General features: G+C 42.4%; 4 protein-coding genes and 2 long non-coding RNA genes across 16 annotated transcripts; 4 read left to right on the forward strand and 2 right to left on the reverse strand.

Annotated features, from left to right (window-relative positions):
• The first annotated feature begins 474 nt into the window (after window positions 1–474).
• On the forward strand, window positions 475–30,891 carry Acad9 (acyl-CoA dehydrogenase family member 9). 3 transcript variants are annotated; one of them, XM_063243262.1, is made up of 19 exons: window positions 475–839; window positions 911–1,031; window positions 5,311–5,404; window positions 15,806–15,907; window positions 18,078–18,184; window positions 18,905–19,005; window positions 19,511–19,589; window positions 20,641–20,815; window positions 22,250–22,323; window positions 23,310–23,385; window positions 24,531–24,601; window positions 24,835–24,954; window positions 25,957–26,085; window positions 27,705–27,784; window positions 28,280–28,406; window positions 28,560–28,637; window positions 29,013–29,141; window positions 29,669–29,741; window positions 30,390–30,891. In XM_063243262.1, the coding sequence occupies exons 3-19, from the start codon at window positions 5,395–5,397 to the stop codon at window positions 30,488–30,490; spliced, it is 1,632 nt and encodes a 543-aa protein (XP_063099332.1). In that variant the 5' UTR covers window positions 475–839; window positions 911–1,031; window positions 5,311–5,394; the 3' UTR covers window positions 30,491–30,891. The 3 variants fall into 3 exon arrangements, with proteins under 3 accessions (XP_063099332.1, XP_013000888.1, XP_003463542.1); XM_013145434.2 differs by lacking the exon at window positions 911–1,031; XM_003463494.3 differs by lacking the exon at window positions 475–839 and having other exon boundaries at window positions 846–1,031.
• Cfap92 (cilia and flagella associated protein 92 (putative)) lies at window positions 29,267–79,513 on the reverse strand. 4 transcript variants are annotated; one of them, XM_023562230.2, is made up of 16 exons: window positions 79,294–79,513; window positions 78,417–78,683; window positions 74,320–74,507; window positions 73,480–73,687; window positions 69,623–69,766; window positions 68,614–68,686; window positions 67,304–67,428; window positions 63,298–63,444; window positions 58,441–58,625; window positions 50,560–51,443; window positions 41,742–41,936; window positions 39,913–40,207; window positions 33,284–33,445; window positions 32,710–32,916; window positions 32,465–32,612; window positions 29,267–29,395 (listed from the first exon to the last, which is right to left on the reverse strand). In XM_023562230.2, the coding sequence occupies exons 2-16, from the start codon at window positions 78,661–78,663 to the stop codon at window positions 29,283–29,285; spliced, it is 3,321 nt and encodes a 1,106-aa protein (XP_023417998.1). In that variant the 5' UTR covers window positions 78,664–78,683; window positions 79,294–79,513; the 3' UTR covers window positions 29,267–29,282. The 4 variants fall into 4 exon arrangements, 3 of the variants coding, with proteins under 3 accessions (XP_023417998.1, XP_063099325.1, XP_063099324.1); XM_063243255.1 differs by lacking the exon at window positions 78,417–78,683; XM_063243254.1 differs by lacking the exon at window positions 33,284–33,445.
• A 1-nt stretch (window position 79,514) lies between these two features.
• On the forward strand, window positions 79,515–81,314 carry LOC134474733 (uncharacterized). The gene is made up of 2 exons (XR_010045589.1): window positions 79,515–79,928; window positions 80,972–81,314. It is a non-coding gene; the product is annotated as an uncharacterized LOC134474733 (long non-coding RNA).
• On the reverse strand, window positions 80,561–116,273 carry LOC101788099 (uncharacterized). 2 transcript variants are annotated; one of them, XR_001199788.3, is made up of 4 exons: window positions 116,012–116,273; window positions 95,685–95,745; window positions 92,889–94,086; window positions 80,561–84,401 (listed from the first exon to the last, which is right to left on the reverse strand). It is a non-coding gene; the product is annotated as an uncharacterized LOC101788099 (long non-coding RNA). The 2 variants fall into 2 exon arrangements; XR_010045586.1 differs by having other exon boundaries at window positions 80,561–82,232; window positions 84,225–94,086.
• Window positions 116,268–176,357, forward strand: LOC111753267 (zinc finger protein 709-like). 5 transcript variants are annotated; one of them, XM_063243260.1, is made up of 6 exons: window positions 116,268–116,361; window positions 129,023–129,111; window positions 135,062–135,152; window positions 136,245–136,320; window positions 150,819–150,879; window positions 152,327–176,357. In XM_063243260.1, exons 2-6 carry the CDS (start codon window positions 129,059–129,061, stop codon window positions 154,440–154,442), a joined length of 2,397 nt encoding a protein of 798 aa, XP_063099330.1. In that variant the 5' UTR covers window positions 116,268–116,361; window positions 129,023–129,058; the 3' UTR covers window positions 154,443–176,357. The 5 variants fall into 5 exon arrangements, with proteins under 5 accessions (XP_063099330.1, XP_063099326.1, XP_063099329.1 ...); XM_063243256.1 differs by lacking the exon at window positions 136,245–136,320 and adding an exon at window positions 150,492–150,618; XM_063243259.1 differs by lacking the exons at window positions 116,268–116,361; window positions 136,245–136,320 and adding exons at window positions 116,408–116,448; window positions 150,492–150,618.
• Window positions 129,118–133,868, forward strand: LOC100718831 (F-box only protein 21-like). Its single transcript, XM_013145447.3, is given in 3 exon segments — window positions 129,118–131,075; window positions 131,077–131,453; window positions 131,456–133,868. Coding segments are annotated over 3 exon segments (1,896 nt in total). The 5' UTR covers window positions 129,118–130,980; the 3' UTR covers window positions 132,880–133,868.
• Window positions 176,358–212,748: the final 36,391 nt, after the last annotated feature.

Genomic DNA, 212,748 nt, shown 5'->3' on the forward strand with positions numbered 1-212,748 from the left:
TATGGTCTTAGAGCCACTGACTTCAAGGGAGCAGCACTTTGTCATCTGATTTGGCAAAAGCACCGTCAGCTGATGGGAAACAGCCTAGAAAGTCTGTGAGGTTTTCCCTAACAGGCAGCTCTCAGCAGATGAACTGTTTTGCCTACTGCTCCCAAGACTCCAGGGAGGGAGTCAGAAGCATTTCCCTAGGCTGAGGGTAATGCCATCATTGGGAAACAGGCACCGAGGTCCCTCTGGAGGCGACCGGCTGAAGGTCCTTGGAGAGCCTCACTCTCTTGTCCAGGGGCTGGCGGGCTGGGCTGTGCGGGTGCTGAGGTGCCCCCTGTGCCAACCTGTCTAGGTAGGGTCTCTTCCTCTCCTGCCTTTTAAAAAACTGGATGTTTCCCTGGCCGAGTGGGGCCTTAGTTTTCTGCAGATCTCGCTCTAGCAGAAGATCTCTTTTCCTCTCCTCATCCAGAAACACAGAACACAAACTACGAAGCAAAATGAAATGATTACCGCAAGTCAACTATGCGTCTAAAATCAAAGAACGCTTCCGTACTCAGCTACCTCCAAACCCGGTGAAGTCGTGAATTTCTCCTTTGTTTTGCTTACAACCATAGCCTGGTACAGGTAAAAGAGAAACAGATGGGCTACCTCTAGATAAAATGAATGCCAACGTTTGGCTGGAATTTTAACAAAAAGAACCCTCTCGGCTGCCATTGCAGCCAAACACCGAAACCCACAGTCCTGGAAAGCCATTCTTGGTTTCCGGGTAGGGGCGTGGCCACGCAAGCGCAGTGCCCCATAACCGTGACGTCATCAATCCGCGCACAGATGAGCTTCTAATTCCTGAGCAGGTGAGCAAGTCGGTGACCAGATTTGGAGTGATTGCAGTTAGCATGAACGGTTACGGGCTCTTCCTTCGCAGGGCAGCAGCGGCACGAGCCTGCCGGGCTCTGGTGGCCTTCACGGCAAGTCGACGCCCGCTGCGCACCAGTCCGCAGAGCCGAGCTTTCGCTAAAGAGCTCTGCTTGGGCAAAATTGAGAAGGTAAGGCGAACCCAGGCGACCCTTTTGCTCTATGGTTCCTGCCTTTCGTCCTGAGGCAAGAGTGGAGTTGAAGGGAGAGGATTTAGTCCAATGGCTCAAGCGCTTGCCTGGTAAACATAAGAGTCGTGAGTTCGACTCTTGGTACCAAAAAAAAAAGAGTTTTGTCAGGGTCCCCAAACAGTGCCACAGACACCCGATGGGGCGGGACGGTCTATACTGTGGGCTCTGGAGTCCCACGCAAGCCCCCTCTGGGGAAAGCATGGGCGTTGTTGCTGTTTCTTAGGGTAGTTTGGGAAAGCTCAGGCTGGGGATTAGTAAAATGCTTTCCATCTGGCCGATGTGACTTTGAAACGTGGGGTAGTTCCTCTTGGTCCATACCTCTTCTCTGGCGCCTTTCAAAGGGCCCCTGGAGTTCCTTCTGCAGGTAAGCCCTACCATTTGACCCTGTCGTTGGGAATTTCTCAGAAATCTGGATCTACGCTATCCGTTTCAAAAGTCCTAGGATTCAGCCAGGTGCAGCTGTGTACTAAAGGCACTCATCCTCTGAGAGTCAGAGGACTTGGATTTCATTTTGGCTGTCTGATTTTGAGCTTATAGTTTTGTGAGATTGGGCCAGGGCTGCCCTTTTCTTTGCCTCAGTGCTTTACCAAGTAGTAATAAGCACAATGCTCATCTCCTACAGGTGCCCTACTTTGACCTTGTCCAGAATACTGTTGCTCCTGTATGGCTGGAGTTATTTTGTGGCCTCTCTTTGGAACATTCCTGTTATGTTATCTGGATGACCACTTCTGCATTACAGATGCAGAAGCTGTGAGTCAGACTGAGAATGGTTTGCCCAGTTAGAAAATATAGATCTTGGAGTTTAAAATGAAGGAAATTTCTGGGTGTAGAGGTGTGCGCTTGTAATCCCAGCACTCAGGAAGCCAAGGCAATAGAATAGTCATGAATTTGAGGCCAATTCAGGTTCTATAGTTAGTTTCAGGCAACTCTCACTATGTAGCAAGACTCTGCCTCAAAACAAAACAAACAAAAAACCAAACAACTCCACAAAAACCCCCAAACAACAAAAAGTAGAGGAGTAGGAAACCATTTTTCCCAGAGTAAAAGAACCCAAATCTCGGGCCTGGAGATTTAGCTCAGCAGCATAAGCGCCTGCCTTGCAAGCAGGCAGTCGTGAGTTCGATCCCTGGTACCGATAAAAAGGAAAAAGACAAAAAAAAAAAAAAAAAACCCAAATATTTGATGCCTCCTTCAGTCTTTAAGTGTTGGCACTGCCTTCCCCTCCCTCAGTGCCTCTGTCAACCTTGCTTCCCATTTCACTGAGCATATCCATAGTGGTGAGAATTTCCACCCTGTGGTTCCTTGTCTTACCTACATATGCACCCATTTCCCCTCTGTTCTCTTTCACTGTGAGGGAACTTCCTGTTCTTGGCAAAGGCCCACCAGTCATTGGAGTCCTGCCTCCTCACCTCCTCAGGGCAGTTCTGTCCTTTCTCAGCTGGACTGAAGCAGGAGACTACATGGGATCGCTGACAGAACCGATAAGACTCGTGGAATAATAGGCCAAAGAATAATTAATTGCCGACTAATGTCCACACAAGAGCCCAGAACAAATTCCTGTTTCCACTTTTATATTATTCCTGTCCTACAGGGCAGTTTTTCATTGGAAATCAGCCCAGAGTGAAGCTATGGAAGCCGTGATTAAAAGAGAGATGAACAATGATGAAGGAGGCAGGAACTTACAAGTCTGCTATGCTCTATGGACATTTGCCTCACAGTTGAACCTGTATTTGTCAGGAGTCAGAACCATCTGTCTCTTCCGGGAATTCAGCGACTGTCAGTTTTCCAAACTGTTCTGAGGTCATCTTTTACCTGACTTAACACTGGCAATGCAATCAACATTGCACCCTGACACACTTCATTTAGCTTCTGAAAAACCATTTTTTCTCCTGAGCTGGTTCTTTTTTGGCTTTTCAACGTTTAGATGTTGGTCAGTGTCTGCCAATTGTATTTTCTAGGGCTGTGGACTTTGTACTATAATCATTCCCTAGATGGCCTAGTTTAGGGCCCTGGCTTTAAGTCCTGATGACTCAGATTGGGTTCTCCAGCTGAGACTTGTTTTTTGAGTCAGGGCCTTGCTAAGTAGACCAGGTTGCCCTTGAATGTAAGATCCTCTTGTTCTAGCCTCCCAGCTGCTGGGATTACAGGCATGGCATGTACCCCCACGCCTGGCTCCTAGATTCTTTGGCTATCTTTCTGCACAGAAACTCCACCGAATGTCTTCAAAGTTCCTCTGATTAGAAGATTCACTACTGGTCCCACTCAGTCTTGCTCTTCCCAGCAGCCTTCATTATATTAGTAATGGGAATTCTCCTGGAGTCAGCTTCAAGTCCCTTTTATTCTCACAGTTCTCATGCTCTGAGGGCAAATGTTTGTTGTTGTTTCCCTCTCTGTCTAGGTCATGCTGAGAGTCTAACCCCTTTTAGACACCTTTACCTTGACCTTCCTGGATCGGGCTACTCTAAGTGTTTTTGCATCTTGAGCAGGAATATAGCAGGGATCCTTAGGCTCTCAGAACAGGGAGAGGCCTTCTGGGTGAGCAAGACCCGTGGTTGCCATGCTGCCCTCAGCTGGATCTGAGCTGTCCCTGGAAGTGTCCCTGGGGCTACTGCAGGGAACAGTAGGAGATTGAATGGATGGGGTTTGGGGGACCTCCTCAGAACAGCCTCAGTCAGAACCATTTAGCATTTCTCTGTTTTAAGTATTTAGTGTCTGAACTAGGCATGAAATGCCCCCACGTAATTTTCGTTCCTTGTTATCAGAGTTCTTCCTTCTGAGCACCCAGGATCTCACTGCAGCAGTCGTCCTTTGGTTGTGGCTGAACGCCAGCTAGGTGCCAGGCCATCTCTGTCTTCTCCTGCCTGCCCACCAGTGCCAGCACAAGCTTGTCTCACAGCCTGTTACACAAGGCCCAAGTCTGCAAGGGAAGGGAGGCGAGTGTGGGGGTGGGTAAAGCCACTTATGGATTCAGTGAAGGGGACACTGTGTCCCAAGAAGCTGCAGCGTAATGAGAATCATCACATTTTTCTTTTCAACCACTTTAATGGTGGGGTTCCAATAGGCAGAGGGAACAGATCAGTTGACTGGAGGTGCGAAGGCTGCAGGGAATGTCGGGGACATCTCTGATCTTCCTGGGATGCTTGGTGAGAGGTCATCAAGCAGATCATCAGACCTGGCAGCTTGTGACCCGCCACTGTGTAGCAGTTGTGGGCCCAGGGCTACAGCATCCTGCCTTACTGGCAGCTGGAGGGGTGACAGGAGCCTGGAAGGCCACAGTGGCTGAGGCTGGGCCTATAGGGGCATTGGCCACCCACTGGTTTGAAACAGAGACTGGAAACTAAATCATTTGCCAGGCTCTGAGAGTGGGCAGGAGCAGAGCTAGAATCTGATACAGAGACAGTTCCTGTTCCAGGGCGCAAGGTCTGTGTTGAGCGTTGCAGCTGCCTCCTGAGGTGAACAGCGTCATGTGTGATAGAAGAGAAACTGGGGGTGAGAGCAGCCTTGGAGTTGCCTGTCTGAAATCCGAGTCGACTGGGCCTCATCCCGTGAGCCCAACCCTTGTGTCCCGGGCACAGAGAGCCGATGTTGGTATTTAGAGGGACTTAGGTGGTGACCCCACTCTCACTCAGCACAGGGGCCAGTGTCGGCGACAGGAGGGGAAGCGGCAAGAGGGTGAGGCTTGGAAAGCAGTATGCTGTTCACAGTCATGTCTGTGATAATGGCCTAAAGCTTTCCGTTTGGTCAGGTGCTTTCACACCCGCTGTCCACCGTGATTCTCACTCGGACTTTTGAGTGAATGCAGTCTGCATACTGCAGGTAAGAGCTGAGGCTCAGCAAGGTGATGGGATTTGTCAAGTGTTACAAGTAGTAGGCAGCAAGCGAGGAACAGACCTAAAGCATTTAAAATGTGAGTCCCGGCTGTGTGTGTGGGGGGGGGACAACTTCATCACCTGTTACTGCTAAGGAAATGAGCTGAGGAAATGAGCAGCCGGCCTACACAGGGAAGGAGCTGACAGGAAGCAGTCCTACACCCCCTGTTTTCATCTGAACCTCCCTGGGGTTTTTTTGAATTTTGAATTTTTGAACGTTTGCCACTGGCCCTGTTCTGCCAGCCAGGCGTGGAACTAGCACATTTCTTCCCCTTTCCCTTAATGACTGATATTACCATGACGGGAGGTTACTGGAAAAGTAATTTTGAGTAAATATTTATGTTTTATAGAACGGAGTTTTCCCATTTCCAGAGGTGAGCCAAGAAGAACTTAATGAAATCAATCAGCTTGTGAAACCTGTGGAGAAATTCTTCATGGAAGAGGGTGTGTATGGTTTTCTTTACCCATTTTCTTTTGCCTCTTTCCATCACGAAGGCAATTATGTTGATGTTTATGCTGGAGTCAGGTTAAATGTTGAGTATCATTACTGAAGCTGAACTAGTTTGTAGTCATATTCTGCTTTGGGGGTCATCCCAGTGACTGTTGAAGGAGAGACATCTAGTTCAGTGCTTCGCTATGTCTCCATGGTGAGGGACCACTTTAAACATTTTCTAGCTGGCACAGACCAACCCTTGTGTAAAATATGACAAAAGTGAGTGTGTGGAAAACTGAGAGGAGAGAAACCAAGTGCACGCACAGTCCAGGCCCGAGGGTCACGTGTCGGGTGATGCAGGTCTGTGATGATTTCCACGCATCTGCAGGTTGAGTCTGGGTCTCGGCGCTGTACCAAATGCTTGATGAGCCAGTTTGATCTGTGGACTAGCAGCACCTGCACTTTAAAGGTGGGGGAGTGGCTCCCACTTTCCTCTGTCAGGGCAGGAGGCTAGGCCACCCCACCCAAGAGACCTGGTGTTGAGGTCCCTGCTGGTACGTGAACAGTGAGGTCCCTAAGGTTGTTTGGATGGGTGTTAGCTACCAGTGTTTGTCCTTTCAGGAATTGAATAGTGTTCATTTGTTGTTTCAAATTAAAAATAATGGACACCTGCTACATGTCAGTGTAAACTAAATTTTTAGTGGAAAATACTTTCAAAATAGAAAATGAATGGAAACTGTGACGTTAATGTAGAGTTTTGCAAATCTTTTTTTTTTTTTTTCTCTTTTTTGTGGATTGTGAGGATTGAACCTAGGGATTGAACATTCTAGGCAAGTGCTCCGCCACTACCTACACCCCCAGTCCTGCAAATCTTTTTAATACTTAGCTTATTACAATGCAGCCGGATTCCCGTTTGTCTGCATTTAATGTTTATTTATATCACGTGTGGGACAGTACTCTTGAAAAAATACTCTTGAGGAAATTAGAATTGAAAAGGCAAATAGCATCTTACTGTTATATTAAAATAACTTTGGAATTCTGGACCCCAGAAGCAGCACTGGTGCCCCAGGATATACACCGGGAACCACTGCTGTGCCTCAATTGTTGCTGTGTTGCTGGTTTTCCTTGTGTATAAATATGTCTCGTTATTTAAAAATATTTGTTTCTAGTTTTATCCAGTGGTTATCTTCCCGTCTTCATATATTTTTATTTTCTTAGTCCCATCTTCTTTTATTTCAACTTGTACTATGTGATTTGTCAGGGGTTTCCTCCCTGTTTTCCTAAGGTATAATTGATTTACAATAAATTGCACAGAGCTGGGCATGGTGGTACACAGCTGTAATCCCAGCATTTGGAAGACAGAGACAGGAGGATCCCCATGAGTTGAAGACCATCCTGGACTATATAGCAAGACTTTTGCAAAAATCCCCTAAAACAAACAAAAAGTCAAAACCAGTATATTGTACACTTATTTTAAGTTACACTCCTAGAAGTTTTCTCTCCTTTCATTCCCTCCCTACCTGCAAGCAGCCACTAATCTGCTTTCTCTCATTTAGATTTATTTGTATTTTCTGACATTTTAAACAGAATCACATGGGTGTTTTTGTCTAGTTCTTTTGGCCTGATTTTGGCCACATTTTCCTTCATTTTAGTGCTGAGTAGTATTTCTTGGTGTGGTTGTACCAGAGCTTGTTTATTTGTCTAACAGTTGGCATGTGGGCCGATGTCTGTGTTAGCTGTGGTTGAAGCAGTTGCTGGAGACCTTCTGCATGAGTCTTTATGAGACACACACTTGTGTTTCTCTTGGGTGATGCCTACGAGTAGAGTGTCTGATCATGGTGGGAGGACGTTTAACTTTTTAATAAACCTGTTTGCCAAAGTGGTCATTGCTAAGCACCCACCTTGGCATAGAAAGTTCCTGCTCCTTTGCATTTTCACCGGTACATAGTCCTTCTTATACCTCCCATTGGCAGTGTCTCATTGTGGTTATAATTTGCATTTTGCTAGTGACTGATGGTGTTGGCATCTTTTCATATGCTTGTCTATCTTCTCTGTTACTTTTTAGGAAAAATGTCTTTCGGATTGTTCACTCACCGTTATGGTTTGTGTCTAGATGTCCCCCCAAAATCTCATGCAGTCAGAGGTGGCTGGATCTAGAATGTGTGATGCTGGGATTGATTCATGATGCAATTGCTAGGCTCAAGGGCACCAAGACTAAGGGTGTGAGTGTTACCTCCCCTAAGTAGCCTGGGTAAGATAAACAAGGCCGAAAGATCTTGTTAAGGTTCCCTTGATTCTTTGCTACCTTCTGCCCACCATGTACCATTTCTCCTCCCTGTGCCACTCTATCTTGGAACCAGCTGACTGTGGAGTGAAACTTCTATAAACTGTGAACTAAATAAATCTTCCTTCTTTAACTTTAGCTCCCAGGTATTTTGTCTCAGCAACAAGAGAAAAATACCTTCTTTTGCAAACCTGGAAGCTGGGTGTGGTGGTACATGCCTGTAATCCCAACACTTGAGAGGCTGAGACAGGAGAATTGCCACAAGTTCGAGGCCAGTCTGAACTACATAGTGAGAGCCTGTCGCAAAAAACCAAACCAAAACAAAACAAAAAAACAAAAACTTGGGTTGCCTTATCGAGTTGTAAGAAACTATAGACAGGTGTATTTTCTGAGACATGTATTACAGAGACTTCCTCCCTCCCTCCCCCTGCCTGATTCTTTAAAAGACCAAAAGCTTTAAATTTTCTTTTGTAGTTTGTGCATTTTGTATCATAAGGGAAATCTGCTAGACCCATAATGGTTTTTTGTTTTGTTTTGTTTTGTTTGTCTTTTTCCTTTTTATCGGTACCGGGGATTGAACTCACGACTGCCTTCTTGAAAGGCAGGCGCTTATGCCGCTGAGCTAAATCCCCAGCCCCCATAATGTTTTTTTTTTAACACTGTAAGATATATGTATTATTTTTTCTGACAAAAGGGCCTTGAATTTTAAATCTCCTTAAGCAAATGATTATGAAAAACATATTCCACAAAATAAAACGCAAATTGGAAATCTAACCACTATATTGCTTTGTGTGTGTGTGTGCTGGGGATGGTACTCCTGACCTCGAACTTGCTAGCCAGGTGCTTATGACACTGAGCTAAATCCCTAGTCCCTAGGTTGCCTTTTGTGATTTTACCTAATCGTATATTTAGCCTAGGAAACAAACAGACAAACCTGAATTGTCACTAACAAGAAAACTGAATTATTTCAGCATAAATCTAGTGCATATATTTCAAGGTTCCACTTCTGAAAATTGTGTTGATTGGTTTAATCATAAATAACACTATGTGCAAAAGGCACACGATCATTAGATGTGATCCTTGCCACGCACCCTGTGATTGTATCATAATAAAGCTCGCAATTATGTCAGGCTCTGAATCCCTTGTGACCCCAACCCAAACCTTGGAATCGAACCTATTGTACAACTTTGCACAAGCTGTAGTGACTAGTTTTTATCTTTCTATAGGAAATGGTCAGTTGTTTGATAAATATTAAGACATTGCTAGCAATCAATCATTTTCTGAGTTTGTTTACCAAATACCTATGTAAGAACTGACTACTCAAAAAGTTCCTTTAAAATTTGGTCCACAGATTCTCTTAACAGGTTAGAATTTGAAACCTGCAAGAAAAGGGAGTAGGAATCCCTAATGCTAACATGTTGTTAGTTTTTTTTTTTTTTTTTTTAAGACAGGGTCTCACAATGTAGCTTAGGCTGGCCTTGAACTCACAGCAATCCTCCTGCTTCAGTCTCCCAAGTACTGGTATTACGTGTGTGGCCACCATACCCAGCTATTATGCTGTAACTTCTAAAGGGATAAACATGCATACTAAAAAATTTTGCGCACAGAAGGCACAAACTATAAAAGGGATAACCTTTTTAATAAAAATGGAGAACTAGCTGATACCTTTGTTTTGTGAGTACCATTATAACTAAGATGAAATTAAACCTGAATTATCTATTTCTGTGACCAAAACACTAAGTTAAAATAATTTAATGCTTAGTATGTATTTTCTAGCCATTAATTGAGATGTAATTTTGAAAGATGAAAAGTGCCTTAAAAAGGGGCTGGATAGCAGTATCAAAGCATTATTCAACATGATTTCAAGAATACTTTCAGGTCCAGAGTTAGCCTTCTTTATCAGAAATCTTCATAACTTCCTCAAACACTTCCTCAACAGACCTGGATATATCTGCTTTCTTGCTCTGGTTACAATCTCAAGTGTGGTATTGAGTAGGACTGTTGTAACCCACCTAAAAAACAAGGCCCCATGATGAAAAACAGGGCAAGACCCCCGAGATGATAAACGGGCAAGACGTCTTTTTAAAATAGGTGCTTTTATTTTAGCTGGCCCAGCAACACAGTGCAGATAGAATTTGCAAAGCTGTGTAACTGAGTTAGAATTTTGACTGATTTTTATAGTTCATTTATGATTAGCTCATTGATCATTAAGTACATAGTGATGAGAAACAGAAACAAGGTGGGCCTCTGTTCCCCTTTGCTTGAGGTCAGAGGCATTTCACAGTGGGTGGTTAGCCAATTCATAGCCCTTGGTCTGCCAATTCCAGGAACATTTGTCTCTCATAAGGGGGACAGTGTTTGACACATCATGTGTCTCTTACAAGGGGAACAAAGGTTGACATAGCACACAGGTTACTTGGGGGGGGGTGACACATATAGAACAGCATAACGATGCGGTCAGTTAATCTATAACTATGTGGTTGGTGCTTGGTTACTAGGGTAACGAGCTCAGTACCGAATGACAATACTACTAATAACTATCCTTTTAACTATTTTTGCTAATTATCTTTTAATCAATTATTTTAATTTTTCAGCATCTTAGTATAACAGGACTGCATTGTCATCTTCTGCTCTTAGGCAGAAAGCATTCAGTCTTTTACCTTTGTGTGGGATGTCAGCTGGGGGTTTTCATAGATTCCTTTTATCAGGTCATAGAATTTTCCATTTACTTTGGTGTGCTGAGTTTTCACTGTAAATGATATTAGTTTTGTCTAGTGCTTTTTTTTGCATCTTTTAAGATGATTGTTTTTCTTTATTTTGTTGACATAGTGAATTGCATTGATCTGTTTTCAATGCACATCTATCCTTACATTCCCAGGATGATTCCCACCTGGTTATGATGTGTGTTCTCTTTCTTCATACTGTTGGTTTCAGTTGGTTAAAGTTTTTTTTTTTGTTTAATTTTTTTTAATTTTAAAGGGAATATAACAAAACAATAGAACAAAGCACAACAAAACAATGAGAACAATATTGGCAAGAACAAGACAATAATTACTGTATTGCATATTGTTATCCTCTAAGTAGATTGCTCAGACCAGGAGCTTTAGGTCTGCAAAGACAATCAGACAATATAAGCATTATGTTCTTTACTTCAGTTGCTATCATCTCAGCCTGCATTCCTCTGAATCAGCTGATTGCTTTGTGAGGGGATGGTGGGCAATGGGATATCTTCTCTCCCTGCCCTCCAGTGGCCCCTGCTGGGTGCGCAGGAGGGTGCTGCTGCTTCCTAGATCCCTTCCTCCTGGTTGGCCTGATCTTTGGTTAAAGAATTCTTAAGACTGAGTATGGTGGTATGTCTGTAATCCTACCACCTGGGAGGCTGAGGCAGGAGAATTGCTATGAGTTGGGGGCTACCCTGGGCTACGTAGTGAGACCTTGTTACAAAAAAAGGAGAAGTTTTGCATCTGTATTCCTGAAGAATATTGGTCTGCAGCTTAATTTTTTATGATATAAATTTTTTTTAAAAAAATAGTATTGGCCTCCTACTTTAAATTGGGAAATAATTCCTCCTCTTCAAGTTTCATAAGGTTTTTATAAACTTGGTATTATTTCTAAATCACCAGTAAAGCTGTTTGAGTGGGAAGGTATTATTAAATCACTGCAGTTTTTTTAATGTAAAGCTGTTCAAGTTACCTGTTTCTTAAGGAGTTTATATCAAAGTTGATGAATTTGTTGGTCTATAGTTCTGTCTTCCCTTATCCTTTTGGTCTATGGTGATTCCCCAGTTGTCAATTTCTAGATGTGTTCCATTGTGGTGAGAGAACAAGTTTGTACGATTTGAATCCTTTTAAGCTGGCTGATGTTTGTGACTGTAGTTTGTCTTTGTTTTGGTGGAATGATCTGCAGTGAGTATAAGTTTGTTGATACTATTAAAAGGTTCTACATCCTTACAAGTTTGCCTTTTTTCTGCAGATTGAAAGAGGTTTATTGAAATCTCTGACTGTATTTGTGTATTTATTGTTTTCATTTCTATTAGGTTTTTCTCTCTCTCTCTCTCTCTCTCTCTCTCTCTCTCTCTCTCTCTGTGTGTGTGTGTGTGTGTGTGTGTGTGTGTATTAAGAGTAGAAATAATTTATTGAAAGAAAGCTTCTGCTAAAAGGGAAGAAGGGGCCCGAGGATTTAGCTCAGCGGCTTAAGTGCCTACCTGGCAAGTGTGAGGTTGTGAGTTCAATCCGTGGTACCAAAAAAAAAAAGCGGGGGGGGGGGGGGAAGGGTCACTGGAGAGTGGGGTGCCACTAACTCCTCTTCTGAATAGGGTTTACTGAGCAAAGCCATGAGGTGAAGCAGGTATAAAGTAAGACAGAACTATAATCAAGATTACAAGTAAAGTCACTTAGGTAATATTGATCCAATGGGAAGTCAAAAAGTGGGTGTGAGGTGGGACAAAACTATGATCAGCCAGTTGGATTACAATAAATATAGTTGCTTGGGTAACACTGATCAAATGGGGAACGAAGCTTTGTTATTAGGTGCATCGGTGTTCAGGAGTAGACGCTTTTGATAAGTTGATGCCTGTCTCATAAAATCTTTCTTTATCCTTGGTAACATAGTCTTTGCTTGGAAATGAACTTTATCTGATATTAGTGTTGTTCGGTTGTTCGTTCAGCTGCCCTGGTTTGTGGGAGGATGATACATATTGCTTCATCTTCTTGTGACTTGTGCCTTTGTATTCAAAGAGGATTTCTCATTCTCTTCAGTAGAAAAGGAATCATAGAAGTAAAAAATACCATTAAGCAAATAATACAGTAAATTTTATTAACAGGCCATTCTACCAGCAGATAGCAGAGTCAGTATGTGGCGGTTTGAAGACCATCTATGTAGGCAGTATTCTAGTAGCTGTCTTCTGCTAATTTTAGAGAGGAAAATAGTAACTTCTTTGTGGAGGATTCAGGCAGTCACTACCATAAATAGTGGATCAGGAGTATGTCAGCAGTAACAGGACCTGGTGGGCACTGTGTTCCTCCCAGTGTGGTACCCGGGGGTAGAGGACATCACTGCATGGCATTCTTCCCGGAAGCGCAGCCCTCAGTCTAATTGTGAGACAACACCAGACAGCCCCCAACTGAGGGACACTGCAAAGAAACGGACCAGGGCTTTCAAAGGGTCAAGTTCGCAAGTGACAGGGACTGAAGGACAGTCGCAGTCTGGGGGAGGCTGAGGAGCCATGACCATGGCGCCTTGGATCGAATCCTGGCCCAAGGAAGGTCACTGAGGGACAGGTGGGTGCAGTCAATGACAGAGTGTGGATGGCAGGTTCCTACGTTAGGGAATCATAGCCGCACAGGCACTGCGTCTGTTTGTTCTGTTAGTGAAATCCAGGTGAAGGCTGACAGGAGCTTTATAGTATGCAACTTTTCTTACCTGTAGAGTTATTTCAAATAAAAGGTTTAAAGTAAAACTAGTAAGGTGGATTTTGCATAAGTACCAGAGTAGAGTGTTGCCTTTTATTTATTTATTTAAAGTTACAAGCAGCCAAGGGTCCTGAGTCTGGTCCAGGTGAGGATACATGAAACAGATGTTGTCTTTTAAATCTCATCTGATAGTATATGCCTTTTAATTATTAATATTTGATGAGATTAATGTGATTATTGATATAAATGGGTTTTAGTCTCTCTTCTGGGTGTTTTCACTGTCAGGCCTTTGTTCACTTGTCCATGCTTTTCTTCCTTCTCTTGACTTAGTAGAGTATTTCATTTTCTCTCCTGTGCTGACTTTAGAGTTCTGCTTGCCACCATTTCCTGCCCTCCCCCACTGCAGTGCTCAGGGCCTGGCACTTGCTAGGTAGGTACACTACCACAAAGCCCTTCCTTTAGTTTTTTACTTTGAAATTGTTTTTGCTAAGGTGTCCAAGCTGGCCTTGGACTTGCTATCATCCTGCCTCAGCTGCCTTCCCGAGTAGCTGGAATTTTAACAGTGCTGCAGGTATGTACAGGTGTGGTGTCCAGTGCCTCCAGGCTCTTGGTGTCCATTCACAGAACTGGATGAAATAATCAGTGAACTTGAAAATGTAGTTTATTAAAGGCCAAAGAATTGAAGAAAGCATGAAGTGCAAAAAGAGGTAAGAAAAGTGAAGATAACGCTCCTCATGTGGCACAGGCCACTGCAGGAACAAGAGAGCAGCAGTGACCATGCAGTCAGTGGCCAGCCTCTGTTTGAGATCCTCTTCTGACATTAGAGCTGGACAGTGATTTGTCAGCTCTCCGTGATTGACAGGTCACATCCTGTTGTCCAGCCTCCTTGCCATGCCCTAATCTACCTCACTGACTGGACTGGACCAGTTCTTGCTATATAGGTAACGGTGGCCTTGAAGTTACTATTGAGGATGCCCTTGAACCTGTGATAACTCTCCTGTATCAGCCTCTTGAGTGCGAGGGTTACAGAGGTCAGGACCTGTAGTGTTTTTTTGTTTTGTACTCACAACCTCACACTTGTCAGGCAGGCGCTTACACCACTGAGCTAAATCCTCAGCTCCCCGTGTTTGTAAGCGGTGGATTTTAGAGTTTGCTGTTTGCATCATTTGCCAGCCTTCCTTCAACTGTTTTTCTGCCACCTCCTGTGTTGTACAAGAACAGTAGGACGTTTCCACCTTCCCAGCCTGCGTGCTACTGTTTCATAAATTTTATTTCCCCTTTCTCATAAACCCTGTAATACCTTGCATCTCTTTTCTTTGTGATAAAATATACCTAGCATAAATGTGCCACCCTAGCCCTGTGCACAATCCCATTGCACTAAGCACAGTCGCAGTGTTGGGCAGCCATCCTCACTGTCTGTTTCCTGAGCTTTCCTTTGCACTATTTTTTCTTTTACATTTTGGACACAAGAAACAGTGACTTTTGTGGTTGCTGTCTATGTTTCTGTTGATCTTCATTCTTACGTGGAAGCACATGTCCTTCTGGTGCCACCCATCTTCTGTGGGGAAGACCCCTGTAATGGTGTATAGCTCTGCAGGAGAGGCATTCTTGATTTGTGCGTGGCTTCACAACAAGGCTGGAGTCAGAAGAGGATTCTTTATGACAGCTTTTCCCTTTCCAGTTTTGCGGTGTTGGTGCGTGCTCTTCCGGCTTCACAGTGTTTCTGATGAGGTGTCCACTGGCACTTTTGTCTTTGGTCCTTTATACTCATGGAATTTAGGTATACTCAAAGAATTGTATACTGTGCAGTAGACCATTGACTGACAAAGTATACATGCAGCAGTGTCACAGCCACTGCTCTGTGAAGAAGCCAGACCGGTAAGCCAGGCTCTGTGAACACTTACATATAAAACTCAGAAAAGAAACAAATCTAAAGACTGCAGAGAGACCCCAGGCTGCTAGAGCTGGCAGTGGCTACAAAAGCTTGGTCACAGAGGGGACTGAGAGACCTTGTAAAAGAGGAAATATTTACTTCCTAATGGTGATGATTTGACATGTCGGAATTTAGTAAATTGTGTGTTGTAAATCTGTGTAGGTTTTATATGCCAATAATAGATGTCGGTAAATTAAAATTTTAAAATGAGGAGTTTGGCCTGCATTTGGGGTCCATAATTCTTTAGTGACCCACATACCAAAAAAAAAAAAAAAAATTACAACTGGAGGTTATGGTTTTAAAATGTTATACCATTGATGATGTCTAGTGTCATCTTATGCAAACCAGTGTCCCGACCCTGAGGTTTGTGGGAAGGTTATACACTGAATGCTGGTCACTGTTCACTTTTGCACTGGAGAAAGAGAGTGAATGAGTGAGTGAGCTGAGATCAAACAGCCAGAGTCCAGGGCCGAAGCCCAGAGGGCTGCTAAGGCTGGGAGTGGTGTAGTTCCTCCCCTGTTTTCTTGGTTAAAAAACCAAGTGCCTTCAGAAATCTATGACTTATAAATTTATAATTTGCTACCATTTTCCATGGCAGAAGCAACAGAGCTCCATCTGTCACTGGTGAATTTAAAACAAATACCATTCAGGGATAGGACTAGGTGATCCCCAGTTTTGAGAAATTTTTGACACTGAGATTGAAGCTGTATGGAAAGCTGCGTGTACTTTTATTTGCGTGAGCACTGGTGACTTCTCTTCTGCTTACGCCATCTCCTCTTGACAGTGGACTCTAGAAAAATTGACCAAGAAGGGAAGATCCCAAATGACACTTTGGAGAAACTGAGGAGCCTGGGGCTGTTTGGGATGCAGATCCCAGAAGAGTATGGTAAGTCAGAGGAAGGCCCCACTGTGGCCTTTTGTGTGCATGTGTCCAGAAGCTGTTCAGAAAGAGCTGCTGTTGGGTGTCTACAGCCCATGTAAAGCTGGGACCTGAACTGTGGCTTTGGGCTTAGCAGCCACACCGGCTTGGGACTACCAGGAGCAGCCGAGGGCCTGGAGGTGGCAGGAGGGTTGGTAGTTAAGGCTCAGTGTTCTCAGCTGTCGCTGTTGTTTGGAGAAGTGCTGTCCCAGGCCTTTGCCAGAAGTCCTCTGACCTAAGGGTTCACACAGCGAGCCATAGCCGTTGGGAGCTTGTTTTGCTCTTGTGTCCTGCCTGGTTCATCTCTGAAGACTGCGGGGCCTCCCTTCTCGTCAGGGGAGTAGGGGTCAGCGGGGAGACCTGGGCTTGAGTCTGTAAGTTCCTGCTGGAACGTACCCTAGAGCTGGTCCAGGTTCAGACAGACAGGTAAAATTAAGGATACATAAATAGGACGCCTAATTTCCTTCCTTTTTGTGTTAATCAGGTTGACACTTTGCATCTGTGTTTCTTTGTTGTGTCATCCTGTGATGACAAGTATGTGTGATAATTCACCTTGTCTTCAAGGACCGAAAATAACCTTATCCTGTGGCAGGAAGCTCATGGCTCACGCCCCCCACGGGCACAGGGCATCCCTCTGCCTCCCCCAGATTGCTCACTCTGCCTCCAGGGGCGCAGGGCAATGACCAAGCCTTTCCAGCTGCCTGGAGCTTGAGAGTTGACTCTCAAGGACAGAGGCATGGTTCTCTTCACACCTGGCCACCTGATTGCTGAGTGTCAGAACAGAAGGAGGCGGGGTCAGAGCCTCCAGGGGTGAGGGCCTCAGGATAGCCAGGTGCCTTGGGAGCCCTTTTCCCAGCTAAGGGTGAGGACTGGGCAGAAACCAATGTGATCTGCCGACCTCAGCTCCTCCTTGGTTCTCCCTGGGGCTCACAGTCCCCCATGTGTGGTTCCTGTGTTGATTCGGTGTCCCTCCCCAAAGGTTCCGGGGTGATCGTGTCTCCCCACGATCTTTCCCATGTGCTTTCTGAGGAAATCATCTTGACTTTTTCCCCTGGACCAAGCTGGCGTCCTCAGTAGATAAAGGAGGAAGAGCAATGGTGTTTTGGGTTGAAACGGGGTGGGGGGTGCAGGGTGTTAACACAGCACTAAGGTGACAGCACAGCCAGCAGGAACACCGCCCACCTGCAAGGGTGACATCCCTTGACATGTGTGTGAATGGTGAGCCCTGTGGGTGCCACAGGTTCAGTGCCAGTCTTGCTATTTGTTGGCCTCAATGAATTGTTAGCAAAGTGAACCGATGGCCTCTCAGCTGCCTCTGAAAGTTGAATAGAAGGCACATAAGCTCAGTGGAAGTTTTAATCTTTTCAGATTTTTTTTTTTTTTTTTTTTTTTTTGGTACCAAGGATTGAACTCACGAACTTGAGCTTGCAAGGCAGGCACTCATGCCACTGAGCTAAATCCCCACCCCTGGAAGTTTTAATCTTTCTGTTTTGAAACATTTTGTCTGTTTACCCCCAAAGCAGTAATTCCCAGTTAACAGAACATTCAGGAACATTTGCCATGTCCAGAGAGGGTTCTGGTTCTCAGGACTGCAGGGTGGAGAGTTGCTTAGTAGCTCATGGGTAGAGCCCCAGGATGCTGCAGAACCTCCGGGGGTGCACAGAAGCCCCCGTGACAGAGAAGGAGCCATCCCCAAATATTGGGTGGAGGCACAGAAACCCTGTCCCGGTGCCCACCAGATACCGGGCAGTGGGGCGCTATTAAGGTCCACATCCAATAGGACAAACTGCATATATGCCATGATTTATTGTGTACATAGATATGTTTATGGGGGCTGGGGATTTAGTTCAGTGGCATAAGCGCCTGCCTTGCAAGCAGGCAGTTGTCAGTTCGATCCCTGGTACTGATAAAAATATATACATATATATGTTTATGTTTGTGTGTCTGAAAAAAGTCCTACAGGAATGCAGTAATATAAGCTTATAGATGGCTTGTTTTCCTTCTTGATTTAAAAAAAAAAATTCATGATCTGCATTGCTTTATGATTAGGAAGAAAAACCCATGAAACCATTCACATTAGCAAGAAGAGTCCAGCTGGACCGTGACTGGGCTGTGACTGGACTGTTCTGTTTCCTAGGTGGCCTGGGCCTGTCCCACACCATGTATGCACGGCTAGGGGAGGCCATCAGCCTGGATGGATCCATCACTGTGACCCTGGCAGCACACCAGGCCATTGGCCTCAAGGTCAGTGCTCTAGGGTTCCTGGGGCTTCCTGGAGCAGGCGGAAGCCTGCCCCGTCACTCCTCTGCAGTGAATCCTGCCTGATGGCTTGGGGTCTTGGAGGAGCGTGAGGCCAGCTGCTCCATGTGAGTGGAGACCCTTGTGCCCACTGTCCCTTTGTGCTGACGCCATCTCCTCTGTCCTCCTTGTGTCTGACCCATCCTTCGGGACCCAGCAAGCCCTCATCCAAGCTGAAAGTGAGCCCCTTTCCTGACCTCTCTTGCCGTGTGTCCATGTGTCTTCCTCATCCCAAAAGCCTCAGAGCATGTTGAGACAGGTCCAAGGGCGTGTGGCTCTCAGAGGCACTGTCCTCAGTTACCCCTGCCCAGTGTGGATGTGGGACTGAGCCACGTGAGCGCTCACTCCCTGGGACCAGCCCCTGCTGCAGGCCCCTGATGAAGTAGGGCACAGCTCCCAGCCTCGCCTCCCATTGTTCAGACCGCCCGGGCAGAGAGGGAGGCCTCACTTGTACATTATGAGTTTCAGGTTCCTAGAAGGGACACTCCTTGTCTGGGGCTACCTGGCTGGGCAGTGGAGGGGCCCTGGCCTGGGGTGGGTACGGCGGCGTGGCTCCCTGGCTCTGCCTGTGCCCTGGGCCCCTGCTGTCTGGCGTGAAGGGAACACTATCCCCAGTGGAGCCGTACCTCCTCCCGGAGGCATAGGCAGCCTGTGTGTTTGGTTTAGGGCATCATCTTGGTTGGCACCGAGGAGCAGAAGACCAGATACCTGCCCAGGCTGGCGTCGGGGGAGCATATCGCCGCCTTCTGCCTCACAGAGCCCAACAGGTCCGTCCCTCATAGTGCTTTACAGGATCCTCTGTGACTCGGGACTGCTGTTTGCTGGAGGGGCCAACTTGAGTTCCTTCCGTCTCTCAAATCTTTGGAAGAGTCGCCCACCCCTGCTTGCCCAACTTCTTGTCTTACTCTGCTTCTCTCTGCTAAGCTAATAACCTGGTCTGTGGAGTTGGTGTTTGTGGGTCACTCCAGGGTGCTTCTCTCTGAGGATGGGGGTGATTAGGTGCTGTAAGGACCCCAGGGTCGCAGAGCAAGGCTGAGCAGGGCAGGGAGCACCCAGGCCTTCACAGCAAGCCTGTCACTCCACCCACTCCTGGGCATGGTCCTGCAGCAGAGTTGAGAGGGACAGATGTCCTGTCCCTTGGACAGCTGAGTGTGCCTATCGTCTGACCCTGTACGTGTAAGGCTTACCGACTTCCTTAGCCAGGTGCCAATCATGTCCCTTCCCAGACCCCGAAGCCATCCTCACTCTCTCCTCACTGTTCTGTGTGCATAGTGGGAGCGATGCTGCCTCCATCCAGACCAGGGCCGTGCTGAGTGAAGACAAGAAGCACTATATCCTCAACGGCTCCAAGGTGTGGCCCTGCCTCTGCCCCTGCTGGGTGACCATGCTCGTCCTGGGGACTACCGGTGTGCACATCCTCCCTTGACCTGTCCTGACTGCTTGTTGGGTGGATGCTGCTCCTTTTTAGCAGAATAAACTGCAGCTCAGAGTGGCTAACTCACACACCACAGGTCTTATGTCACTTCCGTGGCAGGAGAAGGGCTGGAGCAAGGAATTCTGGCTCTGGAATCTCCATGCCTCTGCATGCTGCCTCCATGAGCAACTTTATGAGTTTGCTTGAAAGTTTTCCTCTATAAAGTCCCAGACAGTACAGCTGGGTGCAATGATACATGCCTGTGACCCCATACTCTGGAGGCTGAGGCATGAGGATTATTTGAGTTCAAGGCCAGCCTGGGCTATATAGCGAGACCCTGTCTCAAAAATAAATAAATTCCAAACACGCACAAGATCGTTGCAGTACACTGCTGTGGACCCGGCACCTGGCCTCTGCGTTTCTTCTGTTGGCCTTGCCACCTTTGGGTATCATCACTAACAGTGTCAGCATGGATGTCTCAAAGAGAGAAAGCCATGATACCGTTATCACCTGAAAAGCATGGCTTAGCTTCTTCCTGTCTGGTCAGCTTTCAGCTGTCCCTGATTATCTTGAACCTTTTTGTCTATTTGAATCAAGACTGAAATAAGTCCTGGCCATTGCAGTGCTTGGCAGTCTCAGTTTTTTCCCTCCCTGTCCTCCTCCCTTCTTCCTTTCATCTCTCCTTCCCTTTTTAAAATCAACACACAGGCTCACATGTCTGTCTCCCCTGTGGAATGTGGGATCCCCATCTTGTTGAAAGTCCCCGGTGGTCTGGCAGTGGCATCTGAGGCACGCAGATGCCACTGGCTACTCCCCAACCCAGCCTCCTGTCTCAGGAAGTCTTGGTTCTGGGGAGACTGGGCTGAGCCCCATCCTGTGCTGCAGAGACAGGCACTTGTGTCTTCCCTGAGCTACAGTGGGCAGCTGGAGCTGGAAGACAGATGGGGCCAAGAGGTGACTGCTGAGACCTTTCACTGTCTTTCTTTAGATCTGGATCAGCAACGGAGGGCTGGCCAGTGTTTTCACTGTGTTTGCAAGGACCAAGGTGGCTGATGCCAATGGCTCAGCAAAAGACAAAATCACAGCCTTCATAGTCGAAAGAGACTTCGGTGGAGTCACTAATGGGAAGCCTGAAGACAAGTTAGGCATTCGGGGTTCCAACAGTAAGTGTGCATGCATGCGTGTGTATGTGTGTATGTGCGTGTCTGTGAGAGAGAGAAAGGGAGTGGGGAGAGATTGATAGGAGAGAGCAACCCATTTTCTTTGTCCAAATACCAAAATAAGATGACATTTAAATCCCTTTGGATTTAAGTGAGCATTTTAGCAAGCTTGAGTCAACAGTGCTAGCCAGCAGCCTTGGCAAGGCAGGTGGGCTCCTGCGAGTGAGCCCACTTACTGAGCCCATGCTGGTGTACGCCTTGGCTGGTAGGGTAGCAGACCCACAAAGGTGGGGCAGTGGGTGTAGATGTTTGTGCCCCTCCTTCCCCTCTGTGCGATGTCCCTGGGATGCTCAGTTCCCTGGAGGCTGGTGCCCTGGTCCCTGTCTTTGACCCTGCCAGTGCTCAACTCTCCCAGTTGAGATATCACAGTGCCCATTTGCAGGGCACCACACACCACCCTTGGTATTTTGGGACCACCTTTGTGTGCCTGTGTCCTTGGGGACCCTGCCATTGGGGTAGCGTATTTGGTCATACTACTTAGGCTGTGGGGAGATGGAGACCCCCGAGCTCTGGCATGAGTCCCAACACTTATTTCTCCCGGGTGGCCATGCTACAGAAAGGCAGGGTGGGAGGCCCCACGAGTCTGAGCACGACGCCTGGCTGCTGCCTGTACCGCTGACAGAGCTGCTTGGAGGCCTAGGGTTAATAACGAGCAAGATGGGTGGAGGGGCTACAGGGAGCAGCTCCACAGGGCTGCTGCCTTCAAGGGGATCACGGCACAAGGGAAGATCAGAGAGAGAGGCAGGGTCCTGCCCATGCCCCGCCGCCTCTGGCAGGAGGGCCTCAGCCTGTCGTCCATGTCCTGCCAACCTTACATGCAGCCATCAGGTGTGATTTTATCACACTTTTCCCTTGCCTCTTCAGCACAGCTGCTGTAGGAGGAGGAACACATCCCGAGCCTCCTTTCTTCTGGGGCACAGTGCCGGGAGTTGCCATGCAGATGGGATGAGGCCTGCAAACACACAGTGGAGGCAGCGTCCCACCCTGCCCCACCTTCTCTGCCTGCGCCCCTCTCACTGACCTGCCTCTGGAGCGAGTCTCTGCAGGGCTGCTGGCTTCCCTGCCTGACCTGTCTCACGATAAAGCTCACGGCAAGGGCATTTTGCTTTCTCTCAGTCCTTGGGTGCCCTCTGGAGCCCACAGTAGGCTGCAGGTTGGTTCAGTGGCCTGTGTTTTCATTACTACGCAGGGTGTTCGCATCTCAAAGCCTTGCTCACCCTGGCCAAACCCAGCATCAAGGGACCCAAAGTGTGAGCTCTTCAAAGATAGGTGCTTTGCCCTCTGTCCTATTCTCCCTGTTGCAAATGAATGAATTGTGAACTGTGGGTCAAGTGCAAAGTGGTTTGCATTTGTTAGTGCTTGCATTTCCTGTTACAGCTTGTGAAGTCCACTTTGAAGACACCAAAGTGCCTGTTGAAAACGTCCTTGGAGAGGTTGGAGGTGGCTTTAAGGTAAGCTGTCAGCAGAGGCTCGTGTGATGGGTGTAGTTTCACACATAGGGCATCAGTCCCACATTTTATCCCTCCCCTGCTCCTGTGTTTGGCCTGTGAGCAGGAGCACCTCTCGGGGGCAGGGGAAGTCAGCAGCGTGCTGGCTGCAAATTCAGCTCACTCCCGGGAGGGGGTCTTCCTTTGTCACCAGCGTTCCTTTAGTCTCGTGTGGGACGGGTCTCCTCCCCAGCAGCTGGCATAGACAGGGCAGCAGGCTGTTGAGAAGCTCAGGTTTTAGGACTGCACCACCGTGGTCTTGAGTCCTTGCCCTAATTTCTCCCCGTACCCCCAACTTGGAGTTAGGTTTATTTATTTTTTCAGAAACAATTCATTTAGCATAAATTCACCATTTTTAAATGCATGTGTTAAGTTTTAGTACACTTACTATGTTGTACAGCTGTTGCCTCTGTTTCTATCACCCCTGAAAAGATAAATCATACCTCCAACCCCCTATCCCTGTCCTTTGGCAGCTGCTCTCTTTCTTTGTGCTTCAGGGGCTTTGTGGTTGTGAACATTTTCATATAAATGGAATCATACAATATTTTGTGATGGGCTTCTTTGGTAACCTTTGTCTACATTCTAGAGCATGAATCTCTAAACTCCTTTTTATGGCTGGGTAATATTCTACGGTGTGGACAGACCATATATTTTTGCATTTATCAGGTTATTTGGGTTATTTCTATTTGTTTGGCTATTTTCAGTTTTTGTATGGAAAGTATATTTTCTGTTCCCTTGGTTACGCACCTAAGGTAGAATTGCTGGTCATATGGTGAGTGTGTGAGTTACTTTTTCAAGAGCTGCTGAACTGTGGTTGTACTGTGTCTGTTCCCACCAGCAATGTATGAGTGTTTCACCAACATCTGCCACTGTCCACTGTAGAAATCTGTCCCCATCCGAGGGAGCATAAAGTGGAATCTCAGGGCCCGGGCTTTTCTTACTCCCCACAGCTGGCCATGAACATCCTCAACAGCGGGCGGTTCAGCATGGGCAGCCTCTCGGCCGCGATGATCAAGAAACTGATTGGTAGGTAAGTGGGGCCAGGAGCTCTTTGCAGTGCTGGTGTCGCATTGCAGGAAGCTGCGCTGCGTCTCCAGGGTGCACAAGTGCTGAGCCGGGCTGTCCACACAGTGCCGGCTCAGGTTTAGCATCTGGGCTTTGTCCTCCACTGGGGCCAAGGCTTGGTCCTCCCATTTTATGGCACAATGAAGGGCAGAGGCCAGGTGTTCTGTCCGAAGCAGAGCCACTTGGGAAGCTTGGACCTAGTGGTGGTCCTCACCAGAGTCTCTCGGGTGACTGCACCATGAGTGAGGAGTGGGCTCAGGAGATCAGGCCCTTAGCCACTGGATCTTTGCTTTGCTTCGTCTGTGTGGAACTGGGATTCTCCTTGCCTGAGCATAATCAGCCCAGTAACCACTCTGCCACGTGGCTGTGACCAGGGGAACGGGAGCTTTCGGAAGAGCACACTCAAGAGTTCAGGGTGAGGTGGGCACAGGAAGGCTCGGGTGTATTTCCTCCCCTCAGTTTGATAGTTGAGGAAGATGAGGCCGCAGGCCCATGCCTGGACCTAAAACAGTGCTGCCAGGTGGGGCTCAAGGCTCCTCTGCTGCACTGCTCGCAGGGCCCTCCGCTTCTGCTTCTGCAAGAGCTTTGCTGGTGCTCGCAGTCAGCACAGGAGTACAACCTCTGATGCGACCCCACAGCCCAGAAGTGCATGGCTGTGGGGCCCTCTTGAGTGATGAGGCGCCCCAGGAAGCATGTGGAGCTTGCTGTGTGGGCGGGCTGGGGTTGGTGAAGGCAGGGTGTCGCTCAGACACTCAGAACTCGGTCCCAGGGCCACACTGTGCAAGTAAGTGCCTCTGCCTCTCCTCTGCACCTTCATAGCAACTCAGCTCAGGAAGATGGAGCGCTCTGCCTGGGCCTCTTCACAGGCCTGTGTATGACTCAGTACCCCTCATGATGTCCCCTTGCCATGGCCTGCTGGGCCCATGATGGGCAGATGTCCTGCCTCTGACCCACAGATGCTGAGGCCCTGGGCCCCTGGCTTTGGGGGCGTGTGGTCCCTGACATGGCTCTTAGCTCTGCGGTGGGATTGGAGAGTAATGGTGACCAGGGCCTAAAACATCACGTTTGGATAAGCAGAAAGGTTCTGGTTCTAACCCTGTTCTCAGAAATGACTGCTGAGTATGCCTGCACACGGAAGCAGTTCAACAGGAAACTCAGTGAATTTGGGTTAATCCAGGTACTGATGCCTCTGGGCTCACCATATGGCTGGGAAACGTGTGCGTGCTGGGTGTCTGTTCTGGTGCCTCTGGGCAGTGCCTTGGGGAGCAGGAGGGGCTGGGCTGACATAGGCCTGTTATTAATGCTGGGTCTGATTCTCTTGGGCAGTGAGGCTTCTGACTTCGTGAGCTTTTCTCCCACGTGTGAGACTTGGGTCTCAGCTCACAACTGTATGTTTTCTGAACATGCCAGGAAAAGTTTGCACTGATGGCTCAGAAGGCTTACGTGATGGAAAGCATGGCCTACCTCACCGCGGGAATGCTGGACCAGCCGGGGCTTCTGGACTGCTCTGTCGAGGCAGCCATTGTGAAGGTAGTGCCAGCGTGGCCAGCGTGAGGCACACGCAGATACCCTACAGTGTGACCTTTGCAGCCCTTTCCTTTTCTCCTAAGTTTATTGGTCAGCTCACCCTCCATCCAGGATGTGCGGCTCTGCAGAGACAGGCAGGCCCCTGACACATAGCTGGGGGAAGTGGCAAAGAACAGTGCTCAGCTAGACGTCAGTTTATGGCACAGCTCGTGTCCCCGGGGCGCATGCTGTGTGGTCTAGAAAAGACAGACCGTGAAACTTCACATTGGTGGACTTAGCGACAGGGCTGTCCTGCAGAAAGGGCCTTTTGTACAATGTTTGATGAGGCAGATAGGAGTTTCCTGTGTCTTAGCCATACCTCGAAAGATGGTAGCCCTCCTTTCGGCCCCTGGAGGTGACCTCAAGAGCAATGCTGAGAGGTCTGGTGGCCCAGAGAAGCAAGCATTCTGAGGTGGCAGGAAGGGCAGGAGCAGGGTGGAAAGTGAGTCTTAAGGTGCAGCTGTGTGCTGGATTCAGTGGCTCCCGATCATGGTCACATCCTCCTGTTCCTCTGTAGTGCCACCACAGTGACTGGTAGCTGTCCCCTGACCCTCCTCAGGTGCTATGCGTGCAGCAGTGGTGATGATCTCTGGCACATGTGCCACACCAGGCTATACTTGAAAGCTCTGAAAAGTTGGCCATTGCTGGCTTAGAGCTCAGTGACACAGAGGGGACAGGGAGAGACACATCCTAGTCACACAGAGCTGGGAGTTGTAGGCGGCTGGGCTGGGCAGCAATGGGTCATTCCCGGCAGAAGGGAATTCTGGGTGGATTCTGAAAGCACAGAGGTGTGAAAGGGCTGGGAAAGGTCAGTGCTGTCAGCAGGGCAAAGCAGCCATGTCCTCCCGGGGTGGGTGGCACCCTAAGGCCTGGGTCCCCCCATTCAGCCTGCTTGCCTCCCGCCAGCTCCTCCTCTCGGAAGGAATCAGGCCTGGCCCTGTGCTCAGCTCGCTGTACTCTCGGCAGGTGTTCAGTTCCGAGGGTGTCTGGCAGTGTGTGAGCGAGGCACTACAGATCCTGGGGGGCTCGGGCTACATGAAGGACCAGCCCTACGAGCGCATGCTGCGTGACGCCCGCATCCTCCTCATCTTCGAGGTGAGCAGGGGCTGCAGCCCTCCCTCCGATGTCCCCACCCCACCCTGCCTTCCTGTACCTGGGTGCTGTGGGAGGCAGCAGGGCCCCTCTCCACGGCAGGCTGTTTCTGCTCATGGCCCCACTGCAGAGGGTGGCATTGCAGCTGGGAGGCCACACAGTCCCTTCCTTGTATTCCCAAAGGCCCTATCCTGGGCCTGCCGCCCTGGCCACCCACTGTGGTCTCAGCCACATTGCTTTGGCTGGGTAGGGTGGGACACACATCCTGTGGGACCCCTTGGCTCCGTTGCAGCTCCAGCTGTTGTCATTACATCTCGTCTGGATATGTCCCAGTGCACCGAGGCAGGGTCTGCCCTGAGGCTGTCACCTGACAGCTGGCTGCGCTAGCCAGGTCTTCTAGGCAGTGCCAGCCTGAAGCCCAGTCAGCGTGTGCCAGCTGCAGAGGGTCTGGGTGTGAGGGAGCAGACGACTGCTGTAGGCTGAGTGCTGTGTACGTCTGGGAAGAAGCTGGGGTCTGCAGAGGCATACATGCTGGCCCTTAGGTGCAGGCAGAAAGGCCTTTGGCCAGGGCCAGGGTGAGCAGTGCTGGCAGACGGCCAGGGAAGTGGGAAGGGCCAGGTCCAGACAGGACCTGGTGGTGAGCCCCAGGTGACTGGAAGGGAACGAGCAGGTCTCGCTGGGGGCATGGTTAGACTGCTAGTGGGGTGGCAAGGAATGGGTCAGGGAGGAGCTGGGACATAGGAGCTGGACATAGGAGACCTTAAGCAAAAACAAGAACTTCAGGAACTAGGGGAAGGTTTTGAGCAGGTGTTCTCCCGGGGCCACTGAGACCAGAGGCCAGGAAATTTCCCCTGCAGGGAAGGCAGGCAAAATGGCCAGACTTGGCCTGAGCTGTGCAGGAGGCAGAGCTTCAGAGCGGGGCTGAGCCCACCTCACCAGCCTGGCTGTGAAAGGCCCTTAAGAGTGGGGGGGTGAGTTGTGGCTCCTGGGATGTTCCCCCGCAGGGAAGACTCAGGGCAGGAGGCAAGGACTCTTGAGGCCAAGGTCGATGACAGGCGCAGAACCTCTGGCAGAGGTGGACACTGCTGCCTGGAGACAGCACAACTTGGCATGGCTGTGCTGGGGCCTCCACTGCCCTCCAGGGGGCGCCCATCCAAGCTGAGGCAGCTGCCCGCACCACCCCATGGCCACTGTCAGAGTGGAAGGGTTGCATGCAGGCACCCCGTGCCCCGCCCCAACCAGCTGCTGCTGCTGCTGCTCAGTGCTTTAGGGCTTCCCTGAGGAATCTGTACTCCAGCCTGAGGCAGCGGACCGACGTGCTTCCCTGGCTGGGCCCTGGGCATTGGCAACTGCCCCCCAGGGAATGCTAGCATCAGTATGGAGGAGGAGTTGGGGCTTAGAGAAAAGTGACCCAGCAGGCTGGCCATGTGGGGAGGCGGTGGTCCCTGTGGGAACCATGCTCTCTGGTCAGCTCCCTACCTCAACCCAACCCCTGATCACAGTTCCGCTCTTCATGCTGAGGTGGCAGTAGGGGAGCGGGGGCTCCACCTGCCTGGCATGCACAGCACTGCCAGGGCTCCCTTGGGAAGGGGCAACTGGTGACCCCATGTTGCTGGCCACAGGGAACCAACGAGATCCTCAGGCTGTTCATCGCGCTCGCAGGCCTGCAGCATGCTGGCCGCATCCTGACCACAAGGATGAAGTAGGTGCCAGTCCCTGGTCTGCTCCTTGGCCCGCCAGCTTGCCCTGGGGGCAGAGGGGACAGCGAGGGGGGTGGGCAGCTTTGCAGTGCACTCTCGGACCAGCAGCACGGGATGCAGGGGCTGGAGCTCAGCCCTCACCTGAATGTAATGGGAGAGAGAGAACCCCTGCCTGGGGAGGCGGCTCACCCTGCCCTGCCCTGCCTGCCCCCCTTGAGCTCCTCAGGCCAGGGCAGAGTCAACACATCCCTACCAGAGACTGAGCACAGGTTTCTGGTAGCATTTTACAGCCTCCGTAATTGAGAAGGGAGCGAGTGGGAAGCTGGCTGTGTGCTCAGGATCCCTAAGGAAAGCAGCTGCTAGTGAGAGGCCAGTAGTCACCTTGTCCCCTTGAGCCCCCCATGCCTGCTGAGGAAGGTGTTTAGAGTTCCAGGGGCCCTACGAGCAGTGGGAGCCAGCAGTGCAGTCTAGAGCCAGGCACCTTGGGTCTTCTGCAGCGAGCTGAAACGGGGCAGTGTGCGAGTGATCATGGAGACTGTGGGCCAGAGGCTTCGAGACTCTCTGGGCCAAACCGTGGACATGGGCCTGACAGGTCAGCTCGGACTGGTGCATCCAAGTCTGGAGGTAAGTGACCTGTCCCACGATCCTGCTGCTGTCCCATTGGGGCCAGGAGCAGTTGGACAGGTGCCATGTACTTCTGCCACATCTTGGCTGTGGTTGGGCACTGTCATTATGGGCATACAGTGCTGAGCAGAGTCCCGTCTTCTGGTTGAGCAGGACAGTGCCACCAAGCTGGAGCAGAATGTGTACTACTTTGGCCGGACTGTTGAGGCACTGCTGTCACGCTTTGGAAAGGTGAGAGGGCTGTGCCGGGCCTCTAGCCCAGCTGGCCCCAACATGAACAGCAGCCACAAGACCCCCACGCCCATCTTTGGGACTGGGCCTGGAGAAAGCATGGTCAGTTGGGTGTGGCAGGCTCCCTGTGGCCCAGAGTACAGGTCTGAGCCTTGGGGACCCTGAGCACCAGGCTGTCAGCCAAGGTTCTAGTGCTGCCCTGACCCAACCCCAGCCCTGAGGGAGAGCGTAGTGGGGGACTTGGAGGCTGGCCTCACCCGGCCTGGGGGAAGATGGCACTGCCCTAAGTTCCCGAGGCACATGGAGAACTTGGAGGTGGGCCCGGGGCAGGGGCCCAGGCAGGATGCAGGTCTCCACTCTGAGCCATGTCCCCAGAGCATCGTGGACGAGCAGCTGGTGCTGAAGCGGGTGGCCAACATCCTCATCAACATGTATGGCATGGTGGCCGTGCTGTCTCGGGCCAGTCGCTCTGTCCGTATCGGGCTCCGGGACCACGACCATGAGGTGAGTCTGCCCTGCAGCCCTCGGGAAACAGGCTGGGTGACACCAAGTGACTTGCTCTTGGGGATAAAGCAAGTTTGGGTGAGGAGCGGAATTAGGACCCAACGCAGTGACTTCCAAGCCAGGCCTTTGTTCTGCTGCACTTTAATGGAGGCGGTGGCCAGAAAAGTGAGGAGTCAGGTGGTGCAGCTCTGCAGGGGCTCCTGTGCCTCTGCCCTGGGAGACAGGCCCTGCGCCATGAGTCGTGGGTCGGCAGCCTAGAAGAGAGGGGGTGCGGTCCCTGAAGCCAGTGTCCCTGCTGTGGGAGGCGGGTGCAGTCACTGAGCACCAGCTGTCTGTGCAGTGGCCCATGGACACCGGGACTGTGATGCCTGCCCCGCAGCCAGCCATGCTGAATAAGTTGGTCTTGGGGTCTGGGCTGGATTAGAACCCAAGGTCATATGACTTCAAAGTGCCACGCTAACACACAGGCGGGGTTCGGGGAGACCCCAGCACCCCACAGCCTGCCTGTCCGACCTTGGTTTCCACAGGTCCTGCTGGCCAACATGTTCTGCGTGGAAGCCTACTTCCAGAATCTCTTCAGCCTGTCGCAGCTGGACAAGGGTAAGTGGGGCCTTGTGGGAGGGAAGAGTGGGCCAGAGCCAGGCTCTGGTGGGATAGCTGTGTGCTCCCCGGGCTGCTGCCCATCCAGGGGAGAGGGCGAGTGTCGAACCTGCCTTTAGACACGCACTCCCACGGGGGCCTCGGTGTGGGCTAGAGAATATAGGCCTTGGGCCCGCTGCCCCGAATGTCTGGGATGTTCTTTGTCTTCCAGAGCCTCAGCTATGCACCGTGTCTAGCTCAGGGTCTAAGCCTGTGGTCCCTGCCATGAAGTGAGCGTGGAGAGGGGGACTGTGGCTGTCGTGGGCTGCAGGCCCAGGCACCCTGCATGGCTGCAGGACTGGTGTGTGTGTGGTGCATCTGTTTGCTGACAGGTGCCTGCTCTGGAACCCCCAGAAGACCTGGGGTTAGAGTAGGACAGGCCCTTTCTATTCATTGATGGAGAACCTTCTACGGCTTGCAGTGGTAACAGACAGCTGGCTGTGGCTCACATGCCTCATGTGCCACCACTACTGTGGTGTCTTTTGTCTGGGGCTTTGGGAGCCTGGAGGTCACAACAGGGGCGCTGGCTTTTTGCCCCACCCCCCAGCTCAGCCCCATGTGTGCATCACTGTGCTGGAAGATCACCCACTCCTCTGTCTTACCTCCCAGATGCTCCAGAAAACCTGGATCATCAGACTAAGAAAATAGCCCAGCAGATCCTTGAGAAGCGCGCGTACATCTGTGCCCACCCTCTAGACAGGATGTCCTGAGGCGGGGACAGTGCTGCTACCACCTCCCAGCTATGGCTGGCACAAGATGCCATGGAGAACCCAGGCCATCCCAGCAGGAACCACTGTCATCAGTAGGCACTAGACAGGCTTCCTCCTGCCTAGGCCCTTGGCTGGCTCTAACCCACAGCCTGCGTCTGACCGGATCCCAGCTATGAAGTACACGGGATTGCCGAGGCCTGGCACTGCAATTATGGGACAGCTGAGAAGATAACACAGTGGTGGCACCAGACTTGCAGGGCTCTGAGGCAGGGGCAGCCATTTCTACCAGACCACAGGTCAAGAAAGAGCATGGAGGCCATGTGGGGTCACGGACACATATTCGGAACAACAGGCACTTCAGATGTATCAGAAGTCACTTAATAAAAATCTAAAGCGCTACAGTTCATGTCCTCTTCTAGCCTTGCTGTACCAACCCGTTATTTCCCAGTACTGGCTCTTAGTAGCTAGCAATACAGCCCTGAAAGCCCCTCTCTGGTGGTGGCTTCTGGCGCCCTCTGTCTCCAGCCTGGGCCAGCAGGGGCTGACCTCCCCCAGCTAGTGTGCCACCACAGGATTGTGACAAAGCCATAACCGCTGACCCCACTCGAGAGGGGGAAACTGCTTCGGGAGCACGTGGCGTCTGCTCATTCGCACCTAGGCACTGGCAAGGTGCCTTCAGGTGGCACTAACAGGGCCTTACGTTTCCTCAAGCTTCTAGAAGCTGACTAGAAGTTATCCGGAGGTGGGAGGAGCCCAGCTCTGTCCCCCAACAGGGGAAGGTTTACAGGTACTTGGGGAGTAACTTTCCTGTGAAACCCAGAGCTCATAGTTCATTGCCAGTGACCAGCAGTGGCAAACAGGCGTGCTGTGACCCGCAAAGCCACGGCCTGCTCCGCATGGTGCCCAGACCCAGGCTTCCAAGCAGGGAGCTGTGAGACCCTCTCCCACTCAAGGAACACTAGGCACTCAGGGCCTGGTGGCAGGGAAGGGCCCTGCAGCAGGGCCCAGTCACTCACTTGGGCCTCACCCATAGTTCAGTCATCCTGGCCCCTTGTGGTGGGGGAGGGGAGGCCTGCGAGTGCCCAGGAAACTGGGCTTGGAAAGCTGTGAAGGGGGGCACTGTCCTCTTCAGCTGGACTCAGTCCCTGGGACCTGTGCAAGGGAACGGCTGGCAGCTCAGGTGTGCCCCATCCCAGGCTCACAGGCCCAGGGCCCTCCGAGGTGGAAGGAGCAAAGCCTGGATGAGGGAGCACGACATCCCAGCACACCTCCTCCTGTTCAAGGCCTTGTTCCTATTTCCCCCGCTCATGTTCCCATGTCCCATGTCCTCAAGGGGTTGGGCGAGGGACGAACCACCTCTTTTATAATCTACTTGTTTGGGTTTTTTGTCTTTTTGAGACAGAGTCTCACTATACAGTCAGGCTGGTCTTGAGCCCATTTTGTAGCTCAAACTGGTCTCAAACTTGCAACAATCCTCCTGCCTCAGCCTCTGGAGTGCCGGGATTACAGGTGTATGCCACCATGCCTGGTTTTGATCTAGATTTTGGGGGAAGATTGTTTTGGCATTTTACCTTATTGCTAGGTAAAATGTCTCTCCCTGGACAAAATTTCTGGTTCTGTTAACCAACAAACCTGAGTTCCACAGCAACATCAAAATGACCTTTAAGTCTCTTCACCAAGGAAGCAAGAACTCGGGCGTGGTGCAGCGAGGCTCATGCTTCCTGTCTTGCTCCCCACTCCCCCTAGCTGCCATGGACCCCAGATCTAGAAGGTGGTTGGGGATCTCCACAGAGCTCTCAGCCTTCTTCCTCCCAGCCCACTATAGATGAGGAGCCAGGCAGGGAGCAGGGAAAGGTGCTCCGGACAGGCCAGCAGCACACGTGGTCTGTAGCCTGCCCGCCTCCTGCGCTTCAGAAGCCTGAGCTGTGGCTATGCCCAGCGGCAACTGCGAAAGGCACAGGCGGCTACCCCTACCTCTCATGGCTTTTGGAGGCTCTGCTTCCACGAAAGGTGGGGGCCGCTTGTACAGCTCGAAGTCCAGGTGGCGCCTGTCCCAGCCCCATCTCTCACGGTCCAGCGTGGGCCTTAGCACATTGGTGAACAGGGCGCCCTCCGTCCACTCCTGGGGTGGGATCAGCTGGTCGGGAGTGGGGAAGCCCCCATGGACACCCCCGCCCCACCACCCACGGACCTGCCCGGCCACCCCACCGCCCACAGACCTCTTTCAGCTCTGAGACAGGTGGCAGCCTGAAGTCCTGGTGGTGGCCTTCGGTGCTCTTCTGAAGACCGGCCACCCGGAACCCGCTGGCCGTGAGCCAGGCCTGGCGGGACTTCTCCTGCGCTGTCTTCTCCTCTTCCTCGGGGTCCCGAGGCACCACCATGGCTGACAGGTATCGATGTGAGTACGCTAATCTCCTCCGAGGCTCCTGGAGACCAGGGGCAGACGGGTTGGGGGTTGGGGGAGGTGGCAAGAACAGCTAGGAGCAGCTCTGGATATGGCCGAGTTGCCACAGAATGCTGAGGGAGCGTGACTGTGTGTCCCCTGAGGGGTGGTGGTGGTGGTCTCCTTTGACAGTTGAAGCAGATCCCCCTGCTACGAGCCCAAGGCTCTTCCCGACAGGGACCCAGCCCTCCGGGAGTCAGGCATCTGCTGGTTCCTGCCTGTAACCCGGACTCTCCTCCCAGCGCTGGACCCCTCCTCTGCTCCTCCAGCTGAGTGGCTTTCACCTCAACCCCCAAGGCCCCCTCCTGATGTCAGAAATGACTGGCCAGTGCCAGGGGCCCGTGGCACACCTTGGCCATCTCTCGGCATAGCTCCTTCCTGGCCAGCTCTGAGGAGTTCAGGGTCTGGATGCTGTAGTTGTGCACAGGCCCGGCGGCGGGAGAGATCCTCAGCACCTTCACCACACCCAAGGGAGGTCTCCCGGTGCCCTTGTGGGCCTCTTTGATGTTTCTCTGCGGACACACACACCCCATAACCACCTACGCCAGGGGTCCTCATCACCAAGTGTACAGCGTGCAATGTGATGGCCTCCCATTCGGCTGAGCTGCAGGCCCCGACTCAGCCTAGAAACTAGTGATGCTGTTCCATCCTAGAACCATGACAGGGTTCTGAAATGGAGACTCATGACCTGGTTACTGTTCTTCCACTAGGCTGGTAATCATGAGCTCAGAGGGTCAGGAGTGGGCATTGTGTTCCTGGTGTGGATGGGAACCCGCAGGGGCTGCCATCTCTGACCAGAGTTTCCTTTGTGTGTGGGATCAGGTGTGTCACCCAGGGGCAGCTACCACTGTGCTGCATCTCCAGACCCTTTTCCTTCTGAGACAGAGTTTTGATATATTGTTTAAACTGGCCTCAAACTTTTAGCCCTCCTGCCTCGCATCCTGAGCCTGAGTAGCTGGGGTTACAGGGGTGCGTGTGCTGCTGGGCCTGGCCTGACTGTGGCTAACTTTCAGTGCTGAGCACATGTGGACTGTGGCCTTCGCTCTCAGCAGGCCCAGTAGGGGCGCAGAGCCGTGCCCCTGGCAGAGGATGCCGAAAGCAGGCGCCCTCTGGGCTGAGGCTGCCTTTGCGGATGGAAAGAGCAGTGAGATGCGAGTGGCTGAGCAGACGAAATAAAAGATAAAGCAGGAGGGTGCCGGGACAGGACGGGAGGTGAGCTCAGGCTGAGTGCGCTCGAGGCCCTAGTGAGTACTAATGACAATGAAAAATGAAAGTGGCCGAGACTCCAAAGAGGGAGAAGAGAGAAAGTTTGTCACTTTGAATTACTACTGTGCTTGCCCTTCACTTGCTTAGTCACCTTCGCAAAATAATCTTCTCCTTTAAAAGTTTTTTTCCTAAAATAATAATCTTAATCTGAGAGGCTGAGGAGTAAGATCACAAGTTCAAGTGAGATAAGTTAGCAACTTAGTGAGACTCTGTCTCAATAAATAATTTTTTTAAAAGTTTTGGGGATATAGTTCAGTTCAAAGGCCCTGGGTTCCATCCCCAGCTAAAAATACGGTGACCTCAGCCCCAGTGTCTTGGGAAATCTCTGAGGAACAACACAAAGCAGGCAGGGGAGGCGATACATTTGATTGATGCAAGTGAGAGAAGGAACTTCTGGCGAGAGAACCCATGGCTTAGAGCAGCAGGGACAGAGGCAAAGCAAGTCACGGTCACTGGATGGGGGACAAAGCCCAGGCCAGGGCTCTTCATGACTACATTACAGAAGTCACAGAGCTCGAATCTTGTCACAGCCCACGTGGCATCTCAGTCAGTGTCTCACGACTCTTCCTGCCCTTCGAGGGTCCTTTGTGGGAGGGTGGGCAGAGCTACTCAGTCTTGCCACTGCCAGAAGTTGATGTGCCCTGCTGTCCTCGAGCCCTCAGACCCTGCAGCTGGTGGGTCCTTGCTGTGCTTCCGTGCCGTTTCTTCCTTACAGTTAGAATTATGCTTCTGGCCAGACCACTGTTTGATCGAGGGAAAGTGAGCAGGAGCCAGCAGTCCCTCTGGGAGCCTGAGATTCTCTGTCCAATGCTACCCCAGCAGGGGAACTGGACTTGTCACCAGAGTGACAGGGTAACTGGGCATCAATGCAAAGCACTGATGATACATGTAATCGTTCTTTGATAAGCAGACAGAGATATGAGGCAGGTGTAAGACTAAAGAAAAGTACTAGCTACTTAAATACTCAAAGGAGCCAGCTAGTGGTGCACGCCTATAATCTGTGCTACTTGGGAAAATTTAGGCAGAAGGGCTACAAGCGAGAGCCCAGCCTGGGCTTCTCAGCGAGGCTCTGTCTTACAACTGAAATAATTAAAAATGCTAGCGATGTGGCTCAGTGGCAGAGTGCTTGCCTTGCCCACAAGGCCCTGACTCAGTTCCCAGTACTAGAAAAACAAATCGAAGGCAAATAAAACATACTACAGAAATGATACAGCTACAGAATGAGCCAAGGAAATGCAAATAACTAGCTTATAATGTATTTCCAGAAAGCAGCCCTGGATCAAAAAGAGGATCAGAAAACCTGGGTAGAGAGGGTGGAGGGAGAACCAACAACGTCCACAGAATAGGAGTTCACAGGAGGGTAGCAAGACTAGAAGATTCAAAGAAATAATGAGCATCAGAACTGAAAATGCAAAACCCAAGCCCAGGTGCACTGTGATGGGGGAGATTTAGGAGGACAGTGGCAAAGATTGATTCTCCAAGCTTGGAGGAGAACACCAGGCTGGACAGAGACAGCCTCGCTGGATGTCAGTCCTGCTGACACTGTTAACATGTTCACCACTTTTGACCTGGGCAAACTGTCCACATAACTGCGGAAAAGGCCAAGAGGAAAGAAGAAAATGACAGGGAACTCCTTCAGTTCTAGTATCTTAGTAACGGGCTCATTCCCGAAAGGAAACAAAAGGACTCTCTCTAAAAACAGAAGAAAGCTCCTATTGGACACCTAGAGGTGAACACTAATAGCAGTTTTAAAATATTAGAGAATTCTAAATTTTTATCTAAGTAGGAAGAACTAGACTTATTTGTGGCCCTTGGTCCCAGGGAGCAATGGAGTTCTGGGCGAAGTGGGGGATCTGAGTCCCTAACCCAGAGCAGCCCAACTGCAGTGCAAGTGAAAGGGTGGACCAAGGCCCTGCCCCAAGCAGCCTCCCTTACCATGTGCTAATGCTTTCTGGGGAGAAAATAAATTCACAGGACAGGAGGCCCGAGCCCAAGAAACCGCAGCAAATAGATATGAGCAAAATTTGTAGCTGGGCCAGAAGGAGGTAGAACTTCTAGTATGGTGGGCCAGGGAGCTCAGGAAATCATCTCCCCAGAACAATGACAAGGCTGCCAAAAGCAGTCACTGGAGAGTGACCAAAGGCATACAACCAACTAGGGAGTGTTCTGCCATTAACATGTTCTACCAGATAAAAACCCCAAGTAACCCAATTTTAAAACGAATAAATGGTCAGAATAGGTATTTCCCAAAATAAGAAATCCAAATAGCCAACAAACATTTACATACACACAGCCCATCAGGGTTAGGGTTAATATAAATCAAATCAATGATTAAAAAAATGTTAAGAGTGGGTGGCTGAAGCAGGAGGACACAAGTTTAACCCAAGCCTGGATGATTCAGTGAGACCTTGTCTCAGAATTTTAAAATAGAGCTGGGGATATACCTCAGTGCAAAGGTCCTCAGCTTAATCCTGCTATTGCAGAATCAATCAATCTAGCAAAGAGGTGGGGAAAAAGGAACTCATATGCTGCTGGTAGGAATGTTCGTAATACAGCTGTTATGGAGAGCAGTATGGAGCAGCCTCAAAAACTTAGAACTAGATCTTCTGTTTGGTGCAGCAACCACACTCTGGATATATATCCAGGGGCATGGAGCAAGCAGCCCAGAGACCCCGGCATCCTCGAGTCTGCTACAGCTCTGTTTACAAAAGCTGATGTACCAAGTCAGCGTGGTGTCTGTCGCCACTGAGCGGGGAAAGAAAATATGGTGCTCTCACCACAATTATTTAGCCAGGAGGAAGAATCAAATCCTTCATTTGCAGCCAAGTGGAGAGAAATTCACTGAAATAAGTCAGACAAAGACAAACACTACATATCTTCTCCATATGTGGAAAGTCAAATACAACAGTGCTATGGTTGGGGGTTGATCAGTGCACGTGGTGTTCATGTACGGTGGTATCAGGCTGGGGATGTAGCTCAGCGGCACAGCTCCTTGCCTGGCAACTGCAAGCGTCTAAGTTTGATTCCTGGTACCAAAAAAAAAAGATAAATATTACACTGAATCCCATATATCATGAATACATGGTAATGAAAACCAAAATAATACTACAGGGGAAAGGTGCTGACTCAGATAAGCACATCGGGAATCACTCCAGCCCAAGCTCAGTTATGTGAGGTCAGGAGGAACCAGGATCCGACAGGACTGGTGTCTTTATGAAGAGAGACCATGGAGCCTGGGCTTGGAGACACCCACCTTCAATCTCAGCTACCAAAGGCTGAGGCAGGAAGACTGCAGATTCAAGGTCAGCCTGGGTAACTAAATGAGACCATGTCTCAAAATTTAAAAAAAGGGGGGGGGTGTTGGGGATGTAGCTCAGAGTTCTCTGGGTTCAATCTCGAGGTCCATCTATGACACAAAAATCAGGGTCAATAAAAGAGAAAACTGATAAAATTCATCAAAAAAAAGTGTTGAGGGTCAGGAATAAAGCTCAGCAGCACAGCGCCTGCTAGAAAGCACGAGGTCATGAGTTCAATTCCTCATGCCAGAAAAAAAGAAATGTTTACACTTCAAATATTTTCTTTCATCACTATTAAGACAAGCCTCAAATATGGAAAAATATTTGTGAATGATTTCTGATCAAGTACTTGTATCTAGAATCTATATGACTCAGCAATAAGACCAATAACCTACTTTACAATGAATAAAGGAAACATATTACACCAATGATGTCTAAATTGCTAATAAGCACATCAAAAAGTACCTAGCATCATCTGTCATCACAAAACATAAATGAAAAGCACAGTAGTAAGATGCCTACTATGAATATTAAATATCAAGCCACTTCATAGTAGCAATTTCAAAAAGAAACAATTTAAAAATAATATGGAACAATAATTCCAACTGATTATAACGTGCTATTAAAAAGTATATGAACATAGTATGCCATTCAACCACATTACTGTAAAATCTCTCAAGATCTGTTTAATAGCATTGACTAGAAACATTAACTCACCCATAAATGTCCTTGTCATGAGTAAGTGCCCTAAGAGGGCGGGCAGGGAAGACTGAGCAGGCGGGGATGCTGGACTATCTACTGGCCATGTACTTGCATACTGTTTTGTAATTTGTAAGGGATTTAAGGGGAACAACCAGAATACAAAATGCATAGAACGCTTTGTAGAACATGGCCAACAATACCCCAGAGGAAAGATCACAGCCTGAATTCAGTTCATGTGTTATGAAATAAGAGAGAATACAGATGAGTAAGAATCAACTCAGGAAGCTAAAAAAAAAACAAACAAACTTGTGTGTGGTGGCACACGCTTATGCAAGCTGGAGACCAGCCTGGGCTACAAAGTGAGCTCGATGCCAGCTCCATGCCAGACTGAACTGCCAAGTGAGACCCTGTCTCAAAAAGGCCACAAATCAACCAACCCTAGAAAAATGAGCAAAGTGTTGTTAAAATATGAAAATAAAAGCTGAAATAATCAGAAAAACTGAAAAAAATTAATAAATGTAAGAATAAGTTCTTCGGAAAAAACTAAAAGCCGGGGTGCTAAAGAGAAACCGCCCCCCCCCCCGCCCCAGCTTCTTTGGTCTTCATAAAGAACACACACAAGATGCTTACAAGTTGCTGCTGCTGCTGCTGCTGCTGGTGTGTGTGTTTGTGTGTGTGTGTGTGTGTGTGTGTGTGTGTGTGTGTGTGTGTGTGTGTCTGGCTGGCTGGCTGGCTGTCATTGGGAATTGAACTGAGGGCCTTGGTACTAAGCTACATCTCCATCCCTTCACTTTCATTTTATTTTGAGACAGGGTCTCCCTAACATTGCCCACGCTGGACTAAAACTGGCAATCTTCCTGCTTTAGCCTCCCAAGTAGCTGGGACCACAGGCGTGCAGCACCATGTCTGGCTTAATGTTAACTCATTGGGTTGCACCTACCTAATAATCAGTTTCTAAGCTCTTAAGAGCTAGGGCAGGAAGACTGCAAGGGACAAAGCAGAAGCAAGGATGAAGGGATGGCAGGTTCTGCTAGCCTGGGGCTCAGCTATCTCTTACATGACATCCACCCAACTTAGTACCGAACCCAGACAACTCTCTCCAAGAGTAACTGCTGCATTCTCGTTCCAGAGATAAACCTCCCCTCCCTTTCTGCATGTGTGCTGAGCCCTTTCCCAGATCCCAAGACTCCACTTCAGCCCCCAGTAAATTTGTCTCCTGTTTTACACAGGCAGATGCTTCTTCAAATCAGCTGTTAATGCGTCATTTTACCCACCTCCCAAACTCCTCCCAAGCCAAATCTGATAAAAGTAGTCCACTACACCCCTATAAAGCTCTCCCACGCCCTCATTAAAGGCCTCTTCCTGCTTTGTCTCCTTATCTCTCCTGCATCACTTTGGATTGAGTGCCAAAAATCCTCACTCACTGGACACCACAAGCAGGGATGGAGGTGGTGGGGGAGGGAGGCTGGTTTCTAGCCTGCGTTGCCTTGGCCCCCTAGCAGCCCAGGCAGGAGGTCACACACGTACTACACAGATGCATGCATGCATGCACATGGGACAGTTCATTCTCTAACATGAACTCTGGGACCCTGGCAAATGTCACATGCCTAAGTACCTTCCCTCTTACCTGCAGGAAGGACAGACATCAGGCAGCACTGACAGTGGACACGTCTGCTCTGACCCTTGGCTGGAGGCAGGTGCCCATGTATCCTCACCTGGACCAGGCTCTCCTGGCACTGGCTCCTCCTCAGCATGGTGGCCCGCCATTTCAGGTACTTTGCCTGGTGGGCAAGGATCTCGGAGGTGAGGGTGAAGGCCCGGTACCGCAAGGCTTCCAGGTTGGGGGAAGGCTGTGGTGGCAAGGCCAGCAGCTGATCATCTGTGAGGTCCTCTTTCGAGATGGGGACCCCAAACTCTTGGCTCAAGTCTTTGAGCATGGCAGAGGAAGGCAGCAGGTCTCTCACAATCACCTCCCTGAGCTGGGAGCTGGCGTGGCAGATGTCGTGGATCCTGGAGTAAACAGCAACCCTTCAGCCTCACCTGTCTGGTGACACGGACGACAGTCCCTGTCTTACAGGAGGCAATGAGAGCTCGGAGCAGTGGGTTAGCAGAGCCTGGTCTGTGGCCCTTCTTCCTCTGTGTCCCTAGATGTTAAGGGCCGCCCACACCTGCTCGGAGTGCTTCTCCGTGGCTGGCCTTGCCTGTGTCCCTCGCCACCCGCACCTACTGTGGAGCAGCCCCAGCAGGCTGGTGTCAGAGGGTCTCAGACTCAAACCAAGGGAGGTCGAGTGTACCAGCCTCATTCAGAGCATGGCCTAAGGACTGCATGGCTGTCCTGCCTTTCCCACCCTTCCTTGCAAAGGCCCTCTGGAGCTGGGCATGTTGGTACAGGTCTGTAATCCCAGCACTTGGGAGGCTGAGTCAGGAGGATCACAAGTTTGAGGCCAGCCTGGGAAATTAGCAAGACACTGTCTCAAAATAAAAAATTCATGAGACTGGGAATGTAGTTCAGTGTGAAAGCCCTGGGTTCAATTTCCAGTACCACACCAAAACCAAACAAAAACAACAACAACAACAAAAAAGCAAACTAAAAGAACTAAAAAGTGCTCCCCTGGTGCCCTCTCAGGCCCAGCATGGCAGTGCCAGGTCCACATGGGCACTGCCCAGCACTCCTGCTGGGAGTGCAATCCGAGGTGAGGCCCCTGCTTTGCATCGGACTTGCTCGATTTCTGCTCCTCCCCTTTCAGGTGGGAATAAACCCATGGTGAAAGCAGCTCCTGCCTGCACATAATAAATAGCTTTCTTGGGCTGGAAATTCAGCTCAATGGCAAAAGCAACAGCCTGGTAAAGGTTAAAAAAAAAAAAGCAAAAACAAAAACACAAAACAAAATCCCCCAAAACTTTTTTAAAAAGGAGCCTTGGGTTTAGCTCAGTGGCATATGCACCTGCCTGGCAAGCACGAGGTCCTGAGTTTGATCCCTGCTACCAAAATAGCTTTTTTCTCTCTGCCTGACAGGGTACCCAGCCCCTCCCATTGTGGGCATGCAGCATGGGGTCTCATCATCCCCTGACCTCCAGGCTTAGGACCCCAACGCTCAGTACTTCCTCCGATGGCTTCCCCGCTGGGGGCTCCTGCCAGTCCTCTGTTGCCTGGCTCCGGGGCAGCTGCTGAGGGTGGGGAGTAAGGAGCAGCCGCCTGGTTTCTCTCCTCCTGCCACTACCTTCTCTATTCCCATTATGATGACCATTACTGTCACTACCACTGCTACCACTACAATGAGTTTTTGTGGCACTGGAGACTGAACCTGGCATCTTTGCACTGACCTACATTCCTAGCCCTTTCTAAAAAGTTCTTATTTTGAGAAAAGGTCTTACCAAATCGTTAAACTGCCCAAGCTGGGGTGAAACTTTTGATCCCTCTGCTCTAGCCTCCCTGAGTGCAGGAATCATACACAGGTTCCACTGTGCCCCACTTACTAGCTGGGATGAGGCTGAGGAGACCCTCCCCCCTTTACACCCCCTCCCCCATCCACCCCAGCCGTACCTGGCCAGCCCCTGGAAGACTGTACGTGGCACCGCTTTGCGCAGGTAGAGGGCCTGCTGCTGCATGAGAAGCGCCACGGGCCTGGAGAGGTGCACTTGGTACAGGATGGTCTCCAGGTCTGCGTAGAGTCTGTGGTGGAACAGCAGCTGTGAGTTGTACAACACCTTGTATTCGCCATGCCGGGACTTGGGGATTCTGCAAGGGAAGCCATAGAGGAGAGCACTCAGGTGGCTCCACTGCTGCAGGAAAAGTGGCTTTGTCGTCTGGCAGGGGTTTATTTTTGCTCCTTTAAAACAAAAGAGCAGGGTGTGGTGGCACATGCCTGGGAGGCTGAGGCAGGAAGACTGCTGAACCAAGCAATTTAGCGGCAGGGGTTTGCCATGGGCCTGGGCCATAGCTCAGTGCTAATTACTGGGTTTGTGCAGTTTTCTTATTCATTCACAAGATGTCTCACATGTTCAGGTTATTAGTTCTGTTCAACACATTGTGGACATTTTTTCCTGCTCACAGCTTGCTGTTTTCCAATTCCTATGTTATTGTCATGGTTTATGTCAGTGGCTCCTAGCCTCATGCATTTGCATTGTGCATTTGTGATTGGTTCATTGTCTAGCTCTTAGATTAATGATGTCAGTGCTACACCCACCTAGGAATAGAGCCAACATACAATGTAATGGCAAGAAGAAGGTGTGTCTCTCTCTCTTGCTGGTTTCCGCCTTGCTGTTTACAGCTACCATAAACTGTGGCCCTGCCATGCCACCCTGCCTTGGAGCCAACTAAGTATAGTCTAAAACCTCCAAAAACTATAAAAAAAAAAAACTTTCCTTTCCCAATTTTGGGTATCAGGTATTTTGTCTCAGAGTCAAATAAAAAAATAACTAAGACAGTTATCTTTTGATGAACAGAAATTGCTGAATTTAACATAGCCCAATGTGTCATTCTTTCCCCTTATTTTTCTGCTACTGTCCTTTTTAAGAACTGTTTTTCTATTGTGAGGTCACAGACATGTTTAATTTATCACCTAAATGCTTTAGTTTTGCTTTTCAAAAAGAGATTTTTCTGGTGAAATCAAAGATCACAGAAATCTAGTTAGGTGTCCCATTTTAATCAATCAAAACATTAGAGTTACGGAAGATGCTGCCACCAGGTGGAGCTAGGTACTGGGCACATGGAAACTTACATTTGCAGCCTGTGTATCTATAATTGTTTCAAAGTTAATAGTTTAGTTTTTTAAAAATAATTATTTTTTGTTTTTTTGAGACAAGGTTAAATTATGTAATTGAAGCTGGCCTTAGGTTCCCTATGTAACTCAGGCTAGTCTCAAACCTGTGATGATCTTCCTGTCTCAGTCCCCCAAATGCTGGGGTTACAGGCCAACATGTGCCACCATGACAAGCTTCTAAATTAATAGTTTTAAAGTAGGGTTTAAGTCGACCTGGAGTTAGCTTCCATGAACTGTGTGAGCCAGAAAATGAGCAAACCCTCAGTAAATCAGGAAGGGTAGAACTTCCTCAAACTGACTAAAACCCTACATATGACCCCCAGTGGGGTGATCAGAATAGGACAAGGATGTCGGCTGTCACCGCCCTTAGAGAGAATGGAATGGTGCTGGAAGCATTGCCAGTACAACGGGAAAACCAGGCACAGAGACAGGACAGAGAAACCTGATTATCCCTATTTACAGATGATGTGATGATCTATGCAGAAAATCCCAAGAAACTTTCCAAAACAAAGATAAGAACAAAAACTGCTCAGTAAACTAGTGTAGCAATTTGGTAACTGAAATCTAGAATACAATATTATTTATACTCAGAAAATAAAATACCTAGATATAAATCTACCGACACATGCAGAAAACGTACATGCTAAAAACTGCAAACTGCTGACGAGAGAAGCCAAAGGTATAAGCGAAAAACCACGCCAGGTCTGTGGATTGAAAGATTTAGCGCAGCAAAGGTACACTTCTCCCCTCCCCAAGACAACATACAGGCTTTGCACAGCTCTTCACAGCATCCTAGCAAAGGCTTTATGAGTATGAACAGCTTATTAGACAGTCTATGTGAAAAGCAAAGGAACCAAAATAATTAAAACAATTTTGAAAAAGAGTAAAAGTAGAAAACATCACTATTCAGTTGTAACCAAGACTGTGGTATTTGGCAAGGGACAGACACACAGACCAGTGGGATGGAGAAGGGTGCCAAGAAACAGACCATACAATTATTGTGGGGTCAGATGTGTTTCTTGTATACAGCATATTGTGAGATCCTGTTTCTTGATCCATTCTGTCAACTTGTTTCTTTTGATGGGTGAAATGAGGCCATTTACATGTATGGGATATAACTGATATATACTGGCTCAACTTTGCCACGCTATGTTCCAGTTGTTTGCTTTTTGCTCCCCCCCCACCACCTTGTTTAATTGCTTGTCCTACCTGGTGGTTTCTTTCTGTTGTTGTTCTGGGGATTGTGGTCATTTTTAACTCTATCTAGTATGTTTTACAATACTCTTTGTAGGGTTGGTTTGGTGAATATGAATTTCTTCAGTTGTTCTTTGTCATAGAAGTATCTTATTTCTCCATTAAACTTGCAAGTTTTTCTGGGTACATCAGTCTGGGTTGAAAGTTGTTTTCTTTATGGCTTGAAATACCTCACTCCAAGCTCATCTTGACATGAGGGTTTGTGCTGAAAAGTCTGCTGTGATTCTAATGGGCTTTCCTTGATAGGTGAGTTGTGTCTTTCCTCTAACAGCTTTTAGTATTCTGCTTTTATGCTGTATGTCTGGGATCTTAATTATTATATGTCTGGGTATAGATTTATGTTGACTGTGATTGTTCGGCATTCTATATGCCTCATCCGCATATCACATATTTTCCCCATATTTGGGAAATTTTCTGCTATTACTTCTGTGAACATTTCGGTTATGTCATTTACACTGACTCCTGCATCTTCACTAATGCCTATTAATCTTATATTGTTTCTCTTGGCATCATCTTGAAGCTGCTGGATTGTCATTTCATGCTGACTTATTTTTAAAAGTTCTATCCTCATGATCACTAATTGCAATCCTTCTCTTAAGGTCCAAAATCCTATCCTCAGCTTCATTTAAATGGTTTTTGCCAGCTTTCAATAGAATTTTTTGTTTCTTGGATGTCTCTTTGAGTTTGTTTCATGAATTCTGCTTGTTTTCTATATTGTTCATTCAAGGTTTCAATCAGTTTCCCATGCTCCTGTACTTTTTTAAAAAAATCTATTTCTTCTTTAGCTGTGCTGAGCAACTCCTTTACTAAGGTTATTTCTGTCTTTACATGAGGTTGTTATTTCTGTCTTTATTTCTAATTTGATTTCCCCTATAGCCTCATGGAGTTGTTTTTTTATCTCACTTGTTATCTTTTCAGAGATTTCTGGTGTTTTTAAATTTTATTTTGAAGTTAGTAAAAATACAATAAAACAAGACAGAACAAAGCCAACAGGGCCAATGGAGTGAAACTGGTACAGAACATCAAAAGCAGGATACTGGGATAGTAGTAATAGACACCATAGTATATCTTGTTATCTTCACAATAGTTGTCTAGTCAATTAGCTATAGCAAAATCAAACCAAAATCATAAAACCAATTGAAAGAGAATATTGAATACAACAAAACAATCATAACAAAACAAAATAGTGAAAACATTTGCCTTCAAAAAGAAGATAAAAGAAAATCCCCCATATTTGCTATATTGCATATGGTCATCCTCCCAAGAGATGCTCAGATCTCTGTCCCCAGCTAATGGACAGGGGGGATTGCTTGATTCTCAGCTCGAGTGCAGGTAGCCTCACAGGAACTGCTGACTGGTTCTTCTTCTGGCTCATGCCACCATGGCTGGATCTCGGGAGCTGCTGACTGGTTCTCCTGGCCCACGCTAGGAGTGTTTATCAGGAAGACGGGCAAAGTTCTTTCTTGTGCAGCCACCTAAATTCCACCATGGCTGGATCTCAGGAGCCGCTCTCTAGTTATTATTTTTGAAATCCTCTATTTCAATGTCTCCTGTACTTGCTCCTGGTAGACTAGATGTTTGAGATTGCATTTTGCCTTTTTCTTTTGCCATTTTCCCCTTTCAAGTTAATATTTGGCCCTGCAATCCCACTAGTGTCAACTGTTGGTAGTGTTTATCTTGGGGTCCTATTGTGAGGTTGATGTTTGTCCAATTGCTGGGTTCCACAATGAAGAGGTGGGCCAGTCACCTGACTTCCCCCTGCAAGGCCTGCTGGGTGAGTCTTATATTCTTCCTGGGCTAACGAGCCTACTAGTATTGATGAAGGTCAACTTTTAGTTCCTGCTGTTACTTTATCTTCAGGTTATTCCAGGTCACCAAATCTCCCTGTTTGTGTTGGCTGAGGCCCTACTGTGTTCCTATTGTGTGCCTGTGTGTCTCATAAGGCCTTTTGATTTTCTCCAAGTTGGGGGAGTCCTTATTGGCACACTTCTCACCCTGCCTGATGTTCTCTGTGTGCATGACGGAGTCACCCACACTCTTGACAGACTCACCAAGGTCTTACAATTAGTTGGAGGGAGCTTTACTACTGGCCCTACTTACCCAAAGTACACCTTTATTTTAGGGGCATATTCACCCCACTGACTGGAGTCTGCTGAGATCCTCTGTTTGGGTGAGGCAGTTACTGAATCTCCCATCAAGCTGGCACCATTAATCACAGTAGTCCAAGGTTCTGGGAGAAAGGGTAGGAGCTGAAGATCAAGAGCAGTATTAAGTCCAGGAGGTGGGAGTGTCTTGAGGGGCCAGCAGGCATTCTAGGTCCGGGTGTCTGGCGGGTGTATGGGAAGTACAGCCCAGCAGCGTAGGTAGTCCTGGGCCAAGGGGCAGGCCGATGGTTTCAGTCTGGGTGTCCTTGGAGCACTATCTTGTTGTGAAGTCCTATATCACTTTCATGGTTTTGTTCTGAGGAGGTTCATTCTGTTTCATCCTGTTTGGTCCTATTCTACTTAGTGAAGCTGTAACTTCAACTGGTTGTTGAAGTTTGTCTTAGTTACTTTTTACTTGCTGCTGAGACAAAATACCTGATGCCCAAAGTTGGGAAAGGAAAGGTTTATTTCTTACTGTTCTCAGAGGTTTCAGTCCATACTCAGTTGGCTCCAAGGCAAGGGTGGCATGGCTGGGCCACAGTTCATGGTCGCTGCAAGCAGCAAGACAGAAACCAGCGAAAGAGAGAGACACACATTCTTCCTGCCATTACATTATATCCTGGCTCCATCCCTAGGCCAGTGTAGCACTCACACGCCCAATCCAAGCACTAGACAATGAATCAATTACAAATGTACAATGCAAATGCATGTGGCCTGGGGGTTACCAACATAAAACCATGACAAAGTTGTAGGACGAACACCAGAGAAGCACAGGAGCATGGTGATTGGAGCCTGCTGAGGTCTTCTACTTGGGTGAGAGATCACTGAGTCTCCCTTCAACTCAGCACAGTTAATCCACTGCAGTTCAAGGTTCTGGGAGGAGGAGTGGGAGCCAAAGATCAAGTAGTTGGTCTAGGAGATGGGGAGGGTTGCCAAGGGCAGTGGCCATTGGCATAGCATTCCTTCAGGCACGTGGGAGCTGCAAAAGAAGCCCAGTGGCATGGGCACAAGGTCCGAGGGCAGTGTGGCGTGGCTGGTGTGGGTCATGCAGGAAGCATGGGCCAAGGTCTGAGGGTGGCACATGTTCCTCAGCATCAGCGGGGGTCACGCCTGTCAATGTACATTTTTAAATGAACTACTGAAGTTCTAGACTTTAATGTTGGAGTTTTAGAATTGAGACTGTAGGGGCTGGGGATTTAGCTCAGCAGCATAAGTGCCTGCCTTGCAAGCAGGCAGTCATGAGTTCGATCCCTGGTACCAATAAAAATGAAAAAGATAAAAAAAAAAAAGAATTGGGACTGTATTGAATCTATTGATTCAATTTAGGAGTAACTGATATTTCAAGATTTAGAGTTCTCTCATCTACAACAGCGTATTTCTTCCCACTTATTTGGGCCTTCTTCCTCTTCCCCTTCCTCTTTCCCTTCCGCTTTCCCTCCCTGTCTCCCCTTCCTCTCCTCCCGCTTCTTCTACTCTTCCTCCTTTTTTTTTTTTCTGAGACAGGATCTCACTGTATAGTCCAGGCTGTTGCACTCAAGGTAATCCTCCTGATTACAGGCATGTGCCACCATACCCAGCTGTATTGGGGTCTTTTCTAAATGTTTCTGAAAGTTCTGTAATATTTATGATGGAGTCTTTTCATGTTTTTATGTCAAATCTATCCCTATAAATTTCATATGTTTATACTTCAAGTATTTTTTAAAATTAGTTTTTAGGAATAGATGGTTTTCACAAATTTAATAGCATTTTTTACCAACTTTTATGTCCAGAAATTTCATTAAACTATCATATCTGTGTTGTTTTCGATACTGATTTCAAGTTTTATAAAATTTAATTTTTTGCTTAAAATTTAAAATTTGTCAGCAGTTTGAAATATATATATCAATGCCTGCAATATCTACAGTCCTATCTCATTAATTTTTAGCCTTTTCCTCTCAAATCTAAGGCTATAATTTTAATGTAAGAGGTATTTTAAAAGTTTAAAGTTCTATAACTTTTCAAAATTCCTAATACCATTCTGTCACAATTTTTAGAGCAATATACATGATACAGTGAAAAGCAAAAGCAAAAGGCTGAAACCAATGAAAGACCTAGAATGTATACCTACATGTCACTGCATCACATTCACTGATAGCCAGACTTTTTGCAAAGTGTGGCCGGGACTGTCCTGAACAAGCACGGCTTCCTGATTAAACTGCAGTGATCTTTTTGAATGCACATTGTCTTTTGTCCTGTAGATTGTTACAGTTTCTCTAAAGAACCCAGGACTATCTCACAGTAAAAGAAAGCTTTCCTAATGACTTTCTCTCCTGGTAAGAGTGATCACTCTCTTCCATTGTCTTTCGATTCTTTTGCCACCATATCCACTTCTAACTGCCAGAGTAACTGCCTGAGCCTCCTCCACTAAAACCGCTCCTTTCTGAGTCCATAATTGTACTGCTGGTGTCTACTGCTGTAATTTCCAGAATCACTCGTTCCCCCCACCACTACCCAAATTCCTCCTCACTGTAACCCTAGGGTCCTCCAGCCCCTGCCACCATTCTACCTCCCCAAGTTTCCTCCCCGACTGCCAGATCCTCCCCCATGGCCTCTCAGTCTTCCAGAAGACTGTGTCTCGTATCTTAAAAGGGCCTTTTCCACTGCACACCGACAATGTAGTACATCTGAACAAAGCTTTATCAACTGTACTGTGATCATCAAAAGTTACAACAGTTGATCATCTGTTACACTCCGTCCACCTCCGCACTTTAGCCCCCCTTTGCAGGGAAGCCTCTCACATTGGGTTCTTTTATACCACTCGCAAACAAACGGTCCTCACTGCTCGAAGGACCCACGCTTCCCAATTCTCCCTGGAGCTGGCTCTCGGGCTCCACTACAGGCCCAGCAGCCTGTGCCCAGCAAAAGGGGAGGTCATAGAGCTAAGGCCCCAGGTGTTCATGGGGCAGCTCATTTCCTCTGCTCATCCTCCTACACTCACAGCTGCAGGCTTGAAGCACACACCACCAACAGCTTCCTTTGTTTCCTGGGCCATGGCCTCTCTCCACCAGCTGCCCCTGGTGGTAACTGCTAGAGAGAATCTGGGGGTGCCTAGCTTAAAATTTCCCCTTTAAAGTGCACAGTGGAATGGTTTTTAATACATGTACCATGCCATGTATCTATAAATCCTACCAAATTCTATAATATTTTCATCACCCTGAGAATAAAATCTACCCATTAACCACCTTTTCCCCTCCCTTGCATCCATGGAAACTACTGATTCACTTCCACATCTACGTGGCAGCTCTTTCTGCACACATAACATACATAGAGTCACACAGTGAGTGCCTTTGTCCTTGACGCCTTTGACTTAATATAGTGTTTTCAAGATGCATCTACATTGAAGTGAGTGGGTCAATACTTCACTTCTTTTCAGGGCTGAATAATATTCTGCCATCACAGACACCACAGGTTTGCTAATCAGATGAGAGGATCTGGGTTATTTCTGCTTGCTGACTCATAGAGAGAGCTGCTATGAACATCTGCATAAAGGTTTCATCTGGTTATACAGGGTGAATTCTCAAGACACAAGGCTGGCTCCTCTCTGGCACCTCTGGCTCATTACTGCTGCAGGCCCTGCTTGGATTACAAAGATACAACTTCTGGACACCTTGCTGTCTCTGTGTGGGGCCTGGGCCTGGACCTCTGAGGACAGAGGTCCACATTAAAAGAAGAAACCCCTATTTTGAGGATACTTGCAAACTGTGAAAGAGAGAATTATCATGTCACCAAAACTAAAGAATTGAAGAGCATGAGCATCCACCTGCCTGGCCCTGAGAGGACACTCAGATGTGTCTACCAAGTCCCCACTGAGTGGAAACCCCTGGCTGCCCCACAGCCTCCACATAAGAGCAACTTTCTGTTGTTGCAGCAGCCCTTGGAGCCTTGAAACCCTCAGATGGGGCATCCTGGACTGAACTGAACCCTCTGCACTATTATTCTTGGTAGCCCTGGCTCAGAAGCCGGAGGCACCCATCTTCTGAACCAGCCAATCTCCATCTAGCCCCAAATCTAGCCTTCTTCCAAACACCTTTAAGTCTGATGAACCCCAAGAGGAAGGGCATCAGGACACCAGGCCAAGGACCAGCCTTGGCTTTGGAAGGCCTCCTGCCCCTCCACTTCTGGACGCTGTGGCTTTCACCTGAAATGTGGGGGAAGTCCCTACCGGCTCTGGTGGCTGTCCCACAGCTGCTTGAGGCCCTGCTCCGCCAAGCCCTCGAGGACAAAGAGGTGGACTCTGCCGTCCCACATGTGGAAGCCGGTGAGCACATCCAGGAATGGCTGATCCTGCACCTTCACCCGCATCTTGAAGGCCGACAGGACCTGCTGGACATTGAGGGTTGGGTAGGAGTTTAATTCCAGGGCCTTGGCGTTGATCATGGTGATATCCTGCAGCAGGCTGTGGAGAAGGAACAGCTTCTTGAAGTTAAACACAAAAATGATGCGGCCGAATAGAGGCTTCAAGAGGTCTGCTTGAGGGACTTCGACCCTGGTGCTCAGTGGCACTGCAATGGTCACACGCAGTTTGAGCTGCGAGTTGGCATCCAGGTAATTGCCCATGGGCATTGGGCTGTTCTGGAGGACATCAGGCCGCCTGCTCCTGCTGCCCTGGGCATGGCCTGTGGACCTAGGCTCACAGTTGACGATGGGGACAACCAGGTTCAAGTACTTGTGGCCATGGAGGAGGTCAGCAAAACTGACCTGAGCAACTCCATAAGGGTCCCACAGCTTTTTCTGGGACTCAAAGGGGTTGTTCTCTGTGTCTGCAGGGGAGATGAAGGCCTGGAGGTTGAGGTGCAAATCCAGGGGGTCCTCTCCAAACAGGATGGGCTTCTGGGAGGACTCCACAGCCTTGCGGTCCCGGTCGTGAACTTCCACCACCATCGGGGGGCCCTCCAGGTACTCCCGCAGCTCACCAGGGTGCAAGGCCCCAAGGAAGATGACATTGATGTCGTGGAAATAAACATGGGTTCCGTGGGATTCCCCCATGGTCTGGTGAACTGGAGTGTTATGAAACTGGTATCTGCAGTACACAGGTGTGCACAACCTCTAGGAGAGAGCAGCCAACAGCAGGTCACAGGGGCAGCATGGTCACTGCCCGCAGGAAAGGGAGGCGCTCACATCCCTGGGTCACACTAACTGCTCAGGGCCATGAGAGTCCAGGTTTCCCCCAATAAGTCCCCTAGAGACAGCCCACTCCTTACCCCTGATCACATGGCATCGTGCAGGTGGTGATGGGATTAGGGTGGGGGCTGGCACAAGATAAGGGCTTCCTAAGGGTCAATCACTATTTTCCCTGCCGAACTGCAAGCACCTTTGCAAGCATCTGTTCACACCTGTGTTTCTAGTCTGTATCCCAAGGCTAGGCACAGAAAAAGTGGAGCTGAGTTTTCGATGAGGGTGTGGCTCAGTGGCAGGCCTGGGTGAAGCTCCAGTTCCACCTCCAGTGACACCAAAAAACAAAAACCAAACAACCTCCCCCCCAAAAAACCCCAAAATAAAACAAAAAAGGAAAAATACTGAAAATATGACGATGTCTAGACATCCACCTGCAGGGCTGGCACAAGCTCCCCTCTGCAGTATCCACACTGAAAGCTGCAACCCTGAGAAGCAGACCCCCCCCCAGAGGCACGGGCCAAAGTGGGGGTGGAGGAGGTGGCAGGAGGAGCAGCAAAGCTGCCTCGAGGAAGAAGGCAGGGAAATGTGCACGCTGTAATCTCACTGCAAAGAGTTTATAATCAAAAATTAAGCCCAAAGTATAAGTTTATCCTCCAAGTGTACTATTTATTTTCACCCATGGCTGAGAGTTTAGTTTAAAATAATCCCGAACCAGTGGTGCTCCCAGGTCCTTGGTAGAGACTTAAAAATATCCCTGGAGAAATTCACTTTGAAAAGAATCCCCACCATCAAAGTTCCCATGACTGTGAGATCACCACCCAACTAACAAGACATTGAAGGAGAAACATCCCACTCACAAAAGCACACATACAAAGCACACACCATCAGAATGATCAGACGTATAAAACAAGTATGAAACATTTGACAACTTCCAGGAAATGAAAGAAAGTCATCAGGGTAAAAGCTCTGGTGTCGCTATTTACTATTTACTAAATGAATAGTTTACAATGTAGTTTTTAAAATGCCATTTACTCTAGCCAGGGATATAGCTCAGTGGCACAGTGCCTGTCTGGCAAGCACAAGGTTGTGAGTTCAATTCCCAGTACCAAAAACAAATGCCATTTACAATATTATAAAACTTAGGAAGAAATCAAATGAAACTATAAAAACACTGCAGAGAGAAATTAAAGATTAAATAAAGACATCAGTTTCACAGTCATGACAATGGTCATGACTAAACATAACAGCTAAAATTATAAATCTTGCAGAACAAAACAAAGCACAGTATTTTCATGAACTTGGGGTGGAAAAATGTTTAACAGGACACAAAAACCACTAACAGAAAAAGCTGCCAGGCATGGTGGCAGGGACCAAGGCAAGAGGATTGATGTGGGTTCAAGGCCAGCCTGGGCTACAAGTAAGACCTTGCCTCAAAAAGAGGGAAATATTGATATATTAGACTTTATTAAAGACACTATTAAGAAAATTAAAGTCAAGCTCCAGACAGTGAGAAAGTATTTAGCATATATTTGTACCTGCGAGAATCTAAATATATTGCTTTTGTCTTGCTTTGTTTTGTCAGCAGTTCTGGGGATCACACCTTGTGCATGCTAGGAAAGGGCTCTGCCACAGAGCTGCACCCCAGGCCATATGGTAAAAATGTTTGTAGTGCTCAAATTCACATGTTAAAACCTAAGGACTAGAAACTGAGGCCTTTGGAAAGTGAGGATGGTCCTGAGGACGCACCCCCAGGAACTGGGATTAGCGCCCCTACAGCAGAGGGCTCAGAGTGCTCCCCAGCCCCTTCTGCCATGAGCTGATACAGTGTGAAGGTGCTGACTGTGAGGAATGGGACCCACTCATTCCCCTGCTTTCGCTGCTCCCCTGATCTAGGCCCTGCCAATCTTCAAAACTGGGAAAAGTAAAAAATTTTTCTTTGGTACGAGGAATTGTACTCATGACCTCACGCTTGCCAGGCAGGCACAGTGGTGCTGGGCTATCTCCCTGGCTGGGAAAAGTATATTTATGCTGCTTACAACCCACTAGTTTATGGTATTTTTGTTATAGCAGCCCAATTCGGCTAAGATGGTATATGACAAAGGACTTGTATCCACAATATAAAAAGAACCTCCACATATCTATAATAAAAGCATTAAAACAGTACAAGACAAGCTTGGCAGTCTAGTTCCATGGAGTGAGCGCATCCACCCTGGCCCTCTAGGGAAAGCAGCTGAGAACCGGGGGCCAAAGTTCCAGGCCCCAAGCAGACTGAGAAGTACCACACCCAAAGGGCAACTGAGAGTGCCAGGAGCTTCTTGCATTTTGCTTTCCTCCATTACGTCCCAGACTGAACTCAAAGGAAGCCTGAATCCTAGAATTGTGTATAGACCTGGACAGATAAAACAAGCCTTCTCTTTCTAGTCCAAAGAGGGAGAGGAGACCGCTGAGGGACAGAGAATGCAGGAGAAATGTCCTGTTGTTCTCCTTGCCTGATCCTGCTTCTGGGAAAATTGAAGATCAAAGCTGGTACTTGGTGGCAGCAGCATCAACAGCTGGGAAGCACCTAAAAATCTGAGCAGGAAATTGTCTCCAAACAGAGGGTATGAGGAAAAAGGATAAAGACGTGATACATACATGTGCCAGTGGCCCACCATGGATGTATTCATTATGCATCACAAACATGCAGTGAACTAAAAAGTGCAGGGAGGATCCCACTGCAGACCTTCCTCTGTGTACCTTCCAACCACGTGTCCTGGGAGGGAGACCCTGTTGCACAGGTACATGGCACAGTAGGAACCCCAAAGCCATACCTTTCCAGTCATAGAATCTGGAAGGAGTCCTCGAGAGCTGGAGAATGTGTGGGAGATGGCAGAAGAAGGGACACAGAGAAAAGGAGCCTTAAAGTCCAGTCTACACTCAGAGACCCATCCCTGCACAGATCAGATGCTAAGCAGCCCACAGAGGCTCTGAGACCTGACGCAGAGTCTCAGATCCTCCCCAGGTCTCAGGCTGGTCCTGGCCAGCACATGGGCAGGGGGGCTTAAACATCACCATAAAATCTTTGCAGCTACAGCCTATACAGAACGTGATTTGGAACTTTCAGCTTCACCTTCGCTGGGTAGGTTATCCAATAAAAACAGGTTGGCATGATGGCATATGCCGCTGATCTCAGCACTCTGGGAAGCTGAGCCAGGAGGATGGCAAGTTTATGCCCAGTCTGAGCAACGTAGTGTTTTAGTCAAATCCTGTCTCAGTATCAAAAACAAAACAGGCTACAAATACAGTTTGGTGAAGTCTCGGAATTCAATGTCCAGGGCTGGAATGAATGAATGAATGAATGAATGAATGAATGAATGCCATTATCTTCCAAGTATTTAAACCAGATCCAGATCTTCATAGCAGTCAAAATTACTTGACATGCAAAGAACAGGAGGTTTAGCCAGGCAGGATTATTAGCAAAGGCCGCATGGGGAACAGAAGGGAGGTCCCTCTATCCCAGCAGATGGGACTTGGACTTCCAGCCACACCTGGCAGTAGTATGATGGCATCTCCTCTGCTCCAGTGGGTGAGAAGAGGTTGCTAAATAGACTTTAACAAGGCACAGTCTCAGGATGCCCAATAGGCCCAACATGTACTTTTAAAGTTACTTGTCCTGCCTGGAAAATCTCAAATAAAAAAACATAATAAACAGACTAACACTGAGAGGACATGGGTCTCGGGATCATCTGACAAGGATTTTAAAGCAGTAATGAGCATGCTGAAACAAATGAGAAAACTGAGCATCACAAGCAAAACAAGGAAGGGCCAAATGGAAGTTCTAGGACTAAACGATATAATCAGAAACAAAACAAAATACAACTAAACCCCTCACTGCACGGGCTGAAGAGCAGAGGGGAAGGGCCAGAGGAAAGAGTCAGCCTGAACCACAGAGAGGAGGGAAAAAGACACCAAAATATCAAGAGGACATGAGGGGTCTGTCTAACAGGTAATCCACCCAGCATTCATGCACTGCAGTTCCACAGGACAAGGAGAAGGGAGTGGTCCTGAAACAATATGCAAAGAAAATTCTGAAATTTCCTCCAATTTATCTAAAGAAATAAGCCCACATATTAAAAGAGCAAACAGGTTAAAATTTGCAAAAGTTAAATATCACCTTACCTATATCTAAATGACAGAGAATTTCTCATCAGAAAGCACTGAAGCCACAAGAAAATGCTACAGTTTGCAAATACTGAAAAAAATATAAAGAATTGTCAATCCTATTCTGTAAGAATTCCACACAGTGAAATTGTATAATCTATAATCCTTTTTTTTTTTTTGGAAAATTAAACAGATTTCTTTATTGGAGGATACTTTGGAGCTTTAGTACACAAGTGTCTGCTGCAGTCACCACAGAGGATGTGACTGCTGTTATTATCCACAACATTTGACCACAGAACACAGTACTTTTTTCTTGCATCTTTCCAGAGCCCACTTTAGGAACCATTTCCCTGAAATATAGTACAATATAAAATTGATCTACAAATAAATGAAATGTATTACAACAATATGTGCTTGAGAACTGGCAAGAATAATAGTAACTTTAAAAATCTGAAACTGGATCTTCTTATAAAAATATGACTCCCCCCAAAATATTACCAAAGTATCTTGCAATAGATTCACACTGACAATCAGAAATACAACATTTACTTCAAAAGAGCAAAACCTCTCTTAAAAGAAATTTTCCTAACTCTATAATCTATAATTCTATATGCAACAAAGTATCCTTCACAAATGAAGGAAAAATAATATCCTCAGACATAGAAAAACTAAAAAAATTTGTCTTCAACAGATCTAAAAGGCTAAAAAGAAGTTCTTAAAATAGGAATCACAAAAGAAATCTTGGAACAGTAGAAGAGGAGAATCATGAAAAGAGAAAAACTAAGGCTAAATTCACCTTCCTTTACCAGGAAGTCTGACAGATGAAGGAAAAAGTTTAACACTGTCTAAACCAGGTGCAGAACTGCATACCCGTAACTCCAGCTCTCCACGACACTGAGGCAGGAGAGCTACAAGTCTGAGCTCAGAATTGACCGTATCTCAAAGTTGAAAAAAAATTTTTTGGTGAAAGCTGGGGATATAGCTCACTATGTAGGCCCTGGGTTTAACCCCCACTATCGTGTGTGCGCGTACACATACACACACACACACACACACACACACACACACACGTGCACGTATAATGCTGTCTAATATGGAACAAGATCTGTGTAGAACATTTAAGAAAACCAAATTGTAAGAAAAAAAAGAACGAAAAAAGAACTCAAATTGCAAATGGAGAAATGTAAAGGCATTTGGAATGGACTAAATTTTCTATACTTCACTCAAACTGATAAAATGTTGACACTGTACAAAGTTATATGTGGGTAAAACTTACAGTATTACTAAAATGATACTGATCTAAAAAGATTGAGAAATACTATATATATTAAAACATAATTCTAAAAATCCATAAAACACAGAAATAACATAAAATTAAAATCACAACAGCAGACTTGGCTGGGCATGGTAGTGCACTCCTGAAATCTCAGCACTCGGGAGGCTGAGGCAGGAGGATTGCTGAAAGTTTGAGGCCAGCCTGGGCTACAAAGTGAGTTCAGGGGCAGCCTGAACTATAGAGCAAGATCCTGTCTCAAAACAAAACAAAACAAAACAAAACCAACCAGCCAGCACACTTAAACTCTAATCAACATTTGTATTAAATATAAAAACATCAATTAAAAGGGCGTCTGAACAAAGAAACATGATCAAACTGTATTCAAGGAAAGAATGCCAAGTGAAAATAAAATAAAAACTCAGACCATCTCCCAAGCCCATATACTAGATGGTTACGTTTATCTGAGTTTCCAGGGCTGCCATAACAAAGGCCTTGTGTATGGCTTGGAACAAGACACTGATGGTCTCCTAGTTTGAAAGGCTGGAAGTCAGAAACCAAGATGTGGGCAGGGCCATGCTCCCCCTCTGAAGGTCCCTTCAGCCGCGGTGGGAGCAGCTTTAATCCACTTATCCTAGCTAATCTTCCCTGTGTGCGCATCAGTCTCCCTAGCTCTGTGGGATGACTACCTGCTCTAGGGAACTTATTTTACCTTTATCACCTCTGTAAAGACTCTTTTCCCAAGGGAGTTCATGAAAAATGAAAAGCACAATCCATAACAGTCACATTCTTAAATGAACAGACTATTGAGATGAAGAATCAGCTCGTTTAGAGGTAACCGGGATAAGGAGGTAAGGGAACCAAAGGGTGGCACCATGGCAGCTGTGTGCTAAAATCATGTTTCTGTAACTGTGATGTGTGAGTGCAATGTTAATTAATCTACACATGATAAAATGGCAGAACAATGCATACATGTTAGACCACTGTCACAGCAATGACTGGATAGTATGCTACAGTTCCATAACCCCCGCATCACAGCAGAAAGATACAGGGTCCTCCTGTGAATCTTTACAACTTCCTGTGCATCTATATTATAAACTAAAATTATAATGTCCATGGATATGCTCACATGAAGACACATAATTAAGCAGTTTCAGGAGAAAAAAAGATCCCACAAGCTTTGAGAAAGTAGAAAATGGGATTCACACAAAGGTTCAACACTGAATAGAGATAGAACAATGCCTTCAAAACTGGCTGCTTCACGAGCTGAGCACTGCTACTACACCAGGAAATCCACAGTGCCTGAAGAGCAGCTGGCAACTCTGTGGAAGAGCACTGTGGTACGGTGGGATGCCTCAGATTTGCCAACGTCTAATCTCAGGGGCTCCCTGTGGAATCTGAAATGGTAAAATGTGGATGATGATGACATTTTTGACTCAGGGCATCTGGGAGCCAGCGGTGACACGTAAGGGAAGCCAGGAGGGTGCTCTTGGTGCAGATGGCCTGGCTCCTTACCTCCAGCTCCTGAATGGGCACAGGCTGGGATGGAAGGCAGGAAGCACACTTAATCTTTATGGTCAGGGGGTTTAAGTCCCTCTTTTGCTCCTCTGTCATGATAGGAACTTCTGTTTTTAAGGTCAGAAGGCAATCTAAAATGTTGGCAGTCTTCTCACTGGCACGGCTCATGACAGCCTGCTGCCCTGTTGGGAGACAGGGCACAGCGTGAGACTTGAACTCATGACCACCCCAGACAGGCACAGAGTAATGGAGAAAAGCTCTTGAAACTACAATGTAAAAGAAAAAATCAGGAAATGCCTGCAGCCAGCATACTTATACAGCTTCGCAAATTGAAATCCTATCCATTTTCTAAGAAAACAATTTTTCTCATCTAACCTTGGTGATCATCAGAACACCATAAGGAATGCTGATGTGAGGGCATCACCCCACAGTCCAACATAACTGGTTTGGAGTACAGCCTCCTCCGCACTGGAAAGTTTAAAAGCTCTAGACCTGTGTTACCCACTGTGGTAGCAACTGTCCATACATGGCCAGGGTTTAATTAGAATGACGTAAAATTTAAAACGCAGTTTCTTCTCCATACTTACCACGTTCCCAGTGCCAGTGGCCCTATGTGGCCACGGGACAATTCATTAGACAGGGAGTCTGGCTCTACTCAGGGCAGAGCTGCTGCAGGCAGTTACTAAAGAGCAGAATACCCTCAAGAGTAAATACTGTACAAGGTGTACTGAAGCATGCCGGGAATCCCAGCTACCGTGAGGCTGAGGCAAGAGGACTGCAAGTTAGACTGGGCAACTTGGTGAGACTCTGTCTCAAAATATTTTTTAAAAAAGGGCTGGGATGTAGTTTTTTTTTTGAGCGGGGGCTACCAGGAATTGAACTCAGGACCTTGTACTTACCAGGTAGGCACTTACGCCACTGAGCTATATCCCCAGCTCTGGGGATGTAGTTTAGTGCTGTCTGGGTTCAATCCCTAATATCACACACAAAAATGAGCAAATAATACATAGATATTCAAACAAAAAGTAAGTGGCATGTTTAAGCCAAACCACACATGCCACATCTCCCACCATGAAGGTCCTGCAATAGTTTCAACTGGAAGAAATGAACAGGTGAGCTGGGCACTGTAAGGGGGCTGTGAGGACCTCTCTTACAAAACTGGTCCCTGTGCCCCCCAGCCAGAGACATACTGAGGCAGGCACAAATAAAACAAGTACAATAAACAATACAAAATAACAAAAGTAAAATGAAACGCCTTCAACCTAGAGGCAGAGAGGCCTGAGATTAAATTCTAAATCTGACTGTCTATCATCTGACAAGCTAGAGTCTCTCCAGGGCTGGTATGCTTTTGAACAAATGGCCACAGTGATGTGACACAGGGATGTAAGTGGCACCAAGGACACTGACGGCATGTGGCATGTACTTAGGAAAGGACTGGTCTGTTTCTTTCTAAGTGCCTGCAAATTATTTTCATTTTTTTGGTTACAGGGATCGAACTCATGACTTCGCACTTTGACTTCGCACTTATAAGACAAGCATTTTAGCCACTGAACTAAATCCCTGGGCCCACTGCAAATTATTTTCCAAGGATGCATAAAAGCCAAGTTGCTCGTGTGCAGAGGCAGGAGGGGGGCGGCAGAAGGGAGAGGACAGGAAGAGGGAAGGAAGGGAAGAGAAAGTAAAAAGAAGCAAAAGCGAAATAGATTGGCACCAATCCCCCACCATGAATGTGTTCACTATGTATCGCAGACATCAACTAACAAAGAAATAAAATGCAAGGTTACAGGAGATGCCTCAGATTCAGTGCCCAGAACATGTAAATAAATAGTTATAGGAGGTCCACAGGATGGAATATTCTGCAACTAATTAAAGAAAAAGAGTAGCTATGGGACCTGGGATATAGTCTGGTGGCTTAAGGTCCTGAGTTTGATTCCTGGTATGGGAAAAAAAAAGAGTAGCTACGTGTCCAGCAAGTTGTAGACCAAGGTGACACAGGTGGCACATGTCCCGTGCAGCCCTCCCAGTTCTCCTGTGGCTCTCCCACAAAGCAAATGAAAGGGCAGCTAATCAGGATTTGTGGCCTACAGCTTTCTCAGTCTTTTACAGAAGTCAGGGCCCAAGGCAGAAGCAATGTCCAACACACTCAAGAACCCAAAGCACCTCCTGATGATCCAGTGATGTCAGCCACCAGCCCAGCCCAGCCCAGCCCAGCCCAGCCCAGTACCCCTACCTTTGGGGACAGCTTGTTCTTTCTAGAGGTGACTGTTGCACTATGGGGCATTTGGCAGCATCCCACTAGATACCAGGAACACCCACCTCCAGCTGCGACTGCATGCGCTTCTCTTCATACTCTACTGAAGGGCCCCAAGCTGGAACCCAGTGGATACGGAAAAGGCTGGTGGGAGACTGCGTGAGCACCTAAGCGGCCAGTCCCAAACACGCATTAATGTCATCTGGGTTGCTGTTGCTGGGTTCTGCGGTTGCTGTTTCCTCTACTTTACAGAGGATCCTGGCCTAGAGATGTCAAGTGCTTGGTGGAAGTCTCCTAGCTGATGAGTCATAGAACAGAGAGTATATAGCTAGCCCTGCTGGACTCAACTCAGCCCCTTTATGCAATGCCATTTCCTTTTCCAATCAGAGTTCACTGCCTAATATGGAATCTTGCTAAAATGGTTCTAGGTTACCAGTCAGCCAATATTCATGACAAAGGTGAACCAGCACTCGGGAAGGCTGAGACAGGAGGATTGCAAGTTTGAGCACAGTCTTGGCAATTTAGGGATTTAACAAGACCTTATGTAGATATAGATAGATAGACAAACGGGATGAAAAAAATTCCAGACCTGAGGATATACCTCAGCATGAAGGCCCTAGGTTCAATGACTGGAATCACAAGAAGAAGAAAAAAAGCTGTATAAATAATATGGCCTAATCAGACACTGGAGATGTTTATCAAAAACAAGTATGCAGGCTTTGGAATGGATAACCCCACACTGCTATTTATGAAAATGGTACCTTTCCATCTTCCTTGCTGAACATCCAGCACCCATGCACATCCTGGAGAAGCAGCCACCCCTCAAGGTCCTACTGTGCTCAAGGATTCATGCTAAGCAGTTGATACCATGCTCTCCCCGGCGAGCTTGACACAGGCTGTGCAGTGGTGACAGTCACCCTCACTTTGTGAAAGTAGTAACCGTCTGTAAGTGACTGAGCCAGGACTTGAAGTGAGTTTGTCACCAGAACTCTTTTGTTAACTGCTGATTGGTACAGCCATGGCAGAACAGGCTATAGAAAAGGGAGATACAGCCATGCTGTGGCTTCACCTCAGGGACTGTCGTGCCCACAAGCCAAGACAACTCAAGCTTCTCCTGGCCCAGCAAAACAAGGGAGCAAAGTCTGCCCAGGCCCTAAGTGATGGTCACATAAGTGTTCCACTGGAGCCTCATAATTCCTCTGGGACTTGAGGACTAAAGCAGCATCCATCCTGGGCACAGGCAGCTAGACAGGCTCCAAAGCTACTCACACTGAATGGGGTTCCCCTCCAGCAGAGATCAGAAAGCTACAAGACAAGTGCGGCTGGTTTCCAAAGTTCATGAAAAATGCAGTTAAAGTGGGGTGGGGCTCAACGGTAGAGAAGACCCTGGTTTCAAGCCCAACGCTAGGGGAAAAAAACATCTAAAAAAGTCAGTATTTTTTTTAAAACATCAACATCTCCCCAAGAGCCATGACGATAATGATTGTCCTGACAGCTCCAAGCTTGAATCTGATGGGGTTTTGCTTTCTGTAATTCTGTGGGGTGATTTTATCATGGTGCAGATCCTGCAGCACAGCTGATACAGGGCTTGAACTTTCTCTTAAAAAAGCAGCAGGAAGAAGGGGAAAAGAAGAGGCAGGAAGAACAGGAGGTGGTGGAGGAGGAAAAGGGAAGAATAAGAGGAAGAAGAGTGTGGTGCCAAATGCCTATAATTTTATCTACTCAGCAGGCTGAGGCGGGAGGATCTCAAATTTGAGGCCAGTCTGAGCTACTTGGTAAGCTTCGGTCTCAAAATCAAATCTTACAAGAGCTAAGGGTAGAGCTTAGTGGCACAGTTCCTTGGGTTCAGTCTCTAGTACTGGCAAAAGAAAGCAGTAGCAGCCCCTTTTCCACTATCTTTTTAAAAAACAAAATCACATGATTTTACCCAAAATACATTGAGCTTTCCACAATCAAAATGTGTGACTATAATATCCATTTTTTACCACAATGCAGAAAACTTAAGTTTATAAATTGTGATAAATCTTAAACAGCAAAAGAATCAAATTCTTATTCTGCCCCTGAGTTGGGCAGCCCTGGGGAAGTCATGTGACCTGAGTGTGTTTTCCCTCCCTGAAAAAGAGGTCAACAATGGTAACTGCTCTGCCACCAGTACACAGGATCCCTGACAGGAGTTTGTCATAAGTGACGTGACACACCTAACATGCTAGCACCTATTATGTATTCAGCAAAAACCTGTTCCTTTTCTTCATTCTCATCACTAAATATTTCTGAAAATATTTACGAAGAGCAGCATCTTAGTTGGAAAACAAGAAAATCACGATATTTATTATTCTCATAGGTTTCCTTGGGCTGGGGAATCAAACCTAGGTTCAAATTTGGGCTTCACACCTCCTAGCTGTGCAAGCTCAGACACTGCACTCACCCTCTCTGGACCTATTTTCTCCTCTGTACCGTGGAGATACCAACCCTGACTCTCTTGGGGAGGGTAGAAGATGAAATGAGTGACACAGGGCAGAGGCTTGGTCATGAGGGTCCCACATGTTGTGTTCTAACCACATGCGACGAGACAGCCAACCCTGGCAGAAAACATGTTCAGCTACCTGCGAGGAGCGGCGTCACTGCCAGTTGGATGCAGAAGGCACTCTGCCTCCAGCAGCCCGACAGCTTGGGGTCTCTGTCCTCCATGACTGGAGCCTTCTTCATTCTCTTGTAGGCTTTTTTTCTGAGTTCAAGATCTTTTGCTCTAGCTGCGTCATCAAAGACAGGAAAGAAATGTCAAGCAATCTTCATGAGCTGCCATATGTGAGTACGCACAGCTGCCCGCACACACGCACACACGCACACACGCACGCACGCCCGCCTGCACGCAGGCACGCACGCACACACGTCCACACGCATGCGCACTATAGAGGTTCCAGAAGACGCTGGAAGTTGCTTGAAGACAGCTGTTGTCCTTTGTCTTTGCGCCTCTTCCAGCAAGCAGAAGGGGTTGTGACTACATACAGAAGACCGAGCAGCTGCTAGTTCTTCACAGGAGTGGAGGAGGGGTGTCTTTGTCCCCATGGCTGTTACAGAGAATAGGCAGAAAGGCCTGAAGTCGCCATGCCACACTGCGCCCCACTCCAAGTTCCCCTCGGTCTGCTCTCTCCCACAGGTGCGGTGGAGATTTGAAGCTGACCCACAGAAGACCAGAATGAGTTCTGCTCCTCTTGAGCAGCAGCCACGTGAGCGCATATAACCACTCTGGGCCTCAGTTTACCTGCAGGGGTCAGCGGGGCCAGCATCACCTACTGTTAGGGTGCGAAGGGGACAAAGGAGCCAGACCACAGAGATTGCAGCTCGGGACGGCGCTCGGATGAGGCAGGAAGTAGAGACAATGTGAGCTACTGCTTCCATGGCCTGAAGATGCGGGGACAGATGCCAATGTGCAGAAACAGACATACACCTAGGGAACCTCACGGGTAGCACTGCAAACCCGGGGGCAAGGTGCAATCACCTGGTCTGTGCACTCCTACCAGACAAAACTAGCAGGCTGCGCTGTGTATCTACAAGACCAATTCCAGACTGGAAGCAGAAAGTCAAACCTCCAAATCCTTTAGACAGTGCATACTTCGGCAGCACATAGAGTAAAATTGGAATGGTACGGAGATTAGCAAAATCCCTAAACAAACACCTAGGGGACTACACATTATGACGACCAAGAGTCTCCTTAAAATCACAGAAGCACGAGCCAGAAAGGAATAGTAAATAGTATGCAAAACAAGACAGAAAAGTCACAGAGCCCTGCATGGGAGGGTTAGGACAGGCACACAACTGACAACTGTGATTACCCAGCGCATGGAAAACTGAAGCCTGTGGAGCAAAACACAATTTCAAAACCAACAGAAAAGTAAAGCAACATGAACGGGTAAATCACACAACAGTGGGGCCAATGTGTCTGTGAAATGCCACTCAATCTCATGAGCCACCAGGAGCTTAAGGTTGGACTCACTACACGGGGTCCTTAGCACTGCCACAAAGGTGTGATGAGGTAAAGCCAGAGGCAGCAGCTAGCAGGGGGTCTGGGCAGGGACCCTGCGCTCCAGGGATCCCACCAGGTCCATGCCCTGGGCTCACACACGTGACCGAGGGTCCTATAGCTGAGCTGGGAGAGTGAACTCTGGAACAACTCAGTATCTCTTGATAGTGACCAAGTGGGATGAAGGATGGGATATGCAGCCATGCACACTGCCAAAATCAGAATGAAGTTGCTGGACTCAACAGACAGGAAAGAATCACAGAGGTCAAGTAGGGTGTAAAAAACAAACTGTAGGCCAGCATGGGGTGCATAGAGCCCTCCTGTAACTAACGTGAACAAGGACCAGTAGTGTGTAAATGTGTGAGAGATAATGGGGGACACCAATTTCTATGTCCAGGAGGGTATGCTCCTCAAAAGTCAGAAGCAAAGAAATGTCTTTTGCGTTCATTACTTTAAAAAAAATAAAATGTGGAAAAATATTAGCACCCAAATTGTGCTATATGTCTCTGTAAACTTTTTATTTCAAAAATTTTAAAAAAGAGTGGCTCAGGGGCCAGGGATTTAGCTCAGCAGCCTAAGTGCCTGCCTGGTAAACACTGGGTCCTGAGTTTGATCCTTGGTGCAAAAAGAAAAGAAAAGCTCAAAAACCTCATTAATGCTCTCAAAGCACACCTATTAGTTTATTTTCTGGTACTGTGAAAGCTCAGGGCTTTCACACTGAGCTACATCCCCTGTCCTTTTGCTATCTTTTATTTCGAGACAGGTCTTAGTAATTTACCCAGGCTGGGTTTGAATTAGGCATTCTCTTGCCTCAATGTCCTAGGTCCTGGGATTACAGGCATGTGCTACTATGAAAGCACATTTTAGAAAGAGTGATGCCAGGCATGGTGGTGCATGCCTGTAGTCCCTGCACTTGGGAAGCTGAGGCAGGTGGATTGTCATGATTTGAGGCCAAGCTTGGTACATAGTAAGCTCATGGCCACTACATAACCCTGTCTTAAATCGATCAACAAATAAAGAGTGGTCCTAGGGTGGGGTTGTAGCTCACCAATAGAGCACTGCTGGCCTAGTGTACATGAAGTCCTGGTTCATAAAGAAAGGAAGACAGGATAGAAGGAAGGAACAAGCTAGCCAGCTAGTTAGCTGTTTAATCTGGAAAGGGGAAACTCAGAAGTTTAGAGATGTTCAGATACGAGAATGTGGACTATTCTTGAGAGGCCTTAAAAATAGGAAGGTTTTTATTCAGTTGTGTCTCCAGCACCCAGCAGAGAACTTGAAAATCTGCAGCCTCTAGTGCTGAGCTACAGCCAGGTCAGTATTAGAAAGCAGCAGAGGAGCTGATTCAGAGATGAGGAAACTGCCCATCCCAGGTGGTGACCTAGGTATCCTCCGGCTCTAGAACTTTCCATCTTATACTAGAAATCCAATTGCTTACTGGAATTCTGGGGAGGAGATCTAGGCCAAGAATAGGAAAGCAAATGTAGTGGCTCTGAGGATTCCTTTCTCTTAGCTGCTTGTGACTAAGATTATTGATAAGCAGGATCCATGACACAGGGTGCTGTGTCCTTTGCCAGAAGCGAATTAATTATTATTTTTCAAAAACGTCTCCCCACAACCCTTTCTCTTTTATTCTTCCCAACATACCATACACTCAATCTATTTGGGATTTTTTAAAAAATCCTAAGTACTGTGAATAGAGTGGTTGTTTCCAAAGAAAAAGCAATAAACACTCAAGGCTATAAATGCCAATGAGTTCAAAGGACCAGCAACCAATAGGGACCTGCAGCAGAGACCCAGGAGAATCACATTATGGCACAACCCAGCAGCAGATGGTGATGGTCAACAGTGACAGGGCCAGCAGCTGGCTGTTTCAACTGTTGGCATCTAGCATTACCTAGAGACATCAGAACTGCTAGCGCAGATGCACTTTGCCAATTCATCATTTCCATCTGAAATGAGCAGGAGAACCCTTGGCTGATTGGTAGCACACCTATCCCTACTGCCACATCTATCACACAGGACTGGAATTCTTTACTTGGAGTTGGTATTAGGCATTAGAGATTTTCATGTCCCCAAAGGCACCACACACGGATCAGGAACACAAAAGTACTGGTGGAGTGGGATGGGAATGGATGGAGTAGACAAAGTGGATGGATGGGATGCTCAGGGTGAGGGAGTGGAGATGAAACAGATGGGGATGGGATGGATGGATAAATAGGCTATGGATGGGCGGACAAGGGGATGAGTGGGTGGATGAATGGATTAAGATGATACAGAGATGAACAGGTGCATGGATGAATGGGTTGAAGGATTCAGAGACAGATTATAAGGATGGATTGATATGTGGGGGATGAATATGTGGATGGGTAGAAGATGGATGATGAATAGGGATAGATGGATGAAGATGGATAGATTGGTGGGCAGATGATGGACTGATGGTGAGATTGGTAAATTGAAAGTGTATAAAACAGCTATTATTTGGTCATACATTAAAACATTACATTCCATATTGCAGCATAATAAATTTGAAGTATTTCATAATTTTCAAGTCTAGTAACATAAAATGCCAAAATCCCATCCTAACTTACTTAGAGACCTTGACTTTGTTGCCATGTTTGTTAAACTGCTAAATGACGTTCTTTCAATTAATTCCTTGATCTCCAACATGGTTTTCCCCATTAAAGAGGCAGTTGTTGCTCTTGAAGTGCTTCGCCTAGAAAATCCACAAAGAGAAAATTTAATGAAGCTAAAAGTCAGAGATCAACAGTTTAATTTACTGAACCAAAGGCAGAGTTTTTAAATGGCATTGTAGTCCTCTATCCCAGGACTTCTCAAGTTTCACCATGCATGTGAATCACCTGAGGATCTTGGCAAGTAAAACAGAGATTATGGTTCAGGAAGTGTGAGATTCTGTACTGTGTTTCTAACAAGATTTCTGGCAATGCTAACACCATTGGTCCTCAGACCACACTTGAACCATTAAAGTTCAAACCAATTAAAAATTTAATGGCAAGTATTATGTTCCTATAAAAAATAACTAAAAGTATAAAACATCTAGGAATTCACTTACAAGAATTACCCATAGCATCTGTGGGAAAAAATTTAACTCCCATAAAGAATATAAAGGAAGGTCTGAATTAAAGGAAAGAATCATAAGCATGGTTGTTGTAACCTGACAGTTGGAAAAAAAGGTCAATTTGTGTCCAATTATTCTATGAAGTCAATGCAAAAATAATTTTTAAAAATGAAGATTGTTCACTAGGCATGTGGCCCATGGCAGTGGTCTCACTATGTGGGAGGCTCAGGCAGGAGATGGTTGAGTCCAGCATGCAATACAATCAGATCTAATTATTTTAAAAAATTAAGGTTGTGTAATGCCATGTGCTCCTGGCTTTTCTACTTGGATCTCTCAAACCAGAAGTTGGGTTTCCATTTTCTCCTCAGTCACCACTGCATTTGAGGAAGCCTTTCTCTAGACCCATCTTGGGCCATGAGAGACCCTAAAAAGTAATGAGCTCACAACAGGAAAGGCCAGACTCAGGAGTCTGAAGACCTGGTTTGGAATCTTGGCTTAACCAAAATTTCTACTTTTGCGATTGTGTGAAAGTCATTGAATCACCCAGTCAGCTTGTACAGAAAGTGGAGAAAATAAAACCACCTCAAAAAATGACCATCACAAGGATCGCATGAGATAAAGTGCAGCACAGAGAAGGCACGGCACCTGATGCATGGCTCACACGCAAGCTTCCCTTTCTCACTTTGTGCCTTTAATTTTGGTTGGATTTATGGTTTAATTTTGGTTGGCCAGAATCACTACAAAGTATACACAACTCGCAGTTGGGTGAGTGTAAGAGGTGCTCTATTTCCATCCCTCAAAGTAACATAGTTTCATCCTTACCGAAATGTGGTAGGGTCATCTATTTTGGATGACTTTTCATATTCCTCACTGTTCCCAGGAGAAGATTCCAGCACTGCTTGGTAAGAACCGGATAATGTTAGCAAATGTCATCAAACTTGTTCCATGCTGGTTGACTAGGAACTGAGGACCCCTGACACATTCCTGTAACGCCCGTCTGCAGGCAGAATACTTGGGACATGGAAAGCATTTAGTAAACAGGGTTTGTTAATCATAACTGAGCAAATAAATGATAACTATACAGACCAAATGAATTCTAAGTATTTGGACAAACAGAAGCAAGAGGAACCCTCTGGTTCTATATAAATTACTCCCACAGGGGGAACAAAAGAAGAAAAAATCTATTAAATTGTCCATTTCAGTACTGTTTATATTAGACAATACTGCAACTCCTCCTAAGATTCCCAAGTTCCCAGCTGTAGGGAATAGTTAAGTGAATTCCAGTCTTATCTGCAGAAGAAATCCTATGTAATTCCCACAAATGAAGTTTATGGAAAGTGTTTAAATAAATAGGGAAATGCGTGTGATGATCTATTTACAATCTTAGAACACAGAAGCACTGTATGCATCCAGAAAAACCTTGTCAATGTACAAAAAAAAATCCTACAATCAGAACAAAGATGTGCTATATCGTGAAAACCAAACTATTAACACTGATTGCAGTTAATGATGTAATCACAGATTTTTTCCCCCTGCTTCTCAAATATGTTTTCTTCATTAGATTTTCTTAAAATCCACATATATAACTTCTAGAGTCAGAGAAGCTTTTTTTATAAGCCACAAAATAAGTGAAACTAAAGAAAAAGAATCAATAACAAAGAGTGTCCCTTTCAGGGGGACCAGCACACAGGACCCTTCACCCCCTGCCCAGCAGTTGGCGTGGATTCACAGAAAGCTTCAGAGTACGTGCACAGGATCTCAACATGGCTCACTGCTGTGGCTACCTGGCTCTTGCTGCATGTAGCTTGTCCATAAAGTCATCTCTACTCACCTGGCAAAGACTTCGAACCTTTTTCTGCTTTTTCCTGATTTTCTGGTGGAGACTCCTCGTTCCACCCCTCCCTGATCATGATAGTTCTCTCAGGGTCTGGTTCAGACAGTTCTCTCTGGTTTAAAACCAACTTCCTCACTTCCTCTAGAATGCAGAAGAAACATCAGCGACTCAGTCAATTATAACTATCTACTGAATAGTACGTGGGACAATTGCTTGCTTCTTGTTAGACACAGATCAGTGAGGTCCCTCCCCTCCTGGAATTGTGGCACACGACACTATCCCGAAATACTGGGAAACTCAAAAAAGCAATCACACGTATATTTGGGTGAGATTCTCAGACTCAATCAGCAGTGGCCCTCCCAAGTGAGATCATTCATCACCTGCTGGCTGTTATTCCACTGAATCGCAGCATTTCCCTTCCAGGGAAGCAACGCCATCCTCCCATTTTACAAATGAGGCACCAGAGGCTTCAGTAACTTTCCTATGGCCAGACAGCTGGTCCTCAGCAAAGCCAGGGCTACACAGGAAGGCCCTTGTCTCTAACTAGGGCCCCTGTGCCTCTCCTTCTGTCAGTAAGGGTCTTGCACACACATAACAGTGACAAGCATATGTGGAATAGTGAATGTAGCATTGAATGAATGAACGAATCAGTCAATGAACATAATGGATGTTAAAGAAGTGGGAAAAATGGGGCCAGGGGTTTAGCTCAGCGGCATAAGTGCCTGCTTGGCACACATAAGGTCATGAGTTCAAGTCCTGGTACAAAAAAAAAGTGGGGAAAAAACAGAAGACGTGATTTCATTCAGTGTTGAAGGACAGACAAAAATTGTGGCACCCCCAAGGTAGGGCTAGCAACTAAGGCAGCTCTGAGAGAGATTCGGACCGCAGTATCTTCAGAAACTAAGCGGTACAACATGGCGTGAAGACAGGAGCCAAAAAGAAGCCCGGGGAGCAGATCACGAACCACCTTCAGGGCCAGACTTAGATGCCCAGAATCAGTTCTCTAGGTCACTGGGCAGCCAGGAAAAGTGCAGAGCAGTGGAGCAGCAGGGCCAAGGCCATGGTCCTGGAAGTCAGGCCAGGAGAGGGGGACAGAGTAAAACCTGAGCACGGCCTAGCAGGGTCCGAAGAGGACACAGCTTCAGGCTGAAGAGCTTCACAGGACATCCCCCAGGTGGGGATACCAAACAGGTGCGCGTACTGGTAGCAGGAGCTGAGGGCATCGGAGAGCTCTTGTGGGTTGAGGCAAAAATGAGAAACCAAGCAATGCAGCAGATGGAAGCAAAGAGAAATGTTAACTCTAGTTGGGGGTTCTATTCACACCACAGGGCTGGAAGCTAACAAGTCCTGGCACTTGATCCACCACACATTCAGATGCATCACTGTGCACCAAACACACCTCGCAGTGCCTCTGCCACCCCAAGAAATAAAACAGTCAGACCTTGGCACTCAACTGCTCTGAAACTCAGCAAATCTGGTACTCGATGCACCAGGAGTGAAAATTTTGTCCCAGTCCTTGTTTTTGGTTTAAGTGCAAGGTAGAACTTATCAGGATCAGAGGCAGGGATTTAGCTCAGCACCATAAGTGCCAGCCTGGCAAGTGCAAGATCCTGAGTTCGGTCCCCAGTTCCAAAAATAAAGAACTTGCCAGGGTCGATTGTCTAGTCCAGTGCCTTGCTGCCCTGTCCAGCCAACACAATTTGTCTGGAACTTACCATTTTTAGGACTCATCGTGCCCCTTGGAACCAATTAATGACAGGTACCAAGGTAGTGCTGTGTCTGTACTCTTGTTCGGCAGTGACAAAAAGCAGGATTTAAGACTACAGGGACAGCAGATCCCCAGGGAAAAAATCCATTAACGATGACTAGCTCTGAATTGGTCTCATGTGATTTTAATTTTTCTCCTTTGTGTTATTTTTAAATTGTCTTACAAAGTGAATATACACTGCTTGGTCATGGAAAAACTAAAACATTTAAAGTGAGAGGCAAGGATGCCAAGCTTGGAACAGGGGTCAAAGAAGAGCAAGTAGGGCCAGGATATAGCCCAGTGACACAGTGCCTGCCTGGCAAGCACAAGGCTCTGAGTTTGAGTCCTGATTGAAAAAAAAAGGCAGAAAAAAAATCAGATGCCACCATTTCACAAACACTCAGAAAAAGCCCCTGGGCTCTCCATGCGGGGTCTACAATGCCCCTATCCCTCTCTCTTCCAGCCACCTGATTCTGCTCATCTTGCCAAAGCTGGCTCACCCTTCTCCAGGGTGAGTCCACCACAGGGCAGATGTTGGCCAAAAACTCTAACCCACTGTTGCAGACAGCTGAGCTAGTTAAAAATACTGTAGGCAGTGAGACAGGTCTAGGTCCTCAAAGGAGTTAGTGCAGAAGCCCAGATACCTTGCAACTATGGGGGAGACAGACACCTCCTGCTGTGGGCCAGGCCTCAAGACAAAAGATCAAACAAATGCATCCACATCCTAAGGTCTGATACTGGAAATAGTTCCCTATCACCCTGAGGAAGCCAGGAGTCACCATTCTAACACCCTAGGGAAGAGTCCCTGCTCTCTAAGAATGCCTGCTTTCTGCATGACTCGCTTCCCCATTTGTCCCTAATGTGATCAATTTTACCTGAACTATTAATCATTTTTATTTTACTTATTTATTTTTTGTGCAGGGGATTGAACTCACAACGTCTCATTTGCCAAGCAGGCACTTACGCCACTAAGCTAAACTCCCGGCCCCTGAACTATTAATCTTATTGATTAATCATAGTTTTGCCCCACTTTATGCCCATCTGTCCTCTGAGTTCCCAGTTTTCCTCATCTTAAACCCATTTTACCCGATGATTTTACTCTGTTAAAGTCCCTAGAAAAGACAGAGTCCTTGGCAACCTGCTTGGGACCTCTTCTGTCTCTCTCTTAGATAGAAGCTTTCTTTCTCTCAATAAATATATTCTGCTCTTAACCTCTGTTGTTCTTAAAATTCATTCTTTGATTTTAGAAAACACAAACTTGTACTGGACATAGTAGGTTGGGAGTTTCATTCCCCTATATCACCAGCAGCTCAGGGCCAGGGTCTAGAATCTGTCAAGAGCAGGTGGTTTGAAGCTCACACTTGAAGGACACGGGTTTCTCATCTGGTTCTGATGAGGAAAGTTACCCTGCACCCCATTTTCTTACACATGTTCCTATGATTAGTTTAGATATAAATCAGTGATTATCAGCCAGGGGTAATTAACTACAGTATTGGGGATTGAATGGGATGATTTCATTCTGAGCTATACTATTTTTGAGGTCCCAAAAAGTGGCCCCATTCGCTGCCCACCAACACTGTAACTGGCCCCAGGGTAAAGGATACTTCCTGATACCTCAAGCATGTCCTGGAGGAAGGTGTCCCAGGAAAGCAGAAACCAACACAGACACCAGGTAAATTAGATGAAAGATTCAAAGGAACACTGGCTTTGACCTGATACTACAGATTGAGCATTCCTCCTCTGAAAACCTTGGGATTTAGTGTTCAGATTTTGGAATATTTGCACGTATAAATTGGGATACCTTGGAGATCAGACAGGTATATGAGATTCCTTCATGTTGTGGATACTCCTTACATACACCGGTGGAGGATTATTTTATAGTCTTTGTAGCATGCCTCAGTTGTGACTGTGACCTATCATATAAAGTCAACTGTGGCAATTTCTACTTCTTGGGTTATTTGGGTGCTCAAAATGTTTCAATTGTTGGAGAATTTCCAACTCAAAGTTTTGGCTTAGGGTGGTCATCCTGTGGTGAGAAATTACAAGCTTCCAGAAACATTTCAAATGAAACTAAGAAAAAAGAAAAACCCCACGACATCTGACTTACCAAAAGAGCTTACATCATCTGACAAACAGGATGTCTTCACTGGATGATAATACCTGAACTTTTTCGAAATCTTGTCCTTGGTGTCCCAGATCCTCAGGGTGATTTTGTGGAAATTCAGTTTCTTTAATAATTCCTTTGTCACACTGACATTAAAAGTTTGGCTCCATGACACCCAGAGCTTGTTGTCATCACACCATGGCTTCATAGTCTATGTAGAACACACACAGAGACTTTGCCTGAGGGACAGATGCGGGTGGCAGCAGTGGACAGGGCTGACCACCGCTCACCAAGCTGGCCTCTCACTGCCACCCTCCACCTGCCTCTCTGCGGCTCCAAACCCACAGCAGGAAATGGTGCAGTATGCATTGGTCTCTGCCAGGCTCTGGGTTCCTTGGAAAAAATAACATCAAAGCAGATAACTGCAAGTCACGTCCTCTCTGATGACTTCTAACCCAAGCCAAACCTCTAGCGGGGTGTGCCCAAGTGTGGGTAAGCTGCATTTACACACACATGTAAACACTCATGCACACACGTGCTCACACACACACGCATGCACATAGGAAGGAAATTTCAAGAGCTGCCACATCTTTGGAGACACCCACGGCCCGACTGATTAAAAACAGCTAAAGAAAAAAGCCAGAGGTGTGGTATTCTTAGGCTGGTGTGGATTCTCACACAGAATGCCTGGGCTGGCCCCAGGGTCTGTAGGTCTAACAAGCTCCAGGGACACTTATCTGGCAGGCTGACAGGGAGCCCAGTGTGTGGCGAGCACTATGCTGCATGCAAAGCCACACACACGTGCACTCACACACACACACACACACACACACACACCCATACCTTTATTCCTGACTCCAGAAACACCCTGGCCAGTCCTGGAAACACCACCACATCAACTCGTTTAGGTTCTTCATCATCTGGCAGGAAGAAGTACTCAATATGGTAGAAACGGCGAAATTTCGCTAAACGGTTTGGCAGTTTAGGATACTTTCTGTATTTATCAAGATTTGCAAATTTTCCTTTCAGGTCTAGAAGATAGAAAGGGCCCTGTTGTAATTTCCTGTGGAAAAACAAATCTGCTTTTCCAAAAGAGAGTGCTATAGTTTAGATGTGTCCCTAAAGGCCTGTATGTTGCAGGCTTGGTGTCCAGACTGCTACCTTACTGGGTGGTGGTGGAACCTTTAAAGGTGAGCCCAGGTGGAGGAAGTGAGGATGTGGCCTTGAAGGGATTCTTGGACCTGCCCCCTCCAACTTCTGTCTCTCTGCCAGACTAACATAAGTGAGCTGTTTCCTTTCCCCAGGGCTCCCACTATGATGTTCAGCCTCTCCACAGCCCCAAAACAAGAGGCAAATGACCGTGGACTGAAACTTCTGAAACCACGACCTAAAACAAAACTTTCCTCTTAACGAGTCGTGTATCTCAAGAATGTCATGGTGGGAGGCTGTGTACTCCATTGCTCGCCCAGTTTGGGAGAGATCAGGCCCACTCCTTCTAGCCAGCTGGGTAGCAAGGCCTGGAGTGAGCTCTTGTATGTGTTCAGACTGAATGTGTAGCTCTGAGAGTGAGAGTTTCCTTAAGTTTTTCTCATTCATCTTGCTTGTCTCACTCCAGGCCCAGCCCTAGAAGCAAGTTTTACAAAATGACAATACAATGTGACATGGGATAGCAGCAGGGCTCCGAGGGGCAAAGGGTGGCAGGAAGGAACTTCCTGGGATGCTGGTGTGGTCCCCCGGGAGCCTTGATAGACTCATAGGAGAGAAGGGGGCCAACACTGCAGGCAGAGGGAACTAACTAGTGAACCCCTCGTGAGTGACACTGCCCAGGGAGGGTAGGCAGGGGATGAGAGGTGGGAGGTGAGGCTGAGTCTCAGCCAGCAGCTGGAGTCCCAGGAACCTCCTCAGCTTGCCATGAGCTTACATAGAGCTTCATAGGTCGAGGCATTATTCCTGGTCAAGCCAGGAAGAGATTCGAGGCACTCCATAAACGTTTAGCCCAATGGCATCCTATAAAAATATAACCATGTTTAAAGTTCTAGGGTTCTTTTTGTACACTTGTTTTGGGGTCCAAGCTGTCTTTTTATTTTTTTTTTTTTTATTTAAGAGGAAAAAGAGAAAAACACAAAACAAACCAAAGCGGCGTAAGGGTACACGCAATACAGAACTACAAAACAAAGCAAAACAAAACAAAACAAAACAAAACAAAACACCATAACAGTAAGAAATTACCTGCTAGTAGATTACACACTATTTTCTTGAAAATAGTTCCTCAAATCACAGTATCAAAGAACACAAGGTGGACATTCAAACAGGGAGACTGCAAACAGCTGTGTTCAATGTTCCAAAAACATTGATAAAGTCCCAAGCTGTCTTTTTAAAGTTCAAGGTTTGAACCTCGAGGAAGCTGCTATGGCATTAGTAATTGAGGCCACCAGAAGAATGTTTATACATAGTTTGGAATAAAGTTTCTCCACCAGTCCCTGGGAAGCATTAGAACATGTTAAAGTAAAATCACCCCGGGAATATGTACTGCTCCATGGTTCCATGGCCCCATGGGTCCATGTTCTGATTCATTCTAACGTGGACCAGGAAGTAGACTGAGCCTCTGATCTTCCATCAGTGGAAAGGCAAAGCAATTTGACAATACTTAACAAAAAATGTAAAGTGCATACTTTCTACCCAGCAATTGTACTTCTTAGGATTCAGGATACAGAAGTACATATGTTCATATGCACAGAGATGTCTGTTATAGAATGGTAATAGAAAATACTGGGGGGCTAGGGATTTAGCTCAGTGGTATAAGCATCTGCTTGGCAAGCATGAGATCATGAGTTTGATTCCTGGTACAAAAAAAAAAAAATTGGGGCCAGGGATTTAGCTCAGTGGTGTAAGGGCCTGCCTGGCAAGCATAAGGTCATGAGTTCAATCCCCAATATACCAAAAAAAAAAAAAAAAAAAATTACTGGAAGCAATTTAAATGTCCACCAGTCAGGGGTAGGATAGGTACAGGGGGCTGGCTCAATAGTAGGGGCCTTACCTAACATGTAAAGTCCTCAGTTCCATCCCCAGTACCAAAAATAAGTACGTAAATAAATAGTAAGTAAATAATTAAGGGGTATGATAGGCCGGGCATGATGGTACATGCGTGTAATTCCAGCACTCAGGAGGCTGAGGCAAAAGGATCACTGTGAGTTCAAGGCCAGCCTGAACTGCATAGTAAAACCCTGTCTCAAAAACACAAAAAAAGTAGGATAAACTACAGACACATCATACAATGTTCAAAATAAGACAACAGAAGCATGTATTATAACCACTTAGATATCTAAGATGTTACGTTTTTTAAAATCAATTGTAAAATATGTAGGATTCATTTCTTTTAAACAAATGATTTCTATATTTAGAGAAGTCCCTATAAATACTTTTTGAAGGAAAGCACAATGGGCCTACAGTTTTATGTCCAGACAGAGGTATATTACAGCGTCAGGACATTTGGAAGATCTGCTCTGCAAATACTGTTAGTGAAAGCACCAAAATCAGAAAAGCAAGTCTTTGAGACAGTGCAAAAGCACAGCAGGTTAGAGGTGGCCAGGTGAGTGTCGTTTCTTTTGGTTGGTATTTTCAGACTTTTTGGCTTAATTTTTGTTTTTGTTTTTGAGGCAGGGTCTCCCTATGTAGTATAAGCTGGCTTTGAACTTGCTATGTAGCCCATGCTGGCCTCTAACTCACAGAAATGCTCCTGCCTCAGCCTTCCAAGTACTAGGAAGCATATACCACCATGCCCAGCTTAGCTTTTTTGCTTGATAACAATATGCACAAGATAAAAGCACCATGACTGATGAGGTCACCACATGACAAAAAGCTTAATTCACCAAGAAGATGAGCAATTAAAAATGTGGTATCTACCTAACCAGACAGCCTCCAAAATATTTGAGGCAGAGACAGCACTATGGAGAGCAGCTGAATTCAATTCTCAGCACAACATAAATTAAGCAGACCAGACAACAGAAAAAGAAAACACATCAAGGTCTCCCAAGAGGTAAAGCACATTTTTCCGACCCTCACACTAAACCACGTGACTTGCTTTGCCTGAGAAAATGTCAGCAAATAGGAGGAACTGACACTTGAGCAGCTTGTGTGACACTGCACCGACCCTCTGGCATGTGGCTGACTTTGCACACTCAGCAGGTGTCTGGGCCAGGCCACCGGCAGAGCAGGACAACTGTTCCTGGGAATGGAAGCCAGCAGCCTGCACACCCAAGGAGTACAGCAACTTCCTGTTTGCAGTCACTCAATTTGGGGGCTCCATTTAATTGACAGTTGTTAATGGGCTCACTTTATACTGAGGTCTTCTCTGTATGTGCGTGTGTTCTGTTTCTGGTGTTTTGAGGTCAGGGTCTTTTTGTCCTCTTTTTGGTACCAGGGACCAAAGTCACAACCTCATGCTTGCCAGGCAGGCGCTTACACTACTGAGCTAAATCTCCAGCCCAGGGCCTCATTTTGTAGTGCAAGCAAGCCTTGAACTCCTAGTGATGTTTCTGCCTCAGCCTCCTGATTGCGGAGATTATAGGTGTGCGGCACCACACCTGGCTTACATGCAGAGATTTTGATTCCAAAAAATCAAAGATGCATTTAAACAAGATTTTAGTGACTCACAACCAGCTTATGGGAATCAACGCCACACCATACCCCCATCAGCTTGAACCACTCACCGGTGGATCAGAGACATCACCTGCTTTATTTGATCTTAGAGAGGATTAAGTATAAGAAACTCATGCAGCCACTTAAGTGCCTGGCCCACTGTCGGGCCTCCTAAAATTTCTGACTATAGAGGGAGGAAGGGAGCGGAAAGATGTGGGGCCTATGTGGCTTATTTTTCCAACAGAAGACCAACTGTGGACTGCCTTTCTGTGAGGGGTACTGGAACCTCCTTGAGCATCTACCTGTATTCACAGGGAGGGCCAGGGAGATAATGAGATTGCAGGGGACCAGCTGGGGCACGTCAGCATTAAAGATGCTGGCATCCAAGGGCTCGATACTGCTGTAGCTGTTGTCAAAGTTGGACTCCTGCTCGGGAGCCGGAGCCCTCAGGCTGTCTTCTGTGCCAAAGTGGTAATAGCTTGGGAAGGAGGAGGCCTGCCCGATGCTTTCTTTGTCCTCATCTCCCCAATCCCAGATGTGCAGAGACATGCTCCAAACTGTAGGGCAGGCTGGGAGAAAATAAAGACTGGGTCACCTCTGTCCTCAGAAGCTAAACCCTACCTGTTGCAGGAAGACCCACCCTTCTCTCATCTTGCTCTGGGGCTGCCTAAAGTCTGGTCACTGCCAGGTGCACAGTGCCCAAAAACATGAGTGAAAAAAAGGAAGGAACCACAGAAAGGGGCAGCTAGCTGTTATCAGGATGATGAGCGAGTCCAGCTTGCTTCTCTTGCCCTGAATCAGGACTCAGTCATTGGCACCTGTGGAATACCTGGCTAGGGGAATGCGGCTCTCCAGGAATCACGAGAGGGCAGGGGAGGGTGGAGAATCCTTCTTGCACCAGGCTCAGGGCTCAGGGAGGTCAGCCACAGCCCGGGGAGGTGCACCAAAGCATGCTAGGCGTTTGCCACTTGGACAAAGACCAACCAGGCTGGGCAGCGCCGTGCGGATGCCTGGCGAGGTCAAAGAAGGCGAGACTCCAGCAAGGCAGGTCATGAATAGCCACTGGGTCCTGAGTCTAGGGCACAAGCTCCAGGGCGGTGGGAGTGGAGTCGGGGCTGTTGCGAAAAAGAAACACTGGCCTGGGGGTAGCGACGACGAATCCGAAGGCGCCAGGGGTACCTGCGAGCTGGTGAGTGGGGCAGCAGATCAGGCAAAGTTGGAGCACTAGCTCCTCGCCCTCCTAGTTGCCTCCGGAGACCCGCGAGTGCAGTGCGCTCCAGGGCAAAAAGCAAAGTGGGTTTGTTTCCCGGTTGCTAGGAGACAGGCAGCACGGGGGCGGGGCGGGAAGTCCCAGAGGCGGGACTTCCGGTCGGCCTAGGCGCACAGATGGTACCTTGGCGAAGCGCATGCGCAGCGGGCGAGAAGCTCTGTTTGACCTCAAACACAAACGGAACCTGACCCCCTCCCCGCGAAACGGTTCAGAAACCCAGGTGCCTTCTCCCATTCTTTCATTCCTTCAGTCTGTATTATGCACCCCACTTTTACCCCAGAGCAGGAGAAGCTAAGCGGGCTCCTCCGCTCATTCATTTTTTAGTAAAGGCAAAAGCAGCGATCCACCAGCTTTGCACACCCACACTCAGACCCCAGCCTCTCTCTCGTGCGGTTTTTGTGCTCCTGTCGCCGAGGCCATGACTATATATCATCAGGATTCTGTTTTGTAACCCTGTGCCCTACTTCCACAGTGAGGAAACAGGGCCTAGAGAGGTGACCCAGCTGACCCAGGGCCATACAGTAAGGTCAAGCCTGATTGGAAGGTAAGGTGAATATTTAAATTAAAAAATTGTTACACTTAAAGAGCCATTGTCTTGAATCCCCCCACAAGACTCCTCCCCTTTTCTTCGAACACACCCCATCGATCTCACCACTCTTTTGAAGCCGGTCTGGAAATTCTCTTTCCTGAGAATATGATCAAAAATACCGTGAATGCTGCTGCCGAGCGGCATCCAGCCAAAAAGTAGGCTCATAAAACCGTGAGGGTGAGTCCCCGTCTACCTTACCAGGCTCTTCCTCGAAGTCAATATGACCATGAAAGGGAAAAGTTTGAATCAATTCAGGACACCGGGGCAGCCAGGACAGCAGAGCTAAAGGCATTCACAAGGACCCCTAAACCAGGGAAGAGGGACAAGGAAGCTTTAGAAACGAGGGGACAGAAGCCAAATCAGGTGGTGAAGCCATGGGGACCGGGGATGACACAGTACATTTAAAGGTCGGGGAGGAGAAAGTTCACGGTAATTCAGACAGGATGACCAGGGCAGCATGAGCACTATGGGCAGTGGGGAGCCATGGTGGCTTTTCTAGGAAGGGAGAGTGTCCCCGCTCCACAGGACATTGTCATTCAAAGTATTTTTTTCCATACAAAAGCTGTCTAGTGACAACCAGACTACACTTTCTGAATTGAAAAGATTACCTTTAATCTTTGTTTGACAGACTTTATTCAAAATAAAATGTTTTGCTCATTTTCTAGATGGGTTCTTCACTCTGATAACTGTTTCCCTTCAGTAGCAGGGGCTTTTGAGGAATTAAGTTTTTGGGATAGACACTTGCTAATTCTGTAATTCAGGCTGATCCTCCACTCCCTGTGTGGGCCAAACTCGGTTAAATCACAGCAAGCCTACTTCCTCAGTCTCTGGAGTGCGGGCATTGGAAGGATGTGCCAGCTCTCACAGCAGGAAGGACTAACGGTTTCGGTTTCCTGTGATGTCATCTGTCTATTCTTTGAGTTGCCACTGTTGTTTTTGTTGACTTCATGTGTTTTCGTCACTTCTTCGAGCCAAGAAAATCTCCGTGTTTATTCCAGGTCCACAAAGTGCTTCTCCCTAGCCTTTCTTCTAGGAGCGGTAAACTTCAGAGCTTACAATTGGAGTTTTATCGAAGGGAGAGTAAAAAGCTTGACTTTCTCTGAACAAGGCAAGAGTACAGTCTGGCCCGGTCTGACAGGAAGTTTGAACCTGAAGACTACTCACCTTATGAGGCTGCACGCTTGAGAAAATCTCGAAACAAAATGCTCTGGATCTGTAGCAGGTGGATGGTGCTGAAACTCCTATGACATCATGTGCTGCATGGTGACGTGATCGTGTATCAGTTAGGGAAAAGGGAGAAGCTGTATACATGAAAGAAAACTTTTGAAGTGTGTCTATGTTATTTATGTCTGACTACTATGTTCCTGTCAGTTATCAGACTCTCACCAGCTCTGCAGCCATTTGTGGGCCTTGGGCTCAGGCCCAGGCCCCAGAGTTTTCCACCCTCTAGCAGGGTGTGGCCGCAGGGGTGAAGCATGATCCCAGGAGAATTTGTGACCATTCATGCCTTTCTCCTCCTATGCTTCCTTCACAGCAGTCTTTGATAACCTGTGTGCCCTTTCCACCACATTAGCCCAAATTCACCCTGGAGCACAGGAAACTCACTGAAGCCTAGCTTCTCCCAGAATGCTTTAGTCTTCCCCAGACTCCACTCCATGGGCTCTTCCTATGCAGCACAGGGTTGTAACTTTCTGTGTGTTTTGTATTTTTTAATAAGGTGCACTTTGATTGCACTTCTTTAAAGAAGAATCTGAGGACTTAGTGTTTTGAAAACATGCTTTCCAATATTTCCAATCCAGATGCATATGGTACTGCCTTTCTCATTTTCTCATTTTCCCAAAATATTTCTCAAAATGCGGCCTATTTATCAAAATATGGTGCTGCCTTTGTGGCTTACTCTCTGCAGCTTCTCAGTGTTTTTACATTGAAGATGCTTTTAACATTTGGTGCATTTTTTATATACCAAAAGGATGGCCTTGTCACTTTTTTTTTTAGCATGGATACACTTTATAAATACTTTGGAATAAAACATTTCATAATTTTTTATTCCTGAAATAAAGGCCACTGTATTGTAGTGGATAATCTTTTTAATGTATTGCTAAATTTCTTTGTGATATTTCCTTTAGAATGTTTTATTTTCTCTTCCTCGAGGATACTTTTTCCATTCAAGCCCATACTTCCATGGAGGTGGTATGACTTCCTGAATAATTTTGAGTTGAACATCATTTCTAATGTACTTCCTTCTGTCAGCCAATGTTACTAAGAAAACATAAATATATTCAATGAATATATGTATAAAGTAAGCACGTAACAGTACAGTAATCTTCCTGGCTTGTTAAGCTCCTATCCATTCAGAAATAAAATTCACTGATGCTTCTTTTTACTTTTTTGTTTTTTGGTACCAGGGATCGAACTCATGACCTCGTACTTGCCAGGCAGATACTTATGCTGCTGAGCTAAATCCTCAGCCCTGTTTTTACTTTTTAATAGAGAAGAGTAGCATTATTAAAATAGGCTTTAAGAAACATTTCTGTATTTTACAGCTTTGAAACACATATGGATGACTTCATTCTGTTTCCTACTTCTCAAATCACACATTCTCCTTTGCCTGTTTCTCCTTTGTTTTGCCAATGCCTGTTTAATATTTTTTGAGTTGCTTGACATGTTCCAGGTTATAGCAATTCCAAATCAAGTTAATAGCCATCTGGGGCTTCATTGTACTCCCATAATTGATACCAATACCAAAAATGAAAAATGCCAGTGGGTACTTGTTGTGGCTTGAATTTAGTTGTGCCTACAAAGCCTCACGAGCTTACGTGTAAGGCTTTGTGGAAGTAGGTGGGTCTCCACCTGAGTATAGATTATACTCATATGATAACCGGAATAGTTGAGTGATTGATTTAGTGCACAGTTCTTGTGGCTGAATGGATTTACTGTAGATAGAAGTCCCTGCCTGGGGGTGGGTAAACCATCCGTTGTGCCCAGGATAGGAAATAAAGGGAGAGAAGAAAGACAGGCTCGCTGCTTTCTGTCTTCTGGCCTTGGACCTTTCTCCTCTGCCCCGGGCCCTCTGCCATGGTGGTCTGACTTAAGAGCCAGGTAACTATGGACAAATCACTGTTACAGTCCTGAATGAACGAGAGTTTGTAACCATCATTCATGTCATCATCAACTCTGACGTTCCCTTTCTCAGGAGACAAAACCTTACAAGCAATTGGAAAATATCCTTAGATTGATTTTTATATAAAAATGGATTGTGGGAAAATCTCCCCAATACATAACAGTCCAAAATATGTCAAACACAGAATTGTGTGAAATCATAAGAATACTGACTATTCACCAGTACTGTTGCATTTTAACACAGGACACAGTGTTTCTCTGGTAGTCTCAAACTTGTGTGATTATTTGAATTTAGAGTCATAAATTCTACATTAAGTGTAACTTTCAAACTAAATACAATGTTTCCAGTAATAGAAATATATGAAATAATCAGGAATGTTAATTCTTTATGCAGTTTTGGACTCATGAATTTAGCCCTGAAAACCATGTCCTATGGGTAGACATTTGGCATGAATTTTGAGTGTCCCCTCTTAATGAATTCCTTCCACACAGAAATGTCCTTTTATTCTCAATGCTGCAGTCTTCTACTGATCTACTGCCTACATTTGTGCTGCGGGGTGATAAAGCAGAGAGCTGCACCTGTCAGGTAACTATGTCCCGTGAGGACCATAACACAAGCTCACAGAGGCAGTATCACAGTATTAGAAACATTTGGTGTCCTCTGCAACCCTTATCTGTTCATCTGAGAACAACCCAAGCACAGAGATGTTCTCTGCTCCTAAACATACAGTACTTGTATCTTTCTCTCTAAAGCTTTTGAATTAAACGAAGTAGATGCAACAGCTCAGACACAACCGTGTCCCACATTTAAACCAGAGCCCTTTCCAGATGATCTCCATACAATACTCCACCACACACACCATGTAAAATGGAAGGGTCATAAATAAAAGCGTCTTCCAAAATTGTATTCAGCTAATTCGGGGAGCAGCTGAAGCTGGATTTGCTGTGAGGCTGGAGCAAGGCTAACACCTGAGACAAGTCACAGGAACGAACTGCTCTAACCACAGGAACAAAGGGTGCCTGAGGCAAATCACATGAATAAGCTATGCTAGTCTCAAGGACACTGGGTGCCGGAGACAAGCCTTGGGATAAACTATTAGACAGAGAGGTTTCATGGGACACTTAACCTACCAAGTGTATAGATAAACGCGCTGCAGCCACTGCAGCTCTTCCTCCTCCTCCTCTTCCTCCTTTCCCTTTTGTACTTCCCATCAGGAGTGAGGGCTCCATATGGCCTGTCTTCTGTAGATTGATTCTTGTCCTTTTTTCTCCATTCTCTCACTGTCCTCACCCCAGGAACATGGAGAGCTGTGTGGGACGCAGCAAACTAGCATCATTACGATGCTTACGACAATGAACAGATAAGCTCTTGAATGAAACACACTCCTACTACAAACTTCTTCCTTGAATTTAATGTCGCTATACTTCCTAACAGCACTGACATTGGAAGAGTGTTGTAAAATATAAGATAGGAAGGACAAATACATGTGTCTTCATCAAAACTGGATGGATACCAAGCAGAAATATATCACTTGAAATTTCTCTTTGTCTCTACTACATTTTGACTTAAAATGTTTCAAACAATGAGTTTTCATCAAGCATAGTGAGTACATTTTCACAGGACATGGGGCAGCCATGTGAATCTGGAGATGACAATGCCTCCTCTGTGGATCACTTGTTCACAAGCACGATACAGTTTTCAAAAATAACCGAGGTCACTCCTGTCAGCATGTCTGGGAAGCTGAATGTGTATAGGTAAATGTGTGGGTCACTGGCCAAAGTTTCCTCAACTCCAGCTGCTTCTGTTTGTGTTCTCCTTCCTCAGTTAGTGTCTGCAGATGGTAGTGCTGTCTTTACTTGCAGTGTGGCCCGATTAGCCTATTAGTACAGAGATGAGAAACCAGAATGGAAACTAGGTGTTGTGGTCACTGATGCATAATGATCACTGACCCAGCCAGGAAACAGGGCTGCTTTTCTGGAACACAGCAAGGATATCTGGTCTAACTGCAGCATCTACAAGGATTCCTGATGGGCTTTTACTCATGTGGACTCCTCCAAGTCATCAGGGCACTGGTCTAATATGGCTGAGCGAGCCAAGGAACAATAACACCTCAACTTCCTGCTTCTTTTCCCCTCAGCCCACGATAAAACCTCCTCTTCCTTTTCACATGCTCCAGCACTCCCCCAATCAGCCACTAATGTGTAGCTTTGCCTGCCTTCCCAAGCTCCACCCCCAATTAGTCTCAATAAAAGCCCAACCACTTCCTCCTTATGGTGAGAGGGAACTTGCGCTCACTGGCAAACCCCCTGTGCTCACAATAAAAGCCTTTTTACCTCACTCTCTCTTTCAACTGCACCAAAAAAACCTAACATTTCTTGAGCTATCTTTGCCCACATGACCTTGTCCAGTGTTTTGGAAGTGCAGCTATGTCATGAAAGGTACTGACACGGAAAGAATTGTTGCCTTTTAAAAAACAGTCTTCTGCCTTGGCTGTTCCTAACAGTTTTTGCCACTGGCAGAGAATTTTCCTGCTCTTTCTGTTATAACCTAAGCCCCCCTAACTATCCTAAGGTCTGTTCTAAGGTATAAGCCCACCTGCTGCTTCCCCTCCCCTTCTCCCTTCAAATCTAACTAGGTTAAGTTTTAACTTCCTAAAGGCCATAAAACAAAGGCCTGAGGTAATAGCTCCTCTTCCCTACCCGGTAGCCCGTCACAAATTGTGTTAATTGCATTAGATTGCATTAGATTGTACATTCTTCACAAAAATAGCTTCGTTTGTATCACAGTAATACCTGTAACTTGGCCTTACTGTAAATGTGTGTTTTCCTTTCCCTCTGGGCAAAGGACTGATATGTTAATCAATGCTCTCCTCTGTAAAGAATTGTAAAATCTTACCTAATTGATATGTTAACCATTGTTGCCCTCTACAAATAGAACAGTTGTGGTGCTAAAGTAAGGTAACTAAGGTTGTTAATTGCTGTTAGGCTTCTCTGTTCTTTGCTAAGGAAAACAAGATTTCTTCTTATCTAAACTTGCTAGTATGCAGGGAGACTTGCAATTGCCGTTTCTGCTTTGTAGTGTGTCACACCCCCATCCCCCTCCTTACATTGTGTGACCAGCAGCTGTTTGTGGATTTACAAGATAAAAAATCCTGACTTTTAGCTGTGAGGTGCGCAGTCTCCAAATTGGCTCCCGGAGACTCGTCACCAGGCCTGGATTTTACCTAATAAAGCCTTTGCTTCCCAAATTTTAATTTCTTGCTTTCTTGGATTTTATACCGGGGTCCGAGTTATCACACTTTCCTCCTGCTTGGGCTACACTTTGATATGCTAATACAGAGGTTTCACAGTTTTCTAAATCTATGAGTGTTTCCCTTCTTCAAGCTCCTCCATCCCATTCTGGGGCTTCACTATCTACCTTGTGGCATCTATGCCCACCTCCCTCATCTTAGGTTCGATTACCTACTTGACTGAGTTGTGCTGGACAGCTAAAGTTATAAATGTGTCATTGTTTGAGTAACTGTCTTTGAGCTCATTTTCTCTAGCCACAAACTCTATGAAAACCTTTGTGACACTGTCTCTGGGGCTCAGTAATTGTGAAGTAGGAGCTTCTCTGAGCCAGGCTGGTCAATAAAAGGCTTTTGTTACTTCCCTGGGAGTGCACACTTTGTTCCTTAAGCCTGTCTGGAAAAGTCTGATATCCTGTTTTCCATAACAATTGGTCCTGTGGGGAAGCTACCAGGTGGCCTTTTGAGCCACCAGCTTAAAGGACAGTCAGAGCAGCTGCCAGGAGCCTTCCCCCAGGAGAACAAGAAGGCATACCATCACCCCAGTCTGGCAGATCCTCCTTCATTGTGCAGGAGTAACCCGATGGTCCTCCTGCGCTTCCCAGCAGGTCTCAGGAAGAGGAGGACAAAGTTTCACCAGGACTTCAGGGCAAGATAAGTCCCCAGGGCCAACCTGGAACCCAGGTAGGCCTGTCCCATTGGACAGAAAGAGAAGCCTGAGACTCCAGACAGGAAACTTCCCAAAGGGAAGAGGAATGTTTGAACTTTCAAATGACTGTTTGAATGTGAGAATAAGTGGAACTGACAATTGTCCTCAATAGGCAGGAGAGGTAACCTCACTGAGTCTGGTCAGAAACTACCCTACAGTTCTGTGGAGACAGCATAAGGCATAACCATGGGAATCTGTGATCAGCCCACACCATCTTAGTTATGATACTCCAGAGTTCCCAAAAGGGATGCAGCCAAACTGGCGTCTGAATTGTCTCCTTTGGGAGGCACCCACCCTTTGTCTATTGCAGCATCATTCAAGGCCACCACACACATAACATAAATTAGGGAAGTAACCAGAGTAAGCCCACTGTCCTTGATTGTATGTTGAGAAACTTCTAGAAAGATTACATAATTATGGTTTAAAAATGAAGCCTGAAAAAATCAGGCACTTGTGTGAGGTTGGCTGGCTTGACTAATACTGGCTGGCCACCAAAGAGGACTCTAGATATCCCCACAGTGTGAATTGTCTGGAATGAGGTGACTAGCAAACCTGTACACTCTGATCAATTCCCCTATGTTGATTATTGATTAGAAATAGCCCATGACCTGCCCCCTGGTTAGATTTTGTATTAATATGAAGGGCTAAAGTTAGGTCTTTGTGACCCAAATTACTGGCTCAAACCTCAAGAGCTTAAAGAATCCTATGTGCCAAGGCTCACCCGAAAAAGGGCCTCTTTCTCCACCATATATTCTTCAGTCCCCAGCCCTCCTGCTTCTTCTACATCTTATAGTCCCTGACACTCCACTGTCATCAAACCAGCCACCACTGGCCCAGGTGCCCTTGCTTTGTGGATCTCCAGTCACATCCCCAGAGTCACCAACACTTCTGTTCAGCCTGCTCTAGGACTCCTTGCCCCCAGTTGGCTTTCCCTCAGCTTCTCATCCACTTACCTCTACCTGTCTGAACCCCACCACTGGCCACCTCTGAAGCACCCCTTGCCAGAGGCCTCCAGCTCCTCCTGGACTGAAGCCATCCTGTTCCCCATCTGCTACACCCGACCTCCACCCACCACTTTTACTGATGGTACCATCCTGCCTGGACTCACCATCTATTACTACCAGCCCTTCATGATGAATGACCTCCTTAATTGGAAAAATCACATATCTTCCTACCTCAAAAGCCTCAATCCTCTTTGATCTCATTGACTGTGTTACTCAGAGCCATCAACCTACCTGGGAGGAGTGTAGGCAACTGCTATATACCCTCCTCAACACCAAAGAAAAACAAAATCATCACAGAACCCAGGAAATCCAAGCAGACTCTGGCTCCAAAGATCATGCAGCGCCAGAGGCTTGGGCACATACAGCATCTCCAGGGAGACTAAACCAGACTGGGACTTCCAAACCTCTAATGGACAACAATCCCTCACTAACTACTGATCAGTACTCCTCCAAGGGATTCGAGTAGATGCCAAGAAACCCACCAACATGTCAAACCCTACATCTAAGCTCCAGAAACCTGATGAATCTCCTGGTTGTTTCTATGAGAGACTATATGAGGCACTACAAACTTATACACTCATGGATCCCGAGGCCCCTGAGAACCAGTGCATGATCAATGCAGCCTTTGTGGTCCAATCTGCTCCCAACATCCAATGCAAACTCTGGTAACTAGAAGGGTTTTCTGGGAAAAACTTGACTGAACTCCTTGAGATAGCCACTAAGGTATTCAAAAGCCATGACAGCAAGGCTCAACAAAAGGCAGAACACAAAATGAAACAAAAGTCTCTCTCCTTGTGGCACCACTTGAATGCAAGACCCAGTAAGACAGAAATCCAAACCACAAAATGAGAGAGAAACCCACAAAGAGCATAGACTAACTCCCTCCCTGGTCATGGGGAGCTAAGAATTCTCCTCCAAATTTCCAAGGTGACTCAAGAAATCTTGAGGGTATGACTTTTCATTGAGAATTGAAGTGATCCTTGTGCCATCCATGAGGGTCATTACTGGTGACCAAAGAGGTCAGCACCGTTGGTCTTCCTGGCCGACACACTAGAACAGCAGCAAACAGAATCACCAAAACATCATCCAGGATTTAGAGGTAGATTTATTTAATGTCAATGGGCACTGAACTCAAGAAAAAACGTCAGGTCCTAAAGGCTCAAGGAGGGTAGTTTCTTGAGGGGGTTGTTACAAAAGGGAAGTACAGAGGCAGAATGGCTTGTCAATTGGAAGTTGGCTTATACAATGTGGAACACAGTGACCAGCATTTCTGGGAAACAGAAATAGCATAAACTGAAGTAAACTGGAGGTTACTTGGGAAACTAACAGAAACTGAAGTATACTGACTGGGGAAGGTCCATTTTCTGCTACAAAACCCCAGTATTCTACAGAAAGAAATCCAGTAGGACATCAGAAAAGGAAAGATCTCACCTGTTCTTAAAAGAGTGCACATAATATAGACAAAATGGCATACTCTCAAGATGGATAGACAGATTTGGTGCCATTCCCATTAAAATATCAATACCATTTCTCAAAAATTTGGAGAAAACCCACCATTCTTGGACTGCATGGGAAGAGAACAAAGATTCACCAAGAAGCAATCCCTCCTTGTGAACCAGCACCATGTGTGGGCCACCACTGGTGAGGGACAGCCACACCCAAGCCTTTCCCCATGAGTCAGTGCCATTCACATTCTACGGGGGGACAGAACAAGGATTCATCAAGAAGCAAGCCCTCCCTGCTAACCAGCAGCACGTGCAATTTGCCAGTGGCAAGGGGATAGCCAGACCCCAGCCCCTTCTGGCACATGGGCTGGCAAACAAGAAGAGCCAATCCCTCCCTCTCCCTATAAGCTACCAGCTGATCCAGAGAAACACAGGCTGCCATGATAGCTATTGAGGTGATCTGAAATTTGATGCTTGTAGTGTTTTGGTGTTTCACTAACCTTGCAGGTCTAGGGCCAGTGGTATGATCATTTATTCAGAGGATAGTGGTACACAGTATGGCATCTAAGGAGGATTTCTTTCTGAAAGTGGTAGCCATTGTTGATTTCTATTATCTTGTTCTGAAGTTCTGTATCATCTTTCATTGTGTTGTGGGTTCGGTTTTGTTCTGTTTTGTTTTGTTTTGTTTGATTTTGTTATATCTGATGGCATGAGCAGTTATTTTAGGGATAGTAGGATATATTATGGTACCCATCTTGGTTTTACTGTTGTCTTGTTTTGAAACCCTTTATTGTATTCATTGTTTTGTTTTTATTGGTTCTGTCCTGTTTGATTTTTACTATGTCTGAAGGTATCAGCAACCATTTTGAAGACAATGAGAGGCATTATGGTAACTATTGTTGATCTGTTTTATTGTAAAGTCCTGTATCACTTGTACTGGTTTGTTTTGACTGGTTCTATTTCTGTTGATTTTATCCTCTTTATTAGTATCTTTTTTTTTTTTTTTTTTTTTTTTTTTTAGTACTGGGGACCGAACTCACGACCTTGCGCTTGCCAGGCAGGTGCTTATGCTGCTGAGCTAAATCCCTGGCCCTGGTTTTATCCTCTTTAAAATAAAAAAAATTGGAGAAATCTATCCTAACATTCTTCCAAATCAGAGATGAGGCAGAAGAGGAAAGTGATGCCAGGCAAAAGGGTCAATGTTGGGGTCATCTTTCATGTATTTGATAACTATTTTGAGTGCTAAAAGTGATCTCACATTGCTTATATACAAAGTGTGCCCTCCTGTCAGTGTGAATTTTTTCATGTATCTGACAATGCCTGTGTATGATTTTCTACATTGGTACATATGCAAGGCTTCTCCCCAGTGCATTATTTCATATTTACAAATAAAGTAGTGGAAGATGTTTCCACAGTGTTTATAAGTATAGGCTTTTCTCAAAAACAAGTTCTTCCATGGATCTGAATAAAATGGTGAGAAGTAAGACTTTTCCACACCATATCCAAATATATGTATCTGTTCCACTGTAACGTCTGTCTTGGAATTGAGCATAGCTGGGTGTACTGAAGGCTTTCACATCTTGCTTATGTACAAAGGGTTCCTCTTCAGTGTAAGCTTATTCAGTGCAGTCAAGAGCACAATTTTCTATGTTGCTTATATTCAATAGTGTTTCTCGACAGGATTTGTGTTTGCATGATTCTGGGAGAATCACAAGTCAGTGTGTGTTTTCTTATGTTTGCTATAGTTAGGTTCTCTTTAAATTCCTGATAATTATTTGATTTCAGCCCAGTGTTAGCTTTACTAAGCACAGTTGGTGACCATGACTAATCAAGAGCTTTCAACAAGCAATGCTCCCACCTGGTCTTGTAGCAGTGGCTTTCACGTAAACAATAGTGTCTGGAGTCCAAAAAAATATTTCTCCATTTTGATACCACAGAATATACTCACAGACTTTGTGTACAGGGTAAAAAAAACAAATGTAAGAAAAATGAACAAAACATATAACTCAGTTGAAAACACCAAACATAAACAAGATCCATGACCTTGGTCAAAGGAAATGGAATGGTGGATATAAGGAAGTGGATGTAAGGAAGAAGAAGAGATCCAATGACATATTCACAGACATATTCGATATTTTAAAGAGCACCAAAATCTACATTCCTGTGATTTTACCTCAATGTCCAGAAATCCCACTGTGCTGTTATTTGTGGAGACAAATAAGAATTTTTTCACATCTATGAAAAATAAATGAAGAAACTTGAACCATGTGACCACTATAATGGAGGAGGAAGTCTTTGCCCTTGATTCACACATGAGTACATCTGAACTACAGTGAGACAAAGAAACCACCTCAGTGCACTATGTGTACAATTTCTGTATCACCCTTATTGAACATTCCTGTAGCTCAAAACTAAAAAACACAGCACAATGAAAATGACCCATGGTAAATTCAGGAAAAACTAGCAAAAATTAGAGTGATAATCCAAGGGGAAAACAAGAATAAGTCAAATAGGATTTCACCTGGGTATTCTTAACCACTGCCCAAGGCCCCAGGATGTTTATAGCTACTGTTAAGTCTTCCCAGAAACCTTTCTGAAAATAAAACTTATAGAAAAATATTTAAATGCTAAATTACCATGTGGAAAAACACTAGGTTTGTTTGCCCACTTTCTAACAGAGAAAAATCACAGTTCAGGCACAGTAAACAAAGCACCACAGTTGCAGTCACGAGGCCTCTGGACAGCCAGCAATCATCTGATTGCTTGCTGGACATCAAGAAAAGTGCAATTTAGAAAGAAAACACACACAAGCAAATAAATGAGTAGATATCCCAGTTACTATGTAAAATCCTATACAGCTTTGGGACAAGTGGTTTTATGGTCATGTTTGTGAAGATATGGGAAAAAAAACCAAGAGGACATGCAAAGGGATATTATTCCCATAACGAAGGGGCTTGAAGTAGATTTCAGCAAAACACCTAACCATGTACTAAATTTCTTAACAAAGCATTTTTTTTTTTAAAAGCCTAGCTGTTATTGAAATGAGTTAAAATGTTTAGGTTGTTTATAAAGGATTTCTTTCCACTGTGTTTTTTTCAGGTCAGTGCAAGTTCCTTTATATGTTCAAAGTTCACTTCCTCTTAGCTTTTTAATGTTTAATGATTCCTAGCATAATTAATGTTTTTACGTAATGCTTACATACACAGCAGTCCTACCTTTACGACTCACGTGTATGACAATAGCTGTGTGTACTTTTTCCTTATTTTTACATACGTAGGGTTTATCCCCAATAATTCTTTTATGCCTTTGACAAACACTGTGTGTATTAAAACTTATAACACATTGCTTACATAAACTGGGTTTCTTCCGTGTTCATGACTTTCACAGTTGCTGTTTGCTGAAAGTTTCTTGTTAGTACATAGGTGAATTTTTGCCCAGTGTGAGTTCTTTCATGTATTTGACAATATCTCTGTGTTGTGAAACCTTTTCCACATTGCTTACGTACATATGGTTTTACCCTGCTGTGAGTTCTTTCATGTTTTCGACAACTGCTTTGTGTGGTGAAAGCTTTTCCACATTGTTTACATACAAAGGGTTTCTCCCTAGTATGAATTCTTTCATGAACTTGACAATTACTCTGTGCGCTGAAAGCTTTCCCACATTGCTTACATATGTAAGATTTCTCTCCAGTGTGAGTTCTTTCATGTATTCGACAATGGTTGTGTGTGCTGAGTGCTTTCCCACATTGTTCACATTCATAGGGCTTTTCCCCAATGTGAGTTCTTTCGTGTACGTGACAATGACTATGTCTGCTGAAACCTTTCCCACATTGCTTACATACACAGGGCTTCTCCCCAGTATGAATTCGTTCACGTCTTTGACAATCACTGTGTGTCCTGAAAGCTTTCCCACACTGCTTACATTCATAGGGTTTCTCCTCAGTGTGAGTTTGTTCATATCCTTGACAATCACTATGTATGCTGAAGGCTTTTCCACATTGTTTAAATGCATAGGGTTTCTCCCCAATGTGAATTCTTTGATGATTTCCAAATGAAGCGCCATTACCGAAGGATTTCCCACAGTGTGGACACACATATGGCTTTTTGCCCATGTGAGTTCTTTCATGTATCTGAATAAACTGGTGAGAAGTAAAACCTTTTCCACATTCTGAACATATGTAAGTAAGTACTCACTTCACTGTGATTTCTTTTCCAGATGTGAACACCGTTGGGTATACAGTGATTCTCTCTAGGATTTGCCTTTGCATGCTTCTGGGAAGACTCAAAGTCAATGCAGGTTTTCTCATCTTTGATACAGCTGGACAGCTTCTCTTCAAATTCCTGATACTTATATAATTTCAGTCCACTGTCAGCTGTGATTGGAATATTTGCTGATGAATGACCAATCAGGAGCTTTCTAGAACTAAAACTTTCACCTGGTTTTGTATCAACTGATCTTGTGTTCCCATTAGTCTCTGCATTCCAGAAAACCGTTTCTCCATATTGATACCAAAATTTATATGCACAGACTTTTTCTACCTCTTCACTGCTATAAAGAAATAAAATAAGAAAACAACAAATTAGATTTAAAAGTATCTTTTTATAAATGGTATCTTGGGAGGAAATCTGGCTTTATGTCCCCAAAGAAACTTGATCATGGGTTTACTGTACACTCTAGATGATGGGTTGGAAACAACTTTTATCAAAAAAGTAGTATTCATTTGGCAGTTTATAATTGAACACATCTGCAATACATAACACTTTAAGGAACTGGGACATATGTATATGATGTTTTGGCTATATTTCATATCCTTTCTGCCCTGACTCTTTCCCCTTCCACTGGGCTTCTTCACACACTCCAAACATCTGCCTCTTTTCTTCCATTTCTCCTTTACTCTATAATTCATATTTGGGGTTTCTAATACTAAACATAACACACAACATTGGAATTTCTGTCCTATTATATAACTTAATATTATTAACACCAGATCAAATTTGGCAATTATTTTTCCTTCTATATACACACCACAATTTTCTCAGTGCTGGAGATTTACTCCATGCTTTCAGCACTGAGCTACATCCCCAGCTTCATTTCGTATTTTTAAAATAGTCTCATCAATCATAAAGTTGTCTAGGACAAGCATGAATACATGAAATTCCTGCCTTAGCTTTCTAGAGTGCTAGGATTCCACACATACACCATCATTTCTAGGCTACTATTCTGAATTTCCTTAACTCATCTGTGAATAGTCATCTAATAGGCTGTTTCCCCATTTAGCTTTTGTAAATTATACTGCTGCAGACAAAGGTGTGTGTGCATTACTGTAATACGATTACTTTACCACTGGAGGGGATATAACCAATAAAAGTATAGCAGGATAGAATGAAATTTCTGTTTTTACTTTTTTTGAGGCATTTCTACATACATTTCCATAGATGTTACATTAAATGACATCTCAATGAACTTTATGCTATTATTTTGGAATATGAATAGACTGAATGTTTTGGAGGAACAACAATTATCAAAACGGTAACATTCATTTGGATTTTCAATATGTTCACAAGGATAGCAATTTTGCAAATAGCGCATACATCACCTTTAAGTACATGCAGCATTCTTTACATAATATTTCATAGGAATGTGGCCCTTTCTTTTCTTTTCTTTTCCTTTCTTTTTGAGACAGGGTTTCACTATGCAGTTCAGGCTGGCCTTGAACTCACCAATCTTTGATCCTCCTAACTCAGCCTCCTGAGCACTGGGATTACAGACATGAGCCACCACACCTGGCTATGAATGTGGTCTTTTGAAAATACACACACACACGCACATATTTAGATATCTTAAAATTGGCTCTCAGTCTAAGCACAAAATTTGTTTTATATACTCCTATAGTTGGTCAATGTCTAAATAAAATTTGGTACAAATTTTTATAGTCTTGAAGATGGGAATAATTTGTTTATTCTTTTACAGTAGATAATGTGGCTTGTGTCACAATATCAGTATTGCCTAAATTTCAGATACTCAACATGTATGCATCCTTGGAGAAATATTGTGGGATGAAAGAAATTGGAACGTGGTCTCATTTGTGTAGTTTGCTTGGTTTTCATATTTGATTAAGGAACATTCTTTTTGTGAGTGCAAATTACCTTAGATTTCTCCTGCAATTGTTGCACTCATCTTCAATTTTCTCAACATCCCAGGTTTTTCCTAAAGTGTAGAAAGAGAAATGTAATGATGAGTTACTACATCACATAAAAACTCAGAGATTCCAATTAGATTCACAGTATATGACCATGCCTGGAAGAGTCATCAAGTGTTTCCATGTTCTAATAAAGTAAAGAGCACTGAAAAGCAATAACCAGTGCTTTCTGATTATATTAGAAAATAATATTTTCCTTAACTATAGCAGCCACATTCCTAAAGGTTTCACACATCATATCTCTGTAGAGCTTTTTTTGGGATAAATCCAGCAAAGCCCACTCCTCCATAGTGAAGTTCACAGCTACATCCTCAAAGGACACTGCCTCCTAAAACATCAGACATAGATATCCAGGGAGAAGAGTGAGACACACAACATGAAATATTTCAGTTACTTACAAAAGCTGAAATGAGGTTGGGTCCTCCAAATTTACTTCATGTTTAGTCATCAAACACTTATTCTCCATTTATATGTGTACCTTCTTTAGGAATTTTAATGCAAGATTAGACTTCACTGGTAAAGCAACAGCAGAATGGGAACACTGGTTCTCCTGCTGGTTAACCTCAGGTTTAATTTGAACACTTTCTCTAAAATATGCTTTAACAGGGAGCCTACAAGATCAGTATTCAATAAAAAGCCTAATATACAAGAATATCTGATGGGGGCTGGGGATTTAGCTCAGCGGCAAAGCGCCTGCCTTGCAAGCAGGCGGTCGTGAGTTCGATCCCTGGTACTGATAAAAACGAAAAAGACAAAAAAAAAAGAATATCTGATGAACTGCTCTCACAGATCATACAATATATCTTTTTCTCAACTTATTATTTACTGAATTGATCCCTTTCTTCTGATATATTTACACAGCATTATGAAATTTGCATATAGGAGACATGGGAAATAATATGATCAAACTATAAATTATATATAGTGAACACCAATATATTGCAAACTTACCTTGCAGTAATAATAAAGGAAAAACTGAAGGAAAAAATGGGACATTTCCAAATCACACCTTTGGTTTGTCAAAGAAAATTATAATTGGTCAGTATAACAGATTTTTATAATACTCAATAACTAGTAATAAGGTAACAACTCTTTTATACACAGGAAAGAGAATCAAAATCCAGTATGTAAGGCACTGTTCTATTAAAATAACAAATTGCACAAAAGGAAGAGAGTGTTCAGTGGACCGACATGGAAATAGAACACTGACTGATGATAGAGCTTTTATTGCACAAAGTGGCAGAAATCATCATCTGCTTAACACAAGACTCAGGGACAAATAGATATATACATTGAAATATGCACTCTGTTCTTCATAGTCCATGTAAAACAACTGCATCTTGAAATGGGAAAGACAAACTTGAATAACTGGAGAATTCATACTTAAGTATCTTTTGGATATGAAAAAAATGGTTTTCTCAGAAGAAAATTACAAAACCATAAGAACTGCAGAAACTGATACCTGTGTATATTACAACAGGTAATAGAGACAGGAAAAAAATTGCAATGTACACAAAAGAATCTGTGTACTGGATAAAAGTCAACAAATGTAAGAAAAATGAAAATAATATATAGCAAAGAAAAACACTAAATATGAACAAGATCATGACCTTGGTTGAGGACACAAAGGAAATGGAATGGTGGAAAGACAAAAATAGCATGTGGTTTTGTGAAACAATGAAGGATCAAATGAAAACACTCCACAACCACATCCCTGCTTCAGAGTAGAGCAAAATCTAAGGACCAGTGATTTTATTCCAATGTCCAGAAAATACATCGTGTTATTGTTTCTGGAGATGAATGTGGCTCTTTCCACATCTATAAAAAGTCAACCTGAAAAAGCATCAGCGATGTGACCGCTATAATGGATGAGAAAGCATTTTGCCCAAACTCAGATATGAGCCCATATGAAATATAGTAAGACAAAGACACCACCTATAATGCTTTTCTACACAATTTTTATATACTCATGTATTCTACATTTCAAGGGGGCCAAAGTAAAAGAATATACATGGTAAGCTTCAAAAAATAGTAAAATAATTATGACAATTTTTACCCATGGGGCAGAAAAGGATAAGTCTAACAGGATTTCACTTGGATATTGTTAACTACTGCCCACGAACCAGTTCCAAGACTGTATGAAGGTTCCCATGATATTTATATTTGTGTTACTGTTAAGAATCACTAAAAGCACTTTTGAGAATAAAATATATTGAAAAATACTTAACACAAATTACTACATGGAAAAAAATTAGTTTTTAGAAGTTTGCTCACATTCTAGCATGGAAAAAAAGACAAATAATTTACAGACAGAACAGTGTAAACACAACAACACAACTACAAAAAACAGACATCCAGATACCCAAGAAGCAGTAGTCAGACTGCATACAGCTCATCAGAATTAGATTAGAAAATAAGAAAAATAAAAGACAGGAACCAGGGAGCTTCAGAGTGTCCCAAAGAGCCTGGTAGTGCCCACTCCTCTAACTAGCCGGGGAGTGTCAGAGCACCTTGGTGGGCCAGGTAGATATTTTTCCAGCCAACTCGACCCAGCCAAAGAACCTTGGTGCCCACCGGCAGGGCCTGGTGAAGCCACGACCCACAACCCCAACCAGGCAAGGAGTTTTGTAGCGCAGTACAGACTCTGGTAGGGACCCACCCCTAGCAGCTGGGGAGTGTCAGAGCACCAAGTGTGGAAGAGGTGTGTCCAGCAAACTTCACCCAGCCAGGGAGCCTCAGTGCATCATGCAGGACCTGGGAAAGTCCCAACCTACTACTCCCATTCAGCCAGGGAAACCCTCTTCACTGTGGATAGCCAACGTCAACTCACAAAACAACTGGGACTTTGAATTCATCTACCCTGCAGGAATCCACGAAAATCACAAAATGAAGGAGCAAAATTCAGTCTCAAACCTCCAGCCCATCCCAGACAAGTCCAGGAGATGTACACATAGAAGAAAGTGTACATAACACACCTGAAATTTCTGAAATGATAGCAACTTAAGTAAAGAAACAACTCCATGAAGTTGTAAAGAAAATCAGATCTGACATAATCTCCCAGGTAAAGCAAGAAATGATAAATGTAATGAAAGAAATGCTAAGCACATCTAAAGAAGACATAGTTTTAAAAAATAAAGGAGCATTGGAAAAAGATGGAACCCTTGAATGAACAATATAGGGAAGAAGAAAAATTCCATCAAATGCTAGTAAAATCACTTGAACAAATGTGAATAGATTTTGAGACCTTGAAGATAAGATTGCACCTAGTGATCAGGAAAGGAAAGGTCTTTAAAAAATAACAAGAAACCAGAAAATAACAATTCAACAGTTACAAGGCAATGCAAAGATAAATAAATACAATGCTGATAGCTGTAAATGAAAAAGGAGTCAACACAAATGATAGAAAAAGACTATTTAGAGACGTAATAGCAGAAAATTTCCCAAGCGTAGGAAAAGGAACAGATATACAGATAAGAGAAGCATAGAGAATTCCAATTAGCCAGAACCAATTAGCCAGATACACAATAGTCAAGATCCCAGAAACAGCATAAGAACAGAATATTAAAAGCTATTAGAGAAAAGAATCAAATAACCTATAAAGGAAAGCCCATGAGATTCAGCATACTTCTCAACATAAATGATCAAGTCAAAGAAGAACATGGAGTAAAGTATTGCAAATCCTAAAAGAAAACAACTTCCAACCCAGATTGGTGTACCCTGCAAACTATCCTTCAAAATTGATGGAGAAATCGGGGCTGGGATTTAGCTCAGCGGCATAAGCGCCTGCCTTGCAAGCAGGCAGTCGTGAGTTCGATCCCTGGTACTGATAAAAAGGAAAAAGACAAAAAAAAAAAAAAATTGATGGAGAAATAAGGCACTACCACAACAAAGAACAACTAAAGAAATTCATAACCACCAAAACAACCGTTCAAGGAGTACTGAAAGATATTCTAGATATACGTAAAAATGACTACACTTTATGGAACAACAGAAACACACACACACACACACACACACACACACACACACACACCAAGCAGGGCAAACATTAAAGTAACAAACCAACAGTAGAAAGATAACATGACAGAAAAAAAGCCATATCAGTTATAACCATTAATGTAAATGGCCTCAATTCACCAATTAAAAGAAACAGACTGGCAGAATGGATAAAGAAACAACATCCAACCATATGCTGTGTACAAGAAATCCATCTAACTCAAAAAGAAACTCATAGACTAAAAGTTAAAGGATGGAAAACAATACTTCATGCCTCAGGAACCAAGAAAAAAGCAGGGGAGGCAATGCTGTTTACAGACAATGTGCATATCAGACTAACAATGATCAAAAGACATAAAGGAGTTCACTACATACTGGTTACAGGAAAACTTCAAGAGTAAGAGATAAAAATCATAAATATATATGCACCAAATATGACAGCACCCAGCTATATGAGAAATATTAATAGACATGAAAAATAAGCAATAACACAATTATAATGGGAGAGCTTAACAACCCATTGACACAAAGAGTCAGATCACTGAGATGAAAAATCAGCAAAGAAATAACAGAAATGAATCAAACTTCTGAATAAATAAGACTTAGTAGACATGTACAGAATATTCCACCCAAGAACATCAGAATACACATTCTTCTCAGCTCCACACAGGACATTCTCTAAAACAGACCATATACTAGCCCATAGAACATGCTTAAGTAAACACAAGGAATCAAAATTATCCCATGCATATTATCTGAACATAGTGCCATGAAATTGGAAATTAATGACAAAGGAAATTGCAAAAACCCCATAAACACATGGAAATTAAATAATAACCTCCAATGAGTCACGGAGGAAATTAAACAACATCTACAAGCAAACAAAAAAGCAAATACAACTTACTGGAACCTATGGGACACAATGAAAGCAGTCTTCAGAAGGAAATTTATTGCAGTGAATTCTCACATCAGGAAAAAAAACAAACACAAATAAACAACCTTATGCTATACCTCAAATAGCTAGAAAAAGAAGAGCAAGTCAAGCCTAAAGCCCAGAGAAGGAAGGAAAGTATAAAGATTAGAGCAGAAATTAACACAACTGAGACTAAGAAAACAATACAAAGAACTAATGACTCAAAGAGTCGGTTTTTTGAAAGAATAAATAAAATTTATAAACCCCTAGCCAATTTTATTTTTAAAAAAAAGAAAGAAAAACCTAAAATTCATGCAATAAGGAATGAAAAGGGTGAAATCACTATAGACCTTGGGGAAATACAGAAGTCAACAATACCTACTTTGAAAACATTTACTCTGATAGGTTTGATAACACAGAAGGAATAGACAGATTCCTTGAGAAGTATGAATTACCAAAACTGGATCAAGAAAATGTAACACTTCTGAATAAAACTGCTGAATTTCAGTAAATGAAATTGAAAATGTAATTTAAAAAAATTTACCAACAAAGAAAAGCAAAAGCCCAATTCCTGATGGATTCATGGCAGAATTCTACAAGAAATTTAGAAAAGACTTAATGCCAACATTCCTCAAACTTTTCAATGAAACTGAATGGGAAGTAAGCCTCCCTAACTCATTCCTGGAAGCAAGTATTACCCTGATACCAAAACCAGACAAAGATCCAACCAAAAATGAGAACTACAGGCCAATTTTCCTAATGAACACAGATGCAAAAATCCTCAATAAATCACTGGGAAACAGAATGCAGCAAATCATCAAGAAGAGCATACACTGTGGACAAGTGGGATTCATTCCAGGAATGCAGGGAGGGTTCAACATACACAAATCAATAAACATAATCAACAGAGCCAAAGACAAAAACCATATGATCATCTCAATAAATGCAGAAAAAGATTCTGACAAAAATGCAACACTAATTCATGATACAAAACACTATGGATAATTGGAATAGATGGTCTTTACTTCCATCTGATAAAAGCTATGTAGGAAAAACCAATAGCCAACATTTTACTAAATGGACAAAAACTGAAAACTTTAAACCTAAAATCAGGAACAAGACAAGGATACCCATTATCATCACTCCTCTTCAATACAGTGCTAGAAACATTAGCTAGAACAATCAGACAAGAGATATAAATAAAAAGAATGAGGATAGGAATAGAAGAAGTTAAAGTATCAGTATTTGCAGATGACATGATATTCTACACAGAAGAGCATCAAATTTCTCTTTGCACATGATCCAGCTACTTTTGATGAAATCAGCATGCTAATCCAACATGAGACAGCCAAGCAGTTGACGTGTCACCTCAAAGAACTCAAGATTGAGGGCTGAAATAAGCAAAAAAGGAAATCATAGCTGGCACTGAAAAACAAAAAGTTTAAAAACTAGTGTTTTAGCCAGCTATCATTCCAGCACTCTGGAGACTGAGGCAGGATGATTGCCAAGAGTCTGAAGCCAGCCTGCATACATAGTGAGTTCAAGGCCAGCCTGGACTACATGGCAAGATCCTGTCTCAAAAACAAACAAACATTAGTGCTTTTGCTTTAGGACCAGTGGCTTCCTCAGGCCAGCATCAGAAATAGCTTCCCCTACCTCTGCTCAGCCCAGATAAATAAATGAAACATTCAGATGCTGATACCAGGAAGCCTAGAGCCCAGTTTCCTTTCCACTATAAAGAAAAAAATGAGCTAAAGATGGCTAAAAGTGACAAACCAAGTATGGAGATTTGCATTATCTTTCTATGCTCCTCCTCCCCTAAATTATTTACTGTAGAAGATACTCCCCTGTAAGTGGAGAGGTTGTGATTGGAGAAAAATGGGTCCCTCAACCTCCTAGGAGTTAGTTTTGATTAAATCTTTTTACCTTTTTATCCAAATATATAGTCTCTTTTGATTTAGTCAGTGGCAAGCAAAGGAATCTGAGCATCTGAGCCTAACTGGTAACTGTTCAATAATTCTACATTAATGTGGAATTTTTTTGTGTGTATTACTGTTGTCTCTTTCCTCATCCATTTAATGATAATGTTCCGAGCATTCACTATAGTGATACAGTAAAATGGGGCCAGTGCATTAAGTCCTTAAGCCAGAATTTAGTAACAAATTAGATTTTTTAAACACTGACTATAAGAAAGTACATGCATTTGGTGCCTCTGCAGTCAAACATGGATGATCAAGATTTTCATAGTATACACATTCTAAGTAACATATATTTGAATTGAATTGTTATATAAAATATTTATTTTGATAGCGTTTGTTGCTTAAATCGTCTTTTTTTTGTTTTGTTTTGTTTTTTGTCTTTTTCCTTTTTATCAGTACTGGGGATCGAACTCACGACTGCCTGCTTGCAAGGCAGGCGCTTATGCCGCTGAGCTAAATCCCCAGCCCCAACTTAAATCATCTTTGAAAAATGATTTTCAATTTGCATTATTGATGTTCACTACAGACATCTCATTTCCTAGTCTCTAAGAAATGAATGAAGATCAACAAGACAAAACTAATAGCAAAATTCACAATGTAAAATGAGACACATTTATAAAGACCATATGTATTTTAATTTCTATGAAAGAGCCACTAAATGACCCATGTGGGACATCAAATTTTGATTGTCAACAACTGGAATGCTGTGATTACATAGTTATATCACCACATCTAACAAATCAAGGATATTATAAGAGGGGAAAAAAGTATAGTTATACTGTCATTTAATGAACTTCAGATAGTAGACATATAAATTCTTAGAAATACATAATATTTCAAACATGATATATGAAGAATGCTACAGAATCTAACAAGATGGCAAGCAACTGAAATGACCATCAAAAAACTTCCCTTTGTAAATTTATCTCCCAATGGAATAACAAGTGTTTCATTCAAACTTGAAGATACTGATCAAAATGTAATATGTTTATATACCAATTATGCATGATGAGTATATGTGTCATGCTTATAATACATACAGTAATATAACCATTATCCTAAAAATGATACACCCAGCTGGGCATGGTGTCATACATCAGTAATTTTTAAAAAAATGTTTAGCAAGCTGGGTGTGGTGGTGCACGTCTAATCTTAGGACTTGGAAAGCTGAAGCAGAAAGACTGCTATGAACTCAAGGTCAGCCTGAGCTACACAGTGAGACTCTGTCTCAAAACAAAACAAAACAAAACAAAATCTGCAACTAAGTTTATCAAATTAATTCAGTCTTCACCTAAAACCAGACAGCATGCTTACTAGAAATGGTAATTATAGATCCATTCTACTTATGCTTATAGATCTTCAAATCTAGTATTAAACATTACCTAGTCAAACATAAGGATTTACTAGAAAATGGATTCTCATCTTGGCACATAGCTAAGTGGTAGCATGAATTCTTAGACTGTGTGATGCCCTGGGCTCCATCTGCAGGGCTAAGGGGACATGTGTGCACGTACGCACACACACACAGCAACTTTATGATAAGTGAAACTTTATTTTATCCATGGTAAGGATGGCTCCACATCAGAAACCTAAATCAATAAGCCTCATGTGACTATTTTTTTAAATCACCGACTTATCCTGGTAATATTTACATCTTATGGTCCAGGTAAACTTGATTTTTGTGTCACAAACATTCAAAGGTCCACTCTAGGGAGATATACAACAGTATGAAATACAAAAATGTGAAATCTAGAACAAGGTACTAAAGTAACTTTCTAAGAATGGAGGAAAACTTCACATGTAAATTTGTAAAGCCAAAAATGTTAAGGTGATGTTGAAAAAGAAAAAACAAGAGTAAGAGATCGGATTTCTGTCCTGCTAAAAAAATCCTTGATGAAATGAATGTGCAGATGAAAAAAATCAGAGAATGTATTTTCAGTCTCTGCAAGTGACAAAGAAATATACAGATAAGATTTAATCCATAAGTATCCTCATCATAAATATGAACACATAATATATGCCAATAATTTATACAAGGGCTTACACAGGAAAGAGAAAAATGAAGATATAAAAGAAAGGAGCTACAAAAGACAGGGAAAAATGGAGCTGGATCTCAATTCTTATAAAATACATCAAGGTAGAATATGCTGGCATTGTTATAAGACACAAATTACGGAGGGGAGGTGACGCAAAGAAATGCAGTGCATGTCACAGCAACTTGACTGATCCCCGCACCTTTGTGCTCCAGCAGCTGCCTGCGGCACCTCTGGGCCACTTGCAAGACCTGTGGCCGCAGGCTGGGAGTGACTGGGTGCCCAATGGCTACCACTGCGGCCGCCCGCCACCACAGTGCTCCAGCCACTGCCACCTGGAGGGGAGGTGATGCAAAGTAATACAGTGCAGGCCACAGTGCTTGACTGATCCAGAGGGGAGGGGCCAGCATATGCTGTCCCTGTCTGCAACTCACTAGCACACTGCAGTGGGAAGGGTCATCTAGCCAGCGTGCTTCAGAAGAATTGTAACCAACAAAGAAAGAAACTGGGGCCTCCTGGAAGAAGCAAAAAAGATGGGAAGAGGAAGCAACAACAAAAAGTCCTCAGGTCCCAACCTTGAGAATATACAAAGGAGAATGAGAACAGCAAACATGCAATATCAGACACAGTGCCAGTGGACATAAAGAGATATATTTGGGACCTCATAGACAAGTTCAAAAGTGAAATATTTAGCCAAATAAAGCAAGATATAAGAACATTAATTAAAGAGATACTAAGCACCCCTCAAGCAGACACAGATGGAAGAAGGGAGGAACTCAAACAAAGGAGAGAACCATTTGATGAAGAATATTAAAAAATATAGAATACATGAAGCCAATTCAAAGAGATCATCAGGATATTAAAAACTCTGTGGAAAGATGGCAAATCAGCTTGAAAGAAACTAAGGATAGATTATCCAAACTGGAGGGCAATTTTGCAATGTGGGAGTATGAAAAGGAAAACTTTTTAAAAATAACAAGGAAACAAGCAGTAACAATACAAAGGCTAGAAGATGACAAAAGGATCTATAACTTGAGAATAAAGAATGTGAATGAAGAAGCTGGGGTACAAACAAAGGAACTACAAGGTTATTCACAGAAATAATTAAGGAAAACTTCCCAAACATAGGAAAAGGAAATGATATTCTGATATATGAAGCATACAGAACTCCAACCACCTACAACCAAAACAGAGCTACACCCAGGCATATAATAATCAAGATCCCAGAAATTCAATATAAGAACAGAATATTAAAAGCTGTTAGAGACAAGAAACAGATCACCTTCAGAGGAAGACCCATCAGAATAATGGCAGACTTCTTGACACAAACCATCAAGTCAAGAAGAGCCTGGAGTGAAATATTCCAAGCCCTAAAAGAAAATAACCTCCATCCCAGATTGATATACCCTGCTAAACTGTCTCTACAAATTAATGGAAAAACAAGATGCTTCCAAGACAAAGAGGAACTTGGGAAATTCGCAACCACCAATCCAAGTCTACAGAGAATACTGCAGGGCATTCTAGAGAGAGAGAGAAAAGTACTAGGATTCCAGGAACAGTGGCAGAGAGGCCTCAATCAATGGAGCAGAAAACAGAACGAAGAAGATAAGCAGACAACTGATGGCAAAAATGAGCATAACAGAAATGAGACAGAGAAGAGTTTATTCAAAACTGATATGATTGATAGTATCAAGGCTGAGAGTACAGGCAACTACACTGAAGATGACAAGACTTTATGATACACATTCTAATTTGACAACTGCCAGTTTTTGAAGTTCTATTCTATATACAAAGTTGTGTTTTTATTAATATTATGAACTGATATATGAACTATTATGAACTGATATATTCAATTATACTATGTCTGATGATATAGCCAATTCTATTGGAGATAACAAGAGACAACACAGGAACCATGGTAGAACTCTTTGTACAATGGTCTTATATGTTTATTTCGCTTCATGTGTTTATAGGAATATGTTTTGTTTTGCCTTGCTTTGTTTTGTTTCTCTAATATAGAAAGGATAGAAATACATGTTAAGACTCATGCATGTGTAGAATCTGTAAACAGTTTATGAGAACTGATCTTATGACACATGATGAAACGAACAGATACTTTAAAGAAAAAGATACACTAAAATACCCAGTGCTGATCCTGGAGTGTCATAATGTGAAACCCAGCAATAGTATTATTCTTTGTTCAGAGTGATATTAGCCTGCTTGGGTTTATTCAATGTCAACATAATTGAAGATATGGATAACTGCATGTATGTTTAAGTGTATAGGATTGATAACCATATTTCTAAGTTTTTGTTGGATAGTTGAACAGAACTGGTTGCAATCTCACTGTTTGAATCCCCACTTTATATGCTCCACTTTAGTATCTTGAATAACTATTTGTAAGAAGACAATCTGGAATCATCAACTAGTGATTTCTTACTGTTTATTTTTTCTTTGAAATTATGTATTATTTCTACCCATTTTCTGTTTTGTTTAGTCTTTCTTTAAATTAAATTTTTAAAAAAAGACACTACAGTACCCAGTGCTGATCACGGAGTGTCATGATGTGAAATCCAGCAATACTATTATTCTTTGTTCAGAATGATTTTAACCTGCTTTAGTTTGTTTAATCTCAACATAAATGAAGATATGGATAACTGCATATATGTTTAAGTGTATAGGACTGACAACCATGTTACTGAGTTTTTGTTGGACAGTTGAACAGAACTGTTTGCAGTCTTGTTGTTTGAATTCCTACTTTACATATTCTACTCTTGTACCTTGAATAAGTATTTGTAAAATGACATGTAAACATCAACTAGTGATTTCTTAATGTTTATTTTTTTCTCTGAACATATGTATTATTTCTACTTATTTTCTATTTAGTCTTTCTTTAAATAAAATTTTAAAAAAGACACAGAAATTATTGCCTACTGGTGGTAATAGTATGGATAGTGCATATTAGATTTCAAATGGAAATGGACTGTGCACTAGCACACATGCTTCTAAACATATGTGGCATTTTCTCAAATCTGTTTCTAGGGCAATAAGAAAGAATGTGTCCTGTGGCACTTGTACCATAGAAAGAACTTGAAAAACCATGGAAAAGCCCAATAAGTTAATTATGTTACATACATGTTTTCTGGAGCATGAAATCACAAGTGGTTGAAATTCTATATCTCAGCAGGTTCAGCAGACACAGAAACTCCTGAATGATATGGAATCTTAGGGAAAAATGGTTGCCCAAGAGCTGCCATCTTTCTACCTTTGCACCCCAAACCCAATCTAAGTGACTGCACCCAGATAACTCCCAGTCTATACTTCAACATTGTCTTGCTTTTGGTCCTTCACTTCAGGCTGATTTTCTGATGCCACTAGATTGAAAACCAGGAAAGGATCTATTGTTTGATGTGCTATGATAACACAGACTGGGGGTGTAGATGCCAGACTTAGGAGTGGCTTGAACTGAAGCTCTGTGCTTTATATCTCAACTGTATCCTCATATGGCATCCCCATAGGCTTCTCCAAAATACCAGCATCAGGGAGTTGTCCACAGAGCATGGAGAATTTAAGAGAACTCGGGAATTTCAGAGATTGCAGGTCCAGCCACATATGCAACACATAGCAAAGGCTCACAGTCACCTCTTCTCCAGACAAAATGTAAGTCACTGCAAAGGAAGAACTGCCCCAAGACTTGAATGTGACAGTGCTAGGCAGACATGACTTCAGCCCAGTAAGGGCAAGGAAGAGACATGGTGGGGGTGGAGGGGAGAAAGGGCAGGGAGGAAAATCAAATATTTTCTCCAAGATTAAGGCAGTTAGAATGGTTCCCAGAATCAGCATAAATTCATAAGAGGAAGTGAAGTATTTTCTCTTCAGCACTGTACACGGTCAATGCCTTGTAGTTAAACTGCTCAGTCCTGTGGCTGTTTATTGACAACTTCTATTCTATTCCTTTGTCCTGGTAACACCAAGCGGGACAGTAACAATGTAGTGGCACACCCCTCCCTAATACAAAGGAAACAGACAAATAACCAACCAAATGAAACCAAACCCAACCAAAAAGAGAAAACAAAACTCAAAGTAATGCTCCTTTATCCAATTACTACTCAAAATGCATCCCAGTTCACTTCCTCAGGAGAACCTACTTAATACAGCGCTCAACACTAACCATTAAGTTTTATACTACCTGGAGGAGCACTGTGGCTGTTTTCCTTGGTGTCCTGTCATAGACAGAGCAGTGACTCACTACTAATGCCAGCATCTTGAATTGAATTGGGCACAAACATGCATCACTGAAGTTTCATTTAATCAAGCATTGTAACTCTATGTAATAGAAGTAATTCCAGAACCCTCATCTTAGCGAGGCTTGGTGGCACATGCCTGTCACCTCAGAACTCCAGGGGACTTTTAAACTAAGATCAGAGTTTCACTGCAGCCTGGACAACGTAGTGGTACTTGATCTCAAGTTTAAAAACAACATATTAAAAAGTTTGGGGAATGTAACTTGGGGCAAAAGTCCTGAATTCAATGCTCTGTACAAGAAAAGTATCAAATATATCTTGCAATCCTTTGTGTCCTGGAGAAACTCCTTCCCATCACACTTAGATGATCAAGTCCAACAATTTTTAAGCCCACAAAAAGGCCACATTCTTAATTTCCAATTTTTCCTCAGAAATAATTAGGTTAACTGATCTGCAGTAACAAAAGACATATTTAACTTTCACTAAGTTCTTTTCTTTCTCTGAGGTCTATGATCTTTGACCTATCCTCAGAGATTGAGGCAGGGGACAATTCCTTTAATGTCAAAGAACAATCTGACCACAGGAAGGCCTTCCCTGTTGCACATGGTGATTTTACCACCCTCACCATCTCTTCCTCTCCCACTTCTTTGTCCTTCCTTTTGCTCCTCCCTACCAAGAAAAGCTTTATCCCTAGGCATTCTTATGCCTGCAGAACTCACATTTAGGGTTTTTTCCCTAGTGTACTATTCCTTTAATAAGTCCACCTCAATCAGCATTTTAACTTTTAAAACAATGTCCTCAAACAGTCGAAGGGCTATAGCAATTACATGAGATGCCACCCTTCTCCCTTTCACTCCTACTAAATCGTAAGTACACATAGATACTCAAATTCAACAGGTTTCATAAAGTGTGTCTAACAGGCAGCCCTTTCTGGGAGTAGTTCTTGGCACTTCTCTTAACTCTGCTAATAAATTAACATCATCTCCATTTTTCTCGGCATTCTAAACTCTATGGAAGTCCTCCTTAAACATCTATTTGTTGGGCCGGGGATTCAGCTCAGCCGAATAAACATGAGGTCGATGACCAGTACAAAAACCAAAACTGTCTATTTGTTATAAGATACACAAATAAGGTAGTATTTTTCTTCCTGCGCTTTTGTGTATTAACACAGGAGTTCACTGCATTCACAGCACTCCACCACCCAGTCTCATCACAAACAATGCTAACCGGTCTCTGGATTATCTTGGCATTTAATATCACCTATCACGAGTGTGGGGAAATGTTGGAAATTTGAGGAACTTTCCTCATGAAGGAGCATTGACTGAGGAGCTAACATATGAGTTTAAGACCCTATACCATAGACATTTATAAAATTGAGACCCACCAGGTCTGCTGGTAGAGGGATGAGCTCAGGGAACCAGCACACGGCATCTCCTCCACCCCAGGCCCTCACCTGAATCGGGGTCTCGCCACAAATCTTTCCCACTCTCTGCACACAGGTGGAGGTGCAACTGAGACCTGGGGCTCCCGAGACTGCACTCGAGCTAGCGGGGTGGCTTGAGAGACGCAGATGTTTGGTACCCAAAATGGGCCGGCCTCAGCCAAGGCAGAAGAGACAGAGTTTATGCAGGACTGAGATCGGGAAGAACTTTGACTCTGGAGCAAGCAGGGAGGCTCCCGTTCGGCATTATTGGTTCCCACCACTTCGGGTTGATCTCACCCACACCGTAGCCCATTCCGTCCCAATGCAGGAAACCCATCCCACACTGTCACCGTTGCGTGACCTGAAGGCCTCTCAGGGTCCTTCCAATGCAGGCTGCGGCCAGGAGAAATCCTTAAAGCAAGGAGGCTTAGCGCAGTGAGCGGCTCTCAGCGGCGTGGTTAAGACCGCGCTTTCCCGACAGGAAGAGCCCGCCTCCCTCGGCCCACCTAATTGGACAGTTCATATGCGTCGTTAGCATTGATTTGTTCCTGCCCCAGGGCCTGCCCTATCAGCTGCGAGAACAGTGAAAACAAATCTCTACTCGTGTTAGTGGAGCTGAAAAGACCGTAACCAAAGGCTGCTGGACCAGTTTCTCTTCCAGGATACAGCATGTCTTAGGCTGCAATTAAGAAGTTTACTCGTAGCTTTGCTACCCTAAGTGGCCACTGCCTTTTGTTTTCAGTGTCTTAGTAATTTAGTATGTTCTTGAACTCATTACAGAGCTCCAGGGTGGCCTTGAGCTCGCAGTAATTCTGCATTATCCTACTAGTGTTGAATTTATAAGCGTACACCACCACTTCCAGGTAGTCCTGCTTTCTTATTGGACTCGGTGGACTCTTCCTGTATGCTACTCCTTAAAATGGAATCCCACATGTGCTAAGACAGTTCCCGAGTTAATACACTATGGAAAAATCGCTGTGAGAAAATATGAGTCCAGGAAAGACCAGGACACAATGGAATGGAGGGAGGGTCTGATGTGAGAGGTTAAAAATATGCAATAAGATAATTGGATTCGTGGACAAGTCTTTCTCACACTGTTTTTCTCAATTTATGCTAAGAAAATAAACATATACCAAAAAAGATTCGTTATTAAATAAATCCACTTCTTGGTGTTGAGGAAGAGAAACCTAAAGACTCCAGAATGTAATCTTCCTGGGTCCTGGAGTACCAGGCTCTCAAGCTGAAATTCTATCTTGCAACACTTTGATATTCCTACAAGAAAAATATTATCTGGCATCATGTGACACTCTTGACTAATATCTTGTTTGGCATGAGAAGTGGATACGAGGTCAGTAAAGTGCAGCTCTGTTGTGTTGAGTCATGAAGGTTGTGACAGTTATGTCCGTATCTCCTGCCTCTCCCTTCTTCTCTGGTACCAGTTTTGTTCTGTACTTCTTATTTCTTATATAGTAATTACTTTTTTTCATTCTAATGACATTCCTTCTTTGGAGTCAGATAACAAGCAACCCAATCTCTGAAACTATGAACTAAAATAAAAGTTTTATTCTTGAGTTGTGTATGTTAGGTATTTTGTATCTACACTAAGAACTTAATGAAATTGAGTCTGAGAAAAATAAAATGCCAAAAGCATCAACTATTTTTGTATAAGAGTCTACAAAAATTTTTTCCATGAGTGCTCTTCAGATGTTCTTCATATAAATGCTTTGACTCCAGCATCTCTCTGCATATCAAAACCACTTTCCAGGGAAAATATCATGCTAACCAGTAAAAACCATGAAAAGGACAAAACCTCCAATACAATTTACATGTTTATCATCTACTTTACGTTGCTCTGCAGCTTATGGCTGTCAACAGTCCTACAGCTATTCTGAGCAGCTGGAGGCAACAGAGATGCAGCTCAAGAGGGTCTAGGGGGATGGTCATGGCTCTTCCTCACCAGGCTCAAGATATGTCTCAGCTTTGAGTCACTAAACTTGTCTATTTGCCACTATAGTTTATTCAATCTGCTCTACCAATGTTGATGAGTTATATGACATCAATATACCAAATTTGTCTTTGAATATAAACCAAGAGAGTCTTTGTTTTTCTTATGTGCTTATCAATGAAGAACAAAAAATTTCTAACATTCTGTATGGATTTAAAACATGAATTGTTACTTACTGAAAAACAAAGTTGCCATGAAACTTATTTGCATATGATAAAATGTATAGATATGTTAATAAAATGTGAATTGTCCACTGCTTCCTGTGTATTGGTGGTTTCCTTACTCTTCCAGCTGAATACTGTCCCAAGATACCCTGTGCCTAGGGATTTTACACACTGTTTATCTTTTAGAACAATCTCTCAACCCTCTCACAGAGCTATAGTTGCATCAACCTTTTTCTCTTGTCAAATCCTAAGCACTATATAAGCTCCTCTCCCTTTCGAAAGTGTAACTGCTCTAAGTTTTAATCTTCTGGAGGCTGAATCACATCCTTCTATTTCAACTGTTTGTTTAAATGGTGTTACAGTGACTATGTTGATATTTTGGATGAATTCACAAATATGTACTAATAAGAAATTTAAAAAGATTTAAGGAATTGAAATTATTATCAGGCAAAATAAAAATTGAATGAAAGGGTTAGACTTAAAGTGGTAACAAATGTCCAAGAAAGCGCAAAAGCAGTTTGAGGAATTTCATAAAGGAAGGAAAATAAACACAGAGAGCGTATAGTTAAGATAATGACATAATTTTCTCAAGCTGAAAAACATGAGTTTCCAGATCAAATATAACACTGAATAGACTACAGTGAAATTTTAGAACATTTATATTAGAAGACATTATTTTCCTATTTTCTCTACTTCACAAATATTTTATTGGTAATATGGAAGATTTCAAAAAATAACAATATGATGTAATCAAAAAATATGAGAAATATTTAAAATAATTATTACAGAATGATACTTTTCCATGAATTCCCCTCAAAATTCTCTTCAAATTTGTTGATTTTATTATCAGTGATGGTATTAACAGTTATTTTGAAGAAAACAAGTCATTATAATAGCCATTGATTTAATATCATCTTGCTTTGAAGTCCTACCATGCTTTTGTTCTTCTGTTTCCATTGGTTCTATCATGTTATATCTTATTGGATTTTATTATGTGTGATAGTATAAACAAATTTTTTTTATAGAAAATGAGACATTATTTTCCATTGTTCATTGTTCATTTTTGGTTATTTGGTTCTGAATGCCCTGTAATACTTTCATTCTCTTGAATGGTTTTATATTATTTTGTTATGCTTGATACTATTGTATGTGAAGGTATGCTCAATTATTTCAAAGAAAGAAACATTATGGTAGCTACTGTTAATATCGGGTTGTCTTGTGGTGAAATGCTGTGTTGCTTATGTTGTTCTGTTCTGATTGTTTTGTCCTCTTGTCTTAATCTCTTTAAAATAAAAAAATTTTTTAAAAATTCTCCTCCAATTTGAACATACTTATCCATCATTTCCCCCACAATTTACAGCTGTTCTAGAAAGTCATATTTCATTACCATAACTCTGTGGCTGCCTTACTTATGGTCCCAAATCAATTCAAAATGCTTACATTGATTTTTATCAAATAAATTTTTTTCCTGTGTCCCCATCCACCTTATTTTTTTGATCTACCACTGTCTTATGGCTTTTCCCCAAAGTACAAATGACCATGCCAAATACATATTTTTAATTGATTTACAACATTGAGACAGCCACAACAGCAAAACTAAAGACATAAGAGAGGACTTAAAGAACTGCTTTTGAAAGTAGCAAGAATGTTGACATAAGTGAAGCAGAGTATTCTGAAGGAAATTAATGACCATGCATCTTTTACTGCAGTAGTTGTTTTAAAACTTAAACGTTCACTGGATGTTTTAATCACAATGCAGAAAGGTTATAACATATAAGCAGGAAATAAAGCTAAGTAATAGTTTTAGATTAATTCTGAGCTCTTCAAATTAACACATAGAAGAGGGAGCAAATTGACAATGAGACTAGAGGCCAGGCTCAATCAATGCACTTGAATAAAAATGAGAAATAGGAAACATGTATCAAGTATAAAATAATGTGCCAAAGCACATTACACATATCAATCATCATATTAAGTATGTTAATTAAGCTGAGCATGGTGGCTCACACCTGTAATCCCAGCACTCGGGAGGCTGAGGCAGGAGGATCATTGCAAGTTCAAGACCAACCTGAACTGCACAGCAAGACCCTCTCTCAAAAAGACCAAAAAAAAAAAAAAAAAAAAAAAAGGATGAACAAAACAAACTAAGATAACAAAAAATCCCCAAACTTTAAGGCCAGTTTTAGCCTTAATAAATGAAATTTTAAAAATATGTTTGATATGTTACTTCCTCCAAGAATACAATATCCAATATTTATTGAGTATTTATTACCTGACACAAGTGCTTTCCAAGCAGGCATTATATCTCATGGCGCTTAGTAGAAGCCAGTACTGTCCCATTTCTGCTATTATTATTGCTCTCATTCATCAGTTGGAGAAGCTAGTTCATTTATTGGCTGTTTAAGAGCAAGGCCTCAAACTTTATAGCATAGAGTTAATATCCTACCTTTGAAATACAGCAAAATCTGTTAGAAATATTCTTGATACTTTCTTTTTATGCTCTAAAGTCCTTTTGAAATGTTTGGATTTATAATTTATCTAGAATTTGTATCACGAATGATGTGAAATTGAGATCTAAAGATCCTTCAGCAATTACCCTAACAGCTCTTCCTTGCTCCCTCTAACTCATAACTGGATGTTTACATATGCCTGAGTCTGTTTCTGAGCTTTGCTATTTGATTTATATATGTCACAATAACACAAAATATCTTTAACTTATAACCATAGCATATTACTCAATGTCCTCCATTTATTTCTTCCAAGACTATGTTTTCACCTATCCTATACTCTCAACTTGAAACTTTATCATCCCATTAACTATTGTGCCTTTGTGCCTTTGGAACACTTCTGCCAAGTTTGATTTCTCCTTCACAATTAATGTTTTCAAGAAATAATCTGTTAATGAAGCGTTACCACAGCATGTCGAGTTAGTTCTATGGGGACCGGGCAACTCATCATCCTTTGGAAAGCTCCTCTGCACTCATTTATCTGTCCCGTTCTTGTAGTGAGGCGCGTCTCACTGTCTTTTTAATCTTAGTCCCTAGCATGATGCTCTTCAGATATTTATTGAAATATATAATACACACATGCGCTTTAGGAATAATGGATAGCACAGACATGGTAACAGTAATTGTTTCTAGGGAGTAAAACTGGGATGGAGTTATAACCTCCCCTTTGAACTATTTCTATATATTTACATTAAAATACATATTTTTGTTACGTATTTACATAATACACTTTAAAGAGACATGTATTTTCTTAAACAGGTTTACATAGCTTATTTCTAGTGAGAGAAGCAAGTTGTTGAATAAAATATATATATTACTATTTCTAAATACTATACAGATAAGAAAGAAGAAAAAAATCACCGAAGGTGTAAGTAGGCTTTTATAGAGTACTGATTTAAAGCAATGGAACAAGGCATAAGGATATGAGGAAGGAGGGGACGGAAAATTAAATATCACGCATCCCTCACTTGCCAGCAAGCACCACCCCTCGCCACACCCCCACAGCATACCTCAAATTTGGCGCAGCCTATCTCCGAGCCCTTAGGAACAAACCCGGACCCTAGTCCCCCATCAGACTTAAGACCTGCCCATCGGTATAGGGCCCGCAGCAGCTCCATCTTCCAGACCCCTCTGAGCCCCACCATTTGCTCAGTCACTGCAGAGAGAAATTACAATTTCTTCTTTCAGGTTGAAAGAGGAAAGGAGTCCTACAGAGCAATCCGGTCCCAACAGCCAGAACCTGGCTACTTCCGCTTCCGGCGACTCAAGACCGGAAGCGGAAGTATGTTGGGCCGCTGGTCGCAGAGGCTGTTGCGGACCATGCGGAGTGAGGCAGTAGGAAAGTCTCTCTGGTGTGCAGGTGCGCCCCGCCTTGGGGAAGGCGGGGAGGGAAGGGATTGCTCATGTGACGCGGTGAGCGCCCGGGAGCGAGGCGGCCTGGGCCGAGGTAGTGTTTTTTCCCCATGGTCTTCCGGTTCCAGTGTGCGGTCCTCGCAGCTCGGTCTTGCAACAGGGCGCCCCTTGCGCTCCACTATTGGAGTCGGCAGAGGACGGTATCATCCTGTCAGAAAGGAAGCCCGGGAGTCCAGTCCAGGACCCTCCCCACCCACCCAGGAATGCGGTGACACAGAGCCCAAGTCCTCACCTATGCTCTCTCATGTGCAGAAAATGTGCATCACGGGCCCCTGCCCTGCCTTTCTCACAAGATGACTGAGTGTTAGTAATTACCGTTTTATTTCTTATTTAATATTATGTAGCTTTGCAGCTTGTAAGGTAGGCATAGTCTATATGTGCAAATTGATTTGAGTGACTTGTCAGATTTGTTTTAAAAATTGAAAATATGAAGAAAACAATCCGATTAATCTGATATATCTGTATAAGAAAAAATTTTTGATGACCGACGATTTGTAATTCCTTACTAAGCTTATTAGCTTTGCTTTGCTTCTGTCCCTTTTCCCCTTCTTTCTTCTTTTAAGTGAATATTTATTCGTAAATTTTACTTTGGCTATGGGTCATCAATTTTGCATTAGTTACTTTTTCTTCATTATAATGTGAAGATACCTTTTTTAAAAAGTTGTTTCTCAGGCACAAATGTTATTATCAAAAAAAAAAAAAAAGACTACTTAATTCTTTCCAAATTGGCTGCAATCCTTACTCAAAACTTGGTAGCCACAAATCATGAAAATGTACTTGACTCCAAGGAAAGTGTGGAATGTTTTGTTAGTACCAAAAATTGAAATTGAATTTGTCATAAATATGATATCCTTTTAAAACAATGGACTAATGCTCACTTCTACGGAGATATGAGATACAGTTAATTCTAGAGGAAAATTAAAGGTCAGATTTCAACTTTAGAATAAAGTGTTTGTTTTCCAAAGGAATACGTTCTTGCCTTGCCCTTCTATAAAGAAGTAGCATTGTTTCCTAAAGATACTGGAAATCTATCATTGTGATTTATGATATGTGATGAACAGGCATTTAAAGTAATTTTTACATTTTTGTCACAGTGTTCTCTGTATGTCTTTTTAGATTTGTTCTACTGAAAAATTCCTGAGTACTGTTGATTTTTAGACACATTTTCATTCCTGCACCTTCAATGAATTAGGCTTTTAATGGTAGGAAAAGTAGCTAAAATAGAGTACTTGTCCCTGCGGAGATTTTTTTTTCCAGCTGGGAAGAGGCGTTTCAAATTAATATTGACAAGCTTGAGGAATATGTCTAGGGAAATATCTGAACAGAGACAAGTGTTTGAACGTAAAGGATGTGTTGTATGTAGGTAACCAAGAGGTCTGGCTGTACAGTAGGGTTGTGAAGGAGACTTAGGGGAACATTTCACATGCACAGGAACTCCTCAGGTAGTACAGAGCCTGGTGTGTTCCAGTAGCTGAGAAAAGAGAGAAATCTAAATTAGAAAAAAGAAATCAAAATGGATGAGCTGGGTAAAACAAAGAGGGCAAGACCTTCAAGGTCATGGTAAACTGTATTGTAAGGTCTCTAGGAAGCCACTGTATCAGCGTTTTAAGGTCAAGAATGACAGGTTTACTTTTGTGAGTTAAAGTAGTGCTTCTGGATTGAACAAAGAGTTTTAGATAGACAGAAATGAATGTAGAGCCTACATAGGAGACTGAGTAAATTCAAGACCTTCATGTGAAACATCTTGTGATAGTAGTAGATGTAAAATCAGAAGATTTCAAATATTTGTGATATGAAATATTTGAGGTCAAGGTAGAATTGAGAGAATTTGATGACGGATGCATTTTGTGTAGCATGTGATCAGGGGTCATCAACTGATAACCTATGAACCAAATTTGGTCCTATTGTGGATAAAACAAATAGTTTTATTGGAGCCCATTTGTTTATTTGCTTTTTTTTTTTTTTTAACTATCATTACTAGGGATCAAACTCACGACCACCTGCTTGCAAGGCAGGTGCTTATGCCGCTGAGCTAAATCCCCAGCCCCTGGAGCCCATTTGTTTACGTAGTTCATGACTATTTCTGTACTATCACCATATAGTTAAGTAAAGGTGACAGGGATCTGATAGCCCGTATATGCCAAGACATTTACTGTTTTTGCAGAAAAAGTTGTCAGTCTAGAATACACTTTTGTACTTGGTATTTATGAGGTGCTGAGGTCCTGATATGAAGTTCTGAAAAGAAATGAGCACAGGTCTCTGCTTATTAGATTTATATTGTAGTTGGAGAGACCATGATAAAATCACCTTAAAAAATAAAGATGCATCACAATATTAAAAGGGTAGTGGAGGAAAAAACAGAAGGTTGGGAATACAAGATATTTTTTGAGGTGGGAAGAGCCAGTAGAAGTCACCATAGGCTATTGTCTGAAAGGTGACTTAGAGTCCACTGTGTTGCTTATTGAAATAAATTTCGTGTAAAGTTGTTAGCTTGACTGTCTTGCTGGAGGCTCACAAACAGGAATTAGCCTGGCCTGGTGCTGTTCCCATCCTTACTCCTTTTATCCCAGTTTTTTATTGTAGGAAGAGCATCTACTGAAACCTTAAGCCCTGGCACTTGTGTCATGGTGAGGAGGCGGGAAGGATTTGGATTCTTAGGTTGAGGGTATAACTGTCTACTCTGACCTCTGTTCCCTCCAATCATCCTCCCAACCGAGGAAGAAGGGAGGGAGTATGGAGCATCTTCGTTGATGGCCCACGCTGCCTGGGAACACCTAATGTGAATGGCTTCTAGAGGGAACTGCTGTGCCAGGAGTGTCCCAAGATAAATCCCAAGACTGTGCCAGCAGGGCTTCTGCAGGGGTATCCCTGGCATCCCTTGTGAGTCCTACTGAAAGTATCTATGGCCGTATAAATTTCAGTGGGTTAGGATTCTATGAAATTAAAGACTCAGTTTATTAGTCATCTTACCCATATTCCTCAGTCTCAGCCACCACACACACTGCTGGTTCCCGTTTACAAAGACACAGGCAAACGATTCTCATCACACAGCACAGCTCTGTAGTATTTGGAAATTTAAAGGGCTTCTTAGATGCAGGAGGAATCCTTTATATTTGTTTCATTTTGTTTTTTGAGACCTGGTCTCGCTATATAGTTCAGTGTAACCTTAAACCTTCTGTGTTGTCAAAGTCAGTCTCAGTTTTGTAGTGATTGTCCTGCCTCAACCACACAAGTCCTGGTATTGCAGACGTGTGCCACCATGCCTGGCTTGGGAGTCCATTCTTTTAATAGGCATATATAATTATTAGATCCCAAAATGGACCCATGGTGTCTGGTTGATCTTACTGTAGTTTCAGTCAGTCAGCATCAGTAGGAAGAAGCGTAAGTATAGGACAAGATGTTTAGAGAGTGAGGTTTTGTATTGTGTGTGGTGTCAGGCATAGACTTGGGGGTCTTAGAATATGTCCTCTGAAGATTAGAGGAAAGTGCTATGTCACAGGAAGGATCCTTCACAAAAATAAAGAGATCAAGCTCAGATTTGTGAGGTCATAAATAAGGAATTTAGGAAAATCACCTTAAGCTTCAAATGACAGGCTCTACCATCATGGTTCAAAGGAGTCATGATATTAGAGCCAGAAATTGTACTTCAGGATTTGTACAAAAGTAAAAAGAAAGTAAACATTTCTAGATTGGTCGGCCTTATGGTCACTGTTACATCTACTTATTTCTGCTATTGTACCACAGAAATAATTGTAGATATATTAACAAATGGATATGACTGGATGCCAAAAATACTTAATTTTTAATTTTTTTTTTTTTTTTTTTTTTTTTTTTTGGTAGTGGGGGTTGGACTTAGGGCCTTGAGGCTGAGCTACATACTCGGACCTTTTATTTTGAGACAGTCTTGCTAAGTAACTCTGGCTAGTATTAAACTTGTGATCCTTTTGCCTCAGCCTCCTGAGTAGCTGAGATTATAGGTGTAACCTTAAACCTAGCTCAGAAATAATTTTTTTTTTTTTTGAAAAGGTAAGAGGCTGGGTCGGTTTTCCTGTGGTATAGAACACTCCTTGTCTGCATGCTTTTTTTGTTTTGTTTTGTTTTGTTTTGTTTTGTTTTGTTTTTTATTTACAGGATCTCACTAGCAATAACTAGTTGTCCCTCACAGTGATAGAGTTTCAGCTGTTTGCTGAAACAGAACACATGTTCCTGTTCCTGTTCTATCACTTTGGAGGATGTGGTTGTGGAGCTTCAACAGGAGTTAATATTGCTGGTAGGTGTGTGGTGGAGATTTTGCAGATCAGTGGTCCTGGATAAGTACAGGATCCTGGCTTAGATGAGAAAGGTTGGTGTTGTGCAGTTCCATGTTGCATACATGTACCAAACATGACTTTAATCATCTCCTATGTAGACAAGATAGAGTGGCTTTAGCTGCATCATTTGGCTTTGACTTCATTCTTTCTGCAGTGAAGACCTCACTCAGCTTGGCTGTAAACTTCAGATGTTAAAGAGCCTTACTTAGCCTCGTTGGCAGAGAGGGGAGCATTTTTGTATTTTGTTGATAGTAATTCATTATTTGCTACTGTATCAAAATACCAGAGTGCATTTAACTCCTAATTTGGAGGCTGGACAATCCAAGGTCAGGCAGCCCAATGTGTTCTGTGTCTAGTGAGGACCTCATGGTGGGTAGCATCTCGAAGGTGGGATCACATGGTGAGAAGGTGAGAATTGAAACTAGAGATAAGGAATCTGGGTTTACTTTTTTTTTTTTTTTAGTAGCAACCCAGTGTGTGAACCAGTACTAATCCTGTGAGATCCACATAAATTCCCTCCAAGGACAGTGCTATCATGAGCTAATCATCTTCCATGTCTTAAAAGTTCTACTGCCTCCTGATACTACTGTGGTGAACACCAAATTTCTGGCACCCAACTCGGTAGTACATATACACTCAAACCATATTTCACCCACAGAGCTCTCGTGAAAAAACAGTTTACTTAATAGTGGTTATGATCCCCTTGTTACCTACTCAGTCACCTGTACCATCTAAAGCCCATGCCAAAACTAGGCCTGCATGAATTTGTTTCCTATATGAGCCCCCTGGTCCTCTGTGTGTGTTCTTCACCCATGAACCTGCAAACTGATTCTTCTCTAATGGGAGCAAATCAGAGCTAAAGAGAGCAGAATGAGAGATTCTCCATGCCATGGGTCAGTACCAGGGAGATCACAGTTCTCATGATCCATGTTTTTAGGGACATGCCCTGGGACCTCTCACTCTGGGAGCATTTTACTTTTTTAAATTTTATTTTAAAAATACTAAAATCCAACAAAGCAAAACAGAGCAAACTCAGTCAAGACAAACCAACAAAATTGGTACAGAACTTCAAAGCAGGATACTAGGAAAACAATAGTAGCAACCATAGTATATCTTGTTATGTTTACAACAGTTGTCCATTCCATTAGGCATAGCAAAATCAAACCAAAAACAAAACAGAACAAAACCAATCAAAACAATATTAACTAAAGCAAAATAACTAATGACAATAAAGCAAAACAAGAACAATATTGGATTTCAAAGACAAGATAGAAGGAAATCCTCCATATTTGCTGTACTGCATACTGTCATCTTCCCAATAGGTACTCAGACCGCTGACCCCAGGCCTGTAAAATCAACCGAACAATACAAACATTTACTTGTTTTTTGTACCTTAGTTGCTGTCAGTTCAGCCTCTCCTGTAAACCAGTTGCTTGCATGAGGGTGGGTGGGTTTGATTCTCAGTCCACGTGCTGGTTGGCTCACGGGAGGCACTCTGACTTTTCTGTTTCTGGAACCTGCAAGGCTTGCACAGCTTACCAGAAAGGCTGGCTGGTTGGCTTCTTGGCTGGTTCCTCCCAGTCCCAGCATGGCTGGTTCTTTGGGAAACACTGACTTTTCTCCTCTGCAAACATTTAAAAAAAAGTTTTTATTCTGAGGGGAGTTCTTAGACTGTTTGGGGTGAGGCCTCTCACGTTCCTTTAGCTTCTTTTCTGTCTTCAATTTTTTTTGCCTTTGTTTCTTCTTTCTTCTTGTAGAAGTCATCATCCAGCCACACCGCTGCTCATATTCCCTGCATCATAGGTCTCAGTGCAGATCGTAAATTCAAACAGCGTAGCTCAGTAGTGAGTCCGTACATCCGTTAACAGGTGTTGTTAAACAAGGAATATCTGTCTGTAACTTTTGGTATGTGTCTTCTTTCACTTAGCATATTGTTTTCAAGATTCATCTGTGATAACAGGTGAAACAGAGCTTCATTAACTTTTTAAGGGAGGACATTTCATTTTATGGAATGCCACATATTCATTCGTTCGTTTGTTCGTTCGTTGATGGACATTACACTGCTCCCACTTTCTTTTTTTTTTTTTTTTTAATTTATTTAAAGAAAAGGAAACGAAAAAAAAAATACATGGAGATTAAAAAAAAAGGGTAGAAATAATACTAAATTACAGACAAACAAAAGGTAAGAAATTGCCAGTTGATGAGTTACAAATTGTCTTCTTCGAAATGGCTGTTCAGGTTATAGAATTAAAGTATTTAGAATGACATTCAAAAAAGTGACCCTACAAACCATTCTGCTTTATGGCCGAACAAAAGCTCCGTAATATGATTATCAGTCCCACCTATTTGTTTTACATCTCTAAGAGGATAAGGTTAACCATATCAAAACAGAACAGAACATTTAAAAAAAATAAAAAACAATTTAAAGAAATACAGATTTCAAAGCAAGTCCACTGGAGATCTACCTTATCTAACTGTCTCTAGCTTCTTACAAATAGTTGTCCCTAACTTCACCCACTTTCTATACTTATTGCATATTATAGAACAAATCAAATCATTACAGGATGATGGAGTCTTTTTAGGTCCTCAAGTTCCAGATTAGGGAAGACATTTCCAACTACCATCGCATCTCTCATTCTCTTTGTGATAGCCGTCCCCATCTCTGCATATGCTGAAGTTGAGCTGAAGAAACCAGTCCAGAGTCATTTTAATCAGCAAGCAATAGATTGCTAGAATTTATATTATAATGCTACAAAATAAGCCTCGGGTTTTTCAGGTCTCTTCCTCAGAGTATTTGTTCCTATCCTCTCTGTATTATAGGGAAATCCAAGTCATAACAAGACAGCGAAACAATTTCCTAGATAAACATGCAATGGGTAAGACTTATAAAACTATAATATAAATGATCTTTCGTAGCTACTATGTTTTCTCTTGTTATTTTCAATAGATTTGTCGACAACACTGGCTTATTATAGTTAAATATACTATCACCTATTTTTATAAAAACTTATCTTTGACTGCATTGTAGTATTTGAGAGCTGTTACTGATTCATACCAGTATGGATATCCTTTACATCCTGTCATGCTCAGAGTAGTTTCCTCTACTTTTAGGGTTGATTCTAACATGCATACCGATTTCAAATAGGATCAGTCAAGGCCAACCAATAGTCTTATGATTCTGATACAATTAAGATCAGTCATAGTAAGACAATGTAAGTAATACAGGATTTCAGCTTAAGTCAGTAGGAAAATAAGGATAGTTACCATGGTATAACCTGCTATTTTTGGTTCTAGAGGTCTGTGTCCTCAAATCTGATATGAGTGGACAGACCAGAACAAATTTAATTCAATCTAAATATGGCACTAGGACTACTGTGTCTTTTAAATCGTTATACACCATTAGCAATGACCTCTGCTTTTTTTTTTTTTAAATATAGTTTCAGAGCTGTCTCTACCAAAGACTAGCTTACCGTCTCTGCCTCATGTCTGCTACTCCACTTTTCTGCTATAATTTGTCCACCTTATTCCCTCATTCCATGGTCTGCCCCGTACACTGAGGCCTCTCTGCCACTGTAGCTGTAATCCTGATATCTCTTCCTCTCTTTCTCTGTAATGTCCTTCAGCGCTCTCTGTAGGGTTGGATTGGTGGCCACGAACTCCCACAGTTCCTCCTTGTCTTGAAAGTATCTTATTTCTTCATTAATTTTTAGAGAGAGTTTTGACGGATATATGAACTTAGGTTGCATATTTTTTTCCTTCAGGACTTGGAATATTTCTCCCCACTCCCTTCTTGACTTAAGAGTTTGTGTTGATAAGTCTGCTGTTATTTTGATAGATTTCCCGTTATAGGTAACCTGCATCTTTTCTCTGGCTGCTTTTAATATTCTGTTTTTTTGGTGGATTTCTGGGATCTCGATTATTATATGCCTAGGCGTAGATCTGTTTTGGTTGTAGGTAGCTGGCGTTCTGTATGCTTCTTTTATCTGGATATCATTTCTTTTTGCTATACGTGGGAAATTTTGCTTTAATATCTCTGTGAATATTTTTTGTATTTCATTTTTGGATGTTCCTGCTTCCTCACTCACATTCTTTATTCTTAGGTTATGCATCTTTTTATCATCTTCCAGTTTTAGAATTGCTTCTTTCTGGTTCCTTGTTATTTTTAAGAGGCTTTTTCTTTCACGTTCATAAGCCCTAAATCTCTCTTCAAGTTTCAGAAGGTTGTCTTTAGTTTCTGTCAAGGCATTTTGCCAATATTCAATGGAGTTTTTAGTTTCCTGATATTCTCTTTGGATCTGTTTCATGTATTCTAAGTTATGCTTAAATTCTTCTTCAGATGCTTCTCTTTCTTTTCTGATTTCCTCAGTTCTTCCATCTGTGTTCTCTTGGGCGGGGCTTGTCATTTCTTTAATTAATCTCTTTATATCTTGCCTCACTTGGATCAGGAGTACATCTTTAAATTCCTCTATGAGATCATGTAAATACTTTTTAATTTCGGCTGATGCTGTGTCGAGCAATGGATGGTTACTGTTTTTGTTCTCTTCAGTGTTTAGTTCTCTTGGGTTTAATTTCTCCTGTTGAACAGCTGGAGATTTTTTTTTATTTTTATCTCTTGTCATGTTTCTGGTTTCTTTCAGACTGTCCTGGAGTTCTCTGGCCCTCTCCGAATTGCTTAGGGCCTTTCAGAAGCGTGCTGGCTTGAGTTTTTGCTGTCCTCCCCAATTTGCTGTTATCTGGGGTAGGCTGGGATGCAGGGGCGGTACAGTCTAGTCTCTAGCCTCTGTGTCAGTTAGTTCATAAATTAGGCTGTACTTTCTGGTTGTCACTGAGTTGTGACCATTCTGCATCCGCCCATTGGGCCCCAAGCAGAGGCCTGGTCTAGCCCCAGTAGCTCCTGCCAGTTCTCCCTGAATCAGAAGCAGCTGGGTAATGGCACAGGATTCTGCCCAGGTCCCAGCCGTTCTCTTCCAAACCTCTCTGTGATAGGAGCTCTAGAAAAGCAGATCTGCCCAAAACCAAGATGGCTCCCACTAAGTTCTCCGTGCGGAGCTGAAGCCAGCAAGCAATCAGACTCTGCCAGGACTCAAGATGTCTTCCACCAGCGCTCCTTACAGGGGGACCTGGTGATGTTACCAAGCTGCGGTTTCTGCCGCCAGGCTAATGTGTCTGCACCAGATTCTGTGTTATTGATTTCCCCGTGGTGGCGGGCCAGCTGTTCTCTGGTCAAACCCAGCAGCCGCGGGGTTTTCTGTACTCACCAGAGTCCGGTGCAAGTCCCCACTCCGGGACTGCCGCACACCAAGCCGTCCACTTTTCCCCACCTCGCGGCTCAGCGCTGACCGGTCAGATTTCTGTGCACCGTTTAGATTCGAAACGCCAGAGCTCTGTACATCTGCTCTGGTGCAGTGGTGCAGAACTGGCTGCCACCTGGAGTCTCGATCTGGGTCTCAGTTTCCGCAGTCCCCAAAAGCAACTCAGCTTTTCGTGCTGGGTCCACGAGTCTGTTCGTTGATTTAAGGGCGCGGGATTTGCAGCCTCCGGTCTCAGCACGACTTTAAATCCTCCAGCTGTACTGTCTTGGTTAATAAGAATCGCTATCGATTTGTCTGGTCCTCTCCATGCTGTCTTTTTTTTTAGCTTTGAGTTTGAATTCTCTGGAGAGATTCTTCGCTCGATCCCCTAGCTCGCCGCCATTTTCAGACTCTGCTCCCACTTTCTGTTTTGTCTTGGTATGTTTTATGTTACTGGTCAAAATACCTGACTCTCAGTAATGTGCAAAAGAAAAGCATTTACATACGTGGCTTGTTCTCCGGGGGTCTGGGAAGTCCAGTAGCATGGCGCTGGTGCGTGACAAGATCACCCGTGGTGCTCTCACAATGTGGCAGAGCAGAAAGGAAAGGTGCCATGTGTGGAAAGGAACGCATTGAGGGCAGTCTCGTTTCGCAGCCGCCTGCTCTGGAGGGAACTCTCCTTTGAGACCGGCATTAAGCAGTTCTATTCATTTATTGATTGAATGATTTTTGTGGCAGATTCTGAAATAAATCCTGAAGTATGGGCAAATATGAATTGTCCAGGGTAGGTTCAGACTTGCAGTTTTTCTGCTTCTGCCTCTCTGAGTGCTAGAATAACACGTGGACTACCACATCTGCCCTTCTTTTGTAGTTACATTAGCCATCCTGAACGAAGTGTGCTGGAGGATCCGTGTCATTTCAATTCACACTTCATTGACTGAAGATGTGGAACATCTTAAAACTCACTTACTGACCATTTGTACTTCTTTTTTGGGCTGTCTGTTCTGTTTATTTGCCTATTTACTGAGTGGGTTATTCTTTTGGAGCTATTTTTTTAGTTTCTTTCAGAAGGGTAGCTTTTCACGATTTTCTGTCCCATTCTCTAGGTTGTCTCCTCACTGTCAGTGTTTTTCTGTCAGTGCTTTTTAATGTGCTATGGTCCAATTTATTGATTTTCACTCTTTTTTTCCTGTGTGATCAGGGTACTATTCAGGAAGTCTTTGCCTATGCCTATGGATCCAAGTGTTTTCTCTATATTTTACTTTAGCAGTTTCAAAGTTGGTTTTTGTTTTTTTTTTTTTTTTTTTTTTTTTTTTTTGAGATAGGGTCCCATATGCATTTCAGGCCACTATTGAGCTCACTTTATATCCCAGACTGCCCCGAAATTGCAACAGTCCTCCTGCCTCAGCCTCTCGAGTGCTGGGATTATAGTCATGTGCCACCACACCTGGCTTCAATGTTTGTTTTTATATGTAGATCTTTGAACCTTTTTGATTTGATTTTCTTTCAGGGTGAAAGGTAGGGATCTAATTTCACTCATCTGCACATGGATATCTAGTTTTCCTAGCACTACTTATTTAAGGGGCTATGTTTTCTCCAGCATATACTTTTGGCCCATTTTTCAAACATCAGATGTTTGTAGGTTTGGGGTTTGCTTCTGTATCTTCTGTTTGAGCCCCTGGAGACATTTGAGATATGGCCTTCTCAGTGAGCACCAGTGTCTGAGGAGATTGTAGCTTGTGGAAACTAGACTATCACTTAAGATTTTTTTCTAGAAGTTTCCTTCATGGACAATTTCCACCAATATTAGTCAGTGTGTGGGTGAAATAAAATTTCCTTCTCAGCAATGAGGATAATTTCCAGTTGATCAAAAATTACAAGTAAGGAGGAAGTCTTGGGTTAGTACAGGTGATGTACTCAAGTATGAAAACTTCAGGTGTTTAACCAAGGCACACCTTGATATGCTGAGAACATTATCCTCGCAGGGAGAACCCCTCGGCACCAACCCTGGTGTCAGCAAGCCTTTTGCCATCACTCATCGCTTAGCAGGAGCAAGCTAGAGAGGAGGTAGTAATGAATTTCTCTAGGGCAAGTATGGTACCTGGAGGTTGATAGCTTGGAGCTAAATGGGACCCAATGAGAAAGAGGCCACTTTGTAAAGAGTGGGAAAGTTTTTTTTGAGATTCTTGAGGACCCTTTCTGGAAGATACCCTTTCAGTTTGGAAAAGCTCTGGAGACCATTTTTGTGCCTGAGAAGATGCAGAGTCTGCTCTGTCGGCCTTTGATCCTGAGTGTTCTTCTCAAGCAAACTTTGGATTTGTTTGTCTATTTGCTGGTTGAGACAGGGTCTCACTATATAGGTGTTTTGAACTCACTATGTAACCATAGGTAGCCTTAAATTTTTGGTGTTTGTTCTGCTTCTGCCTTTTGAGTGGTAAGATAACAAGTGTATACCACCATGCCCAGTTTGGGTTCCCATTCTTGAGAGTTGCAAAAGTCAGGGTTAGGTTTTGGATGGAGTCAGGCATAGAGCCTGACCTCAACCCTGAGATAGTCCCATTTGCTCAGAACTGGTGGACTCCCTGGCCTCCCTCACTCTTCCCTTCCTGTGTCACGGACCTGTAATTGCATCAGTGTCTCATGCATGGCCCTTCATGGGCTGGAGCAGTCTGGGTTGTAGAGAATTCTGCAATGTTCCTTTGAGGGGAACAGAAGCCTGCAGATAATGAATGGAGTACCTTCGACCATGCATAGCCTACAGTTAGCCCAGGAGTTCATGTCAGCCTGGGCAGTATGATGACATTTCTTTGTTTATTTCCAAACAAAGAAGCAGACAAACGTAACCCATGTTTACTCACCTGGAGCATTCCTGACAATTCCTGGGTCATTGTCGGTGGTGGAGCCATTCTGTGAACTGTGGGATGTTGAACTTCATCTTGGCCTTAACTCATCAGATCCAGGAGCAGCTTCCCTGTCTGAATTTACTCACATCTCCTCTCTTCCCCAGCTCTGCTTGCTCAAGACCCCAGCTGTTTTCGAGAGGATGACTGAGAAGACGACGCTAGAGCTCTTGGGTTGCCAAGCACCTATTCCCAGGTAAGTCAGAAATCCTCCTTGACTGCAGAGAGCACTGCTGTGCCCAGAGGCTGGACTTGCCCCTTTACATGACCTGCCTGGACCTTTCTGATGCTACATACATACATGGCTGCTTTCTAGCCTGTTGAGGACTGGCCCCCATGAGGTCAAGGTGGAGGCAGCCCAGGCAATGATCTCAGTCTTTTCTTCAAACCCTTCCCAGGCTTCTGAAAGCCAGGAGGGAAAACAAGGGAAGAGTATAAGCTCTCCTTGCTTCCTGGGCTTCATTGTCTCACTAGGCACAGGATTACCACATATTTCTCTTTCCTCTGGAATGTGCTCAGCTCTGGATCCTTGGAATTAGGTGAGGATATACCCCAGAAGGGCCTCCTGGTTAGTCGAAGGTAAGTGATTCCTTTCATGAAGTAGAAGTCTTCTGGCAAGAGGTCTATTGGGGAATAGTGAGTAGATGGAGAAATTTTCTAACTTTTATTTGTGAAGGAACCTAGGGTTTTGTGTATGCCAGGCACATACCGTGCCATTGAGCTACTCGCAGGCCCTAAGAGATCTAATTCAGATATTTCAGCCACAGCCAGATTTAGGAGACTACAGATCTGCCTCTAAGCACCCTCTTCATGGGGTCTCATTTCTCCAGGCCTGCTAGCTACATTGTGCCCTCGTACTTCGCTAGTGAGTGTATTGAGCTAGAATGTGTGTGTTTCAGGAATCAATCACATTTGTAGATGTGATTGTGGTGTTTAGCCCAGAAGAATGGTATTTTGCGATTCATCTGAAAGAATTATATACAGAGATATGCTGAAAATCTACAGGGGCTTCATGAATAAGGCTGTCTCATTGCTTCCTCTACACATGCTGGAGGCCACCATGAATTCCAGTAACTGTGCAGGAATGGGAAACCGAGAGATGAAAAGACAGATGAGGGCAGTCCTGGGACATACAAGAGCCCAGTATCTTCCCCATGGATATGGTAGTCTGTCCACTACTTTTTTTTTTTTTTTTAACTATATTTTTTAAAATTTTATTTTAAAGAGAATAGGACCCAACAAAACAAAACAGAATAAAGCTAATCAAAGCAAAACAGTGAAAGTGGCACAGAACTTCAAAACAGGATAATAGGAAATCAACAATGGCTACCATAATGTATTTTGCTATCTTCACAGTAATCAGACATATCAAGATCAAACACAACAAAACAATAAAACCAATCAAAATGTACATTGAATAAAAACAAAATAGTAAAGTGGAACAACACAAAATAACATTACTGCACACTGTTATCTTCAAAATAGTTGCTCATGTTACCAGATACAGGAATAAAATTAAATAGTAAAATGGAACAAAACATTGGATTTCAAGAACAAGACAGGAGGAAATCCCCTGCAGTGGACACAGTGCACACTGCATCCTCCAGGTAGATGCCCAGACCACCAGCCGAGGCCTGCAGAGTCAATCAGACAATACAAGCATTGAGCTATTCCCTTTCCCTCAGCTGCTGTCATCTCCTCCTGAGTCCCCCAAACCAGCCTGCTTCATGGGAAAGTGTGGTTTCTGTTCTGGCGGAGGCTTTTACCCATCAGCTTGGCAGAGCCTGCTTCACAGGAAGGTTTGGTTTATCTTCTGGTTGAGGTTTTTATCCATCAGCATGACAGGGCTTCACACGAAGGCCTGTTGACTACTCTTTGTCCTTCCAAAATTAAAAACTGAGCTTCTAAAGTGTAACTCAGAGTCAAGCGCTGGATTCTGGATAGTTGTGGTGTTCTCTGTATCCCATTGAATCTAGTCCTAGTGGAAGAGCTTTACTGTGTCCATCAGAATTCAGGGACAACTGGTGGGCGGGGCCAAGCGGGCGCCCCACCGCAGTGCGCGCGCATGCGCCGTGGCGGCAACGGTGGCGGCGGCCTGAGGTACGCGGACAAGATGGTGGTGCTGGTACTGGTGGAGGAGGCCGCGACCGAGGCGGCGGGCCAGCCGCCTCGTCAGCCTGCCGGGCGAGGTGCTGGAGTACATCCTGTGCAGCGGCTCACTGACGGCCGCCGACCTCGGCCGCGTCTCCAGCGCCTGCCGGCGGCTGCGCAAGGTGTGCCAGAGCAGCAGGAAGGTGTGGAAGGAGCAGTTCCGGGTGAGGTGGCCCTCCCTTATGAAACACTACAGCCCCACCGACTACGTCAATGGGTTGGAGGAATATAAAGTTCTACAGAAAGCTGGGTTAGAAGCCCGCAGGATTGTAGCCTCGTTCTCAAAGAGGTTCTTTTCAGAGCACGTTCCCTGTAATGGCTTCAGTGACATTGAAAACCTTGAGGGACCAGAGATATTTTTTGAGGATGAGCTGGTGTGTATCCTAAACATGGAAGAAAAGCTCTGTCCTGGAAATACTATGCAAAAAAAATTCTTTACTACGTACGGCAACAGAAAATTCTGAATAATCTCAAGGCTTTTCTTCAGCAGCCTGATGATTATGAATCCTATCTGGAAGGAGCTGTCTATATCGATCAGAACTGCAACCCTCTCTCTGACATCAGCATCAAAGACATCCAGGCCCAGATTGACAACATCGTGGAGCTTGTTTGCAAAACTCTCCAAGGCATGAACAGTTGCCACCCCAGTTTGGCCTTCAAGGCAGGTGAATCCTCCATGATAATGGAAATAGAACTCCAGAGTCAGGTGCTGGATGCCATGAACTATGTTCTTTATGAGCAGCTGAAGTTCAAGGGGAATCGGATGGATTACTATAATGCTCTGAATTTATATATGCACCAGGTTTTGATCCGCAGAACAGGAATCCCAATCAGTATGTCACTGCTGTATTTGACGATTGCTCGGCAGCTGGGAGTCCCACTGGAGCCTGTCAACTTCCCGAGTCACTTTTTGCTGAGGTGGTGCCAAGGCGCAGAAGGGGCAACTCTGGACGTCTTCCACTACATCTACATCGATGCTTTTGGGAAAGGCAAACAGCTGACGGTGAAAGAGTGTGAGTACTTAATCGGCCAGCATGTGACCGCAACGCTGTACGGGGTGGTCAACGTGAAGAAGGTGTTGCAGCGGATGGTGGGAAACCTGCTAAGCCTGGGGAAGCGGGAAGGCATCGACCAGTCATACCAGCTCCTGAGAGACTCCTTGGATCTGTACCTGGCGATGTACCCGGACCAGGTGCAGCTTCTGCTCCTCCAAGCCAGACTCTACTTCCACCTGGGAATCTGGCCGGAGAAGTCTTTCTGTCTTGTTGTGAAGGTGCTTGACATCCTCTAGCACATCCAAACCCTCGAACCTGGGCAGCACAGGGCGGTGGGCTACTTGGTGCAGCACACGCTTGAGCACATTGAGTGTAAAAAGGAGGAGGTATTCGTGGAGGCTAAGCTGCGCTCTGATGAGAAGCACAGGGATGTCTGCTACTCCATCGGGCTCATAATGAAGCATAAGAGGTATGGCTATAACTGTGTGATCTACGGCTGGGACCACACCTGCATGATGGGTCACGAGTGGATCCGGAACATGAACGTGCACAGCCTGCCTCACGGCCACCATCAGCCTTTCTACAATGTGCTGGTGGAGGATGGTTCTTGTAGATACGCAGCCCAAGAAAACTTGGAATATAATGTGGAGCCTCAAGAAATCTCGCACCCGGATGTCGGACGGTATTTCTCAGAGTTTACAGGCACTCACTACATCCCAAATGCTGAGCTAGAAATTCGGTATCCAGAAGATCTGGAGTTTGTCTATGAAACGGTGCAGAATATTTACAGTGCAAAGAAAGAGAACATAGACGAGTAAAGTCTAGTAGAGGACATTGTACCTTTGCTGCTGCTGCTATCTTCCAAGAGAACAGGATTCCAGAAGGAAATGTGTCCGCGCTCCCTCTGGATTCACGCCACCAGGAAAGCCACCTCACGGTCGTGCTGGTTGCCTCCTCCTAAGTTTAAATGACGTGTGCTCTCCTCCAGCTGCAAAGACAATGTTGCTCTCCGCCTACACTAGTGAATTCACTTGAAAGGCACTGTGTTCAGTGGCATGGCTTGTATGCTTGTTCTGTGGTGACAGTTTGTGACATTCTGTCTTCATGAGGTCTCACACTCAATGCTGTGTTCTTTTTACCCACTTCATCCATCCTTACATCTGTCTCCACTTGTCTCAGAACATGTCACTTGCTGGACAGATGGGCTTATCCATTTGCAATAATTCCTCTCTGATTTCTCTATAGGACGCGTGCAGTCCTCAGTCAGGATTGTTTGTCTTTTTACCCTGAATTTAGTTGCGTATTCAGAGGTAAAGTTGTACACTAACTCAGCAGCATCTTGCGGATGGAGACATTAACAAACTAATGGTAATTCGAATCTTTAGAATTTATTTTTTTGCTAATACGTGAAACACAGATTTCAAGTGTTTTATCTTTTTTTTATTTAAATTGAGAGAATGGCAGTTTTCCCTTCCATATTCCTCTCTTGGATGTGTGCACATTTCTACAAATCATGAGCTTTCTATTTTACTACATGAGATTCTTTGAGAAAATGCATAATAATGGCCTTTATGAGTGGACTTTCCCACATTTACTGTTCCTTTCCTGAAATGACTACTTTTTTTTTTAATTTTAAAAGTCTGCTCCTGTGTCACGAGTAGTTCTAAGTCAGTGATGGCTTCTGTTTTGTAGACTCCCAAGTCCCATGTTGAAATATTTGCTGTTAGAAATCATGCTTTCTGGTCTCCAAAGGCCAAAAAAATAGGGTTTTGTTTTTCTAATCAAAATAAAAACAGAAGCTAATGAAGAGGTTCCATGCCCCTTGTCATTCCCTAGAGTCACCTTCAGACCCTTCTGAATGGCGGGGTAGAGTGAAAGAAACGTCTTTATGTCCAGAGCGCTGGACTCTTGGGCAAGGAGGTATGCATGTAGCCTGGCTTCTCAAGCCACAGTGCCCTGAAGGCACCAGGACAGCTGTGTCTGTGCCCACGGGGGAGTCTGATGGCCTCCGGACCCCTGGCTCCTCCAGCAGTCAGGCGGGAAGCTGCCGAGCCTTTGTGCAGCTCTGGAACTCCCACTACTCCGGCCTGCCAGTCCTCAAGCTGGCTGTCTTGTAATTACCCAGTAGAAGCCAACTTTGGGATTAGGAACTAGTTACCTTGCAGTCTGCATTTAAAACACTCACAGTCGCTCTAGTGAATCAGGCTTCAGGGGACTGCGATCCAGCCTCCCCTCCCGGCCGCCTGTCATTGCATGCAGTATTCCCACACCATGCTGAATGGCTGCTGCTTGTCTATCCTTTGGAAACCAAGGATGACCAAGGTTTGAGGAAGTCACCTGAGACCACTTAATAGCAAATGAAGGTCATTAGGCAATTATTAGAGACAGAGATTCGGCAGCCAGCTCCTTCTGGCTCTAATTAGCTCCCATCCAGTGTCCATGTTGTTTATCATTCAAATCCAAAATCAGGTAACTTGAATTTGCATTTGATAATGTGACCACTCACGACACCTAGCCTGCCTGAGGTTGTGGGGATTTTACACTACTCTCATTTAAAGTTAAAAATTAGATAATATGGGATTAACATTGAGATGCATTACTAAGAAACTGTGGAGCATGCTGAGAGTTACAATTGTTGGTTTTCTGGTTTGATTTCCTTTTTTCTTAGAATAACATCAAAGCCAAGAACAATGGTTTTACCTTTACTGACCCAGCTGTAAATATGTATTTAGACTGACTGTTTTTAAATGTGTTTCTTCATGAATGCTTCATTTGGCTCCAGGAAGCCTGTATCACCTGTGTCAGTTGGTATTTGGGCACTTTATATTTTTGTAAAAACGTGTTTTGGATCCTGTACTCCAATAAATCATGTTTCTTTAAAAAAAAAAAAAAAAAAAAAAGAATTCAGGCAGTTGTTCCCATATCCAGGGTCCCTAAAGACCTGAGAACGTGGGCCCTGTCGTGGTGGGCACATACCATGTGTCTTTTTCCTCCGAACAGATCAACTGTGCAAACCCAGCAGTTTCCCATTTGTAGCAAAGAGAAGAGCTGTGGACCATCAAGAGAGAAGTCATCCAAGGACTCTGGTCAGGTGAGTTCCAGGAAGACAGGTGAGCACTGACAGGCTGAAAAAGCCTCAGACTCAGCAACTGTTTATAGGGAAACATTTTTTCAGTGCCCTTGACCAAGAAGACTGAGCTCCCTTTATAAGTCCCACCTTTCCACATTTGCTGCTAATATGGAAATGAGCTAGACCAACGCCACTTTAGGTTTCAGACATTTTAGCTATAAAAAGATTGTAAGATTCTGTTCTTGCAATTGTTTTTTCAAAAATAACCTTGCAGGCCAAACCGTGAAACCTCACGCTTGCTTCGCCCTGAGTTGTTGTAAGATGATTAGTTACACCACCTTCCACCTCTGATGGAAAGCAACCATTCTGCCAGCTAGACTCCAAGATAACATATCCTTGGCCTTTATGCCAGGAACTGAAACTGTATAAACACTCAATTGTCCCTTGGGGTTGATGTCCCAGTAGCTTGCTAGATGCTGTCTGCTGGCTGTTAAAGCTTGTTTGTAACTGCTCTCTGCCTCTGTGAGTGATTTCTTGCATTTGCCTCTGCTGTAACATTGATTTTGGTTTTGATTTTGGTTTGGTTTTTTGAGATAGGGTCTCATTATATAGTGAAGGAGGGCCTGGCAATCACTTGGTCACCCAGGCTCACCTTGAATTTGCAGCAGTTCTGCGTCAGCCCCTAGATCAACTGCTAGGATCATAGGCATGTATCACTCAGCTCCTCTTTGCTTCTTATGTCTTAATGCTGTACTGTGATTTCATGAATATATTTGTCTTGTCTCTCTTTATATGTAATATTTTCATGTGTATATTTTATCTAGCCCCTCCCTACTCTACGTTCTTGCTAGTATTTTCCTTCCCTGTCAACCTTCATCTAATCATATCGCAACAAATCATTTACTATAATTTCCATCCTTTGTTCTTATAATTTAAGAACTTCCTTCACAAATCAAAACCTTAATATTTTGCTTTACTCTCTGATATATTCCTCTACTTTGCAATTTCTTACATTTGTGATAAGTGCTTGAAAACATTTTACATGTGCCTTGCTTACTTTTTTTGGTAATATCTATCCTGTAATTCTCTGTGCCTTTGTTCTTTTCATTTCAGAACCACAGTTTTAACCTCGAGTCAATTCCAAGCCAATATATTTTTTGCAGAGATTCCATCCATTGGCATGAAAAACGTAAGATTCACAAGGGATTATTCCCATTCCTGTATAATAGGAAAAATCTGGGGTTGCTGTTGGTTACAAAAACTACACAAGAATTAAGAGAGATTTGTAGCAAATGGTGCTTAGCAAGGAGAAAGTGATTTTTTTTTTTATACCTGTACCAGGGATTGAACTCACAACCACACGCTTGCAAGGCACGCACCTATGCCGCTGAGCTAGCCACCAGCCCCAAGAAAGTGGTTTCTTAAGAGACAGTCTGTGACTGTTGTGAACTGGTGGAAAACTCTAAATGTTAAGTCAAGGCTTGTATCTTGGGGCTAGAGTTTAGCCCAGTGGCCAAGCACTTGCATAGCATATGCCTGGTGTGGAGGTTCTAGCCCCAGTAATTAAAAAATAAAAAACATAGTATAGCTTCACATCCTCCTCACAAGTACCCATTTTCATAAATTAATTTCAGCTACTGAGCATTTGTAATTTAAATTGGCTTTAACTCAGAAGAGTTTTCCAAGGAACCCCGTGAAAGAGCAGTCATTGTGGCAGATTCCACCTTGTTCAATGAAAGGGATCTTTGGGTAAAAATGATATTCAATGAAATGGTGAAAGTTTCAGATACAGTAATGTCCTTTGTCTAAATACAGGTGATGCAGAGAATATCACTGGATATAATAAAGCCTGAACAACTCCAGTTTAGAGAAAAACTACATATACAACAAACTGGGGAAGCCATTTGGTAGCATGAAATCATTTTGTCAGTACGGGAAGTTCATGCTGCAGAGGCTCCTGTGAAAAATAAGAGCAGAAAATCCTTATTTCATGATGCTCTAATCAGGCCTGAAAACATCCACAGCATGAATAAAAATTGCATGCAACCAGCGTGAAATGTGCTTTCACTACATTGTTAGCTTATGAGGCACAAAAAACACACACCACAGAGAAGTTCTGAGAGGGCCAGGAGTGCGGGCAAGCCTTCACTATTCCTCCGGTCTGTGGCAGCACCTAAGGGCTACATTGAAGAGAAGCCCTTTGAATGCAGCAACGGCAAAAAAGCATTTAAGGAATGCTCACTGTGCACCCACATCAGGGTGCAAGAGGCCCTTCCATACCATGCACCTGAATGTGCACAAGAGAACCCACACTGGGGAGAAGCTGTACAAGTGTAGGACCTGGGGGCAGATCTGGAGTCACCTCTCCACCCTGAAGGGTCACATGTGAACTCACTCTGGGGGAAAGCCTATGGTTGTCAGGAATGCAGGTGGGCCTTTGGCATGTCTTCACACCTCATCATCCACCTGAGAGCCCATGTGGTAGTGAGCCCCTGTCTGTGCAGTCAGTGTGAACAGAGCCTTCAGGCACAGTCCATCACTTGCTGCACAAGTGGACCCACACCTGTGAGACAGCCAGGTGGCTTGCGTTAGTTGGTGTCATATTCTCCACTGAGCTCTTGGCTGGTTGACTTGTGGTCTGTACAGATGTAAACATCGTGGGCTGCCATTGTCTGTTAACTACTTGTCGACCTGCACCTTTTGTTTCCATGTACAGTCCAATCCATGAATATGCAGGTTCCATATCTGTGGATTGAACCAATTTTATATTGAAAATATCAAAGGTTGCATCTGTACTGAACACTTACTTTTCTTCTTGTCATTATTTCCTAAATAATTATAGTATAACAACTATTTACATAGAATTTACATTGTATTAGGTGTTAGTCACCTAGAGAAAGCAAGATGTCCATAAATGAAATGCCAGTTCTTTTTCCATTTTACTAAGGGACTTGTGCATCCTCAGATTATCATAACTGTGCAGTTGGATATGTTTAACAGATGTATACTTATATATTACTAATACCCTTTTCCAGGTTTAGAATATTTTCTTTCTAGAAAGTTGTGTGTTACATGGTGATTTCTTAATTGCCTTTTGTTGTTGGTTTCAAATTTAATTACAAAGTGAGAAGAGTATGTAGTTTTGGTATTACTGAATTTTAAGTATTTATTGGCCTACTTGCTACTTGCGAGACAAAATTACCCCTTCCTTAAAAAAAATCTATTTTTTTCTTTGTTTAGCTTGATAATGTGCACTATTAAAAACCCTCCATCTCCCACCAGGAAGCCCTTTGCACAGTCCTGGCCAGGATAAGTATTATAAGATACTGATTCTGGGAAAGAACATTGCACAGGTGTGCTAGGATAAGCACAGCTGAAGGCCAGGGTATAATGGGTATCTCATGGTGAGCACTGCTATGTGTAGCAAACTTATTTTTAGCACATTCACAGAAGATTTAATTTGATAACATGATTTAGCTGAGTTCAGTGACAGAAAAACAGAAGGATTGCAGCTTTATTGAACACAATGTCTGTGATTAAGATTTTTGCTTTTTATCAGTAGCTTATTCTCCTTAGTTGCCATGAATAGCCCATGGTCAGAATATGCTGAAATTTAAAAATTCCATTCTCTTTATGGACATTTGAGTTCTTTACATATTTTGCTGTTATGAAAAAAGTGTGAATATTTTTGGACAAGTCTTGTTGTGGAAATATGTATTCCTTTAGTATAAATCTAAAGTCAGATTTCTGTAGATACTGCAAAATAGTCCTCCAATGGATTGAAACAATTTATTCATCTGTAATCTGTGAATGAAAATTTCATTTGATTCCCATTCTTGCAACATGGTACTGTCAGTTTAATTTCAACTATCAGTGGGAAGGTAGTAGTTTCTCAGTTGCATGGTTTTGGTGTGTAATGATATGGCAATGGATTGTTGCCACAATTTTTTCCATCAATTGTCTACTCCTGCTAAGAGGCAGGGTTCATTTCCCCAGCCTTTGAAAATAAACTTGATCACATGACCTTAATCAGTCAATGGAATAATGACAAACATGATGTAACACAGGCTGGAAAAATACACACTGTTGTTTGACACTGTGATGGATTTACTAATGGTCAACTTGTAACACCCAACTGAACTGAATCAGAGCTGTAGAAGGTCCAGCTAAGGATTGTTGCCAGCAACATGAAAACTGGAGGGGAAGATAGTATTCTGTTGATTCTCTTAGAGAAGCTTGTCACATTAGTTGTCACTCACCTGTTCTCATTGTTGGAGAGGCTTGGGTCTTCCTTGTCACTGAGGATAGCTGTGGTTCTCTTCATGGTAGCTCTGGTCCATACCTTGAACGTTGCTTCCTGGCTCCAGTGCAGATCTCTCAGCCTGCTGATACAGATCCTTCATCCCACTGGTGCAGACTTTCTAGCTTCCACCGCCGACCATTGAAGCTTCCCATTGTAGATCCTTGATACAGATTTAATGAGACATTGTCTTGGGTTGTTGGTCTCCAACTGGAATTGTGGAGGACAGTGCCATGTGCTCTGGGCTTCCAGCTAGACTCCTGCAGGACATTGCTGTGGGGTCCAGGCCCTCTTTTTAGATATTTGTATTTGATGCAAAATTATTTTTACATAATCTCTTGTTCAATAGTAAATCATGAATTTATAAATATAATTAGATGATAATTTTACTATTTAATGTCAAACTTTAAAAAACAGTTAAATAAGCAGCTTTTAAAATACATGTAACAAAACATTTCATTAAAGTACCACCAATAATCAGTGAAACAGACCAATATTGGAAAAAATGAACAGGATAGGAAGTAATAAAAAAATGAATAATAACAAAACACTAAGTGAAAATGAGAAATAATTGTAAGAATAAAAGATATCTCAACTTTGAGAATGTCTCAGTGTGACCTAGACTGTCCTTGAACTTTTGATCCTTTGACATCAGCCTCCTGAAGGCTGGGATTTCAGATGCCTGCCACTGCACCTGTGCAATCAAGGCTGTTTAGCAAAATACAAAATACAAAACAGAATTATTGATTAAGGAAATTTAGGCAATGAATAAATTCTTAGGAATATGTAAAATTTCAAATTTAGTACTAGAGGTAGGATACTAGAGAATCAAATATATTAGCAAGCAAATTTCCTCCTTAAATTCATTTCCCTTTGGGTTTATAAATGATTCTCTGAAACTTTCAAGAAGTGGATGAAGATGTGATCTGTTCATTTACCAAGTTCCCATGAAGAATGTATTGTTTATGCATTGTCAGTAATGAAATTGAAAAATAATGATAAAATGTTTAATGATTATGAAGGCATATGGCTGTAAACCAGAAGAAAAGTAAAAAAATTCTGCAACTCATTTCATTAGATTAACGCAGTCATTACATTAAAACAGATAACATGGCTGGAGATTTAGCTTAGCAGCATAAGTGCCTGCCTTGCAAGCAGGCAGTCATGAGTTCAATCCCTGGTACTGATAAAAACAAACAAACAAACAAAAAACAGGTAACCTGTTTATAAGAAATGGCAATTATGTGTCCATTTCACTTATGCATGCAGATTTTCAAATCTGGGATAAAATATTACTGAGTAAAACACAATGGTATGTTAGAAAATAGCTCTTTATCTTGGCATGTTGTTAAGTGGTAGCGTAGGTCTCTTCCTCATATGGTGCTGTAGGTAAAATCTGCAGGAGCACTCGCACTCACAGAAAAAGTGAAAAAAAGAGAACTACAATATCATAATTGTGATTGTTCATCTTATTTTCAGTAAGTTTCAGCATCAGAAACCTATGAAACTCATCACATAAATTAGTAATAAAAACAACCTCACCTGATAATTTAAATCTTACATTAATACATTCTTCTTTTTTCTTTTTTAATTTTACAGAGAATAAAGCCAAGCAAAATAAAAGACTAGAGCTAATCAAAACAAAACAATAAATGTGATACAGGACTTCAGAACAAGATAATAGGGAATCAGTAATGGCTACCATAATGCCTTTTGTTTTCTTCAGAGTAGATAAGTACCATCAGACATAATAAAATCAAACAAAACAGAAAAGCAATGAAAGCAATACAGGACTTCAAAAAAAGATAATAGGAAATCAATAAATACATTTTCTAAAACTCCATTTCTGTTAATTACATCATAAAGTCTTCTAAGGAAGAAAAATCATGCAATAAGCTTAATAACTAGATAACATATACCATGAAAGCAGCACATGAGACGCTGGATTGAGTGGAGCCTCTAATTCTAGTTTTTTGAGGAACCTCGACACTAATTTCCATAGTGGTTTTACCAGTCTGCAAGCCCATCAACAATGCAGAAGAGTTCCTTTTTCCCTCACAGTCCTCTTAGCAGGTGTTATATATTGACTTCTTGATGTTAGCTATTCTTTCTAGAGTGAGATGAAATCTCAATGCTGTTTTAATTTTTACTTTTTGGATGACATTGATGTTCATATATTTATTTGCCATTTGAATTTCTGCATCTGAGAATTGTATATTCATCACAGATGTGCATTTTTGGATTGGATCTTTGAATTGGGGAGCCTGATTTTTTTCTAATTCTTTATATGTTCTAGATAGAAATCCCTTGTCAGAATGACAGTTGGCAAAAATCTTTTCCCAATTCTTAGGTTTTCTTTTCATTGTTGGTGATTTCTTCAGATGTGCAAAAACTTTTTAATAAGATGAGATCCCATTTGTTGATTATCTGAAGTACTTCCTTTGCAGTTTGGTTTTTTGTTTATGAACTTTGCCTACCCCTGTGACTGAGATTTTTACCTGCTTTGTCTTGCAGTAAGTTTAGTGTTTATATCTTAATGTTTAGATCTTGGATCCATTTTGACTTTAGTTTAGTGCATGGTGATAGGCATGGGTCTAGTTTCAGTCTTCTGAATGTGAAAAGCCAATTTTCCCACCACTATTTATTAAAGAGGCTATCTTACTTCCAGTGAACATGTTTGGCCCCTTTGTCAAAGGTAAGGTGGCTGAGTGTGTTTGTAGTTGTGGTTGTATCTTCTCATCTATTCCGTTGATTGTCAGGTCTGTTTATTTGCCAGTACCATGCGGATTTTCTGGATTTAAGTTCTCATTTTTTTATTGAATGTATTTGATTTTTTTTCTTTCCTCTTTTTGATAAGGTTGGCTAGCAGTTTATCAATGATACATATTCTTTCAAAGAGTCAACTCTTTGATTCATCAATTCTTCGTATTATTTTTTATTCTCAATTGTATTATATTTTGCCAAGATAAAGAGCTATTTTCTAACACACCATTGTGTTTTACTCAGTAATATTTTATCTTGGATTCAAAAATATGCATGCATAAGTGAAGTGGGCACATAATTACCTTTTCTTGTCAACGTGTTACCTGTTTTAATGTAATGATTGCATCAGTGTAATGAAATGAGTTACAAATTTTTTTTACTTTTCTTCTGTTCCCATGCTTGGGAAATTTTCCGCTGTTACTTCTACAATAGGTTTTTAATGTCATTTTTGTTGACTCCTTTTCAATTTACACCTGTCAATCTCATATTATTTTCCTTTGCATCTTCTTAGAGCTCTTGTATTGTTATTTCATGTTCCCTTGTTATTTTTTAGCATCCCATTTGTTTATTTTTGTTTTGCTTTTTCCTTGTTATTTTTAAGAAATCTTTCCTTTCATGTTCAGTAGCCTTGATTCTGTCTTCAAGGTCTAACAATCTATCTTTACCTCCCTTAAGCTGGCTTTCAGTGCAATTTTTAATTTCTTGAGTATCTGTTTGAATCTGTTTCATGAATTCTAATCATTTCCAGTTTTGTTCATTGAAGGTTTCCATTATTTTCCTGTGCTCTTCTTTTTTTTTTTTTTTTCTTTCTTTCTTTCTTTTCTTTCTTTCTTTTTTTTTTTTTTTTTTTTTTTGTCTATGTCTTCTCTAGCTATGCCAGTCAATTCTTTCATTATGGAAGCCATTTCTTTTTTTACCTGAGAGATTATGTCTAATCTGATTTCCTCTGTAGCTTCATGGATTTGTTTCTTTACGTCAGTTGCTATCTTTTGAGAAATTTCAAGTTCTTCCAATTTATTGTGTGTCTGTCTCCTGTACTTGTTCTGGCAGGGTTGGAGGTCTGAAATGGCATTTTGGTTTTTTTTGTTTTGTCATTTTCTTCTGTGGTTTGTATTTTGGTCTTTTCAGCTTTGCTAGCTTCCACCTGTACCTCGTGTGCACAGTCTTCGTTGTCCTGCGTGTGGCTGGTTTGTTCCCAGTCACCAGTCCTGGTTGCAGGGCAGCATCACTGGCACAGTTGCAGGCCTGCTGCGTTCTCCTGGGGGGAGGGTGATGTCACTGGCATGGTTGTAGGCGCACCATGGTCCCTTCCATGGAGATTGGGGTCAGTGGCCTGGTTGCAGGCCTGTTTCAGTCCCTTCAGTGAAGGGTGGAGTCCAATTTCCAGACATTTCTATTGGGAATGGCACTTTTACCTAGATATTGTGATGTAGTTCTGCATCAAAAAAGGGCCTGTATAGTCCTGAGTGTTTCATAATAATCCCTCTGTTAGAAGCATAAGAGGCTTCCAGAATTGTGCTGTTCTTTTCTTTATACACTTTACACACTAAGATACTCATGGGTGCATTGTGCCCCATGGAAGCGAATGCAAGTGGATTCTGTGAGGTGAAGTTTGTGACTTGCAGCCAGTTAGTTTGCAGTGCTTGGGTATTGATTATGTACAGGAAAATCAGCTTTGGTGCCTCACTGGAGTGTCTGCCTCTCTGCATTATAGCTTAGTAGAGTAAACCTTCTGTGAATGCCAGTTGTACCTGTAATGTTCCATGTAACTTTGCATCATAGAAATGGCCTGTAGAGATGTGTGTGTTCACTTATAACAACTCTATATTATAAGCATAGTAACTATAACTCTATATTATAAGCATAACAACTCTATATTATAAGCCTAATAAGCATAAACTGACTTTCCAGAATGGATTTGCTGCTAACTGATGTTTGAACACTAAGGTATTTACTGATCCATTGTGTCCCATTTAAGTGGATGCCGGTGTATGATTAGGTGTGATTTGTGTCTGCAACCAACAGGAGCTGTCAGTACTTCGGTATGAATAATCTACCGGGAATGACCTGTAGAGTACTCGGTGAAGTGTCTGCCAGTCTGCGTTAGAGTTTTGTAAATGCAAGTCTTAGAAATAAATACTATGAGTGGCAGATTAGCCTAGAAATTTTAGTGCAGCTCTGCAGCATAAAAAGGGCCTGGGGAATTTTGAGTGTTTCACTAATAACCACTCTGCTGCAAGCATAACTGTATTTCCAGAGTGGTTCTACTCTTTTCAGTGATGTTTAACTCTAAGATATCTATTGTTTCATGTATCTCATAGAAGTCTTGGAAGTAGATGTCCTGAGGTGTGGTTCATAATTGGAACCAGGTGGAGCTATCAGTGTTTTTGTATGAACTATATACAGAGAATGCATTGTCACTGTCCTTTGGTGTGTTTGCCTATGTACATTAGACCTTTGAAGAACACAAGTTTCAGAAACTTCCATTGTAAATGGCACACTAGAGTACCTATTTCCATGTAGCATGCAGCAAAGAATGGGTGTGGAGTATTCTGAGGTTTTCAGACCATAGCTGTGTTACAAGCCTGAGTTACTTTGCAGAATGGATCTGCTGTTTTCACTGTAATTTGCACACTAATATAGTCATCATTTCATAGTGCCCTATAAAGGTGAATGGAAGGCAGTAAATAGTGGCGCAGTGTGTAAATGCAACCAGCTAGAGTTTGCAACATTTGAGTATAAACTCACCAAAGTGAGTGCAGCAGGGGTGTGCTCACCGGAGTGTTGGGCTAATCTGCATTGCGTACTTCCAGAGCACATCACTTTGAGGCCTCTGTTGCGCATTGCAGTGTGGCCTACAAGTAGTATTCAGTTCTGTGTCAAAGAAATGGCCTGGAGAGTTTTGAATGTTTCTCTAGTTACATTTCTATGTTAGAAACCTTACTGGCTTTCCAGAATTTTCTGCAGTTTGCACACTGATATATTCATTGATTCACAGTGCCCCATAGAAATGAATGGAAGAAAATAAATATTGGTTTAATTTTTAACTCCAACCACCTAGTCTTTGAAGTGCTTGAGTATAAACTCTGTAAAGGCATACAGCATGGCTGAATTCACAGAAGTCTCTGGCCATCTGCAGTACTGATTTGTAGTGTGCATTTCTCTTAGGCCTCTGTTGTGTATGGAAGTTCGGTATAGAGAGTGCTGTGCAGCTTTGTGGGGAATAAATGACCTGGCGAGCTCAGTGTTTCACTAATTACAATTTTGTGTTATGTGGTCTGTTTTGGAGAACATTCCATTCAAAACAGAAGAATGTGCATTTCAAAGTTGTGCGGTGAAACACTATATAGACATCTACTAAATCTAAATACTTACAAGTTTAGTTCAGTTCTGATATTTCTTTGTTGATAATTTTGTGTATTTGATATATCTATTCATTGAGGAAGGGTTTTAAATCCCCCATTACAATTGTGTTAGTGCTTACTTAATATTTTATGTCCCATAATGGTTGTTTTTTGTTTGCTTGTTTGTTTTGGTACCAGGGATCGAACTCACAACCTTGTGCTTGCCAGGGCAGGTGCTTACACCCCTAAGCTAAATCCCCAGCCCAATAATTGTTTTATTTAGTTGTGTGTTTTTATATTCGGTGCATATGTATTTATGACTTATCTCTTCTTGTTGGAGTCTTCCCTTAATCTTAGCACTTATGATCTGTTTCAGCTTTAAGTTCATATTGTCTGTAAATAGAATAGCTACCTCTGCTTTTTGTATAATTTTGTGGCATAGAATATTGTTTTCCATTCTTTGATGTTGAGTATATGAATCTATTTGAGTAAAATATGTTTATTGAATGCAGCATATGGTTGGATCTTGTTTCTTGATCCATTCTGCTAATCTGTTTCTTCTAGTGGTGAAATGAAATGGTTTTTTCACTGAAGGTTAAAACTGACATGTGTTGGCTTATTCTTGTCATATTATTGTCTGCTGTTGATTCTTTGTTTTTGCCTTTTTAAATTGTTTTTCCTGTCTACTGGCTTCTTTCTGTTGGCATTAGTAGAATTGTGTACCTTGTTATCTGTCTCTAGAATAGCTTTCAGCATACATTGTAAAGCTGGTTTGGTGGTCACAAATTTTTTTAGTTGCTCTTGTCATTTAGGTATCTTATTTCACCACTGACTCTGAAAGACAGTTTTGCAGAGTACGTCAGTCTGCTCTGGAAATTATTTTTTTCAGGACTTTGGAGTACTTCACTCTGAGCTCTCCTTGACTTAAGAGTTTGTGTTAAGAAGTCTGGTGTAATTCTGATGGGCTTTCTTTCATAAGCGATTTGTGAATTTTCTCTAAAACTTTTTAATATTCTGTTCTCATGCTGGATTTCTGGAATCTTGGGTATTCTATGCCTTGATGTAGATTCATTTTGGTCATGGTTAGTTGGAGTTTATATACCTCATGTATCTATATGTCAAATTCTTTTTCCATGATTGGGAAGTTTTCTGCCATTACTTTTAGCAACCATTTTTTACATCACTTGTGCTGTCTCCTGCTTTTGCAATGACTCCCAGCCATCTTGTGTTATTCTTTTTTGCATCATCTTGTAGCTGTTGGATTGGTTTCTCATAATCTCTTAAGAGATCTTTTTCTTTTTGTGATCTTTAGCTGCAATCCTGTCTTCTAATTTTGAAATTCTTCACTTTCATTCATGCAGTTTTGTAAACTTTCAATGGAATTTTCAATTTCCTGGTTATTTGTTTGAATGTGTGATAGATTCCATATCTCCTAGATTGGGCATTAATGAATGTCATACCTTTTGTAATCAGTTGTTCTCCCTTCCTTCTGTGACAACACTGTGACTCTCTGGAGTCATAACCATATCACTATAGCGCAGTACCAAAGGACTAGGTGCCAAGCTAAATAGATAGCAACATCTCATCCTTAATAAAATGGGAGATTAGGATCTTGGGACAGACACAAAAACTAAGAAACTCCTACGTAGAGAAGAAACCTTTGAAAAACAGAGATTTCCTAGAAAGGCCCAGGTACTAGTGCTAAAGCAGCCTACTATAGGAAATTTACAAATATCAATAAGAAAAAATAAAATAAAATAATTGAAAATGACAAGATGTGGAAGGAAAACCCAGTCCTAGAGATCTAACTCACCTAGGGATAGATTAAGGTCCAGTGAGGTAGAGAAAAATGGTGGCCGTCCATCTGAAATTTCTGAAATGATAAAAGCAGAAGTAAAAAATAGAGACTATAGAGAATAACATCAGAAATAAACTCCCAAGTTTAAAAAAAAAGAGATAATGATCATAATGAAGGACCTACTCAACAAGTCTACAGTAGACAGATATAAAAAACAGAAAGTGGTTAGGAAAATGATGGATAAAATTTTAGAGCAGAGGCCTGATATTTCAGAATGGTTCTGATGTTTGCACTGAGATTTGAAGCTAATGTATTCTTAGCTTCAAACACACCTAAGAAATGAATAGGAAAATGAATAGGAGTTCAGTTTGTAACTGTAATCAGCTAGAGTGAAAAGTGCTTGGATACAAACTCAGTAAAATCAAGGAAGCATGGCTGAACTCAGGGGACTATCTCATGTCTACATGATGTATTTGCAGAGTGCACCAAATTCCATCCTGCATGACAGTTTGGCCTAAGAAGTTCTGTGCAACTCTGTGGATAGAAATGGCTTGGAGAATTCTTAGTGTGTCACTAATAACAATCTTATGTTAGAAGCCTCACTGAATCAAACACACACATATATGTGTGTTTGATCATTTAGGAGGCAGTGACCTTTGAGGATGTGGCTGTGTGCTTCACCATGGAAGAGTGGGCTTTGTTATACCCTTCACACCTTCTGCTGTTTGCATTGCAGTTTGAACACTAATATATTTATTGCTTGATAGTGCTCCACAGAAATGAATGAAAGGATATAAACAGTGGTGCAGTTTATAATTGGTATAAGCTACAACTTGAGGCGTTTAGATATAAACTCACCAAAGGGAATACACAAGGTCTGAACTCGCAGGAGTGCCTGGCTCTGCATTACTGTTTCTCACACTGCACAGCTACGAGGCTTTTAGTGTTTGTGGCAGTTTGCCCTATGAAGTGTTGTACAGCTGTGTGGAAAACAGCCCTCCTGAAACATTCTGAGTGTTTCACTAATAAAAGCTACTTAGCAGCCTAACTGATTTTTAAGAATTTTTCTGCTGTTTGCTTTGAAGTTTGAATACTAATTTACACAATACTTTATAATGCCTCAGAGAAATGAAAGGAAGAAAATGAGTAATGTTGTAGTTTGTAATGCAACCAGATAGTACTCACAGTACCTGGGTATAAACCCACTAAAGGGAATGCAGCAGGGATAAACACATAAAAGTCCCTGGCTCTCTGCATCACTGATTGTTGCATACACCTGTCTATGGCCTCTACTATGCCAGGAACTTTTGGTCTAAAGTGCTGTGTAGTCTATGCCACTGAATTAGCCTGGAATGTTTTGAGTATTTTACTGCTAAGCAACTATATTAAAAACACACCTGTCTTTTGAGAATTGTTCTGCTGTTTGCACTGAACTTTAATATATTCAGTTTCTCATTGAGATCTGTAGAAATGACTGAAGGCAATGAATAGTTGTGCATTTGGTAACTTTACCAGATAGATCTCCAACTTCTGCATATATACTCAACAAGGAGAACACAGCAGGGCTGAACACAGCAGTGAATGGATCTCTGCATTAACAATTTCTAGAGTGTTCTTCTTTGAGGCTTCTATTGTGCATGGCAGTGGGACCTAGAGAGTGCTATTCAGCTCTGTGGCAAAAAAATGATCTGGAGAGTTCCGAGTGTCTCCATAAAAAAATCTATGTTAAAAAGCCTAACTGACTTTAAAGAATAGTTCTGCTGTTTTCCCTGAATTTGAAACACTGATGCATTCATTGCTTCAGGGTGCTCGATAGAAATGACTGGAGGGCTGGGGATTTAGCTCAGTGGCATAAACACTTAGCAAGTGTGAGGTCATGAGTTTGATCCCCAGGACCAAAAAAAAAAGGGAAGGAAATAAATAATGGTATAGTTAACTGTGAATCGATAATATTTCTCTTGACATTCATGTAGAATATGTATCGAGGACTATTCTTCTTAGAGAACTGCTTTTTTATCATCTGATCACTGTATTTATTGTTTACTTTGAGGTATAATTTGAATAATGTAAAATTAGTGTAGCTTCTGCTCAGTCAGTGGTAGACTGCTGTTTCCTGTTGCATGGGCTTCTATTTAATCTGTCTTCATCAGTGCCAGTATAATAACCACTCCTGTCCAGCATTAGATCCGTGACTCAGATGTCTGGACCTTGATCAGATCTGGTGTCTGTTCCCTTTTCTCTGGACAGTCTGATCTGTTCTGATGGACAATGCAGAGTTGGACCACTGCTTGTTAGGGGGTCTGTGAGTCTCCTGTGTGCAGATGTGCTGCTTTGATTAGTGCTGTCCAGTGTGTCTCTTGGACAGCAATGAGACATCTCATTTTTTTACATACAAATTCAGACATATAGGTATAAGTTAATGTGCACTTTCTTAGTGGAGATTTAGTATTTAAATATTTTGAAATTTTATTTTCAAAATTGCTGGTGAATTTAACAATAATAACAATGTAATATCTTTGGGTTTGTTGTTACTGCTGTTTTTGAGTCACACTATGCAATCCAGACCAGCCTTATACTCAATTATGTAGCTTAAGCTGGCCTCAAACTCACGATGATCCTCTTACCTCAGCCTCTCCAAATTCCTGGGGTTACAGATACGCACCACTATGTCCAGCAATGTAAACATCCTGGGAATATTAAAAAATTTCATCATTGGGCTTGGGACAGTGGAGAAATTCAGGTGATTGATAACCTATCTGATACAAACCTCTCTCGCCCCATGGATGACCACTATCCCACTTTCGTGACTTTTCCTAAGTTTACCGTGTGTATTTTTCTATACACAGTGTTATTTTAGTTTCCTCCCTTGGAATTTTCAGTAGGTGAATATTACAGAAATTGCCGAGACATACTTTAAGAGATTGTTTCTGTCTCACTATTGTTTACAGTGCTGAGATGTGAATGAAGGGCAAAGTGCCTTCTCACCCACTTCATTGGTCACGTGGTTCAGGACCTTACAGTGTTTTCTTTGGATTATATACATGCACTACCACACTTGGATATCAATTCAGCTTTTTATGAAAGGAGTTGATAGATCCCTGCCTGTGAGTCTCAGCATTGTTTTTCATCGCATATATGTGTGTTTGATCATTTAGGAGGCAGTGACCTTTGAGGATGTGGCTGTGTGCTTCACCATGGAAGAGTGGGCTTTGTTATACCCTTCACAAAAGAAGCTCTACAGAAATGTGATGAGGGAAACCTTTAGGAACATGGCTGCTGTAGGTAAGGGGGACATCTCTTTCTCATTTATCCAATGCGAAGATATTGTTTGTTGCTCATCAGTGCAGTTTAATTAAATAGAATGTGAAACATTTTAAAGAATATCTTCATCCTGGTTACTTTATATCATGAATCTAACAGGAATCTATTAATTTTTATGTAATAATATAGTGACTCCTTATATTTCTATGTCTACAATTTAGGAAAAGCCTGGAATAACTGGGAAGCTGAAGAAGAGTACAAAAATCACTGGAGAAATCTAAGGTAATTTGCAGTCATGTGAAAAAAGTATTAGTGTGTGAGCAGAAGCACGTCAGTCAAAAGAATGAGGTCATGTTCAACTTTATTTAATTTCACAAGTACTCTCCAAAGATGTATTCAGATTAAGTGTGTGTAATCTGACAACTGAATAAAGATTATTCCAATACGGGAAACTGAGTTACTACTGATACCATGCAACAAGTGACAGTATATGGCTTATAAGTATAAAAATTACTCTTTCATGATCAACATTAGGAATTGTACTTAGTTATTGTGTATATAAAAATAATCAGTTTTGAGTTTTAACAAGAACAAATCTTCAGGAAATCTATTTTTCTATATAATTATGAGACATTAGGATCTAAAAATTGCTAAACTTGAAATAGTAGTCAAAATGAAAATGAATGTAGCATTGTAGTAAACTGATATTTTCATGCCATCATGCAGCGAATTACATCTGTATATGTTTTAAAATTCTTAGAAGGCACCCTCTGACATTGGTGGTGGAAATGTTAAATACAGTGACTGTGATCATCAGTTATACAAATGCCTCAAAATGTAAAACTAAAACTTCCATTTGATCCAGGTATACTCTTCCTGGGTATATTTCCCAAAGGCTTAAAATCATCATATTATCCTCATAGTTGTGCAGCTATACTGAAACCAGGTCAATTTATGTCAGCTGAGCCCTAGAAGCAACCTAGATGTCCATCATCAGATCCATGGACAAGGAAAGTTTTTGGTAGGCTCAGTGCGATGGTGCATTCTTGTAAACCATGTAGTCTGGAAGCTGATTCAGCAGGCTGGCAAGTTGAAGCTCAGCCCGAGTAACTTAATCACCCATGTGACTCTATCTCAAGGTGAGAAATAAAAAAGCTGATGTAACTTAATGCTAAGACCTGTGTGTAATTCCCAACACTGAAAGAAAAAGAAAATCTAATATATAATCAGCTGTAATAATGAATGGTATATCATTTGCCAAAAGAAATGGGTGAGTCTTCATTCCATTACGTTAAGTGAAATAAGTCAGGCCCAGTATGTGAAATGGCACATTTTCTCCTATACAGGAAACCAAAAATATAAGTTAGGGAGTAAAAACAAGGAGAAGTGATAGGAAAAGGAAAGGCTGACTTTTTGGAGATGAAAATATAAACAAGGTAGGGAGAAAAAGGGGGAGAGTAATGGGTAAAAGGTATTTAAATGATCAGTGTGTGATATACACACATATAGTTGCTCAGAGTAAAATGAAGATGACGATATTGTAAAATACACCATCTTAAAAATTCCCCTATGAATAACTCTTTTGGGAATGACTGTTTGGAAGGAGTCCTCCAGGGCATCCAGTTAATTCATTGTCAGAATTTCTTAGCAGGCGTGATAACAGACCTTCTTCTGGTAAATCATTAATATGGAGATCAGTTTTATTGTGACCTTTTTTTCTCCTTTATAGAAATAAAGCTTGGAATCAATATAAGGAAATACTCCTTTGGACTCCAAATGCTACTGTGGATATGAAACAAGATAGTTTAAAATCAGCTGAAAGCATTGCTTCCAGAAAGCCCCAAATTGGGCCTTTGTCCCTAAATGTGCCCATCATAGCTCACATCACACCGAGGCCGTGTGAGTATTTGGGATCAGAAGAGAAGCTGCATAACTGTAACAAACATGAAAGAATGTGCTGTAATTTCCAGTCCTTTCAGCAACAGGCAAGGACAAAGGGAGGGAAACCCTACAGATATTACCAGTGTGAGAAATCCTACTCTGATCTTAGTGGAAGAACTATCCTTAGAGAGAAAACCTTTCTATATAAAAACAATTTGAAAGTCTCCAGCACAGCCAATGATGTTCAGATCTATGTAAGAAATCACAGTGGAGCAAAACTCTATATATGTAAGCAATGTGGGAAATCTTTCACCAGACATAGTACATGTAAAGTACATGAAAGAATTCACACAGGGAAGAAGCCCTATGTATGTAAGCAGTGTGGGAAAGGTTTTGGCACATGCAGTGCTGCTCAGATACATGAACGAAGTCACACTGGAGAGAAACCCTATGTATGTAATCAGTGTGGAAAAGCATTCAGTACCCAGAGTTACTGTAAAATACATGAAAGGAGACACAGTGGGGAGAAACCCTATTTATGTAAGCAATGTGGGAAATCTTTCACCAGACATGGTGCATGTAAAGTACATGAAAGAATTCACACAGGGAAGAAGCCCTATGTATGTAAGCAGTGTGGGAAAGGTTTTGGCACACGCAGTGCTGCTCAGATACATGAACGAAGTCACACTGGAGAGAAACCCTACGTATGTAATCAGTGTGGAAAAGCATTCAGTACTCAGAGTTACTGTAAAATACATGAAAGGAGACACAGTGGGGAGAAACCCTACTTATGTAAGCAATGTGGGAAAGCTTTCAGCACACGTGGGTATTGTCAAGTACATGAAAAAACTCACACTGGGAAGAAACCCTACGTATGTAAGCAATGTGGGAAAGCTTTTAGCAATTGTAGTGCATGTATCATACATGAAAGAAATCACACTGGAGAGAAACCCTATGTATGTAAGCAGTGTGGGAAAGCTTTCAGTGCACAGTCTTATTGTAAAATGCATGAAAGAACTCACACTGGGGAGAAACCTTATGTGTGTAAGCAATGTGGAAAAGCTTTCAGCAGGCGTAGGACATGTAACATCCATGAAAGAAATCACACTGGGGAGAAACCGTATGTGTGTAAGCAGTGTGGGAAAGCTTTTGGCAGACAGAGTCATTGCCAAAGACATGAACAAACTCACACTGGTAAGAAACCCTATACTTGTAAGAAATGTGGGAAAGCTTTCAGCACACGTGGCTCTTGTCAAAAACATGAAAGAACTCACACTGGGGAGAAACCATATGTATGTAACCAGTGTGGAAAAGCTTTCAGCTCAGAGGGTTATTGTAAAATACATGAAAAGAATCACACTGGGGAGAAACCCTATATATGTAAGCAATGTGGGAAAGCTTTCAGCACACACTTTTATTGTGAAAGACATGAGCGAACTCACAGTGGAGAAAAACCCTATGCATGTAAATTATGTGGGAAATGTTTCAGCACACGTTGTGCTTCTCAGATACATGAAAGAATTCACACTGGGGAGAAACCGTATGTATGTAAGCAGTGTGGGAAAGCTTTTAGCACACACTTTTATTGTGAAAGCCATGAACGAACTCACAGTGGACAAAAACCCTATGTGTGTAAATTATGTGGGAAAGCTTTCAGCACACGTGCCTCTTGTCATAGACATGAAAGAAATCACACTGGGGAGAAACCGTATGTATGTAACCAGTGTGGAAAAGCTTTCAGCACACAGAGTAATTGTAAAATACATGAAAGAATTCACACTGGGGAGAAACCCTATGTATGTAAATTATGTGGGAAAGGTTACAACGCAAAGTATGATTGTGAAGTACATGAAAGAACTCACACTGGGGAAAAACCGTATGTATGCAAGCAATGTGGGAAAGCTTTCAACTCAAAGTATTATTGTATAAAACATGAAAGAAATCATACTAAGGAGAAATCTTAGGTAGGTTAGCAAGGTGAGAAAACAATCAGTACATGTCAAACTCATGAAAGAACTCATACTGCAGGGAAATACTGCTCATTAGCAAGGTGGGAAAGATCTCAGCATACACAGGTATTACAAAATACATGAGGTCTCATTGGGGAGAAGCTTTATGTTAGCCTATTTTGAGAATACTGTGAAACTTTCTCATGTGGTGGAGACTAGCAGAAATAACCAATACAAAGTTGTCTTCACAGAACGGGGCGTGGGGGTACATGCCTGGAAGCCTAGCACTCGGCAGGCTGAGGCAGGTGGATTATTGGAAGTTTAAGACCAGCCTGGGCTACCAAGTGAGGCCATGGCCAGCTTAAACCCTGTCTCAAAAAGACAAATTTTTGTCTTCATAAATTTTCCAGAAAATGCAATTCTAGAAGGAGATATTTTATTTTTTTTCAGATGGAGATATTTTAAAGTACATAGCTTTTTCCCCCAGTAAACTGCTTATAAATATCTGGATTATGTGTTTGTATTGTTTCATATAAAAACTTTAAGTTAACATTTATGTATTTTTGTGTTAGTGTCTTTGGGCTTACAAAAAATACAGTGTCTTTTAATTAAATATGAAGAATTGAAATACACTTTTTACTTTTAAAGATAGTTCATGTTTATGTAGTTTTTGTTTTGTCTTTAAAATTAGGAGGTAGGGGCTGGGGATTTAGCTCAGCGGCATAAGCGCCTGCCTTGCAAGCACGTAGTTGTGAGTTTGATCCCTGGTACCAAAAAATAAAAATAGGAGTTACAGGTCACTAAAAAACTTATTTTTGTTAATGATTATTTGTTAATCATTGGAGTTTTGCCACAACATTTTAAAACTTTTTCATGTAGACTTCTGTGTAATGAAAGATGTTTTTGAATTTGATGCTATATTTTATGTTGATATTTTCAGAGATTTATGGACTTGTGTTTTTGATAAAGTTGAATTGATTTCACACAACTTAGCAATTGTTTTTTTTTTGCAGTGTTGTTTTATATATTCTGATAAGATACTGTTTATTATGTACATAACATGACCGGCGCAGCCCCCCAATGAGACAGGAGACGCTCTTGTGGGCGACAGTTAACTGCTGCTTTATTTATGCGGGCTCTGGTTTATATATTTGGCCATGACCAATCACAGGCTGCCACGAGGAAGCAGGGCGGGAATGGGACGCAGGCTCTGGCTACTATATCCAGCTGTGGCCAATCAGGGGTTGCCACAGAGTACGGAGTGAGCACGGGGTGCGCACGGGTTGGCTAATTTAAAGAGGGACGTAGCGCATTGCCGAAGATGGCGTGGTCCTTAGTCCCAGGTGGGGTATGGTATGTTGAGCGTCTGCACCCAACAATAACATTGCCTATTTTTCTTGTTCTTCAGGCATTTACATAAACTTTTATCTTATCATGAAATTTTATTTTTCATGTTTATGTTGCAAACTTTTAATTTAGTAGTAATTTTTCCACCAAATGCACCAAAAATAAACCATACTGTTGTGAGTTTCAAATTGCCATTGAACAGCAGGTCCATAAATAAGTCTCCAAAAGGATACAGTGAATTATAGTAATCTCTCCAGGAAAGATATGTGATGGCATGGCTTATCAGTAACAAAACTTTTGAAGGATTTTGTTAGATGTGGAATTATTTTGGGGAGAATGGTTGCTATTGAATCCAACAAGTCAAATCCTATTATTCTATTTCCTACTGCTATGATGTCATTCTTCTTTGGTAATGGGTATTTTTCCTAAGAAGCCAAACTAATGGCATAAAGGAAATCCTAATTCATGAGAGATATTCTTTTTTTTTATTAAAAAATGGAATTTGCTACTTTATAGCTTAGGTTGTGTTCTGTTTTACCAGTATTTGAGATAAATTTATACAATGCCATTTCTTGGTGTTCATAAGGTCCACTGTCTGACAGTGGACACTGTCTGACAGTTTATGTGACAGTTACCTTCATACATAAGAAACTGGACAGCATGTGCGCATGAATCTCAGTTGGTCTTTGACCAGTTTTTTTTTACAATTGTTTTAACACTGAAATATGTGTGAAATGTTTTATACAATGGTCTTGAATAAAACCCAAGCCAACAAAACAATGGGAACAATATAGGACTCTCAAAACAAGAACATAGGGAATCAACAATGGCTGCAGCCCTCAGAAGGAGACCCTCCTAGATGCTACAATGTATACCTCTATCCTCTGAACCTATAAATCAGACCACTGGCCCAGATCTGCAATGTTAGTGAAACACCAAAGCACCACAGGCATCCAATTGCATTTCATCTCGATAGCTATCATCACAGCCTGTTTCTCCAGATAAGCTGGTTGCTTACTTGGGGAGTGGGAAGAAGGCATGGTTGCTACTTGTTTGCCAGCCAGAATGCCAGAAGGGGCTGGGATCTGGCTGTACTCAGCCTGGTGGCAGCCCGCACATGGTGCTGGTCCTCAGATGGGTCTCACTTCCTGGTGTGGCCTTGTTCTCTCTCCCTGCAGTACACAAATGGTACTGACTCACAGGGAAAGGCTGGGGTATGGTTGCCCTCAGTCTGGTGGTGGCCTGTGCATAGTGATGGCTCCCAGATGGGGCTTGCTTCCTGGTAAAGCCTTGTTCTTGCAGTCCACAAATGGCACTAATTCGTGGGGAAAGGCTGCAATCTGGGGGTGCCTAGTCTATTGGCAGCACAGGCATGGTGCTGTTTCCCAGGAGGGCAGGAAATAGTCTTTTTATGGTAATTCTTTTTTTTTTTCAGAACAAAACAATTTAAGTAACATAGTATTTCACCACAAGACAACTCGACATAACAGTAGCTACCACAGTGTCTCTTTCCTTGAAATATTTGAGTATACTTTCATACACTATAGTATCAAACCTAACAAGACAGTATAAAACCATTCAAGAGAATGAAAGTACTACAGGGTATACAGAACCAACTAACAGAAAATGAACAATGGTTACTGTATTATTTCTTTGTCCATAAAAACTTTATTTATACTATCACATATAATAAATCCAATAACACAACATGATAAAACCGATGGAGGCAGAGCTAAAGCTTGGTAGGACTTCAAGGGAATATTAAATCAGTACTAGCTATTATAATGTCTTGTTTTCTTCAAAATAGCTGTTCATATCACAGACAATAAAATCAAATAATCCAGAATAAAACCATTCCAACTAATGAATGAAAACGTAAGATTTCAAAGCATATAGTGGGGAATCATGATTACCATATACTTTTATGTATTCTAACCATTTCTTACACTACGGAAACTATACAGTATTTATACATGTGAGTTTGATTTATTTCACTGATGAGTATGGTCTCAAGCTGTGTCCATTTATTTATAAATATCTCAATGTGTTCCTTCTTTACAGCTGAGTAGTAATCCATTGTATAAAAATACCACAACTTTTTTATCCATTCCTTACTTGATGGACACTTAGGTTGTTTCCAAAATCTGGCTATTACAAATTGTGCTGCTATAAATACGGGTGCACATATATCACTGTGGTATGATGTTTTCAGTTTTTCTGGGAATATGCCTAGAAGTGGAATAGCTGGAACAAATGGGACTTCCAATGCCAGCTTTTTGAGGAATCTCCAGACTGACCTCCACAGTGGTTGCACCAGTCTACATTCCCACCAACCGTGCAGGAGTGTTCCTTTTTCCCCACAATCTCTCCAGCGTTTGTTGGTAGTTTTCTTGATCCTGGCCATTCTTTCAGGAGTGAGATGGAATATCAGTGTGGTTTTAATTTGCATTTCTCTAATGAGTAATGATGAACATTTTTTCATGTATTTATTTGCCATTTGTATTTCTTGCTCTGAGAACTGTATTCATCTCTGATGCCCATTTTTGGATTGGATCTTTGAATTTTGGGAGTCTGATTTTTTAAAATTCTTTATATGTTTTAGACAGAAGACCTTTGTCTGAGGGACAGTTCACCAAAATTTTTTCCTAGTTTGTGGGTTTTCTTTTCACTATGCTGGAGATTTGATATGCAGAAACTTTTTAATAAGACATGATCCCAGTTATTGATTTTGGGAAGTATTTCCCATGTGGTTTGATTCCTGTTCATGAATTCTCTACCTACCTCTATGTCTTCAAGGTTTTTTACCCACTTTGTCTTCTAATAGATTTAGTGTTTCTGTTTTAATATTCATACCTTTGATCCATTTAGATTTTAGTTTCATACATGGTAATAGGCATGAGTCTAGTTTTAGTTTTCGGCATATGGAGAGCCAGTTTTTCCAACACGATTTATTAAAGAGACTTGTTTGTCCAGTGAACATGTTTGGCCCCTTTATCAAAGATAAGGTGGTTGAGTGTGTTTGTAGTTGTGGTTGTATCTTCTAATCTATCCCATTGATCTTCAGCTCTGTTTTTATTCCAGTACCATGTTGATTTTATTATAGTAGCTTTGTAGTATAACTTCAAGTCAGTGATTGTGATGCCTTGCCTTTGCTGCTTAGAACTCTCTTTGCTATTCTGGGTCTCTTCTTGCTCCAGATGAATTTTAGGAGTGATTACTCTAGATCTATGAGGTATGTTGATGGTATTTTTATTGGGATTGCATTGAATCTGTATAATAGTTTTGGGAGAATGGCCATTTTCACAATATTTATTCTCCCTATCCATAAGCAAGAGATGTCTTTCCATTTTCTGAGATCCTCTTCAATTTTGTTTTTCAGTGTATTATAATTTTCCCTCTATAGATCTTTCACTTCTTTCGTGAAAATAATTCCTAAATATTTCATTTTTTGGATGCTAGTATGAAGGATGTGGCTTCTTTTATTTCTCTCTCTGTGATTTTGTTGTTAGTGTATAGGAATTCTGTTGATTTTTGAGTATTGATTTTGTATCCAGCTACATTGCTGAACTTATTTATTATATCTAGGAGTCTTTCAATGGAGTTTTGGGGGTCTTCTATGTAGAGTATCATGTCATCTGCAAGTGATGGTAATTTAACTTCCTCTTTTCCTATCTTTACCTCTTTTATTTCTCTCTCTTGTCTAATTGCTCTGGCTAGTATTTCCAGTACTGTATTAAATAGAAGCAGTGATAAGGGACATCCTTGTCTTGTGCCTGATTTTAAGGTAAAGGCCTTCAGTTTTTGGCCATTTAATATGATAATGGCTGTTGGTTTGTCATAGATGGCCTTTATCATATTGAGATAAAGACCATCTATTCCAATTTTCTGTAAGGTTCTTATCATAAATGAATATTGGACCTTATCAAAGGCTTTTTCTGCATCTATAGAAATGATCATGTGATTCTTACTTTTGGCTTTATTGATATGGTTGGTTACATTTATTGATTTACATATGTTGAACCATCCTTGCATTCCTGGGATGAATCCCACTTGGTCATGGTATATAATCTTCTTGATGATTTGCTGCATCCTATTTGCCAATATTTTATTGAGGGTTTTTGCATCTGTGTTCATTAGGGAGATCGGTCTATAGTTCTCTTTTTCAGTTGGGTCTTTCTCAGGTTTTGGTACTAGAGTAATATTTGCTTCCAGGAATGACTTAGAAAGAATTGCTTCCCTTTCAGTTTCATTGAAGAGTTTGAAGAGTGTCAGCATTAAGTCTTCTTTCACTTTCTTGTAGAATTCCACAGTGAATCAGTCTGAGCCTGGGCTCTTCTTTGTGGGTAAGGACTTAATTACATTTTCAATTTCATTAATAGAAATTGAGTTATTCAGCAGTTTTACATCTTCTTGACCTAGCTTTGGTACTTCATATATTTCTAGGAATCTGTCTATCTCTTCTGTGTTATCAAACCTATGAAAGTAGAGGTTTTTGAAATAGGTGTTGATGATCTTCTGTATTTCCACAGAGTCTGTAGTGGTTTCGCCTTTTTCATTCCTTATTGCATGAATTTGAACTTTTTCTTCCCTCTTTTAAATAAGATTGTTTAAGGGCTCATCAATTTTGTTTATTCCTTCAAGGAACCAACTCTTTAATTTATTGATTCTTTGGATTATTTTCTTAGTCTCTATTGCATTGATTTCTGCTCTTGATTTTTATAATTTCCTCCCTTCTTTTGGCTTTGGGCTTGACTTGCTCTTCTTTTTCTAGCTGTTTGAGGTGTAGCATCAAGTTATTTGTTTGTATTCGTTCTGTTTTCCTGATGTGGGAACCCAGTGCAATAAATTTTCCTCTGAGGACAGCTTTCATTGCATCCCACAGATTCTGTTAAGTTGTATTTGTATTTTCCTTTGCTGGTAGGTATTGGTTAATTTCTTCTTTAATTTCCCCTGTGACCCACTGATTGTTCAAGAGTGTGTTATTCGATTTCCATGTTTTTGTGGGGTTTTTGTGGTTTCTTTTATCATTAATTTCTAGTTTCATGGCGCTATGATCCGGTAACATACAAAGGATAATTTCAACTCCTTTGCATGTATTTAAATACGTTCTGTGGACTAGTATATGGTCTGTTTTAGAGAATGTCCCATGTACTGCTGAGAAGAATGTGTATTCTGATATTGTTGGATGGAACACTCTGTATATGTCTGTCAAGTCAATTTGTTCACAGGTATGGTTCGATTCTGTTACTTCTTTGCTGATTTTCTGTCTGGTCTATCTGCCCCTTAGTGTCAATGGTGTGTTATGGTCTCCTGTTATAATTGTGTTATTGCTAATTTAATTTTTCATTTTTATTAATACTTGCTTTGTATACCTGGGTGCTCTGGATTTTGGTGCATGTATATTGAAGATTGTCATCTCTTCCTCTTGAAATTTTCCCCTAACCAATATGTAGTGACCTTCTTTATCTCTTCTGATCATCCTGGGTTTTAAGTTCACATTGTCTGTAAACAGAATACCTACCCCTCCTTTGGGGGGGGGGTTTCCTGCTGCATGAAGTATTGTTTTCCATCCTTTGACTTTCAGTCTGTAAGTATCCTTTTGGGATAGATAGGTTTCTTGCAGACAGCTATCTTTCCATTCTGTTTTAAATTGTCTGCTTTGCTTAGTGGTTTTTTTCCTAAGTGTATCTAAACTGTCTTTCAGTATTCTTTGCAGGGTTGGCTTGGTGATCATAAAGTTCTTCAGCTGTTTTTTGTCATGGAAATATCTTATTTCTCCATCTATTTTGAAGGACAGTTTTGCAGGGTACATCATCTAGGTTGAAAATCATTTTCCTTTAGGATCTGAAATACTTCACTCCATGCTCTTCTTGACTTTATTTTTTGTGCTGAGAAGTCTGCAGTGATTTTGATAGGTTTTCCTTAATAGGTGATCTGTCTTTTCTCTCTGACAGCTTTTAACACTGTATTCTTATGTTGGATTTATTATATGTCTGGGTGTAGTTTTATTTTGGTTATGACTATTTGGAGTTCTACATGCTTCATTGATCTTGATATCAGTTTCCAATCTCATGTTTGGGAAATTTTCAGCTATTACTTCTCTAAATATTCTCTTGACATCCTTTATGTTGTTCCCTTCTTTTTCATTTTTTCCTATCAACCTTATGTTGTTTTTCTTTGTGTAATCTTGCAGGTGTTGAATTGTTATTTCCTAATTTCTTGTTATTTTTAAGAGATCTTTCCTTTCCTGTTCATTAGCTGAAATCTTGTCTTCAAGGTCTCAAATTCTATCTTCACTTTTGTTGAGGTGGTTTGACAACTTTCAATGGGATTTTTGATTTCCTGTATATCTCTTTGAATCTGCTTCATGTATTCTGTTTATTTCTTATAATAATCCCTTATTGTTCATCCAGGGATTCTTTTTGTTTTGTTCCTCTAATTTTTTAACTGTGTTGTCTTTGGATATGTTCAGCATCTCTTTCATTTCTTTTATCATTTCTGCTTTTACCTGGGAGATTATTTCTAGTTTGTATTCCTTTAAAGCCTCCCGGAGTTGCTTCTTTATTTCAGTTGCTATTATTTCAGGTATTTCAGGTGTACGGCATATATTTTCTGCTATGTACATGGCTCCTAAGGTTTCTTGGGATGGGCTAGAGGTTTGAGATTGCATTTTGGTCTTTCATTTTGTCATTTTCCTTATTTCTGTGTTTCAAGTATTGTTCCAAGGCTTCCCCTGGGCCTGTTGGAAATCGTCTTCTTTGCCCTCAGCTCCTGGGACTCTGGCTGCCTGGTTCCCTGGATTGAGAGAGCGTCACTGTGGGTGGTACCGGCAGGCCCAAGCCTAGCGGAGCCAGTCAAATATTGCAGGAAGCCAGAAAGTTCCCAGGCCAGAGGGGGCAAGGATCCCAAACTCCCAGGGCTCGGGATTGTGCAGGGACACTCACCTCCTGCTGCCCAGTTTCCAGAATTGAGAGCACAGGCAGGCCCAGCACCACCACCACCCCAAGCTGGCCGAGCACAGCAGGAAGCCGGGAAGTTGGCGCAGGCAGCCTAAGACCTGAGGAGCCAGTCGAGTGTGGGAAGTTCCTTTGGGAGCTATGATCCCAAACTCCTGGGGCTCCTGGGACTCAGGATGGAGCGCAGACACTCCTTTATGGTAATTCCCGTACAGCAGTCTCTCTCTCTGTCTGTCTGTCTGTCTGTCTGTCTGTCTGTCTCTCTCTCTCTCTCCATATATATATATATATATATATAATATTTTTTATATATCTGTATGCCTCCGTTGTAGAGTAAAACATAATGCAATATGAGTAATCAGGCATTTCATGTTCAGAATATAGAGACTTAACAATGCTGTTGATGGTGTCTTTGATAGAAAATAAAGTGGAATGATACAACAAAAAGTATATAAAATTAACTTCTGCATAGTTGTTATCTTATTTCTCCATGGATTTTGAAAGATAGTTTTGTAGAAGACATCAATCTGTGTTAGAAGTTGTTTTCTTTCAGAACTTGAAATACTCCATGCTCTTCTTGACTTACTGGTTTGTGTTGAGAAGTCTGATAGGCTTTCCCCTCATAAGTTATCTGTTTACTTTCTCTATCAGCTTTTTATATTCTGTTCTTATTGCTGAATTTCTGAGATCTTGATTATTATATGTCATAGTGTAGATTTATTTTGGCTATGGCTAATTGGGGTCTGTGTGCCTTGCCAATCTGTATGTCTGGTTATCTTCCCGTGATTGGAAAATTTTCTGCTTTCTGAAAATAGTCTTGTGCTATTTCACTTGTGTTGTCTCCTTTTTTGTTGACATCTATCTATCTTATATTGCTTCTCTTTGCATCATCTTGCAGCCATTGACTTACTTCCTGAATCCTTGTTATTTTTAAGAGATCTTTCCTTTCATGATCACTACCCAAATCCTTGTCTTCAAGGTCTGAGAGTCTATCTTCAATTTCATTTATGCAGAGTTGCCTGTTTTCAGTGGAATTTTTTATTTCCTTGGTATCTCCTTGAATCTGTTTCATGTATTCTAATTGTTTCCTATATTTTTCATTCAGGTTTTCCATCGTTTTTTATACGCTCCTGATTTTTAAAAAATCTGTGTCTTCTTTGGATATGCTCACCAATTCTTTCATCATATTTTATCATTTCTGTTTTTATCTGAGAGATTACTTCTGATCTCATTTCCTTTACAGCTTTCTGGAGTTGTTTATTTCTGTTGTTTATTTCTGGGATGGAAGTTTTAGATTGCATTTTGTTCTTTCATTTTGGCATTTTCTTGTGTTCCACCAATTCAGTTGGATGCCAAGTCCTAGCTGCTTCCTGCACTGGTAGCCCATTGAGCAGTGGGCCACAGTCAGGGTTGCTGATGATTGTGAGCCTCTGGGTGCAGACTCTTGGTCCCTGCAGGCCTCAGAGTTGGCTGCTGCATGTGGATAGATTGCTGGATGCAGCTTTGCATCCCCAGGAGCCTCACTTACAGTTCCTGTGTGTGAATGTGTCATTGGTGTAGCTATGGGCCTCACTGTGGGTTCCCAGGTGACTGCAGATTCCTGGTCCCCATGGGCCTCACAGATGGTTCCTGGATATGGGCATGTCGCTGAGTGCAGATTCCCAAACCTCACTGGTCTGAGGGAGAGTTCCCAGATGATAGTAGGTCACTGGATGGAGCTTCTCAGTCCCTAGGAGCTTCACCTACAGTTCCTGGGTATGGGCGGGTCACTGGGCACAGCTTCCCAGTTCCTATAGGCCTCTCTGTGAGTCTCCAGATGACTATAGGTTACTAGACACAGACTTCTGGTCTCTGCAGGCCTCAGAGATAGTTCATAGGTGTGGGAGGGTCACTGTGGGCAGGCTCTTAAACCTATATGGGCCTCTGGGAGAGTTTCTGGATGACTGGATCACTGGGTGCAGCTTCACAGTCCCCAGCCTCACTTAATTCCTGGGTATGTGCAGGTCACTGGGTGCAGCTTCCCAGTGTCTGGGCCTCACTGTGGGTACCTGAGTGCATAAATTTCAGTTTTTAATAAGCAAAATGATAACTCTTACAAGTTAGGGTTTCATTGATGCAATTAAATCAGTTTATTAGGTAAAAAATAATTATTAAAGATTGACATCTCAGCTGCAAGGAATACAGTAAATCCAGTTGGCTATGTAAACTCAATAGCCAAATAGTTTCCCTAGTGTAAGAAATGATATAAATACATAAAAGTATGTGGTAATCATGATTCCCCATTATATGGCTTTGAAGCCTTATAAAGTTTTCACTCATTAATTGGAATGGTTTTATTCTGGGCTGTTTGATTTTATTGTCTGTGATGATATGAACAGCTATTTTGAAGACGACAAGACATCATAATAGCTAGTGCTGATTTAATATCTTGTTGAAGTCCCATCAAACTTGTTCTGTCTTCATTGGTTTTATCATGTTGTATCTTATTGGATTTTATTATATGTGATAGTATAAACAAAAGTTTTATAGGCAAAGATAATATAAAAACCATTGCTCATTTTCTGTTAGCTGGTTCTAAATACTTTCATCCTCTTGAATGGTTTCACACTGTCTTGATATGTTTGATGCTATAGTGTATGAAGTTATACTCAAATATTTCAAGGAAAGAGACACCATGATAACTACTATTAAGTCAGGTTATCTTGTGGTGAAACACTGGGTTGCTTAAATTGTTCTGTTCTGACCTGTATTGTTATGATGTTATGTCCTCTTTTATTTCAATCTGCCCCCCTTTTTAAAAATTTATTATTTTTTAATTAGGGGGAAATTTTTTAAAAATTAGCAGGATATATTATAGTAACTTATTTGATTTCCTGTTAACTTGATTTGAAGCCCTGTATTGCTCTCACCATCTTGTTTTGACTGATTTTATTCTATTCTGTTTTGTTTGATAGTATCAAGTTTGAGGGTATAGGCAATAAGATTCACTATGATGCCCATTCTGGTTTGACTGTTATCTTCTTTTGAAGTCCTGTAATATCTCCAATGTTTAGGTTTTACTGGTTTTGTTCTATACTGTTTTGTTCAATTTTATTATACCTGATGATATAGGCAATTATTTTTAAATTAGCAAGAGTCATTATGGTATCCATTGTTGATTACTTTGTATTCTGTTTTTACATCATGTACTCTGTACTATGTCCATCCTTTGTTTTGACTGACTGTGCTTTGTTTTATCACATTTGGTTTTAGTCTCTTCCAAAAAAAAAAAAAAGTAATAAGAACTGTGGGAGTAATAAAACCTAAAATGTGTAATTGTTATTATAAAAAAAAGAGAGGAAAAGAAAGTGCTCTAAAGGATACAACTGCAAGTGTGTGTAGATGTGTAGGATAGATGACCATATTACTAAGTTTTGTTGGATCATTGAACACAGCTGTTTGCAGTCTCACTGTTTGAATGTCCACTTTGTATGCTTTAATCCTGTAACTTGAAAAACTATTTCTAAAATGACAATATATAATCTATTAATTAGTGATTTCTTACTTTTTTTTGAAATTCTATATTGTACCCTTTTACTGTTTTTTTTAAATAAAATTTAAAAAAAATAAACTCAATAGCAACCATTCTCCCTAAATTAACTGACAGAGTTGACGATTCCTTTAAAAGTGGTTTTGCTAATAAATCATCCCTCCATGTATAAAGACTGCTGCTTTGTGGGAACCAAAAGCCTACAGTTGTATGTTTTAATTTTTGGTACATGTGGTGGGAAAATTATCACTAAATGAAGTGGTAGCAATATAAACATGAAAAGGAAAAAGTTAAGATGAAAAATTTTATGTAAGATTAAAAAATTTTATTTAAATGCTAATACTGGCTCCAAAATGTAAGAAAATTAGGCAAAATTAGGTGCTAATAGGCAGGTACCTTATCAGGAAATAAATAACATTTGCTAATGTGCAATTTGTGGAAAAACAACTCATCTGTTTAAAAATATTCACAAATCTCTGAAAATATATCTTAAAATATAGCATCAAATTTAAAAAAATCTTTTGTTACACTCAATATGAAGTATATGCACCCAAAATTAAAACAAATTGTAAAGGCAAAATCTCAACAATTAGAAAAATTAGTATTTTTAATGCCCCATACCTCCTAATTTTACTTTTTTTGTTATTTATTTTAATGAAAGCATAAACATTGTATATTAATATGGAATGTCGGCAAACCCACTCTTCATCCTTTATTGTGTAATGTGGCCCTTCCACCAAATACTGTAGGATTCTATTACTGAACACTAAGAACAAGTTTCATTTTGACTAAAAAGTAGTGAAACAGTAGCTGGTAAAAATTTACCACTTATACATTATTTTGGGGGAGTAACAAACGAGCACCGCAATATAGGTAACTGTAAACTCAATTTTTAAGATGTCCTAGCAGCCAACTATTCCATTTAACATTTGTTACATTTTTAAAATTTAGTGACAGCCCCACTCAGCGACCTCAGAGTGGCCCCCAGCCACTTGCCTCCTGCTTCATGAGCCAAAAGGGCATGCAGCAATTTCCATCCCACAGGAGAAGCCTTGGCGTGTCACTCTGAGAGACTATTAGGGCCCCACCCAGCATCCCACATCACCAGAGGACCCACAGGAAGATCCCTCCAGGCCTGCTTGGGCCCTTCCCGGCGTCCCCTGAGTGGTGCACAGCCACCTGCACTCTGCCTCACAAGCTGAAAGGGCACACAGCAATTTCCATCTCCCAGGGAAGCCTTGGCGTGTCACTTTGAAACTGTTAGGGACCTGCCTGGTGACCCCAAGTGGCTGGTAGCCACCTTTTAAGGTGTGTCTAAGGACCCTTACCCATCTGGGGAAACCCCCTGCAATAGGGATAGATATTCTCAACCCAAGAAACAACTGAGACCTGTCAAGTCATTTGGCTTCCCTAAGGGAATATAGGAAAATGACAAAACAAAAGAGCAAAATGTACTCTCTAATTTCAGCCCATCCCAAGCAAGCCTAGGAGACATGGACAGAAGGAAATGTAAGCCATACTCCTGAGACTCCTGAAATGATAGCAACTGAAGTAAAGAAACAACTTTTAGATATTAACAATTTTTAGATGTTAATGTCTCATATTCACATGGATACATAAATAGATATCCTGAAGATGGGTCACTGTATAACTCAAAATTTATCATTTTCATATAAACCTATACCCAATAACTAAGTACAATTTCATATATATTCATGATGTTGAGCATGAATGAATTTTTATACTTATTTATATTTTTTTACACTGTTACTTCGTTCCATGGTATCAGTAGTAACTCAGCTTCCTATATTGGAATACATCTTTATTCAACTGTCAGATTACACACACTTAACCTGCATACACCTTTAGAGAACATTTGTGAGATTAAATAAATCTGAACATGGTCTCATTCTCTTCATTGTCATGCTTCTGCTCACAAACACTTGAGGAACCTTCCTTTTCCTCGTGACTGCAAATTACCTTAGCATTCTCCAGTAACTTTTGTACTCTTCTTCAAGTCTCCTGTTATCACAGACTTTTCCTGAAGTGTACAAGCAGAAATAACAAGTCACCACTTTATTTCATAAAAACCAATAGATCTCATTTAGGTTTATGATATAATGTAACCAGGATAGAGATACTCTTCAAAATGTTTTTACATTCTATTTAATTACATTCTATTTAATCAAATTCACTCCTCCAAAGTGAAGTTCACAGCTACATCCTCAAAAGTCACTGCCTCCTAAACGATCAAACATATATTTCTTAAAGAAAGGTTGAGACCCATAGGTGAGAATATCTCAACTCTTCTCATAAGAAGTTGAACTGAAAGCCAAGTGTTGTAGTGCTTATCTGCAACTTTAGCCCTCAGAAGGCTGAGGCAGGGGGATCCCTATGAATTTAAAACCAGTGTGGGGGGAGGTGAAGAGCTGAAGGCCGCCCGATGTGCTCACTGAGACCCGTGCTGCACTGTACTAGGCACGCCCAGACAACCCAAAGTTGTGCTTAGAACGCAGCTGCTGATAATGGGAATCCTGGGCCCTTAATGCGAGGACGTGGCACAGTGAGCAGTGGATCCAAGGGGAAGAGCTTTTTTGGCTCTTGGTGAGTGCTGCAAATTGGGTCCCAGGGCCCCGCAAAGCAAAGCCACCTGGCTGCACTGGAGGAGACCGCAAGAGGACCATACACCTGGGCACCAAAGCCAGGCACCGTGCAGTTTTCTGACCTATCCGCACTGTGCAGGGAGTGCAGTGAAGACATGCAGTGCAGTGGGGAGCGGACCCAAGAGGAAGAACTGCATTGATTCCCGATGAGTGCTAGTCGCTGGCCGGAGGACATCTTGGAGTTGGGCAGAGCCCGGTCCACGGTGATGTCAGTCAGCCACCCCTGGTGCAGAGAGAACTGGCGGGATCTGCTGGGGTGAAGCCACACCTCTGGTTGGAACCCAATAAGCAGGTACAAAATTGTCACAACACTGTGACGTCTACAAGGTACAGCCTAACTTGCGGATTGACTGGCTCAGAAGCTGGAAGCTAGCCTGCACAGTCCCTGCATCCCTGCATGTACCTCAGATAACAGCAAATTGGGGAGGGCAGCAAAACCCCAGTCAGCATGCTTTGGAAAGACCCTAAGCAATACAAAGAGGGCCAGAGACCCCCAGGACATACCAGTCTGAAGGAAACCAGAAACATGACAAGAGATAGAAATTTTTAAAAAATCTCCAGCTGCTGAACCTGGGAAAATAAGCTCAGGAGAAGTAAACACAGAAGAGAACCAGCACAGTAACCATCCAATACTAGACACAGCATCAGTGGACATAAAGAAATATCTTCATGATCTCATAGACAAATTTAAAACTGTATTTCTGATCCAAGTAAGGCAAGATATAAAAAGATTAATTAAAGAAATGATAAGCCCCTCCCAAGAGAACACAGATGGAAGAATGGAGGAACTCAGAAAAGAAAGAGAAACCTTTGATGAAGAATTTAAACATAATCTAGAATACATGAAACAGATTCAAAGAGATTACCAGGAAACTAAAAACTCCATTAAAAGCTGGCAAAATGCCTTGACAGAAACTAAAGTTAGCCTTTTGAAACTTGAAGAGAAATTTATGATATATGATCGTGAAAGAAAAGATCTCTTAAAAATAACAAGGAACCAGAAAGAAACACTTCAAAGACTAGAAGACGACAAAAGAATCTATAACTTAAGAATAAAACATGTGAGCGAGGAAGCAGAGTAACCAAAAATGAACTACAAAGACTATTCACAGAAATAATTAGGAAAACTTCCCAAGCATAGGAAAAAGAAATGATATCCAGATAAATGAGGCATACAGGACTCCAGCCACCTACAACCAAAACAGATCTATACCCAGACATATAATCAAGATTCCAGAAATCCCCCACAAGAACAGAATATTAAAAGCAGCCAGGGAAAAGAAGCAGATTACCTACAATTGAAAAATTATCAAAATAACAACAGGCTTACCAACACAAACTCTCAAATTGAGAAGAGCCTGGGGGAAATAGTCCAAGCCATGAAAGAAAATAATCTTCAACCAAGACTGATGTACACAGAAAAACTCTGTCTCAAAATTAATGGAGAAATAAGATGTTTCCAAGACAAGGAGGGACTGTGGGAGTTCATGGCCACCAACCCAACCCTACAAAAAATACTAAAGGACATTCCAGAAAGAGAGAGAGAGAGGAAAAAAATACCAGGATTCCAGCAACAGTGGCAGAGAAGCCTCAATGAACAAGGTAGACAGTGGAATGAAGGAGTAAAGTGGACAAATTATAGCAGACATGAGGCAGAGACAGTAGGCTATAATCTTTAATATAGATAGCCTTGATACACTAACATTAAAAAAAACAAACAGGCAGAGTAGATTGGGAGGCAGGTTCCATCGAGATGCTCTGAATAGGAAATACATTCAACCCGAAAGAGGGTTAATAAACTGAAAGTCGAAGACGAGAAAGCAATGTTATATGTGACAGGAAACCAGAGAGAAATAGGGACAACGCATCCAGCAGCCGCAGATGGATTGGAAAGTCATGACACTTTTGGGCAGTGTAGAACTACACAGCTGGAAGGAAGGAAAACCCTATGACTTTAGTGAGTAAAGGAGTACAGCTCAAGATCAAGCTCAGGGGTAAAAAGGTTCAGCAACACTCAGACGCGTAACAGGTTGGCCCCCTAATCTAAATATTAAAGGGGCTAGTGGGACTCAAAATGTACAAAGCATCCTGAGAAGGGGAAAGATGAAAAATAGCCTAAAAAAGGAAGGCAGAGGTCATTGTTAATAGTGTATCACGATTTAAAAGTCACAGTAGTCTTATCGCTCTGTCTAGTTTGATTTTATTTTGTTCCAGTCTGTCCACCCATATCAGATTTGAGGGCACAGACATCTAACCCAAAAATAGCAGGTTATATCATGGTAACTATCCTTAATTTCCTATTAACTTAAACTGAAACCCCGTATTACTTACATTGTCTTACTATGACTGATCTTATTTGAATCTGGTTTGTTAGACCATGGTTTTGCCTTGGCTGATTTTATTCAAATTTGGTATGCTTGATAGTATCAAGTCTAAAAGAGGCAACTACTCTGAAGATGACAAGACATAAAAGATATCCATACTGGTTTTGATTATTAACCGCTTTCCAGTCCTACAATGTCTTCAAAGTTGTGTTTTTATAAAAATAGCTAGGTAATACTATGCTTAACTATATTAAGCCTGATGATGTGGACAAGTCTATTGAAAATAACAAGAGAAAGTATAGGAACTACAGTAGATCACCTAATATTGTGGTCTTATGTGTCATTTTCATTGCATGTTTTTCTAGGAATTTGTTTTGTTTTCTTGTTATGATCTGTTTTTCCCTATATACAGAGAGGGTAGATATACATGTAGAAATTCACACATAGGAAGAATTTTTTAAACTATTTATGGGAACAGATTATGTAATGCAAGATGTAATGAACAGATACTCTGAAGAAGAAGAGACACTAAGAAACCCATGCTAATTCTGTAGCATTATGATGTAAAATCTAGCAATACTATTATTCACTGTTCAGAGTCATATTAGTCTAGTCTGTTAAGTTCAATTTCAGCATATGTAAAGATAAGGATAGCTATACGAAGAGAATGAGAGACATTATGATAGTCATTATTGACTTCTCCAATGTCAGGTCTTGAAGACCTAAAAAACCTTCATTGTCCTGTAATGATTTGATTCCAAAACAGAAAACATAGTGTAAAGGAATAGCTCTCAAATCTTTTTTCTTTTCTTTTTCTTTTTTTTCTTTGTCAAGGTCACTACACACATGGCAACTATAAACTCTTTTGTTGAGGTTTGTTTAAGGATGAATATTTTCTTACAAAACACAAAAAATGATTCGTCAGTATTAGAATCAAGAGTGTAACAGTGTTCTTATGAAGTAGGAATATCATGAACATTTTGGGAAAGAAACTGCATCTTTAAAAATATATTTTATTAGAAGACTGAATTTTGTCAACTTTTGTACATACTTCTAATGTCACCCTTAACAGGAGTTAACAAACGAACATTCTCCTACTTGGGTCAAGCTGTGCCACTATTCCGTTTTGTACAAGAAAACTGTCCTCACATATCATTGTAAGGGAAAGGCTTTAAGAATAATGAGAAATAGTTACAAACATTTATATACCCCCCTCTATAAAACCCTATCAACAATGGGATGGGAATTTAGCTCAGTGGCATAAGTGCCTGCCTGCAAGTGTGAAGTCGTTTGATCCCTGGTACCAAAACAAAACAAAAACAACTTTATCAAGAAATTCTTTAAAGATCTACAACACAGTCATAGAAAAAAACATGCATGGATGGAACCTGACAATGAGGCACGGTGCCCATGCCCGTAATCTCAGCAGTTGAATGGGTTGAAAAAGAACCAGAGACGTTGTGGCCAACCTGTGCTGCAGAGTGATTTAGAGGTCACCAGGACCACATAGGGAAGGAACTCCTGTTTGAAAACACAAAAGAAAAATAAACTGAACAAGATGATCTGGATAGTGAAAAGTAATGTACAGACTTAGATTTCATGGTGTGGTATACTATAAACTCTTCAAATTATATTCTTAATACAACAATATTAATAATGTCACTGAAGCAACTATGAAGATATGACAAACTCTTATAATCCCTTCTGAAAAACAAAGACAGCTCTATATTTTTCAAATCTCAAATGCAAAAGTAAAGAGAAGATTCCTTTCAATTTTGGAGGATACATGGGAGAGTCACCATCTTTTAAGCCTGAATATTGTACAGTGTTTAGATGCACTGTCTATAAGAAATATCAAAAATATTGCTTTATTTAAATGAAGACTTGATATGGATGGCATTATGAATCAAGAGAAACAAGTGACTGTACATTATATGAAATGAGTAAATCTGATTTTTCATCACAACCAAAGGAGCATCCAGGAAGATATAAGGCAAAAATATGAAATAAGAAACTTTAACACATAGAATTAGGTATAAGAAAATCATCTTGTCATCTGGTAGGGTGAAGAAATATTTAGACATAAATTTATAAAAGTATAAATATTTTTTCAAACTCATTTTATTTCAAGGATAAAAAAAGAAAAAAAACTACAACAAAATTTCAAAACATCATCAGAGAAAGGTATAAATATTAAGGTGATACAAAGGTACAAAAAGTTAACAGGATTACTGTTAGGGAGAGAATTTCGTTAAAATTAACCTGCAGAGTACAAATTATACAAGATATTTTCATTTTCTTTTCATTTTCTACTAGAAAACAGATTATTGAAAAACTATCTCAACACAAACATGAACATGTAATACATGCAGAAATAATTATGGAAGGGCTTACACAGGAAAGGGAAAAAGTGAAGGCATTAAAGACAGGAAAATGGAAATGAATATCAATTAAAATCAGTAAAATTCATCACATTTGAAAGCACCTGGAGCTTATCAGGAAAGGAAATTGGAATCACTGTCCCTGGTGGTGTGGTGTGGAGTGTACGTTAGATTTTAAGTTGAGACCTCTGTGTTAACAAGCTCCTGAGCCTCAGTGGGGTTTTCTCTGATCAGTTTCCAAGGCAGCAGGAAAACAAAGGTTTCTAGTGCATCTACATCACTAAGGAACTTGAAAACCCTGCTTCCCACCACTGCAGAAAGGCAAATGAGATGCTCCGTGGCCTCCACGGGCTCTCTCGGGTGGAATCACCAGAGGCCGAACCTCGGACCTGGCAGGTGTAATGGACACGCAAGCTCCTGGATAACAGGGCACACTCAGAGGGCAAAATGACCCCAGGAGATGGCATTTTCCTAACTCTGCATTATAACTCAAGCTGAGTGACAAAAGAACTCAGTTTATACTTGAACACCCACACTCACGCTCTCAGTCTCTCCTCTGAGATTCTCACCATGTAGTCCTAGTTGACCTTGACTCAAGACAATTATTTTGAGTCAGCCTCCCAAGTGCTAGGATGACAGGGATGCTCCAACATGCTTGGTGCTTTTTCTGCGCCTCTCCCACCACTGGCCCACTGCCTTACAGATTCTACTAAAGCGGAAACCCACAAGGGTCTCCACAGCTTGCTGTTCTGTGGCAACACACACTGGGTGTGCAGGGGCCAGACTGAGGGGTGAACTGAAGCTCTCTACTTTATCTTAGCTTTACCTGCTGCGGAGGCCATTCCCACAGGCTTCTCCGAGATGAGCATATAAGAGAGGTGTCCAGAGAGTGTGTGCAATTCAGAGAACTCAGGTGGTTTCGTGGACTGCAGACTCCAGACACATGGAACACAAACCAAATGGTTGAGGTCATTGCTACCCCTAGAGAGATGTAAGTCAGTGCAAAGGAAAAAGAGCCCCAAGCCTGGGAAGTGACCCAGAGGTTGCAGGCAGAGGAGATCAGCCTAATAAGGAAGGAAGAGGCTGTGGGAAAACAAAAGGGTGAAGTAGAAAGCCAAGCACTTTCTCCAAGAGTACGGCAGAAGGAATGATTCCTCCAATTAGCATAAAATAAACTAGGAATGGAAGTGTTTTCTCTTCAGCGTTATGTCTTGTGGTCAGAGCCTTGTGTCTGATCACTGACAGTTTCTACCCTTTCCCTTGTCCTTGTGAACAAGCGAGACACTTGACCAGAGTGGTGCAGCTTTCTGCAGTACTAACACAAATAAAGAAACAATGAAATCGAACCAAAACAAGTCCAAACCAGAAACTAAGACCCACAATCTTGCTTCGTGCCTGTTTGTTATCAAAAATACGACATGTAATGTATCCCAGTCCAGTTTCTTGGGATAACCTGATTAATATAGTACTCAGCATGGGACACTACCAGATAAATCTCATAGTCTGCAGAGAAGCACTGATGAGTAAGTCGCCACTTTCTACAGCTGATCTCAGCCCAAAAGGCTGAGAAGCGATTGACTCTACACATTCCGGTTGAGTCACTAAGGGAAAACGTACTGATCAACCTACAGGCGTTCAAAATATAATGTATTGAATATACATAATCTAGCAAACAAAGCTAGGCCTTGCCTCCTTTAAAACTGATAAATACAAATTATATTAAGCTGTGTCCAAGAAAAACTATGTAACACACATTAAATATTTCATGGAACTTAGTGAGTATGCTGCCCGGTAAACCCCTGGATGTTGTCACTTGGTGTCCCGTCACTAACAGAGCAGGGACTCACTGCTGCTGTCTAGCATCTTGAGCAAGTTTTGTACAACAAACCACTGGTGTGCAAATAGTGCAAAATTCCAAATCAAAGTAAATTTTTCACTGAGTACTTATCACATTTTCTTTTCTACTTCAGTGCTGGGCTGAACTCAGGGCCTTGCACATAGTACACAGTTACTTTTGACAGGAGACACTGTTGGTCTGGGTCTCACTCCATTGTCCAGCCTGGCCTTGCTATTACAATAATCGTGCCTCAGTCTCCCACGTGGCCGAGAGGAAAGGTGGGCAGTGCCATGCCTCACTGCAGTTTCATTTAACCAAGCACACCAACCATGGATATTAATGTTGTACTAAAATGCTAAAAACTAAAATGTAAAGTTAAAAAAATAGTTATTAGCAAAACTAGTTAGTTAAAAAGATAGTTATTAGCAGAACTGTCATTCTGTGCTATGTTTATTACCCTAGTAACCACGCAATTGAAGCACCAACCACATAGTTATAGATTAACTGACCCTGTTGTTGTCATGCTGCTCTGTATGCATCATACTCCCCCCCCAGTAACCTGTTTGCTATGTCAGCCTTTGTTCCCTTTGAGAGAGACAAATGATGCTGTGTCAACCACTGTTCCCTTTGTGAGAGACAAATGTTCCTGGAACTGGCAGACCAAGGGCTATGAACTGGCTAACCACTCACTGTGAAATGCCTCTGACCTCGAGCAAAGGGGAACAAAGGCCCACCTTGTTTCTGTTTCTCATTGCTATGAACTTAGTGGTCAATGAGCTAATCCTAAGTGAGCTATAAAAATCTGTCAAAATTCTGTCTTTGCACAGCCTTGCAAACTGTATCTGCACTATGCCGCTGGTACCAGCTTAAATAAAAGCGCTTCTTTTAAAAGATGTCTTGCCCCCTTCTTGACAACAGACAACATCACGGGGCTTGTTTGGGGGGTACAACAAATAATAGTGATTACCAAATCCACATGGCAGCCAGGTATGGTGGCACATGCCTGTCATTTCAGCATTCCAGGAGGCTGAAGCAAGATCAAGTGTATACTGGAAACTGGGTAACACGGTGAGGTTTCTCAAAACTTTAAAAATATTAAAAGGTGGAGAATGTATTCCGGAGAAAAAGTCCAAAGTTCAATCTTCTATATAATAAAAACGTCAACTACACCTAAAATCCACCAAGTCCTTGAGAAATCCCTCTCCATCTCACTTAGATGATAGCCATCAATTTTGAAGCCACACAAGCTCACAGTTTCCTAATTTCCATTTTTTCCTCAAAAACAATTATGGACAAAGGTGCTGGAACACACCGCTAGTCTCGGGACTCTGGAGCAGAGTCAGCTGGATTGCCACAGCTGGAGATCAACCTGGTCTACATAGTAAGTTCAAGGGCAGCCTAAAATACACAGAAGCACCCCGTTTCAGAATAACAAGAGATTAGCTTGTGAGATCAGTAGTAGAAGGCATATTTATCTAAATTTTACTAAGTTTTCTTCCTTAATGCCTGTGATATTTGACCCATTCTCAGACTGTGGCAACATACAAAAATCATTTATTTTCAAACAGCAATCTTACCTCAGAGGAAGACCCTCTCTGTTGTAGATGTGCGTCTTAGTGCCATCACCATTGCCTCCTCTCCTCCCACTTTTGCTCTTCCATTTGCTCCTCCCTGCACCAAAAGCTCTTTTATTTATCCTTTTTATCTTTTATCACTAACCACTCAGGCTGCAAAGCTCCCATGTCAGGCTTTACTCCTGCTACAATATTCCTTTAATATATCGTCTTCCTCGATCAGCATTTCAATTCTTACAACAGTGTCTACAATGCAAGGTCTATAGCAATTAATTTAGGGACGAACCTCTCCTTTCCCACGCCCATCCAGTCACATTGCCCATGTATATGCTCCGGATTCTCACACTGTGTGTAATAGGAGCCCCTTCTGGAAGAAGCCTGAAGCAGGGACACTTTGTCCTGCCCTTGCTAACACATTACCACCCCTTTCATTTGTCTCAGCATTCTAAACACCTAAGTTGTTAGGTCGATAATTGTTTTTACGTTGCTGTGTATGTGACACAGGAGCTCACTGCATGCCTGACAGGTGCTCCACCGCTGACTCACAATGCCAGCAAAGTTAAATTTTTCTTCCTTTCCTTCCCTTCTCTCTTTCCCTCCTCGCCCCCCCCCCTTTCCTTTCTTTCATTTTTTCTTGTTTTTGTTCAACTCAAGTCTCACTATGGCGCTCAGGCCGGCACTGAACTCACTAGGTACTCCAGGCTAGACTCCAATGAGTGCTAGGATTACAGGTATACACCTCCAGGCCTGGCGATCATTTCTTTCAATTCTCATGGCATTAATCCTCACTTATCCTGAGATTGGAAAGTGAGCACATATTGCAGTTTTGGCAATTTGCTCTCTTCAAAAACAGCACTGGCCAGAGAAGAGAGGTGTGGCTCTGGGGCTCTGTATCACGGACACTCACAGAGTCGAGGTCCTCCTAATGTGCTGAAGACACAAGGAGACCACGGATCCTGCACACCACACCTCTGAGCCGGCCTCCCCTCCTCAATCAGTCTCCCAATTCCCTCTGCACAGGTGGAGATGCAGCTGTGGGCTGCGACTGCCTGAGACTGCGCTTCAGCCCAGTGGCGTGGCTGTGCAGAGACAGGGTGCGGGGGACCCGAAACAGCCCCGCTGGAGGAGGGGCCCAAGGGTCACAGCGTGCGCTGCACAGGGCCCAAGAAACCCGAATTGGGGAGCTGCAGGGAGCTTCAGTCCGCCAGGGCTGGTCCCAGCGCTTCCGCCCAGACCTCAGCCCTCCCGCCCGTCCCGTGTTGGGTCACCCGTCCTGTATCCTCATCATCTCGTGGCCGGAGGGTCTCCCCTGGGGCTTCCCACGCAGCCTGCAGCCTGCAGAAGTCCTAAAACTAGGCGGTCTGCCCAGTTGGAGCAGCACTCAACACTGTTCCCAGCAGTCAGGCTTCGGAGTCGAAAAACAAAGCCCACCTCCTGGGGCCGCCTGATTGGTCAGCTCATCCCGCCCCTCGACACTGATTGGCTCCTACTCAATTGCCCACCCCCTGAGCAGAGAGGGACCGCAGAAGTGAATCATTAACAATGTGAGAGCTGCTCAAAGGGAGACTGTAACCCAGAGCTTGTGCACAGGTTTGTCTCTCAAGATGCTGACCTGTCTTAGCCTGCATTTTAGAAGAGTTTACTCTTGGCTTTGGGGAGTTGCTTCTGTCTCTCTTTTTATTTTAAAGAGAATAAAACCAAGCAACATAAAACACAATAAAGCAATCGAAATAAACCAGTGTAAGTGACACAGGACTTCAGAACAATAGGAAATCAACAATGATTATCATAATGCCTCTGTCTTCAAAATAGCTGCAGATACCATTAGACATAGTAAAAATTAAATAGAACAGTGGGGCTGGGGATTTAGCTCAGCGGCATAAGCGCCTGCCTTGCAAGCAGGCAGTCCTGAGTTCAATCCCAGGTACCGATAAAAAGGAAGAAGACAAAAAAAAAAAAAAAAAAAAAAAAGAATAAAAACAATGAATGCAATAAAGGACTTCAAAACAAGATAATAGTAAATCCAAAATGACTACCATACCATATCTTGTTATCTTTGAAATAGCTGCCCATGCCATTGGATATAATAAAATCAAACAAAACAAAACAGAATAAAGTCCAACCCAACGAAATGTGATTCCAAAAGTCTAGCGATTTAATTATTTTCTGGAGGTGAAGAAATTCATTTACATGCCCCATGTAATAATGTATGTTCTATTACTATAACTGCGAGCCTCAGAATGGATAATTTGCAATGAATAAAGTTTTATTCAGGCCTAGGTTCCAGCAGTTCAAGGTCAAGGGGCCCCATCTGGTGAGCAGATCACCATCTTCCTGGTGGAGATACTCTGCAAAGCCTCATGGCAGAGTGAAGAGGACAGAGGTGCATACAAACACTGAGCCAAAGTGGCTTTTCTAAGAGTTCCATTTGACAGACTCAGTAAACCATTAACCTATGACAGAATTGTTCCATTCCTGACTTAATCCCCTCTTAAAGACATTTCCACTACCAAGTATTTAATATTTCCAAAGGAAATTAAATTTTAATGAGTTTTAATATGAATGTTGAAACCATAACAGATTACATAGAAAAATGAAATAGTAAATGTAGCTAGTAAAACTCTGAAATATAAAATCAGTGTAGTTCAGCTAGCCCCAAAATATATTATAAGCCCTCCAGAATGAAAACATTATGATGCTCTTGGTGCACCATTAGATAAAGTAAAGTTAAAAAGAAATCCTAGATCCAGGCATGGTGGCACATGTCTGTAATCCCAGCACTCAGGAGACCGAGGAGGAGGATTGTTATGAGTTGACACACATCTTGCACTACACAGTGAGTTTATGACCAACCTGAACAGCATATGGAGACCCTGTCTCAGACACAAAAACAAAAACTCCTCAAAATCGACCTAAGTACAAATATAAATGAATGTATAAGTGGTGTTTTACATACTTTATTGCACTGTACTTAAATCAGTGGCTAAAACCACAAGTCAGACTGTTAGACCGGTGTCGCGAGGAAGACTCCAAGGGCCTCGCTCTCATGTAAAAACAAAAGGGGTTTTTATTATTCCGTGTACACGGGGTCCTCCAAACAGGTGGAAACGGAGAACCGCTTACTCGAGCAGGGCTGTGCCTTTTAAGGCCTAAAACCGCAAAGCAAGCAAGCATTGTTACAGAAGCCAATCATAGCGATTAGAGCAGAGCTGATGGTGAGCTGTCCTTAAGGGATTGGGTTTTTTAGTGGGGCAAGGGAGTGTCTCCTTAGAAGGGGTGGCATTTTTTTAGGAATGGGCGTTTGTCTCATGACTGAGAGATCTGTCTTAGATTAAGACTGTTTGTCTTAACTGTTTAAGAACACTGGTTCCTGTGGGGGTGGAGCTGCACATAGTTTTAAAACTCGCACCACAAGGCCTCCTGAATAGAAAAGTCTAACAGCAATTAACAACCTTAATTACCTTACTTTAGCAACAATGGTTAGCATATCAATTGGGTAAGGTTTTACAATTCTTTACAGAAGAGAGCATTGATTAACATATCAATCTTTTACCCAGAGAAAAAGGAAGACACACGTTTACAGTTACAGGTATTACTATGATATAAACGAAGCTATTTTTGTGAAGAATGTACAATCTAATACAATCTGATGCAATTAACACAATTTGTGATGGGGCTTCTGGATAGGGAAGACCCAGGATATCAGGAGCTATTACCTCAGGCCTTTGTTTTATGGCCTTTAGGAAGTTAAAACTTAACCTAGTTGGATTTGAAGGGAGAAGGGGAGGGGAAGCAGCAGATGGAACGAGCTTTCTTGGTCTCTGCAAGACAGTAAAGACTGTGCTTTAAACTTGGAAAATGGATTGAAAGTAGGAAAAAGTTAAAACTGAATTTGTACTGGCATTATATATCCTGACCAAAATCAAAGCACTGAGAGATGGAGATAAAGAAAAATAAAGACAAAAAATCTTCAGAGAAAAGCATTGAGAAAAATATTCTCCTAACTATGACTTAAAATACAGAATTATAAAAAATACATGCAATAATCCTTTGATAAAAATTTTTAAATTTTAATTTTTTAAAAGTGGGTTTGCTATGTAGATTAGGCTGAGCTTGAACTCACTTGTGTAGCTCAGGAAGGATTTGAACTCATGGTAAATATCTTGCCTCAGCCTCCCAAGTGCTGGGGAATACTGGCACACATTACCACGTGAACTGAAAATTGTTTTGTGACCGGCGCAGCCCCCCCAATGAGACAGGAGATGCTCTTGTGGGTAACAGGTAACTGCTGTTTTATTGTTGCGGGCTCTGGCTTATATATTCGGCTGTGACCAATTACAGGCTGCTATGAGGAGGCAGGGTTGGAATGGGACGCGGGCTCTGGCTAATATACCCAGCTGTGGTCAATCAGGGGTTGCCACAGAGTCAGCACGGGGCGAATACGGAGTGAGCACGAGGTGCGCACGGGGTGGCTAATTTGGAGAGGGACGTAGCGCATTGCGGAAGCTGACGTGGTCTTATCGCCCCGGGCGGGGTGTGTTGAGCGCCTGCGCCTGACAGTTTTGTATAGCACAAATATTAAGACTAAGATCCAAAAGCATTGGGGAAAATTTTCACCTGTTGCCTAGAAATGGCAAATGTTCTCAATGTATCCATAATGTTCCTAAAAATATAAAGACCAGGGCCTAGAAAAAGACCACCTTACTACACCAAGGGACCTAAGACTTCCTACATATCTCATTGAGTACTAGGTGTGTTACACACAGGAGTGAATTGCAATCCTTAGGCCCTGGACAGTGAATCTACAAGGACTGGCTGAAGATCATGTTTTCTATAGTCCTGGGTCACATTGAGGATTCTGGGTAATGTAGTCCAGAGTGGGGTAGGTTACAAAAATTCTGGGAATTGTAATCCCACAGGACCAAGTTGAGGTTTCAAAATACTGGGTTCCATGGTGAGGGGCTAGAAACACCAAAAATTTTAGATGCCATAGTTCTGGGATATGTCTCGCTTAGGAATCTGCGTATACTGGTTCATGAGGGAGCCTGCTGAGGATTTAGGGTACCTTCCTGTGGAAGACACTTTGAGTGACTCCTCTTGAATGCAGAACAATTGCTGTAACTTTGATTATATGGAGACTTATATGACTATGGTATTTCCTTTGTATTATATTTTGCCTGTGTTGTAGTCAGCGGTTGTGCAGAGAACAATTAGAATCAGGGCATGGAGTTTATATTATTATTATCATATTTTTGGCACTGGGGATTGAACTTGCAATCTCACGCTTGCCAGGTAGATGCTTAGGGTGCTGAGCTAAATCCCCAGCCCTTATAATATTTTTATGATGGTCACTGGAAATTAACACAAGAAAATACAGGAAATCTATCCACAACACCAAAGACATAAAATATTTAGTCAAGGGTCTGAATCCCACAGCCATGTCCCACGTGAGTCCAGATGAAGATCCAGAGCTCATGACAATGCCTCCCACGAGTCCAACTGGAGGTCCAGAGCCCACAAGAAGGACTCATGCCAGTCTCTTTTGCAAATTCATGTTGGGAGGGCCCGAAGGTCAGTGGTGGAAGCCAGAAAATCCATGCCAGCGCGGTGAAGGAGCTGTGCTGGTAGGTTGAGGGTTCTATGCTGGAGCTGAGAAGTCTCAATCACAACAAAGGCCAACGATGACCTGAAAAGCACCACAGCTATCCTCAGTGACACGGAGGCCCCGAGCTCCTCTGGATGACAAGCACAGTCAAGTATCTGCCAATGTGAGAGTTCATACTGGAGACCAAGTGGCACACATCTTCTTCTCTGGAGCTAGAAAACAATGCTCAATGTGAGAACCAGAGCTTCTCCAGGAGAACCAACAGCTCAAAGAGCAACACATAGGAGAACCCACAACGCCTCAATGCCTCAATGCAATAGCTTCTTCTTTTCCACATCTCTATTTATGCTGGCAACTTTCCTCAGGTGGAACATCTATGCTTAGCAGCATGGTGATTTAATTCTGCTGGCGTTAAGTTGACTACCAGTTTTTAATCCATAACAGCCTGTAAACTTACTTCTGGGCCTGTACCTCAGAGTATGCTCACAGAGGTTTTACCACTAACCTGTTATGCCTCATAAATAATACACATATATACTCTTGTAGCAAGCTTAAATGTATTCATTCTTCTATAGATACCTTCTGTGCTGTCATTCAGGTAAACAAACTAAATGTTGTACCCCCAAAACAAGGCCCTAAGATGTTGTTCAAAAAAAAAAAAAATGGGCACGACATCTTTAAAAAGAAGCACTTTATTTTAGCTGGCACCCAGCATCACCACCTGCATTGGAATCTGCAGAGTTGTATAACCAGGTTAGGTTACAGGGGTTTTAAAAAGGAAAAACCCACAAAGAAGAGAAAAGGGGAGGGAGCTTATACAAAAAGGGAGTTAATCTCTGCAAAATGTTTTACAACCAGAGCCAGTTGGTCTCAGGACCAAGTGTTTTACAATTAGTGGTCAGCAAATATTTTACAACCTAAGGATCAGCCAGTTTGGGGACTAAATTGCTGTTATGGAAGGGGATAATTCACAAGGAACAACAGTTGAAACACAGGTCAGGGTAACGATGCTTACAGAACAGGATAGCAACGCATTAGCCAGGTTACAACATTCCCTACTGATCTTAGCCAGTAAGTCAAATCATTGACCAACGAAAGGGGTTTCAGTTAGTGGTATCTGTCCATAGCCTTGTGTCCTTAGGATCATTAATTTAACAGTTTGAACTCAGTCTTTGACATAGTTTACTAATTTGCTTATAACCCAAGGTCCAATAGTTACACAGACAAGGAGGATTAGCAAAGGCTCTGCGACTGTTGTTACCAAAGCTGTTAACCAAGGGAATAAGAAAACCAACATTCAAACCAGTTTTGTTCAGCCTGCCTAGCTTGTTCTCCTTCTTGCAATCACTTAAAGGCTTGCCATGTTTTGTCTGATGACCCCAGAATGGTTGCCGTACAGGCAGCAGTTTTTCCCTAAAGCCAAACAGAGACTGCCCTCTTTTAAGAACAGGAGATCCAGTCCCCATTGGTTTTGTAAAACCATCTCAGCCAGGGAGCTCAAGGAATCTTCCAGCTTGGAGATAGAGTTCCTGAGAGTGGCTAGATCTTGGTTGATAAGCACACTCAGGTGCCTATAATTTTGGTCTCCAATACTAGGCTGGACATTCCTAGACCTATTGATCCCACCACCCCAACTTCTACAGAAGTATTTTGTCTCTAAAGACTGTGAACCCCTCCAGGTATGATAATCTGTAGATACTCCAATATGGGCAAGGTCAGTAGCTGATCATTGTATCTGGGCACAGAGATACCAGCCAATGGACTGCAACTTCTTTTGACTAGGTCTTTGCAAGGCCCAGTTTGTCTTCCTTTAATCTGCTGGGCATGCTGTATAGCATACTGTCCTATATTTATCCTCTTTTGTCTAATTTTTACTGGGATCTTATTTAACAGAGCACATAAATCTAGTTTAATTATCTCATGGACAGTGGCATTGGTTGTCAACATCTCACCAGCATTGTAATCAGTTATCTTCTCAAATTAAGGATTATGAGACGTGCCCCTGAAGTCTTCATAAGGGTGTACCCATAGGAACAAAACTATTAGGTACATTTGGCAATCTTAAGCTTTAAGGGGTCCCGGGGAGGGGATAACAGTCTACTTATCTGCAGGTCAATTGTCATTGGAGACTGGGACCAGCTTGAAGTGGGAATGATGAACCCAGGCAGGTTTCCCAGAGACTGTTGGAGTGCTGAGGACCACAGCGTGGGGGCTTTCTCACTGTGGTTCGAGAGACTCTCAGTGATGTCTTTTGGTGAGGACTAGTGTTCCCGGTTCCACTGCAGGACGTTCGTCCTCAGGATGGGCCACAGGTGAGGATGTTGTTGTCAGAATAACTGGTGGCTAGAAGTCAGAACTTGCTGAAGGGCCTGGAGGGACATAACAAGATCTTGGTTAGCTAAATCATCTAGTTTTTCTTTAGAAATCTTAGGGATGAGGGAATGGGGGGTCTCCTGTGTAGAGCCTCGAAAGGGGAAATACCAGCAACATAGTGGGTACATTGTGCACACAAAAGGGCAAAAGGAAGGAGACTTACCCAGTTCTTGCCAGTTTCCAATGCCTTCTTAGTTATTACTATTTTTTAAAGTCTGGTTGATCCCTTTCTACTTGTCCTGAACTTTGAGGATGATACACACAATGGAGTTTCCAATCAGTATGCAAGGCTTGGGCCAGTTTTTGAGTTATCTGAGCTATAAAAGCTGGGCCATTGTCAGACCCCATGATAAGGGGAGGCCAAATCAAGGGATGATCTCATATAAGAGCCTTTTAACTACTATCAGGGCTGATTTAGACTTCATAGGAAAAGCTTCGACCCATCCAGTGAAAGTATCAACCATTATGAGTAAGTACTTATACCCTTTAGTCCAGATTTTCCCATCTCTGTAAAATCTATTTTTCCCTCTGTTCTCCAGGCATGATCCCATGGTAGTGAGTGATTTTTATTTGTTGCTGTCATTTTGGGTTCACCAATTGACATTGGGGGCGTCTGAAGCTCACAGACTGGGTAAGCTTTGATAATTGGGGAATAAAGGAATGATCTCAAAAGAGGACAGCAAGCTTTGATCATCCCAGGTGAGTGGACCGATGGGCTTGTTGGATGAGTTCACATCTCTCTGCCTTGGGGAGAAGGACTCACTTATCAGGCAGTTAGTACCAATCCCCAGGGTTTTAGGCTTTGCTTGAAGTTCAGCCACCAGATGCAAGTCCTTCCAGGTTAAATGGGCTCGGATAGAACAGGTGGGTCAGCAGTAATGTTGGAGCCACCTCAATCCCCACTGATTTTATGGCCATCTTTCGGGCAGAGTGTCTGCCACCAGATTGTTTCCTCGTATAACAGGATCATCTCTCACTTGATGAGCCTTACAGTGGATGATAGCCACTTCCCTCAGCATCCAAATGGTGACCAACAAATCTAAAATTTGGGGAGCATTTTTTATCTTTTGACCCCCAGTTCTTTACAGAGTCTTTTAGACCCCATTCTTTACAAATGGCCCTATGCACATGAGCAGTAACAAATGCATATCTGCTATCAGTATAAATGTTTATGTCTTTACCTTCTGACAACTTGAAGGCCTCAGTGTGGGCAATGAGTTCAGCCCAGTAGGCCGATGTTCCTGGCTCCAATATTTGTTTCCATAGAATCTAAGAGTCGGTGGTAACAGCAGCTCCCATATCCTGCTTTCCGTGATAGATATAACTGTTCCCGTTGGAGAAGTATGATGCAACTCCAGATAGGGGCTCATCTATCAAGTCCAGTCAGAGCCCCGTGAGGTGATCTTGTGGAGAGGCAAGGAGGGGTCATCACCAGGCAGCAGAGGAGCAGGATTTAAAGCTGCTGTTTCTTTGAAACTAATGGTAGTCGGATCCAGAAGTAACACCTGATAGTGCATGATTTGGGAGTTGGACAGCCACTGGTCTGGCAGACCCCTGATGAGGGTCTCCAGTGAATGGGAAGAGACAATTAAGAGTTTTTGTCCAAAAGTCAACTTTTGAGCCTCTTTTACCAGGAGGTCACCGAGGCAATCACCCACAGAAAAAGTGGCTGCCACGCTATCAAGCCTCATGGAAAGATAGGCAACAGGCCTCTGCCAGTGTCCAAAACTATGGGTCAGTACTTCTTTTGCTATCCCTTGCCTCTCACTGACATAGTGGGGAAAAGATCTTTGTAGGTCTGGCAGCGCCAAGGTAGAAGCCTCAGTTAAGGCCAGTTTCAGTGTTTAAAAGCCTGGTCTTGAGAATCTGTCTACTCTAGAGGGTCCTGAGTGGCTCCCCTCAAAGTCATAAAGAGGTTGAGCTATCTCAGCAAAATTGATAATCTAAAGCCTACAATATACCATGGCTCCTAGAAATTCTTGCACCTGGTTTTTAGTCACAGGGACTGGAATCTATTGGATGGCTTGCACCTGCTGAGAGGAAAGAGTGCACTTTCCTTCGTGGACTTGGGACTGGGTCACATGTTTTTGGCATAGTTGGGCCTTTTTAGCAGAGACTTTATAGCCCAGCTCATCTAAGATCCACAGAAGAGCTTAGGACAGTCCTTTTGCCAATGCCCCTTCTCTTTGCAATAAGCACATTGATTTTTATCTCAGGGCAGACGAGACTTCTCATCGGGCTGGGTGACTTTGTTGGCTACCATTCCCAGCACCTTTGTCCACTTTTGGTCTTTAGGGTCCTCCCAGTTGCCAAATATCTTTTAAGCAATCTCTAATAACTGACTGAGGGGCATTCCCTCAAATCCCTCAAGCTTTTGAAATTTTCACTTAATATCAGGGGCAGGATGGAGAAAAGATGGCAAATAGATAACAGCAGGTTACAGAGGCTCCCTGAGATAGTCAACTTAGATTCCAAAAATAATACAGCATGGGGAGTCCCGAACAGAGGGGGATAGATCCTCCCGACCCAGTCTCAGTGCTACTATTGGGACAGTTAAAGGCTCGTTGCTCCCACTGTAGCACTTGAACTCACACAACCAAGACTTACCAAGCTATCCAAAAGCCCATTGCTGCTTCAACACAGGGGAGACACACTCACACTAAGGACGGGAGTTGGCAAACCGAACAGGGAGCTGAGCTGGTGGGGAACCTGCATCGATCTGGAGTGAGCACAGGAATAAAACCCTTCCATAGAAAAAGGGGCTCCCAGGCAGACCGGTGAGAACAAGAAGCTGCAGTGACTTCAGTCAGCTGCTCCCTTCTCAAGAGGGATTGGTGGGGAGCACTTGACCTAGGTCACGCCCTGGACTGAGACCCAATAGGCTAGCCCAAACCAAGTTCCTACACCTGGCAGTGCACCCTCATGCAGTGAAGCCCTCAGCAGGTTGACTGACCCAGAGGGGAGGGCCCAGCATAGGCTGCCCCGGTTTGTACCTCCGTAGTACACTTCAGTGAGCAGGAGCACCTAGTCAGCACACTTCAGACAAACTGTAACCAACAAAGAAAGAAACTGGGGCCTCCTATATACACCTATATGGAAGGAACAAAAAAATATGAGAAGAAGAAGCAACAAGAAAGGGTCCCTAACCCCCAACCCAGAGAACATTGATCCAGGAAAGGTAAATGCAAAGGAGATTGAGGACAGCAAACACAATATCAGACATGACACCAGTGGACATAAAGTGATATCTTCAGGACCTCAGAGATGAGTTCAAAAGTGAAGTATTTAACCAAGTAAAGCAAGATATAAGTAGAATAGTAAAAGAAATACTAAGCACCTCTCAAGAAAAAACAGATGGAGGAACACAAAAAAGGAGGAGAATTATTTGATGAAGAAAACAGAGAAAACATAGAATACATGAGGCAGGTTCAAAGAGAATACCAGGAAATTAAAAACTCCATTGAAAGCTGGCAAAACTGCTTGAAAGAAACTAAGGATAGATTATCCAAACTGGAGGACAGGTTTGCAATGTGGGATTATGACAGGAAAAATTTCTTTAAAATAACAAAGGAAACAATACAAAGGCTAGAAGATGACAAGAGGATTTATAACTTAAGAATAAAGAACACAAATGAAGAAGCAGAGGTACAAAGGAACTAGGAAAACTTCCTAAACATAGAAAAAAGGAAAAGATATTCAGATGTATGTGGCATTCAGAACTCCAGCCACCTACAACCAATACAGGATTACACCCAGGCATATAATAATCAAGATCCCATAAATCCCAATATAAGAACAGAATATTAAAAGCTGTCAGAGACAAGAAGCAGATCACTTACAAGGGAAAGCACATCAGAATCATGGCAGACCTCTTGGTACAAACCATCAAATTGAGAAGAGCATGGTGCGAAGTATTCCAAGCCCTGAAAGAAAATAACCTCCAGCCCAAATTGATGTACCCTGAAAAAATTTCCATAGAAAACTAATGGAGAAACAAGATGCTTCCAAGATAAAGAGGAACCACCAAGCCAACTCTGCAGAGAATACTGGAAGACATTCTAAAGAGAGAGAAAAGCACCAGGATTTCAGGAACAGTGGCAGAGAGGCCCCAATGAAGGGAGCAAAAAGCAAAATGAAGAAGACAAACAGACCACTAATGATGGTAAAAGAGCATAACAAAAATGAGGCAGAGAAAGTTGTATATGATTTCTAATATAGATGGCCTAGATATACTACATTAAGGAAAAAAGAGAGAATCACAGGCAGAGTGGATCAAGAGGTAGGGTACACCAAGATGCTCTTTATAGGAAATATAATTAACTTGAAGAAGGGCATATAGACTGAAAATCAAATATGAGAAAGCAGAACTCTATGTGATGGGGAACTAGAAGACTTTCAGGCTATAAATGAATCTAAGAATGCTGTTAATCACAGTAGAAAGAAATATTGATTTTTCTGAGCTTGCACACTTCTCTTCCTCTTACTAATGGACTACATTTTGAGAGATGTATTGATAACTGATTCCAATCTTGTGCAAACCTCAGAGTGTACGTACACAACAAAGATGACTCTGGTGCACCATGTGGTCATTATAGGGCTGCTGTTGTATATGTGATCATCACTGACCAAAGCATCACTGCTCCAAGTAAAAGATCCCAGTGTCTCTAGTAGAAGATGAAATGACATACAACCCAATTGAAATTATTTTAAGGAACACGTGAACATAAGGTGAAGGTTGCTGTCTTAAGAATACTTAAAAGCTTTCTTCAGTTGATACTTGCATTGCATCCTTTCTCCTTTCAGGAAGAGAAGCTTCCAGAGGACTGCTTTGAGCATGATCCTGAACATGAATGTATTTACAGATTTGTTGCTATTATTTTTAATGCTGTATGGATACCAACTGAATGCACAATAATGACTTTGGTAAGATGTTTCTTATTTATGAAACATGCATAGAAAATGGTCTTGTACACATGAAAGGTCATTTTTTTCAATTTAGATTCCTTAAATTATCATGAGAACTTTACTAAGACCAGACTTTGTTACTTTTCTTTCATTGCTGAGACAAAATAAAGGGCACCCAAAGTAAAAAGGGGAAAAGTTCGTTTAGCTCACAATTTGTAGTGACTTAGTCCATAATGTACTGGCTCCAAAGTACAGTGGCACATAGCATAAGAGCAATAGTCCATGTCAGTGGAAGATAGCCAATGTAATAAGAGAAATAGGGAGAGACAAGCTTCTTTCTGTCCTCATATTTTATAGAGTCTACTGGAATTAGGGCAGTGCCAATCCAACCAATAATCTGACCCAGCAATCACACACCCTTAATCCCAGCATTGCATAATCTAGATTCACCCTTCTCTAAAAAGGTCCTATGAATGCACATGGCTTTGGGTGGACATCTAGACACAAACCATAAAAAAGCCTATCAAAAGAAAGTAAATGTATTTGGGTTCTCTAAGCATTATCATTTAAAATGGTGTCTTTAATTTTCTCATCACAAAACAATTGCAATTAAAGGAAGCTGAAGAGTTTTCCCACACACATCAGTACACACACAGTTGACATTGTGAACACTTACACATGCTGCGGGGTGGGAAGGAGAGCATTAACAGGACCATAGGAGACACAGACACTGATTTTATGCCGATCAAAACAGGTCCCAGGCTGTGTTTCAGGCAATTCACTGCCTTCAGTTCTCTAGTCTTTGTGTTATGGGTATCAACCCATCCCTGTTGACAGCTTGTGTCTATTCATGAAGTTGCCCAGGATGACAGTACCAGTAGTTCTTTAAAAAGCTTTGTTATCATGATAAACTGTAGCTGTGTCCTCACATTTGTGTTACCCACACAGAAGTTGGAAGGTGGGATTTTATCATCTACATTAGTGTTGAAATGATTGAGACTGTCTAGTCCTTCCTCTACCAAATGCGTAGTGGAAAATCATATATCAGGATATGGCACAGTAATCATCTTTAATTTCCTATTAACATAATCTGGAACCCTATATAACTTATACTGTTTTTTTATTTAAAGAGAGAAAAAAACAAAGCAGTAAAAGGGTACAAGTAATACAGAATTTCAAGAAAAAAACATACAGTAAGAAATCACTAGTTAATATATTACATACTGTCACCTTAGAAAACAGTTGTCCAAATTACAAAATTAAAGCATACAAAATGGGCATTCATACAGTGAGATTGCAGACAGTTCTGTTCAAAGATCCAACAAAAACTCAGTAATATGGTTTTCTATCCTACACCCTTAAATATACATGCAGTTATATCTTTTAGATCACTTTCTTTTCCTCTCTTTTTTACAATAACAATTACACTTTTTGGGTTTTATTACTTCCACAGTTTTTATAACTTAATTTTGAAGAGAAAAAAACAACCAAATGTGACAAAGCAAAACAGAATCAGTTAGAACAGAAGGATAGACATAGTACATGATGCAAAAACAGAATAAAAGGTGATCAACCATGTTTACCATTATGCCTCTTGCTAAACAAAAAAGTTATCATAATATATACTGCTATTTTTTAACTTAGTTTCCCTTAATTAAAAAAATGAGAAAAATAAATTAATTTTTAAAAAAGAAAAAAAGGGGGAGATTGAGATAAAAGAGGACATAGCAACAGAACAACACAGGTCAGAACCAAACAACTTAAGCATCATTGTGTTTCACCACCAGATAACCTGACATAATAGTAGTCACCATAGTGTCTCTTTCCTTGAAATATTTGAGTATAACTTCATATACTATCGCATCAAACATATCAAGACACTGTGAAGCCATTCAAGAGAATTAAAGTATTACAGGGTATTTAGAACCAGCTAACAGAAAATGAACAAGGGTTTCTATATTATCTCTTTGCCTATAAAAAACTTTGTTTATACTATCACATATAGTAAAATATAATAAGATACAACATGTTAAAATCAGTGGAAACAGACGACCAACAGCTTGATGGGACTTCAAAACAAGATGATATTAAATCAGCACTAGTTATTATGATGTCTTGTTTTCTTCAAAATAGCTATTTGTACTATCACAGACAATAAAATCGAACACCCAGATTAAAACCATTCCAATTAATGAGTGAAAACATTAGATGGCTCAAACCAATATGATTGGGAATCATGATTACCACATACTTTTATGTATTCTTATCATTTCTTACACTAGGGAAACTATTCAGTATTTATACATGTGAGTTTGATTTATTTCACTGATGAGTATGGTTTCAAGCTGCGTCCATTTATTTATAAATATCTCAATGTGATCCTTCTTTACAGCTGAGTAGTACTCTATTGTATAAAAATACAACTTTTTTATCCATTCCTCACTTGATGGACACTTAGGTTGTTTCCAAGATCTGGCTATTACAAATTGTGCTGCTATAAACATGGGTGCACATATATCACTGTGGTACGATGCTTTTAGTTCTTCTGGGAATATGCTAGAAGTGGAATAGCTGGAACAAATGGGACTTCCAATCCCAGCTTTCTGAGAAACCTCAAGACTGACCTCCACAGTGGTTGTTTAATTTCTCCTTTAACTTCCCCTGTGACCCACTGATTACTCGAGTGTGTAATTCAGTTTCGATGTGTTTGTGGGATTTTTGCAGTATCTTTTATCATTAATTTCTAATTTCATAGCACTATGATCCAATAACATGCAAGGGATAATTTCAACTCTTTTGCATTTATTTAAATATATTCTATGAGTTAATATATGGTCTATTTTAGAGAATGACTCATGTTCTGCTGAGAAGAATGTGTATTCTGTTGTTGTCAGGTGGAATACTCTGTATATGTCTATGAAGTCCATTTGTTCACAGGTGTGATTCAGTTCTTTTATTTCTTTGCTGATTTTTCTGTCTGGTTGATCTGTCCATTGGTGTCAATGCTGTGTTAGGATCTCCTGTTCTAACTGTATTACTGTTAATTTGGTTTTTCATTTCTGTTAATACTTGTTTTATATAACTGGGTGCTCTGGAATTTGGTACATACATATTTAAGATAGTTATCTCTTCCTCTTGAAGTTTTCCCCTAACCAGTATGTAGTGACCTTCTTTACCTCTTCTGATCATTATTGGTTTGAAGTTCACATTGTTTGCAAACAGAATAGCTACCCCCACTTTTTCTGGGGGGGGGTCCTATTGCATGATGTATTGCTTTCCATCCTTTGACTTTCAGTCTGAGTAGTCTTTTGGGTTGGATGGGTTTCTTATAGACAGCATATGGTTGGATTTTGTTTCTTGATCCATTCTGCCAGTCTGTTTCTTTTACTTGTTGAATTGAGAACATTTACATTAATGGTTATAACTGTTATATATTGGTTTATTGTTGACATGTTATCTTTCTGCTGTTGCATCTTTATCTTTCTGTTCTGTTTGTCTGCTTTGTTTAGTGGTTTTTTCCTAAGTGTATCTAAACGGTCTTTCAGTATTCTTTGCAGGGTTGGCTTGGTGATCATGAAGTTCTTCAGCTGTTCTTTGTCATGGAAGTATCTTATTTCTCCATCAATTTTGAAGGACAGTTTTTCAGGGTACATCAGTCTAGGTTGGAAATCATTTTCCTTTAGGGTCTGAAATACTTCACTCCATGCTCTTCCTGACTTTATTGTTTGTGCTGAGAAGTCTGCTGTAATTCTGATAGGTTTTCCTTTATAGGTGATCTGCCTTTTCTCTCTGACAGCTTTTAATATTCTATTCTTTTGTTCGATTTCTGGGATGGTGATTATTATATGTCTGGGTGTAGTTTTTTTTTTTTTTTTTTTGGTTATGACTATTTGGAGTTCTACATGCTTCATTGATCTTGATATCAGTTTCCAATCTCATGTTTGGGAAATTTCCAGCTATTACTTCTCTAAATATTCTCTTGACATCCTTTATGTTGTTCCCTTCTTTTTCATTTTTTCCTATTAACTTTATGTTGTTTTTCTTTGTGTAATCTTGCAGGTGTTGAATTGTTATTTCCTGATTTCTTGTTATTTTTAAGAGATCCTTCCTTTCCTGTTCACTGGCTGCAATCTTGTCTTCGAGGCCTGAAATTCTATCTTCACACTCATTGACATGGTTTTTACAACTTTCAATGGAATTTTTGATTTCCTGTATATCTCTTTGCATCTGCTTTATAGATTCTGTTTGTTTCTTATGTTGTTCATCCAGGGATTTTTGTTAAGTTTCTCCAATTTTTTAACTGTGCCTTCTTTAGATATGTTCAGCATCTCCTTCATTTCTTTTATCATTTCTTCTTTTACCTGAGAGATTATTTCTAGTTTAAATTCCTTTAAGGCTTCCCAGAATTGCTTCTTTATTTTGGTTACTATTATCTCAGGTATTTCAGGAGTATGGCATATATTTTCTTCTATGTACATGGCTCCTAGGCTTACTTCGGATGGGCTGGATGTTTGAGATTGCATTTTAGTCTTTCGCTTTTGTCATTTGCTTATATTCCCGTGCTTCAAGTATTGTTCCAAAGCTTCCCCTGGGCATGTTGGAAATTGTCTCATATCCTGGACCCCTGGGACTTCCTCTGGTAGTGTAGCTCCCTCCTTGGGCAGCGAAGCCCCTGGATTAAGAGAAGGTTGCCAGGCTCCTCTCAGGTAGACCTAAAGCCTCCTCAAGCTACACAGCTCCCGCTGTGGCAGCAAAGCTTCCCTGAGGGAAATAAGGCCACCTGGTGTGGCCCTGGCAATCCCAAATCCCACTAAGCCAAATCTAGTGTGGTTGCAAGCCCAGTGGGCCCCCAACCCTCTAAAACAAGGATCTCATACTCTCCCAGGGATTGGATGTTGTGTAACCATCCAGTTCCTTGGATGACAAAGCTCCCCAGGCTGATAGAGGGTCCCCCTATGGCCTACGTAGGCCTCAAACCTCCTCAGCAGGGCTGCTCTCTCCTCAAGGCGGTGGCAATAGTGCTGGTGCTCACCAGACTGAAGGAAGGTCACAGGCAAGGTTGGAGCAGTTTCCCGCAGCTTGGCCCAGTTCCCTCCTTCAGGCGGGGTAGCTGCTGTTCCCTCTGGGTGAGAGAGGGTGGTTGGCGAGGCTGGAACGGGGTCCTGCAGCTCGGCCCAGCTCCCTCTTCCTGGCGGGCAGCTGCAGTGTAGCCTAATTTATATTATTATATCATGACTGATCTTAGTTAAATCTGGTGTGTTTGATTTCTGTTTGTTATTGACAGATTTTATTTAAAAATATTAAGATTGATAGCATCAAGTCTGAGAGTATAGACAACTATACCAAAAATGATAATGATTCAGTATGATACCTATTCTGGTTTGATTAATACCTGGTTTTGTAGTTCTACATTATCTACAAAGTTGTATTTCTACTAATGCTGTTATTGAATACATCAGTATTCAACTATAACATATATCTGATGATATAGCCAGTTATATTGATGATAACAAGAGACAACACAGTAACCATGATAGAACTCCTTGATAAGCGCCTAGCCAACCTTATTTTAAAGAGGAAAGAAACAGCTCAAATTCATGCAATAAGGAATGAAAAGGGCAAAATCACTACAGACTCTGTGGAAATACAGATGTTCATCAACACCTATTTCAAAAACTTCTGCTCTCATAGATTTAATCAGACAGAAGAAATAGACAGATTCCTAGAAACATATGAACTGGGTCAAGAAGATGTAAAACTGCTGAATAACCCAATTTCTATTAATGAAATTGAAAATGTAATTAAGTCCCTACCTACAAAGAAGAACCCAGGCCCAGACAGATTCACTGTGGAATTCTACAAAAAAGTCAAAGAAGACTTAATGCCGACACTCCTCAAGCTCTTCAATGAAATCAAAAGGGAAGCAATTCTTTCTGTCATTCCTGGAAGCACATATTACTCTCATACCAAAACCTGAGAAAGACCCAACTAAAAAAGAGAACTACAGGACAATAAATGTAATCCACCATATCAATAAAGCCAAAAGTAAGAATCACATGATCATTTCTATAGATGCAGAAAAGCTTTTGATAATGTCCAACACTCATTCATGCTAAGAACCTTATAGAAAATTGGAATAGATGTTCTTTACCTCAATATGATAAAGGCCATCTATGACAAACCAACTGCCAGCATCATATCAAATGGCCAAAAACTGAACACCTTTACCATAAAAATCAGGCACAAGACAAGGATGTCCCTTATCACTGCTCCTATTTAATAGAGTACTGGAAATAGTAGCCAGAGCAATAAGACAAGAGACAGAAATAAAAGAGGTTAAGATAGGAAAAGAGAAAGTTAAATTGTCAGTGATTAGAGGATAACATGATACTCTACATAGAAGACCTCCAAAACTCCATTGAAAGACTCCTAGATATAATAAATAAATTCAGCAATGTAGCTGGATACAAAATCAGTACTCAAAAATCAATAGCATTTCATATACTAACTGGGTATAGCTTTTGTAGTTCATTTGTTTGTGTCCCTACTTCTTCTTTTATATTCTTAATTTTTAAGTTATAGATCCTCTTATCATCTTTTAACCTTTGTATTATTGCTGTTTGTTTTCTTGTTATTTTTAAGAAGTTTTTCATTTCATGCTCCCACATTACAAATCTGCCCTCCAGTTCAGATAATCTATCCTCAGTTTCTTTCAAGCTGTTATGCCAGCTTTCAATAGAGTTTTTAGTTTCCTGGTAATCTCTTTCAACCTGCTTCACAAATTCTATGTTTTCTCTATTTTCTCCATTAAGCAATTCTCCCCTTTTTTTTTTCTGTTCTTCCATTCCACCATCTGTTTTATCTTGGGTGGTGCTTAGCATTTCTCTAACTATTCTACTTATATCTTGCTTTACTTCATTAAATACTTCACTTTTGAACTCATCTATGAGGCTCCGGAGATATCGCTTTATGTCTATTGGTGCCATGTCTGATATTGCATGTTTTCTGTCCTCATTCTCCTTTGCATTTACCTTTCCTGGATCAGTGTTCTCAGGATTGGGGCATGAGGACCCTTTCTTGTTGCTCCCTTTTCCCATACTTTTTGTTCCTTCCATGCAAGCATATATAGGAGGCCCAGTTTTTTTCTTTGTCTGTTACAGTTTGTTTGAATCCGCCTGCTAGGTGTTCCCACCCACTGCAGTGTACTAGGGAGACACAGACCTGGGCAGCCTCTGCTGGGCCCACCCCTCCAGGTCAACCTAGTGAAGGCTCCACTGCTAGGGTGCACCACCAAGCACTGGGACTTGGTTTGGGCTAGCCTACTGGGTCTTAGTCCGCAGCGTCACCCAGGCCAAGCACTCTGCACCAATCCTGTTTGAGGGGAGAATATGCAACTAAAGTCACTGCAGCATCCTATTCCAGCTAGTCTGCCTAGTCCCAGAATGTCCTCTTTTGGAGCCTCCTAGTCTATGAAAGGGTCCCCGTTCCTCTCACTCACTGCAGGCCAATGCAGGACTCCCCGCCAGTCCTGCTCTCAACTCTATTCACCGATTCCCACTCTCAGAGCCTTCTCATCTCTCCCCCTGCTGTGCTGATTGGCACGCAGCAGCAGTGGGAGGAAATTCAAATCGCGATTTCCAGAGGCGCGGGTTCCAGCTTCCATGCTGAGATTTTATCTGTTCTGGTTATAGCACTGGGATTCCATTTCCAGTTGGTTTCTCTCAGCTTAGTTCATTCCTGGGTTGGCAGGGTATATCTCCCCTTGCTTAGGACTCCTCACACTACACCATTCCTGGATTCTAAGCTGGGTGTCTCAGAAAGCCTCCGTACCTGCTGTTATCTATCCACCATGTTCTCCCAGAAGTCAACAACCTTATCTTTGATAAATGGACCAAACATGTTCACTGGAAGAGTGACAGTCTCTTTAATAAATGGTGCTGAAAAAACTGGCTCTCCCCATGCTGAAAACTAAAACTAGACCCATGCCTATCACCATATACTAAGCTAAAATATAAATGGATCAAAGATATGAGTATCAAAACAAAAACACTAAATCTGTTGGAAGATAAATTAGGAAAAATCTTGAAGACATAGGGTGATCCGCCCCATGTTGGGCACCACTTGATCCAGCCTGCGGACCAATCTATGGGTCTCACCTGGAGAGGGGATCGGGAATGGGGGCAGGGCAAGAGAAAAGAGAGATGGAGACAGGATGCGATTCCAATCGAGTCTCGTTTATTTTTAAAATGGCTACAACTTATATAGGGTGGGGGGCGGGCCAAGGGCAGGAAGAGGGCACAGAGTGTTATCTGATAGGTCATCATCACATCCGGATATATGAATAAGCAGGAGAGGATTATGGGCAATGTAGGCGGACATGAGGATCATGGGAAATGTAGGCTGACACACAAAATGCCCTCAGGCAGGAGGAGCAGGGCAGCAGCAGCTATTCGAAGCTGCTCCCTACAATAGGGGTAGGTAGAGAATTCATGAACAAGAATCAAACCACATGGGAAATCCTTCCAGAATCCATAGCTAGGATCATGTCTTATTAAAAAGTTTCTGCATGTCAAAAGAAATCTCCAGCATAGTGAAAAGAAAACCCACAAACTGGGAAAAAATCTTAGTGAACTGTCCCTCAGACAAAGGTCTTCTGTCTAAAACATATAAACAGTTAAAAAAAATCAGACCCCCAAAATTCAAAGACCCAATCCAAAAATGGGCATCTGAGATGAATTCACAGTTCTCAGAGAAAGAAATACAAATGGCAAATAGATACATGAAAAAATGTTCATCATCATTACTCATTAGAGAAATGCAAATTAAAACCACACTGAGATTCCATCTCACTCCTGAAAGAATGGCCAAGATCAAGAAAATCACCAACAGCAAATGCTGGAGAGGCTGTGGGAAAAAAGGAACTCTCCTGCACTGTTGGTGGGAGTCTAGACTGATGCAGCCATTGTGGAGGTCAGTCTGGAGATTTCTCAAAAAGCTGGGATTGGAAGTCCCATTTGTTTAAGCTATTCCACTTCTAGGCATATTCCCAGAAGAACTGAAAACATTATACCACAGTGATATATGTGCAGCCATGTTTATAGCAGCACAATTTGTAATAGCCAGATCTTGAAAACAACCTGTGTCCATCAACTGAGGAATGGATAAAAAAGCTGTGGTAACAGGGCATGGTGGCTCATGCCTGTAATCCCAGCACTCAGGAGGGTGAAGGCAGGAGGATCATTGCGAGTTTGAGACCAGCCTGGGCTACAAAGTGAGTTCAAGGCCAGCCTGAACTGCATAGTGAGACCCTGTCTCAAAAAGACAAAAAAAAGCTATGGTATTTTTATACAATGAAGTACTACTCAGCTATAAAGAATGATCACATTGAGATATTTATAAATAAATGGACACAACTTGAGACCATACTCATAAGCGAAATAAGTCAAATTCACATGTATATAAATACCATATAGTCTCCCTAGTGTAAGAAATGGTGAGAGTACATAAGAGTTTATAGTAATCATGATTCCCCATTACATTGCTCTGAAGCCTTAGAATGTCTGCATTCATTAGTTGAAATGGTTTTATCTTAGTGTTTGATTTTATTATCTGTGATAGTATAAATAGCTATTTTAAAGAAAAGAAGATATTAGAATATCCAAAGCTGATCTAGTATCATCTTACTCTGAAGTCCTACTATGCTTTTGTTCTTCTGTTGCCTTTGGTTCTATCCTGTTATATCTTAATGAATATTATTATGTGTGATACTATAAACAAATTTTCTATGGAAAATGAGATAATACAGTAGGCATTGTTCATTCTCTGCTATTTGGTTCTGAAATCCGTGTAATGCTTTCATTTTCATGAATGGTTTTATACTGTTTTGTTATGTTTAATACTGTCATATATGAAGCTATGCTCAGCTATTTCAAAAAAAGAGACATTATGGTAGTTACTGTTACGGGTTGTCTTGCAGTAAAATGTTTTGTTACTTGCATTGTTCTGATCTGATCTGCTTTGTTATGTCCTCCTTTGTCTTAATCTCTTTAAAATAAAAAGCAGTTGTTTATTTCATCATGCATTATATAATCAGTTCTCATAAACTGTTTATAAGTTCTATGCAGGCATGAGTCTCTACATGTATATCTATCCTTTCTGTATTAGAGAAAAAAATAAAACAAAGCAAAACAAAACAAAACAAATTCCTAGAAAAACATGAAACAAAAAGTCATATAAAACCACTATACAAAGGCTGGGGACTTAGCTCAGCGGCATAAGCACCTGCCTTGCAAGCAGGCAGTTGTGAGTTCGATCCCTGGTACCGATAAAAACGAAAAAGACAAAAAAACCCGCTATACAAGGTGATCTACAATGGTTACTATGATATCTCTTGTTATCATCAATAGAACTGTCTACATCATCAGGCATTGTATATTGAACATAGCAGTACATAACAATATTAATAAAAATGAAACATTATAGAAATTGTAAGTCTTCAAAAGCAGGTAATAGTCTAACCAGAGTGGGTATCCTAGTGAATCTTGTCATCTTCAGTGTAGTTTCCTATACTCTTGGACTTGATATTAGTAATCCTAACAAATTTAAATAAAATCAGTCAATACAAAACAGCAATCTAACAAACCAGATTCAAATAAGATCAGTCATAATATGACAGTGTAAGTAATACAGGGCTTCAGATTAAGTTAATAGGAAATTAAGAATGATTACCATAACATATCCTGCTATTTTGGGGATAGCTGCCCTCAAATCTAGTACAAATAGACAACCTGGAACAGAATATAATCTATCTAAACAGAGTGGTGAGAATAATGTAGGTTTTAAATCCTGATACATTATTAACAATGTCCTCTGCCTTCCTTTTTTAGACAGTTCCTCCCCTTTCACTGCCCCAGGGTGCACTGCACATTTTGCATCCCACCAGCTCCCTCAGTTTTTAGATTGAGGGGGCAACCTGCTATTTGCCCAAGTGGTTCTGAACCTTCTTACTCCTGGGCTTGATCTCAAGTTTTGTATGGAAGTTCTTTTACCTACAAAATCCTCAAGTTGAATTTCTTTACCTACAATGTTCTTTGTGACCGGGAACCAGAGAGAAATAGAGGCAACTCGACCAGCACCTGCAGATAGGTTGGAAAGAGAGGATACTTTTGTGCAGTAGAGAACTACTCAGCTATAATGAAGAAAAACCTTGAGGGTTTTTTCCTTATTTCTTTTTCTTATATTTACATGGTTGAGACAAAATACTCAAAACCCCAAGATAAAGGAGTAAAGATTCACTGTAGGTAGGAACTTGTAGAGGTTTCAGCCCTGAGTCGGCTGGCTCCCAGGCAGATTCCAAGGCCTCTCCTGTTGGGCGCAGGTGCTCAACATACCATACCCCACCCGGGACTAAGTACCACGCCAGCTTCCGCAATGCGCTACGTCCCTCTCCAAATTAGCCACCCCGTGCGCACCCCGTGCTCACTCCGTATTCGCCCCGTGCTGACTCTGTGGCAAACCCTGATTGACCACAGCTGGGTATATTAGCCAGAGCCCGCGTCTCATTCCAACCCTGCCTCCTTGTGGCAGCCTGTGATTGGTCCCTGCCGAATATATAAGCCAGAGCCCACAACAATAAAGCGGCAGTTACCTGTTACCCACAAGAGCGTCCTCTGTCTCACTGGGGGGCTGCGCCGGTCACTCTCCATGGAAAGACAGTTCATGCTGTGGCAAGCAAAAGGCGGGGACCTTGCCTTCATATATAGTCTCAGTACTTTGTGAAGCTGAGACACGAGGATCACAAGTTGGATCCAAGCTTGTGCAATTTAGTGAGAACTTGTATCAAAAAAGTGTGGTGGGGGGTGATGGGTCCAATCCTCAGTGCTGAAAAAAGGTATATATACACGTGTATGTGTCTGTATACATTCAGACAGAAATATGAAAACATTATATTGTACTCCTTACATATGCACAAATAAAAAACTGAAAAATAAGTTGGAAATCCTAGCATCTACCTAAAGAGTTAGGGATTTCTAAGAACATTGCTCAAAGATACTTTTAGGTGGTAGCTTTCCCACCTGTACATCAGCCCATGACCTGGCAATGAGAAAGTAATTTAGAGCAACTATCTCCAGGGGCGGGGCCGCTGGCTTTGAGCTCACAGGGAACCAGGGCAGCTCCTGGGCTAGCAATGCCCTTCCCAGGGCATTGCAAGTCGAACCACCCCTTCTGCCTTCCACTCACAGCTCCCACTAATTCACAGTAGCAAATTGTACGTCTGCTCATCTCTGGTTTCATCTTTCCCTGTATCACAACTATGACTTTATGTAAAACAGAAAAAATCTACAGGATAGTCGGTTTCCAGGCAGCTCCTAGTGATAGCACCAAAGGTCATAGTCAAGGAAAACTATTTTACCAAGTGACAGAATGTGTTCAGTGTTAGAAGTACTTGACTTTTGGGTTTATGTTGTAATCTTGCAAGAATAAGGTTAATAATTCTATTTAAGTGAATGGCAACATGTAATTTATACAATATTACTTTCTTAAAGATAAATATCTAAATAACCAAATCAGATTACCTACATAAAAATACTAAAACCAAGCTAGGCATGGTGGCACACACCTGTAATCCCAGCACATGGGAGCTGAGGCAGAAGGATTACTGTGACTTCAAAGCCAACCTCGGTAACACAGTGAGTTCAAGGGCAGCCTGCACTACAAATTAAGACATTGTCTCAAAAACAAAAAGCCAGTACAAAGTGGGAAGAAATATAAACTGCCCTGGACTAATATTATTTTTGATAATAATAATATTTTATTTTTCAAAATGTCTAATTAGCATTCATATCCTATTAATTTTATGAATCTGTCTCTAAGAGTTACACTTTAGAGAAAAAGTAATGAACTTATCTTATTTTCTGATTCTCTTTTAACTTGTGTAACTCACTAGACAATGATTCTCCAGTCTTGCGTTCTTCTATATAGAACTGCTTGTAGTTTTCCAGTTGTATTTGAATCTTGTATTGAATCTTGTTGAGTTTTCATTTAACAGAGCTCTGGTTCCAAGTTTTAAATTCTGTGCCCCATCTGACTTCTCACTGAAGCATTGTTACTGTCTCTTAACTGCTCTGAATGTTCTTTTTTTTTTTTTTTTGTCTTTTTCCTTTTTATCGGTACCGGGGGTCAAACTCATGACTGCCTGCTTGCAAGGCTTATGCCGCTGAGCTAAATCCCCAGCCCCATGCTCTGAATGTTCTCGACCTATTGCTTATATCTAAAGCAAATTAAAAGTTAAAATTTAAAAATAATTATGAACCAAATACAAAAGGCAATCAAAATATGTGAATACTTAAAATTCAAAAAATTTTACAGTAAAAAAGATTGATTTTTTGATTGATTCCCTTCAAAATACTCCTAATTTTGAACACACCCATTATTCTTGCATTATTCTTCCATTTTCTGAAGCTCTTCTTGAGGTCCTCTTTCAGGAGTCCTTACAAGGTCTGACTGAAAGCGCAGCGAGTGCTGGTGCTGCCATTCCATGGACACACAGACCCATAAAATACGATGCTGTCTCGTCTACTTTATCCACCAGATCTGGCACGGTATGGCTTCCGACTCTCCCAGTGTCAAAATGATCATGAAAGGAACCATCTTACATCAATTCAGGATATCAAGACAGCAGTGACAGCACACCTAAGGGTACGCATGGAGAGGCACTTGCAGACTGCTTGAGAAAGTGGCAAGAGTGGAGGGACAAGTATGACCTAAGTGAGGGAGAGTGTTTTGAGGGGGACCAGTAGCAATGTGTCTTTTTATGGTGATAAAATTTTTAAAAAATTTAAAACATGCACTGTACTGTTTGATTATAACTCATAGTTTGTATTTATTTCCTTTAGATTTGAACCAATGATCCAGAAAGCGATTTTATATATGTGAAAAAGATGCTGGGATTCATCATCAATAGCAACTGCATTAAATCTGAATTATAAGTATCATTATTCTGAGACATAAACTTAGTTATAATGAAATGGAAATACTTAATGGAAGGCACAGGTATCATCTTCCTTCTAGAAAGGAACAAGACAAGAATTATAAAGGAAGCAGAAGAAATATGCACAATGTGAACATTCAAATATAATTTTCATGAAATGATTTTTTAAAATTTTTTTATTTTAAAGAGAACAAAAGAAAACAGAATGAAACAAAGCAAATCAGAACAGGAAAATGCAAGCAACACAGCACTTCACAACAAAACAAGTGAACATCAACAGTAGCTAACATAATGTCTCTTTTCTTTGAAATAATTGAGCATACCTTCACACAATAATATCAAATATAAAAATATAGTAAAAAAAATTCAAAAGAATGAAAGCTTTACAGGACTTCAAAATCAAATAACAGGAAAAAAACAATGGCTGCTATAATACCTCATTTTCCTCAAAATATTTGTTTATAATATCACACATAATAAAATCAAATAAAACACAACAGGATAGAACCAATCAAAACAAGAACAAAAGCATTGTAGGACTTCAAAACAAGATGATAGTAAACCAGCAATAGCTACCATAATGTCTTGTTTTCTTCAAAATAGCATTCATACCATCTCACACAATAAAATCAAACAAAACAAAATAAAATCAGACCAATGAATGAAAGCATTATAAGATTTCAAAACAATGTAATAGGAACCCATGATTACCATAATATTTCCCATTCTCTTCAAAATAGCTGCTCTTACCATCTGAAAGCATAAAATCTAACAAAAGGCAGAATGAAGCCAAACCTAATAAAATTGTGTAAACAATGCAAGAGTTCAAGATAAGACAATAGGAAATTGACAGTAGTTTCCACCTTTCCCTCCCTTTGCTCTTTTTTAAAATTTTATTTAAAGAAAGACTAAACAAAACAGGAAATGGGTTGAAATAATACATACTTTCAAAGAAAGAATAAACAGTAAGAAATCACTAGTTGATATTTACATATTGTCCTCTTACAAATAGTTGTTCAAGATACAAAAGTGGAGCATATAAAGTGGGGTTTCAAACAGTGAGACTGTAACCAGTTCTGTTCAACAAAAACTTAGTAATATGGTTATCAATCCTATATACTTTTTTATTATAAAGAAGGTAAGATTAAACTTAACAAAACAGATCATGCGGAAACAATTTTAAGAAACACGGATTTCAAAGCAAGTCCACTGGAGATTTTCACTGTCTATCTTATTGTCTCTAGTTTTCTTCCAAATAGTTGTCCCCATCTTCACACACTTTGAATACATGCTGAACATTAGAACATTAGAACTAATCAAATCATTACAGGACGATGAAGGCTTTTTAGGTCTTCAAGACCTGACATTGGGGAAGTCAATAATGACTGCCATAATGTCTCTCATTCTCTTCATAGTAGCTGTCCTTATCTTTACATCTGCTGGAATTGAACATACTAGACTAGACTAATACAACTCTGAACAGTGAATAATAGTATCGCTAGATTTTATATCATAATGCTACAGAATTAGCATTGGGTTTCTTAGTGTCTCTTCTTCTTCTTCAGAGTATCTGTTCCTTACATCATGCATTATATAATCTGTTCTGTAAGCTGTTTTGAAATTCTCCCCATGTGTGAATCTCTACATGTAAATCTATCCTTTCTGTATTACAGGGAAAAACATAATAAAAAGACAACAAAACAAATTCCTAGAAAAACATGAATGAAGAAGACATATAAAACCACAATATTAGGTGATCTACAGTAGTTACTATGCTTTCCCTTGTTATTTTCAATAGAATTGGCCACATCATCAGAATTACTATAATTGAACATAGCATTAAACTATTTTAATAAAAACACAACTTTGGAAACATTGTAGGACTTCAAAAGCAGTTAATAATCAAACCAGAATGGGTATCTTATTACTTCTTGTCATCTTCAGAGTAGTTGCCTCTGCTCTTAGACTTGATACTTCTCTGCCTCATCTCTGCTATTCTATTTTTCTGCTATTATTTGTCCATTTTTCTCCTTCATTCCACTGTCTACCCCATTCATTGAGGCCTCTCTGCCACTGTTGCTGGAATCCTGGTATTTTTTCTCTAGAATGTCCTTCAGTATTTTTTGTAGGGTTGGATTAGTGGCCGTGAACTCCCACAGTTCCTCCTTGTCTTGGAAATATCTTATTTCTCCATTAATTTTGAGAGAGAATTTTTCAGGGTACATCAATCTGGGTTGGAGGTTATTTTGTTTCAGGACTTGGACTATTTCCCCCCAGGTTCTTCTCAACTTGAGAGTTTATGTTGATAAGCCTGTCATTATTTTGATGGTTTTTCCTTTGTAGGTGATCTGCTTCTTTTCTCTGGCTGCTTTTAATATTCTGTTCTTGTGGTGGATTTCTGGGATCTTGATTATTGTAGGTTGTAGGTGGCTGGAGTTCTATATGCCTCATTTATCTGGATATCATTTCTTTTTCCTATGCTTGGGAAGTTTTCCTTAATTATTTCTGTGAATAGTCTTTGTAATTCATTTGTGTTTACTCCTGCTTCTTCGCTCATGTTTTTTATTCTTAAATTATAGATCCTCTTGTCATCTTCTAGCCTTTGAATTATTACTTCCTGCTTCCTTGTTATTTTTAATAGGTCTTTTCTTTCATGATCACACTTTGTAAATCTCCAAGTTTCAAAAGGCTAACTTTAGGGGCTGGAGATTTAGCTTAGCAGCATAAGCACCTGCCTTGCAAGCAAGCAGTCATGAGTTCGATCCCTGGTACCGATAAAAACAAAAAAGCCCAAAAAAAAAAAAAAAAAAAAGCTAACTTTAGTTTCTGACAAGGCATTTTGCCAGCTTTTAATGGAGTTTATTCTTCACCAAAGGTTTCTCTTCCTTTTCTGGGTTCCTCCATCCTTCCATCTGTGTTTCCTTGAGACGGGCTTAGCATTTCTTTAATTAGCCTTTTTATATCTTGTCTCACTTGGGTTAGAATTTCAGTTTTAAGTTCATCTATGAGGTCACAAAAGTATTTCTTTATGCCCGTAGATGTTGTGGCCAATACTGCATGACTGCTGCACTGGTTCCCTTCTGTATTTACCTCTCCTGGGCTTATTTTCCCAGGGTCAGTGGCTGGAGGTTTTCTCTTATTTTTTTCTCTTGTTATGTTTCTGGTTTCTCTCAGACAGGTGTGTGGTGCAGGTCACAGGCCCTTTCCATATTGCCTATGGTTTTTCTGAAGCCTGCTGGCTAGGGGCTTGCTGCCTTCTCCAGTTTGCTGTTATGTGAGGTGCATGCAGGAACTATGGGCTAACTGCTCTTCTCTGAGCCAGTCAACCAGAAAGTGCCTTCAGCAACTTAGGCTGTGCTGTGGCAGACGTCACAGGGTCAAGACAGTTTTGTCCCTGGCTATTGGGTCCTGACCAGAGGCGTGGCTCAATCCAAGCAGATACCACCAGTCCTCTCGGGGCCAGGGGCAGCTGACTGATGTCACCATGGTGCCGGGCTCTGCCCCACTCCAAGATGTCTTCCATCCAGCCACACCCACTGTGGAACCCAATTTCCAGCACTAACTGAGAATTAATGCAGTTCTCCACCTTGGCTCCACTTCACACTGTGCTGCATCCTCCCGCCAAAGGCCCAGGACTCACCAACTCCCATTATTGGTGGCCACAACTTCAGCACAACCATGGATTGTGCAACTCCACAGTGCTCCCAGCACAACACAGGACCAGGCTCAGTGAGTGCATCCAGTTCCAGCCCTCCACTCACGTTTTCCCATCCTCTTCCTATTTTTCTTTTTCCCTCAGGTTCTCCTGGGGTCATGAGAATCGCTCTCCACTTAACTGGCCCTCTCCATGTTGTCCTCATGAAATGATTTAAGTCGGACCAGAGAACATGGCGGACAGACAACAGCAACTACCAGAGGCTCTCTGAAAGGTTCGGCTCAGAGGCCAGAAATAATGCGGACTAGGGAGACACGAATCAGTAGAGATATGCTCTGCTGACTCAGGAACGAACTGGGCTGAGAGAATCCAACTTGGAATACAGTCCTGGCGCTAAAATAGGAACAGAAAAATCTCGGCGTGGAGGCTCGACTCCGCGCCATAGGAAACCGGTTTGGATTTCCCGCCGTGCGGCGGCCGGCTATCTCCACAGCGGCTCAGCAAGGAGAGACGCGCCGAGCTCTGGGAGCGCCGAGCTCTGGGAACGGGAGAACGGAGTCGAAAAAAAAAGGACGGACAGAGGTGTACACGAAAACTGACTGGTGGCGAGGTGAGTGAGAATCTGACCCCTCACCACAGTTTGACTCTGGCGGAGATCTCTCTGGGCGCCATTCCCCTCTCGGACGGGATTGGAGAAAAATACCTGGCCTGAGTGACGCTGCTGGCGGACTCTCTAGGCTAGACTAGCCTAACCCAGATCCCAGAGCCGGACGATGGCCCGGAGGAGCGACTGACTTCCGCGTAGGCTGCCTCCTCCGACTCCCTGGTGCGCAGCGGTGGGCGGGAACAACTAGCCAGCGCAATTTGATCAGGCTGTGGCTGACAGGCAGGGAAGCCGGGCCTCCTTTGTAAGATTGCATTTTATAAGGAACAAAAAATATGGGGAAGGGAAGCAACAAAAAAAGCTCCTCGGCCCCCAATCCTGAGAAACAGGCAATAATGGACGCCGCACCAGCATACATTAAGCACCATATTGAGAGCCTCATAGACCAATTCAGGAATGAAGTTATCAATGATCTGAAACTAGAAGTATGCAGAATAGTTAGAGAAATGCTAAACACCACCCAGGAAAAAACAGATGGTGGAATGGAAGAACAGAAAAAGAGGGGAGAATTGCTTGATGGAGAAAACAGAGAAAGCATTGAGTATGTGAAGCAGGTTCAAAGGGACTATCAAGAAATTAATAAATCTATACAAGACTGGCATAACAGCTTAAAAGAAACTAAGGACAGACTATCTGAACTGGAGGGCAGACTTGAAATATGGGAGAATGAAATGAAAAACTTCTTAAAAATAACAAAGAAACAAACAGCAATAATACAAAGACAAGAAGATGATAAGAGGAGCCACCACTTAAGGATTAAGAACATAGAAGAAGAAGTAGGGACACAAACAAGTGAATTACAAAAGCTACTCACAGAAATAATCCAGGAGAATTTTCCTAATTTAGCAAAAGGGAAAGATACTCAGCTGTATGAGGCATACAGGACCCCAGCTACCTACAACCCTAACAGAGAAACACCCAGGCATATAATAATAAAAATCCCAGAAATTCAATACAAGAACAGAATATTAAAAGCTGTAAGAGACAAGAAACGGATCACTTACAAAGGAACACCCATCAGAATTACAGCAGATTTCTCTTCACAAACCATCAAATCACGAAGAGCATGGGGGGAAATAATTCAAGCTTTGAAAGATAATAATTTCCAGCCAAGATTGAGATATCCTGCACAACTGTCCCTGGAAATTGATGGAAGAACGAGGTGCTTCCAGGATAAAGAGGAACTGGGGGAATTTGCAACCACCAATTCAACTCTACAGAAAGTATTGCAGGATATTCTAAAAAAAGAAAAATACAAAGAACCCAGAAATAGTGGCAGGGAGGCCACAACAAATGGAGCAGAGAACAAAATGAAGAAGACAAACTGACAGCTACTGACAGAAAAAGAGCTCAACAGAAATGAGACAGAGAAGATTGGATGATAGGAACAGCTATTTTTGAGAAAATGACATCTTAATAGGTAATGCTGATTCAGTACCATCTTGTTTTGAAGTCTCATCTAGCTTTTGTTCTTCTGTCTCCAATGGTCTAACCAGGTTGTATCTTATTGGATTTTGTTATGTACGTTAGTATAAGCAAAAACCTTTTAAAGACAAGGAGATTATACAGAGACCATTGTTCATTTTCTGTTAGTCAATTCCAAATACTCTATAATGCTGTCATTCTCTTAAATGGTTTTACATTGTTTTGATATACTTAATGCTACAGTATATGAAGTTGTACTCAAGGACTTCAGGGAGGGAGTCAATATGGTAACTATTTTTAAGTCGGAAATATCTGGTGGTGAAACACTATTCTGCTTAAAAGGTTATGTTTTGATCTGCCCTGTTTCGCTGTTATGCCCTCTTTTTCTTTTTCTCAATCTCCACTCCATTATATACTTTTTTATTGTTATCCATTTAATTAAAGGGAAAAATATAGCAGGATATAATATAGTAACCCACTTTGACTTTCTATTTTCTCGATTTGAAGCCCTGTATTACTCTCACCATCTTGTTTTTGACTGAGGTTCCTCTATTCTGTTTTGCTGAATAGTATCAGGTTCGAAAGTTTAGGCATCAGCTGAGAAGATAATGAGATTCATTATAACGCCCATTCTCGTTGACTTCTATCTACTTTTGAAGACCTACAATATCTCCAATGTTTTGGTTTTGTCGGTTTTATCCTTTACGGTTTTGTTCAATAGTATTACAACTAATAATATAGGCAATTCTATTAGAAATAGCGGGAGGCATTAGGGTAACCATTGTTGATCACCTTGTATTATGTTTTTATATTATCTATTATATCCACCCTTTTGACTTGACCGATTCTGTTCTGTTATGTCACATTTGGTTTTACTCTCTTCCAAAAAAGCAATAAGAACAGTGGGAGCAATGAAACCCAAAATGTGTAATAGTCACAGTACAAAAGAGAGGAAAAGAAAATGCTCTAAACTATATAACTGCATGTATATTTAAATGTATAAGACAGAAAATGATATCACAGAGTTCTAATGGATCATTGAACAGAACTGTTTGCAGTATCATTGCTGGAATGTCCACTCTACAAACTTTAATTCTGTGACTTGAACAATTATTTCTAAGATGGCAATATGTAATCTATTAACTAGTGATTTCCTACTGCGCATTTTTTTCTTCTGTAAATCTGTATAACTTGTACCCTTCACTGTTTTTTTTTTCTTTTCTTTTCTCCTTAAATAAAAATTAAAAAAAAAAAAAAAAAAAAAAGAAATGATTTAAGCACATTAAAGATGAATAAATTAACCTGTAAAAATACATAGAAAACCCCCAAAACTCCATTGAAAAACTTGTAGGTAAAATAACCAAATTCACTAATGTATCTGGATACAAAGTCAACACTCAAAAATCAATAGCATTCCTAGACCCAAACAACAAACTCACTGAGAGAGAAATAAGAGAAGCCACATCCTTCACAATAGCATCCAAAAAATTGAAATACTTAGGAATCAATCTAACAAAATAAGTAAAAGATCTATTCAGTGAAAATTACAATACCCTTGAAAAAGAAATTGAAGAGGATCTCAGAAAATGGAAAGACATTAGTTGTTCATGGATAAGAAGAAAAAACATTATGAAAGTGGCCATTCTCCAAAATTGTTATACAGATTTAATGCAATTCCACTCAAAAAAAACCATTAGTATACCTAGCAGATATAGAGAAATAACTCCTAAAATTCATCTGGACCCAGAAGAGACCTAGAATAGCAAACACAATTCTAGGGAACAAAGGCAAGGCAGGAGGCATCACAATCCCTGACTTGAAGTTATACTACAAAGCTACTGTGATAAAATCAGAATGGTACTAGAATAAAAACAGACTTGAAGATCAATGGGATAGATTAGAAGATACAACCATATCTAAAAACGCACTCAGCTATCTTATCTTTGACAAAGGAGCCAAACATGTTCCCTGAAAGAAAGACAGCCTTTTTAATATGTAGTACTGGAAAAACTGGCATTCTGTATGCCAAAAACTAAAATTAGATCCAAGCTTATCAATATGTGCTAAAATCAAAATGGATCAAAGATCTAAACATTAAAACAAAAACACTAAACCTACTGGAATACAAAATATGTAGAAATCTGGACAATAGGCATAGAGTAGGCATAGAGTCATGAATTAAAACCAAACTTCAATAGAAATGCTACCCGGAATAAACAATGGGGATCTTGCCTTATTAAAAGGCTTTCTATATCAAAAGAAATCCCCAAAAGAATGAAAAGTAAACCCATGAATTGGGAAACTATCCATCAGAGAAAGGATATCTAGAACATACAAAGAATTTAAAAAATCAGGACCCCAAATTCAAGTACCCAATTCAAAAATGGGCATCTGAGATAAACGTGCACTTCTCAGATAAAGCAATACAAATGGCAAATAAATACATGAAGAAATATGCAGCATCAATGGCCATTTGAGAAACACAAATTAAAACATTGAGATTCCATCTCCAGAAAGAATGGCCAAGCTCAATAAATCCACCAATAACAAATAATGGAATGGGCTGTGGGGAAAAGGAACTCTTCTGCACTGTTGGTTGGGAGTGTAGGCTGGTGCAACCACTGTGAAAAATCAGTGTGGATATTCCTCAAAAAGCTGGGATTAGTGATTTCATTTGACCCAGCTTATCCCACTTCTGGGAATTTTCCCAGAAGAATTGAAAATGTCATACCACGATGATATACGTGCACCCATGTTTACAGCAGCACAATTTGTACCAGCCAAATCTTGAAAACAACTCAAGTGCCCATCCACCGAGGAATGGATAAAAAAGATGTGGTATTTTGATACAGTAAATACTACTCAGCTATAAAGAAAGATTATAAACTTATAAAAGTCTCCATCCAGACTTTTATAAAGAAATGGACACGACTTGAGACCATACTCATAAGTGAAATAAATCAAATTCACATGTAAATATCATATTATCTTCCTAGTATAAGAATCTGAAAGCGTATACATGATCTAAAATCTACAGTAAATACTATGTAAAGGTAAGAAACTGTTCAGAGTCCAAGTAACTGGGGTAGGGGA

Source organism: Cavia porcellus, unplaced genomic scaffold (assembly GCF_034190915.1).
Source record: "Cavia porcellus strain 051 isolate PalLab524CR breed Dunkin Hartley unplaced genomic scaffold, mCavPor4.1 scaffold_37, whole genome shotgun sequence".
Classification (NCBI taxonomy): domain Eukaryota; kingdom Metazoa; phylum Chordata; class Mammalia; order Rodentia; family Caviidae; genus Cavia; species Cavia porcellus.

Excerpts from the sequence above, each read along its gene's own strand:
- Acad9 (XM_003463494.3), top strand. The coding sequence starts at position 882 with ATGAACGGTTACGGGCTCTTCCTTCGCAGGGCAGCAGCGGCACGAGCC. Across the intron at positions 20,816-22,249 it reads AGGCATTCGGGGTTCCAACA|CTTGTGAAGTCCACTTTGAA; the intron begins GTAAGTGTGCAT and ends TTCCTGTTACAG. Across the intron at positions 28,638-29,012 it reads TGCTGTCACGCTTTGGAAAG|AGCATCGTGGACGAGCAGCT; the intron begins GTGAGAGGGCTG and ends CCATGTCCCCAG.
- Cfap92 (XM_023562230.2), bottom strand. The coding sequence starts at position 78,663 with ATGTCTCTGCACATCTGGGATTGGGGAGATGAGGACAAAGAAAGCATC. Across the intron at positions 41,937-50,559 it reads TGGGACAGCCACCAGAGCCG|AATCCCCAAGTCCCGGCATG; the intron begins GTAGGGACTTCC and ends CTTCCCTTGCAG. Across the intron at positions 32,917-33,283 it reads TATGCCGAGAGATGGCCAAG|GAGCCTCGGAGGAGATTAGC; the intron begins GTGTGCCACGGG and ends CCTGGTCTCCAG.
- LOC111753267 (XM_063243256.1), top strand. The coding sequence starts at position 129,059 with ATGACTGAGAAGACGACGCTAGAGCTCTTGGGTTGCCAAGCACCTATT. Across the intron at positions 135,153-150,491 it reads CATCCAAGGACTCTGGTCAG|GAGGCAGTGACCTTTGAGGA; the intron begins GTGAGTTCCAGG and ends TTGATCATTTAG. Across the intron at positions 150,619-150,818 it reads TAGGAACATGGCTGCTGTAG|GAAAAGCCTGGAATAACTGG; the intron begins GTAAGGGGGACA and ends TCTACAATTTAG.